The sequence below is a fragment of the Amblyraja radiata genome, chromosome 17 (assembly GCF_010909765.2).
Source record: "Amblyraja radiata isolate CabotCenter1 chromosome 17, sAmbRad1.1.pri, whole genome shotgun sequence".
In the NCBI taxonomy this organism is placed as follows: Eukaryota; Metazoa; Chordata; class Chondrichthyes; order Rajiformes; family Rajidae; genus Amblyraja; species Amblyraja radiata.
In genome coordinates, this window is record NC_045972.1 from 28,388,073 (window position 1) to 28,663,050 (window position 274,978).

The 274,978-nt window shown below is 45.7% G+C and overlaps 4 protein-coding genes and 2 long non-coding RNA genes across 16 annotated transcripts; 4 read left to right on the forward strand and 2 right to left on the reverse strand.

Annotated features, from left to right (window-relative positions):
• Window positions 1-55,666: 55,666 nt before the first annotated feature.
• Window positions 55,667-169,785, forward strand: zc3h18 (zinc finger CCCH-type containing 18). 7 transcript variants are annotated; one of them, XM_033035930.1, is made up of 20 exons: window positions 55,667-55,779; window positions 66,406-67,126; window positions 75,543-75,627; window positions 77,535-77,683; window positions 79,844-79,858; window positions 83,533-83,625; window positions 84,110-84,261; window positions 87,209-87,241; window positions 94,386-94,497; window positions 97,497-97,771; window positions 131,454-131,642; window positions 132,794-132,931; window positions 145,855-145,989; window positions 151,001-151,150; window positions 153,147-153,290; window positions 154,095-154,261; window positions 158,534-158,706; window positions 159,256-159,352; window positions 161,583-161,688; window positions 168,730-169,785. In XM_033035930.1, the coding sequence occupies exons 2-20, from the start codon at window positions 66,422-66,424 to the stop codon at window positions 168,950-168,952; spliced, it is 3,141 nt and encodes a 1,046-aa protein (XP_032891821.1). In that variant the 5' UTR covers window positions 55,667-55,779; window positions 66,406-66,421; the 3' UTR covers window positions 168,953-169,785. The 7 variants fall into 7 exon arrangements, with proteins under 7 accessions (XP_032891821.1, XP_032891820.1, XP_032891822.1 ...); XM_033035929.1 differs by lacking the exon at window positions 55,667-55,779 and adding an exon at window positions 55,902-56,033; XM_033035931.1 differs by lacking the exon at window positions 55,667-55,779 and adding an exon at window positions 55,902-56,033 and having other exon boundaries at window positions 153,150-153,290.
• Window positions 159,133-173,838, reverse strand: LOC116982634. The gene is made up of 3 exons (XR_004414508.1): window positions 173,731-173,838; window positions 162,881-162,884; window positions 159,133-159,145 (listed from the first exon to the last, which is right to left on the reverse strand). It is a non-coding gene; the product is annotated as an uncharacterized LOC116982634 (long non-coding RNA).
• A 10,712-nt stretch (window positions 173,839-184,550) lies between these two features.
• On the forward strand, window positions 184,551-187,534 carry LOC116982635 (interleukin-17C-like). Its single transcript, XM_033035936.1, has 3 exons — window positions 184,551-184,690; window positions 185,867-186,156; window positions 186,696-187,534. The coding sequence occupies exons 1-3, from the start codon at window positions 184,670-184,672 to the stop codon at window positions 186,937-186,939; spliced, it is 555 nt and encodes a 184-aa protein (XP_032891827.1). The 5' UTR covers window positions 184,551-184,669; the 3' UTR covers window positions 186,940-187,534.
• A 10,685-nt stretch (window positions 187,535-198,219) lies between these two features.
• Window positions 198,220-233,822, forward strand: ccdc102a (coiled-coil domain containing 102A). 3 transcript variants are annotated; one of them, XM_033035939.1, is made up of 10 exons: window positions 198,222-198,430; window positions 202,660-203,308; window positions 207,714-207,931; window positions 217,268-217,376; window positions 221,236-221,352; window positions 224,039-224,248; window positions 227,547-227,717; window positions 228,232-228,335; window positions 232,954-233,089; window positions 233,594-233,822. In XM_033035939.1, exons 2-9 carry the CDS (start codon window positions 202,724-202,726, stop codon window positions 233,072-233,074), a joined length of 1,635 nt encoding a protein of 544 aa, XP_032891830.1. In that variant the 5' UTR covers window positions 198,222-198,430; window positions 202,660-202,723; the 3' UTR covers window positions 233,075-233,089; window positions 233,594-233,822. The 3 variants fall into 3 exon arrangements, with proteins under 3 accessions (XP_032891831.1, XP_032891830.1, XP_032891829.1); XM_033035938.1 differs by lacking the exon at window positions 233,594-233,822 and having other exon boundaries at window positions 232,954-233,344; XM_033035940.1 differs by lacking the exons at window positions 224,039-224,248; window positions 233,594-233,822 and having other exon boundaries at window positions 198,220-198,430; window positions 232,954-233,344.
• On the reverse strand, window positions 230,431-248,005 carry LOC116982638. Its single transcript, XR_004414509.1, has 3 exons — window positions 247,991-248,005; window positions 237,406-237,411; window positions 230,431-230,765 (listed from the first exon to the last, which is right to left on the reverse strand). It is a non-coding gene; the product is annotated as an uncharacterized LOC116982638 (long non-coding RNA).
• dok4 (docking protein 4) lies at window positions 242,936-271,505 on the forward strand. Of its 3 annotated transcripts, none has more exons than XM_033035941.1 (9): window positions 242,936-243,577; window positions 252,020-252,217; window positions 253,227-253,334; window positions 257,388-257,502; window positions 258,789-258,908; window positions 261,079-261,268; window positions 261,890-262,052; window positions 265,041-265,164; window positions 270,305-271,505. In XM_033035941.1, the coding sequence occupies exons 2-9, from the start codon at window positions 252,152-252,154 to the stop codon at window positions 270,406-270,408; spliced, it is 990 nt and encodes a 329-aa protein (XP_032891832.1). In that variant the 5' UTR covers window positions 242,936-243,577; window positions 252,020-252,151; the 3' UTR covers window positions 270,409-271,505. The 3 variants fall into 3 exon arrangements, with proteins under 3 accessions (XP_032891832.1, XP_032891833.1, XP_032891834.1); XM_033035942.1 differs by having other exon boundaries at window positions 243,195-243,577; window positions 270,308-271,505; XM_033035943.1 differs by having other exon boundaries at window positions 243,198-243,577; window positions 261,914-262,052.
• Window positions 271,506-274,978: the final 3,473 nt, after the last annotated feature.

Genomic DNA, 274,978 nt, shown 5'->3' on the forward strand with positions numbered 1-274,978 from the left:
CCATTAGAATTCGTGTCCAATATATTTATCAAAACAAACAAGATGATGGTCATCGCATCATCATAGATCTGACAAGATAGATACCTTTGTTACTGCTTAACAATTAATTCCCTAAGGTTACTTCAAGGGCCAGCACCGATTTAAAAGATGCTTACCATTCAGTGCCTATACGAGGTGGCCACAGATGTTACTCAAAATTTAAATGGATGGGACAACTCTGACAGTATAAAGTACTGCCAAATGGATTATCATCAGCCCAGGCTGTTCACAAAAAAATTTGAAACCAGCCCAAGCGTTTCTACGGAAACGTATACACATGGTCATGGCATATTTAGATGACATACTCATTATGGGCAAAACTTTGGAATTGGCCAAACAAACTGTAACAGCCACACAAAAGTTATTTGGAAAACTGGGATTCATTTTTCATCTAGTTAAATCTAAATTAACGTCTTCCACTACTATGGCCTACCTGGGGTTTCACCATTGACTCAGTTCACATGTCGGTGACTCTGCCTAAGAGAAAGGCTAGAGATTTAATAGAGGCTTGCAATAACCTCACTGACATCAGCAAACCATCCATCAGATTGGTAGCTAAAGTAATTGGCATAATGATGGCTGCCTTTCCAGCCACACAATTTGGAAGCACTCTAAACTATGCAGGTCACTTTGACAGATCTGTGAAACTACCAATCAAGCTAAAATGGAACTAAAATGGTGGATAGACAACATCTGGCCTTGTTCCTATCCAAGCATTGTCAGTAACCTTTCCATGGTACTACAAACTGATGCCAGTGCACTTGGGTGCGGACCCACCAATACCATACCACCGTGGTAGCATACATTAACCACAGGGTGGAAACAAATCGACATCATGTGACAATCTGGCTATACAAATCGGCAATGGTGTATCCAGAGAGATATTTGGATATCAGCCACTTACCTACCAGGAAGACTAAATTCAGTGGCAAACACCAGGTCACGCAAATTTAATGAAAAACACCAAATGGATGTTGAATAAAATAGTATTTGCTGATATCACAGCAAAACATGGAACACCAGATATCGATTTATTCGCATCCAGACTTAACCACCAGTTATCAAGTTATTTTACGCATTCCCGCCTTTTCCTGCCTCATCAGTCGGGCATTAAGGAAATACAACAAGACTCTGCATCTGGTATTGATAGTACCCGATTGGCCTACACAACCATGGTTCCCAGTGGTATCAAACATGGAATCAGAGACATGAACATCCAATCTGTTCTGGAATATCTGGCAGGCCTCCACTATGATGAGGGGCTCAGTTATAGTGCCATCAACTGCGCCAGAAGTGCCCTATCGACTTACCTATGGCAGGGGACAGACCATTACACTGTTGGGATTCACCCACTGGTACAAAACCTATGAGGGGAACCAGATACTCCCTAATATGGGATGTGAGAATAATCCTGAAGATGCTCAGGAATTGGTCTCCAGCAACAGTTCTGTCCCTACACAGACTGACATTAAACAGTCATGCTAATGGTATTGGTCAGGGCACAGAGGATACAGTCACTGCAAAAACTAGACTGGACAACATGACTTCCTCAACAGAAAATATTAAGTTTCATATTTATAATAATAATAATAATAATAATAATAATATATCTTTTATTGTCATTGCACGTCAGTGCAACGAGATTTAGTGTGCAGCTCCACTGATGTCCAAGAAAGGTAAATAAATACAATACATAAATAAACAAGCTGAATTGATTGACGTGACCATCTGAGGGAGACTGTCCAAAGGGGGTGGGTGGGGGGGCACTCATTAGGGCCGGTTCAGAGCCGCTATAGCTCTTGGGATGAAACTGTTCCTGAGTCTGGAGGTTCGGGCGTAGAAGGCCTTGTAACGTCTGCCGGAGGGAAGTAGTTGAAACAGACCGTGGCAGGGGTGTGATGAGTCCTTATGGATGCTGAGGGCCTTCCTGAGGCACCGCGTATGGTAGATGCCCTCCAAGGCTGGTAGCTCTGTCCCGATGATTCTCTGCGCTCTGTTGACGACGCGCTGAAGAGCTCTCCTCTCCGCCTCCGTGCAGCTGAGATACCACACAGAGATGCCATACGTTAGTATGCTCTCTGTGGTGCAGCGGTAGAACGTTGTCAGCAGCTGTTGGGGCAGACCAGTCTTTTTTAATGTCCTCAGGAAGAACAGTCGTTGCTGTGCCTTCTTGACCAGCGCGGCGGTGTTTGTGGACCATGTGAGGTCTTCTGAAATGTGAGTGCCCAGAAACTTAAAGCTGGACACTCTCTCCACACTTTCCCCATAAATGGAGATTGGGTCGTATTCTCCAGAATGGGACCTCCTGAATAGTAAGCAGAACAGAAAAGGGATCAGGGTTGAGAGGGAAAGATAGATCAACCAAGATTGAATGGCGGAGTAGACTTGATGGGATAAATGGCCTAATTCTGCTCCTGTAACTTATGAACTGTTCACGTTTCTGAACCTCATTTAGTTGCCTGCACTACTGCTCTGAAAATACAATATCCAGCCTATATCCCCACAATATGCAGAATTTAAATGTAAAGTCATTCCATAAATCTGATATAAATATCTAGTACCAGTTGTTCGGCACGGACTTGTAGGGCCGAGATGGCCTGTTTCCGTGCTGTAATTGTTATATGGTTATATGGTTACCAATGCCTCTACCTTCTCAGAAGTTTGAGGAGCTTCACACATCACCAAATACTCTAACGAACATCGACTAGTGTACAGTAGAGAGCATACTGACCGGTTGCATCACAGCCTGGTTCAGAATGTTAAGTTCAAGGATGTTTCAAAAGCCACGGAAAGTGAAGAATACTGCCGTTGTATTGTACTGACCTTACCTCCATCGAACAGATCTACAGGAAGTGCTGCCTCATAAAGTTAGCTAATATCATCAAAGACCCGCAAACTCTGGCCACACTCTCATCTCACTACTGCCATCAGGAAGAAGGTACAAGAGCCTGAGATCCCTGACCTCCAGGTTCAAGAACAGCTTCTTCCTGGCTACTGTCAGGTTCTTGAATCGCGATGTATAACAATAATCACAACCCTACCTCAATCCTACTAAACATTGTGGATGTTACGCTACTATGGTCGCTCTATGTACTTTGGCTTTTGCAGTGTCATGGCCTAGTTTACTTGGAATAAGTGATATTGTGTATTTATTTCCGTTGTGTCTCATGAGCCCGTAAAGCTGCAGCAAGGAAGAATTTCATTGTTCCTGTTCATATCCGGTGCGTATGACAAATATATGATTAATTACAAGCTTGATTTATTTATACAAGTATGTTGTATAAATCAAAAAAACTGTAGATACTGGAAATCTTAAACAATTAAAATAGAAAATGCTGGAAACACACAGCAGGTCGGCCAACATTTGTGTGGGGGGTTAATGTATCAGGTTGGTGGTGCTTTGTCACCTGACCTGTGGAGAGTTTCAAGTATTTTAATTGCCTTGACTAGTCTATATGTTGCACCAAACCCACAACAGATGACTCTACACTCTCTGAAGTTGTTCTGCCTCCGTGTTCATGGGGCAATTCAGGATGGGTTGTGATGCCCTGTTGAATGATGCTCACAGTCCTGGAAGGACAAGGTATGTACAAGTGAAAGTGAGTGGGTCCCTGCTAGTGTGGCCACTGTATGTGTCAGCCTCTTCAGCGGGGCTCCTCTTCTTCATGTGCAATAATCTTTTGAAGATCGAGAGCTGGAAGAGCTCGAGAGCTGGGTTAACTGGAAGTAATAAAAGGCCAGAACAAATCAGGGCCGGCAACAGATTACCAAGGAAGGGTGGAGGCCATAATGGCCCGTTGTTGGCTGGGGAGGAATGATGACAAAGGGATACAAGTATGCGAACAGTGGAACTAGTAGCATGCTTAGGGTGGGGGGTTACTTGAAATTAGGTAAATCAACATTCATACTGCTAGGTTGTAAGCTGCCCAAGCAAAATATGAGGTGCCATTCTTCCAATTTGCGTGTGGTCTCCTCTGACAGTGAAGGAGGCCCTGGGGAGAAAGGTCAGTATGGGAATGGGAAGGGGAATTAAAATGTTTGGCAACCGGGAGATCATTTTTGATACTAATGCATTTTGATACTGCTTTATGGTGCATTAGATTTGTAGAAATAGAACAGGTATATAAATCATAAGGGGCTTATTTAAAGTGAAAACTTCTTTTTCCCAGGAAAGGGGAATGAAGAACGAGAGAGCATAGGTTTGTGAGAGGGGGAAGATTCAATAGGAACTTGAGGGCAACGTTTTCACATAGTGGGTGGTGGGTACGAACGAGCTGCCAGGTGAAGTGGTAACAACAGGTACAATTACAGCATTTCAAGGACATTTGGGCAGGTAGATGGTTAGGAAAGGGATATGGTCCAAACACATCCAGGTAGGTCCAGTGTATTGTAGCCTGTATGACTATGATTCGATTTAAAAGATATGTGGACAGGTACATGGATAGGAAAAGTTTAGGGGTGTGTGCTAGTTGCAGGCCAGCGGTACTAGCTTAGTAAAGCAACTTGGTTGGCATGGACAAGTTAGGGCGAAGGGCCTGTTTCCATCCTGTATGAATCTATGACTATGACTCTCAGGGTTACAGAGTTCGAACTGCGATCACATTCTCCTGCTCTGATGTTATTCGTGGTTGCACTGCTGATCAAATGTCACCCCCCCACCAACTTGCTGTCCCTCTGGCAGCTCAGACACTGAAATCTGTGGGGAGTACCGAATGAGGTTTCTAACACAAGATCTTCCTGCCATGAATTACATTTATCTACTCTGTTGCTAAGCTCAGTGATGGGCAGCCTCGAGTCACCAGGGTATTTACCACTCGACGCAATGCTGTTTAATGAGAGAGTAATTTCATTTCCTCAAACCTTGGGGATTGGTTTAGATTAGTGAGACATCAGGATGCTTTCTCAGAAACCCTGACAATTACTACTCTGCCCCAGTCCAATGTTTACACGCCCCGGGAACTGAATGTGCTGCCCAACCCAAACTATTCCAATTTCTTCCCATGGTGTCCTAATATAAAACAATAAAATCTATTCTAAATTCCATTGATTATTTTTAAATGGGTAATGGTGTCATTAGTTTTCTCCTACTAGCTCCCCAGATCAGAGTACAAAACCAATTTTTTTACTCTGGCTAAGTTTATCCAATTGAACAAAACCTTTGCCAAGTTGTACAAAACGTTGGTGAGACTGCTGCTGGAGTATCTGTGTATTGTTCTGGCCTCCCTGCAAAGAGCTGGAAAGAGTGCAGTGAAAACTGACCAGGATGTTGTCAGGACTCGCGTTTCTGAGCTACAGGGAGAGGTTGGGCAGACTAGGACTTTATTCCTTGGCGTGCAGGAGGCTGAGGGATGATCTTATAGAGGTGTATAAAATCACGAAGGGAATAGGGGGTAAATGCACAGTCTTTTTTTCCCCAGCAAATGAAAAACTACCGAGCATAGGTTTAAGGTAAGAAGGGGGAAGATTTAACCTGAGGGGCAGCGTTTTCATGCAGAAGGTGGTGGGTATATGGAATGAGCTGATGGATGAAGTGGTAGAGGCAGATGCAATGACAACTCTGAAAAACATTTGGACAGGTACACAGATAGGAAACATTTAAGGTGTTCCACTAAGATGCAGAACAGAACGTCGCAGTAGATCCTTCTTCCCTATGGCTATCAGCTTCACCATGGATTGTCACCTTGTCGTGGTGGAGAAGCCTGTGTGGCCCTGAGAGTGATGCCATCTGGAGCTATGCTCCTGGTTGGGCCACCCATGGCGGTAAGGTCGAGGGGGAGGACTCTGACAAAGAGCAATCCAACCAAGACCTCAACAGTGGGAGAGGCAGAGGATGATGGCTGACCTTAGTGGAGCATCACAACGGCTGGGAAGGTGGATGAAAGTTGTAGCAGAAAAGGGTCTCCGGTCGTCATGGACTCCGCGCCACTGGATCCTGACCCAGATCTGTCAAGGACCGTGTGGTGGCTGTCTGTGCACCAGTCTCCCCACGTTAAACAAAGTCACGCACTGGCGTCCTCCAACCCTGGGGACACCCATGGTCAGCCATGGCCGAGGGGCCCTAAGAATGACTATCAATGTACAACTCCTCCCCCTTCTGTCATGGTGTAGACTGAGTCTGACTCCCCCCCCCCCCCCCCCCCCAATCTTTGCACATCCCCAATCCTTTCCACTCGTTACTTTAATTTCACATTTCATGTATTTTGTATTTTTCTGATCAATTTCCCTGCTGAGATAAATAAAGTTCTTTCGTATCGTGTCGTATATGGACCAAAAGCATGCAAATGGAACTAGCGTAGATGGGGCATGCATGAATTGGGCTAAATTGCCTGTTTCCATGTTGTATGATTCCACTTCATCCCAGCCGCTGAAGGTCTGAGTGTGAGGTTGATTGTGCAGGAGAGGGAATTGTACGAGGAAGAAGAGTGAGGGATGCTGGAAGAAGAGTGTACAAGCGAGGAGAGAGGGAGGAGTGAGAGAAAGTGTGTGTGAGAGGCAAGTGCGGGGGTTGGGGGGGTTGATGTAGAGGAGGGCAGGGGAGTGAGAGGGAGCGAGGGGGAGCTAACCCTATGAATGAGCCAGATGGCCTCGAGCCAAATCAGGTCAGCAAAATATTTGTGTTGGCTGGGGCAGTGACGAACCTGCGGCAAGTGTGGGAGCAAACTGCCAGAGGGGCGACAGGCGACATGCTGAGACAAGCTGGCCCGTTCGGAGGTGTGCCTGATGTCACGACGCCACACAGCGCCAGCCCCCTGACAATGGACCTTAGTCCTTGGTTCTTCAGTCTGACTACAGCTCCATTGATGGGCTACAAGCGCACACACACACACACACACACACACACACACACACACACACACACACACACACACACACACACACACACACACACACACACACACAGTCATAATTATGACTTTGAAATACATTTGGACAGATATGTGGATAGGAAAGGTTTAGAGGGCTATGGGCTATTCTCCCAACATTCTCATCAAATCTCCTGGTTCAGATTAATCTCGGGTGTTGCAGGTCTGTGGCAGAGATTCTCCGAGCTGCTTCACTATGCCAACATTGTGTCCCCCTCTTCCTCTCAAACAACTGAGCACAGACATTGGATGATATTTTACAGCTGTGCAGACATTGGTGATGCTGCATTTGGTGTATTCTGTTCACTTTTGGTCACCCTGCCAGAGGATAGACCCATTAAGTTGGAAAGAGTGCAGAAAATCTTGGGCGGGGGGCTCCAGGAGATCAAACCCTCCTGTGCCTCCTGGGGCTATTCCTAGGGTTAGAGGACGGCAATAGGAGGCTGAGAGGGAAGATCTGGACTACACTCCGTTCCCACCCCCACAAACAGGAGGAAATGAAGATGGTCACACACCCCGTGACTGTGGCCTGAGTCGGCAGGAGCGCAGACCATTGAAGGACAGTGAGCGCACCAGAAGAGCGAAGTGAAACTGCAGATTGTAAGCGTTAGAGGAAGTTGGAACGAGGCCAAGGAATAAACTGCTCCCAAAATCAGCCGTTCCGAGCAAGGAGAGGTCTGCTGCTCTTGCGAGATTGATGGAGATGCAAGAGACTGCAGATGCTGGAATCTTGAGCAAAAGACAAAGTGCTGGAGGAACTCATTGGGTCAAAGGCAGCATCAGTGGAGGGAATGGACATGTTTTCTTCAGACTGAGTTCCTCCAGCACTTTATGTTTTGCAAAATTGATGCTGGTCTGAGATTAGCTGTGGGATCCTAACCAGGAGGTGAAAGCAGTGAGGCTTGCCAGCAAACCTCAGAACCAGCCCAGGGGCCAGGCAGCGTTACAGGTGGCGACGCTCTACTCCCCGCATGGTTTGACAGGGTCTGCACCCTCTCTAGATCCCCACGGTGTTCACTGCATATTCTGTCTCCCACTAACCCTCCTACCTCTGCCACTACTCTCTGCGTCCATTGTTTCCGGCAGTTAGTATTATTTTTCCAAGACGTAATTAGAAATTTTTACAATCAGTTTCAAGGCAACAGATATGTGGATAGAACGGTTTTAAATGGATACTAGACCAAGTGCAGACCCGTTGGGTCTGTTTCCCCAACGGCGTTTGCGGGGGTGGGTGGGGGGGGTGAGAAGAGGGGTGGGAGGGGAGAGGAGGAGGAGGAAACGGGATAGATTTGGGAGGGAAGGAGAGCGGGGGTAGGGGGTGAGAGATGGGGAGAGAGATGTGGGGAGGGGGGATGGGAAGATGGGAGGAGGGAGGGAGGGGGAGAGGGGTGGGGGAGAGAGGGGAAAGAGTGGGGAGGGAGAGTGGAGGGGAAGGGGGAGAGAAGTGGAAGAGTGGGGAGGGAGGTGGAGAGGGGTAGGGGGAGTGGGAAGAGGGATAGGGGGAAGAGGGTGGGGGGGGAGAGGGAAGGGGGTGGGGTAGAGAGGGAAGGGGGGTGGGGGAGAGAGGGATGGGAGAGGGAGAGGGGGAGGAGAGAAGGGGGAGAGAAGTGGTAGAGTGGGGAGGGAGGGAGGGGTAGCGGGAGTGGTGGAAGAGAGACGGGGGAGTGGTGGAAGAGGGACAGAGGGGTAGGGGAAGGGGTGGGGGTGAGAGGGGAAGGGAGGGAAAGCGAGAGGGGTGGTGGAGGGAGAGGGGTGGGGTAAGGGGATAGAAGTGGAAGAGTGGGGAGGGAGGGGTAGGGGAGTGGTGAAAGAGGGACAGAGGGGTAGGGGGAAGGGGGTGGTGGTAGAGAGGGAAGGGGGTGGGGGAGAGAGGGATGGTTGGGAGAGGGGTGAGGAGAGGGAAACATAAAAGCATAGAAATTAAGTGCAGGAGTAGGCCATTCGGCCCTTCGAGCCTGCACCGCCATTCAATATGATCATGGCTGATCATCCAACTCAGTATCCTGTACCTGCCTTCTCTCCATAACCCCAGATCCCTTTAGCCACAAGGGCCAGATCGAACTCCCTCTTAAATATAGCCAATGAACTGGCCTCAACTACCTTCTGTGCCAGTGAATTCCAGAGATTCACCACTCTCTGCGTGAAAAATGTTTTCCTCATCTCGGTCCTAAAAGATTTACCCCTTATCCTTAAACTGTGACCCCTTGTTCTGGACTTCCCCAACATCTGGAAGAATCTTCCTGCATCTAGCCTGTCCAACCCCTTAAGAATTTTGTAAGTCTATAAGATACCCCCTCAATCTTCTAAAATCTAGCGAGTACAAGCTGAGTCTATCCAGTCTTTATTCATATGAAAGTCCTGACATCCCAGGAATCAGTCTGGTGAGCCTTCTCTGTACTCCCACTATGGCAAGAATGTCTTTGAGCATTGGGCATTGTGACATCACACGATGGAACGTTCACCAGGGGCTGGGGCTGCTTCTATGGGTGAGAAGCCAGTATTTTTTGAAATATTGGGGGGGGGGGGGGGGGGGGGGGGGGTGGGTGCTGCGGCATCACACTCACATTAACCACCCCCCAAACACACAGGTGGGGGGAGGGGGGGTGAGAAGAGGTGAAGGAGGGGAGAGGAGGAGGAGGAAACGGGACAGATTTGGGAGAGAAAGGAGAGCGGGGTAGGGGGTGAGAGAGGGGGATGGGGAGAGAGATGTGGGGGAGGGGGGGATGGGGAGGGAGGGGAGGGGGGAGGGGAGGGGTGGGGGGAGAGAGGGGAAAGAGTGGGGAAGGGGGGAGAGAAGTGGAAGAGTGGGGAGGGAGGAGGAGAGGGGTAGGGTCTGTGTGAAAAATGTTTTTCTCATCTCGGTCCTAAAAGATTTACCCCTTATCCTTAAACTCTGACCCCTTGTTCTGGACTTCCCCAACATCTGGAACAATCTTCCTGCATCTAGCCTGTCCAACCCCTTAAGAATTTTGTAAGTTTCTATAAGATACCCCCTCAATCTACTAAAATCTAGCGAGTACAAGCCGAGTCTATCCAGTCTTTCCTCATATGAAAGTCCTGACATCCCAGAATCAGTCTGGTGAACTGTCTCTGTACTCCCTCTATGGCAACAATGTCTTTGAGCATTGGGCATTGTGACATCACACAATGGAACGTTCAATGGGTGACTTCAATCTACATATAGATTGGGTGAATCAAATTGGCAAGGGTGCTGAGGAAGAGGATTTCTTGGAATGTATGCGGGATAGTTTTCTAAACCAACATGTAGAGGAACCAACGAGAGAGCAGGCTATTCTAGACTGGGTATTGAGTAATGAGGAAGGGTTAATTAGCAGTCTTGTTGTGCGTGGCCCCATGGGCAAGAGTGACCATAATCTGGTTGAGTTCTTCATTAGGATGGAGAGTGACATCGTTAATTCAGAAACAAGGGTCCTGAACTTAAAGAAAGGTAACTTTGAGGGTATGAGACGTGAATTGGCCAAGATAGACTGGCGATTGATTCTTAATGGGTTGACGGTGGATATGCAATGGAAGGCATTTAAAGACTGCATGGATGAACTACAACAATTGTTCATCCCAGTTTGGCAAAAAAATAAATCAGGGAAGGTAGTGCATCCGTGGATAACAAGGGAAATCAGGGATAGTATCAAAGCAAAAGATGAAGCGTACAAATTAGCCAGAAAAAGCAGCCTACCAGAGGACTGGGAGAAATTCAGAGACCAGCAGAGGAGGACAAAGGGCTTAATTAGGAAAGGGAAAATAGATTATGAAAGAAAACTGGCAGGGAACATAAAAACTGACTGCAAAAGCTTTTATAGATATGTGAAGAGAAAAAGATTAGTTAAAACAAATGTAGGTCCCTTGCAGTCAGAAACGGGTGAATTGATCATGGGGAACAAGGACATGGCTGACCAATTGAATAAGTACTTTGGTTCTGTCTTTACTAAGGAAGACATAAATAATCTGCCGGAAATAGCAGGGGACCAGGGGTCAAATGAAATGGAGGAACTGAGTGAAATCCAGGTTAGCCGGGAAGTGGTGTTAGGTAAATTTAATGGATTAAAGGCCGATAAATCCCCAGGGCCAGATAGGCTGCATCCTAGAGTACTTAAGGAAGTAGCCCCAGAAATAGTGAATGCATTAGTGATAATTTTTCACAACTCTTTAGATTCTGGAGTAGTTCCTGAGGATTGGAGGGTAGCTAATGTAACACCACTTTTTAAAAAGGGAGGGAGAGAGAAAACGGGGAATTACAGACCAGTTAGTCTAACGTCGGTAGTGGGGAAGCTGCTAGAATCAGTTATTAAAGATGGGATAGCAGCACATTTGGAAAGTGGTGAAATCATTGGACAAAGTCAGCATGGATTTATGAAGGGTAAATCATGTCTGACGAATCTTATAGAATTTTTCGAGGATGTAACTAGTAGAGTGGATAAGGGAGTGAATGTGTTATACCTGGACTTTCAGAAGGCTTTCGACAAGGTCCCACATAAGAGATTAGTATACAAACTTAAAGCATACGGTATTGGAGGTTCAGTATTGATGTGGATAGAGAACTGGCTGGCAGACAGGAAGCAAAGAGTAGGAGTAAACGGGTCCTTTTCACAATGGCAGGCAGTGACTAGTGGGGTACCACAAGGCTCAGTTCTGGGACCCCAGCTATTTATGATATATATTAATGATTTGGACGAGGGAATTGAATGCAACATCTCCAAGTTTGCGGATGACACAAATCTGGGGGGCAGTGTTAGCTGTGAGGAGGATGCTAGGAGGCTGCAAGGTGACTTGGATAGGCTGGGTGAGTGGGCAAATGCATGGCAGATGCAGTAAAATGTGGATAAATGTGAGGTTATCCACTTTGGTGGCAAAAACAGGAAAGTAGATTATTATCTGAATGGTGGCCGATTAGGAAAGGGGGAGATGCAACGAGACCTGGGTGTCATGGTACACCAGTCATTAAAAGTAGGCATGCAGGTGCAGCAGGCAGTGAAGAAGGCGAATGGTATGTTAGCATTCATAGCAAAAGGATTTGAGTATAGGAGCAGGGAGGTTCTACTGCAGTTGTACAGGGTCTTGGTGAGACCACACCTGGAGTATTGCGTACAGTTTTGGTCTCCTAATCTGAGGAAATACATTCTTGCCATAGAGGGAGTACAGAGAAGGTTCACCAGACTGATTCCTGGGATGTCAGGACTTTCATATGAAGAAAGACTGGATAGACTCGGTTTGTACTCGCTAGAATTTAGAAGATTGAGGGGGGATCTTATAGAAACTTACAAAATTCTTAAGGGGTTGGACAGGCTAGATGCAGGAAGATTGTTCCCGATGTTGGGGAAGTCCAGAACAAGGGGTCACAGTTTAAGGATAAAGGGGAAATCTTTTAGACCCGAGATGAGGAAAACATTTTTTCACACAGAGAGTGATGAATCTGTGGATTCTATCCCGCAGAAGGTAGTTGAGGCCAGTTCATTGGCTATATTTAAGAGGGAGTTAGATGTGGCCCTTGTGGCTAAAGTGATCAGGGGGTATGGAGAGAAGGCAGGTACAGGATACTGAGTTGGATGATCAGCCATGATCATATTGAATGGCGGTGCAGGCTCGAAGGGCCGAATAGCCTACTCCTGCACCTATTTTCTATGTTTCTATGTTTCTATGTTCACCATGGGCTGGGGCTCCTGCAAAGGCATATGTAAATGAATCCATTCCGATTAGACATCTGTGAGCATCGGGCATTGTGACATCACACGTTGGAACGTTCACCAGGGGCTGGGGCTGGTGCTGCTTCTATGGGTGAGAAGCCAGTTTATTTTTGAAATTTTGGGGGGGGGGGGGGGAAGGATTTGATTAAAAACGTGTACTTAAACATGACGAAATGTAATGAGGAGCGGATACTTAGAAAGAAAAGTGAAATCTCTACCGAAATGGAAAAGATGTCGGCGATTCTGCGTCTGGTTTCGGAGTGGCAGTGAATCAAAGGAAGAAATGCAGCCGGCAGCCGTACATGTAAATGGATCCATTCCGATTGGACATCTGCGAGCATTGGGCATTGTGATTGGACATCTGCGAGCATTGGGCATTGTGACATCACACGATGGAAACGAATCAAAAGGAAGAAAGGCAGCCGGACGGACGGCAGGCGACAGGCACACAGTTTTATATATTAGATAGATAGATAGATGGGACAAATCTACTCAAATGGGACCAGCCCTGGCATGGACAAGCTTGGCCGAAGGGCCTGTTTCTTTGCTGTACACCTCTAACCTTTATAACAGACTCCGAGCTTTGCTGTGGGTATTCGGTGTGTGTCGTGGTGGAGATCACTGCAACAGTTCAGTAAATATCAAGAGAGGGTCGCAAACACATTGAAGGTGACAGGGGTGAATGACACATTCAGCTCTTTCAGCTATAGCTGCAACATGCTGTGATTTTCCACTTGTCCCTTGACGAGCAAACTCAGTCCCACACACACTGGCCCTCTTTGTGGACAAGTCCCACACACACACACTGACCCTCACTGGGGTACGGGTCCCACACACACAATGACCCTCACTGGGATACGGGTCCCACACACACACTGACCTTCATTGGGATACGGGTCCCACACACGCACTGGCCCTCACTGGGGGATGGTCCCACATATACTGATAATGTTTGGGTCATGCAAGCTGCCAGCATTATTTCCTTCCTTTGAGGGAAATCTGTGGGTTTAAAATAGGAGATGTACTGGTCACATGGCCGCAGTCTGTGGCTGTCTGAACTCTGGAGGAGCCTGTTTCTGAAGAATGGGAAAATAATGAGAGATTTAAATGAACAAAGGTGCTTTATTAAACAGAATCATAGCCTGCAGCAAGTGGCATCCGCTCCGGTCTACTATAAGAGCTGATGTTGTTCACATGAACAATTCATGATACAATAGTAAAGCCACAAGTTATTCCTACAATGGCAGCAAATGTTTGGATGTCTGAAGAAGGGTCCCGACCCGAAACATCACATGCATGTTCTCTAGAGATGCTGCCTGACCCATTGAGTTATTCCAGCGCTTTGTATTCTTTTGTGTAAACCAGCATCTACAGTTCCTTGTTTCCACCTAATGTTTGCGAAGGTTTGCCTGCTCCTGGAGAATAGACAAACTCTGGTCTGACCAGCGGTGAATGTGCTGAGTCTGTAGGAGTGTAACAGCCCCTGTGGGTAACAGATAACGGCATCTCCTGGAAATATTAGAGCAACAAACACAGTGCTAGAGGAGACACAAGGAACTGCAGGCACTGGAATCTTGCGATGAACACAAAATGCAGGCACAGGAACTCAGGGTTGGAGGGAAATGGACAGACGATGTTTCGGATTGTTATCCTTCTTCAGACCTGAAAAGTTCCCTGTCTATTCCCCCCACGGATGCTGCCTGACCCAACTTGTCTATTCCCCCCACAGATGTTGCCTGACCCAACCTGTCTATTCCCCCCACAGATGCTGCCCGACCCAACCTGTCTATTTCCCCCCACAGATGCTGCCTGACCCAACTGAGTTACTGAAGCACTTTGGTATTGATCAAGATTCCAGCATCCGCAGTCTCTTGAATCTCTACATTGGAAAAAATGTTGCACCTCTATATGTTACAAAGAACAGCAACCTTTGTGTATATTTTATGAGGAAAAATAGCCCCTGCCTATGTTGTATAAAATTGGCATTAGAAAATAACAGCTCCTGCATTTATTATAGAAAGCAGATACTGCCTATGAGTAGGCAAAGAATGCAGATGCTGGTTAATACATAAAGGACAAAGTGCTGGAGTAACTCAGCAGGTAAGGCAGCATCTCTTGGGAACATGGATGAGTGACGTGGGTCAGGTCGAGACTCTTCTTAAGACTGATACAATACTGCACAGCCTATACCCCATGTATATGGTGGGGGTATGGCAGCCTCTATAGATATTTAAAAGAATTACACTTCCTGTGTGTACACAAAAATGCTGGAGAAACTCAGCGGGTGCAGCAGCATCTATGGAGCGAAGGAAATAGGCAACGTTTTGGGCCGAAACCCTTCTTCATTCTTAAACACTTCCTGTGTGTATGAGATAATAACAGATCCTATCTGTTTTACGGAGCACTTACCCCCTGTGAATATTATGAACATTACCCCTCCCTATCTTATGACTGCTATACATATTACAGAGAATAGCAGCTCGTGTATATATTGTGCACATTGCACATAGTTGGTTAGTTTATTAATTGTCGTGTGTACAGATACTTGTTCTACCTGCTATCCAGTCTAGTCATATTATACGTGAGAATAATAGATCCTCTTCTGGAACAACACACAGACAGTCGCCACATTCCAACGCCACCTTGCAACTTCCAAGTCTCCGAAAAGTCTGATCTTGGCCCAAGATAATCTACAATCTGTTATTTTATCATTTTCAGGTCTAGCAGCACTGGACTGATGAAGTAAGGGCCGGCCTGGCCTAGTGCGATGCCACAGGCTCATTCCACCGCCGCTCCGCAGTCTGTGCTCGTCTGCTCGCTCACTTGGCTGCTGTAGGGACTCCCATGGTCGCCTCCGCCAACACCGTAACCACCGCTAACACAGCCTCCAGCAGCAGTGTAGAATAGACAATAGACAATAGACAATAGGTGCAGGAGTAGGCCATTCGCCCCTTCGAGCCAGCACCGCCATTCAATGTGATCATGGCTGATCATCCCCAATCAGTACCCCGTTCCTGCCTTTTCCCCATATCCCCTGACCCCGCTATCTTTAAGAGCCCTATCCAGCTCTGTGGGAGAATAGCAGTCCCCATGTACATCATGAAGAATAACAAGCCCAATACTAAAAACCAATACCCCTACAGAATAGCAGACCCTGTACCTGTTGGGCAGATTAGCAATCTCTATGTTTATCGAATAGAACAGCAGCCTCTGTGTATATACTGTGTGTATATTAGATAACAGCTTCTGCATGTATGATGATACCAGCGTTTGTGTACAGTAGAGAATGATAGTCTGTGTGCATTATGGGTTTAAAACAGGAGGGAAAAGATTTATTAGGAACTTGAGGGGCAACTTTTTCACAACGAGGGTGGTGGGTTTATGGCCAGAGGAAGTACTGAGGCAGGGAAGATAACAACATTTAAAGGACATTTGGATAGGTACATAAATAGCAAAGGTTTAGAGGAATATGAGACAAATGTGGGCGAACTCGACTAGCTTAGATGGAGAATATTGGTCAGGCTGGGTGAGTTGGCTGAAGGCCCTGACCATGTGCTTTTTTTACTCCTATAGCCGGTGTATGTATTAGATACTTTGTGTGTTCATTGTGTGGAGAATGGTGGCCCCGTGTCTGGAGAGAGAGCTGTTGTGTATAATGCCGCATACTAACCCCTGTGTATAACATAGAGAACAATAACCTCTGTAATGTTATGAAGAATAATACCTGCTTCTGTGGGAGAACAGCACCTCCTTTGCTTCTTGAGAGACAACCTGTGCCTATGTTAATTTTGGAGAGCTGGAGTCCCTATAACAGAGAAAACCAGCTGCTGTCTATATGATGTGGGATTACAGTTGCAGTATACGTGAGCGAGGATTGCCGTTCCTGTATATGTCATGAAAAATAGCAGCTTGTGTATAATATCGAAAATAGCAATCCCTGTGGAGAACGGTAGGTTGCTTGAAAACTACAGATTGTTTGTATATTATAGAATTTAGCAGCCCTGTTTATAGTTAGGAGAAATACAATCCCTTTGCACTTTACAGAGATATACAGCCCCATGATGTACATGGGGACATGGAGCTCCAGTGTATATTATGGAAAGTGCCCCTGCGTACATTAGAGAACACAATGACTTTGCCTGCTTGGAAGAATAGCAGTTCCTGTGTATAATGTGGAGAGTAGATACATAGCTACATAGACGATAGGTGCAGGAGTAGGCCATTCGGCCCTTCGAGCCAGCACCGCCATTCAATGTGATCATGGCTGATCGTCCACAATCAGTACCCCATTCCTGCCTTCTCCCCATATCCCTTGATTCCGCTAGACCTAAGAGCTCTATCTAACTCTGTTTTGAATGCATCCAGTGAATCGGCTTCCACTGCCTTCTGAAGCAGAGAATTCCACAAATTCACAACTCTCTGTGTGAAAAGGATTTTCCTCATCTCAGTTCTAAATGGCCTACCCCTTATTCTTAAACTGCGGCCCCTGGTTCTGGACTCCCCCAATATCGGGAACATGTTTCCTGCATCTAGCGTGTCCAATCCTTTAATAATTGTATATGTTTCTATAAGATACCCTCTCATCCTTCTAAATTCAAGTGAATACAAGTCCAGTCGCTCCACTCTTTCATCATATGACAGTCCCGCCATCTCGGGAATTAACCTCATGAACCTACGCTTTACTCCCTCAATAGCAAGAATGTCCTTCCTCAAATTAGGAGACCAAAACTGCACACAATACTCCAGGTTGTGGTGTCACCGGGGCCCTGTACAACTGTAGAAGGACCTCTTTGCTCTTGCATATTGTACAGATTATCAGGGTTTGTGGATGCTGTGGAGAACAGCAGTCCTTGTGTATAATGCGGAGAACAACAGCCTGTGCATGCAAAAGCAAATAGGATCCTCTGTGTCCACTTGAGAAAAGCAGCCCCTCTGGTAGAATACTGATCCTCCTGTGCGTACAATGCAGAGTAACAACACCTGTGTATAACACAGAGCAGCAACTGCCGTGTATATTGCAGATATAGCTAAATGTGTGGATACCACAGACAATAGCACCCTGTGCTTATATTATGGAGAATAGCCAGCTCTGTGTATATTAATTTTGATGAAGATTACAGAGAATAACAGCTTCCATTGCATATCAGAAATAGACTGTGTACATTATCAGCAACAGTAGTCCATGGATATGAAATAAGAGCAGCCCTGCGTTATTATCGAGAATAGCAGATCCTTGGTTTTTTATTGCCCTGGGTAACTTATAGACAAATTGCAGATTCTATGTATATTACAGAACATAGCAGCCCCCGATTATATTATCTAATGGCATCTCCTGTGTATGTTGTGGAGATTAGCAGCTTCTGTGCATATTACGATGAACAACAGCCTTATGTACCTTAAAGAATAGCAACCACCGCGTATGTTATAGAAAAATTAACTGCTGTATATATATGAGAAAAGAAGTACTTGCATATAGTGGTACCACACAGGAACAGGCCCTTTGGCCCACCACGTCCATGCCAACAATCAAGTACCTGTCGACCCAAATCCCATTTCCACCGCCTTCTCTGCCCCAAGTGCTCGTCTGGAAACATTTTAAATGTTATGAGAGTCTCTGCCTCCACCACCTCCACAGCAGTGTTCCAGATTATAACCATCCCCTGACTGAAAATACAATTCCTCAAATCCTCTTTAACCCTACCCTAAAACATATGCCCTCTGGTTTTAGGGATCTGCATTACAAGGAAACGTTGTCACTATCCATCCTAATATCTATTATGGGGAATAACTTCCACTGTTTCTGTTATGTAATGTAACAGACCCATTAGGTCTCATGGAGAATCATGCACGTTTATTATAGAGGGCTGTTTCAGAGGTCAGTTAAGTAGTCGTAGAGTCACAAAGTGCTGGAGGAACTCAGCGGCTCAGGGTGCGCTGGTGGAAGGAAATAGACAGACAGTGTTTCAGCTCCTGACCCGCTGAGTTCCACCAACACTTTGGTTTCTGCTCAAGATTCCAGCATCTGCAGTATTTTGTGTCTCAATGGAAACAGACCTTCGGCCCAACTGGCCAATATGCCTTTCTGCGCTAATGTCATTTGCCTTGCTCAAAGGTCTTTTATTGTCACATGTACCGATTAAGGTAGAGTGATATGCTAATTACTATACCGCCATATGAAAACAAGAAGCAACAAGGCACACAAATACATCAAAGTTAACATAAGCAACCCCCACAGTGGATTCCCTACATTCCTAACTGTGATAGAAGGCAAAAAAGTCCAATCTTCTTCCTCTTTATTCTCCCAGAGTCGGGGCAATCGAACCATCCGTCGAGGCGATCAAAGCTCCCACGTATGGCCGATTGAAACTCCCGCGTCAAAACTTCCGCGACTTGGAGTTCCCGATGTCGGTCTCTGACCAGAGACCGTGGGCTCCGTGATGTTACAGTCCGCAAGCACCCATGGTTGGAGCTCCGAGGTCGACCCTGGCAAAGGGATTGCGAGCTCCACGATGTTAAACATCCCGTAGGCACTCAAAAGTCGGTCTCCAGCAAAGGCCTCCAACTCCTCGATGTTAGGCCGCAGTGCGGACGGAGATACAATACGGAAAAAAAATCGCATCTCCATTGAGGTAAGTGATTAGAAAACGTTTCCCCCAACGACCACCCCCACCTACCACATAAAATAAGCTGAAGAACACGAAAAACATACATTTAACACATACTATTTAAACACAAAGAAGGAAAGGACAGACAGACTGCTGGCGAGGCAGCCATTGCTGGCACCACCTGGTTTATATAATCATATAATTTATACAATTATTTATACAATTATTTGCCCCATACTCCTCTAAATCTCTCCTATCCAAGGTCTTTTCCAAATGTGCCTTGAATGTTGTTCCTGTATTTACCTCTGCTACTTCCTCTGACTATCAATTTCATCCCGATGGGGTAAGGACAGGTTGCATTCACAGGGACTTCTGTGAACCACGAGTTTTGCCGCCAAAAACATCAAAAAGAGCTGGAAATGTTCAGCAGGTCATGCATGAGAGGTGGAGTTTGCAGGTTAAAGACCTTATTTTGATTGACACATGCAGAATCGAAAGAGGCCCTTCAGCCCACTAAGTCCACGCCGACCATCCATCATCTGTTTCCACTAGTTCTATGCTATCCCACTGTCTCAAACACTCCCCACACGCTCCTACAGTATCCAATTAACCTACAAATCTATTGAGAGGGATGGGTTTGGCAGTATCCTGTCATCTTTATTAGGGCTAGTCTTTTAATTCCAGATTTAATTCTGGTGGGATTTGCATTCACATCTGGAACAATGGACGAGGCCATTGGATTCTAATCCAGTAGCATAACCACTAAACTAATATACCCTTGTGCCCAACACACTAAATGCCTATAACCACTTAATTGATGGTTAATTCCTACATTTTCCCAACTCCCAGCTGCACAGTGTGGTGCTCCCCCAGTCCTTCCCACAGTGCAGCACTCCCTCAGTACCATTCCTCCCACAGTGCAGCGATCCCTCAGTGCTGCCCCTCCAACAATGCAACACTCCCCCTGTACTGTCTCACTTACAGAGCGGCACAACACACTACTTCTCCCACAGTGCGGCACTCCCTCGGTACAGTCCCTCCCATAGTGCGGCACATCCACAGTGGCACCCTTCACACAGTGCGGCACTCCCTCAAGTTCAAGTGAGTTTATTGTCATGTGTCCCTGATAGGACAATGAAATTCTTGCTTTGCTTCAGCACACAGAACATAATAGGCATTTACTACAAAACGGATCAATGTGTCCATATACCGTAATATAAATATATACACACATGAATAAATAAAATGATGAAGTGCAAATAACAGATAATTGGTTATTAATAATCAGAGTTTTGTCCGAGCCAGGTTTAATAGCCTGATGGCTGTGGGGAAGTAGCTATTCCTGAACCTGGTTGTTGCAGTCTTCAGGCTCCTGTACCTCCTACCTGAAGGTAGCAGGGAGTTGAGTGTGTTGCCAGGATGGTGTGGGTCTTTGATGATACTGCCAGCCTTTTTGAGGCAGCGACTGTGATAAATCCCCTCGATGGAAGGAAGGTCAGAGCCGATGATGGACTGGGCAGTGTTTACTACTTTTTGTACTCAGTGCTACTTCTCCCACAGTGCAGCACTCCCTTAGTACTGCCCTCCCACACTGCGCTGCTCCCATGGAACTGCACTGAAATTTAGTCTGGATTCGGATGTGAAGTAAGACCCACTGAGCTGTAACTGATATCCACACACAAGACAAGACATCAGAACAGTGTCTGTGTGTGGGCAACACTGATCATTCCACAAGGTCTGATCATTGCTCTGAGCTCAGCCTGTTGCATAACTCGATGTAACCTTGTCTTCCCCGAGAAGTGTGCGTGCATTTGGATGTGCACAATAAAGCCGCAGAAAAGACAAAGTCAGCTCACAGTTCCTTGGGCACAGGAAGCAGATTCTCGAGATGGAGAGATACACACAACACATTTCCTCTTTTTATCAAATCACCTTCTGCAGTGACCTGGCATGAGTGAAATTCCGTTGTCGTTTTACATAAGAGTCCACAGCCATGTTATTGTTGTCAAATTCATGGTCGAAACCACAGATCAGCGACTTGTCAGAAAGATGACCTCAAGATTATCACCAAACACTTTGCGTCTCCTGTCAGGGAGATAGCAGCTGACAGGGGAAGATAGCAGTGGGAAATCAGAGCAGAGGATTGGCTGGTGGCTCCCACTCTCCCCCCCAGTCTCAGGCCTTGAAACGACTGACTGACCGGCGGAGACATTAACTGGGCTTTTACAAGGACAGACTGAGCCCAAGCACAAGGCAGTGTGAGCCTGGGATCACATCCCTTCAACTCACACACTATCCCGACTGGAAATACATCTCCACTCCATCATCGTCAGGGCCTCCCCATCATCACTGACGAACAAGCACTTTCTCCACATAAACACATGGTCATGGAAGCAGTTCACCAACTCTTAAAATGAGATATTATTAACAATGACAGCAAAGTTATTGTATTAAAATAATTAATATTGGTCAAAACATATCTGTTAAATTCCTGTGGATTAGCTCATCAAAGACAAAGGCTGATTGTTGCTTCAGACTTCTGCAATTGAGGGTGGCGCGGTGGCACAGCACTTGAGTTGCTGCCTTACATTGCCAGAGATCGGGGTTCGCTCCTGACTACAGATGCTGTCTGTATGGAGTTTGTACGTTCTCCCCGTGACCGCATGGGGTTTTCCCCGGGTGCTCCGGTTTCCTCCCACACTCCAAAGACGTACAAGTTAGTAGATTAATCGGCTTTGGTAAATATTGTAAATTGTTCCTAGTATGTAGAATAGGACAAGTGTACAGATTGGTGCAGACTCATTGGGCCGAAGGGTCTGTGTCCGTGTTGTATCTCTAAACTAAACTAAAGTTGACAAGTCTTAGCACAGTGCTCAACAGCCAAGTCCTTCTTTTCTGGCCACCATCTTCTCCACTTGCATGGATCTGTGCAGATGCCACAACTCTCAAAGATCCTGTCATCATCCAGGATAGAGCAGCCCACTTCACGACACAAAGTGCTGGAGTAACTCAGCGGGTCAGGCAGCATCTCTGGAGAACATGGATAGATGACATTTCAGGTTGGGACTGGACTCTGAAGAATGTTCCTGACCTGAAACTTCACCCAGCTATGTTCTGCAGAGATGCTGCCTGACCTGCTGAGTTAGTCTAGCACTTTGTGTTCTTTTATGTAAACCAGCATCTGCAGTTCCTTGCTTCTTTGGCCCACTTTCTTGTTCCCCACCCACCACCCCAGCCTCCACACCGCTGTTGTGTGCACCGTGTACAAAATGCATGCAGTTACAGTACATGTGCAGGCTATTCCGATAGCAAATCCCAAACCCACCACCTCCACCAACAAGAAGGACAAGGGTAGCCAGTAGATGGGAGCACCACCACCTGCAGCAGGTACCCTCTGCAAGTCACACAACATCCTGATTAAGAGATATATCGCAGTTCCTTCATTGTCACTGGGTCTAAATCCGGTAACTCCCTCGCCAGCAGCACCATGCGAGCACCTTCACCTCAAAGACCTACACCACCCTGGCCATGTCTCATTTTGTTGCTGCCATCGGGAAGAAGGTACAGGAGTCTGAAAACCATGACTTCCAAGTTTAAGGTTAGCTTCATCCCAGCAACCAAAAGCAATTAAAATCATCTATTGACTTTGTTTAATTTTCACTACAGACTTTGATTTTGCACTATTCTGATTACCTACTATTATTATTAATTTCTTACTATATATTTATCTGCATGTAACTACATTCATGAGGCTGTTGAGCCACAGCATTTAAGAAATTAATTGTTCCGGGACCAATACAATGATACAAAGGGTAGAGTACTGGCCGGGAGCCTGGGGGCCACGAGACACTGAGCCCTTGAGTGTGGGATCTTCAACTCCAGGCCCAGGGGTATGTGATTGGTGTAAGAGCTCCTGCCTTTGGTGCTCAACTCAGTGACCCTCCGAGAGCTGGTGCAGTAAGATGTGATATATTAAAACGTTGACGGTGATTACTCAATTGAGTTTAGACACAAGTCTGAAACCGCAGCGCGGTTTGTGATCCGGGGAAGGGGCCAGGCCTGCATGGCATTAATAGTAACAGCCTTGGAGGCGATGGTGCAAGTTCCTGTTCAATACAGCCTGTAATCCTTGTCCTGCAACAAGCTACCAATTTTGCCCACTCTCGAATTGAACACATCCTAAGACCATAAGATTTTTGGAGCTGGAGGTAGCCATCTGAGCCTCAAATTGCTCCACCATTCATCGAGGTCACGACCGATCTTTAACTCACAGCTCCTTTCCAACAAACCGCCACGTCCCTTCACTCCCTTAATAACCAGAAGTCAGACGATCTCCGCTTGACCTCTGAACCCAATGATGGTCTCCACGACACATCGGGGTGGGGAATTACAAAGATCCACAAAGGGAATTCCTTCTCATCTGGTCCCTAACCATAAGAAACCTGCCCTACATCCACTTGAACACTACCAAATCCTATGATTGTTTTAATGAGAGGTACAGAAGCCTCAAGTCCCACATCACCAGGTTCAGGAACAGCTACTTTCCTCCGACCATCAGGTTCTTGAACTGACATATACAACTCTAATCCTACCTCGACAGCAGAGGCCAGTGAGGGTGCAAAGTGCCAGGGTGGGGAGGGCTCGCACACTAAAGGTGGGGCTACGTCTGCCTGGATATAATCACAATGTTTAAAAGGCATTTGAACAGTTGAATGGATAATTTGAGGGATATAGGCCATATGCAATAGCCCAGAATGCCCACCTGGTCAGTTTGGTCTCCTGACACTCAGGCAGAGTATCCTTGCTCCACAGGTGGCTGCAGAGAGAACGGATGCAGCACGATGACTTGGTGAGGCACGGTCCCTCACCCAGGGCTGACGGCCGTTCCGGGTGCGGGGTAGAGGGAAGTGGCCCCACAGCTTCTTCCCACGCTGCTCAAGCCCCCCTGCACCCAGGCTCTGAAGCTGACTTAACGGTTGATGGAAGGACAGAAGGAGCTGGACTTTAGTTAAGTGTGTGTTTTGGTTGCTCAGAGTGGAGGGAGATTTCTTTTATCTGGGATTCGGCATCTCTCTGCCCACAGGAAGGGGATGGGTGCAGAGCCTGGAGCTCGCGGCCCAGAGCTGCCGCAGGCCGGGCTAAAATTATATCTGTGGTGCACTATCTGTACCTGCATGCAGGGAAGATGTGAGATAAGGAGCCCACGAGCCTGTCAGCTCTGAGTCTGTAATATCCGTTTAACAGACAGAGCATCTGGCATCGCCTCAGGAGGGGTGGTGCAAGGCAGTGTTTCTGGTCTGATGTGATCCGACAGAGCTGGGGGGGGGGGGGGGGGGGGGACAGACTGGCCTAACACCAGCACGGAATCCAGTGCAAAAGGCCTCAGGAGCAGAAGAAATGGACAGTTGTCCTCAGGAAGCCATGTACGTGCTCGTTGTTTGTTGATATGGAGGAGATGATCAAGAGTTAAGACTATTTAAGTGCCATATGCACTGGGACCAGAACATGCAATTTGAAAAGAGATTCACAGGAATGTTGCCTGAACTGGAGGGCTTGAGTTATAAGGTGAGATTAGACAACTGGGGCTGTTTTCCCTGGAATGAAGGAAGCTGAGGGGTGACCTTATAGAGGTATATAAAATCATGAAATCTGTAGATAGTGTAGGTAGTCACAGGGTAGGGAAGTCTAAAACTGGAGCGCACATGTTTAAAGTGAGTGGAGAAAAGATTAAAGGGGATCTGAGGGGGAACATTTTTCACACAGAGGATGGTGGATATGTGAAACAACTGCTAGAGGAGGTAGTTGAGGCAGATAGAAGAACAATATTTAAAAGATATTTGGACGGTGACATAGATGGGAATGGTTTGGAGGGATATGGGCCAAATACAGATAAATGGTATAAGCTTAGATAGGCATCTTGCTCAGCATAGATGATTTCGGGCCAAAAGGCCTTGTTTCTGTGCTGTGCGACTCTATGAGTAAGTAAGTAAGTAAGTAAGTAGGTAAGTAAGTTTATTCGCCAAGTATTCACATACAAAGAATTTGCCTTGGTGCTCCGCCCACAGGTAACAACATGACATACAGTGAGAGTTATGATTGACTTCGAAAACACTAAACATTAATAATAATAAAATTAATGATAAAACACCATTGATTAAGCATGTGAACCAACAAAATACCAGATCAAAGGGAGGCTACAGATTTTTGGCTGTTGAGTAGAGCAACTACTCGTGGATAAAAACTGTTTTTATGTCTGGCTGTGGCAGCTTTGACAGTCCTGAGTCCCCTTCCAGAGGGAAGTGATTCAAAGAGTTTGTGGCCAGGGTGAGGGGTCAGAGATGATCTTGCCCGCTCGCTTCCTGGCCCTTGCAGTGTACAGTTCATCAATGGAGGGAAGGTTGCAGCCAATAACCTTCTCTGCTGATCGGACGATTCGCTGCAGCCTCCAGGTGTCGTGCTTGGTGGCTGAGCCAAACCAGACCATGATGGAGAAGGTGAGAACAGACTCTACGATGGCCGTGTAGAATTCGACCATCATTGCCTGTGGCAGATTGTGCTTCCTCAGCTGCCGCAGGAAGTACATCCTCTGTTGTGCCTTTTTGACTGTGGAATCGATGGTAGCCCCCACTTAAGGTCCTTGGAGATGATGGTTCCCAGGAACTTAAAAGACTCCACAGATGTGACTGTGGTGTTGTTGATGGTGAGTGGGGTGAGTGGAGGGAGAGCTCTCCTAAAGTCTACAATCAATTCCACTGTCTTAAGAGCATTGAGCTCCAGGTTGTTGCGATGGCAGCAGGACACCAGCTGTGACACTTCCTGTCTGTAGGCAGATTCCTCTCCATCCTGGATCAGTCCAATCAGGGTTGTGTCGTCTGCAAACTTGAGAAGCTTGACAGAGGAGTCTGTGGAGGTGCAGTCATTGGTGTAGAGAGAGTAGAGGAGAGGAAAGAGTACGCAGCCTTGCGGTGCTGCTATGCTGAGCGCAGTAGCTCTGGCACAATGCTGTTGAATGCAGAGCTAAAATCAACAACCAGGATCCTCGCATAGGTCCCCTGGCGGTCTAGATGTTGTTGGATGAAGTGCAGGTTCAGGTTGACTGCATCATCCACTGATCTATTGGCCCGATATGCAACTGCATAGGATCCAGCAGGGGGATCGAATAAACAGTAACTGTGACTGTAATGCTGCACGATCGTCTCTGGGGAGGCAGCCCAGCAAACCAGTTCATTCAGGAGAAATTAGGGATGGGCAATCACTGGTCTTGCCAACAATATCCAGGCCATCAATTCATAAAAATAGTGACTGGGAAAACGTCAGTCCTCTGTCAGAGGAAGAAAATCCAGAAACCACAGGTACTGGAAATCTGAAATATAAACAGAAAATGGTGGAAACACTCAACAGATCAGGCAGTGCACAACTGATGCAGGTATCCATGTAGCTCTTTCTCCAGATGCTCTGTTGATGGCCTGTTGAGTGTTTCCAGCATTTCATTTGGGAGGGGACAAACCCAGTAAGATGACAGAATTGGGATCTTCATTCCATTGTCAGAAACATCAAGGTTGGAGAGAAATGGATTCATCCCACCCAACCCTCCCCCACTACACCTGCCATCCCTGCACCTTGAAGAAACTAAAGCGCAAACTGGTTGTTTTTTTTTTTAATTTTCTATCACGCTGCGAATATTAAGTTACAGTCCATAACCATTACTTTGTGGATTCAGGAGGAAGTAACCAGTAAAGATTGCAACAGAGATACAGGGTCAACAGTGCAGATCCAAGTCAAAATTCTTCTGAAGGGAATTGTTTATCCCTTTTACACAATTTCTCTGAGGTTTCCTGTGCATTCAAGTATTAGACCGAGCTCTCCAAGACTAGCTTTCAGACTAACATTGGAAAGCAGTGAGTAGGGAGCATTCTAACCCGTGCTCTAACCTTGTGCCTGACCTGTACCCTGGAGTGTGAGATTGGACAGTGTTAGAAACATAGAACATAGGTGCAGGAGTAGGCCATTCGGCCCTTCGAGCCTGCACCGCCATTCAATATGATCATGGCTGATCATCCAACTCAGTATCCTGTACCTGCCTTCCCTCCATACCCCCTGATCTCTTTAGTCACAAGGGCCACATCTAACTCCCTCTTAAATATAGCCAATGAACTGGCTTCAACTACCTTCTGTGGCAGAGAATTCCAGAGATTCACCACTCTCTGTGTGAAAAATGTTTTTCTCATCTCGGTCCTAAAAGATTTCCCCCTTATCCTTAAACTGTGACCCCTTGTTCTGGACTTCCCCAACATCGGGAACAATCTTCCTGCATCTAGCCTGTCCAACCCCGTAAGAATTTTGTAAGTTTTTATAATATCCCCCCTCAATCTTCTAAATTCTAGCGAGTACAAGCCGAGTCTATCCAGTCTTTCTTCACATGAAAGTCCTGACATCCCAGGAATCAGTCTGGTGAACCTTCTCTGTACTCCCTCTATGGCAAGAATGTCTTTCCTCAGATTAGGAGACCAAAACTGTACGCAATACTCCAGGTGTGGTCTCACCAAGACCCTGTACAACTGCAGTAGAACCTCCCTGCTCCTATACTCAAATCCTTTTGCTATGATTGAGGGAGCTTCACTCTTTTTATTTCCTTACAAGGACTTTATTCACTAATTGGAATTTACTGTGTACCCGAGCCCTGGCGGTGACCAGTGTTCACGGAACGCCTCCAGAGCACCCGTGGACACCGCCCGTTCCCTCTCCAGGGACACGCGAGCACGGACATAGGCCCGGAAGAGGGGCAGGCAGTTCCGTGACCTTTCGAAGTGAGGCAGAGGGCTAGGCTCCACTCCCCTGAAGATTGCTAGTAACAAAAACCTAGTAGTAGCTAGCCTAAACATTAATGGCAGTATGGGGGATCTTCTTTGATTTCACCAACTATCAGTCTTTAGAGAGGGGAAATACGCATACTGTTGCCAAAGATGAACCCACCTGGCTCCTGGAGTGGAAAGAGGAGGGTCTACATGAGCCATCTCAACACAAATTCGAGTGGGGTGGCCCTCCTGTTGGCCCCCGACTTTCCAGCCAGAGATCCTGATGGTGCAGGAAATCGTGCCAGGCCATTTGCTCTATCTGGCCGTGTGCCTGGATTAACGTGTTAACGTGTACGCCCCCAGGACGGGTGTGATGCAGGCTTGCCTATTTCAGGAGGTGACTGCTTTGCTGAGCACTAATGATTGCGAGTGAGTCTTCATTGAGGGGATTTCAATTGTACCCTTGAGGTGAGAGATCGCTCCATAACACAACGTGCCCCAGCAGCAGCGAAGTGAGAGTTGATTGATTCTTTTGATTTGGTTGACGCGTGATGGAATCTCCACCCTGATTACAACACCTTCTCGTGGAGGTCTGAGGATGGTGGATCCTGTATCGACCACATGTATATCTCCAGAGCTTATGTCTCTTGTGTCTCGCAGGCCTCTATGCGGCCGGTTCTATGCTCGGACCACAGCCTGGTGTGAGTGGACTTTATCCCAGCACACACACACGGGCAGGGTCCAAGTACTGGCACTTTAATAACCGGCTGCTGGAGGATCGCCGATTCCAGGATTCATTCAGACAGTTTTGGGTGAAGTGGAGAGAGAGGCCGAGGGGCTTCTCTTCTCTGAGGCAGTGGAGGGATGTGGGAAAGGCTTACATCCGTCTCTTTTGTCAGGAGTATACGAGGGGGTCGACCAGGAGGCGGGACGCTGAGGTCGAACGACTCGAGAGAGAGAGAGAGTTACTCGATGTGGACTCTCACTTGGGACGGATCGGTGAGGACCCCTGTGAGTGGAGAGATTATCAGGAGAGGAAGGAAGCTCTGTGGGAACTGCAGCTTGAGCGGTCCCGAGGTGCTTACGTGAGGTCGCAAGATATTGCACGATCTGGACCGCGCTTCACCTTTCTGTTTCTCTCTGGAGAAAGGGTGGGAGCCCGCAAGCAGCTTGTCGAGCTGCTCGTAGGTTATGGCTCCTCTGTCACAGATCCAGAGAAGATTAGTGTTTTAGGTCGGTCCTTTTACGGGACTCTGTTCTCTGCAGATGTTTTCAGCGAGGACGCTCAGTGCGCCCTGTGGGGGGGTCTACCAACTGTAGACAAAGAGGTGTTTGAACTCCTTGATGACCCCTTATCATTGGAGTAGTTGACTGGTGCCCAGCACCAGCTCAGGAGGGGTATCTCCCCAGGGCTGGATGGCTTGACTGTAGAGTTTGTTAGAGCCTTCTGGGATGTCCTAGGGGGAGATTACACAAAGGTCCTGGGTGAGAGCCTGGCAAATGGGGAAATACCCCTCTCGTGGCACAGGGCTGTCGTTGTCCTGCTGCCAAAGAAGGGAGATCTCCGTCTGTTGAAGAACTGGCAGCCCCGGGTGGGCCAACAGAGTTTCTCTGGGCTGCTGCGTTGGGATTTCTAGCAGAAGCCCGGCCATTGGGAAAATCCCAAAGAAAGTGTCCAATCTCCTTGCACGCATGACACTGTGCATGACCACAACTCCAAAACACGCGATTGGGGATTCCATCGTGCTCAACGTAGAAGCTCCCCTCCGCGCCCGACCCCATTCCCACATTAACAAATATCCGTCTTTTAAAGCTCAGGATCCCATTAAAGCGCAGGTCGCGCCAGGGCTGTAAAAGCCTAGTCAGCCTTGACCGCACCTCCCCGAGCTTTGCCACGTGTGGAAGAAGGAGTGCATCCCGGATGAAAGTGGGAACGCAGCGCATGAGAACCAGTCTCACCAGTACCCGGTTTGGACTTTGATCCCATGTGTGATCCCCATCAGGTCAACGCAAGACTCCTCCTCGAGTGACCCCGAAGCCGCTGCCGAAGCCACAGCTGCGTAGCTCCGAGCCCGAGTGGCCGCCATCCTGAGAGGGGTAAGAACCAGAAACAGATACAACAGCACTCAGCTTAAAAACAGTCTCAGTCAGTCTAAAATAGCAGCAGAAGCAGCTCTCCAGCCCAAGCAAGGAAAACAACCACACTTATCTTCTCTGCCATGAGCAGCTTTGGGAGGCTTTTCCCAGGTCTTCCGAGCCTCCAGAATCTGCCGGATTCTTAGTGTACCTGCCTTTGTTTATACCCAGGCGACCTGGACTGGGCAAAATGGTATGTGAGCAGGTTTTCGATTGGCAACCGCCAGCCACTGCTGCTCCCACGGCACTCCAGAAAACTATTGAATTCCTCACTAAATGGAGAAATCCTTTAAAAAGAAAAGTCCCCGCAGTCCGACGTTATGTCAAACTTCGAAGTCTCATTGCTTCTGTCCCTCTTCCTTCGACGAAAACCTTTTAAAAGTTACTTTGAAACCTCACAGCCGTCGGAGCAGTGCCACTCTGCATCCAACCTTGAGAGTGTGTCTGATCCTGGGATTGTGGGATAGGACAGTGTAGAGGGAGCTTCACTCTGGGTCTAGCCAGTGCCTTTGGAATGTGCAATGGAACACTGGGGAGGGCTAATGCATGAATGCATGAACGTGTTGATCAGCATTGATCATGGATGGAAAATTAGCCCAGCATTGCCTGCTCTGGTGGAAGCAGGTGACCCACTTATGGCCCTGGATCATAGCCCTGGCCAGACGCTGACACAGAGGTAAGGCTGGTGCAAAGTTTGCAAGGTTGTTGACTGAGTGGCAGGCACAGTCATGAATGGGAAACAAACAACTTTCCTTCCTGGAGCGGCCTGAGCCTCTCCTGTCAGGGAGCTAATCGGCTCAATTGTCCGAGCATGAAATGAGCAAATATTTGGCACCCTTTTCATCTCTTCTGTATTGGTTCAGTCAAATAAAATGGCAATGATTAACCAGCAGAGTTTATCAGTCCGTCTCCTGAGTTGGGTGACTGCGTGGCGAGAGGGGGATTGTTAATCCGTATCAGAGTGGCGTGCGGGGGGGAGGGTCCTGCCGAAATCATTTGGGAGGATTAAACACGAGAGCCGTGTGAGAGGATGTTCAGGATTCGAGAGCCTGAGCTAAAGGGAGAGGTTGGGCAAGCTTGGACCTCATTCCTTGGGATGCAGGAGGCTGAGAGGTGTATAAAATCATGACTGAATAGATAGGGTGAACGCACAGCGTCTTTTACACAGAGGAGGGGAATCAAGAAGCAGAAGATATAGGTTTAAGGTGAAAGGGGAAAGATTTAATAGGAAATTTATGGGCAACTTTGACACACAGCAGATGATGGGTATATGGAATGGGTTGCTAAAGGAGGCAGGCACTACAATAATACTTAAACTATATTTTCACAGGTACATGGATAGTTACAGTTTGCAGGAATATGGGCCAAACACGGGCAAATGGAATTAGCTTAGATGGGGCATCTTGGTCGGCATGGACGAGTTGGGCCGTAGGGTCTGTTTCCGTGCTGTATGACTAACAATACCAAGCAGCAGAGCAGAGCGGCTGTGGGCTGTGAGGGCGATCCTGTTCCTATCCTTAATGAACAAACACTGCTGTGGCAAAAGTTAAATAAAGTCTGAAATAGAAAAAAAACAATGATGGAAATACTCAGCAGGCCAGACAGCGTGCATGGAGAGAGAGAGAGAGAGAGGTACAGTCAACATTTAAGGTCAAGAACCTTTCGTTGGAATTCTTCAGACCTTTCATCAACCTATCTGGCCCTGGCTGGAACTCCCCAGGAGGAGGGAAGAGAGGGGGGGGGGGGGGGATAAAGAAGAATGGTGATCGGGATGAATGTACAGTGGAGAGGAAAGGGGCAGTTGACTGGGGCAGCGGGAGAAAGGTTTGTGAGTGTGGGCCCCCCACTCCCACACCTCCGGAGTGGGAGTGGGGTGCCATGGCTGGAGATGTTGGGGAGCAGGGATCGCAGAGGTTGGGGGGTGGGGGAGGGGATCGAAAGGGAGACAGAGCAGGACTAGGAAGGGATTTGAAAAGGGGCAAGAAAGTTATCATTGGAGGGTGTGGGTGAGCATATAGGAGGCAGCAGCCCCAACTCACTGGGTGGGGCAGCACTGGCCACACAGGCTTCCTTCCCCAACAACATCTGTTGTAACAGGCCCCGTGGACCTGCCAGTAAACGGCACAGTGAGTCACTTGGTCACAAACAATTGCTTTTGGAATCCTTCGGTTCACCCGAGCTGAGCCAGCCTGTTGAAAATGAGGAAAGGAAAGTGGCTGAGTGCCGACATTTGAGGCGACTCCTGAAGCTGCAGTGGGCAACACCGGCCCCAGAGGCAGACAGCACATGCATGTCCTCACCCTCACCTCCGGATACTCGAACACTCGCCGGCAACATCATAGAGCAGCACCTCTCCTGTCACCACTGCATCAGTTTCAGACAGTGCAGAGGAGTTTCACCAGGATGTTGGCTGTGATGAGGAAAGGCTGCCATGTTCCACTCGAACAGAGGAGGCTGCAGGGGGAGCTGATAAAGTTGTACAAAATGTCGAGGGGATAGATAGCAAGGAGCTTTCCCAATGGCAGGGGTCTCTAAGACCAAAGGACGTTATTTGAAGAAACAAAGAACTGCAGATGCTGGTTTACATAGAAGAACACAAAGTGCTGGAGTAACTCAGCGAGTCAAGAAACGTCAGAGAATAAGAGTCTCATCCTGAAACGTCACCTATCCATGTTGTCCAGAAATGCTGCTTGACCCACTGAGTTACTCCAGCACTTTGTGTCCTTTTGGTCATTATTTGAAGGTGAGGAGTAAGAGCTTCAGGGGAAACTGAGGAAGTTTTTCTTTCATGCAGAGGGTGCTTGGAATCTGTGATACACTACCTGAGATGGCCATTAGACAATAGACAATAGACAATAGGTGCAGGAGTAGGCCATTTGGCCCTTTGAGCCAGCACCGCCATTCAATGTGATCATGGCTGATCATCCCCAATCAGTACCCCATTCCTGCCTTCTCCCCATATCCCCTATTTTTAAGAGCTCTATCTAGCTCTCTCTTGAAAGTATCCAGAGAACCTGCCTCCACCGCCCTCTGAGGCAGAGAATTCCACAGGCTCACCACTCTCTGTGAGAAAACGTGATTCCTCGTCTCCGTTCTAAATGGCTTACTCCTTATTCTTAAACTGTGGCCCCTGGTTCTCGACTCGCCCAACATCAGGAACATGTTTCCTGCCTCTAGCGTGTCCAAGCCCTTAACAATCTTATATGTTCCAATGAGATACCCTCTCATCCTTCTAAACTCCAGAGTGTACAAGCCCAGCTGCTCCATTCTCTCAGTATATGACAGTCCCGCCATCCCGGGAATTAACCTTGTAAACCTACGCTGCACTCCCTCAATAGCAATAGAATGTCCTTCCTCAAATTAGGGGACCAAAACTGCACACAATACTCCAGGTCTCACTAGGGCTCTGTACAACTGCAGAAGGACCTCTTTGCTCCTGTATTCGATTCCTCTTGTTATAAAGGCCAACATGCCATTCGCTTTCTTCACTGCCTGCTGTACCTGCATGCTTACTTTCATAGACTGATGTACAAGGACCCCCAGATTCTGTTGTACTTCCCCTTTTCCCATGGAATGACACGGCACAGAAACAGGCCACAGTGACCAGTGGTCACGATATGTACCAACCCATCCCCCAGCATCTGGCCTTCAGCCTTCAATGGCAGTGACCTTTGTCTACCTGTGACTCAATGCTCGACTGGACACTTGTTAAACACTGTCAGTAACTCCACTCTCTCCAGCAGTGTACTCCAGGTGCTCACATCCTCCAGGTGGGAAAGGTCCCCCTCAGATCCCCACACAATCTCATTCCTCTGACCTAACTCAATGTCCTTGTCCTCTTGCTTTATCAAGCTGTGATGAGGGAAATGCTTCCTGCAGTCTACCCAATTGACATCCTTCCTCATTATTACATACTGCAAACTGCCTCAGGGAAAACAAAGGTCATCTCTCCAATCACTCCTCAAAACTGAAACACTCCACCCCAGGCAACATCTTAGTGAATCTCCTCTGCACCATCTCCAAACACTATCACTTCTTCCTGTGGTGTGGTGACCAGAATTGCATAAAGACAGTTGGGGTGAAGCATCACCTCTCTGCTCTTGTCACTGTATCTGTATGTAACAATAATACCAATGCCCTGACTACGTGCCAGCTTCCGATATGCCTCTGAACCACTTTACTTACACTGCCACCTTCGAGGGACTTTGCTGTTGTAAACCAAGTCCCCTGTTCCTCAATACTCCCTGAGACGCTACCCCATTCAGGGTGTATGTCCTAACCTCATTACTTCTCCCAAAATGCTTCACCTCATCTTTAACAAGATTAAACTCCACCTACAAACCTTTGTAAAGTTACAACATGACTTCCTGATGCACTCCATGCTGTTACCCTGATCCATGCACTGACTTTTTGTGAAGTGCACACAGCTTACGTTGTGCAGACAGTTTTTCTCTCCATCTAATTCCCCTTGCTCTCCCTTTCTTTCTCCCCTTCATCTCCCATATTTTATCTATCTCTCTCTTCTCTGCCTCTCAATCTCCCCTCTCCATCTCCCTCCCCCCTCCCCCTTTCTCTCTCTCCTCTCTCTCTCTGTGACCCCCTCTCGCTCTCTCTCCCTCTCCTTTCTCTCTCCCTCCCTCTCTTTTCCCTCGCTCCTCTTCCCCTCTCCCTCCTCTCTATCTCTCACCCCCCCCCACCCCCCCTATCTCCATTGCCCCTCAGTCAGAGGACACAATGTGCTTCCTCGATGAGGAAACATGTGAGTTACTGGAACACCCCAGTGACATCAGTCGGCAGACCACAAGTTCCAGTGTCCAGGCAGAACAGGTTGTTCTAATGAAGTAATGCAGGGTACGCCAGCCATCCTGTCACACTGCCCACAGTGACGGGACGCTTTCCTCACTGGGTCAGGGATGTTGGAGCTGGGCTGGGAACAACTGTCAGATCTGGGGGCGACTTGTTCAGTGATTGCAGCACAGCTCCCTCCTGAGGCCACGGAGCAGGCAGACACACAGCGGCTGTGCGGATGGATGGAGGGTGGAGATTGATGGGCGAGACCCCTGCCCTGGCCCTCCCCCACAGTACCAGTGACACGCTGTGGCCCACAATTTCCGTGCCGAACATGATGCCATTATCACATAATCCACATCCTTCCATTCCCTGCACATCCACATGCCTATCCAAAAGCCTTTTAAATGCCACTATCGTTTATCTGCCTCCACCGCCACCCTTGGCAGCACGTTCCAAAACTCACCACCGTCTGTTTAAAACAACTTGTCCCACACAACTACTTTAAACATTGCTCCTCTCACAAAGTCTGAGACCAGAGAGTGGCTATGCAGAAGCAGTAATGTGGTCTTCCACAGCTTAACATCAAGTGACACCACAGCAACCTCATGTGGAGATGTGACACTTCACAGAGTAGGTGCATGCAGTTGTTGACCAGCTGTTGACCTCTCCAGGCATGGCTCACAGGGCTTCAACATGAATGACACAGGCCTGATGTAAAACAACGGCCCACAGCCATGTCTTCCAGGACTTACATCCAGTGAGGCACATTGATCTCTTCTCCTCATGACTTCTGATGCCTTAGAAAAGGCCTGTGTTCCACGACAGTAACTGCTGAGCTGTGATGGATTTGCAAAGCAGATCACTGTTTGCTTGAGTGTTTCCTTTTGAGCAAAGAGCAGTCCCATCGACCCCATTACCCCTCCTGCACCCTGGGTCTCGTGGTCGTCAACTCCCCATTGCTCCATCTGCCATTAATCTGCACACTAGGAGCAATTTAGAGGTCAATTAACCCACCAACCTGCACGCCTTTGAGATGTGGGAGGGAACAGGAGCATCCGGAGGAAATCCATGTGGTCACAGGGAGAATGTGCAAACTCCACACAGACAGCAGCCACGATCAGGATCGAACCTGGGTCACTGGCATTGTGAGGCAATGGCACTACTTGCTGCGCCACCATTCTACCCAAATTAGATAATAAATTGAGCGTGGACTGTGGGTTTTTATCCATCTTTGTGCTTCAAATTAAGTTTAATTACTTTAATATTCATGCTTTAGGGGGGGTTTATCTACATTTTAATTTAGCCATCTGATTAGTCATATGCAAACCAAACATTATTTGTATGGTGAGTTCTCAAGCAGATGACGACTGAACATGTCAACATTGGAGACTAAGTGACTGTAGATGTTGGAATCTGGAGGAACTCAATAGATCAGGCAGCAACTGTGTATGTTTCTGGATGCGACCCTGCATCAGGAATGTACATATCAACTTACTGAACAAGAAAGAGTTCTCATTTGTCAGGAACGTGCAAAACCTTTTTTTTTATAATATCTCGCCATTTCTATTCACTGGCTATGTCTAAGATGAAAGAAGACTAAGAAATTCAGCATGCCCGTACTGACTCTTACCAACTTTTACAGATCCATAGTAGAAAACATCCTATTGGATTGCATCACAGCTTGGTTTGGGAATAGTTCTGCCCAAGATTGCAAGAAATTGCTGGGAGTTGTAGATGTAGCCCATTCCATCACACAGGCCAGACGTCCCACCATTGACTCCATCTACACTGCTTGCTGCCCCAGGAAAGCACTCAACATAATCTGGGGGATTCAACATTTAGTAATGGACAAGCAAAGAGCAAAGGACACAAGGGAGTGTGGTGGATAAGGCATTAGCGCAGTGGTTAGAAAGGATCTTGGCTCTGCAAATTATGGCATGGAATTAGAATCATCTTGGGAGCAGCAGTGTCAGGGAACATTGTTGGGAGCTCTTCACTACCCTTTGATTAGTAGCAGCAATTAGAGCAGGTGAGGAAAGTAGAGGTGTGCATAACTGGGGTAATACAATGATAGCAGGGGGTTTCAATCTACACAGACTGGAGAAATGTAACTAGCATCAGCTGGACTCCTGGAGAAGATACGAGATGGAGGTCCAGATCAGAATGGAGAGGAACTAAGCAGGGGAAAGGCTGTTCCAAATTGAGCATTTGGGCAGCTTGCGTTGGTGAATAAACTTAAGAATAAACACAAAATGTTGGAGTAACTCAGCGGAACAGGCAGCATCTCTGGAGAGAAGGAATGGATGAAGTATCGGGTCGAGACCATTCTTCAGACTGAGGGGAGAGGGAGACCGAGATATGGAAGGGTAAGGTGTGAAAACAAGAGATCAAAGGGAACGATGATCAAGGAAAATGTAGAATGGATCATTTTTAACTGAGGAGAAACGAGGTGTACAATCAGAAACATTTAATCAGGAGGATAGTGAAACTAGTCGGAGAACAGATGGATGGAGAGAGAGGGAAAGCAATGGTTGCTTGAAGTTAGAGAAGTCAATATTCATATCACTGGGTTGTAATCTGCCCAAGCGAAATATGAGGTGCTGTTCCTCCAATTTGTGTTGGGCTGCACTCTGACAGTGGAGGAGGTTCAGAACCGAAAGGTCAGTATGGGTATGGGAGGGATAGTTAAAGTGTTTAGCAGCCGGGAGAACACGTAGGCTTAGGTGGACTGAGTGGAGGTGTTCAGTGAAACGATCGTCAACCCTGCGCTTGGTCTCGCCGATATATAAGATGAATAAATTGGTCGTAAAGGGGCCTCCTTTATGATAAAATCTTATGGAGATTCTGGAATTTTGAGTAAAACACAAAGTGCTGGAGGAACTCAAATGGTCAGGCATTGGCTGTGGAGGGAATGGACAGGCGACGTTTCTGTCCAAGACCCTTGAATCTTATGTAAAGTTTCATAATTCATTCTGAGCAAAAAGGACAAACCTGAGAGGCAGGTTGTTGGGCAGGTTGTTGGGGAGAGTTGGGACACTACATTACAAGGCCTGACATTGGATGAGCGATGACCGGCATTTCAAGAAATCATCAGTGATTTGCAAAAATAATTAATTCCTTTAAAAACACAGCGGAAATGTCACCCAAGCATGAATTGCAGGAGAAATGATAGTATTAAATCTAAGGAAAAGACGTGTACAATTCTAGATAAAATAGTTCTCTGAGGACAGAGAAAATTGTAGAATTCAACGAGCAATAATATAGAATAAGTAATATAGCAGACACAGTGGGTCTGTAAACATGCAGAGACAAATTGAGGGGAACCTTGGTTACGGAGACAGGAGGATTAAGGAAATGGCGGCTGACGCTTGCAGAAGAAGACACGCAAATCTGCCGGAAATAATGGGGCGTCAGGGGTCCAGTACAAATGAGGAAGTCAAATAAAGTAGTGCAGGCACAAGAGACTTCAGATTGTGGAATCTGTAGCAAAACGAGAGCTGCTGGAAGAACTTGGCGGGTCAGGCAGTGTCTGTGAGAGAATGGGCAGATAGCATCTAAAGCTGGCAAGAGTGCAGAGAAGATTTATGAGAATGCTGCCAGGACTCGAGAGCTTGAGTTATAGGAAGACGTTGGGCAGTCTAGGACTTAATTCCTTGGGGCGCAGGAGGCTGAGGGATGATGTTATAGAGATGTGTAAAATCATGAGGGGAATAGATGGGGTGAATGCATCTTTTTTCCCAGGGAAGGGGAATCAAGAACCATAGGTAAAGGTGAGAGGAGAAAGATTTAATAGAAACCTGAGGGGCAACCTTTTCACATGGAGGGTGGTTGGTATAAGGAATGAGCTGCTAGAGGAGGTAAAGTAGTTGAGGCAGGCACGATAACAGCATATAACAGACATTTAGACAGGTACAAGGATAGGAACGATTAAAAGGGATACATATGAAACGTGGATAAGATACACAAAGGGCTGAATAGGGATAGTCAGCATGGTTTTTTACGTGGAAGACCATGTCTGATTGATTTTTTTGAAGATGTAACTAGAAGGGTTGATGAGGGGAGAGATGTACCAGCAAGGCATTTGGTAAGGATCCACAAGGTAGTCTACTCTGGAAGGTTAGATCGCATGGGATTCAGGGAGTGCTACCAACTGGATAGAAAATTGGCTTCATGGAAGGAATGATAACGGCTGCTTTGCCAACAGTCTGTCGGCCCCTTCCTTCTTTTGTTGCATGTTTGTATGTATTAAATATATGTTTTTAGTGTTCTTTGGCTTGTTTTATGTGGGGAGTTGGGGGAAACTTTTTCTAATCTCTTACCTCGACAGAGATGCGATATTGTTCCGTATCGTATCTCCGTCCACACTGCGGCCTAACGTCGAGGAGTTGGCGGCCTTTGCTGGAGACCAACGAAAGCTCCACCACGGAGCCTGCGGACTTAACCACGGTGTACGCGATGCCTGTCGGGATCGGCTTTGGAGCTCCACTGCGGGAGCTGCGGACTTTAACATAGCGGAGCTCGCGGTCTCTGGTCAGAGACCGACCGGGAACTCAAAGCCGCAGGAGCTTCGACTGCCCCTGGACGGGAGCGTCGATCGCTGCGAAGCGGGGGCTTCGACCGTCGGCTGCAGGTGCTTCGATCACCCCGACTGAGGATGGTTCGACTGCCCCGACCGCGGGAGAAAAAGAGGAAGAAGATTGGACTTTATTGCCTTCCATCACAGTGAGGAATGTGGAAAATCCACTGTTATTTATGTTAACCTTTATGTAGTGTATCTTGTTACTTTTTTTTAGTATGGCTGTATGGTAATTCGAATTTCACTGTACCTTAATTGGTACATGTGACAATAAACTGACCTTGAAACCTTGAAGCAGAAAGTGATGGTGGAAGGTACACAAAAATGCTGGAGAAACTCAGCGGGTGCAGCGAAGGAAATATGGAGCGAAGGAAATAGGCAACGTTTCGGGCCAAAACCCTGGTGGAAGGTTGTTTTTTGGACTGTGACCAGAGGTGTGCCTCAAAGATCTGTGCCTGTTAATAGGAACCTGAGGAGCAACTTTTTTTACACAGAGAGGGGTGGGTAAATGGAATGAGCTTCCAGAGGAGGTATTTGAGGCAGGTACTATAACTACATTTAAAAGACAATTGGACAGGTACAAGGATAGGAAAGGTTTAAGGGGATAAGGGACAAACGTGGACAAATGGGACTCGCTCAGATGAAGCATTTGGTTGGCATGGGAGTTGGGCTGAAGGACATGTTACTGTGTTATTTGACTATGCTTCTGTTTATAATGCACCCTCACTGTAAAAGGTTTTTGTAGCACATCAAATATCAGCACAATTATCTGCTGACACAATGCCAAGATCTCAGCTTTAAAAGCCATGGGGTAGACTACCAATCAGCAGACATTCTGGTACAATGGGAACGGCCCACGCACCAGCTCCGGGGGAATTGGTGTTGATGGATTCATCATCCCCGGCGTCACTCCCAGCCCCAGGACATGCAACGTTTCAGAGCTGGTGGTTGGACCTACAAGGGTAGAATCTCAGAAAGAGGTTTGGTAAAACTCAGTGTTCTCAAATTCTTGTGTTTGCAGATTGTGCTGTCAACACCTGCTCACCACGGCCTTGGGCACCGACCTCACCCTGCACGTCAGACATGGGACTTAAGCCAGCTCTGCATGACCTGCAGAGTCTTATCGTGATCCCTAACCTGCAGAGGCACAGAGGGAGAATAAACATCCCCAACCCAAGGCCTGATCTCAGGATCTCAGGGCCTGGCCTCAGGATCGCAAGGCATGATCTCAGTATATCAGGGTGTATGTGGCGTTCAAGAGCCTGATGGTTGATCTGATGAAACTGTTCCTGAACATGGGGGTCATGGTTTTCAGACACCTCTACCTTTGTCCCAATGCAGGACAAGATCATGACCAGGGTGGTATGAGTCTTTGATGATATCTGTTAAGTTCATAAAGCAGAATTTATTGATGGCGGTAGGTCACTGCCCATGATGGATCTCAAACCTAAAACTCAGGACCTGGTTACTGGGATCAAGGACTGAAACTGAATTAAGCAGTGGATAGGAAACTAGAGGATCACCCCATTTCAAGCTCTGGCTGTTAGAGTCATAGAGTGATATAATGTGGAAGTAGGCCCTTCGGCCCAACTTGCCCAAACATGTTCCAGCTACACTAGTCCCACCTGCCTGTGCTTGGTCCATATCCCTCCAAACCTGTCCTATCCATGCACCTGTCTAGAACATAGAAAATAAATACAGGAGTAGGCCATTCGGCCCTTCAAGCCATTCGGCCCTTCATGATCAATATGATCATGGCTGATCATCCAAAATCAGTACCCTGTTCGGCTTTCTTTTGAAAACTGTTTCTTAAATGGGATAGTCCCAACCTCAAATACCTCCTCTGGCAGCTTGTTCCATACACCCACCACCCTTTATGTGAAAACGTAACCCCTCGGATTCCTATTAAATCTTTTCCCCTTCACCTTGAACCTATGTCCTCTGGTCCTTGATTCCCCAACTCTGGTCAAGAGACTCTGTGCATCTACCTGATCTATTCCTCTCATGATTTTGTACTCCTCTGTAAGATCATCCCTAATTTACCTGCGCTCTAAGGAATAGAGACTCAGCCTACTCAACCTCTCCCTTCTAGCTCACACCCTCTAGTCCTAGCAACATCCTCGTAAATCTTTTCTGAATCCTTTCAAGCTTGACAATATCTTTCCTATAAGATGGTGCCCAGAACTGAACACAATATTCTAAATGCGGTTTCACCAATGTCTTATACAAGTGCAACATGACCTCCCAACTTCTATACTCAATACTCTGACTGATGAGGCCAACGTGCCAAAAGCCTTTTTGACCTCCTTATCTACCTGCGACTCGACCTTTGAGGAACCATGCACCTGAACTCCTAGATCCCTCTGCACTACAACATTCCCCAGAGGCTGTGTAGGTCCTGCCTTGTTAGACGTCCCAAAACGCAACACCTCTCTTTATTAAATTCCATCAACCATTCCTCAGCCCAGCTGGCCAATCGATCCAGATCCTGCTGCAATCTTTCACAACCACAGCAAAACTTCGGAGAGGTTGGTGAATCTTTGGAATTGTACAACAGAGGGACGCGGCAGCCTCTGCATGAGAGGTTAGGCCCAGGGAGAGTGTGGGATCGGCAATGGCGGGAAAGGAGGCAGTGGGAGAGATGGGAGGGAGAATGTGGGATCGGTTGAGGAGAGATTGTTGGCAGGGGGGTGTAGCCAGGGTGAGAGAAGAGAGGGAGAGTGTGGCATCGGTGGGGAGTGCAGAGAGCTGGGATCGTACTGAGCAGGAATTTGGGGAAGTGGTGCCATCTCATGGTACTCACAAGAAGGGCAGGAGAGATAAGTCTAGTCACCACAGGCACAGCAGTTAATCGAAGAGTCAAGTGCTTAATTGTCATATGCACCAGAAGCGGAACAATTAAATTCTTAATTGCAGCAGTTGAACAGACCCGTTGACATAATAACAGCGAAAAATATATAATATTCAAAAGTATTCAATATATTAATAGCTGTAATATGAGTTATCCATTATAGTGCAAAACCGAAATCCATGGTGCAATAGAGACACAATCAATAGTAGTTCAAAGTTGCTGAAGCTAGTGTTGTGCAGTGTTCAAGAGCCTGATGGTTGCTGGGAAGAAACTGTTCTTGACCTGAAAAGACTCCTGTACCTTTTTTGTGATTTGGTTCACCACAGTGGTGCCATCTGCAAACTTGTAGACGGAGTTAGAGCCAAATTTGGCCACACAGTTGTGAGTGCATAGGGAGTATAGTAAGGGACTGAGGGTTCGCATCCTTGCGGGGCACTGGTGTTGAAAGTTATTGTGGAGGTGTTGTCACCTATTCTCACTGATTGAGGTCTGTGGGTCAGAAAGTCGAGGATCTAGTGGTAGAGGGGGGAGCTGATTCCTAGGTCCAGGAGTTTCGAGATGAGCTTGGATGGGATTGTGGTGTTGAACACATAGCTATAGTCAATAAATAGGAATCGAATGTAGGAGTCCTTGTTGTCTAGAGTTCCATAGATGAGTTTAGGACAAGGGAGATAGCATCTGCTGTAGACCTGATGTGGCTGTAGGCAAGCTGCAGTGGATCAAAGCTGTAGAGAGGCTGGAGTTAATGTGCACCATCACCAGTCCCTCAAACCAGTTCATGATAGTGTATATCAAAGCCATGGGGCTTGCTACAGCAGGGGTGGGAGAGCCTTCAGCCAGCAATGATGGAGTTAATGTGAAGCCATCAGATTCCAGCCGGCTGTTTACCTCCTGTGTGTCCTTGTTTGTTCAGCAGCTGCCAGGAGCCTTGCTACGTGACAGCGACTAGCCTCACCTGGAGCTCAGACCTAGTGGAAAGTTACATCTTCCTGGCCAGGGCCTGGATGTGATCTGTGGCCAGACCGACAGCCCCGAGCAACCTCCCCGCCCAGACAACAGCAAGCGGCTCACAGTCGCAGAACACACACTGCTTTAAAGCCCAGGGAAATAAGCAGCAAATGCCTTTCCTTACTTCCTGCCCTTCACTTCAATAATCAAGGAGCTTAAACAAGTATGACCGATATTTGGGTCTCAAACGCTGGAACTTCTTACTCTGCGACACACGGCCTGTGGTGGATCAGATAGCCGCCCGGACCCTTTGCAGGGACACCGGTGCAAGGGATGGATGATAAACACCAGCCCTGCCGGTCACGCCACTTCCAGGCAGTGGAGAGGGCTGTGAAGATGCAGGGTCCACCATCCCAAGATGGGGACGGGGCACAGTGGGTAGATGGCCAGACTGGGCTTACAACCCAAATATATGAACACTGAATTCTCCAATTTTAAGAGACACCCCCTGCCTACCTCTAAATCCTCTGCCACCAAGCTATCCCAGTGTGTATCCACTACTCCCACAGTCACACAGTGTGGAAAGGAACTGCAGATGCTGGTTTATACTGGAGTAACTCAGCGGGTCAGGCAGCATCTTTAGAGAAAAAGGATGGCTGACATTTTGGGTCATCAATATCCCAGTCACACTGTTCCTTGCCCGTCTGTATGCTTATCTTCCATCCCTGAGTCGCATATTTCCTGCTTATCCCCCTCTTCCACCTCCCCCTTATCCCGTTACGAGTTTACAATTCACTTCTCTTGTTCCCTCCTAATCTGACATCCTTTGTCTTCTTTTCACCTTTAACCTTTTCGCTTACTCCAATCAGGTGCCAATCACCCTCCTCACCTATATCCAGGCTTTATCCCATCCCCTCTTTTCCAGTTTTCTCTTCCCTATTCCATAAGTCTGAAGAAGGGTCCCAACCCGCAACATCGTCCATTCCCTCCACAGATGCTGCCTGACCCGCTGAGATCCTCCAGCACTTTGTGTTTTGTTCAGGATTCAGGTATCCGCAGTTCCTTGTGTCTAAAATACAATGGGAAGAGAAACTGTCACCGTCTCAGATTGGAGACCCTTTGTCAGACTGGGAAGGAGACAAAAAAGCTTGTAAGCTGCAGGGAGGGTGGGGGAGAGGGTGTCTCTGATGGAGTAAAACTGAGGTCACCATGTTGATAAGCCATGGCTGCAAGGTTATCTGGTCAGTGAGTGAATGGTAGCAGTTAGAGAATGAGAGCACAGACAAAAGGATATGGGAGTTACAAAATGCAGTGCCGGAAGGCTTTTGACAAGGTCATGCATAGTAGGCTGGTCCAGAAGGCTAAAGCACAAGGAATACAAGGCACGTCGGTAAACTGGCTGGTTTATAGGAGCAGGGCTGCCAACATTGGGTGAGAGTTGGAAGTGAGAAACTGCAAGAGACCAAGCTCGAGGGAGCATAGCGACCGAGGGGGGGTGGAAGGTATGTGGGAGGGGGGTGTCCCCCCTCCCATTGGTATGGAGCTTTTGCATTTTTCAGCTTGAAATTGAGCAATCTGGTGCATACTGTAGCGAGTCTATTAACTTACACTTGAATGCAATATTTATGCTTTAAATTAGATTAGTTATGAATAAGGTTAGGCTAAATTACATTCCTAATTACATTCCACAGTAGAACCAGGCTCTGATCAACAAGTGCAGCTCATGAATAATCTTAGTATATTCGTGTATGGAAATTAGATTTTTTTTAGATTATATGAGATTGGGGACATTTCTATTCAACCTGTCAAAGGAATTTGGGGTGGGGGGGGGGGGTTTAGAAATAGTCAGTGAGGTAAACAAACATAATAGTTGAGTGGCAAATGACAATAGTGCTACCTTCCCAATATTTAACTGAAGGAAATAATGGTTTATCGGGGCTGTATGTTGTGTCAGACAGCCTGACACCTTGCATGTCATTTTAATATTACACTTATCCCATCCCCCTGGATATTCCGGATTAATAAATTCAGGTTTTGTTAACTAATTACAAATTAGGCTAATTACAAATCAATAACATTAGCTAACTCTGAAACACAAAGCGCTGAGCATTGGGATCCATACAACACGGCAACTGGCCTCTGTTCCCCGCTCACATCTGGCCGTGCTCTCTGTCTGAACCAGGGACCACAGTTCTCTATCATCAAATGACCGCCCCCAAGTGCCCAAAATAATCCTGCTAGAAATATCTAGACAAAATAATATAATATGCCAACAGTAACTAGCCTAAGCATAAATAATAATAATAATAATGGATGGGATTTATATAGCGCCTTTCTAATACTCAAGGCGCTTTACATCGCATTATTCATTCACTCCTCAGTCACACTCGGTGGTGGTAAGCTACTTCTGTAGCCACAGCTGCCCTGGGGCAGACTGACGGAAGCGTGGCTGCCAATCTGCGCCTACGGCCCCTCCGACCACCACCAATCACTCACACACAGGCAAAGGTGGGTGAAGTGCCTTGCCCAAGGACACAATAACAGTATGCACTCCAAGCGGGATTCGAACTGGCTACCTTCCGGTCGCCAGCCGAACACTTAGCCCATTGTGCCATCTGTCGTCCCATAAATGGCTCCTAGTGTTGGTAGATGGGAAATTGGATGGATCTGCGGTCAAGGATAAACGGAGGACTGTAAGGCCTTCCTGGTGGGGGATGGAGGTGTAGAGTGACTGAACGTCCATAGTAAAGATGAGGGAGTGAGGGCTCGGAAAGCGAAGTCATTAAAGAGCAAAGGGCATGTGAGGTATCTTGGACATATATCGGGAGAGATTGGACAAGGGGGGGGGATAGGATGGAGTAGTGGTATATGGAAATCATTTCCGTGGGACAGGAGCAGTCAGAAACAATGGGTCAGCCAGGGCAGTTGTGTTTGTGGATTTTGGGAAGAATGTAAAAACGGGGTTGGGAAATAATAAGGTTGGAGGCTGTGGAAGGCAGACATCCAGAAGTGATGAAATCAGTAATGGTGTTTGAGATTAAGGCTCATATGAGGAACCATGGTCCAAGGATTAGCGGGAGAAGGTGTTTGAGTTGTCGCCTGTCCTCAGCCCGATAGAGGTCAGCACGCCAGACTACCACGGCACCTCCCTTGTCGGCGGGTTTGATGTCAGGGTTGCTGCAGAGTGAGTGGAGAGCTGTACGTTCAGAGGGGGTGAGGTTGGAGTAGGTAAGGGAATTGGAAAAGATGAGACGGTTGATGCCACGCCGGAAGTTAGGAATAAAGAGGTAGAAGGCCATTCTGGGGAGTCCAAGAGGAGGGGGACTGGTGGAGACGGGAGGAGGGTCATCACTGGGTGGTGAGGACTCCTTCCCATGGAAAATGGCACGGAGGCAGAGGCGACGGAAGAAAATCTCTACATCGTGGCGGACCCGGAACTCATTTTGCTGGGGACGGAGGGGAACAAAGGTGAGGTCTCTGTTGAGGACAGACCTTTTCCGTATCAGAAAGGGGGTCAGAGGGGATGGTGAAGACCCGACAAGGGTGGGGATTGTGGGTGGGCAGGCTGTATGGGCCCAGAGACCAAGCCAGACTGCAGTACTGGTGTCAGCCACATGGCGGCCATGCGACTGTTGAGCTTCAGGGAGGAGGAGGCTGCACCTCGCAGTCCTGGAGATACCATAAACAATGGTATACTCACGCTCTCTGTCTTTCAGCTGCAGAATCTGAGAGCTTCATTCAGATAAAGCTGAAAGCTGGAGAGTGGTGGGTAATACAAAGATACCATCTCGAGATGCGTCCAATCCTGCAGCAAGGGAATGGGCTCTTCAGATCACCCTGTGTGTGCCAGCCAAGGCATACCTGTCTGTACTAATTCCAGCACTTGGCTTGTAGTTTTCTATATCTTGACGTTTCAAGTCCACATATGAATGTTGTTAAATGTTGTAAGAGTCTCTGCCTCTACCACCCCCTCAGCCAGTAAAGTTCCACATTCCAACCACCCTGGGTGAAACATTCTTCCTCAAAACTCCGTAATTCTCCTACCCCAACTTTAACGTGGAACAGTAAGCACAGGAACAGCCCTTCAGCCCACAATGTCTGTGCCGAACACTTATGCCAAATTAAACTAATCTCCTCTGTCTGCACGTGATCCATGTTTCAATTCTCTGCATAGCCAAGTGACTATCTAAAAGCCTCTTAAACACCACTATCGTATCCACCACCACCACCACCACCACCACTCTGGCAGCGTGTTCCATCACCCACAACTCTCTGTCTAAAAAAACTTGCGCCACAAATCTCCTTTAAAGTTTCCCCCACTGACCTTAAACCTATGCCCTTTATATTTGATATTTCCAAAAGGTTCTGGCTGTCCACTCTATCTATGACTCTCAAAATGTTATATTCTTCTATCAGGTCTCCCCTCAGTCTATGATGATCCAGCACCTCCTTGTAGCTTATTCCCTCCAATCCAGGCAGCATTCTGGTAAACCTCTTCTGCACCCCTATCCCAAAGCCTCCACATCCTACCTATAATGGGGTGATCAGAACCGAAACATAACTTCCTGACTCTTATACTCAGTGCCCCGGCAGATGAGCACAAGCCCACCATATATCCTCTTTACCACTCTATCCATTGCATTACCACTTTCATGGTCTTCAGCCCAGGATATTTGTTAAGAAATATATATGAACTGATTCTCCCATCAGGCACTCTAGTGAAACACGAGAAGCCTTTTTATTGCATGAAATTAAGCTCTTGAATGGCAGTGACATTTTATCATTTAATTTTTAAACATGGACATTTTTCAAAAACAATATAGTGTCACATTCCCATGTTTGCTGAATTAGAGAAAATGCAAAGACATCATCTGATCAGGTGATTATGAAGATATTAAACTCAGGATTGGAGGCACATGAGACTGCAGAAGCTGGAATGTTGAGCAAAAAATATAACAAAGTGCTTGAGGACCTCAGTGGAGGGAAATGTACAGACGATGTTTGAGGTTGGATCCTTCCTCAGTCTCTGGTTTGGAAGTAAGGAGGTGCCACCTTCAGATGAGCTCAAACCTAGGCTCTGTCTGGGCTGCAGATGAGTGTAAAGGATAATATTAATCTGGATTGTGAAATAAAGTACTGCTAGAGTGAGAGACATTCTACTCAAACAGACTGCAGCATTCCCTAAATTACAACAGAGACTGCCATTCAAAATTGCATTTGCTGCAAAGCACCTTGGAAGTAGAGGCATTGATGAGCTTTCTTCATGATTGCAACAATGTGCTGGGCCTAGATCTTCAGAGATTTGCATGCCCAGGAACTTTACACTGTTGACTCTCTCCACTGCCATCCCTTCAATTAAGACAGCTTCATGGATCTCCAACTTTCTACTCCTGAAGTCAACAATAGCGTCCTTATTTTTTACAAAATTAAGTTTATTCAGCTATGACAATAAGTATTTACAAAAGTGTTTGCACATCAAACAAAACACTCTTCACCAAAACATCAAACTGCCAAATATTCATAACAACTAAATATTATAATCCTGATCCTGATATTATAATCCTGATTCAGGACTGTTGATTCCCCACAGCGCCCAGCGGACCAGGAACATGCCCCTGGTGCCAGTGGACACATGTGTTCTCTTTCAAGGGACACTGATGTAACCCTGGAAAAGGGGCAGACAATCAGCTTGATTAACAATCAGCTCCTTGGTCTTGCTAACGTTGGAGAGCAAGATTATTCTTCTGGCATCACTCAATGCAGATATTCAATTTCCCTCTTGTACTCATTGGAGAAAAGGATGGTCAGTGCCTGGAACGTGCTGCCAAGGGTGGTGGTGGAGGCAGATATGATTATGGTGTTTACGAGGCTCTAAGGTGGAGATGGAGAAATTGAAACGTAGAAAAACAGATGCAGGAGTAGGCTATCCGGCCCTTCGAGCCAGCCCATCCGGCCCATATCGATTCAATATGATCATGGCTGATCATCTAATATCAGTTTCCCCTTTCTGCTTTTCCCCCATATCCCTAGATTCCTTTAACCCGAAGAGCTAAATCTAACTCTTGAAAAAATCCGGTGAATTGGCCTCCACTGCCTTCTGTGGCAGAGAATTCCGCAGATTCACAACTCTCTGGGTGAAAAAGTTTTTCCTCATCTCAGTCCTAAATGGCCGTTATTCTTAAACTGTGACCCCTGGTTCTGGACTCCCCCAACATAGGGAACATTTTGCCTGCATTTAGCCTGACCAATCCTTTAAGAATTTTATATGTTTCTATAAGAAACCCTCTCATCCTTCTAAATTCCAGTAAATACAAGCGCAGTCGACTAATTCTTTCATCTTATATCAGTCCCGCCATCCCAGAAATTAACTTGGTGAACCTACGCTGCACTCCCTCAATAGTAATAATATCCTTCCTCAAATTAGGAGACCAAAATTACACACAATACTCCAGGTGTGGTCTCACCAGGCCCCTGTACATCTGCAGGAAGACCACCTTGCTCCTAAACTCAAATTCTCTTGCAATGAATGCCAACATGCCATTAGCTTTCTTCACTGCCTGCTGTACCTGCATGCTTACTTTCAGTGACTGATGTACAAGCACACCCAGGTGTCGGTGCAACTCCCCTTTTCCTAATCTGACAACATTCAGATAATAATCTGCCTTCCTGTTCTTACCATCAAAGTGGTTAACCTCACATTTATCCACATTATACTGCATCTACCATGCATCCCACTCACCCAAGTCACCCTGCAACCTCATAGCATCCTCCTTGCAGCACACACTGCCACCCAGCTTTGTGTAATTCGCAAACTTGGAGATGTTACATTTAATTCCCTCATCTAAATCGTTAATATATATTGTAAATAACTGGGGTCCCACTACCGAGCCTTGCGGCACCCCACTAGTCACTGCCTGCCATTCTGAAAAGGACCCTACTCTTTGCTTCCTATCTGCTGACCAGTTCTCTACCCATGTCAATACCCTACTTCCAATACCATGTGCTCTAATTTTGCACACTAATCTCTTGTGTGGTACCTTGTCAAAGGCTTTTTGAAAGTCCAGATATACCACATCCACCGGCTCTCTCTTATCCATTCTACTTGTTACACCCTCAAAAAAATCCAGAAGATTAGTCAAGCATGATTTCCCCTTCATATATCCATGCTGACTTTGACCGATCCTGACATTGCTTTCCAAATGCGCTGCTGTAAACATCTTTAATAATCGACTCAAGCATCTTCCTCACTACCAATTGAACTACTTTGGTTCTGTCTTCAATAAGGAAGACTTAATGAATCTGCCGGAAATAGCAGGGGACCGGGGGTCAAATGAGATGGAGGAACTGAGTGAAATCCAGGTTAGCTGGGAAGTGGTGTTAGGTAAATTGAATGGATTAAAGGCCGGTAAATCCCCTGGGCCAGATAAGCTGCATCCCAGAGTACTTAAGGAAGTAGCCCCAGAAATAGTGGATGCATTAGTGACAATTTTTCAAAACTCTTTAGATTCTGGAGTAGTGGAGGGTAGCTAATGTAACCCCACTTTTTAAAAAGGGAGGGAGAGAGAAAATGGGGAATCACAGACCAGTTAGTCTAATATCGGTAGTGGGGAAACTGCTAGAGTCAGTTATTAAAGATGGGATAGCAGCACATTTGGAAAGTGGTGAAATCATTGGACAAAGTCAGCATGGATTTATGAAAGGTAAATCATGTCTGACGAATCTTATAGAATTTTTCGAGGATGTAACTAGTAGAGTGGATAAGGGAGAACCAGTGGATATGTTATATCTGGACTTTCAGAAGGCTTTCGACAAAGTCCCACATAAGAGATTAGTATACAAACGTAAAGCACACGGTATTGGGGGTTCAGTATTGATGTGGATAGAGAACTGGCTGGCAGACAGGAAGCAAAGAGTAGGAGTTAACAGGTCCTTTTCAGAATGGCAGGCAGTGACCAGTGGGGTACCGCAAGGCTCAGTGCTGGGACCCCAGCTATTTACAATATATATTAATGATTTGGATGAGGGAATTGAATGCAACATCTCCAAGTTTGCGGATGACACAAAGCTGGGGGGCAGTGTTAGCTGTGAGGAGGATGCTAGGAGGCTGCAAGATGACTTGGATAGGCTGGGTGAGCGGGCAAATGCATGGCAGATGCAGTATAATGTGGATAAATGTGAGGTTATCCACTTTGGTGGCAAGAACAGGAAAGTAGACTATGGCGAATGTCCAGTCCCTGGAAAACAAGCTGGATGACCTCAGGGCGAGGGTCAGATTCCAGCAGGACATAAGGGACTGCAACATCCTCTGCCTGACTGAAACATGGCTGACCTCGCTGATTCCGGATCAGGTAATCTGCCCAACCGAGTCCTTCACTGTCCACCATGCTGACAGAACAGAAGCATCTGGGAAATCCAAGGGTGGAGGAGTCTGCTTCATGACCAATAACAACTGGTGCAACCCTGGAAATATCAAGATGCTTTCCCGTTCCTGCTCGCCGGACCTGGAGCACCTGTCGGTCTCATGCCGCCCATTCTACCTTCCCCGGGAGTTCGGCTCAGTGATCGTCACAGCCGTCTACATTCCACCGCAGGCGGACACCGACATGGCACTATCGGCCCTACACGATGTGCTATGTCGACATCAAAACAAGTACCCGGATGCGGCTATGGTGGTGGCTGGAGATTTTAATAAATCAAATCTCAAGAAGGTCATGCCTAACTTCTACCAACACATCACGTGTGCCACCAGGGGGGAGAGAACTTTGGACCACTGCTACACACCGTTCAGGAAAGGCTACAAGGCCGTTTCACTCCCTCCCCTAGGAAAATCTGACCACGCTGCCATTTTCCTGTTGCCGGAGTATAAACAGAGGATAGTTCGGGAAGCGGTAGAGACGAGGGACGTAAAGCGGTGGTCCGACCAGTCAGAGGCCATGCTGCAAGATGCACTGAGTGATGTCGACTGGAATATGTTCGAAGCAAGTTCCAGTGACGTCAGTGAGTTCGCGGAAGCAGTCACGGACTTCATCGCAACAGTAACCGGCAACATCGTCCCCACGGTAAGGGTAAGCACCTTTCCGAACCAAAAACCCTGGGGAGACAGGTCTGTTCGTGTGGCCTTGAATGCTCGCACCGCTGCCTACAACTCGGGCCTGGCATCAGGAAACATGGACGTCTACAAGGCAGAGTCCTACCGACTGCGAAGGGCGGTGAAGGACGCAAAGAGGAGGTACAGAGACAAGATGGAGTTACAGATGGAGCAGCAGGACACCAGAAGCCTGTGGCAGGGGCTACGGATTGTAACCAACTACCGGAGCACCCCTCCCTCATCCGCAAGTGCCGGCACCTCCCGAGCTGATGACCTGAACTCCTTTTACGCTCGTTTCGAGAGGGGCAACACCACCCCAGGTCTGCCGACTACCGACAACACCGCCAGCGGGCTGGCTACCGAAGCTGATGGGAGGAATGTGCACACATTCTCGCTGTCCGAGCACGACGTGAGAGCTCTGACACGGGTGAACACGATAAAAGCTGCATGCCCCAATGGCATCTCGGGGCGAGTACTCAAGTCCTGTGCTACGCAGCTAGCTCCAGTGCTCACTACATTATTCAACCTCTCCCTGGACAAGTCCGTGGTCCCTGCCTGCTTCAAAAAATCCATCATTGTACTGGTACCAAAAAATGCCTCCCCAGCCTGTCTGAATGACTACCGTCCGGTGGCCCTTACCTCGGTAGTCATGAAATGCTTTGAGAGACTGGTGAAGAAACACATCTGCGCCTTCCTCCCTCGGAACATGGACCCGTTGCAGTTCGCATACCGTCCGAACAGATCCACGGACGATGCGGTCACCCAGGTCTTGCACACCGCTCTCTCCCATCTGGACAGCCAGAAGGGGGGCTACGTGAGGATGCTGTTCATAGACTACAGTTCAGCCTTCAACACGATAGTCCCCACTAGACTGGCCGGGAAGCTAATGGAATTGGGGCTCAACACCTCCCTGTGTGCCTGGGTCCTGGACTTTCTCACCGCCAGGCCCCAGGTAGTCAAGATGGGAGGGAATACATCGAAGTCCCTCACCCTGAGCACAGGATCGCCTCAGGGTTGCGTCCTCAGCCCCTATATTGTACTCCCTGTACACACGACTGTGTGGCTAGGTTCAGCTCCAACTCAATAATTAAGTTTGCTGATGACACTGTGGTGGTGGGCCTGATCTCAGACAACGACGAGAAGGCCTACCGGGAGGAGGTGGCTGATCTAGCACTCTGGTGCCAGGATAACAGCCTCCTCTTGAACATCAAAAAAACGAAGGAGCTGATCATGGACTTTAGGAGGGCACATCATCCGAGGACGTGCACCCCATTGAGGATAAATGGGGATCCTGTGGATAGGGTGAACTGTTTTAAATATCTGGGAGTCCACATCTCCGAGGATATGACATGGGCATCACACGCCTCAGCACTCGTGAGTAAGGCAAGGCAGCGCCTTTACCACCTCAGGCAATTGAGGAAATTCAGAGTATCTCCGAGGATCCTCCAGTGCTTCTACGCAGCGGCGGTGGAAAGCATCTTGTCCGGGAATATTACCATCTGGTTTGGGAATTGCTCTGCCAAGGACAAGAAGGCTCTGCAGAGAGTAGTGCGGTCGGCCTAACGCACTATGGGAACTTCACTTGCCCCCCTGCAGGAACTATACATCAGGAGGTGCAACTCCAGAGCCAACAATATCATGAGAGACCCCTTCCACCTCTGCAACGGACTGTTCCAGCTGCTACTGTCAGGCAAACGCCTCCGTTGCCATGCGGTGAGAACGGAGAGGTTGAGAAGGAGTTTCTTCCCAGAGGCCATTCGGTCTGTAAACGCCTATCTCACCAGGGACTAACTCTACTGAACGTTTTTCCTTCCATTATTTATTATGTAAAAGAATATGTGTGTTTATGATTGTGTTTATAGTTTGTTTGGTTGTTTGTCTTTTTGCACAAAAGTCCGCGAGCATTGCCACTTTCATTTCACTGCACATCTCGTATGTGTATGTGACAAATAAACTTGACTTGACTTGACTTGACTTGACTTACCTGAATGGTGGCCGATTAGGAAAAGGGGAGATACAACGAGACCTGGGTGTCATGGTACACCAGTCATTGAAAGTAGGCATACAGGTGCAGCAGGCAGTGAAGAAAGCAAATGGTATGTTAGCATTCATAGCAAAAGGATTTGAGTATAGGAGCAGGGAGGTTCTACTGCAGTTGTACAGGGTCTTGGTGAGACCACACCTGGAGTATTGCGTACAGTTTTGGTCTCCTAATCTGAGGAAGAACATTCTTGCCATAGAGGGAGTACAGAGAAGGTTCACCAGACTGATTCCTGGGATGTCAGGACTTTCATATGAAGAAAGACTGGATAGACTTGGCTTGTACTCGCTAGAATTTAGAAGATTGAGGGGGGATCTTATAGAAACTTACAAAATTCTTAAGGGGTTGGACAGGCTAGATACAGGAAGATTGTTCCAGATGTTGGGGAAGTCCAGAACAAGGGGTCACAGTTTAGGGATAAAGGGGAAATCTTTTAGGACTGAGATGAGAAAAACATTTTTTACACAGAGTGGTGTATCTCTGGAATTCTCTGTCACAGAAGGTAGTTGAGGCCAGTTCATTTGCTATATTTAAGAGGGAGTTAGATGTGGCCCTTGTGGCTAAAGGGATCAGGGGGTATGGAGAGAAAGCGGGTACAGGATACTGAGTTGGATGATCAGCCATTATCATATCGGTACAGGTTCGAAGGGCCGAATGGCCTACTCCTGCACCTATTTTTTATGTTTCTACTGACGTAAGGCAAACTGGTCTATAATTCCCCGTTTTATCTCTCCCTCCTTTCTTAAAAAGTGGAGTTACATTAGCTTATGTGAAAGAAGGAGGAATTGAAGGCCATGAAGGACAGGCACAGCAATTGAATTGAGGCCATTATCGATGAGTCGTGATCACATCCGTCCGCGAGGCAGGCCTATGGGCCGATTGGTCTACTCCTTGTCGATCTGAAACAGGGGTCTATGTCCTTTCCCTACACAGACGCTCCTGAACTGTTGAGTTATTCCAGCACCTTGTTTGTAGCTCCTGTGTCTCCGCATTCCCGCTCCTGTCCAACGCTGCTCCGCCCCGCACATCTCCCATTGACAGTACATCCACCATCAGGCCCAAAGATCTTAGAGCAGATCCTGCTCCAAGATCTTTGATCAGGCGCGTCGGCGCTGTTAAGTCACACTTCAAATATGACAGCCCGCCGGCGCCCTCCCCTCCCCTCCAGGCCGGCGCGCTCCAGTCCCGCAACTCGTTGGTCAGATGACCTCCAAGTGTCCAATGGGATGGGATCAATGGCGGCCGGCTAGTTGTGGGGCCCACAGAGTTCCTGGCGCGGTTCGCTGAAGCTTTCCCGAGGGTGGTGGGGCCGTGCTAAGGCCGGGAGTGCGGCCCGGGCAGCGAGCGGTGAGTTTCGTTGGGCGGGCGGCGGCGGCGGCGGCGGCGGCCCGGGGACCGGGGGTGAGCGTGGCCGCACGGTTACTGAGGGGAGGGGGCGGGGTCCCAGATCAGCTGACTGTCAGCGGCCAATGAGCGGCGGGTAATGGCGGCGCTGCCCGGCTCGCGCTCGCTCGCTGCTGCCTCGGGCCCGGCCTCGCGCTGCTCGCCGTTACCCTGGTTACTCGGCCCGGCCCGCCGTTCGCCCGCCCGCCTGCCCACAGGTGAGTCAGCCGCGCCCGGGACTGGCGGAGGCCGGCAGGCAGGTCGGGAGTGGGGGCAGTCGGCGGACCACCATCGCCTTTACTGCCCCCTCCCTCTCCTCTCCCGCTTCAAAATCACAGGCCTGAGGCCCGGGCCTAATATTGGCGCCCCAGACCCTCCGGCTCGCTGCACCGGGGTCGGGGAGTAGGGAGAGCCGGGTCTCGGCTGGAGTTGCAGAGAGCGCCCACGCTCGGTTGGGTTTCTTGTACTCAGATCTGTGATTGAGCGCGGGCCCGCACACACTGATCGGCCGACTGAACCTGGCACTGCCGATCTTCTGCTCCCAGTGCCCGGGGGTCGTAGGAGGCCAGGCCATTCAACCCTGGGCTGGTGCTGATGAATCCGTGGGGTGTTGGTTGAAGTAGGAATATAAATCCTAACGTAGCTCAGGGACCTCTCCATCCTGAGCCTAATTGGTCTGTCTCCTGTACAAACAGATCTGATGATCGTGCAGTGAATTCAAACTTTGCAAGGTGTGAGATTCGCCACCCATGCGACAAATCTCCCACCCCAGGGTTGCAATCAGCCTGAGCGCGGCCTGCCCATTCAAGCAAGGTTAAAGTGTTGTGAAATGCGAAGAGCAAAACATAAAATGCTGGATGAACTCGACAGGATGCTGCCTAATCTGCTGAGTTCCTCCAGCATCTACAGATGCTGCCTGACTTGTTGAGCTGCTTTGTTTTCCTCAAGATCTCGGCTTTTGCAGTTTCATGTGTCTCAATTGAAATAGACAGCATATCTGGAGAAAAAGAATAAAACCCTTCAGAAGGGTCTTGACCTAAAACGTCACCTACTCCTTTTCTCCCGAGATGCTGTCTGACCCGCTGAGTTCCTCCAGCTTTTTGTGCCTATCTTTGGTTTAAACCAGCATCTGCAGCTCCTTTCTAGACCCTATCTGTAGAAAGGAGCTGCAGATGCTGGTTTAAACTTGAAGATAGGCACAAAAAGCTGGAGTAACTCAGCGGGTCAGACAGCTTCTCGTGAGAAAAGGAGTAGGTGACGTTTTGGGTCGAGACCCTTCTTCTGTCTGAAGGGTCTTATTCTTTTTCTCCAGAGATGCTGTCTGATCTGCTGCGATACTCCAGCTTTTATGTTTATCATCTGTCATAGATCTTATTTCATTTGGGAGGGTAAGGGTGGTGTTAGGAAAATCTTTGTAGAAAAATGAACGTATAGTTTGCTACTGGCCATTCTGAAGTTGAATGCTTTGTAGCAAATTTATACATTTTACATACATTAATTATTGAATTGTGACTGGTGCTTGTGAGTACAAGGCAAGTGTTTTGTTCAGGATATTGTTGTAAATCTGGCTGTAACTCAAGAATTATACAGCACAGAAACAGACCTTGGAGTCAACTTGACCACTTCAGCCAAGATGTCTACAGTACCTAGTCCCATTTGGCTGTGTTTGGCCCATATTCCTCTAAATCTTTACAGTCCATATACCTGTATTTTAAACTTTGTCATTGCACCCACTTCTAAAGCATCCTCTAGCAGCTCATTCCGTATACCTACCACCCTCGGTGTTGAAAAAGTTGCCCCTCGGGTTTCCTTTTAAATCTTTTCCTCATCCTTAAATCTGTGTGAAAAAGCTACTTCAGCTTCATCATGTGCCTTCCAGTTTTACACTTTCCTACTCATGGAAGAAGACTGCATTCATCCTTTCTATTCCCCTTACGATTTTGTGAACTTCTATAAGGTCCCCACTCAGTCTCCTATGCTCCAGAGAAAAATGCCTATCCAATCTTTCATAACAAGGCCGCTAGTTCCATTAACATCCATGCAAAACATTTCTGCAACCTTTCTAGCTTGATGTGCAGCCAGAACTGCACAATACTTCAAATATAATTGTAACATGGCATCCATAACTCTTGTACTTAATGCCTTGCCTATGAAAGCAAGCATGCCATATGCCTTTGCTGCACTGTTTACATGTGTCACAATTTTAGGGGAATTATGTACCTGCATCTCTATTCTACAACACTCTCATACTCCTACCATATACTGTGTAAATCCTGCTCTGTTTTAATTTTCCTAAATGCAAGATCTTGCATTTCTCCAAGTTAACTCAAATTTCACTGTACCTTAATTGGTACAAGCGACAATTAAATTGAATCTTGATTCGCGAAATCTTAAATTCCATCTTCCATTCCTTGGCCTGCATTCTTAGTTCCTCTAGGTCCTGCTATAATCGCATAACCTTCTTTACTGTGCCACCTATTTTGGTGTCATTCACAAACTTATTAACCATGCCACCCACATTTTCATTCAAATTGTTCAATCTGAATAGTAATTCAACTCCATCCTCTGACTCCCTTCAGACTAATTTTGGATTCATTTGTCTAGCTCACACTGGATCTAACTTTCTGGACTAGCTTAACGTGTGGGACTGATAATGGTCTTCCTGGAATCTATGGAGACAATGTCAAACAATTATTGGACTATTTTGCATATATCAAAATGTTTTGCTTTTTTGAGCTTTTCATTTTAGCCAGTGAAAAACTAACGGGGGAGGGAAGGGGATCAAATTAGCAATATTTGAATAAAACATGGAGGACTTATTGTAATGGTCTTCACCCCAAATCTCGTTAATTTAGGCACATCAGAGCATCTTCAGATTCTGCAAATGAATGATCGTGTCTCTTGTCATGTAGTTGGTTAGGTTTGTCTCTGGCATGCTTAGTAATAGTGACCATACTGAAGACATCAAGTATTTTGGATTGCTTTACTTAGTGAATAACTGAAATATTTGTTGGACTACTTTATATATTCCTATGTTGATTTGTGTCGATAATCAGTTTTTTTGCCGTGTTAATGAAGACATCTATTTTTTTTTAATACTAGTTATGCTCACTGGTATCTCACTAGATGAGTGGTTTTTAGTTTGCTGAGTACGTAAATGTGTTTCTTGGTGCAATATTGCATTGTAAAATCAGCACTGTCGTGGATTCCATTTCCAGTCTGCACAGATGTACTGATCACATTCATGAGAGGACTGTGGGATTGTAGTTAGTACTCTAAAGCATGTGGGAAACAACCACCGTTTCTAATTTCTATGTTTCTATGTACCCGCATCTTGTAACTGTCCACTGACTCCTGTTTGTATGTAAGGAAGGAGAGAATGTGAATGTAACATAATGTACCCACATAGCCTGTCAGTGATTACTGTCATGAATGGGTTTGAAAATAAGCTGTTGATCAGGATATCTGATGGTGATTTGGAACTCTTAAGAATGTTGGAACTCGACCGTTCAAAGGACATCTCCGAAGAATCCATGTAGAACACCTATCAATTCTGAAGCAGGGTCCCAACCCAAAATGTCACCAGTCCATTCACTCCAGAAATGCTGTCTGACCCACTGAATTACTCCAGCATTTGGTGTTCCTTGTGTGTCCACAATCCTTACGCAAGTAGGTGACAAAGTAATTCAGCCACCATGGTGAAGATCTTAAAATGTGTACTGACAAACGTTCGGTTGAAAATCAGCAGTGGCCTCTCCATTTGTCTTGAGTTGTACGCTCTGATCACATACTTGGCCCATGACTTATTCTGTTCCATGTTTGCTTACAGCTTCTTAAAATTGCCTTTGCTTTCCTCTCCCCGCTGCCCAATCTCTACTTTTGTTTAAGATGCTTGATTGTTTTAAGTTATTTTTTGGGGGATATGGGCATTGATAACAAGGCCAATGTTTATTGTCTGTCCCATCTTGTCTCTGAGGTAGTGTTGCTGAGCCTCTGCCCTAAACTGCTGCAGTCCTTTTGGTGAAGGTATGCCCGCAATGCTGCTTGGGAAGGGAGCTCCAGGATTTGCACTTGCACTGAAGGAGGAATGGCAATACATTGTGAAGTCTGTACGGTGTGAGACTTGGAGGGAAACCTGCAAGTGATGGTCTCACAAGAGGATGCAGATGCTTCAGTCCAGAGCAACAAACAAATCTTCATTCTCAATCCTGATGTAGCGTCTGCACCCGAAACAAATAAATTACCCACTACTCTTCCCTACATATGCTGATCAACCTGCTGTTCCTTCAGCAGATTGCTTGTTGCCTGCAGGTTCCCCTATGCCTGCAGTCCTTTGTCCTCTTTAATGGCCAGTGCCATAGGTTTGGGAGATGTTGTTGAAATAGCCTGGGCAAATAATAACAGTTCCTTTTGTGACTAATGCCAGCTGCCCTGGCAATGGATGGAAGAGAATGGAATGACAATCAACTGATCTGCTTTGCTGCAGATGATGCTGACTGTTGTTCAAGCTGGCCTCATTCAGGTATTCCTTTACATTCCTGCTTTCCCTTTTCGAGGATGCAAAAGCTGTGTAGTGTCACAAGGTAAGATACCTACTGATGAATGCCCCAGTCCCTGATCTCCTCTTGCAGCTTGTCTGCTATCCTAAACCAACCAACCTTCCTTCCACCTCTGGTCACAGAGGCTTCAGAGTGGACCATCTGAATTTAAACCACAGTCACAGAGTGAGGCCCAACGCAAATGGGGGGAACAGCACTTCATATTTTGCTTGGGCAGCTTGCTATCCAGCAGTATGAATATTGACCTCTAACTTCAAGTAAACCCTTTCACCCTCTCTCCATCCCTCTCCCGCCCTAGTTCTCCGACAAGTTTGACTGTCTTGATTAAATTTTATGTTGTATGCCTCATCGTCACCTTCCCCTAGCTAACAATGATCTATTGTACATTTTCTTTGATATTTGTCTATTTGATCTCTCGTTTTCACACCTTACCCCTCCATATATCTCGTTTCCTTCTCTCCTGACTCTCAGTCTGAAGAAGGGTCTCGACCCGAAACGTCACCCATTCCTTCTATCCAGAGATGCTGCCTGTCCCGCTGTTTTGTGTCTATCTTCATTATTTTCCCATGTTGCTCTCCCCACTCCTCGAAGTTGTAATCCATCCCGTCTTAGAGGATCAAGCAGGCGGCTCACCGCCACCAGTTAGGAATTGGCCATAAATGGACCCCCACCTCCAAAAACTCTTAATATAAATTAAAAATCTCTCCCACAGATCAAATCCTGTAGCTCATTAAATATTACCTATTACAAGAATGCCGATTGATGGGCCAGATTGTTGATGAATGATTTTTCAGAGAGAAATACAGATCAATGTGCAGCGTGGCACTAGACCCTGGCTAGCCAACTCAGTTCCATCCGGACCAGATCTCATGCACCTGGTTCAGTTCAGCTATCAAATAAAAAATAAATGCCAGAGCTTGGATTGGATAAATGCATACAGACAGAACACTCTGGTATGATATGGCTGAGCACCCGCAAACAGCGTGCAGGTAGCACATGAAGTGGTTCTTGTTCTGCTGTGTGTAGCCTCAATTCAGAATCTGGCTGCTCGGCTCCATTCCTTTTGTGCCAGGTTTGGGTCGGGTGTCAAACTTATTGCAAGTCCTCTGGCTTGGATTGATAGATGTGCCTAGGTCAGTATTTGCCAAACCAGATTTACTTGATATAGAGTATTGCAGCATGATTATGGAGTCTATACCTTTATACGTGTGTACGGGTGATAAGATTATTTTCATTTAAGTATGATGTGGCATAGTCAAACTTTCAAAACTAAAAAAATTACAATAAGTAATTGATCTATGCAGACCTTAAGAACATAGGGAAAAAAGGAGCAGAAGTAGGCCACTTGGCCCTTCACAATTGCCTCCTTATTGGTAATCTTGGCTGATCTGTCACAGGGCTCATCTCAATTTACACCCTATGGGCTTAAATTCCTAATCTTTCGAAAAATATATCTCTAAATGCCCCCAATGATCTAGTATCTACAACTCTGATGTGGGGTATTCCAGAGATTCACTGCTCTGTGCAAGTAATTCCCATGAAACTCATTTTAGTTTGCCCTTAGTGTAAACATTCTACATCTACTCTGTCCCCATATGTATGTTTCGATAAGCTCATTTCTCGTATTTCTGAACTCGAGAATCAATCAAATTTTGTGAGCTGCCAACCATCTCCTCCAGGTATTAGCCTGGTGCATCACGTTTGGACTACTTCCAATGCCAATTTATCCTTCACAAATAAGGGGACTTCACAGTATTCCAGGTGTCGCCTCGTCAGTACTGTATACGAATGGAACAGTACCTATCCTATTTATAAACCCCAAACCATTTGCAATAAAGGTGAAATGCAATTTGCCCTTTCAACTACTTGCTGCATACGGGTGCTAACGTTTTATGATTTATGTGCAAGAATATTTAGATATGCATTGAAGGAGGATGGGTAATGGTTCTGTGAGAATCGGTGCTGGAATAACTAATGGTCACAATTACATTAAAGCCAGTTTGGATAGAGAATGGTCAGTTTGGAGAAGGACAGTAACAAATTACAGGAGAACTTTATAAACTTGCAGAATAAGCAAAGAATTGGCAAATGAAATTCAACACGTAAATAGGAGATGTTACATTTTGATAGGAAGAGCAGGGAGATCGTTTATTGAGAGATGAAAATCTAGGATGGCGTAGAGGAATGTGGAGATCTTGGAATCAAATACACCAATCACTAAAATATGTGCCACAGGTTTGCAAGCCTAAGGAAAAAGCAAAACAAGATCTAGAGTTTATTTCTATCGTCATAAAATGGAAAAGTATGGAATTTGTGCCAAATTGAGACATGAGACTGCAGATGCTCGAATCTGGAATAATTGTGCTAAACCTGTATTCCTTGGTTGGACTGCAAATGCTTTAAACAATTATGATATAAAGGTGCCAGAGAGGGTGCAGACATTTACAGGATGATATCAGAATTGTGAAGACATACATATCAGGAAAGGCTGAGGTGTGATTCAGTACAGGTTTATCAGAGGTGAAGGTTTTGAATACAATTTTTATTTGTAAGTTAAAGCATAACAGAAGTCCATCAACACAAGATGCCCATGACAAAATTCAATGTAATTTTCTCCCAGAAGAAATGAGCGATGCAAATAGTGCAGATGAGTTTAAGGGAAGATTACACAAGCATACGAGGGAAAAGGAAATTGAGAGTTCTGCTGACAGATTCAGATGAGGAAGAATGGGAGAAGGGTCAAGTGGAGATTAAAATTGGCATTGATAGGATTAATATTTGGTTTGTTTCTGTGCCATAATGTAATCTTATTCATTATCGTAGAACTGCTACCTCACTGGAGGAGGCCATAATTCTCATTGAGTCAATGCTGACTTCATGACGACCAATCTTACCTGTCCCATTCTAGTACTCTCTTTCTGCAGCTCTAAATTATTCCTGAGTGCCTCACCAGTTTCCTTTTACAGCACTAATTCATCCTGTTTCTACCATCCTGACAAACAGTGAATTCCAGATTCTATCTCTTAACGTTTTAGTTTTATCTCTCATGTCATTTGTCCAGAATAGTAAGCGTGTGACTGGTCCTTGTACTGCCTCTCTCTGTTTATCAACTCTCTCAATCTCTTTGACTTTCAAGAAGAATAGCAGCATTTCTATTCTAACCCAATAACTGAAATCCTTCGAATTTAGAAACTGTTCTGGTAAATCTTTGGAGATGTGGAGCATCTCAAGGGATGTTGCCTGACCCGCTGACTTCCTCCTGCACTTTGTGTCTTTTTGGTAAAATTTAAAAAATCAAACAGAATTGGATGCAATACTCCACCTGTGACCTCAACAATGTTTTCTGCAGGTTCAACTGGTTTCCCTGATTTAATGCTTCCAATTCCGATTTAAAGGATCCCATTTGACATTTATTGGTCTAGCAAACTATGAGTAGGAAAGAACTGCAGATGCTGGTTTATATCAAAGGTAGACACAAAATGCTGGGAGTGACTCAGCGGGACAGGCAGCATCTCTGGAGAGAAGGAATGTTTCTACCAACCCGAAACGTCACCCATTCCTGCTCTCCAGAGATGCTGCCCGTCCCGCTGAGTTACTCCAGCATTTTGTGTCTACCTAACAATCTATGACCAAGTTCGTCCTCGAGATGTAGTTTTAACTACTTTTGCCATACTGAGTGCCTTTAAGCCTGGAAATCAAGGCAGGGATTGCTAGATATATTTAGCTTCTCAAGCAGCACCTCAGAGGGAAAAATAGAGTTAATGTTTTTATGGGTCAGTGGCTTCAAGTTAATGTTGCCATCCTGAATGCTGCTTCTCTGCTTTGAGTTGTCATGAGCCAGATGTTCCCATGAGTGCTGTAATTCCGATCAGTTGCCAGTTTGCAATTCATTTTTTTTGTTCTTTGTGCTGCTTCAAACTTTCTCCATCTTTTAGTTTTAAAGATACAGTGTGGAAACAGCCCCTTCAGCCCACCGTCCAACCTTACTGAACGTTATTAAAATCCAAATGTTTAATATCTAGTTTACCTTTTTAGTCAGTTAAAATAATTCAATAAGATTTAGTTGAAGAAATCTGTTGACAAACATTAATATTTTTGTAATTTTTTCCCCATGGCGTAAATCAATGAATCAAGTGCCAGTGTAAGAACAGCAACAGAGGGATTGGCAAGCTTAAGGAAAATAATGTGTGGGCAATGAAGTCTGTCGTTGCTAACAATACCCACAGCCCAAGTGATTTTTAAATGATCCAATTTGGATTTCAATGCAGACTTCATTGCCCACACATTATTTTCCTTAAGGTTGGTCAAAAAGTATGTTTGAGCTTTTATGTTGCAGACGGTAAAGATGTTCCTATGATAGAGAGCTGCAAGAACTTTTGATACATTATATCTGATATATTTAAAATATTACATCTTGCTCTTTGGATCCTAAAACTTTCCCGCAGGGTTTCTACAGGTATTGTAGACTGATCAATTGAGATAAATAGCTGTTGTTTATTCAAAGGTAGACACAAAATGCTGGAATAACTCAGCGGGACATTCCTTCACCCATCTCTTCTCTCCAGTGATGCTGCCTGCATTTTGTGTCTACCTTTGATTCCAGCATTTTGTGTCTACCTTTGATTTAAACCAGCATCTGCAGTTCTTTCCTACCTGTTATTTATTCAAATCCACCATTTATGCAGAACTTCCATCCTTACCAGTGAGAGACTTGAGATTTGTAATGCCCCTCCCATTCCGAATCCGACCTTTCTGTCCTGGGCCTCCTCATGGCCAGAGTGAGTCCCACCGCAAATTGGAGGAGCAACACCTCATATTTCGCTTGGGTAGTTTACACCCCAGCGGTATGAGCATTGACTTCTCCAATTTCAGGTAGTCCTTGCTTTCTCCCTCCTTCCCCTCCCCTTCCCAGCTCTCCCACAACCTACTGTCTCCGCCTCTTACTTTCTACTTCCTGCCCCAACCCCACATCAGTCTCAAGAAGGGTCTCGACCCGAAACGTCACCTATTCCTTTGCTCCATAGATGCTGTCTCACCCGCTGAGTTTCTCCAGCATTTTTGCCTTCGATTTTTCCAGCATCTGCAGTTCTTTCTTAAACATATTCCTTTTGAGATCATTCCTAGTGTTTAGAGACTCGCCCGTTGTGCTGACTGAGGCCTGTTAAATTGATGCAGAGTGGTGGCGCTCTCAGTGCTTGTGTTGCAACCAAGCCTTCTAGCAACAATATAGTCATAGAATTGTACAGCATGGAAACGGGTCCTTCAGCCCAACTCATCCATGGTGACTAATGTGCCTTCCAGAGCTAGACTAACTTTCCTGCATTTGGCCCATAACCCTCTAAATCTTTCCTATCCATGCCTAGGTAGTCTGTTTTCAGCAGGATAGATACACTCCTAGTTAATATTTAAGCTTGTTCCCTAGGGAGAATCTATTGCAAACATACTGTGTCCGTGCTCCTGTCCCCTCGTTGTAGTTATTCATGGAATGCGAGCCTTGCTAATTATTGAAGGTAGCGACCGTTTCTATTTTGAAGGTTCTAGTTTGGTGCTGTTGGGAAGGGAGATTGGGATTTGCACCCAGCGATTAAGAAGTCATGATTGTGTTTAACGTGGGATCATCACCACGTACAGCTACCCATGTACCTGCCACCTGCTTTCATGGTGGTAAAGGTCGTGGGTTTGAGAGGTGCTATTGACGATGTCTCTTGATTTGCCAACAATTTAAGTCAAGATTTTGTTATTCCATTAATCCTTGTTCTTTAATTCAGCACTTGGGACTCCCTCCAGTCTGGTGGCTGCTGAGGCTTAGGTTACTGCTGCTGCTCTTTCCAGTTGCTTGTTCATCCTGCTGGCCGATTCTATGTTGAAATGTCTCAACTTTTTAATTTTGTACCATGGAAAATGCACAATCTTATGGCTCAAATTTAGATGTATCGAATATCGCCACAGACTCAGGTGGCATTTTGTTTGTTGAAACTGGTAATGTGCTGTATAAGGGAAAACATACTCACAAACTATTTTCTTACAACAGAATAACATTATTCTCCATGGATGTCCCTGATAGTCCTGATTGCGACCCCCATTCCCCAGAGGACCAGCTTTCTGATGATGATGACTTGTTGCTTGAGGGAGGGCATGAAAACGATGAAGAGGAGGATATAGACAAACACTCGGACAATGAGGGAGAAGGCTTGGATTCTGAGGACAATGACCGCTGCAGTGATGCAGGGATTCACAGTACAGGGGAGCCTGACCATGATGTGGAAATACACGAATCAGAGGTGGAAGAGGATGAGGAAAAGCTGAGAGAGGAAGGTGATTACAGTGAGGAAAGTGGAAATGATGGTGATAATGAGGAGCGGCCAAACACAGAATCTGACCGTGACAATGTCGCAAGCCCAAAAAGAACTTGTGGTGCTGAGCGAACTGAAAAAAGCACTTCTGAGAAACAGGATTTACGAGCTGATGAGGAAACTGTGAATGATTCTAAGGATGAAGCATCTTCTGTCATCAGGGACCTAGATGAGCATGAGCTGGACTATGATGAAGAGGTTCCTGAAGAGCAGCCAGGGGCTGTAATAGAAGACAGCGAGAAACAAAGCACGGAGGAGAAAAGCAGCGACTCGCCAAAGGAGGGGGAAATTGATAAAAGTCAACTCGAGGAGCGGAACTCTGAAAGAGACAGAAAAGATGCATTTTGTGAGAGGAAAAAGGATGAAGATGATGGGGAGCTTGATGAAGGAGAAGTTGAGGTATGAACTTCAAATTGCTCTCTGATGTAGTGTGCTTTGTAATGATTTAAGCCTTGCTCTAACTGCATTATTCCATTTCTCTCCTTTTTGAGCTTGCAGGGAATTAGCACAGCCCAATTTGTGTATGATACCGCAAAGGTAGTGGGAACTCTACTCTGCATTTAACCCACGTTATAAAGAAAATTGGAACAAGACAAAATGTTTGCTTCTCCCACATGATTGCAATTGAATATGGTTTGATTTGGCAGCATATTCACCAAAGATGTCATGCATATCTCTTCACCAATACTTTTGCCATTGGGTTATCTACAATATTACAAGTGTATTGTTCATTAGTGTGTTTAGATTTACCCTTTTGCCATTTTTAATCATCTTACTTTGTTTTTGTACTGTGAACATATTGCCCATTGCCCTGATTTCCCTGTTCACACGCTCCTGTTCTTATTTCAGTCCTCTCTTCCCTCTCCCTCTGCACCCTGTGTTGGTTCCTCGCCCCTGTCATTAAAATGTAAACTCTCTCTAACATCACTTGTAAACCTCTGCGAGGACAACAGTTGCTGTAAGCCATCATATGTGCAAGCCACGGCTTCACCAACCTGCACCAGTGTCACAGGAATCGAAATCCTTCCTTTTTGCACCATCTCTTCAGCCACACGTTCATCTGGTCAATTCTTCTGTTCCTATAGTCACTAGCACATGACACTGCAAGTGATCCTGGAATTGGTATCTTTAAGGATTTGATGTTTACCCTCCACCGATACCATTAAGAACAACAAGCATTGAAGCTTCCTATCAGATGTACCTACATACAAAGCAGTTCAAGGTCGTATTAGAAAGCTAGAATGGAGAAATCTAAGAGAAAAATAGAATTTCCAAAATCAAGAACCATTGATGCTACAGCATGTCTATGTCTGTCATCTGTGTGCAAGGAACTGGGAAGCCCAGATTGGTCTAACCCACCATGGCACTATAAACTAGATGTCATGGTCCTACTAGACAATTAGTGAAGAACATCACCATAATCCTTGATTCATGTCTGCGACTGCAGAATATCTGTTTTCTCCCTATATCTACAGCTCGCACACTTTCTTTCCCCCCCACCCCCACCTCCTGTGCACCAGAGATGTTTATGGTGCCACCAACCAAGCTCTTACTGCATTACCCTGAAGCCATCATCCCCAATAGCACCTAAAACAGAGATATATCTGCACTGACTGAAGGGTTCCAACCTGAAACGTCACTTGTCCATTCCCTCCAGAGGCTGTCTGACCCGCTGAGTTCTTCCAGCACTGTCTTTTGCTCTACACTACCTGCCTTCCATCATTCTGTCAGGCGGCCAGGTATTCCCTTCCTGTGTGTGCGCATTCTTTTACTGCACTGTGACCACCTCACTAAATGTGTTATTCAGGTACATCTCTACATCGTGGATTGTCCACACTGAATACATTTACAGCACTAGCTCCATAATGTGCTTAACCAGTAGCTGCAGGTAGATGCTCTGCCTGCCTTTGTGGTTGCTGTGGACCATGGCGGTGTCCCTGCTCTCCTGCATGGCACAAGGTGAGCACTTCAAGGGTCGGAGCTCTCCTTCCATCAATTACCCTTAAATTAAGCTTCATAATTAAAGAAAGATAGTTACATTAGAAACTTTCTTTCATTCCATGCACTACTTATTGTAATGAAAAGTCTTTGCATAAAGCTAACGAACCATAGAACTTGTAGGACATGCCTAATGTGTAAGAAAGAACTGCAGATGCTGGTTTAAATTGAAGGTAGACACAAAATGCTGGAATAACTCAGCAGGTGAGGCAGCATCTCTGGAGGAAAGGAATGGTCTGAAGAAGGGTCTCGACGTGAAATGTCACCCATTCCTTCTCTCCAGAGATGCTGCCTGACCCGCTGAGTTACTCCAGCATTTTGTGTCTACCTTGTAGGAAATACCTGCCTGATTTTCATTCCCATTCCTATCTTTCCTGAGCCCAGGTACGTACTCGGGGATATTTAGTGACCAATTCTTTTTTTTGGATTTTGGATTGCAATATTTTCTACAACGAGCAGATGATCGATTGTGTTGGAAAGAACTGCAGATGCTGCTTTAAATAGAAGGTAGACACAAAATGCTGGAGTAACTCAGCGGGTCAGGCAGCATCTCTGGAGGCAGTGGGGTGTCAAATGGGATAGTCGAGGACGGAGTTAAAGGGAAAGAGAGTAAAGGGATGGTTAATGACCCCAGAATTAATGGAAAAGGAAGCTCACAAAGGGATAGGAGCGTATGGCCAAGTGTAATAAGGATCGATGTGAAAGGTGAGATGCGTAAGGAATTAAAAGTATTGTATATGAATGCGCGAAGTATAAGAAGTAAAGTAGATGAGCTTGAGGCTCAGTTAGAGGTTGGTAGATATGACATTGTTGGGATTACTGAGAGGTGGCTGCAGGAGGATCGGGCCTGGGAACTTAATATTCAGGGTTATACATCCTATAGAAAGGACAGGCAGGTGGGCAGAGGAGGGGGGATAGCTCTGCTGGTGTGGGATGGAATTCAGTCCCTTGCGAGGGACTGGCGAGGTAGAGTCACTGTGGATTGAGTTGAGGAATTGTAAAGGCAAGAAGACACTAATTGGTATTATCTACAGACCCCCAAATAGTAGCCCAGATGTAGGGTGTAAGTTGCAGCAGGAGTTAAAACTGGCATGTAACAAAGGTAATGCCACTGTGGTGATGGGGGATTTCAATATGCAGGTAGACTGGGAAAATCAGGCTGGTTCAGGACCCAAGAAAGAGAGTTTGTAGAATGCCTCCGAGATGGATTCTTAGAGCAGCTTGTAATGGAGCCGACGAGAGAAAATGCAATACTGGATTTAGTGTTGTCCAATGAACCAGATATGATAATCGAACTCGAGGTAAAGGAACCGCTTGGACAGAGCTCGAAATTAGCGGTTGACCGGGTGCCAATGGCAACTTACAGTCCCGCCGGGCAACCTAAAAGTCATGCGATTTTGCCCGGCTTGGCAAGCAACCGGGACACCCGCCCGCCATCCGTGTCTGGGTCTCGGCTTTCCGCTTGACGCTAGCTCTCGGGTCTCCGCTCGGCACGGCCGGCCGCCGAGCACATCATCGGCCGTGGTTGTGCGCATGTGCGGCCCTGCACATGAGCACTGCCACGGCAACTGGTCGGCGTCGGCCACTTTCTCCCTCCCTTTGCATTGTGGGAGTTCTGGCCGCCATTGCTGTCCGGTCGCTGCCTCACCGCGACCACTGAAAACAACACAGAATCACTCCCTGGAGCTGCAGTAACTGCAGTTACTCCCTGGAGTAACTCTTGCTTCTTGGTTTCCTGGTCCTCCAAAAATATTCGAAATGGAATTTAAACTGGTGGACCCACCACCACCAAACTACAAACTCTGAAAAATAACAGTCTATTGCATTTTATCTGTTTATTTATTGTGTATATATATGGTCTATAGTATATAGACACACTGAACTTTTATCTCCTGTTCTGTATTATGTTTACATATTCTGTTGTGCTGCAGCAAGCAAAAATTCCATTGCCGTATCTGGGACACATGACAATAAAACTCTCTTGACTCTTGACTTGGACTTATGCAAAAAAGGGTTCTTCGGGGGGAAAAAAAGCTGCCTTAAATTTAGTTGCGTCTGGTTGGTGAAGACTATTCCATGCTTTAATTGTGCGGGGGAACTCCATGGAGCAGCCAGCATCTCTGGATAGAAAAAAATATGTGACGTTTCGGGTAGAAACCCTTCTTTATATTTCCTCTTGTTTTAGTGTTTTTAGTTTAATTTAAAGATACAGCGTGGAAACAGGCCCTTCGGCCCACCGATCACCTGTACTCTAGTTCTATCCCACATATTGGCGACATAAGTCGAGAGCGTTTAATTCTCTCACGTCCCAGTTAGAACAATGAAATCCTTACTTGCAGCAGCACAACAGAATATGTAAACATAATACTCTGTAAACAATGTTATAAACGAGAAAACAAAACTCCATGCAGACAGCACCCATAATAAGGATCAATTCCGGGTCTCTGGCAATTTTAGGCAGCAAATTTATGGCCAGTGTACTGCCCCAATAGCCTTGAACTGAATTAAAACATACAGTAGCTGTAAAGGAGGACATAGTGTCACATAGAGATTTAAGACTGAAAATGGATAGTTTCTTTTGTTTTAGCAACCAAAGTTATCAACGTATAATTTTTTGTGTGTTGGAAAATAAAATATAGTGGCATAGCTGGTGGACTTGCTGCCTCACACGCCAGAGATCTGTGTTTGATCCTGTTCTCGGGCACTGTCTGTGTTGAATTTGCACATTCTCCCTGCAAGCATGTGGGTTTCCTCCCACATCCCAAAGACGCATTGGCTTTGTAGGTTAACTTGTCTCTGTAAAATTGCCCCTAATGTGCAGGGAGTAGGTGAGGAAAGTGGGATAACAGAACATGTGTGAATGGGTAGACAAAAATGCTGGAGAAATTCAGTAGGTGAGGCAGCATCTATGGAGTGAAGGAAATAGGCGACGTTTTGGGTCGAGATGCTTCTTCAGACTGATGTCGGGAGGGGTGGGGGGCGGGAAAAATAAAGGAAGCGGCAGAGACAGTAGGCTGTGGGAGAGCTGGGAATGGGAGGGGAAGGATGGAGAAAGCAAGGGCTATCTGAAATTGGAGAAGCCAATGTTCATACCGCTGGGTGTAAACTACCCAAACAAAATATGAGGTGCTGTTCCTCCAGTTTGCGGTGGGCCATGGAGGAGGCCCAGGACAGAAAGGTCGGATTCGGAATGGGAGGGGGAGTTGAAGTGCTGAGCCACTGGGAGATCAGGTTGGTTATTGCGAACTGAGTGGAGGTGTTGCGCGAAGCGATCGCCAAGCCTGCACTTGGTCTCACCGTGGTTGATCATACGCTGAATACCCATATTTTTGTTTGGAAGTGGAGATAATAGATAAGAGATAATAGAAATTGCATTCATTGCAACGTGTAAAAAGAGATGAGATACAGTATTGTAATTTTGCTGCATGTCATTGTGGTATATATCATGTCTTGATTGGTGAATATGTTTAGTTTGTGACTTTATTTGAAGCAGAAATAATATGTGAATGCTTCATTGACCATAATTCCGACTGGTAACTATGCACTTCGTCCGAGCACATTATTGCACGCGTCATGCAAGCCGTCTTAAATGACCACCTAAACTGTCATTTGGCAGCCTAAAAAGTTGCCGAGGTTGCCGGCTGGCAACAGAGAAAAAAAGTTAAGCGAGAGCCCTGCTTGGAGGTAGTGATGATAATATGATTAGTTTTAATCTGCAATTTGAGAAGGAAAACGTTAAATCGGAAGTGTAAGTGATGCAGTTGAACAAAGGGGACTATGAAGGCATGAGAGGGGAGCTGGCCAAGGTAGACTGGAAAGGGATCCTAGCAGGAATAACGGTGGAACAGCAATGGCAGGAATTTCTGGGCATAATCCGGAAGACGCAGGATCATTTCATTCCAAAAAGGAAGAAAGATTCTAAGGGGAGTAGGAGGCAACCGTGGCTGACAAGAGAAGTTGGGGATAGAATAAAACTAAAAGAAAAGATGTATAACACAGCAAAGAGTAGCCGGAAGCCAGAGGATTGGGAAACTTTCATAGGACAACATAAGGAAACAATACGGGCTGAAAAGATGAAGTACGAAGGGAAGCTGGCCAGGAATATAAAGAAGGACAGTAAAAGCTTCTTTAGATATGTTACGGGAAAAAGAGTAGCAAAGTCAAATGTGGGTCCCTTGAAGGCAGACACGGGTGAAATTATTATGGGCAACAAGGAAATGGCAGAAGAGTTGAATAGGTACTTCGGATCTGTCTTCACTAAGGAAGACACAAACAATCTCCCAGATGTACTGGAGGGCAGAGGATCTAAGGGGGTAGAGGAACTGAAATAAATTTTCATTAGGCGAGAAATAGTATTGGGTAGGCTAATGGATGATAAAAGGATGATAAATCCCCTGGACCTGATGGTCTGCATCCCAGGGTCCTCAGGGAGGTGGCTCTAGAAATAGTGGACGCATTGGTGATCATTTTCCAATGTTCAATAGATTCAGGATCAATTTCTGTGGATTGGAGGATAGCTAATGTTATCCCACTTTTCAAGAAAGGAGCGAGAGAGAAAATGGGGAATTTCAGACCAGTTAGCCTGACTTTGGTGGTGGGAAAGATGCTGGAGTCAATTATTAGAGAGGTAATAATGGGGCATTTGGATAGCAGTAAAAGGATTAGTCCAAGTCAACATGGATTTATGAAAGGGAAATCATGCTTGACTAATCTTCTGGAATTTTTTGAGGATGTGACAAGTAAAATGGATGAAGGGGTGCTGGTGGATGTAGTGTATCTAGACTTTCAGAAAACCTTTGATAAGGACCTGCATGGGAGACTGGTGACTAAAATTAGAGCACATGGTATTGGGGGTTGGGTGTTGACAAGGATAGAAAATTGGTTGGCAGACCGGAAGCAAAGAGTAGGAGTGTACGGGTTCTTTTCAGAATGGCAGGCAGTGGCGAGTGGAGTGCCGCAAGGCTCGGTGTTGGGGCCGCAACTGTTTACCATATATATTAATGATTTGGAAGAGGGAATTAGGAGCAACACTAGCAAATTTGCAGATGACACAAAGCTGGGTGGCAGTGTGAACTGTGAAGAGGATGTTAGGAGGTTGCAGGGTGACCTGGACAGGTTGAATGAGTGGGCAGATGCGTGGCAGATGCAGTATGATATAGATAATTGTGAGGTTATCCGCTTTGGCGGCAAAAACAAGGGGGCAGATTATTATCTCAATGGGGTTAGGTTAGGTAAGGGGGAGGTGCAGCAAGACCTGGGCGTCCTTGTACACCGGTCACTGAAAGTTGGCTTACAGGTACAGCAGGCAGTGAAGAAAGCTAATGGAATGTTGGCCTTCATAACAAGAGGATTTCCGTATAGGAGTAAAGAGGTTCTTCTGCAGTTGTCTCGGGCTCTGGTGAGACCACATCTGGAGTATTGTGTACAGTTTTGGTCTCCTAATTTGAGGAAGGACATCCTTGTGATTGAAGCAGTGCAGCGTAGGTTCACGAGATTGATCCCTAGAATGGCTGGACTGTCATATGAGGAAAGATTGAAAAGACTAGGCTTTTATTCACTGGAGTTTAGAAGGATGAGGGGGATATTATAGAAACATATAAAATTATAAAAGGACTGGTCAAGCTAGATACAGGAAAAATGCTCCCAATGTTGGGCGAGTCCAGAACCAGGGGGCACAGTCTTAGAATAAAGGGGAGGTCATTTAAGACTGAGGTGACCCACTTTCCTATCCCTCTCCCTCCCTACCTCCTCCTCTTCCTCAATCCTCCCCACTCTCCCCGGGATCTCGATGTAAACCACCGCTGGCCCCGTTTTCTCCACCACGTTGTCGATGAAGTTGTACTTGACGCGGGGGCTGACCGAGTGGCCTGGAGCTAGGGGAGGGAGAGGCCTGGGTTGTGGCCTAGTCCCCTTGCCCTGGGTCCTGTTCCTCCCTCCCCGCATGCCCAGAGCAGCAGCGCCCCAGGCCCCGGCACGGCCTCTCCTTGTCCCCTTACCCTGCACTGGCTCCAACACCAGCCCAGGGCCCAGGGGGCAGAAAGGACCCATGGAGGCATTTGTAAAATAGAAGGAAACTTAACGCGTTGAGTCCCCGTTGTGAGGCCAGGCAAGTGGACGGGAAGAAAAAAGATGGCGATCTGAAAATGTGGAAAGGCCCCAACTGCGCAGGCGCGGCTAAGGATCCGTTGGGTGCCCTGTGTGACGCCAGTCAAGTAAAGATGGCAAGTGGGGGGCGCTGTTTAAAATTTTGTTTAAAGTTTTAAACGTCAATAACTTGTAAAATATAACATCAATCTGGACAAAAATTGCCACTGCACATCCCAGGACAATGGTGAGTTTGGTGGGCCTAAAACTGTTGCGCTATCGTGTACCATGTTTGTGCAAATTAAGGTACAAATTTAGATACAAACAAGATATAGATTTAGATATAGATGGAAAAGGCATTAGGGTCTGATGTACTTAAAGGATTTGGACAAAAAAATGGGTTGGTAAGTTTGCACATGGCACAAAAAATGATGGAGTCATGGGCAGTGCAGAGGCTGTCAAAGGATACAACAGGATATTGATCCTTTACAGAAATGGGCAGAGGGGTTTATGCCTGGTTCTATTTGAAAAGGTGGATTGGAGTGATATGGACCATATGCAGGTAGATGGGATTAGTTAGGATTGGCATTATGGTTGGCACAAACATGTTGGGCCAAAGAGTCTTCCTGTGCTGTACTGCTCTATGTTCTATTTGTTATTTTCTTAGGGTAGCTAATTGCTGTTTTTACATACATTTTGTAAGATCCTATGATGACTTTTGTTCTGTTGCTAGGATGATGACCTTGAGGAAGGTGAAGTGAAAGATCCCAATGAGAGGAAAGTCCGACCAAAGCCTATCTGCAGATTCTACATTAAAGGTAATCACTGACCGAAAATATTCAGAGCGCTGAGATACATACCACAATAATCACTGTGAATTATCAGAAGCTATCTCTGTCCATGCTTTCTGATAGCCCTTTTAAGGGATACATTATAGCAGTTTAGACATCATATTTGGCCCAACTTGCCAATATGTCCCATCTACATTAGCCACACTAGCCTGCATTTGGCCCATATCCTTCTAAATTTGTCCTATCCATGTACCTGTCTAAATGTTTCATAAACGTTGCAATAGTACCTGCCTCAAGTACCTCCTCCAGCAGCTCGTTCCATACACCTACCACTCCCTCATCTTAAATTGAATTGATTTGAATACTTTATTGTCACATGTGACAAGTCACAATGAAATTCTTTGCTTGCATACCCAAGGTATGTAAGATCGGGCGTTTACAATATTACAAATTCCCCACCTCATGCCACTTCCCCCTTTGTTCTTCCCCCCTCCCTCATGGTGGTCCCCCCCAGGCCAGGGTCCCCCATTGTCCCCCATTGTCCCCCCCCCCCCCCCCTCACAGCTGTCCCCATATGCCGGGTCCCCATTGCTCTTCCACCTTCGTCCGCGTGTCCGTCCTCGTCCGTTGGTCAGCACAATCATCGACCGCCACACCAACCTCTCCACTAATGCTGCCAGGTCCTCTTCGTGGCGCCAACCCAGGCTCCAGCCGTGAGTTCCGTCGACCCAGGTCAACGATGGCCATAGGCTTCGTCAACCCGCGAGGCTCCATCTCTGACCCGCGAGGCACCGGCCTCGGCTTCTCAACGGGTTGATGCTGGTTCATAATTTGTATCGGTGATTAGGATGAGAGGGCCAAGTGTAATATACTTTTATTTGCTGATGATTAGCCTAGCTTTAGGCAACACTGTGCCCCAATTGTACAACTGCTGAACGCAGCTCCAGTGAATGAAGGATAGACACAAAAAGCTGGAGTAACTCAGCAGGACAGGCAACATCTCTGGAGAGAAGGAATGGGTAACGTTTTGGGTCGAGACCCTTCTTCAGACCAGTGAATCAAGTTCAGTCCTGACATTCTGTGCTGTCTCTGGAGTTTGCATGTTCTTGCTGTGACTAAATTATTCCAGGTGATTCCGTTTTCGCTGGGTTTGCAAACACATGCAGATTGGTAGATTAATCTCTGGGAACAAAGTTGGGTGATATTGCGGGTTGAAATAAGCAGTGTACGGTTATGCAACTGACGCAGGAAACAGTTGAGGGAAGATCACCAGAGGAAATGAGGGCAGCGGCTGTCTGGGAGACAGTGACTTGATACTCAACGTGCGGTCGTGGTCCAGGAGAAAGTACTTCACCAAACCATTACTGTCAGCAACCATCTTGTCAGCAAATGTGATGGTAAGATTGGGATTCTTTCTTCGCAAAAGAAAGCATCAAAATGAGCTGAAGTTCAAGTGGGGTAGAACAATTGAGATGGTCAATGTGACGCCATTCGTGAATGTCGATGGAATAGATCCAGGGGAAAGGCCTGGGGGAGTGGCCCAAGTGAATTGGGAATCCTGAAAATAGAGGAAAGGATTCATAGACCTGAAGGATTCATAGATGAAGACCTGTGGCTAAAAATCAGGGAGGTGAAGGTGGTGGATGAAGTCTGAAGAAGATTCCGAGTTGAAACATCTCTTATCCATGAGTTGCTGCCTGGCCCACTAAGCTACCCCAGCACTACTGGGTGAAGAGCTGAGTATGTCAGCACCCAGAATTCATTGAGATTAGGGTGGGGTAAATCGGAAGGGATTGTGAAAACATACAAATAATATTTTGAATATTTTGCCTTTATTTTTATTTGAATTTCCTTCTGTTTCTCCTTGTAATTTTCAATTGAAATATGCCTTATATTTAGATTATTCCATCTTTCTGGTTAAAATTGTTTTGTAGGTAACTGCACTTGGGGAAATAATTGTCGATTTATCCATCCGGGAATTAATGACAAAGGAAACTACTCATTGATAGCCAAACCAGATCCTTTCTCACCAAATGGCGGACATCATCTAGGACCTCACCCATTGATGCAGGCTAATCCTTGGGTAAGTCGAGAGTCCAACACAAACTGTCCATTCCTCTGCCACATCTCTTGTCTCCATGAGACCTGTTGATTAGAAACATAGAAAATAGGTGCAGGAGTAGGCCATTCGGCCCTTCGAGCCAGCACCGCCATTCAATATGATCATGGCTGATCATCCAGAATCAGTACCCTGTTCCTGCTTTCTCCCCATATCCCTTGATTCCATTTGCCCTAAGAGCTTTATCTAACTCTCTCTTGAATACATCCAGTGAATTGGCCTCCATTGCCTTCTGTGGCAGAGAATTCCACAGATTCACAACTCTCTGGCTGAAAAAGTTTTTTCTCATCTCAGTCTTAAATGGCCTATCCCTTATTCTTAAAATGTAAAATTATTGGTGCCTTCTAATACATCCATTTCTCAAACTAAAACCAGTGGTCATTTTTTCTGGAAGAAAGGTTTGTCATTAAAAAACCCCATCTTGCATATAGTCAAAGAATTTTCCCAACATTTTAAAATAATTTTTGTATAAACTTACACCAATTCAACACAGATTTATAGAAATAATGACTGGTGGCTTCATGTTGTCATTCATTGAATTCCTTACCTTTTATCCTCCCTCTATTTGCGAATAGATTTTAATTCCATCCAGTGAAACAATTTGTAATAAATTTTGGCTGCACCAAATTGTCATGGTCAAGTGAGCTTTATCGACTAACCTGCTTCACTCCCATCTTATCTCTTTCATCTGCACTCATCTTAAGTTTATTGCAGCAATATGCTTCCACTAAGCCACTGAGTTTTTGTCACTGGGGATGTTATTGTACATCTTGGTTGCCCTTGGACCTTCTCTAAATTTTGGCCATGCCGTACATCTTCAATAAACCTCACCCTCCAGAAAATGTATCTCAAATTCAGAATCTAGAATTTCTGTGATGGCTTCCGTACCTCTCACCATTGGTATTATTCCCTGCATCCTAGCTCTATTCAATCTATATTCTTAAACCCTACCAGCTGATGAAATCTTTCCCTGTCACATCATACAATCAATCCTTGATTCCCTATCAATGTGCATAGCACATGTGCTGTAATGGAGTTAAGCTTACTGGCAAGCATGATCCATCCTTATATTGTACTTACCCCCTCACCACTGTGCAGCACTGTAGAAGAGCATCACTGCTCTGATGGAAAAAGTTTTCATTGTACATCACCCCACAGCCTTGAAGATGGTTTGTCTTCATCTCGGCTCTGAGTACAGAGGTGATTGAGGCGGTGCTCAATGTGGTGAGTGGATAGCTTGATGCTGTGTGCTACCTCACTATGTGCGCATGACCTCCACCTGTTCTCATCAGTGAGACTCGGGTGCTTGGTGCCTTCCCAGGTGCTGCTGCTCTTTTTTTAAGTGGCTTTTGTAAGTCAGGTATTCCCATGTGTCAGTGAGAATATCACATTTTCGTGTGGACTTTGGGATCATTAAATTATTTTGAGCTAAATTCTAATTTGGGCATTTAGTCATGATCCCATGGTGGGTAGATGTGCACCATTAGCTTATTAGTGCATACACCTGTTGTCTAAACCTGGAAATTGCTTGCTGCTAGAATACAACTCTAGACATTACTGGAGTTACGTAAGTCAACAAATGAGGATCTGGTTTAGCAATCCTGCCAGTGCATTTGGAGGCTGTTCTGCAGACAGTTAATCGTACCTCTCTGGTATATTGAGTTGGTGACTGTAATTTAAGATGAGTGGCAAGGTGGGCAAATTGTACAACCCCTGAGCTTTATTGCACACATCTGAGCACCCTGAAGAGGGAAGCTTAGCACCAGACCTCTAGATTCCAGATGTCGATGCATCCAAATGAATTAAGCAGAATATTGCAGTAAAAAAAGTTATTAGAGAATAGATGTCAGACATGGAACAATTACAGTGGCTATTACTAATCCAGAAGTTTCTCCAACTCAGAAGTGAAGCAGGTACAATTACAATGTTTTAAAGACATTTGGACAGCTACATGAATAGGACAGGTCGAGAGGTCGAAAGGCCAAATGCAGAGAATGGGGACTGGCTCAGGAAGACACCTGGACGAGTTGGGCCGAAGGTCCTATATACATGTGTGTACATATAACTCTAAAAATTAAATTGCTTGCTTGTTCTGTTTATTAGTTTTTTTTCTTGTCTTTCCAGGAAACCCATGCCTTGGTGAGTACAACTTTTAATTATATTTGTGAAATCTTGAGATCCCAGTGTTTAGTCATTTGTTTTATAAAAAAATTGAGCTCCACCATAAGAACATTAAACCCAAATAAAGTTACAGTGAAAGGAGAAATTGTCCTTGAGGTGGTCCACTACTTACACAGGTCCTCTGATACACGGACTCCAGGTTCTTAATACCCATCTAAATGCTGCTGCTCCTCTCTAAATGGCCATTAGCCAGAGATTACTTGGGATCATTGTGAATAATTTCCATTGTATGAATGATAGCCTGTCTATGTGAGAGAGCATGGACTAGAGTATCAGAAACTGTGGATGGAAGTTGATAGATTAACTGTGAGGTGCTGTCTGATCAAAGATTATTTTGACATCTTTGAGAGCTTTGATAATGATTATATCTTGAAACTATGTTTCTGGTGATGCTGGTGTCTTGGATCAGCCTGAGGATGAGAGTGGATGAGAAGAGGTTAGTCCAACTATCATGATGTAAGTCATGTGGACAACTTTACGGTGCTTTGCTTGGACGATGATATCCAGCAGATACTGTTGCTTGGAGCAGGGCTGTTGCCATGCGGTCCTGTGCTCGTCTCTCTGATGGAATAGGGTGTAAATAAAACCGTATTGTATTGTTTGGGATGAGGTCGTACAGTGGAAATCTGCACCCAGTGTGTTGGTTTTATTGAGTGCCAGTAGGGGGAGCAATGGCCTCATTCTTGATCCTGAAGCTCACTCTGAAGGTGTTCTACTTTTTTGAATGGGTTGTGTCCTGCATAGTGCAGACATGTCTGAGTTCCGAAGCTCTGTTAGCAGAAGCTCTTGACTCTCCAGACCCTGTGCATCGTACTAAGGGAGGGATGTTTTCTCAGTGTGGTTTCTTTAATGTGGTGTAACCATTGGATACAACGCACAAGCTTCACAGATCCAGTGGTAAGGGGTCCCAAGGCGAGAGAGCACATAGGTACCTGCTTACTCCTGAGTATAAGAGTTTAAGAAGGAAGTGCAGATGCTGGAAAATCGAAGGTTTTATTGAGTGAGCTGGAGAAACTCAGCATGTGCAGCAGCATCTATGGAGCGAAGGAAATAGGCAACGTTTCGGTACACAAAAATGCTGGAGAAACAAGTGTATTTGGGCTGTATATCAAATTCCATGGCCCTGGCTCCAGCCATACTCTTAACCACTGCCAGGTTCTGGCTGCACGTCAGACTGTGTTCCTTGCCACCAATCCAGCATGCCATGTCCCCGGGAATTAAATGATCGCAAGAAAACAGTCTACAAACATTATAATTTATGTATTTAACCACTGCAGAGTTAGGGGTAACTACACTAGGTTGTTTATGAGTATAATACCTTTTGATTCTTGGGAATTCGCAACAATTACATTACATTCACGTTAAACTTGAAATGGCAGAATTCTCAGAAAGCTTTATATCCCAATTTAATCCTGAGATTACCATATGTGAAGCTTCACAAGCAGAGCTTCTCAGCTGCCACCTCGCAGTGCACTGCAGTTGGTTGTAGCTACCAGCAGGTTATACTGTTGTCAGGAGTTGCAGTGTCCAACCTTGAATGCTGTGCTAATTGCATCGTGTCTGCATCGTACTTTGTCCCTTTCCTAATGTATGATGGCGTATGTATTGCAGCCCGTGATGTGATTTATGAGTGGCCACAGATATTAATTGCATCAGCAGTGGCTTTGATACACTTATTCAAAGATGGTGATCAAAACAGTGCCTATATTAGAAATCTAAAATACAAACAGGAAACTCGGGAAACAGTTAATGTTAAATCTGGGAAAGAAAAAAAACAATTTGTTTTTAGAGGGTGAGGAATCTCTGGAGTTCTCTACTCTAGATGGTTGTGGAGTTCAAAATATATTCAAGAAACTAATTCTTGGGATGAGATGGTTGTCATGTGACAAGTGGCCAAATAGTTTCATTTTCATCTTTTCTGCTTCAATTTTCATCTTCATCTTTTTCATCTACATTTCATCATTTTCATCTTCAATTACTTCTGTTTTCCAGGTCCCCACTACCTCATCTTTACTATTGATGTCCAGTCACTCTACACCTCCATCCCCCACCAGGAAGGTCTCAAAGCCCTCCGTTTCTTCCTCGACTGCAGAACCAGCCAATTTCCGTCTACTAACACTCTTCTCTGCCTAGCATTAACAACTTCTCCTTCGACTACTCCCACTTCCTCCAAATCCAAGGCATAGCTATGGGAACTTGCATGGGCCCCAGCTATGCCTGCCTCTTTGTAGGGTACGTCAAACAATCACTGTTTCAGGCGCAAACTGGCCCTATCCCCGAACTCTACCTCCGCTATACTGATGACTACATCGTGCTACCTCCTGCACCCATGCAGAGCTCACTGGCTTCATCAAATTCACGACTAATTTCCATCCTGCACTCAAATTCACTTGGACCATCTCCGACATCTCCCAACCACCGTCTCACCGTCTCCATCACAGGAGGCAGACTATCGACTGACATCTATTACAAACCCTCTGATACCCATAGCTATCTAAACTACATTTCTTCCCACGCTGCTTCCTGTAAAGACTTTATCCCCTACTCCCCTTTCTTCCGTCTAGGCCGCATCTGCGCCCAGGATGAGGTTTTGCATACCAGATCGTCGGAGATGTCCTCATTTTTTAGGGAACGGGGGTTCCCCTCGTCCATTATAGATGAGGCTCTCACTAGGGTCTCCTCAATATCCCGCAGCTCCTCTCTTGCTCCCCCTCCCCCCATTCGTAACAAGGACAGAGTTCCCCTTGTTCTCACCTTCCACCCCATCAGTCACATACTGCACATAATCCTCTGACATTGTCGCCACCTCCAACGGGATCCCACTACTGGCCACACCTTCCCATCTCCACCCCTTTCTGCTTTCCGCAAAGACTGTTCCCTCCGCAACTCCCTGGTCAACTCGACCCTTCCACCCCCTCCCCAGGTACTTTTCCCAGCACCCGCAGGAGATGCAACACCTGTCCCTTTACCTCCCCCCTTGACTCCGTGCAAGGACCCTGAGGTTCACTTGCACCTCCTCCAACCTCATCTACTGTATCTGCTGTTCAAGGTGTCAACTCCTGTATATCGGTGAGACCAAACGCAGGCTCGGCAATCGTTTCGCTGAACACCTCCGCTCAGTCCGCCTAAACCTACCTGCTCTCCCGGTTGCTCAGCACTTTACCTCCCTCTCCCATTTCCAATCTGACCTTTCTGTCCTGGGCCTCCTCCACTGTCAGAGTGAGGCCCAGCGCAAATTGTTTCGCTTGGGTAGTTTATACCCCAGCGGCATGAACATTGTCTTCTCTAACTTCAAGTAGCCCCTGCTTTCCCTCTCTCTCCATCCACTCCCCCTTCCCAGTTCTCCCACCAGTCTTACTGTCTCCGACTACATTTTATCTCTGTACCGCCCACTCCCCTGACATCAGTCTGAAGAAGGGTCTCGACCCAAAACGTCACCCATTCCTTCCCTTCAGAGATACTGCCTGTCCTGCTGAGTTACTCCAGCATTTTGTGTCTTTGAGTGTAAGAATCTCAAACTAGGGGACATAGTTAAAAGATATGGGGACGGACATTCAAAATTTAAGTTTTATGAATTTCTTCTTGTAGACGATGGTGTTTGGTTTTTCAAAGGATTTTCTCTCCTGATCTAGGGAGCTCCGGTCATTGAAGAATTGATGCCCCCTATTCCTTTGGAGCCTCCTGCAGAGAGTGCATGGGAGAGAGGACTGCGGCATGCAAAAGAGGTAAATAATGATGTGCCCTAGATAATTCAAAGTAATTCATTATTCTCATCTCTCATGGCAGAGCACTCCCTTGGTACTGTCCTTCTGACAGTGTAGCACTCCTTCAGTACTGCTGTGAAGGGCTGCCCTTGATTTTGGGTTCTAGTCTCTGGCTTGACTTTTGAAGCCAAGGGAGAGTCTCGGGCAAGTGTGCATTAAATTGAACCACGCTGTTGTACATAGGGAAGTTGGTGTATGATAGCCTTATTACAAAAATAAGCCATTCTTTGTGGCAAATGCCTGCCATTGGCCTCGGCAATTGAAACTAATGTTTAAAATGTTGCGATCAAGGTAATGAACAAAGCATATGAAGTTGTTCGTCACATGTGCGGTGTCTCAAACCTCTGGATCAGGATGAAGAACAGTAGGAAAAGAGGGAAAACTAAAAAAAACACAAAGGACTGAGAACTTTGCTGAGCTTAGTTTCTAAACTATTTATTTTCAGATGTTGAAGAAAGCTACCATCAGAAAGGAACAGGAACCAGACTTTGAGGAGAAGCGATTCAACGTCACCATTGGAGATGATGATTTTGACAAAGAAAATGATTTTTATCGAGACTGGAATTATCGTGTTGCAAGAGACATCAGAGAGCCAGGGTGAGTATGAGTTGTCTCAATGGTCAGGAGAACACACTGCCACTTGCTAGTTTTAAATGTACCGACAAAAGGAGCTAGATTAACCTTCCACAGATGTTGGCTTGAATTGTTCCCTCTAGATCTTGATCTTTCACTTTTTTAACTGCATTATTTCATTGAAGGTCCTCTTGTATGTTAATGTATTTTGTGGCAGGATCAAGGTGTTATGCCATTCTTTATCAACTGTTCTGATACTTGCCAGGGAATTGAGGCCAAAGCAGGAATAAAATGATTGGCTGGAATTGACGTAGACAGTTGAAAGAAAATGTGTCTAATTAATTTCTCAAGTTTTTTGTGGTTGTAACTCGCAGAATAGGGTGACCCAGTTGACGTGTATTAAGACTTTTATAAGGTCATCAATAACGTACCCCGCAGATTATCCAACTGAATTGGAGTGCATGGTATTGGGGGAGATGTACTGATATGAAGACACTAGGCAGTGCAGATGTTGGTTTAGAAATAACATTGGCATTGCTGGAGTAATTCAGTGGCAGGTAGCATCTTTGAAGGACGTGGACAGATAATGTTTGGGGTCGGGATCCTTCACACTGATGGATGAGGGGGGAAGAAAGCTGGGAAAGAGGTGGGGTGGTACAAAGCCTGGTAAGTGATAGCTGGATAAAGTGAGGAGGGGGGCAGGGAGTTTATTGGCAGATGGATGGACAAAAGCGGGAGATGAAAAAGATGTGCTAATGTGAATTGTGGATTGGGTAATGGTCAAAACAGTGGGAATAAATGGGTCATTAGCAAAATGGAACCGCATGACCAGTGGAGTTCAGCAGCAATTACGCTTGGTTAATTACAATTAAGCTGCTCACAATCTATATCTGTTTGCCATAGTTGTGAAAGGTTCAGAGACAAGTTCAATGAATGAGGAAAGAAATGGCAAGTGGAACTTAATGTGGGAAAAGTGTGATGTCATCCAGAATGCTTGACATGATGTTTGACCATTTATTTAACAGTGAGAGATCGAAACATGTTGATGTTCAGTGAGACTTGTGAGCCCTTGTACTTAAAGTCAACGTGCTGGTGATGCAAGCAGTAACAAAGCTGAACAAAGGCTACCTTCAAGAGGATTGGAGCACAAGACTGAAGATGCTTTGCTTCAATCATATTGAGCCCTGTTGAGACTGCATTTGGAGTATTGTGTACGGTCTCATTATCTAAGGCAGGTTATCGTTAGGATTATTGATTTCTTAAACAGCAGATTTGTCATACGAGTTCAGAAGAATAAAATGTGATCTTGTTGAAATCGACACGATTCTTAATGGGGCTTAACAGGGTGAATGCCAAGTGAAAAACAAAGTGCTGGAGGAACTCAGTGGGTCAGGCAGCATTTGGGACGGGAATATTTCGGGTCAGGGCCATTCAGACAGAGTTGGGTTTTATTGGCAAGACCCAGACCCAATTGAAGACATGATTACATACCTTAAAAACAGTAGGATAACTAGGGAGAGGGTAAAGCACTCAAAGACAAAGGATGGAATTTATGCCTGAGGAAGTGGGTGAGGTACTAAACCAGCACTTTGCAGAAGTGTTCACCAAAGAGAAGGACGTGGAGAACAGTGAGATCGGGGAAGGGGGGGGATGATACCGATATTTTAATTCATGTTGATGTCAAGAAGGATGTAATATTAAATTTCTTGATATGAAGTGATAAGTCCTCCTCCACCTGATGCACTCACTCCAGTTCAATCACACTCTCCTACTATTTCTTGCATCCTTTAAATCAAGGTGGGATTTGGGTCTCCTTTGACTTTTAGTTTTATGACAACATTGTTGCAAGCAATTCTTAGTTATCTCGTGCTGCTGACAGCATCAGATGTTGCTGTTGGGATTTTGGATTTACTACTGTAAAGGCAATAACATTTTATCGACATTTCACTGCCTGAAATTCAAACGGGACCGATCAGAGAATAAGAGTCCAAAGCCCAAGTAAATTAGTTCCTCGTGGTTTGGATACAGCAGGGCTGGTGGATTGGTCAAAGTGGAACATCAATTATTGAAGAACAATAAAATTGTTCATCCTAAAGCTTTCTGGCAAGTGTAAGGCAGCTGCGTGGTAGAATATTATTTTGCCTGGATGAGAGCAACTGCAAAAATGGTCAAGGAGGTCAGTTCCATCCAGTGCAAGGTAGCTCGTGATTGGTAACCTGTTCTATGCTGGACATGAGAAGTAGTGAAACTGGGCTCTTTCCTTTTTGCAAGTCCACTGATTTTACCCTGCTGCAAATGTAAGTGAGTGAAGGTTTGAGAACAGGATTGCATTTGACATTTGCCAACTTGCTCACATATGGTGAACTGATTATCTGGCTAACTGCTTGTCCATGTACACGTGTATGATTTTGACTCGGAGAACTGGCAGTAAACAATCCCCTGGTACATCCTATCCTGATGGCAGCATGCAATGATTCTATCTGCCCACCAAGATCCCTTTATATTCAGGTGTGTGTGGTACAGATCTCGCAAATAAATAAATGTTTCAGGATGAGTTTTTCTGGTGAGCATGCACTAAATAAATTTAAATAAAACTTGTCACGCGTTTGGTTTTGGGCTGACCTCTGTTTCTCCTGGAACTAATTGTGTTGGGAATAATTTGGCACAAATAGTAAAGCTGCCTCTGGCTTAGTGTGCTTCCCAAGGGAGCGCTCATGGAAGCAGCTGTGCTTTATTGGGGGATTGCTGCACTGTCTCCTTAGCATGGTTAGTTGTTGCTTCCATTTCTTTATCACAGACATAAGGTCTTCATGTAGAGAAATTAGACTTTGGCATTTGGTTGGAATTATTAAGGATTACATTTTAAGAGCCAGCAAGGAAGTGACATTTGCTTCAACTCTACTGAACATTTCAAGTTTTTCCAAAAGCAAGCCAAATAAATCTTTCTTGCATTTTCCTCCAAATGCAACAGTGACTTGGAGTACAGAGAAGCAATCAACTATGGGTAAGGACAATGTTCTGAATCATTCTTATGCGTTTATTCAAGTGCTGATCAGATGTTATACTTCCTGACCTGGATATGTGCATGCCTGTGCCTGATTGCATTCCAGTTCTTGCTTCTGTGAAATAAAAGGAAAACAGACTAGAAAAAATGAATCCTTGTGAGTCATTGTCTTTGAAGCAAAATTAAAAATGCTTCCAAGTCTACTGTTTGTTGCTGAATCATCATGGTTACTGAGAAAATCTTCAGATTAAGATTCAAGATTCAAGAGAGTTTATTGTCACGTGTCCCAGATATGACAATGAAATTCTTGCTTTGCTTTCAGCACAACAGAATATTGCAGGCATAAATAATACAGAACAGATCAATGTGTCCATATATACACACACATAAATAAACATATAAAGTGCAGTAGGCTAATTAAGTTCAGATTTTGTTTTAGTTGAGTTTAATAGTCTGATGGCTGTGGGGAGGTTGCTATTCCTGAACCTGGTTGTTGCAGATTTCAGGCTCCTGTACCTTCTACCTGAAGGCAGTGGAGAGATGAGTGTGTGGCCAGGATGGTGTGGGTCCTTGATGATGCTGCCAGCCTTTTTGAGGCAGCGACTGTGGTAGATCCCTTCGATGGTAGGGAGGTAGGAGCCGATGATGGACTGGGCAGTGTTTACAACTTTTTGCAGTCTTTTCCGCTCCTGGGCGCACAAGTTGCCGAACCAAGCCACGATGCAACCGGTCAGCATGTTCTCTACTGTGCACCTGTAGAAGTTCGAGAGAGTCCTCCTCGACATACCGACTCTCCGTAATCTTCTCAGGAAGTTGAGGCGCTGATGTGCTTTCATTATTGCATCAGTGTTCTGGGGCCAGGAGAGATCTTCGGAAATATGCACGCCCAGGAATTTGAAGCTCTTGACCCTTTCCACCATCGACCCGTTGGTATAAACGGGACAGGGTTCCCATCCTACCCCTTCCAAAGTCCCCAATCAGTTCCTTGGTTTTGCTGGTGTTGAGAGCCAGGTTATTGTGCTGGCACCATTTGGTCAGTCGGTCGATCTCACTCCTATACACTGACTCGTCTCCATCAGTGATAAGTCCCACAACAATGGTGTCGTCGGCGAACTTGATGATGGAGTTTCCCCTATGACCGGCTACGCAGTCATGAGTATAGAGTGAGTACAGCAGGTGGCTGAGCACACAGCCTTGAGGTGCTCCCGTGCTGATTGTTATCGAGGCTGACACATTTCCACCAATGCGAACAGACTGTGGTCTGTGAATGAGGAAGTTGAGGATCCAATTACAGAGGGATGCGCAGAGACCCAGTTCTGCGAGCTTGGTAACCAGCTTGGAAGAGATGATTGTATTAAATGCCGAGCTGTAGTCAATGAATAACAGCCTGACATATGAGTTTTTGTTGTCCAAGTGGTCCATAGCGGAGTGGAGAGCCAGCGAGATCGCATCCACCGTTGATCTGTTGTGGCGGTAAGGGAACTGCAGTGAGTCCAGGTTTTTGTCGAGGTATGAGTTGATTTGCACCATGATTAGCCTCTCAAAGCACTTCATCACCACAGACGTTAGTGCCACTGGTCGATAGTCATTGAGGCACGTCACCTTGCTCTTCTTGGGCACCGGTATTATTGATGCCCTTTTAAAGTAGGTGGGAACCTCAGACCTCAGAAGTGAGAGGTTGAAAATGTCCGTAAAAACTCCAGCCAGTTGGTCCGCACAGATTTTTAGAACACGACCGGGTATACCATCAGATCCAGGTTAAGTTGCACAAAATGTTCAGGTGGTGGGCAAAGCTGTTGACCAGCATGAGTTGGAGAACTTGTGGTTGTCTTTCTGGAGTTATTGTTTAAAAGTGGAGGTTTAATTATTCTGTTCAAATTGAGAAAAGAGAGATAGATTTTTTTGCTATCAGTTTCATTGTGAAGGAAACAAGTTTAAATATACAAGTTCCACATGTTGCTGTAATTCCAGTAGATAGCATCCCTAATTTTTGATCTTTTCGCCACAGTGCCTCAGTGTAACTTTGAGTTAATGCTACATTTCTGAGCTGTGCATTCAAAACTAGTTATTTTGAATTTTGCTCAGATCCATGGATATTGCTTGGTTTGATGAGCAGCATTTGTGCCCCAGGTGCCAGATATTAACAAGATAGTGTCTGACTACATTCAGTTTAGTTTTGTTTATTATTGTCACATGTACCAAAGTACATGTGAAAAGCTTTTTTATTACGTGCTCTCCAGTCAGTGAAAAGACTATATCCCCACCCAAGTCGCAACGGCTTCACATTCTCACCTATCAAATGGCTAACAATTTCCTTCATTGTTGTTACTTTTTTGCACATCTTTCATTCATTTGTTTTATATCTCTCTGCATCACAGTCTATATCTTTTGTTTCCCTTTCCCCTGACTAGTCTGAAGAAGGGCCTCGGCCCAAAACGTCACCCATTCCTTCTCTCCAGAGATGCTGCCAGTCCCGCTGAGCTACTCCAGCATTTTGTATCTATCTTGATTCCAATCAAGCTGTACGCAGTATACAGATACAGGATAAAGGGAATCTATTGAAATAAAGATTTAAAAGTGTGGAGCGATTGTAATGAATGACGGCAGATCCACTTCTGGGACGAGCACGCAAAGAGTCGTCTGGCTTTGGCGCCACCTTCAAATTCACTTCAACTATTGAATACAAACAACATGCCTTCTGCTAGTGCTCACACTGATTCCTGAAAACCTGTCCATTATGTATGAGACATGTTAAAATTGTGAAGGAACTTGCATAGATAGATGCAGTCTTCGTCATTGAAGACAAAGCAACCCATTTGATTGACCTTTCCTCCATGGACTTGCTTGTACACCAATGGCCATTGCTCCACTGGCAATCAGCCACAAAAAGCATTGCATAACATGCTAAAGCTTCAAGGTAGCAGGCATATGGCAACAAAAACAGAAAATACTGGAAAATCTCAGCAGGTCAGGGAAACCCGTTCCGATGAAGGGTTGTAATCCTGAAACTTTGACTCTTTCTCTTTCCACTGTCTGACCTGACTTTTTCACCATTTTTGTTTTATTTCAGATTTCCAGCATCTGCAGTTGTTTAAAAAAAAACAATTCAGGCATATGGCAAGAAAGCCAATTGGGTCACATTCATGTTAGTTAAAAATAAGAGCTCACAATATTAACCCACATTCCTCAACTCGGTCAGTGGCTAGGTAGGTCTAGCTCTTAGAATTTGCATTCAATCATTGTCCAAAAGTGTTGAGGGTTTCTACCAAAATCAACCTTTCAGGTCGTATGGTTCAGAACCCAACTACCCTCTGAGACACCTTCCTTACTGAACTGTGCTGCTTTGTATGATTGTTGACAGACCTCTTGAACATATCTCATCAATTTCTTGGACTTCTACTTTCACTTCTCTTGGTTAGAGTGTTCCTTGTCCTTTCCATGCCTCATTCTTTGTGATTTCTGCCAGCTTTAATGCAATTCCACCACCGGGATACTCACGCCCCTTCCCATTTTGCCATTTCAAAAATACTTTGTTTCGTGACTTCCTGGTTCTATCCTTTATCCTTAATCATTCCTCTTTACCGCAACAAGTAATTGGATCGGGGATACATCCTCAGCTTATGTAAGGTGTGTTCAAGAATCTAATAACAGTAGAGAAAAAACTCTTCCTGAATCTGGTGGTACATGTTTTCAAGCTTTTATATCTTCTGTCCGATGGAAGAGGGAGAAGAGAGAATGACCAGGGTGTGAGTGGCTCTTATGTTGGCTGCTTACCCAAGGCAGCATGTAATGTAGTTGTTTGATTGGGGTGGAGTGAGGCTGGTTTGTGTGATGTACTGAACTGTGTCCACAACTCTGCAATTTCTTGCGGTCTTGAGCAGAGTAATTGCCAAACCGAACAGTGATGCATCACAGTAGCATGTTTTCGGTGGTGCATTTGTAGAAATTGGTAATAGTTAATTGAAATGGTGAATTTCCTTAGTTAACCTTTTTCCTAATTTCGCTTGATTTCATTCATACACTTTTTATACCATTTTTTTTTTTGCCGTATTAAGTTCTGCATTTTACGCATCTTTTCCCTTTTTGCCTATCTCGCCCTCCATCATGTCATCTGGGATGTTCTGAACATCATTTAAAATATACCTGGACAGGTACACGGTTAGGAAAGGTTTAGAGGGATATTAGCTAAATACAGGCAAATGGGACTATCTTAGATGGGTATCTTGGCAAGGATGAGTTGGGCCGAACGGCTTGTTTCCTTGCCATTTGAGTTATTCTAGAGTTGGAAACCTTTTAATCCAAAATTCTTGAATGCCCCCCTATTGCTCTGAGATGGGCTTACCATCAAGTAATTGTTTTCAGTCCATTTTGCTCAATCACTTAATCTAATAAAAAAAGGCAGGGCATCAATTTAGAACATAACGTTTCAACATTGTTACTGGCCAAAATTCTGCAACTGTAACCCAAAACCCATGGACATGCCTTCTTTGCCCCTGGCCCAGTTAAAGAAGATACTACACTAATAACTTAAATTGGTTAGAAATGGACACTTAGTACGGACCTTGGCGCTCATCTCACCATGTCATGAATGAATTTTTAAAAATGCCAGAAGCTTGATGCTCGAAGCAAATCTAATCCACTGACCAACCAGTAAGCAATTATCTCCTTCAGGTAGCGTGTTGATAAATAAATGGGCCAGCATTACTCAATCTGTCCGCTGTCCTCATACTCAAGAGTTCCGATGGAGTTACTTTTTTACAAGAGCTAACACGAGCATTGGTTGGACAGATCTACCAGATTCTTCCAACTCTTCTGCCCTGTTACTTTCCTCACAAATGCTGTATGCTTTTGCCATCACTCCTCGCCACTTCAACCGAAACTACACATGCCTTGCACAGGCATGCTGCTGATATCACTGGTGGAGAATGTGTTGCGACAGGGGCCCTGGCAAGGCTGCTTTATTTTGTGTTGAATGCTTTAGTAAAGAAATGTATCTTTATCGCATTGCCATGTGATAAAGACTTTTGTGAACTATTGCCTTGGATTCCCACATGGGAAAAGCTACCAAATTCCTCTGTGCTCACTCCAGCAGCACTGAAATCTCAGCCTCAGGTTCCACATTAAGGGTAGTAGCGGCCGCTGGAACATTTTGTGGCTGGGATTTATCTCGTATCTCATTATCTCTTAGACAGAAAGATATAAATCATATGTGTGGTGGTTGATTGTACTGAGCAGATGAGATACTTGGAGTGTTTCCAGTGGTACAATATTTTCCTTGAAAGTGACGTCACTGGTAGATAGCGTGGTCAAGCAGGCTTTCAGCACATTGGCCACCTTCAGTCAAAATATTGAGTATGGAAGTTGGGAGGACATGTTGCAGTTATACAAGATGTTGATGAGGCCACATTTAGAGTATTGTGTTATGTTCTTATTGGAAAGATGTTGTCAAACTCAGGGCCGGCCTTAAGCCGATTGGACCGATTGCTCCCAATTGGGCCCCGTGCCTAAGGGGGGCCCACGTGCCAGAGTAATCTACTCTCGGCTCAGGTATATCTACCCCGGGTGGAGGGGGGAGAGAGGGGTGGAGGGGAAAGAAAGGGATAGACAGGGAGGGGGTGGGCGGGGGAATGGAGAAGGGGGAGGTGGCAGTGCTCCCGCCATTCCAGTCGCCATGCTTCACGCACACAGCCCCGGCTCCACCCCTATCTCTCCCCGGGAAGACGCGGTGAACAATACAGGGAGGGCCGGGCCGGGGGTTGGAGCAACTCTTACAAACCTTGGCCTCACTCACGCTCGTCCGCCCGGACCCCGGCATCCACTCCTGCCACCGGCCCTCTCCCTCCCTTCTCTCCTCCCCTTCTATCCCGCCCTTTCCCTCCCTTCTTCTCTCCCTCCCTTCTCTCCTTCCCTCCCTGCCTTCTTTCTTTCCTTCCTCTCTCTCTTTTCCCTTCTCTCCTTTCCTCCTTCCCTTCTTTCTCCTTCCCTCCCTCCCTTCTTTCTCTACTTCCCTCACTCTTTTCTCTCCTTACTCCCTTCTCTCCTTCCCTCCCACACACACATAATGCACAGACAACTAACACACACACATCACACACAGACAACTAACACACACGCACACACACACCACAGACACACACCACAGACACACACCACAGACACACACCACAGACACACACCACAGACACACACCACAGACACACACCACAGACACACACCACAGACACACACCACAGACACACACACACACACACACACACACACACACACACACACACACACACACACACACACACACACACACACACACACACACACACACACACACACACACACACACACACACCTTACCTATCTACCTACCCCCCCCCCCCCCTTACCAGCACCTCCTAAATCTGGCCCTGGTCAAACTGCAACGGGTGCAGAGAAGATTTACAAGGATGTTGCCATACTTAAGGCCCTGAGCTCTGGGGAGAGGTTGAGCAGGCTGAGACTTTATTCCTTGGAGTGTAGGAGGACGAGGGGTGGTCTTATCGCGTATATCTTGAGAGGAATAGATAAGGTCAATGCACTGGGTAATTTTACCCAGAGTAGGGGAATCAAGAACCAGAGGACACGGGTTTAAAATAAGGGGAGAAAGATTTAATAGGAATCTGAGGGGCAACTGTGGAATGTGCTGCCGGCAGAGGTAGTTTTGAGGTAGGTACAATGGCAACATTTAAAAAACATTTGGACAGGTACATGGTTAGGATAACTTTAGAGGGACATGGGCCTAACGCAGGCAGGTGGGACTAGTACAGATGGGGCATGTTGGTCGACGTGGGCAAATTGGGCCAGTGGGTCTTTTTCCGTGCTGCATGATTCTAAGATAACCAGCTTGGATTCCCATTCTTGATCATCATTTGATGTGAAAATGTTTGTGAGCCGGTATTGAGGGAGGGTCTAAATGATGCCCAGCATGTGCTGGTATTGTTAATCTAATCGTGCACAGGTGAATGGTGGAAGACTGACATAATCACAGAGCAACCGAAGTTGCCATTGAGGGAAATACTTTAATGTATTCCAGCATACTGTAAGATCTCCTTTGTTGTGCATTGTAGAATGGAAGCTGCAGCTTGATAATTTTTTTTCCTGTCTTGGCCCTTAGACCTGATCCTTATATAACTCCCTACTACGAGCATGAAGCTGAGCGATACTGGCGTGGTGGACAGTATGAGAACTTCCGGGTGCAATGGACTGAGGCAGACTTTCACTATAGGGTAAGCAATTTGAGAAACTACATCATTGAATGTATTACAGCTTGAGCTATTTCCTGCTCTTATGTTCACAATCGCAACCAAAATTTCAAAATAACTGACAGTGAAATCTTGCTGAAGTGAACAGATGAGATGAGGTCAGAACAACGTGTTGGAGTTAGTGGGGAAACCTACGAAGTGATAGGTGGCTGCAGGTGAGGGGGGCGGGGTTTGTTTGACAGATGGGTGTTCAAAAGCTAGAGATGAAAAGGAGACAAAAGGATGCCAGCTTTTTAAACTTATCCATTAATGTAAGTTACGTGAGTAACACAGCAAAAAGATAGCTTTACACTTCTGAATGAGATTATGTGAATTAACGCTTGTAATGTAGATTGCAAGTCAAGTCAAGTCAAGTTTATTCGTCACATACACATACGAGATGTGCAGTGAAATGAAAAGTGGCAATGCTCGCGGACTTTGTGCAAAAAGACAAACAAACAACCAAACAAACTATAAACACAATCATAAACACACACATATTCTTTTACATATTAAATATTGGAAGGAAAAACGGAGAAGAGGGCCACAAGAGGGCTTATGGAGAATAGGGCCACAAGACTTTATCTCACTCTAACCACCCTAGAGGTGCGATGCACAGCACTTGAGAAAACTTTCTCATAACTGCAACTGTAAACAGATAATTACTCTTCAGAGTGGAAGTGAAATGCATGCCCTTCTTTCCTTGCCTTAACTAAACTTGGACTCAATAATGAGGCTGGGGCTGTTTATGACAAGTGTAAACATTCTCTCCATCACAACATGGAATTCATGGGTGCTCCAGTTAACTCCAACAGCCTAAAGATCCATTGACGGGTTAATTAAGTTCGCTCAAGGTATAGGTTAATGATATAATCATAGGGGAGTAAATGAGCATGGATGGATTCTCCTGTTATTATGCCATGGAGACATACAGCACGAAACCGGGCCATTCGGCCCAACTTGCCCATGACAACCAAGTTGCCCCATCTACACTGGTCCCACCTGCCTGCGTTTGGCCTACTATGTTGTTATAGTACATGCCTTAACTAACTCCTCTTGTTCCATATACCCATCATCCTCTGTGTGATTAAAGCTACCCTTCAGGTTCCTATTAAATCTCTTCATAAACCTATATCTTCTGGTTCTTGACTGAGTAAAAGATTGCATTCACCATATCTATTTCCCTTCAAGATATACACTATTAGATCAACCTTCAGCCTCCTACGCTCCAAGGAATAGTCCTAACCTGCCCAGCCTTCCCTACAGCTCAGACCCTCAAGTTTAGTTTAGTTTAGCTAAAGCTTTGCCTTCATCAACCTTTTTGGTTACTTCATCAAAAAACTCAAATCAGATTCATAAGCACAATCTCCCATGTACAAAACCACGCTGACTATCTCTAATCAGCCCCTACCTACTAGGCTCATTGATCTATAATTTCTAGGCTTTTCCTTACAGCCCTTCCTAAACAGAGGCACAACATGAGCCACCCTCCAGTCTTCCGGAACGTCACCCAGGTCCAATAATGAGTGATGTCTTTGGGAAAAGCAAATGAGAAGTATTAAGACCTCGCCTACATTCTCTGACTTCTCGCACAGATTGTCATTCACTCTTTCAATGGTCACTTTAAATGTTTTGGGTTTTCCCTTAATTTTCAGTGAATTTGGTATTTTCTCAGGAGTGGACGACTCACCTGCCCCTCCCATTGTGCAACATTAATGGCACTCTCGTGCTCCAGTGTCGCATATCACCTAGAAATGGAAAATATGACAATTTTTGACAAATCAGTCATCCGTGCATGACTGATCTGAAATGAAACAATCTACCATTTCATCAGCTTTTTCTACCCCACCCTCTCAGAAGGCTGTCTCTTTTCTTAGAGTTCCAGTTCAAGTTCACATTTATTGCCACATGCACCAATTAAGGTACAGTGGAATTTGATTTACCATGCAGCCACACAATCAAAACGAACACAATACTCAATAAAGTACAACATGAACATCCACCACAGTGGAATCAACATTCTTCCCTGTGGTGGAAGGCAATAACTTTCAGTCAGTCAGTCCTCCTCCTTTGTTCATCCATGGTCGGGGCCATGAACCCTCCACAGTCTCCGCTACGGACAGCCCGATGTACCGGCCCTCTCATCGGAATGCTCGAAGCTCCGAAGTCGGGACGGACGGACACTCCGCGCCTTGGAGGTCCCGAATCGGCTGCTTCCTACCGGAGGCCGCGGCTTCATGGTTATAGACTGCAGGCCGGCGGTCGGAGCTCTTCTCCGGTGATCCCCGGCAAGGGATCCCAGTCTCCGCGTTGGAAAGTCCATGCCATGCCCACGGCTAGAAACTCCGCAGACCGCGGCTTCAGGATGTTATAATCCGCGGGCCAGCGGTCAGAGCTCTTCTTCTGGCGATCCCCGGCTAGGGATCACCCAGCTCCGCGATGGAAAGTCCGCGCTGAGCCCGCTGCTGAAGCTCTAGGCCAAACTCCGGGAGAGGCCACACCAATCCAAGCTGTTGGTTCGCGAGGGAGGGCGAAAATGCGACTAGGACAAAAGTCGCATTCCACCGAGGTAAGTGACTAAAAAACAGATTCCCCCTTCCCCGCTCCATTCCCCGCTCCATTCCCCACACTAAAACACACTTTTAGATATAATAAAAACAAAAATCGAAAGGGCGAACAGCTGCTGGCAAAGCTGCAGGCTTGTGGCACCACCCGTCATAGAGGCATGTTCTTTAACTCTTTCCAAATCATTAAGTTCAATTGTGGCCCTGTTGATGAGTACCTACATTGTACATCATTAGTTGGGCCCAACAAAAATAATCTGGCTTGCAACAGAGATTAACATTTAACATTGAATTTGTAGCTGCCTCTCCACCTTCACTGGGTCACTTGCTTTGCCAGTTACTGGCCCAGTTGGAGTATAAGAGTTTTAATGCTGCTTTGAAGGTTGACAGTGAAAAGTTTCTTTTCCTTTTTTGTGCTAGGAAAGAGAGAGGGAACGGGAGAGAGAAAGGGAACGAGAAAGAGAGCGAGACAGACATCGAGAGCAGCGCGAGAGGGAAAGAGAAAGAGAAAGAGAACGCGGAAACAGGATACGAGAGCGAGAGAGGGACAGAGAGCGTGAACGTGACAAAGAACGGCAACGAAGAAAAGAGGAATGGGAACGAGAACGAGCCAAGCGCGAAGAGAAAGAGAAAGTACAGAAAGACCGAGAACGAGAGAAAGAGAAACCAAAGCAGAGATCCCCACCTCCTGTAAGGTAAGCACCTTCCTTGTGAAGTTTCTCAACTGACTCCAAGTAGCCTTCTTTTGTCAATTTGTTTACACACGTGTTCATCGGTAATACCAGTGGTGCACATGTATTCCCCTTCATCCAGCAACATTTCTATTTCATGGTTTACGTATTCATGATGGTGTTTGCCCTATTTATGCAGTGCCTGCAAAACCTATATACTAGTTCAGAGGGAATGCTGTCATTATCAACAGCTGCACCTCAGAGATATTTACTATTTAAATCTAAGATACACGAGTAACAACTATATACAATAGTTCTACTGTTTTACCATAAATACAGGTCTTACTTGGCCTTCTTGAAAGCTCATTGTACAAATAAGTATGATACAGTACGTTGTATCAAACTGTGTGGACTGGAACAGTGTAACTGTCTAGTTGGACCACTGCAGTGGGCTTTAGAGCCTATACTCATTCCCCACATGCACATCCACATTCCCCTTGCAGACAATTGGACTGTGGTTCCAGCTTCAGCGGCCATCCATTGAAATGGGCTTGGGCTAATTTGCCATTGCACTGACCTGCTGAAAAAGCCAAGTTTGAATAGCTGTGTAAGCCCGTGACTGAGATGTGTCACTTTAGCATCAGAGCGAGTGAGTGCTTTCCCAGCCCACTAGCACACTAGCACACCACGTGCACATGTTCTCATAGGCACAATGGTTCAAGTATGCAGTTTATCTTGCTTGCATTAACTGAGCAGTTAAGCCCAAATCTCTGGTTTGACTGCTGTGGACAATTATTTTCAACTGTTTTATATATTTTGCATTCAAAGGGTCACATCTTGTACATTGATTACACAATAGTAATTCCTGAGTTACGATACTGTATAATTTTAGTGAAATAAAATTACGGTATGCAATGAATTGACAACGAGGATTGTGTGCAGGCAGATAAGAGTTGGTCTGGGCCCATTTTGGTTGGGCCATGGTTGGTCCTATTTTGTAACTTTGAAGTAACCAGACTACTGTGTAGATCCATTATTTGTTAGTCATTGTCTTCCCATTGTGACATGCTTGTATTATGTAGGCAAGCCACTGTCAATTGATTATAGAATACTTGAAAACTACCATTCACACCGCATCCTGCTTGTTTCATCTCAGTGGTCTCTGGTTTTGTGCCATACTGTGTCAAAGCCTCAATACCTTAGAGATGTTGTTCCATTCTCCATCCATCCCACTCTGATAATGTACCCACAGAGAATAAATTCTTGCAATAAAAGAGAAGATCAAGGGGAGGATCCATCATTCATGAATGACTATAAAAGCTCAAAACATATAATGACACAGTTGGCAGATGAGAAGGTGGGATAATTATATTTTAAAAAAACCGAAAAGAATAAATTAGGAAAAATAAGAATGAAATCCACAAACGGGATGGGAGTAAGCAGGCAAGGGTACAGAAAACATTAACAAGGATGTTGCCAGGACTGATGAGTTTGAGTTATAAAGAGAGACTGGATAGGGTGGGACTTTTTTCTTGAGTGAAGGAGGCTGAGGAATGACCTTAGGGAGCTGTATAAAAGTAATGAGGTGCATCGATAAGGTAGTGGGGCACGTTCTTTCTTCCCAGGGTAGGGGAGTTTAAAACTAGAGATCATAGATTTAAGGTGATGGGAAAGATTTAAAGGGGCCAACTTTTTCAAACAGGAGGGTGGTGGGTATAAAGATTGAGCTGTCATAAGAAGTGGAAGAGGTGGGTAAAATTACAGCATTTTCTAAAAACACGTGGACAGGTACATGAGTTTCGAGAGAGAGATTTTAGAGACATACCACATGGAAACGGGCCCTTCGGCTTACCACGACCAAATCCATACACTAGTTCTGCATTATCCCACTTTTACATCCTGTACACTAGAGACAATTTTACAGAAGCCAATTAATCTACAAACCTACATGTCTTTGGATGTGGGAGGACCGGAGAAATCCACACGGTCACAGCGAGAACATACAAACTCCACATAAATATCATCCAAGGTCAGGATTGAATCCAGGTCTGGCGCTGTGAGGTAGCAGCTGTACCACTGTGCCACCTTTCAACATGGATAGGATATGGCCCAAGCACAAGTGGGACTAGTGCAGTTAGGCGCCTTGGTCGGTGTGGACGACTTGGGCCAACGGGTCTGTTTTCATGCTGTATGATTCTGAGATAAACTTGGCTAGAAATATACAAGGACACATTCCCTTGATGTTTGAACTATTCATGTCATGTGTACTGAGATACTGAGCAAAGCTTTATCTGTGTGCTATCCAGTCAAATCATACTGCACCTGAGTGCAATCAAGCCACTCACAACTATAATGGGTAGTGCAAACAGAAACATACTAAAATGCAGAATATAATACAGTGCAGAATATAGTCATGTAGAAGTGAATCTTGAGAATTAATTCAACTACCATTGTCTTGTTTTCCATAAGGTAATTTGCTTCTTTCTTCACTATAGAGGATATAAGAAATAGATTGAAATCTGTGGTGTAGATGTCATAACTGCCACTTCATATCACCACTGACCCCTGTTCAATCCCAACTTCCAACGTGGAGTTTACACATTCTCCCTGTGACCATAGAAGTTCTGATTTCTTACTTCACAAAAACATATGGGTTAATAGGTTACTTGGCCACTGTACATTGTCTCGAGTATGTCAATATGTGGTAGAATCTGGGGGGAGTGGAAGAGAATGTGAGGAATATAAAAACAGGAATTAATACAGGATTTGTGTAAATGGGTGGTTAATGTGGACTTGATGGGCCAAAGGGAATGATTCTCTCTAACTCTGTCTATTAGGAAGAGACAGACAAACCTGGAAAATGTCACACTGTGATATTGAGCAAATAGTTGGATCTGCCCACTAACAAGTCCAGCGACCTCAAGGGCTGAACTCCTCAAAGTAGCAGCCACCTGCTTTAATATTCCAAAATTTCCTAGATTCAGGGAAAGCTCTATTACATTGGAAAAGAGCAATAGAAATATGTTTGTTCAAGAAGGGGAATGTAAATGGGAAAGTACAGGCCAGTTAGCTTTCTTTACCCCAGAGAAAAGTTAGAAGTTAATCTTAGAGATATTACACCAAAACACTTCAAACAATTAGAGGAAAAGGAAATTGTTTGACTAATTTATGGCCATTTATGAAAACATGCAACAGATGGTTTGTCACTTTTCACCATGATAGTCAAGGCTGCATCCACTCCCATATTTCTTTGTCCTGTCTTATCCATCCCTCCCCCACCCTCTGCAGTTTATTTTCTATTTTCCAGTTCTGACAAAGGTCTTTGACCAGGTCCTTGACCTGAAACATGAGCTTTTGATAGCACCACCTTTAACATGGCATTCAGATTGCATCGGTGGAGTAACACAAGAGGTACAGTATAAGGAAGAACTGCAGATGCTGGTTTAAATCGAAGGTAGACACAAAATGCTGGAATAACTCAGCCAGACAGGCAGCATCTCTGGAGAGAAGGAATGGGTGACGTTTCGGATCCTTCTTCAAACATCTGAAGAAGGGTCTCGACCCGAAACGTCACCCATTCCTTCTCTCCAGAGATGCTGCCTGTCCCGTCTATCTTTGTACACAAGAGGTAAACGTACTTGATCTCATCCTCACAGTCTGCTTGTGGCAAATACATTATGACCCTGATAACATTAGTAGATGTGAACTCAACACCGTCCTTGGAAAGCAAAGTCCCAGGCTCTATTGTTTAGTTTGGCATACTCAAATCATGATAATGAGAATATAAACGGCAGATTGAAACAGTACATTCTTGAGGCATTCTGTTGCAGCAGCAATGATCACGATCACCACCACAATTTCAAACCCCATTGCTCAGCATATCCCACACTCTTCCATTGCCAGGTGTCAACGTTTGCCCAATGATGAGTGCAGAATGGCAGCCCGAGAACAACACTAAACATACCTAAATACTATGCAGTGCCAGCTGTTGAAGCTGCAGCTTGGGCCAAGCTGCATATTGCACAGCAGCAAACAATATCCAATAGACACGGCTTAAGCATTCGCACAATCTAAGTATTAGATCAAAGTTTCCTCCCAACATTCCTGCAACCAATTTGATTCACTCCACTTCATGTAAAGAATGACTGAGAGCACTGGATACAGTAAACTCAAAGGACCCATCAGCAATTGCTGCAGTACTGAAGGCCTGGGCCCTGGAACGTGATCTGCCTCAAGCCAAGCAGTGCAGTTTCCGTGCAGTTGTAACAGACCATCTGACCATTAGTGTGGAAATTGCCAAATATCCTTTGCAACAGGCATGGGAAATTCAATCTGACTGAGTACTTACCAGTCACTACACTTAGTCATGTGTGGTAGCTTAAGATGGCTTTTGTCGGGGCACCAAGTATAGACTTGATCCAAATATGGAGGTGTGTCAGGCATTGACATCAAGTGAGATATCAAAGAGTCCCAGTAAAACTAAAGTCAGCAAGCATCGTTCCAGAGGTTTGAGTCAAGGCAGTGATGTCGTATGGAGCACAGTGAGCTTCGTGAAACACAAATGGGTGTCATTGAACAGGATGTGGATAATTATTGAGGCTGTCATCAACTCCTAATGCAGCTATAATTATCACCAATGATTTGTCCTGGTCCAACCACCATAACACTAGAGCCAAGAAAGCGCACCAAAGCCTCTACTTTCCTGAGAAGGCTAATGAAGTTTGGCATGTCTCCAGTGCCTCTTGCCAATTTCTACAGATGCATTGTACAAAGCGTCCAATGGGGGTGCTTCACAGCTTGCACAGCATGCTGGTAATGAGCAAAAGGATATAAAAGCTTGAAAACGTATATCAACAGATTCAAGAACAGCTTCTCAGCTGTTAAACAAAGTGTACAATATCTATATTACTAAAACGTCTGATCTTGACCACTTCCTGTTCTGTATATTGATTTTAGAAAAACTCTGCCACTTACGGCTGTGATTTTTGGCCATCTTACTCAGTCCCCCTCCGCTGCGCAGGACAAGAGGATTTTTCCCATCGATGAAAAATAAGAGTTCGTGTTTAAAAAAGGTTGAGATTCTCTCTCCTGAAGGCCACGCCCCTTCCGGAGGGACTATAAAATCCGGAGGTGTTGAGTGCCTCAGTCAGTCTGATGGCGGAGCAAGAGGGTCACGTCTCTCAGTCTGAGCTGTGAATAACACTGAACACATGTCTACTAAACTGTGAGTGGTTTTACTGACCTGTCAGTGCCCTTAATGTGGTTTGAAAATATAGTTTGGAAATGCTAAAGCTGCCTTGGTTTGGAAATGCTAAAGCTGTGTTGCCTTTGGTTTGGAAATGCTAAAGCAGTGTTGCCTTTGGTTTGGAAATGCTAAAGCAGTGTTGCCTTTGGTTTGGAAATGCTAAAGCTGTGTTGCCTTTGGTTTGAAAATGCTAAAGCTATGTTGCCTAATTAAAATTGCCGTGCCTAATAAAAGTTGCCTTGCCTAATTAAAGTTGCCTTGCCAAATTGAAAAGTTGGTTTGAGAATGCCTTGCCTAATTGAAAGGTTGGTTTGAGAATGCCTTGCCTAATTGAAAGGTTGGTTTGAGAATGCCTTGCCTAATTGAAAAGTTGGTTTGAGATGCTAAAGTTGCCTTGCTTATTTGAAAAGTTGGGTTGAGTCCCGCTGTGTCTATCTTTGATGTAAACCAGCATCTACTGTTCCTCCCTGCACAATAGTGTTACAGCCACAGAGAAAGTGCAGATTAAAAAATGAAAGAGCTGCAACAAAATAGATGGGAAGAAAGGAAATTCATATGTACTCAACTTTAGCAAGGTTTTTGTCAATGTCCCATATGGTTAGCTAGTCTGGAAGGTTAGAGTGCATGGAATTCAATGCAACCTTGCAAATTGGTTTCAAACTTGGCTTGTGGGGGGGTTGAGAATGGGAGAAGGGAGGGAGAGGGGGAGAAGGGGATGTGAGGGGAGGGGGTAGTGGATAAGGGGAAGAAGAGTGGAGCGGGGAGAAGGGAGGAAGAGGAGGGAAGGGAAGAATTGGGGGGAGGGGAGAAGGCTAGGGGGGAGTGGAGAAGGAGGGATGGAGTGGGAGGGGGGAAGAGGGGAGTTCAGTCTACGCTCACTGACTCCATCCCTGTGAAAAGTTATAGAGATGGTGATCGGATCTGGAAGCGGACCAATACATCTATAAATAAAACTGAACGACTCGGACATCTTTTCATTTGCACAATTGATTTTATTGTATTAATTTTAATATATTAATGTTTAAAATCCATGCATTGAAGGAAGAATATTTTACAGCCTCAACCCTACACGGGCGTCACCTGCATGACAGCATACGTCAGCGTGTATGTCGTGCAACTTGACGGTTTTATGGGCGTTTCACTGACGCTCCGCAGTCACCCAAATGTCGCCCAAGTGGGACAGGCCCTTAAGATCGTGAGACTAGTCAGGGTAAATGCACCAGAGTAGGGTAATCAAGAGCCAGCTGCAATTGCTTTAAAGTGGGGGGCGGGGGGGGGGGGAGTTTTAATGGGAACCTGAGGGGCAATGTTATCACACTGAGGGCGGTTGGTATATGGAATATGCCAGAGGGAGTAGTTGAGGCAAGTACTTTCACAATGTTTAAAACACATTTGGACAGGTACATTGATAAGATAGATTTAGAAGGATATGGGCCAAATGTAGGCAGGTAGGGCTGGTGTAGATGGGGCATGTTGGTCGGCATGGACAGATTGGCTTGTTTTTACGCTGTATGGCTAGAAAAGCGGCTGTACTAGACTTTGTATTGGAACAGGACCTGGCTAGCTGGTTGAAGTGGATGGACTATTTTGGTAACAATAATCATAATTCCCAGTTTTAAGATGGTTTTAAATAAGAATAAAATGGGTCATTAGGTGAAAGAGCTAAATTAATGGGAAGGCTAAATACAACAATATTAGGCTGGAAATGAAGGTAGGTTGGGAGTGGCCATTTTAAAGGTAAACCACATCTGACGTGGGAGCCTTCTAAACGCCAGTTGTTTAGATTTCAGGAATAGCATATTCCTGTGAGGAAGAAAGATAATGATGGCAAGGTTTTGGAATGGCTGACGATATATTATATGTTTAGTCTATGAGAGAGAAGATGGCATATATAAGGTTTATGTAGCTGAAATAGAGACAAGGCCCCTGAGGCATTTAAAGGAACCAGGGACGAATTATGGGCTAAAGGCTCTGTTCCTGTGCTCTATTGAAATAACTTTAAGGAATTAGGAGGGTTAAAAGGGGTCATGATATGTCCTTGGCAAATGGAGTTAAAGAAAATTTCTGGGCATTTTATGCACATTTGGAACAAGAGGGTGGTTGGAGAAAGGGGAGAGATGAAGGAACTGCACCAGGTCATAGGTGAGTACTTGGCACCAGTATCCACCAGGGAGAAGGATAGGGATGATGATGAGATCGGTAACGGATGTGTTGATATTCTAGGGCTTCTTGATATTTAGGATAAGCTGTGGGGTATCTTGACAAACATTAAGGTAGCAATGTTACAAAATTTTGAGATTTTAAAAATCAAGTCTTTAATTTATCCCATCAGATAAAGCATAAAAAGAAGTTTAATTTGACACCTAATTCACTTTCATATCTTCAGTATTAAAAAAGTTATGGCCATTTTCATACTCGGAAATTGGCATCTTGTTCCCTAGTGCTTTTTCATTGACTTAACACAAAAGCTGTGATCGAGAACATTTAAAAGCCGGTAACTTTCTTAAAATTTAAGAGAACTGAAAGAAATTTTCAGTTATTATAGATTGAAGCATTCTGAAACAAATATGAAACAATCTTACTTAGATGACTTGAAATTAAAGCATATAATTAGTTAGTTACCTAATTGTAGCTAATTACAAAATTCAATTACTAGATCTAAACATCTATCCATTTCTTAAGAATAGATTAACATTTTTAAATAGCCTAAGTGTCCAAATAACATTCACACAATAATTCAGAATATAACATAATTTTTAAATCTCATTGTCATGGGTTTATAGGCCAAATGGAAGGAATTTAATGTTTAATACCTGTAAATTAATGGCCATTTAAATCAGCTTGCGAGTTGGATTTTCTGGAACGGGACCATTTGGAACGTTGAGGTTGCGGTGTTTTTAGTCCCCCATATCTGCAACAAATACACTGCCGGTTCGTTCGGGGACTAAATCACTGTTTCGCAACTTAAAATGTGAATTAAATACATCTTAAGAAACACTTTTATACATAAAAATAAACTACTTTCTTTTACCTGGTCCTCCATAAAATCCGTCCCCGTTGTCGGCATTGACGGCTTCAGAAGCTGATTTTAAAATCATTCCAGCGATTAACTTGTCGGGTGATTTTTTTTAAAAAAACACACAGAACGGCCATAGGAACGATTCTTTAGCAACATCTTGCACTCCAACAAATATAATTCAGGACCAGGTCGGGGAAAAAACCCCGTTTTAACTCCGCCCCCCCCCTCAAACGCGCCAAAATCGCGCACACGGCCAGTGGCAGAATTGCAGAGCCGCTGAAGGTAAGTTTTGTAACATACCTAATTAAGGTGGATAAATCCCAGGGTCCGATGGAATCTAGCCCGGGCAAAACATCTTTGTATCCTCTTTAACTACAGGCAAAATTCCAGAAAACCAGAGAATAGCTCATACTATTCATTTGTATAAAATAGCCCAGAAGATTAACTCATATGGGGTCAATAATGGGGAGTTTAATTTAGCCAAGTGTGAGATGTTACATTTTGAGAGGTCAAATGCAAGCAAACAGTATATAGTAAAAGGCAAGACCCTTGGAGGCATGGATGTATAGAGGGATCGGGAGTGCACATCCATAGCTCCTTGAAAGTGCAAATACAAGTGGATAAGGTGGTAAAGGGTGTCCATGCAGCAGAGCTAGAAAGTATCTACCACCAGATAATAATTTCTTCTTCGTTGTTAGACTTTTGAATGAACCTCCTGTAGGCGAGCAATGATTTCCTGATCGACCAATCTACCTTGTTATGACCTTTAAACTTCTTTTATCTGCACTTTCTCTGTGGCTGGAACACTATATTCTGCACTCTGCTTTTCTCTTTTGCACTATCTGATGTATTTGTGTGGTATGATTTGCCTGGAGAGCATGCAAAACTTTCTTGATACACTTGTCAAGAATAGCAAAGCAGACAGCATGCTTGCCGTCATCGGTCATGACATTTATTATAAAAGGCGGATTGCAGCTGTATAAAACTTTGGTTAGACCCCATTTACAGTATTGTGTTCTGGTTGTCACACTACTCGAAGACTGGAGAGAGTGCAGAAGAGGTTTAATGGGTGTCGTCTGGTATTAGAAATAAGGAGAGGTTGGACAAATGTGGATTGTTTCCTGAAGGAAGTATATAAAATAATACCTATCGATAGTCTTTGAATGGTGGAATTGTCAAATACCAGGGTGTAAGTATAAGGGAAGAGGAAAGATTAAAACCAATGTTTTTAATAGAATGGTTTTTAATGGTTTTCAAATGCCTGGGCGTGCTGCCAGAATGCTCAGCAGAAGCAGATACAATAGTAAACTTTAAAAACGGTTAAGCAGACACATGAACAAGCAGTGGATGGAGGGACGGAGACCCTGTTGAGGCAGATGTGATTAGTTTGGGGATGACATTGTGGTTGGCAGACATGAGAGGCTGAAAATAGACACCAAAATGTTGGAGTAACCCAGCGGGTCAGGCAGCATCTCTGAAGAATCTTTGGTCACTGGGGGCGCTGCGAGACGCTTGCCCTGCCAGCAGCGTGTTAGTCATTTCTACTTTTTTTGTTTTTTTAGTATGTCCAAATGTTTGTTTTAATGTCTCTCGGTGTGTCTTGTGTGGGAGGTGTGGGGGAGGGGGGGGGGGGGGGGGGGGTAAGGGGGGAACCACTTTCGGTCGCCTCCTCAAACTTTTTCCATGTCACCTCCCTCATGGCCTAACACCAAGGATTGGTGCGCCTTTCCCAGAGTCGGGCCCGGAGCGTCAGCAGCGGGCGCAGCATGAACTTTTAATCGCGGAGCGTGCAAGCCCTCGCCGGGGGTTGCCAGAAGGGAGTGCTCCGATCGCTGGCCCGCCGACTGTTGCATCCTGAAGATGTGGTCTGCGGAGCCTGGGATCCTTCGTTGGGGAACCAGGAGGAGAAGAACACTCACCGTCGGCCCGCGGCCTACAACATCTTGAAGCCGCAGTCTCCGGTAGAGAAGCACCGATTCGGGACTTACCTTGCCTGTACATCTGGCCGCTGCAGCGGCGACTGCGGAGGTTTGTGGTCCCGACCACGGGGAAAAATGGAGGAGGACTGACTGAACTTTGTGCCTTCCACCACAGTGATGAATGCTGTGGTGGATGTTTTGTGTTAAATGTTTTATTGTGTATTGTGTGTTTTTTTATTGTACCGCTGCTGGCAAGTTCATTTCACTGCACTTCATTGTGTATGTGACGAATAAATCTGACTATTGACAATTGAGAAAAGGAATAGGCGATGTTTTGTTGCCATTGAGCCCGAAAGAGTGCAGAGAAGACATACGAGGATGTTGTCAAGGCTCGAGGGCCTGAGCTACAGTGCCCTCCATTATGTTTGGGACAAAGACCCATCATTTATTTAATTGCTTCTGTACTCCACAATTTGGGATTTGTACTAGAAAAAATCACGTGTGGTTAAAGGGGCCGACACAAAACGTCACGTTCCTTTTCTCCAGAGGTGCTGCCGGACCCGCGGAGTTACTCCAGTTTTTTGTGTCTATCTTCGGTATAAACCAGCATCTGCGTGCCAAGCTGGGCAAAATGACTCACGGTTTAGGTTGCCCGGCGGCACTTTGGGTGGTCAGTGGCACCCGGGCAACTGGTAATTTCGAGCCCTGTATATGCAACTGGCTGCCAGGGGAAGTAGTTGAGGCAGGTGCAATAATATAATGAATAATCATTTGAACAGGTACATGGATATGAAAGGTTCGAGGATAAGGGCTAAACACGGGCAAAGATAACTTACAAATTTTGCATATTACCCAATGTTTTGCTGATGTCAGTTCTAATTTTAGATTCTGTTACGGTGTATAACTTTTTAAAGGAACAGTAGTGATTGGCTTTTGTTTGGAGCTGATAATGTTTCCAACATTAAATACATGTAAATTACACCATAGATCTAAAAATAGTAAGGCTATTTTAAGGACATCGCTGAGATTAAAAATTAACTACCTTTGGGAGATCATTTGCCCAGCGGATGCCAGCAATTTGATGAGGGCATTGGAGCATTTACAGAAATTCCCCTGTGAAAACTGATTACTAGATGTAAGGTAATTTGAAACTGAATTCATGTAGAGACAATAGACCTTATTCTAATAGAATATAGCTGTGTCCATAGAACATAAAAACAGTACAGCATAGGAATAGGCCCTTCAACTCACAATGTCTGTGCCAAGCCTGATGCCAAGACTAACTCTTATCTGCTTGCACATAATCCATGTTTTTCCATTCCCTTTATATCCACATGCCTATCCAAAAGTGTTTTAAATGCCACCATCATATCTACCTCCCCCACCGCTCCCAGCAGAGCATTCCAGACACTCACTACCTCTGTGCAAAAAAAAAAACATACCCTGTTCACCTTAAACCTATGCCCTCTAGTACTTGATTTTTCCACCCAGGGAAAAAGATTCCAATTGTCTACCCTATCTATGCAGCGCATAATTTTATATATCTCTATCAGGTCTCCTCTCAACTTACAGCGTTACAGAGAAAACGAACCCATTCTGTCCAGCCTTGTAGCTAATACCCTCTCATCCAGGCATAATTCTAATAAACTTCTGCATTCTTTCCAAAACTTCCACAATTTTCCATTGTTGGGGCGACCAGAATTGCATGCAGTACTCCAAATGCGGCCTAACCAAAGTCCTTTAAAGCTGCAGCATGACTTTTAGACTCTTATACTCAACGCCCTGACCAATGAAGGTAAGCATACCATATGCCTTCTTTACCCCTTAATCTACTTGTGTTACCACTTTCAGGGAGTTATGGACTTGGATCCCAAGATCCCATCAATGCTGTTAAGGGTTTTGTCATGAATTGTATATGTTCCCCTCATCCGCTCAAAGCACAACACCTCATTAACCTGTTCACTGCCATGTTTTTTTTTTCCCACTGTTGACCATAACCTGAGATTACTCGGGGATGGCACAAGTTAAAGTCCATTTGACATTTTTCCTCCCATTTCTGAAGTGAGCTCTATCGCGCTGTCTTCTTCGCAGTCCACAACCCCCAGCAATCTTCTTCTCTACAAACTTACTAACCAACCCATTTACGTTTACATCCAAGCCATTTTATGTATATAAACAACAGAGGTTCCCATTATAGATCCCTGCGGAGCTCCACTGGTCACAGACCTCCAGCCTGAATATTGTCCTTCACCATATCCCTGTCTTCTATCAGTAAGATAGATATGAATCCATAAACCAATTCACTATTAAGACCATGCATTTTAATCTTCCAGATCAGCCTACTGTGGGGAACTTTACCAAATCTATATTACTAAAACTAAGATCTTGACCACTTTCTGACTTTCTTTTTCGTGATTTCTGAAAGAACGCCGCCACTTACGGCCGACATTTTGGCCACCTCGCTCAGAGTCCCCCTCCGCTGAGCTGGACCAGAGGATTTTTCCCATCGATAAAACATAAAAGAGTTATTAATGTTTTAAAAATGTTGACATTCTCTCTGCTGCCCCTGCTGGTGGGAGGAGGGAGGGACTATAAAACCCAGAAGTGTTGTGCCTCAGTCAGTCTCTGCAAGATGGGGGGAAGTGAGAGGGTCACGTCTCTCAGTCTGAGCTGTGAATGACACTGAACACATGTCTACTAAACTGTGAGTGTGGTTTTACTGACCTTGAGTGCCCTTAATGTGGTTTAAATATCAAAATATGGTTGGTTTGAAGTAAAAGCACTGCAAATGGTTGTATGGGGGTTTGGGTTGGAGTTAAAATGACTGCAAATGGTTGTTTTGGGTTGAAGTAAAAAGCACTGCAAATGGTTGTTTGGAGGTTTTGGGTTGAAGTAAAAAGCACTGCAAATGGTTGGGGGTTTTGGGTTGAAGTAAAAAGCACTGCAAATGGTTGGGGGTTTCGGGTTGAAGTAAAAAGCACTGCTAATGGTTGTTCGGGGGTTTTGGGTTGAAGTAAAAAGCACTGCAAATGGTTGTTTGTCTAAACTTGACAACTTCCTGTTTGCACTGTATATTGATTTTAGATAAAAACGCTACCACTTACGGCTGTGATTTTTGGCCATCTTACTCAGTTCCCCTCCGCTCATCAGGTGCAGAGGATTCTTCCCATCAATGAAAAATAAAAGTGTTATTAGTGTTTAAATAATGTTGAGAATCTCACTCCTGTCAATCACGCCATGAAGGCCACACCTTTTCCGGTGGGAGGGGGGGGGGATTATAAAACCCGGAAGTGTGGGTGTGGCTCAGTCTCTGCATGATAGGGGAGGGAGAGGTCACGACTCTGTCTGAGCTGTGTATCAACAGAACACACTGAATGTCTACTGAACTGTGAGTGTGGTGTTTGTGTGGCTTTATGGTGGTTTTATGGTGATTTCACCCTGCATGAAATGGTATGAAACTGCATTTGAATGTGGTGGCGTGCACCCTGCATGAAATGGTATGAAACTGCATTTGAATTTGGTGGCCTTGCACCCTGCTTGAAATGGTATGAAACTGCACTTGAATTTGGTGGCCTTGCACCCTGCTTGAAGTGGTTGGAAACTGCACTTGAATTCGGTGGCCTTGCACACTGTTTGAAGTGGTAGGAAACTGCACTTGAATTTGGTGGCCTTGCACCCTGCTTGAAGTAGTAGGAAACTGAACCTGAATTTGGTAGCATTGCACCCTGCTAGAAGTGGTATGAAACTGCACTTGAATTTGGTGGCCTTGCACCCTGCTTGAGGTGGTAAGAAACTGCACTTGAATTTGGTGGCCTTGCACCCTGCTTGAAATGGAATTTCAAGGAATAGCCGTGAGTCAACTGCCAGCCTACCAGCCGTGAGTGAGCTGCCAGCACATCAGGCTTGAGCGACCGAGCTGCCACCCCAAGAATCCATTTGGCCCACAATGTCCATACTAGCCCTCTGGAGACCAGTCCCTTCAGCCCACAACACCCATACCAGCGCTCCAGAAAGCCCCTCCCCCCACCCCACTGGCCACCAGTATTGGAATTGGTGGAGAGGTGGAATATTGTGTCAGGGTACCAGCCCTCCCCTGTGAGCATGGGACCCAACGGGTCCCACCTAGTCTAGTATCTTACTAAAATTCATGTAAACATCAGCCACTACCCTACTCTCAACAATCACCTTAGTTGCCTCAAAAACCTCTATCATTAGTTAGGCACAACCTATTGCATATATAGCCAAGATAGACACAAAGTGCTGAAGTAACTCAGCGGGTCAGGCAGCGTCTCTGGAGAAAATGGATGGGTGATGTTTCAGGTCGGGACCCTTCATCAGACTGAAAGTATAGGGGAGGGAACTGGAGGTAAGAAAAAGCCAGAACAAAGCAGGACTGACAACAGACACTAAGGAAGGGTGGAGCCCATAATGGCTTATTGTTGGCTGGGAAAGAGTTGACAATGAAGGGATACAAGAATGCGAACAGTGGAACTAGTAGGACAACAAAGGCGGGGGAGGGAGGAAAGTGGGAATGCAAGGGTTACTTGAAATTAGAAAAATCAACATTCATGGTTGTACGCTGCTCAAGCGAAATATGAGGTATTATTCCTCAAATTTGCAAATGGTCTCACTCTGACAGTGGAGGCCCAGGACAGAAAAGTTAGTATGGGAATGAGAAGGGGAGTTAATGTTTGGCAACCGGGAGATCATGTAGACCATGACGGACTGAGCATAAGTGTTCAGCTAAACGATCGCCTTGGTCTCTATCTAGGAGCCCACACTGAGAACAACGGATACAGTAGATGAGGTTCCCACACCGAGAACAACAGAGACAGTAAATATAGCCATGCTGTATAGTATATAGCCATGATGACTGTCCCTAATAAGCCTATTCTCTTCCAATTCGGAGTAAATCCTATACTAACGAATCTTCTCCAAACTATCCGATGTCATTCTCCGTGAACCCATTGTCTTTGTGAAACTATTTTTCATTGTTAAACTTAGTGAACTCTCACCAGTGAATCAGCTGCAAAGTCTTCTCTTCACATTTCTATCAAAGATCCTATAGCAAACAAGATAGTCCACTCAACGAAAAAGACGTTGTACGGTCGTGGGCAGATTCATGGATAATCTTCGGCCCCATTTCCGTAACCGGCTTCCGTCTCCACCATCTTTGTCCGTATAGCTGAGCAAAGATACTAGTACGGAGATGGAAGCCGGTTACTGAAACACCCTCGTAAAAATCAAAGATCTTTGGTAAAAAAAATTCTCTCTGCCCCATTAAAGAGACTCACTGACGGGGGTAAAGAGGGCGGGCATGAGATCCGAAGCTGAGAGCAGATGGCCCCCATCACGCTCGCTGCCCGGCTCCTAAACTCCGGATCGGTCTGTTCTTCACTACTCCTTTGCGTCGCTGACTGTCGGACATTTATTCCTCTTTCTGCCAAAATGGCTGAGTGCTGGACAGAAAGAGGGAAGCGTGGATTGGAAAGGTCTCCCCTTATACACTGCCTTTTGGGCACAGCCACTTTGCCCTCAGTGCCCCCTCCACCCTTGCACAGTCCGATCCCAATCCCGGGGCTTTGAATCCAAAACATTAAAAAAGAAAATTAACAGAAATATAATTCATTAACATATTAATCATTAACAAAAAAGAACGGAATTATGAATAATAGGTCTAACACTATATCACACACACAAACTGTTCCCCCGCAACGCTGATTGCACTGCGAGAGGGATATATAAAGTTGGGTCGGGTTGAGTTTACTGAAATGGCCGACGAAAAGGCTGACGTTCCGCTCCATTGCGTACTACACGTCAGCCCATTGGTGTTAGCAGGAGTGCATCATCTTGCTTGCTATAGGATCTTTGATTTCTATTGCCTCAGGTGCCATGCCACCCCTGAGCTGACCCTGGATGGCAAACAGAAATATCAGGATCTCAAGTGCATGCAAATGGCACAGTTGAGTTCCCCTGCCTTGCCTCCTCCTACACCACCACCACTTCCCTTGCCAATCTGGATGTATTCCATCAGGACCTGGTAACACCCATAAACTCTGAAGAAGGGTCTCGACCCGAAACATCACCCATTCCTTCTCTCCAGAGATGCTGCCTTTCTCACTGAGTTACTTCAGCTTTTTGTGTCGATCTACCCTTAAGCATTGCCTGCTTTTCTTCTCTCTTCACTGACTTTTATCTCGTACATTATCTCTCCTCCCCTTTGCTGGAATTTTAGAAAGCATTAAAGGGAAATTTAAAAATCTTAATATTCTAGGCATAATCTCTATCTCAGTACGTATCACGTTATTGTTCTCTAATTGGCCCTGCTCCTTCTATCTTCATTCCCTTATTTTTAACGAATATTTATGTGGCTGCAGAAGTACAGTCCTCCCATGGCATTTCAACTGCTCAGGTTCTGACTTGGCTTGCTGCTTCTCTGTGAGCTATTTCCCTAATGAATCATTGGGAATTCCAGTGTAAATAATAATGTAACTGTGCAAGGTCCATTAAATGCTAAGAAAGTGACCTTTTCATTGGTAGAATATTTATTCAGTAATTTTGAATAATTCTTTACCCGTGTTGTGGAACTAGTTGGGTTCTTTTTCAGCCCCAGCTTTCATGAAAGGAGTGAATGGACGACCTCTGTGGGGCTCCCTTCATTGTTCTGTTCCAGAGAATTTATCAGTTGGATTCGTAAATGTTCATGCAGTTATTGGTAGCTAAGAGTGGGCACAGCAAGATAAGACAAGAAGAGGAACAGAGGGGCTATTTGTCCCTTGATGTGATCCTGGCTGATCTGACATTCCCCATTTTGCTGCACTTTGCCCTTGATCTCTTTACTGATTAGAAATTAATTAATCACATAATATAACTGGCTGACAATATTAATGAAAATCAAAGCATTTTACAAGTATATTAAGGGCAAGAAAATGATCGGTGAAAGAGGAGGACCCATTAGAGACCAAGCAGGCAATCTGTGTGCAGAGCCAGAACGCTTGAGTAAAATCTTAATACTTATTGCCTGTATTCACAAGGACATTCGCAAGATAAGGACATTGTAGTTGAAGAGTTCAGGAAGGGATGTGGTGAGATTCAAATTTTCCATGGCATCTGTGCAAGTGCAGTTCTGCTACTCTGATTCACAAGGGCTGTGTCATTCTTTACAGAGAATTTCACACAGTGAATAATAATGTGTATTGTAAAGGGCCCAGGAGATTCAAGTTCAAAAATATTGTTAGGGACTGATATTAGATAATTTTGACTATCCCTTGTCACTCCCTGTCTATCCAAATGCATATATTTCTTATCCGTCATATCACTCTCCTTTTACTCACCTACTACAGACGATAGGCTCACTGGCCTGTAATTCCCAGGCTTTTCCGTAAATCCCATCTTAAATAGAGGCTCAACATTAGCCACCCTCCAGTCTTCTGGCATCTCACCAGTATCTAATGACGATTCGTATTTCTCAGCCTCCAATTTTGCTAGCTTCCCACGGTGTTCTCAGATATATGTGATCAGGTCAAGGAGATTTATCTACCTTTGTATGCCTTAGGACGTTCAGCATCTCCTTGACTAATGCTGACTGTCCTCAAGTTAACTGTCCCAAGTTCCCCAGTCTTCATGTCTTTCTCATCACGAGCTGTTCACCATTGTTCTCATCAATCCTTCTGCCCCTTCTCCCTACACAGCCAGGCACACCCTATAGTAGATGACCATTGTAGTTGACATGGACGAGCTGGACCGAAGAGCCTGTTTCTGTGTTGTATGACTATTTCAATTGGAGCCGTTTCTGGAGCATCGAAAGGTTCTCATAATGTCAAATATGCCTACTTTTCTTTGCAACAGATTTAGTAATACTGGAACAATATAGGCTGTGGGCCGAGCATCAAAAATGTGTCTAGAAACCAGTTTTTGTGACCCAAGTCACCGAACTACATGAACATTTCCACAGATTTAGATGAAATATAATTGAGAAGGATGTCATAACTCGTCATTGCCAAACGTTGCACATTAATTAATTAAACTAATTAGAAAATGAGATCAGGAAAGTAAGCGCCATCTAGTGGCCAATGCCCATATTACGCCATGAGATGATCTGCGGCTCCGCGTTCGCAAATCGGCCGCTTCTTAATTGAGACCGCGGCTTCACTATGTTAAGTACATAGGCCCCGTGATCGGAGCACTTTTTCCCGGTAAGTTATCGCAGGCAGCTCCGAGATTAGATGTTAAAGACTTATTAGACTACAACAAGCTGGCATTAGTGAAAATGTTTAATTTACCTTGTGTTATGGATACACACAGTTTAGGCCCTCAACTTCATGAATGAATGAGTGAGTGAATGAAGGAATGAGTGAGTGAGTGAATGAATGAGTGAATGAATGAATGAGTGAGTGAGTGAGTGAGTGAGTGAATGAATGAGTGAGCAAATGAGTGAGCAAATGAGTGAGCGAATGAGAGCGAATGAATGAGCGAATGAATGAAGGAATGAATGAGCGAATGAATGAGTGAGCGAGTGAATGAATGAATGAGTGAATGTACAGCCTCCAAATCTCATTTTTTCACATTATAAAAGGGTGCAATTAAATTAATTAAAGTCCATACAGATTAATTTTCATAAATTCAGACTTTAGATCTTACCTTTCAGTTTGAGTTGATTCACAAAGTTTCACTGGTTTCACAACTTTGTGTTGCAGCATCTCAGCAGGGACTTTGCTTTCAAGACTTTCTTCCACTTCTATCCACTTAGCTGCACATTTTTCAGACTTCTTAATGCTTTTCTCACTAAATTGAATTGCCCTGCTGCAAGTTTCCACGACATGTATTCCACAGAACTAGAAAGAACCTTCATCGGAATCTCCAGTAAAACAGGCATCAGTGATGTCCTCTCAGCCATGTTGAGTGCTAGCCTGAAACAAAGCGCGTGATTGGTCAACTGGCATACAACTCAATGTTAAACGTGCTTTGATTGGACGAAAAATACCCGAAAATTTTCTGGTTTTTCTCTAATTTAATAAAAAATGTGCAAGTCTTGTTCATGACGAGTTTCAGGGGTGATTTATATAATATTTTTACGCAATATGTGAAAATTTCATGTAGTTCTGTGACTTAGGTCACGAAACACTGGAATAAAGCTCCTCGGTCACAGCCTTATATCCATGTGCAAGTTTAAACCTGAAGTATATTTGATTAGGCCACAACACAACATGCTCTGTCTGACCACAGGTTTTTCCAATGCTGAAAGGAAGTCTGCTTCCTGGTGACTTCTGATGCACTTTGAAAACAGTTGTGTTGTAAGTCGGTGAGAAGTAGCTGTCTTTCTATTACTCTGACAATAGAGAGAGAATACTTTTGAAGCACCAGTTATTCTTGCATTAGCTGGGCACCATTGCCTGTAAGGAGACTTCATCCTCCCCAAGCATGTATTTAAGCTTGCATGCTTCTCATCCTTGAGCTGACCAGAATGATTTCATCATATTCTGTATTTTGGTATTTTTCCCTTTTCGCGACCTGTTGCACATATGTATAACTTGGTTGTACTCGTGTATAGTATGATTTGACTCAATCATAAGCGAACAAAGCTTTTCACTGTATATTGTTATATATATGACAAAAATAAATTAAATACCTAAACCTATATAACTGTCTTCCACAAAGATGGTGAAAGCTGAGGCATGATATTTTTAAACAGGACTAGATTCTTAATGGGCGAGACAGTGAAAGGTCACGACAGGTAGATAGGAATATGAAGTCACAATCAGATCATGCATGATTTTATTGAATGATGGAGAGATTCAGAGAAGTGCAGAGATTCACTCAAATATTGCCTGGGTTGTAGCACTTTTCTATGGGGAGAGATTGGATAAGGTGAACTTGTTTTCCTGGGGAGGAAGGAGGCTGAGGGGTGACCTGACTGAAGATCATGCGAGACTTGGATACAGTAGTCAAAATCATTTCCCATAATAGGTATCAAAAACAAGAGAGGATAGTCTTAAGGTGAGAGGTATTTTGCATCAGTTAATTTTGCATTCAGTAAAGTATTATTTTTTATTGAGTTACAATCTAATTGTGGCAGGATTAAAGTCTAATAATTATTTCCTTCTATCATTCAAAAACAAATTGCATCACTCTAAGCTATCTAAGTACATGGAATGTTTCCGGTGCAGATTAAGGAATGTGTTTTACGTCATGAATGGAATTTTGATGATTGGCTCAGTCACATGTTAGGTGTTTCCTTCATTCAGTCACAAATTCTTCTCATCTTAAAACTTTGGAATTACCCTTGACTGCTTATCTTTTTTTTTGCAAACATGCTCAGAATCAAGTTGATGATTTGATTATATGTTTGTTGTTCAGGGAAAGTATGAAATCCACACCTCTCCTCACCTCAATGATTAAAAACAGTCAGCATTAAAAACACTCCATGAATACTACATGATCATCAGAGCATTTCCAGTGTTAACAATTTTGTTTGTGATTTTCATAATTTGCACTGTTTTCCTTTTGACTTTGCCTTTTTTATATCCCAAAAATTAGTGATGAATGCGAGTGAGTGTGCCATCTACCCAATGTATGAGATTCCTAAGGATATACTTTATTTTTGTTATAAAAAATGGATAAGATTTCTGAAACATTCATTGTTTTAAAAAAAATGGGTTTAAGAAATCTGTGGTTTTCTTTTGTGAAGAAGCATTGTTCTAGAATCTTTCCACTTTCACTACAGCGAGAGACTGAGTCAGTTGACCATTTTCATTTACGCAGTTGTTTTAGGAATACTAACCTTTTATTTCTCCAAACATTTTGGTTTTTAAGATAACATTATTCAATAGTTTATGTATGACTGTCCATTTCCAGGGTCTTTTATCCATGAATTGCCCTATATAACTCCACAAAGCTTTGTAATTTGTGTTTTTGTATAGGATGTATGAGCAACTTCCTCTCAAGCTCCCAGTAGCAAGTGTATGAGGAACTTCCTCTCAAGCTCCCAGTAATGCGTCTGTCTGCCCAGAAGCAGCAGAAGCATTTTAAAATAATCCCCCCCCCCCCCCTCTCACTTTCTTCCTATTTCATGAAAATGACTTCCTGTTGAAGTATGAGATGTTTGTCACCTATCCTCCTCAAATTCCTTGCACATTAAGCTGTTTTGTGCATATTCTAAATGCATTACACAGAATGCACAATCCAAGGATGTCTTCTGTGGAGAGCTGAAATTTGGTAAACACTTAATAAAATGTGGCATTATATGCAGGAGAGTATGATACTTTTGGTAAAAAGGGTGAGGCACTACAATGCTTGGCGTAAATCTTCCTAATGAGCAAAGAAAGAAGATCTTGAAAGCAATTGGGGAAAGATTAGTACTTGAGATAATTTGACACCAGTGTGATTGGAAGTTTATACTAGAGTCAAATGGGAACCCACAATATTTCTTAATGCGGTATTATGGGGTTTCTTCAGCAGCAGAAGATGAACCGTTATTATTTTAGCCAACAGAAGGTACTAGAAATGCTCATGTCATACATCTGGGAGAGAAACAATTAGTGTTTTGAGTTAATAGTGAATCAGGTCATTGTCTTCACATGTTAACTTTTCCCCAGTTGCTGGCTAACTTGACTATTTCTAATATTCAGCTTATTTTTCATTTCCAGCATCTGTGGAATCTTGTTCTTGTGTCATTACATCTTGTTATTTTCATAAATTATTTTGTTTTCATATATTCTTGCATACTTTTCAAAACCAAATGTGTAATTGTAGTGTGACTAGTTTGGTTTCTATTGCAAAGACAGACTGGTTTGGTTTCTATTGCAAAGGCAGGATATGTGGCCAGATGTTCCGAAGTGCAGGCACAAGTGTTTGCCACTCTATTAGCAGTAGCGTAATTGCTTTTAATTGGTGAATTAGGTCATGTTCGAGGATTCATCAGTGGAGCTGAATGCATGTGCCAAAGATCACTGACTTTATAAAGAAATGCGTGGATCAGTGTACCTACAAACAGTGTACCTCCCTCATTTCCCATTGGATCAAACTTCAGAAAGCATAGGCCCACTCTGCCTGCTCTCGCCTCAAAGAACGGGTTCACTGTTGGTAAGACATTGAACACTCCCTTTATTGCAAGCATATCTTTTCTTGGGTATTAAGGGCTTATTTCATTTGTGATCTTGCCAGGTCACTAATTGCAGTAAGAGATCTTTTGTACTCATCTCTTGCTATGAAAGCCAACATACTGTTTGTTTTTGTAATTGCTTATTGTATTGCGTATTAGTGATTTGGACACACTGGTTCCTCTGAACACTAGCTTTTAATCTCTCACATTTAAAAGACACTTTCAGAATTGGGAGACTTCTGGCTTTTTTCTTGAACAGAGATCCAACCATCTAAACACATTTTTTATTCACTTTATTTTAGATGTGACAACGCAGAATAATAAACTTTCAGTGAACTTTAGGGGGAGCCTGGAGTATTGAAAATATAGCCATATATATTTAAAGGAAACTGGGCTGCTGATGAGTGAAGGGTATGTGGAGACCAGATTGCTGGTGAGTGGGAAGGGAGAGTAGGAGAATGCTAAACCTTTGGGATTTCAAAATAGTCCAAGAGCATGTTACTGGAGCATTATTATTTATTGTATTCCCCACAGGGACGTCAATGTTTGAAGGTTTACAACCTCTTTTTAAAGACTAATAAATGCTGGCTGTAAATGAATATATTGTGAACATAAATATCATTCCCATTGGACTTAGAACTTCGCTCTGTTGTTTGCATAACAGGCTTATTGGTGCAAGGATAGCATTCTGTACCTTAATTTATCTAATGCAACCAATTAAGATGAGAACAACAATACTAGATTTCTCTTTGGAGTTTTCTCTTTTTTCTAAGGTGGTGACTACACATTAAATTGGGCAGTCCCTTGTGAGTGGCCCAAAGATAGATGTTAATATTTGGCTGTGTCAAGATTGTTTTATTGTTATATTTACTGAAAGTACGGTGAAATTCTTAAATGCAGCAGCATAACAGGCGACATTTTAGGTCGAGGTCGCCTTTAGATTGATCAAGTCATTTATTTTTCAATTTGAAGAAGGTTCCTGACCCAAAAAGTTACTGTCCATTCCCTCCACCAATGCTGCCTGACCCATTGAGTTCCTCCAACACTTACTGTACTTTCCTACAATCCTCAGGTTCCTGAACTGACCTGTACAGCTCTAATCCTACCTCAGCAATGGAACATTGTGGACCAACTCGTGCACTACATTGATTTATTTTCTGATAGTGAATTTTTGCACTCATGTTTATTTGCAGTCTTTTTCTTTTCGCTATCTTGTAGAATTTAGATATAATTTTATAAAGTATTAGACTAAGTGGGACATGTTGGGTCCCAGCTTCACACGGGAGGGCTGGTCCCCCAACGCAATATTCCACCCCTCCACCAATTCCAATATTGCTGGCCAGTTAAGGGGGGGGGGGGCTTTGTGGAGCGCTAGCATGGTGTTGTGGGCCGAAGGGCCGGTTTCCAGAGGGCTAGTATGGACATTGTGGGCCGAATGGATTCTTGGGCTGGCAGCTCAGTCACTGAGACCACTCGCACACTCACACGCACACTCTCACAAACACACTCTCACAAACACACTCTCACAAACACACACACACACACACACACACACACACACACACACACACACACACACACACACACACACTCTCACACTGACTCACACACCATATATATGGCAGTAAACTTTCTTGAATGCTCATACGGCTGAGCGCGGTCTCTCCACTTTGGGGCTTCTGCAGTCAGCAGTACTTCCGCAATTAGCGTGACCTCTGCATTTACCGGAAATTACGGAATCTGCGCGACTTCTGCACCCACCTTCATCGTGGTAATTGACAGGCGAGAGTATCTCAAGGTTTTTTAAACACTCATAACTTTTTTTATTTTTCGTCAATGGAAAATATCCTCGGGGCCTGCTCAGCGGAGGAGGACTTGTGAGTAAGATATATGGTGGCGTTTTTTTCTAAAATCAACAAACAGCACAGACAGGAAGTGGTCAAGATGACACTTTTAATTATATAGATGTTGTGTGTTAGTCAAGCCTGTGATGCTGCCATAAGCAATACTTTCATTGTACATGCATCTCACCATATTTATGCATATGATAATAAACAACTTGACTTGAAAGGATTTACTTGTGCAGTGAAAATTAATTGGAGTGGTTTGAGGTTTGGTGAGTTTTCTGTAGAGGAACGATGGACTACTCCTCTGTTCTCTGGAGATTAGAAGAGCACAGCATTCTGAAAGGGTTAACTAGCTAATACAGGGAATCTATTATAGATTATGGATGTCCAGTCACTCTACATCACCATCCCCCACCACAAGGGTCTTAAAGCCCTCCATTTTTTCCTTGATCGCAGAACCAGTCAATTTCAGTCTACCAATACTCTCCTCTGCCTAGCAGAGCTGTTCCTTACCCTCAACAACTTCTCCTTCGACTCCTCCCACTTCCTCCAAATCCAAGGTATAACTATGGGCACTCACATGGCGCCAAGCTATGCCTGGCTCTTTGTAGGGTACGTAGAACAATCCCTGTTCCAGGCGTATACTGGCCCTATCCCCGAACTCTACCTCCTGCACCCATGCAGAACTCACTGACTTCATCAACCTCACCACTAATTTCCATCCTGCGCTCAAATTCACTTGGACCATCTCCGACATCTCACTACCGTTTCAAGTTCACACCGTCTCCATCACAGGAAATAGACTATTGACCGACATCTACTACAAACCTACTGACTCCCATAGCTATCTAGACTGCACTTCTTCCCACAATGCTTCCTGTAAAGAATATCCCCTACTCCCAATTCCAACGTGTACGCCGCATCTGCGCCCAGGATGAGGTGTTCCATACCAGGGCATCGAAGATGTCCTCATTCTTTAGGAAATGGGGGTTCCCCTCTTCCTTTATTGATGAGGCTCGCACTAGAGTCTCCTCGATATTCCGCAGCTCTGCTCTTGCTCCTCCTCCCCCCCCCCATTCGTAACAAGGACAGAGTCACCATTGTCCTCGCCTTCCACCCCATCAGCCCTCGCATGCAGCATATTTTCCTCCAACATTTTCGCCACCTCCAACAGGATCCCACTACAGGCCACATCTTCCCATCTCCTCCCCTTTCTGCTTTCCGCAGAGACCGTTTCCTCCCTGGTCAACTCGTCCCCTCTCACCCAAATCACCCCCTCCCTAGGTACTTTCGCCTGCAACCGCAGGAGATGCAACACCTGTCCCTTTACCTCCCCCCTCAGATCCATCCAAGGACCCAAACAGTCTTTCCAGGTGAGGCAGAGGTTCACTTGCACCTCATCTACTGTATCCGCTGTTCCAGGTGTCAACTTCTCAACATCGGCGAGACGAAGCACAGGCTCGGCAATCGTTTCACTGAACACCTCCGGTCAATCCGTCTTAAGCGATCTGATCTCCCCGGTGAGCACTTCAACTCCCCCTCCCATTTCCCAATCTGACCTTTCTGTCCTGGGCCTCCTCCATTGTCAGAGTGAGGCCCAGCGCAAATTGGAAGAACTGCCTCATATTTCGCTTGGGTAGTTTACACCCCAGCAGTATGAATATTGACTTCTCTAAATTCAAGTAGCCCTTGCTTTCTCTCTCCATCCCCTTCCCCCTTACCAGTTCTCCCAATAGTCTTACTGTCTCCGACTACACTATCTTTGTCCCGCCCCCTCCCCTGACATCAGTCTGAAGAAGGGTCTCGACCCGAAATGTCACACATTCCTTCTCTCCAGAGATACTGCCTGACCCGCTGAGTTACTCCAGCATTTTGTGTCCACCTTCGATTTAAACCAGCATCTGCAGTTCCTTTCTACACAAAGATCCAGGGAAGGTGTTTCCTTTGGGCTGGAGGCCAGTTTTTGAATTACGTAGCATTTTGAGCCTGAGGTGTGAAGCAATTTCTTAAGTTGGGGCTGAACCTTTGGCATTTCCATTTTGTTGAGCTCTGGAGGTTTAGTGTTCACTCAGTGTTCACTCAGATCAATGATTTCTGGGTATTAGTGAATTGGGGATATGAGGACAGAGCTGTAAACTGACACTGGTAGAAGATCAGCAGTGATTTGATGAGTGGCCTTCTGTGTAACGCAGATGTAAAATGATACATTTTAGCAGGAAGAATCAAGAACTAACTTCAATGTGTCATAAATGGGACTGGAGAAAATTGCAGCTTCATTACAGCATTCCTTGTGAATGTAAAAACAATTTCCATACATCTTCAGTTCTGTGCAGGCCCACGGTAAAAATGCAGAGGAGACTTAATGGAATGGTACCAGTGATGAGACTTAAGAACTTAAATTCCTGGCTGAAGGATCAAAAGAAAATGGGGAATTCTAGACAATTGGAAATACAAAAAGTGTGTCACAGTTGCTATGATCTAATGTTGGAAGCAAATCCAATAGTTACATGGAATTGTATAAATACTGCTGAAAATTTGCAGATTCATTGTAAAACTTTACCAGATGTTTGGTGCCAGGCCTCAAATACGTCATCTGATGACTGAAGGAGAAATTTTTCACTCGGAGGTGAATGACGTCTCTTGCATCAATCTGTGATTCCATGCTGTGAAATAGATTAGTGCGTCCTGATGCATGTAATCCATGTACATCTGCACATAGCCTTGATGTTCCGGCAAAATATGTCAGACGGTGATTTATTGCTTTAAAACTTGACTAAAGCTATTTAATTATTCATTGTGCTCCTCGAGGAAAAAGGGTTAAATACTCCAGTTAACACCACGCCTCAAGTGGGTCCCCAGCAGCTCCTTGCATTCTCTGGTTCTGATTCATATGTACCAGTTCTTATTTAATAGTTATCTTTTTTTCTTATGGTTTGCATAATATCCCCCTCCTCAATCATTGAGGTGGTGCATAACTGCATCACAGAATCAAGATATTTAAAAAAAATCTAAGTGTGGTTTAATTAATGCCTTCAGGCTTTTCAGGTAAATGTGCATCAGTGTGACGCAGCAAGCAGCAGCGGCTTTGACAGATTACTTAAATGTGTTTGAGGGTGCTGTCTCACCAGTCTTAAACGGTATTAGCCCAGTTAATTTGCCACCACCCTACACTTTGAATGAAATGCATTATGTCATTTACATCCCCAGAAGAAAATAACTATTTCAATTGATGTTGAAAAATGTGATGCATGCATACTTTTTATCGCTAGACAGAATTGAACATCTTTTGACAACCTACGCTGACAATGTTAGAGCATTATGCGTACATTGGATTGCCAGAAACCAGAGATCATTCAGATGGAATTTCAGATTTCCTGTTTGGACCTACCTGAATTGCTTTTCAGAATCCTAAATTTAAACTATTAACAAACTTTGCAAGATAAAGTCATAGAGTTGTGCAGCACAGAAACAGGTCTATTGGTCCACCGCTTCTGCTGACCATCATGCATCTCTGTACTAATCCACTTGTCTGCACTTAATCCCTTTATGCCCCGCTTTTAAATGTTGTTGCTGTTCCTGCCTCCACCTCCTCTGGCAGCTCATTCCAGATATCAACTACTGTGTGCAAAATATTTACCACCTCGGATCACCTCCTACTTTCAAATTCAGATTATTATCATAAGTACATTTGGTACAGGTACAATGAAAGAATTTGTAGCAGTATCACATGTAAAATTGACTTGGATAAGTCCACAAAAAATGAATATTTATAAATTACTAGACCAAGTGCAGACCCGTTGGGTCTGTTCCCCCAACGTGCGGTTGAGGGGGGAGGGGGGGGCATGCGGCGTCACACACATTAACCACCCCCACACACACACTAATTAACCCCCTGCACACACGCTAACTACCCCCCTTGTTAATATATTAATATTATTAATTTGCTCCTTTTACCCCATAAGAGAGGGGGGAGGGGAGGGGGGGGCAGGGAGGGGGAGGGAGAGGTGAGGGAGAGAGAGATGTGGGGGAGATCAGAGAGAGAGAGCGGTGGGGGGAGAGGGAGAGAGGAGGGGGAGAGGGAGAAAGAGAGAGGAGGGGAGAGAGAGAGAGGGGGGTCGCAAGGTTTTTATCAAAGGACGTGCGAGAGGCGCGACTGGCAGCACGTTGGGTTTGCAGCGGGAGGGAGGGGGGAGAGAGAGGGAGAGGGCGGACCTGAACTCGGTGAGCGGGCGGCTCTGACGGGGCCGACCTCGGGCGGGCTGGAGAGCCTCGGCAGCTCTCGCGTGACGATTCCCCGTGTTCCTGCGATCAACGGAGGAATTTCAGGTTTCCCAGAGGGAGTAATGCCCCGTGTTTCTCTGTACCCAATAGTTTCTCTGTACAGCATAATTTCTCAGCACACCACCATTATTGCATATGTCTGACATGTATTTAACATTCCAAAATGTAGTACCTAACACTGGACAGATATATGGATAGTAATGGTCAATGGACTCTTTCCTGGGGGATATCCTGAGCTGCGCCACTGCGTTCAATAGCTCTGACATGTTGGGATTAAATTCCATCAGCCAATTCTGTGACCACCTTTCCATCTGATCTATGTTTTGCTGTATCCTTGGGCAACCTTCTCAGCTATGCGAAATACCACCAGCTTTGCGGCGTCCACAAATTTCCATCCATGTTGTTAATGTATATCTCGGACAATTTATATCCCAACAACAATCCCTGCAGTACACGACTAGTCATTGAAGTTTAATCAGAAAAACATCTTTCCATTGCTGTACCTACCTACTATCACCAAACCAATATTGGATCCAATTAGCTAGCCTACCTTGAGTCCAATGTGCACCAACCTTCTGGACTAGGCTACCGTGCAGTCACTTCTTAACCCCTTCTCCTCTTTGTACTGACTATCTTCCTTTTACACTCTCAATCCTGATACATCCTCAATCTGAAACGTTAATCATCTAGGCCTCCACAGTTGCTGCTTGACCCACTGAGTTCCACCAGCAGTTTTTCTTGCAATATCTGCAATTTCCTCTGTCTCCCATAATGAAGTATTGGTGGGCATGTGATCAAGTTGTTGCTGTATTTGAACTTTAACCTATGATAGTGAATCTTGCTTCACAGGCTGCTGATTAGGAGCTCCTGAAAAATCATTTATAATTTGTGAATGTGACTTGAATTTGTAGCCTGTTATAGTTGAGTGTGAAGAAAGAATCAGTAATGGCATAGTTGCGTACTCTGGGTATAGCAATGGTTATTGTGGTAAAATGTGAAATTGGCCTTGTTAATTTCATAATTATACCGAATAAAGTTACAGGCCCAAAAACACTAATTGATTCTATAACATCCTCAGGGCAAGGTTCTGTTGCCAATTCTGATTCCAGTTTGTGTTATGTAATTCATTCTACATGCATACTGAATACCCAACAAATTTTCCATATGTGCGCATAATCATAGTCGTACAATTGTACATTTGACCCAATCTGTTTACGCCGACCAAGGGGCATCCTTACGTATTCATCCCATTCCCCAGCATTTGGTCCATAGCTCTCTACTTTGAGGCAATTTACCAGCTCATCTAAAGACTTCATAAATGCTGCCAGTGACCCAGTTTAAATCACACTCTTTGGCAGTGTATTCAAGGTACTGAGCACTGGGTGAAGAAGTTCCTCCTCCTATCATTGTCTGCAATGGCTGCCTTGAGTTGCAAGCCTTTTCAACTCCCAGCACTGATCCATACAAGACACCACTAGTTATGAGCATCCAATTGCAAAAACAACCTTCTATCATTACCTTCTGTCTCCTATTGCTAATCCAATTTTGTATCCAGTATACCAATTTGCCCTGGGCATGGAGCAGTGTGTCAATGTTGGTCACCCTGCTTAGAGTAAAGATGCTGTCATGCTGGAAAAAGTGCACAAACTCAAGGGCCTGAGCAATGGGGAGACGTTGAGCAGGCTAGGACTTTATTTCTTGGAGTGCAGGAAGCTGAGGGGTGATCTTATAGAGGCGTACAAAATCATGAGGGGAGCATCTGGGTGAATGCGTTCTATTTATTTTTCCAATGTAGGGGAATCAAGAACTATATGGCATAGGTTTGTGAGAGGGGAAAGATTTAATAAGAACCTAAGGGGTAACATTTATACACAGAGGTGGTGGGTATATGGAACAAGCTGCCAGAGGAAGTAGTTGAGGTAGGTACAGTTACATTTAATAGTCATTTGGACAAGTGCATGGATAACAAATATAGGCTAAATGCGGGTAAATGGGGCTGGGTTAGACGAGCATCTGGTTGGCATGGACAAAGGGCATTTTTCTGTTTTGTATGACTGACTCTAACTGTAGCTCGTATACTGCTCATGTATTTCCATGCACACATTTTTTAAGTAATATAACTGGTCTTGCTTTCATAGCAATAATTTATCCTCTGTATCTTTCAATCTTTTACTTAATCATACTCCTTTCTCTCGGGATGGATAATAAGATTCTCTTATCTCTCATACAAGGGGCCGTAGCTTTGCCATGGCTACCTAAATTATCCTAACTTCCCTAAGTCAATATTTTAGTCTAACCTTTTACACTTTGTTTCCTTATGGTTTTTTGCTCTTTTTTAGTGCTGTGAATCTGTTTTGTCCTCACGAGTTCAGGTTGATTTGAAGAATAATGAATGTTTTGCTCTTTGGATTTTTTTCCTATCTAAATTTAACTGCATTCTATTGGGTTGCATTACAGCTATATCTGAAATTTTGCATTTGTAAGATCATGCATAGAATTTGCCATATAACATCAGCCAGATCATGGCTGCACTCCATTCAATGTATTTAGGTCATAGACATTTAAGGGAATCTCTTTTTCTACTCCCAAGTAACTTGACGCACTTTGGCCAAGAGTAGGCATGCACTTATTGACATTTCTATTGTGCTGCACAAACACTGGCATTTCCCAAATATTTAACTGTGGATTATACTACATAGACCTTTCATTGAAACCAAATGAACTAGGATTTTTTAAATCTTCCATGTGGGCTCTTGCCCAACATATCAAATCTTCCAGTCTGTAAAATTATATTTATTTTTAAAATTGGCACAGCCAGTAGACTCTTCTTTCATTTCAGAAACATCATTCCAAGTGGAATTTCCAGAAGTAAATATACTTGTTTGTTGCTCCGTCACCACAGTGTAAATTTGATCCCCAACTTGGGCAAGTTTCCAATGTTTCTAACAAATTAAAGAGCAAAGCCACTGTTATGCCCAAGTTATGTCTTCCTCCCTTTCATCAGCATCAAGTCAAAGATCAGCTCTCATGTAAACATGTATGCTAGGACTTTATCAAAAAATTAGCTGTCACTTTTGTGGAATTCCTAAACTGAACTATATGTGTGATTAAAAACAGAAACAATACAATAACCAACAGATCTTAAATTCTACAACCCATCTGTTTATTTATATCATATCATATATCTATTAAAACTTTGTGTGTGTGTGTGTGTGTGTGTGTGTGTGTGTGTGTGTGTGTGTGTGTGTACGTGTGTGTGTTATTTTGCATGTGAAACGTATCTCCTCCAAAACCAGATGCAAAAACGCGGAGATTTTTACAATTTCGGTTGGGATTTAACTTATTAGTTCAGAAATCCACTCCTTGGTCAATTATTTCCCCAGATTTTGAATAAAATTGATCACAAAACTCAATTTTAAAAATATAAACGGCGCTCACCAGCTGCTGACGTCACAATGCCCACATGCCGACCAAACCAGGCCCACCTACGTCCAGGCCCCGCCCTCCACCGCTGTTGATTAAAGGCGCAGAGAGATCGAGAAAGTTCTGCAGAACAAAGATTCTACAGCTGCGTTCTGCTATAGCTTCTTTGTTCTACAGATCTCGGTGCAGCGACGACTCACGTGCTGTACTCTCCTCATACATTCTGCAGCTCCGTTCCGCTACCGCTGAACTTTCTCCTCACAGCCGGCGCCGCTCGCGAAACCCTGCGCGCCCCTCCCATCCCCTGCGCGCTCATTCCAGCTGTGGGTTTCCAGAGAGTCCGAAGCCGGTGCTTCTTTGCTGTGAACGCTTGCTCCTGGGCGAACGCGTCTTGCCTTAGCGGCTTTAAAGGTCTGTTGTCAGCTGGCAGTTATCAACGGCTGCGGGCATCGCGAGGCCGAGTTACGTCAACACCCCACCCTTTCCCCCCCCCCCAAACGCATTTGGCTCTCTGACTCCTTCTCCCTCCGTCTGCCATCTGTGTTGCTGTTCTGTGTTCCTCTCTGTGCAAGTTCTGCAGATCCGGAGGACAGGTGAGATCCTGGGGAGGTGAAGAGGGGGAGTGGGGTGATTGAGGGAGTAGGGAGGGAGAGATGGGAATGGGGGAGGTGAGGAGGGAGAGTGTGGGAATAGAGGGAGGGAAGTGGGGGTGATAGGGAGTGGGGAATAGATGGACTGCCCCTCCCCCTCTCCCCCTCCCTTCCCCCCCACCTCTCCCTCTCCCTCCCCCCCCCCCACCTCTCCCCCTCCCTCCCCCCTTCCCTTTCCCCCCCTCTCAGCCCCCTCACGCCCTCTCTCTCTCCTCCCCCCTCTCTCCTCCTCTCTCTCTCTCCTCCCATCTCTCTCACCCCTCCTCCCCCACCCACCCTCCCTCTCCTCCTCCCCCCCCCCCCCTCCCGCTGTCTCTTGCCCTTCTGTCTCTGCCCCTTTCGCTCTGCCTCTCCCCATTCTCTCTCTGCTCTCACTCTCTACCCCCCCCCCCCCCCCCACCCTCTTTAGACGCGCCTGTGATTTGGGGGCTATGCGTCAGTGGATAGGGCGGTTTTGGGGTAAAAGGAGCAAATTAATAATATTAATATTATATCAAGGGGGGTAGTTCACATGTGTGCGGGGGGGTAGTTAGTGCGTGTGACGCCGCATGCCGTCCCCCAGCCCCACGTTGGAACTGACCCAACGGATCTGCACTTGGTCTAGTATACATTATTTTGTAATGGGTGAAATCAGGACAAATTTATTGCTGCTGCTGCTGCTTCTTATACTAATTGAAAACGGCAGGTATCTCAGAGCCCCGCACAACAAATAGTGTATGGTGGTCCATGAGGAGGGCAAAGGAGAGTGCAGAAAGGCAGCAAATCAGAAGGCATAACTCTGATTTACATGGGTAAATTATGAGCTATGTGTTCAACTGAGCCTCGTGGTCCAGTGAAATTCAGTCTTATTCCCGGGTCATGCTGAATTAGCTTATTTAAGGAGAATCGATACGATATGATGGCACCTTATTGTGAGACCGAGGTCTGAAAGTGTATGCCCGTTGCTATGTAACACTCTCAGAAGTGGTAAATTCCATATTTGGGGAAATATGATATTGCAATATTAATTAATTTAATAAAATTACAGATGATGGAAATTTGTAATAAAAACAGTATTGCAAAATCTCAGCAGGCCAAGCAGGATCTAGAGAAAGAGGAAAAAGTAAACATTTCAATTTTGGCACTTCCTCAGAACTTTAAAGTGTCCAATATCTGAAACGTCCTTTAAGTGTCCATAAATAGTAAAGCATTAAAACCATGATCTGGCTATTGTGCTTTCTAGCCGACAAGTAGAAGCACCCAAGAAAGAAGCTGTTGCGACGACTGCAGTGAAGCGGGCGGATGAATGGAAAGACCCCTGGCGCCGATCCAAGTCACCCAAAAAAAGGCCAGTTTCAACAGCATCACCAGGGCGTGGGCGTAAGCGACGGAGAACATCTGGCTCATCTGTTTCAGTGTCTGGCTCGTCGAGGTACACTGCACCTAGGAATCAACTACACAACAAACTACTAAAGCCCCTGTCCCACTTAGGAAACCTGAACGGAAACCTCTGGAGACTTTGCGCCCCACCCGATGTTTCCGTGCGGTTCCTGGAGGTTTTTGTCAGTCTCCCTACCTGCTTCCACTACCTACAACCTCCGGCAACCACCTGCAACCTCCGGGAACCGCACGGAAACCTTGGGTAGGGCGCAAAGTCTCCAGAGGTTTCCGTCCAGGTTTCTTAAGTGGGACAGGGGCATTAGTGTTCATTGTGCTTTACCATTCTAAGCCAAGGCCTCATCAATGGCCCTATAATGGGAATGTCCACAATTCATTGCTCATTCCCCAGGAAATGCTCAGTGTTTTAGTTGCTGTGGACTTGAGAAAATGCTGGCCTCATTCCCTTTTGGTTATAGAGATAAGTCAAGTGCTCAGTTTCTAATGAAACTGTAATTTCCCCCTTCCTGCACAGCCAGTCATGTACACCCACCTACATCTAAATTTTAAAGTCAGTCTAAGGTTAGCATCTTGCTTTCCCTGGAGCCAGAATCCTTTCTCCTTTATGGGCTGAGAGGAGACCTGATAGAAGTTTATTAAATTATGAAAGGCACAGATAGATAGTCAGAATTGATTTCCTAGAATGGAAATGTCAAAGACTGGATGGAGGGCATAGTTTTAAGATCTGAGTGGCAAGTTTAAAGGAGATGTTGGGGGGCAAGTTTTTACACAGAGTGGTGAGTATCTAGAATGCGCTACCTGGGGTGGCAGATACAACGGAGGCATTTAAGAGGCTTTTAGTTAAGCACATGGATATGGAGCTATATGTGCAGGCAGCAGGTATTACTTGAACTTAACATCATGTTCAGCACAGATATTTTGGGCCAGAGGAGAGCCTGTAATATTCTGTGTCCTAGAACAGCTAGAATAAATTCTATGACTGAATTATTTGATGCATTTGCATTTTATGAAGCTGACTTCACCTTTTACTCTGAAATCATTGGATGTGCGTCATGTTTATTACCTTAAAGATGTTTTCATATTAGGTATGCGAGGTTTTGAGACATGTTGCCATCTGCAATTTATTATTTTTTACTGAGTTATGACATCTTGCATTCAACATTGTTTTTAAATTTTTTTTTTTAGGTCTTCATCTCGTTCTTCTTCCTATTCTGGATCTGGGTCTTCCAGGTCACGGTCAAGATCACATTCAAGATCATCCTCTTACAGCTCGTATTCCAGCCATTCCTCCAGGCACAGCTCGTATTCTGGCAGCAGATCAAGGTGGGAATAAGTTAAAATCTTGAGCAGTATTTTCTGGTATCCTTCGATTGGTCCAGTTCAATGGATTCAAAAGATTCTCTTTTCATCCTCTTCGAAGCAACAGGAAGGCAAAAAAGGGGCATTCGATAACTCTAACAGATAGGTTTAGGAGAATTCAAAAAGATTTTATAGCTATATATGGATAGGAAAGGAGATACAGGTCAAACACAGGCAAATGGTACCAAATTAGATGGGGCATCTTGGTAGATGTGGATAAATTGAGCCAAAGGGCCTATTTCCATGATGTATGACTATATGCCTATAATATAAATTTATATTCCTATAAAGGGAAAAAGGGCAACTATAGAGAGAAAATATAATCCCTCTGAAATCAAAAGTGACTATCTATGAGGAGCCTCAAGATGAATGAAGTCCTCAATGAATATTATTTTTTACCACGGAGAAAAACGTGAAGACCAAGGAATATAGGAAAGTTAATAGCGATGTAACAAGGATACTTCGCATTACATGTGCCAGATGTCCAAATACCTATGAAGGCAAATAAACCTTTGGGGCCTGATCAAGTCGCTGAACCTGAGCAAGGGGCAGCACAGTGGTGCAGAGGTAGAGTTGCAGTCTTGCTGGGCTAGAGACCCAGGTTCGATCCTATCTATGGGTGCTGTCTGTACAGAGTTTGTACGTTCTCCCTGTTACCGCATGGGTTTTCTCCAGGTGCTCCAGTTTTTCCCACATTCCAAAGATGTCCAGGCTTTTCGTTAATTGACTTCTGTTAATTATAAATTGTTCCCTAGTGTGTAGGATAGTGCTAATGTACAGAATTATTGCTGGCCGGCACAGACTCAGTGGGCCGAAGGGCCTGTTTCCACACTGTATCTCTAAACTCTAATGTTTAACATATATTCAAGGGCACTGAGAAGCTAGAGAAGAAATTGAGGGAACTCAGGCTGAGATATATAAATCATCGTTAAACACAGTTGAGGTGTCAGAAGGTTGGAGGGTGGCTAATGTTGAGCCTCTATTTAAGAAGAGCTGCAAAGTAAAACCTGGGAACTAAAATAGTGAGCATAACATCTATGGTGGAAAGGTTGATGGATAAGATACAAGATGTACATGTATTTGTAAAGATTGGTTGATAAGGATAGTCAACATGGTTTTATGCATGAGGGATTGTGATCTTTGATAAGGTTCTGCAAGGAAGGCTGCTCTGGAAGATCCTGCATGGAATCCAGGGAGAGCTAGCTATCTGAATTCAGAATTGCCTTAATGCTGAAACACAGGGTGGTGGTGCATTATACTTTCAACTGGAGCCCCGTGACTAGTGGTGTGCCATGGGAGTTAGTGGTGGGCTCATTGCTGTTTGTCATCTATATCAATAATTTGGAGCAGCTTTTGTCTTGGGTGCTATGAGAGGTGTGTAAATTCCAGCATCTCAGCTAATTCTGCACATTCCACACTTGAAGTATTGTGTTCAGTTTTGGTCACCCTTCTATAGGAAAGGTCGCCTTAAGCTGGAAAGAGTGCAGAGAAGGTAGACACAAAATGCTGGGGTAACACAGCGGAACAGGCAGCATCTCTGGAGAGAAGGAATGGGTGACGTTTCGGGTTGAGACCCTTGGTTAATCCAGCATTTTGTGTCTACTTTCAATTTAAACCTGCATCTGCAGTTCTTTCCTACACAAGAGTGCAGAGAAGATTTACAAGGATGTTTCCAGGACTCGATTATCTGAGCTACATGGAGAGGTTTGATAGGCTAGGTTTTTATTCCTTGGAGCACATGAAACTGAAGGATGATCTTATAGAGGTGTATAAAATCAAGAAGGCCATGCTCCAAAGTTAGCGAATCAAGAAATGTACAATGGTTTAAACTGAGCAGCAGCCTTTCCATGCAGAGGATGCTGGGTATATGGAATGTGCAGCCAGAGGATATAGTTGAGACAGGTGCAGTAACAACATTTAAAAAAACATTTGGACAGGATATGAAAGATTTAGAGGGATGTGGGCCAACAAGGGGAAATGGGACTAGCGTAGATTAAACATCTTTGTCAGTATGGGTGAGTTGGGCCTGTTTCCATGCTGTATGAGTCTATGGCTCTCATCACCCCTCATCCCCAAATTTATTTTAATGTACTGTGTTTATTTTAGGGGGGAATTATGAAAAGAAATTAGACATAATGCAAGTATCCTGTCTTCAGGGAACTCTTGCAAACGACATTGAGGCCAGTAGTCACTTCAATGATACCTATATTGCAGGTTCCTCTCCCAGTATCAGGCTGATATATTTTTATGTGTAGGAAGGAACTGTGGATGCTGGTTTAAATCGAAGAAAGACAATCTTTTTATATTTTTATGTTGACCAAGAATTTCATTGTAGATAAATGGGAGTATTTTTTTTCCCCCATTTGGAAGCCAATTTTAATGCTGGGTTCGAGTGTAACAATTAAGTTATTTCCCAAGCGGTGAAACCTATTCAAATCACACTAGGGGTGGAAGAGAGGTTCCATCATAACTTCCTCATCCGCTCGCATACAAAAGGGATGTATGCCGTTATTTTGAAATTTTACGTATCTTTTGTTCAGAAAATAATAGGTAGAAGGAAGTATCCAGTTACACCGTTATCCCTAAATAGAATTTGAACAATAATCAGAATTAGGCCATGGGCTCACATAACCGAGAAAATACTTTCCACGGATACAAACCGCTAAACCGTAATAATAAGGGAGTTTAATTACCAAATAGACTAGCTTTTGACCCAGGGTAGAGTGAAGTCATGCAGTTGGGATGGTCAGACAAGGCAAGGGAATCCGAATAATGTAGAAAAGCAAAGAGGTCTTGGAATAAATTTCATGCATCCCTGAAGATGGATAATTGCTTGCCTGAGGAATAGAGTATAAGGACAGGGAGATCATAATAATAATAATAATGGATGGGATTTATATAGCGCCTTTCTAATACTCAAGGCACTTTACATTGCATTATTCATTCACTCCTCAGTCACACTCGGTGGTGGTAAGCTACTTCTGTAGCCACAGCTGCCCTGGGGCAGACTAACGGAAGCGTGGCTGCCAATCTGCGCCTACGGCCCCTCCGACCACCACCAATCGCTCACACACATTCACACACAGGCAAAGGTGGGTGAAGTGTCTTACCCAAGGACACAACGACAGTATGCACTCCAAGCGGGATTCGAACCGGCTACCTTCCGGTTGCCAGCCGAACACTTAGCCCATTGTGCCATCTGTCGTCATGATCATTAGATCACACTCAAGTACTGAATCCAATTCTGATCGCCACTCTAATGATAGGGTTTGATAACTTTCGAAAGGGTACAGAGATGTACGAGAATGTAAAGAGTTGAGGCAACATTGATTTTCTGAAGAACAAACAAAATTGAAGGGGGAATTAATTTGGGCATATAAATTCTGTGATCCCTGAGTCGAGGTGAACAAGAAAGACTAATTTCCCTGGGGAAATTGGTGAAAGGCTCAGAAAGAGGAGGGTTTGTTTGTTCAAAGTGTATTGTAAGGTCTGGAGCTCATTGCCTGAAGATCTTCTGCTTTTTTCATCCTTCACATTTAAAAACTGGTGGAAGACTATTTGAAGTAAAGCAACCTGTATTGAAAGGTGAGATTAAGAACTGCCTGATTCACTCCTTTGGTGACGAGAAACAGCAGATGCTGGAATCTTGAGATAGAAAAATCAAATGCTAAAGAATGCCAGTAATGTCAGGCAGCATCTGTAGAGAGAAATGCATAGACAACGTTCTGGGTCGGGACCCTTCTTCAGTGACTCTTAAAGAAGTGCTCCAAGTGTGGTGTCACCAATGACTTCTGCAGCTGCACTGTAATGTCTCTTTATGTGATAAATTTCAAAAACACTCCATGAAAATAAATTAAAACCAAAACCAAGTCTTTTACAAACCAAATTGAGAAAATTATGGAGCCAAAGTGAGACCTAGAAGAAGTTCATCTTGTGGAAAGAGTGAATGGCAGAACCTGAAAAAGTCAAAGTATGACTAGACAGGAATATGTAACGGGTTACAGTTAAATCAGGCTTGATCTTGTTGAATGGTGGAGCAGGCTTGAGGGTCTATGGGGCTCTGCTCAATTTCAAGTCTCTCCACATCCAGTAGATCATGGCCCCTCCACGTCTTAATGATTCTGTCAGGTACCCGTTCATAAAACATCGTACAGCACAAGAACAAGCCCGATGGCACACAATGTCTGTGCTGAACATGATGCCAAGAACATCATTTATCTACCTGTACATAAACCCATACACCTCCATTTCCTGCATATCCTTATGTCTATCCAAAAGTCATTAAATGCCACTAATGTAACTGCTTCAACCACCATCCCGGCAGTGCGTTCTAGGCACTCACCACCCTCTGTTGTAAAAATAGAACTGTGCATCTCCTTTAATCTTTGCCCCTCTCACCTTAAAGCTGTGTCTTGTACTATTTAATTTTTATGTCCTGGGGACAAGATTCTGACTGTCTACCCTATCCATGCCACTCTAATTTTTTATATACTCCTATCAGCAACCGCATCACACTTGTTTGAATTAAACTTCATCTGCCGTTTCTCTGCCCATTTCTGTAGCTGATCTGTATCCCGCTGTATACTTTGACAGCCTTCCTCACAGTCCTTCCACCACAGCAATCTTGATGTCAACTGCAAACTTAATAACCAACCTGTCCACACTTACAGTGCCCTCAATAATGTTTGGGACAAACACCCATCATATATTTATTTGCATCTGTACTCCACAATTTGAGATTTGTAGAATGTGAGAATAGAAAAAATCACACGTGGGTAAAGTGGCCATTGTCAGATTTTAATAAAGGCCATTTTTATACATTTTGGTTTCACCATGTAGAAATTACAGTAGTGTTTATAGTACTCCCCCATTTCAGGGCACCATAATGTTTGGGACATAGCAATGTAAATGAAAGTGGTCTTCTTTTGTATTTTGTTGCATATCCTTTGCATGCATTGATTGCTTAAAGTCTGCGATTCATGGACATCACTGGTGATGCTCTGCCAGGCCTGTATTGCAGCCTTTAGCTTATGCTTGTTTTGGGGGCTAGTCCCCTTCAATTTTCTCCAGCATATAAAAGGCATGCTCAATTGGGTTCAGATCGGGTGATTGACTTGGCCACAAGAATTGTCTATTTGTTAGCTTTGAAAAACTCCGTTGTTGCTTTGGCAGTATGTTTGGGATCATTGTCTTGCTGCAGAATGAACTGCTGGCCAATGGGTTTTGAGGCATTTGTTTCAACTTGAGCAGATAGGATGTGTCTATACACTTCAGAATTCATTATGCTACTACTATCAGCAGTTGTATCATCAATGAAAATAAGTGAGCCAGTACCTTCAGCAGCCATACATGCCAGGCTATAACACCCCCACCTCCGTATTTCACAGATGAGGTGGCAGGCTTTGGATCTTGGGCAATGCCTTCTCTCGTCCATACTTTACTCTTGCCATCACTCTGATATAAGTTAATCTTCATCTCATCTGTCCACAAGACCTGTTTCCAGAACTATGGTTGCACTTTTATGTACTTCATGGCAAACTGTAACCCGGCCATCCTATTTTTGCGGCTAACCAGTCGTTTGCATCTTGCAGTGTAGCCTCTGCATTTCTATTCATGAATCCCTCTGTGGACAGTGGTCATTGACAAATCCACACATGACTCCTGAAGAGTGTTTCTGATCTGTCGGACAGGTGTTTGAGGATTTTTCTTTATTATAGAGAGAATTCTTCTGTCATCAGCTGTGTAGGTCTTCCTTGGCCTGCCAGTCCCTTTGCGATTAGTAAGCTCACCAGTGCTCTTAATGATGTTTCAAACAGTTGATTTTGGTAAGCCTAATGTTTGGCTGATGTCTCCAACAGTTTTATTCTTGTATCTCAGTCTCATAATGGCTTTTTTGACTTTCATTGGTACAACTTTGGGCCTCATGTTGATAAACAGCAATAATAGTTTCCAAAGGTGATGACTAGGTGCTGGGAGCTCTCTTATACCTGCACCTGAGCAGTTACAAACGCCTGTGAAGCCATGTGCAGAGCTGCCTAGTAGTACGGATTTTCCGTATTTTGTACGGAAATGCGATTAGAATATGGATGTACGGTTTTGTGCTGTTAAATACGGATTTTAAATACGGAGTTCAGTTCAGTCTGAAGAAGGGTCTCGACCAGAAAAATCACCCATTCCTTCTCTCCAGGCTGCCTGTCCTGCTCCAGGTTTAAACAGAGTGCTGTCAGTTTAACACGTGGGAATTTAAATGAAGAGCTGTCGGCTACAGCGCTATGGGTTCGAAAAATAGCGCTACCAGCTGAGTGCTATGGGCTTTAAACATTGTGCTATGGCCACAGCACTATGGGTCACAGACTGTTCAGGAAAATTCTCGTATAACAATGAGTCTTTGGAATTCTCTTTCTCAGTGGTAGTGAGCCTTTGATTATTTTTCAGGCAGTGGTAGAATTCTGGATAAGCCTAGTGGTGAACGGATACCAGTGGGATTGTAGTTACATTGGGATTGGGCTTGATTTTACAGAACGGTGGGTGGACTCAAGGGGAACAGAGGGAGGGGTGGAGAGGATGGAGAGGAGAGGGAGAGAGGGAGGAAGGGAATATGAGAGGAGGGAGGGAGAAAAAAGGAAGGAGGAGAGAGGGTGGGTGGGTGGGAAGGGAGGGAGGGAGAGATAGATAGAGGGAGGGGGATAGAGGGAGGGTGGGCGAGAGGGAGGGAGAGAGAAAGGAGGGTGAGAGGGAGGGAGAGGGAGGCTTCCAAAATGGCTTCTACATCATCATCTGGTGCTAAAAGCAGGAAGCAGCTGTTCAAACAGCAGCATACAAAGAGATGGCAATGAATGCACTGTCAAGTAAGGTGCGTAGAAGACATGTCAATTGGTAGCAAAGTTATGCATTCTTGTGCTCTTACATGGGTATGACTGCACATAAAAAAAAAATTTAAATCTCCAAAATGGTACTGCGTAAAAATGCTGATTTCCTCTGCAAAATACTGATTTTCAGTTAGTAGAATACTGAAATGCTCTGACAAAACTTGGCAGCTCTGCATGTGTCCAAACATTATGGTGCCCTGAAATGGGAGGACTGTGTATAAACACAGCTGTAATTTTTACATGGTGAAACCAAAATGTATAAAAACGGCCTTTAATAAAATCTGACAACGTTCACTTTAACCACATGTAATTTTTGTCTATTACAAATCTCAAATTGTGAAAAACAGAGGCAAATAAATAAATGGTGGGTCTTTGTTCCAAACATTATGGAGGGCACTGTACGTCCAAGTCATTTATATTCATCACAAGCAGCAATGGTCCCAGCATAAATCCCTGTGAAACTCCACTGATCACAAACTTCCAGCCTGAATATTACAAATCTGAGCTGAATACAAAGCCTGAATATTATCCTTCTATCACAACCCTCTCTTCTATCAGTAAGCCAGTTCCAATTCCATACGACCAAGTCACTATAATCCCATGCATCTTGATCTTCTGGATCATCCTACCTTGAGGGACTTTATCAAATGCCTTACTAAGCTCCATGTAGACAGCATCCACCTCCCTGCCCTCATCTATCATCTTTGTCACCTACTCTAAAATCTCAATCAAGTTATGAAGACGCAATATGCCATGTACAAAGCCATTCTGATTGTCCCAAATTAACCCATTCCCTTTGAAATGGGAATAAATCCTATCTTGAAGAATCGCCTCCAATAGTTTCCTTATAACTTACATCAGGCTCACCAGCCAATAATTCTCTGAATTCTCTCTACTTCCCTTCTTAAATTAGCCACTCTCCAATCCTCCGGGGCCTCACCTGTGGCCTGAGAAGATGTACAGAACTTCTTCAAGACTCTCAATCTCATCTCTTGTCTCAATAACCTGGATAAAGCCCATTACGTCCTGGCAATTACCTACCGTATCCTCTTCAAGAGCCCCAACACCACCTTCTCCTTAATCTCAAACTGCCCTTGCATGTTAGTATTCTCCACACCAATCTCACTGTCCTCCATGTCCTTATCCTTGCCTGACTCCAAGCACAAATCTCCCTCCTCCCCCCATTATCCTTGAGCTGTCTTACTTTCTCCCTGGTTGTCCTTTTGCCTTTAATATAGCTACAGTATAAAAAGCTTTTGGATTTTCTTTAATCCAACTTTAGCCCTTCTAATCGCCCACTTGAGTTTTTTTTCCTCCTTTCATTATATTCCTGTCTTATTCCAACCTCTCTTAAACCTCACATGCGTCTTATTTTTATTTTTATTTTTGACAAAATTGACCACCTCTTTAGTCATCCAAGGTTCCCTTACTTTGCCATTGTTATCTCTCCTCCTTCTGGGAACATGCTGGTTTTGAACATCGATCAACTGACCTTTAAACAACTCCCACATGTCAGTAGTGAACTTGCCCAATAACTATTACTGCCAGTGTTCCCTCCTGCCTAATAACATTGTTCAAGTTCAAGTGAGTTTATTGTCATGTGTTCCTGTATAGGACAATGAAATTCTTGCTTTGCTTAAGCACACAGAAAATAGTAGGCATTTACAACAAAACAGATAAATGTGTCCATATACCATGATATAAGTTTGCTTTACTCCAATTTAGCACCTTCCAGCAAGGTCCGGCCTTCTCCCTATTCATAAACAATCCGAAAACTTAGAGTTGTGATCTCTATCCCCAACATGCTCTTCCACTGAAATACCTGGCCAGACTTATTTCCCAAAGCAAGGTCAACTTCTCTGGTTGCACTATCCAAGATTCAAGAGAGTTTATTGTCATGTGTCCCAGATAGGACAATGAAATTCTTGCTTTGCTTCAGCACAACAGAATACAGTAGGCATGAATACAGAACAGATCAGTGTGTCCATATACCATTATATAAATATATACACACATGAATAAATAGATAAAGTGCAAATAAACAGATGATGATCTGTTAATGTTCAGAGTTTTGGCGATAATGGTCTGTTAATGTTCAGAGAATGGGGGCTCGAGAAAGCACATCAGTGTTCTCCCTATCAAAGCGTGTGTAAAACGCATTGAGCTCGTCAGGGAGTGATGTTTCGCCGACATTCGAGCTACCTCCTGATCTTGCCTTGAAGGAGGTGATTGCATTCATGCCCCGCCACAGCTGCCGAACATCTGTCTCATCCTCAAGCTTGGAGCAGAAGTCCCTTTTGTCCCTTTTGACCAAGGTCGTATATGGACTTCTTGTAGACCACTGTATCCACGGTTAGTGCGGATCTCAAAGTTCATCCAAGGCTTCTGATTGTGAAACACTCGGAAGGTTTTTGTAGGGGTGCAGTCCTCCACACATTTCTTTATGAAGTCTGTAACGACTGGCGTATTCGTTCAGGTCCATTGCCGAGTCCTTGAACATTGCCCAGTCTACAGACTCCAAACAGTCCTGGAGTTGTTCCTCTGCCCCACCCCCCTGACCAGCTCGGTACAGTCCTCACCTCTGGGGGTGAACGCTTCAATTGCTGCCTGTATGGTCGGATTTACCAAAGTGAGGGCGAGGGATAGAGTGATAGGCATTCTTGATGGTGGTGTAGCAGTGGTCAAGGGTGTTTGGTACTCTGGTGCAGCAGGAGACATGTTAGTGGAAGTTAGGGAGCGATTTCTTGAGGTTTGCTTTGTTGAAGTCCCCAGCTCTGGTGGTAAACACCTTGGGGTAAGACGTCAGATGTTTGTTGACCACAGCGTGCAGTTCCTCCAGTGTCAGATGGACGTCTGCTTGGGGTGGGACGTAGACCGTGGTCAGAATGATGGAGGTGAATTCACTCGGAGGGTAGAAGGGGCGGCACTTCACGGCCAGATGTTCGAGGTGTGGAGAGCAGGAGTTGAACAGGACTGCCATGTCTGAGCACCACGCTGTTTCATAAAACCCTCTTGGATACACCTCTCAAATTCTGCCTCATCTAAGCCTTTGGAACTGTGCAAGTCCTAGTCAATATTCGAAAAGCTTTGGCATCTTCGGTAATCCGTCTACAAATCTGTTCCTCTATCTCCTGCTTACTTTCCTTCCATGTTTTTGTGTCATCAGCAAACGAACCGTTGGTGCCTTTATCCACATGATTTTATTAATTGTAACATCCTAAGACCCCAGCATCAATCCCTCAGGCAGACTACTTGTACCACTTTGCCAGACATTTATGTCGACTCCCTGTTTTCCTGTTACCCAACTTATCTTCTGCCTAATGTGTAGTAATGTGTAACTTCCTACTCCATGAGCTTTCATTTACCATAATAACCTTTGTGGCACCTTATTAAGTGTCTTCTGAAAACCTTATTACAGCCTGTCCGTTCTTCTTGAAAATATAGACGATGGATAACATAGTGAACAAAGCATTTGTTAGCTTGCATTCAACACCTTTGCAATTAAAGACCAGCACACCACTTGCCCTCCTTGCCTAACTGCACCTGTCTACTGTTTTGTGTGATTCATGCAGAGGCACTGGGATATCTCTCAACTGTCAATCCTTTCCTGCTTTTTCCATTTAGAAAATCTTGTATTTGGTTCCTCTTACACAAGTGCATGACATCATACTTTCCCCCGCTAAACTCCAATTGTGCAACGTCGCCCACTCACTATAAATGCAGAATCAGAATGTCCTCATCACAACATGCCTTTTAAAAAAATAAAATAATAAAAAAAACTATTTTGGTATCATCTGCAAACTTGGGAATCATAGAGCATTGGAACAAGCTCTTTGGCCTAACTTTTCATGCCAACCAAGATGCTCATTTAGTCCCATTTTCCTGCACTTGGCCAATATCCCTCTAAACCTTTCCTTTCCATGTACCTATCCAAATGGCTTTTAAATATTGTAATTGTGCACATCTCATGTGCCTTATCTAAGGTCTCATTGAACTAAATCTTTACAGCACCATCTAAAGCCTTCATACAATTCCCAAATACAAACATGATGCCTTACACCCAAAGCATTGATGTATAGAGGTTCAATGTAATTTGCTTGCTTAGGTTCTCAATGTCTCCATTTGTAAAGTCCAGGCTCCGACATATGGCACCACAGGTAGACAAGGTGGTGAAGAAGGCATATGGCACACTTGCCTATGCCATGCTTTTGGAAAGATCAGATTATTTTCAATGGATCTGAGGAGTCGGAAGGATGACAGAGGTTTATTAAATATACATGAGGTAGATGGTCACTACATTTCCTAGAATAGGGGAATCTAAAACTCGAGAACAGACTTTGAATGTGAGGGAGGTAAAAGATTTAAGGAGATCTGAGAGGTGAGTCTTTCACACAGAGGATGATGGGTATGTGGAACGACATGCCAGAGGAAGTGGTTGAAGCAGCTACATTAACAACATTTTAAAATAACTTGGATAGGTGCATGGATAGGAAAGGTTTCAAGGAATATGGACTAGACGCAGGTAACTAGAACCAGCTGCGATAGACATAGAAACATAGAAAATAGGTGCAGGAGTAGGCCAATTGTCCCGTCGAGCCATTCAATGTGATCATGGCTGATCATCCAAAATCAGTGCTCCATTCCTGCTTTCTCCGCATATCCCTTGATTCCCTAGTAATTCCGTTGGTCAGCATAGATGAGTTGGGCCAAAGAGCCTGTGTCCATGCTGTATCCATGCAAGGACTATCTTAACATAATTTTATTATAATGAAATATTTGTGTATAAATATGCCTAAGTCTGTGACTGCATCCTTTTTATAATTAGACTTATTACAAAACTGTGCTAATTCTTGCTTCAAAAAGTACCACTTTTTAATGTAAGATAATCACATAAAACTTGCATCAAATAATGTTTTGCCAAAGACAATGTTCCTGCATGTTTTTTGCCTATCGTGCGCACAGGCTGCAAGTTTTTGCCAGTACTGGGACTATTGCACGCACATCTGCATGAATTTAAAACAGTTCAGTACATGAACTTGTTTTGGGAGGCAGTTTTGAACATTGGATTTGATGTCACAAAGGACCTCTGGGCATAGTTGTAAATGCACACCACCTTAATTTAGACATTCTTTGAGTGAAAACAAAATCAGGAGCTCAATGCCTGAAAAACCCCACAAAAAGCTGGCAAGTCTCTGAAAGCCAGGCTTTGTTAAGAATGAATCTTAACATTTCAGATCCATGTCAAGCTGGGAAGGAAAGCTATGGAGCTGAAGCATGGACTCTCGGCGAAACCTGGCCTGCTAAGCATTCCTGGCATTGTTCTAGTTTTTCTGCAACATCCTGTGGATCCATTTCCTTTGACAATTCTGTCAGTGAAGCAAGAAAGCCTTGAGCTTTGTGCCTTATTTTGGGTGGAGCTGGTCATCAGTGACGTTTGCAATGATTGAAACTGGGAAAACGAGTGGGCAGCTTGAGTGTCAGCCAGTCATTGCTCAATGGATGGAGGGGAAAAAACGACTATTCAACAGGTATTTAGAAGGATGATCTTTTTCCTGGGCAGAAACACAATGAATCAGGCTGTTATGTTGCAGTTGAGCTTGCTGTAGTTTTTCTCAGCACGCTTAAGATCAATTTCATTTTGAAATGATGCTTGATTTTATAAATAGTTTATAATTATTAAAGAAGGTCCTGGTAAAGTTATTTGCAATACTGGGCAACCAGTAGCCATGAATGACTGAAAGCATATTTACGGTTTCTTGCCGTAAATAGCTCAAATAGCAAATAGCCTTGGCAGGTCAGACAGCACCTGTGGAGAGGGAAATGGAATTAGAGTTTTGGGTTACTGACCTTCCATCAGGTCATTGTTACCTCCGGTTTTCTCTTCACAAATGTTGCTTGATCCATTGTGCATTATTTTCAGATTTCTGATCTTTTAAAAAAAAATTATTGAGCTGAGGAGGGATTATGATTGGATCAACAACACGGTGCAACTCTCACCATTTGCCCTGGTTTTCTCAGGTCTCGATCATTCTCATCTTCACCTTCCCCAACTCCCTCTCCATCACGAGCAAAAGATGCTGCAGGAGCAAAGACCAAAGGCGGAACAGTTGTCGGTGGTGGAACGGGCGATGCCCCAACTCCCACTGGCAAAAGGTAACGTTGCTGATGACCATCTATTAAACATTGTCTGTATCAACAGTTCAAAACTGCAGAATATTCCATTCATAATATGTCTACATTAATTACTAATTTGGGGTAGCATAGGTGCAGCCCAAGCTTTGAAGATCCTCTAATTCTAATTGTGCCAGTTTTAACTATACATTTCTCTGATGAGCTATCCCCTTTTCCATCCTGTGACCACTAAACAAAGTGCAGTAATAACTTTCACATTATAATGCAACAGATTTGTTTTAAAGTGTAAAGCTGAACTGGTAGGTTATGGGGCGATCTCTGACTGCAAAAGCACCTTTGCACTCGAGAGTAATCACAACATAACAATGGTAATTGTTGATTATGCACTAGTGGCAGTTATACCTTTTGGGAATTTCATGCACTCTCCTTTTCTCTTGACCCCATCTAATTTCTCACCGGACGGCACGGTTGCTGCCTTGCAGCGCTTGCAGCGCCGGAGACCCGGGTTCAATCCCGATTATGGGTGCTGTCTGCACGGAGTTTTATGTTCTCCCCGTGACTACGTGAGTTTTCTCTGAAATCTTCAGTTTCCTCCCACACTCCAAAGATGTACAGGTTTGTTTGTTAATTGGCTTGGTATAAAGGTAAATTGTCCCTAGTGTGTAGGATAGTGTTAGTGTGTGGGGATTGCTGGTCGGTGCGGATTCGGTGAACTGAAGGGCCTGTTTCCGCGCTGTATCTCTAAAACTCCAACCCTCTTCTCCTGTCCTGATTCCATTCACCAACTTATGTAAACACTCAGCTCATCAGGCAGCATCTGTCAAAAGAGCGGCAACTGACATTTCAGGTTGAAAACTCTTCCTTAGATCTGGATAAGAGAGAAAACATTATGGGCCTGTCGCACTTAGGCGACTGCTGGAGACAATGTAGTCGCCACATGTTCGCGGGTGGTTGCCGGGGAGTCGCCTTCATGCTCGTGAGGAGCTCCCACATTCTGGGAACTAGTCGTGGCCTCATTATGGTTGCCGCGAATTTTTCAACATGTTGAAAAATTAGCGCCGACCAGAATGAAGCTGCCATGGAGAGTAGCGAGAATTCTCGAGCCGTAGGAGGTCCTAATGGGTTGCCAGGAGGTTGAAGATTCTCTGGTGCTGACCGGTGAATTTCATTGACTCATTGGGGAAAAAAAGTTAAGTAGTAATTTTCAGAATCAAGGATACCCGACCGGTAATGTTAAATGTCCGCCGAGCTTCACAGCCATGTATCCCTGGCTTCTTAAAAGTTGTCTCCACTCCTTCTCCCCCGCCTTTTAAAGGACTTACCATACACTGTGGTTTAGCCGTCTTTTTACAGCGCCAACCTTCCTGTACATCGCAATGTGTGTCTGTTTCACCTTGGCTTGCACCGTATGAATTTTTTAGACAGCGCTCCACCCCCGCTTGCCCTGTCCTCCGCCTGTATAATTTGGCGTGGCCTGATACATGCCGCGTTCGGCCAGTTTTAGAGGGTGTGCTACGCTTTCAGAAAACCATGTACACATCAGTTTAGACACAAAAAGCTGGAGTAACAGCACAGTGGGAAAGGGCAGCATCTCCGGAGAGAAGGAATGGGTGACGTTTCGGGTCGAGACCCTTCTGCAGTCTCGACCCGAAAGGTCACCCATTTCATCTCTCCAGAGATGCTGCCTATCTCGCTGAGTTACTCCAGCTTTTTGTGTCGAACTTCAGTTTAAACCTTTAAATTTTTCTCAAAGTGGGATTTTGTAAAGTTAAAAATGTGAATCTTGTAAAATATTACATCAATCTGAACGAAACTTGATACAACACGCACAGAGGCAATGGTAAGTAAGGTAGGCCAATAATTGTAGCGCTATCATGTACCTTTTTGGTGTAATTGAAGGCATGATTATGCTCACACGCCCCGTCCCCCAACGCAATAATTCACCCACTCACTCGTTCCCCCAACTTAACCCATTTCCACCACTCACCCGTTGCACCAACATAACCCGTTTCCCCCAACACAATATTGCACCACTCACCCATAGCTCCGAATTGCACAGGGGCTCCTCATTTCGCCATATTCACACGCACATTTGCACCTGCTAGAGCTAGTGTAACAAGTGTTGTTGTTGCAGTGTAACAAATGTTGTTGCAATATTGTTGCTATCCAAGTACACTTTGATAGCATTGTTGTTATCAAAGTGTACTTGGATAGCAACAATGTTGCTATTGTGACATAATTGGCAGCATATGTAAATGAGATCCCATTGTGGTTGGAGGACTGTGAGATGCCATTGTGACGTCTTCACTACAAGTTGCCAGAAAACTCAGTTATTCTTCTCAAAGTGTGCTTTTTTAAAAGTTTAAATATCAATAACTTATGAAATATAACATCAAATCTGAAGGAAAATTGACAAGATCGACGACAGGATAAAGCTCGATATGGTTCTGCAAACAATTTAGCGCTACCGTGTACCATTTTGGCGTAGATACAACCTCAAATCACACACACACACACACACACACACACACACACACACACACACAAACACACACACACACACACACAAACACCGCGCACACGCACACCAACAATGCACGCACACACACACTTCGAGCCAGCACCGCCATTCATTGTGATCATGGCTGATCGTCCCCTATCAAAAACCCGTGCCTGCCTTCTCCCCATATCCCTCGACTCCACTAGCCCCTAGAGCTCTATTTAACTCTCTCTTAAATCCATTCAGTGACTTCCAATCCAATCCAATCCAATCCAACTTTATTTGTTAAGCACTTTAAGACAACCAATGTTGACCAAAGTGCTGTACAGAAGAACAAACAAGACATCATAAACAGACAACATAACAGAACATAACATAACAGCTCACATAAGGCGCATAAATCACATATGAAGTACAACAATAAATCAAAAGACATAAAACATGAGCAAAAAACAATAACCACGCAACAAAGCAATCAAAATAAGAAACCAAACCAAGCAAATAAAGTCGACATCTTACTGGGTATCAAAGGCCACGGAGAAGAGATGGGTCTTAAGAAGAGATTTAAAAACAGACAAAGAAGAGGCCTGTTTAATGTGGAGAGGCAGATCGTTCCATAATTTGGGTGCCGACACAGCAAAGGCACGGTCCCCTCTGAGCTTCCGCTTAGTTTTTGGCCCACTCAGGAGCAGCTGATTATCTGACCTGAGAGAGCGGGCAGGTGTATAAGGGTGTAGAAGCTCAGATAGGTAGGGCGGAGCAAGACCATTTAGGGATTTAAAAGCAAATAAAAGAACTTTAAAATGGATCCTAAACTGAATAGGCAACCAGTGGAGTGAGGCTAAAATGTGCGAAATGTGCTCATGTTTACGTGTGCCAGTTAAAAGACGTACAGCTGCATTCTGTACCATCTGGAGACGGGCGATGGAGGACCCACTAACCCCCACATACAGTGCATTGCAGTAATCCAGCCGAGTGGTAACAAAGGCGTGGATTACCGTCTCAAAGTGCTGCCTTGACAGAATTGGCTTTATTTTGGCCAGCTGCCTCAAATGGAAAAAGCTTGATTTAACAACAGCCTTAATCTGACTGTCAAATTTAAGCTCAGGGTCCAATTTAACCCCTAGGTTTGTGATGCTTGGTTTGTTATACTGGGCCAGGGAGCCCAGATCTACAGGGGGGGCCCCAGTGGTGCCACCAAAAACCATTGGCCTCCACTGCCCTCTGTGGCAGGGAATTCCATAAATTCACAACTCTCTGGGTGAAAAAGTATTTTCCCACCTCAGTCCCAAATGACTTCCCCTTTATTCCAAGACTGGCCCCTGGTTCTGGACTCGCCCAACATTGGGAACATGGTGTTGATGGACTTTATCGGGGGGTCTTAAAGAGATAGCTAGTGCAGCAGTTGATGTGTTAGCTTTAATTTTGAGATTCTTATCTTTCATCTGAACATTTTGCATTTTTCCAGTCTCAATGCTGAATTCACCTTTTTCACTTGTTTTTCTTTTTACATTAGAGAAATTGGACAGTTCTGCTTTGAGACTATCCGAACAATTCCACCTGAGTGTTTCCCTCTTCACAGATATTGCCCAATCTTTCAGAATTCTTCTTTGGTTTCGGGTTTCAGCAGGGCTTTGACCTACATTTCAGCTGTAACGTCTGTTTGGATTGGCTTCTCAGACTTCCTCTTTAAGCAATTAATATGATTATTCTGTAAACAGCATGATCACTATGACAACCCTGACCTCAGCCTATCAGAGAGGTTCTCTGTATTCTTCCCACCATCCTAAACCTTCTCTTCAACCAACAATTTAACTATTTCTTTTCCACAGATACTGCCTGGCTCAGTAAGTGTTCCTGGTTGGTTTTATTTTGAATTTACATCAGCAATTTGGTTTGTTTTTCAATAAATTCACAGGGTCAGGGTAAAAGAAGTGGTTGGGTGGGATTTCAAGCTGTTCCACAGAGATATCTGCTGTTCAGAGGCCTCTGTGCTCAATGCCTGGAGTAAAAGTAATACTTCAACCTGGAATGTCTTCATTGCTACAGCACAAAATAATATGATGCAATTCTGTCAGACTTTTATATTTCACAATCTGAAACTATGAAGTCATTAAATATTTCTTCATTCTGCCTCATCTCGTTAAAAGTGAAATGACATTTGATTCCATTTCTAAAAAATAGTAAACAGAATTCATGTGAGAAAATAATTTCTAAATATGCATTTCAAACTTGCCTAACCTTTTTTTGACACCTGTAAAGTGAACGAACTGACCTGCTGACAATAGAGCAGCAAGGTTTGCAGTAAACGGCATAATTCCTGCCTGGAAAATACTGTTTATTGCAATGTATGTGTGCTAGAAAATTGTAGTGAGCTGATGTGTGTGGCTGCTGAATTTCTCATCATAACGTCACAGCTCAGTGTATTCAGATCATTCCTGTTACAGCACAACACAAGCCAAGAGCTTCCTTTAGCTGCTCGCCTATAATATTAAGATGTTCTAAATATTTAATGTTCTGTTTTTCAAACAGTGAAAAAGCTGTGAAGAAACTGCCATCGCCACAGCCTGTAGGGCAGACAGCAGGAGCAAAGGTTGCAAAGGCCAATGCAGAGAGTGCAAAACCTGCCGAGAACAGAGAGGGAAGGAAGAAGGAACGCCCGCCCCGCACACCACCCAGGAGGTCAGACAGAGACTTCCATCAGCAATCATTCCTGGACAAGCTATCTTGTTTAGATTAAAGCTGTCTTTTCTCACATCACACAGTGCAACACCAACAGGAAATGCATGAGAGGAGAGAAAAATTGTTAATCTATCGGCAGTCCAGCAGATCAATTTTCCCCATGGCCACAGTGAGATTCTGAATCATTTTAATACTAAGACCTTGGGATACCTTTTCAGTAACTTTACCATTATGCTTCTGTACTGGGTAAAGTTCTTTCACAGAGGGCACGGGTTTACAGTGAGAGCGGAAATATTTAAGAGAGATCTGAGGGGCAGGTCTTTCACACACACGGTGATGGGTATATGGAGCAAGATCCCAGAGGAGGTGACATACGGAACCATTTGCAGGCACAAATACAACATTTACAACATAGAACTATACAACACAAGAACTGGCACTTCTGCTCACAGTGTCTGTGCTGAACATGATGTCAAGACCAACTCTTATCTGCCTACACAATATCCATATCCATTCCCTGCATATTATGTGCCTAACCAAAAGTTTCTTAAATGCCACTACCCTCGACAACAGATTCCAGGTACTTATCACCCACTGTGTAAAATAAAAAAAAGACATCTACATATCTCCATTAAACTTTGCTCCTTTCCCCTTAAGGCTATGCCCTCTGGTTTTTGATGGGTTTTATCCGGGGCAAAAGGTTCTGACTGTCTATTCTACCTACGCCTCTCATAATTTTGTATCCTTAGATCAGGTCTCCTCGTAGCCTCCCGCATCCAAGAGAAAACAAACATTTAAAAGACATTTGCAGTGTTGCACATATAGTAACGGTTTAGAGGGATAGGGGGGCAAACGTAAACAAATGGGGTTAGTGTAGATACAGAGGCATCTTGACTGACCTAGATATTGGGCAGAAGAGCTCTTTTCCATCTGTATAGCTATATAAATCTGAGGCAAAATGCACTTTCTGCAGCTACCCTCTTCTATGGGTAGCCTCCACGAAAGTTATACACTATTTCAAAGGAATGCAACAGTAAGGATGCTGCAGTAACAGAGTGCAGAAGAGATTCAGGCTGCCTCTTCCGTGCCTCCCCTTTGAATTTCAATGCCATGAGATACCTCCTTATGTCGTTGGCAGCCCATCATCATGTTTATAAATTGTGCCGGGCTTTTTTAAATCTACATTAAGACATTGTTTAAGTACTGCTTATTAGAATTTGTTTCTGCCTTGCTTTCCCACTGCATTGACTATGCTTGGACAGGAAAATATGGTGATATGAGGATGACCTTTTGTAATTTTGGCTTTACTTTTATTAAAGTAGGAAGCGACTGACGTCAACATAGAATCAGAACCGTATAGCACAGAAACTAGCTTACAAGAAAAACAGTGCTAGAATAACCTAGCAGGTCAGGCAGCATCTCAGGAGGCCTCTTGGATCAACCTCATCCATGCCAACTGTGATGCCAGTGTATACTTATTCCATTTACCTACATTTGCCAGTATCTCCAGCGTTCCTATCTAAGTACCTGTGCCTTTTAAATGTTGTAACTGTATCTGCATCTAACATCACACCGCCCTCTGAAAAACTTAATCTGCAGATTCCCGTTAAATTTTTCTCCCCTCAGCTTAAATCTGTGCCCTCTAGTTTAAGACTCCCCTGCTCTTGGGGGAAAAAAGGACTCTCACCATCCACCCGCTATATGACTCTCATCATTTTATAAACCTCAAAGGTCCCTCCTCAGCCTCCTACGGTTCAGTGAAACTAATCCCAGCCTGTCCATTCTCCACTAATATCTGTTGCCCTCCCTTCCAGGTAACATTCTGGTGAATATCTTCTGCACTCTCATTATTACTGCAGCTTCCTTCCTATTGAATTCCTTTGAAATATTGTAAAACTGCTAATTGACAGGTTTTAAATAAATCCATTGCAATAAACATGATCAGTACTTTAATTCTTTATCTGCTCAATTAAACACAAATTATATTTGTTGTTAGCAGGAAGACCGCAAGTGCTAGCGGGAGTGATAGTGGCAGCAGCTACAGTGGGTCAAGTTCACATTCACGGTCGCATTCTCGTTCAGTATCTCGGTCAACATCAGCATCTGGCTCACGGTCTGCATCGGGTTCCCATCGATCCAGGTAAAGTAAACATACTCCTATCCATAATAATCATTCAAGTAATCAGTCCTTGTAAGGAGTGGGGTGACCCTGAATGATTTGGTCTGTGGAAATTTAGGCCACTTCAGGATCTTAAAATTAGAGGCAAGAATAGCATTAACCTCTGGTTCAGGACCACCATCCATTGAAGCCTGTTTGGACATCCATGGTGGGTTTTGTGCAAATTTAAGTTGGTTATAGTGTCCCCTTTGGGAATAGCCCGGCAGCACATGACAAATGTTCAGACAAACTTAGTCAGGGCAGTCGCTATTGTCACAGGCTGTCCTCTGACAACAAAGAGTAGACTAAAACTGAATCCTGAAATAAAAACTAACATTCGACAAGTCTGACATTGTGCAGAAAGAGAGAGTTAACATCTTGGGTTCAATATCCTTTGTCCATTATGAACATTACTAATGACCTTTTTGTAAAAAAACATCCAACGTTTTTAACGCTGCCATGGTGGGATGTGACCTCAGTCTCTGGATTATTGGTTCATGCATGTGAATTATCAGTTGACTCAACTGCTGTGCCTCTTAACACATAACCCTGCAGCATTAATAACAACACAAGGCATATAATTTGCCTCTGGCAGACCAGCTTAGTGTATGACTGCTTGGGTGTCAATTCAGTTGCGTGTAAGAACAAAATAAAACTTGTATTCTCTTCCCTCTTGTTTAAAAAACGTTTCATGCTTGATGATATGAATGAGATCAGGTGCTTGATTCACCATGGAACTGAATTGGTACCTCCGTGAAATGTTGTAAAGAATCTGATTTGTTCCAGGTCCCTCAGCGTGAGCAGTGTGTCATCCGTGTCAAGTGCATCGTCAAGCAGCAGCTCTGTCAGAAGTGCAGACTCTGAGAACATGTATGCAGATTTAGCCAGTCCCGTGTCCTCTGCAAGCTCCCAATCGCAAGTCCCTGCTCAGCAGCAGAAGCAGAAGGAAAAAGGTGCGTACTACCTCTTGGAGTGCAGGAACTCAGGCCAGTCAGAAGACATTGTTGTGTCTCCGGCCTGAGTTTGAGTTTAGTTTATTGTCATGTACCCAGGTACAGTGAAAAGCTTTTGTTGCGTGCTATCCAGTCAAAAGCTTTTCCCTGTACCTTGGTACAAGTGACAATAAACTAAACTCAGACTCAAACCCAGTGATGTGAGGGACTGTGACCTGGGACTATTTCTTGAGGTTAAGGAGACCTGTCACCGGGCATTTGCACAGCTCTTTGTTGCCACTTTTGGAGAACTGTTTCTATCTCTGATACAATGGCATGACATGACTACTCAAATTCCATGTGAATGGCCTTTCTGAACTGAGGCAGTGGTGTTTGGCATGCGTTATACTTTAGGTGATTATGTGGTAATTAAATTAAAATATACACTTAGGATCGTGCTCAAATTTTGGCAACAGTCAGAATTTCCAAATGTGATATGTACTAAAGTAACATGAATTGGTTGGAACAATAATTCTACCAACCCACCGCGGAGAGGACAATCCCTCGGATCCTCAGTTCCAATTGGCCTTGTAGCCTAGATTTATTAACTGCATTCGTTGGTCTGCTGTGGTGATTCTTTAAAGTGTTATTTTGGTTACCGTGCCAATGCCCTGGGCAGTAAATCAATGTGCTGTGATAACAGAACTGTTTCAATGTCTAAATATGGGGGAGGCAATATGGTCGTTAAATCACAGGTTTAGACCCAGATCCAGAGGCAGGGGCTCGAATCCCTCGGCACGGCTTCATGGCCGTGGGACATTACAGCGCCCGCCGGGGGCTCCAACTTTGTGACATTTGGACCGGGAGCGGGGCCGTAAATCGCCCGGCACGGCCTAAAATGGCCGTGGGACTTATCATCGCCCGCCTGGGGCTTGGACATCGGGAGAGACATGGAGAACAGGGGAGAGAAAAGACTTTGCCTTCCATCACAGTAGTTTCACTGTGATGGATGTTTGTGTGAACTAAATTGTGTGTATGTCTAGGAATTGTCTTTGTTTGTATGGCTGTGGAAACAGAATTTCGTTTGAGCCTCACTGAGGCTCAAATGACAATAAATTGTATTGTATTGTATTGAATCGCACCATGTTAGGGAGACATTTAAATTCAATGTTAATCTCATCAACCATGACGTTACCAGTGAGAATTAATCTGATGCTCTCCTGAAGGGCGTGAGAAAATCAGCCGACCTAACCCGCAAGTATCTACCACAGCCCTGAGCCAGGCCTTTCAGCCTACCAGGTCCATACTGACCAAATATCTTCCTACACCAAATTCCCATTTTTTCCCCACTCATACAGTGGCCTCCATACTGTTTGGGACAAAGACCCATCATTTATTTATTTGCCTCTGTTCTCCACAATTTGAGATTTTGTAATAGAAAAAAATCACATGTGGTTAAAGTGCACATTGTCAGATTTTAATAATGGCCATTTTTACACATTTTGGTTTCACTATGTAGAAATTACAGCAGTGTTTATACATAGCTCCCCATTTTAGGGCACCATAATATTTGGGACACAGCAATGCCATGTAAATGAAAGTAATCATGTTTAGTATTTTGTTACATATCCTTTGTGTGCAATGTGTGCTTGATGTCTGCGATTCATGGACATCACCAGTTGCTGGGTGTCTTCTCTGGTGATGCTCTGCCAGGCCTGTATTATGCTTTTTTTTGGAGGTTAGTTCCCTGCAGTTTTCTCTTCAGCATATAAAAGGCATGCTCAATTGGGTTCAGATCGAGTGATTGAGTTGGCCAGAATTGACCATTTTGTTAGTTTTGAAAAACTCCTTTGTTGCTTTAGCAGTATGTTTGGGATCATTGTCTTGCTGTAGAATGAACCGCCGCCCAATGTTTTGAGGCATTTGTTTGAACTTGAGCAGATAGAATGTGTCTATACATTTCAGAATTCATTATGCTACTACCATCAGCAGTTGTATCATCAATGAAGATAAGTGAGCCAGTACCTTCAGCAGCCATACATGCCCAGGCCATAACACCCCCACCACTGTGTTTCACAGATGAGGTGGTATGCTTTGGATCTTGGGCAGTTCCTTCTCGCCTCGATACTTTGCTCTTGCCATCACTCTGATATGTTAATCTTCATCACATCTGTCCAGAGGACCTTTTTCCAGAACTGTGGTTGCTCTTTTAAGTACTTCTTGGTAAACTGTTACCTGGCCATCCTATTTTTGCCTACCAGTGGTTTGCATCTTGCAGTGTAGCCTCTGTATTTCTGTTCATGACGTCTTCTGCGGACAGTGGTCATTGACATATCCACACCTTGTTCCTGAAGAGTGTTTCTGATCTGTCGGACAGGTGTATGGTTTTTTTTCTGTATTATAGAGAGAATTCTTCTGTCATCAACTGTGGAGGTCTTCCTTGGCCTGCCAGTCCCTTTGCGATTAGTACTCTCACCAATGCTCTCTTTCTTCTTAATGATGTTCCAAACAGTTGATTTTGGTAAGCTTCATAATGGCTTCTTTGACTTTCACTGGTCCTCATGTTGATAAACAGCAATAAAAGTTTCCAAAGGTGATGGAAAGACCAGGTGCTGAGAGCTCTCTTATACCTGCATTAAGGAGGCAATTAAACACACCAGAGCAATTACAAACGCCTGTGAAGCCGTGTGTCCCAAATATTATGGTGCCATGAAATGGGGCGGACTATGTATAAACACTGCTGTAATTTCTACATGGTGAAACCAAGATGTTTAAAAATGGCCTTTATTAAAATCTGACTGTACACTTTAACCACATGTGATTTTTTCCAATTACAAATCTCAAATTTTGGGGTACAGAGGCAAATTGATAAATGATGGGTCTTTGTCCCAAACATTATGGAGGGCACTGCACATTGTTTAGCCAAGTGGTACGGTTCGGTTGGGGGTTTTTTGTTCCCCATCTTCACCTGTTTTGAAACAAAAAAAAAATAATTGGACTAGCTTAGAGGGGCTTGTTGGTCAGTATGGATGAGTTGCACATGTTGGTGGGTCTGGAGTAACATGTAGATCAGACTGGGCTAGGGTCTTCCAGGTGATTGTGCTGTGTAACTCTGACTCTATTAATGTGTAAGAAGGAACTGCAGATGCTGATTTAAACCGAAGATAGACACAAAAAGCTGGAGTAACTCAGCGGGACAGGCAGCATCTCTGGAGAGAAGGAATGGGTGACGTTTTGGGTCGAGACCCTTCTTCATTCCTTCTCTCCAGAGATGCTGCCTGTTCTGCTGAGTTACTGCAGCTTTTTGTGTCTATCTTCTGATTCTATTAACCTTGATGTCCAAAAATCTTCAGGATACTATTATCGGAATGTTAATTTATGCAGAAAATATAAACCTTAAATCTAAAACTAAGGTGTTACTGTCAAAAAATAAGTGGTTCCCATATAAGACGAGACAATACTTTTTCGCTGAGAGTGATGTGTCTGTAAGACTATTCCTAAAGTGAAAACAGAGTCTCTGAATATTTTTAAAACAAGGGAGTGTAATGTTCAGGTTACAATTGCATCAGTCCTGAAAGTAAATGGTCGTGCAGATTTGATGGGTTGAGAGATCTCCTACTGTTTCTCATCTGTCTGCTCTCAGCTCTGTCTGGTTTAGTTTAGTTTAGAGGTACATTGTGGAAACGGGCCCTTCGGCCCACTAAGTCTGTTCCAACCAGCAATCCCCATACACTACTTCTAGTCTAGAGACAATTTACAGAAGCCACAAACCCGCACATCTTTGGAATGTGGGAGGAAACAGAACCCGGCTAAAACCCACGTGGTCACAGGGAGAATGAACAAACTCCACCCGTGTACTGACAGCACCCGTAGTCAGAATCGAACCATAATGCCACTATGCCGCAAGATCTGTCGACTCAGATTATAATACATCAAGTGCTCAACCAGTTACTTGTTAATGTAAGAAGGTTACCACTCCCACCAGTCACTCAGACTGAGAGCTGCAGATTCCCACTGCACACTGCATGAAAACCTTTATCACCTAAAAGGTATGTTGTTTCAACATTCTTCATATCCTTATTTACTGATGTTTAAATGACAACTTGTCAGATGATTTACACACAGAAAGGTTCCTCAGCAATTTAGTGCGCGTCATTTCCAGTGAAGATATCATTCACCAGTTGTGTTTCCTCAATGTTAATAACATCTGAGATTTGTCGTTAGTTTGACATTTTCAACCCTCTCTAATGAATCTCTGAGGGAACAATACTTAAATATTTCCATCACCTTCAGTAAAACCCAAGAAAGAGGAGACGCCGAGGGAGAAGGAGCGTGAAGAGAGGCGAAAACGTGAGATTCCACCACAGCCGCAGAAGACCTCTGCACCAAAACCTGCCCAGATCAGCAAACCCCCACAGCTTGTCTACAGTGCACACAAGGATATCAAACTGACCCTGCTAAACAAGGTAACATGTCTGCACACAACACACTAAACTGGGTTTTCTATTTTACTTTTATTTATCTGTAGAAACGGTGGAGCTGGGAAGTTGCTTAAGTCTGCTCGGCAATTGTTCCTAATGCTGGACACAGGTCAGTGGGGGTGGAGGGGGGGGGGGGTGGGAGATTGCAACCTTCACATGGTCTGCCCTGTTTCGACAAATGCAATCAACCTGGTGTGCACAATCAAATAAGATCGAATAGAACAAGTTGTCCTACAACTTTAGGCTGTGCACGCTAAGAAGACGAAGAAGAAGGGTGAAGGGTAGAGCGAGTCCAGAACCAGGGTGCATCGTCTCAGAAAATGCACGCTTTGAAATACTCCAACTCTATTTTCTTGTGGATGCTTTAATCCAGCTTTGGGTCTTGCAGGTATCCTGAGTTTAATTCACTGTTGAACCTCTGCCTCTCCATTCACTTGTCACATTGCATCAGGAAGATTAGGTGTGAGTGTAATGTGCCTCTGTGCTATGAGAGTGTGCTGGGTCTGTGCTTGAATTTGATCCTTTCTGTTTCAGCCTGCTGACAAGGGCACACGGAAACGGTACGAGCCTTCTGATAAAGAGCGGCCATCCTCTCCACCTTCCAAACGGGTCGCCCTGTCTCCTGAAAGAGGTTTGTCATTTCATATTAATAGATCACAGGATAAACTGTGTGGTTTCCTACAACTGAATGTGTACAACTTGTGGGGAGTACAGGGCAGGTGACTAATGTTGGAACAGAAGTATTGATAGAGCATAAAACAGTACAGCACAGGAATAGGCCTTTCGGCCCACAATGTCTGTGTTGTGCCATACCAAGTTAAACTAGTCTCCTCTGCCTAAATGTGCTCCATATCCCTCCGTTCCATGCATATCCATGTGCCTATGTGAAAGCCTCTTAAAACACCCTTGGCAGTGTGCTTCTGGCCCCCACCACTCTGTGTGTAATAAATAAATCTTGCCCCGCATATTTCCATTAAACCTTTCCCCCCTCTTGCGCCCAGTATTCTTTGATATTTCCACCCTGGGAAGAAGCTTCTGTGTCTCTTATCTATGCCTCTCATTATTTTATTTACTTCTATCTGGTCTCCTGAAAAAAAAATCCCAAGTTTGCCCTACCTCTCCGTATAGCTAATGCCCTCTATAACGGACAGCACCCTGGTGAACCTCTTCAGCATCCTTTTCAAAGCTTCCACTTCCTTCCTGTAATGGGGAGACCAGACTGCACACAGTAGGATCTGCACAGTAGGACTTTTTTCAATATATTCTATGTTGTAGCAGGACGACAGCACAGCTTGTCTCCGCTCTCCCCAAGAGGTATCAGTGTGTACAGCACTGACCTCAGGGTAGGGTTTTGCCTGTCCCTCCCCCAGTCCCAACTCTCCAAAGACTAGAATTCATTCACTTAAGCTCAGACAAACTACTTGGAGCGAGTAGCTGTGAAGAGGTTTTAAATTTACAATGTAGGAAGGAACTGCAGATGCTGGTTTACACCAACGATGGACACAAAATGCCTCCCCTCTTCGTAACAAGGACAGAGTCCCGCTTGTCCTCACCTTCCACCCCATCAGCCGTTGCATACAACATATAATCCTCCGACATTTTTGGCACCTCCAATGGGATCCCACTACTGGCCACATCTTCCCATCTCCTCCCCATTCTGCTTCCCGCAGAAATCGTTCCCTCTCTAACTCCCCAGTCAATTTGTCCCTTCCCACCCAAACCACCCCCTCCCCGGGTACTTTCCCCTGCAAACGCAGGAAATGCAAGACTTGTCCCTTTACCTCCCCCCTCGACTCTATCCAAGGACCCAATCAGTCTTTCCAGGTGCGGCAGAGGTTCACCTGCACCTCCTCCAACCTCATCTACTGCATTAGCTTTTCCAGGTGTCAACTTTTCTACATCGGCGAGCCCAAGCGCAGGCTCGGCAATCACTTTGCTGAACACCTCCACTCAGTCCGTCTTAACCAACCTGATTGCCCGGTTGCTCAGCACTTCAACTCCCCCTCCCATTCCCAATGTGACCTTTCTGTCCCGGGCCTCCTCCATTGCCAGAGTGAGGCACAGCACAAATTGGAGGCGCAAACAGCACCTCATATTTCGCTTGGGTAGTTTACACCCCAACAGTATGAACATTGACTTCTCTAATTTTAGATAGCCCTTGCTTTCTCCCCATTCCCCTCCCCAGTTCTCCCATGTCCTACTGTCTCCGCCTACTTTCTATCTTTTTTCCGCCCCCCCCCCCCCCCGACATGCCTGAAGCAAGGTTTCGACCAGAAAGGGCGCCAATTCCTTCTCTCCATAGATGCTGCCCCACTCGCTGAGTTTCTCCAGCATTTTTTGTCTACCTTCGATTTTTCTAGCATCTGCCGTTCTTTCTTAAACATACAATCAGTAATAATCAGAAGGACATTAGAACTAGTCGGAGAACTAAAATGGGGGAGGGATGGAGAACGAGGGAAAGCAAGAGTTACTTGGTTAGAGAAATCAATATTCCAGCGGTTTGAATTTTGATTTCTCTTAACTTCAAGTAACCCTTGCTTTCCCTCTCTCTCCGTCCCTCCCCCCCCCCCCCCCCCCCCCCCCCCATCGCAGTTCTGTGACTAGTTCTACTCTCCTCCTGATTAAATATTACTGATTGTATGCCTCGATGTTACCTTCCCCTCAGCGAACAATGAACCATTCTGTCATTTTCACACCTTACCCTTCCATATCTCTAGACTTCCTCTTCCCTGACTCTCAGTCTGAAGAAGGGTCTCGACCCAAAACGTCACCCGTTTAAATTTATATTGCAGGCACAGCTATGGTTCCTACTGCTAGTCTTCGATCAGATTTTTTTCCTAACTCCTGCCTCTCTGATTCAGGACATCGGGAGCGAAAGCCATTTGGGAGGCCACCATCGCCAAAGGGTGATCGCCAGAGTACCCGGGTGCCACCGATGATGCGGTCTTCTCCTGCCCAGGCAGACAGGTACGTGCACATGCTGTGGAACACATCACTCAGGAGTAACATGGCTGAATTATCACTGAAAACCTTTGGCCTGCACAGGTTCGGAGGGTGAAAGTATGCGAGAATGCTGAGTGGGGACAAGGTCTCATCACACGATTGATCCATACCCTCTTACCACCCATCATGCCGGTGGTTCCAAAATACTGCACATTGTGTTGTTGTACAGTGCACTATGGTGATGGTTGCTGCTTTGGAAAATACAAGGAATGCAAGAGCATTGCATTACATCCGAGCTAGTGTTACACCAAACTTACTGTGACTTTAAATACATCTGAATATTAAAGCAAAGTATGTTATGGAGGAAACTAGAACAAGAGCCCATCTTACTCGGTGTGGGTGAAGTACCTGTCCTTTACTTCCCAGTATTTGTCACCACTAGCAACAAACTAGTTGTTTCACAACAAGCTAATTCCGTTCCTGGTCCATTTCACTCTCAATCGCTGAGCCGGTGTCAGATGTACCCTCCAGCAATGCTGCCTAGCTATGAGTATTTGATGTGCGTTACCTTGGTTGTCATTTGATGTCCATCTGCTGGACCCAGCACCGACTAAAGCAGGTCAAGATCAGTTAGTGAACATCCAGCGCCCCTCACAACCAGCCTCTCTACATCCACATCAGTGACAGTCAGAAGGAACGGAAGTAGGAGCAGGCCATTCAGCCCTTCGTGCATGATCCATGTTCAATCACCGACCTCTGCGTCACTTTCCTGCACTGATGCCAGATCCCTCGATATCCCTCAATGGAACTTTGCCAATATTACCCCGCTATACAAGAAGGGAGCAAAGCAGAATAGTGGGGACTATAGACCGGTTAGTCTGACTTTAGTGGTTGGTCAGAATTTAGAGTCCATTATAAAGGATGAGGTTAGGGAGTACTTAGTTCATGATAAAATAGGCCGAAGTCAGCATGGTTTTGTGAAGGGGAGATCTTGCCTGATGAATCTGCTGGAATTCTTTAGTCATACAGTGTTACAGTGTGGAAGCAGGCCCTTTGGCTCAACTTGTCCACACCAGCTATACTAGTCCCACCTGCCCGAGGTTGGTCCATATCCCTCCAAACCTGTCCTATCCATGTACCTGCCTAACTGTTTCTTAAATGTTGGGATAGTCCCTGCCTCAACTACCTCCTCTGGCAGCTTGTTCCATACACCCACCACCCTTTGTGTGAAAAAGTTACCCCTCAGATTCTGATTAAATCCTTTCCCCTGCACCTTAAACCTATGTCCTCTGGCCTTCGATTCACTTACTCTGGGCAAGAGACTCTGTACATCTACCCGATCTATTCCTCTCATGATTTTATACAACTCAATAAGATAATAATAATAATAATAATGGATGGGATTTATATAGCGCCTTTCTAATACTCAAGGCGCTTTACATCGCATTATTCATTCACTCCTCAGTCACACTCGGTGGTGGTAAGCTACTTCTGTAGCCACAGCTGCCCTGGGGCAGACTGACGGAAGCGTGGCTGCCATTCTGCGCTACGGCCCCTCCGACCACCACCAATTACTCACACACATTCACACACAGGCAAAGGTGGGTGAAGTGTCTTGCCCAAGGACACAACGACAGTATGCACTCCAAGCGGGATTCGAACCGGCCACCTTCCGATCGCCAGCCGAACACTTAGCCCATTGTGCCATCTGTCGCCATCACCCCTTATCCTCCTGTGCTCCAACGAATAGAGTCCCAGCCTACTCAGCCCCTCCCTATAGCTCAGGTCCTCTATCTCTGATACCATCCTTGTAAATATTCTCTGTACCCTTTCCAGCTTGACATCTTTCCTCTAACATGGTGCCCAGATTGAAGAAGAAAATAGTAGGATAGATAAAGGAGAGTCAGTGGACATTGTTTACCTAGATGCTCAGAAAGCCTCTGTTAAGGTGCCACAGGTAAGAATGTGAAGGAAGATGAGAGCCCATGGTATCAAATGGTGGATGGTAGAAGGCAAAAAGTGGCAATAAAGGGGGCTTTTTCTGTTTGGCTGAAAGTGACTAGCGGAGTTCCACAGGAGTCGATGCTGCAGCCGCTACTCTTCACATTGTATATTAATGATTTGGATGAGGTGATTGAAGGCTTTGTGGCCAAGTTTGCGGATGATACGAAAATAGATGGAAGGGCGGGTAGTGCAGAAGGACGAATAGGTTTGGAAAGTGGGCAGAGAAGTGGTAGATGGAATATAGTGTAGCAAAGTGTGGAGTCATGCATTTTGGTAATAGGAATAAAGGCGTAGACTATTTTCTAAATGGGGAATGAATCTGGGTGGGCAGCACAACAAGCGTCGCAGCAGCCTCTGCAGTCCGTCTGTCTTTTTTTATTTTTTGTCTCGTTTGAGTGTAGTTATAGTGGGTTTTTTTTAACTGGGTATGTGTGTGGGAGGGCGGGGGGTGGGGAAACTTTTAATCTTTTCCCTGTACGGAGGACCCGACCTTTTCTCTGTCGGGTCTCCGTTGTCGTTGGGGCCTAGCACCATGGAGCGGCCTCTAACCGGAGCGACCTGGGGCTCCAGTCGCGGAGTCTGTGGACTACTTACCACCGCGGAGCTGGCCGAGTTCGGAGCGGGAGGAACTGGTGGCGCGCTGCTGCGGCCCGACCCCGGAGATTCGGAGGCTCCAGCCGCAGGTCTGGTGGACAATAACACCGGGAGCCCGAGGGTCCCTGGTGGGAGACCGCTTTTCGGGGCTTCCGCAACGGCGACTTCTCACGCCTGAGTTGTGGGGTTGAGGATGACCTGGAGCGGGGGCCTTACATCGCCCCGCGCGGCTTTAAATGGCCGCGGGACTTGCTAGCGCCCACCGGGAGGCTCCAACATCAAGACCCGGAGCGTGGCCTTGCATCGCCCGGCGCGGCTTTAATGGCCGCGGGACTTATTTACCATCGCCCGCCGGGGGCTTTGACTCTGACATCGGGAGGAGAATGGGGAGTGCAGGGGAGAGATAAGACTTTGCCTTCCATCACAGTGAGGAGGAGATTCGCTGTGATGGATGTTTGTGTAATTTGTGTTGTGTCTTGGTTCTTCTACTTGTTTGTATGACTGCAGAAACCAAATTTTGGTTGAACCTCAATGAGGTTCAAATGACAACAAATAAATGGTATCATTGTATTGTAACAATCTAGAAATCAGGGGTGCAAAGGGACTTGGGAGTACTGGTGCAGGATTCCCAAAAATGTAACCTGCAAGTCGAATCGGTAGTAAAGAAGGCAAACACAATGCCAGCATGCATCTCAAGAGATCTAGAATACAAAAACAGGGATGTAATGCTGAGGCTCTATAAGGCACTGGTAAGACTGCATTTCGAGCATTGTGACCAATTTTGGGCACAATATCTGAGGAAGGATGTGCTTGCCCTGGAGAGGATCCAGAGGAGGTTTACAAGAATGATCCCAGGAATGAGTGGGTTAACTTATGAGTGTTTAACGGCACTGGGCCTGTACTCGCTGGAGTACAGAAGAAGAAAGGGGGACCTTGTTGAAATGTACAGATCACATAGGATAAACTGTGGTTTCCTACAACTGATGTGTACAACTTGTTAGGAGTGCAGGGCAGGTGATCAATGTTGGAACAGAAGTATTGATAGAGCATAAAACAGTATAGCATAGGAATAGGCCTTTCGGTCCACAATGTCTGTGTTGTGCGATACCAAGTTAAACTAGTCTCCTCTGCCTAAATGTGCTCCATATGCCTCCATTCCATGCATATCCATGTGCCTATGTGAAAGCCTCTTAAAACACCCTTGGCAGTGCATTTCAAGCCCCCACCACTCTGTGTAATAAAAAAATCTTGCCCCGCATATTTCCATTAAACTATTCCCCCTCTTGCACCTAGTAGTCTTTGATATTTCCATCCTGGGAAGAAGGTTCTGTGTCTCTTATCTATGCCTCTCATTATTTTATTTACTTCTATCTGGTCTCCAGAAAAAAACAATCCCAAGTTATGAGTGTTTAACAGCATGTAGATTAGAAGAGTTTAGAAGAACAAAGGGGAACCTCATTGAAACATACCGAACAGTGAAAGGCTTGGATAGAGTGGATGTGAAGAGGATGTTTCCACTAGTGAGAGAATCTAGGGCTAGAGGTCATAGCCTCAGAATTAAAGGACGTTCCTTAAGGAAGGAGATGGGAAGGGATTTCTTTAGTCAGTGGGTGGTGAATCTGTGGAATTCTTTGCCACAGAAGGATGTGGAGGCCAAATCAATGGATATTTTTAAAGCAAAGATAGATAGATTCTTGATTAGTACAGGTGTCGGTGGTTATGGGGAGAGGGCAGGAGAATGGGGTTAGGAGGGAAAGATAGATCAGCCATGATTGAATGGGGGAGTAGACTTGATGGGCCGAATTACTTAATTCTGCTCCTATTAATCATGACTTTATGATATCCAGAAGTCTAACCTCTTCATCATTTATAAAACACTCCCATTTTCTATCTTTTCTACCAAATTGATAACCTCTGGATTTTCTACATTTAAGTTCCCTCTGCCATGCCTTTGCCCATTTCTGTAACTGTAAAATATTGCCCGCCTCATCTATTTCCCCTGAAACCCCTCTGCATCTTCCTGACACTGCCAGCTGGCCTGCCTTGTGTCATCTGAAAACGTGGATCCATTGCACCTTATCCCATTTTCCAAATGATTGAACAGCTGGGTCCCAGGCCCTCTGATACCCATCAGTCACTACCACACTACATTTCCTCTGTCAGCAAACACTCAATAATCATCAGTATATGACAATCATATGGTGCATCAGAGCTGCCAAGTATTTTGTACAGAAATGCGATAAGAAAACTGATGTACGATTTTGTGTTGTTAAATACGGATTTTAAATATGGAGTTCAGTTCAGTCTGAAGAAGGGTCTCAACCAGAAATGTCACCCACTCCTTCTCTCCAGAGTCACTGCCTGTCGCTCTCCAGGTTTAAACAGAGCGCTGTCAGTTTAACAAGTGGGAATTTCAACGACTATAGTGCTGTGGGTTCTAAATATAGCGCTACCGGATGGAGCGCTATGGGCTTTACACATAGCGCTATGGCCACAGCGCTATGGGTCACAGACTGTTCGGGAAAATTCTCGTATCTCAATGAGTCTTTGGAATTCTCCTTGAGCCTTTGATTATTTTTCAGGCAGTGGTCGAATTCTGGATAAGCCTCGTGGTGAAAGGTTACAAGTGGGCTTGCAGTTACATTGGGATTGGCCTTGATTTCACAGAATAGTGGGTGGGCTCAAGGGGGAGAGAGGCAGGGGTGGCGAGAAGGGGAGGGAGAATGAGGGAGGGAGAAGGAGAGGGAGAGAGAAAATAAGAGAGAGGGAGGGTGGTAGGGAAAGGGGGAGGGAGGGAGAGACAGGGAGGCTTCCCAAATGGCTTCTACATCATCATGTGGTGCTAAAAGCAGGAAGCAGCCGTTCAAATAGCAGTATACAAACAGATAATAATAATAATAATAATAATACATTTTATTTATGGGCGCCTTTCAAGAGTCTCAAGGACACCTGATGGCAATGAATGCACTGTCAAGTAAGGTGCGTAGAAGACATGTCAATGAGTAGCAAAGTTATGCATTACATGCGTATGACCGCACATAATAAATAACATTTGTTTCAGAAAAATGGCACCGCGTAAAAATACTGATTTCTTCAGCAAAATACTGATTTTCAGGCACTAGAATACTGAAATGCTCTGGCAAAACTTGGCAGCTCTGGTGCATGCTAATTTTGTTTAATAACCTGTTGCATGCCACCAGATTGAAGTAAACTTTCAAAATCCAAATACTGTACATCACCCTTCCCCAACTATTCTCAGGCACATATCGAATAGAAACAGACCATTTGATAACTTCAAAGATTTCCAATGGTTTGTCAAAGATCTATAGCTACGTTGAGTCTGCCCAAACCTTTTATGTTATAAGTACCCTGTTACCATTTAAATAATGGATTTGGTACCCTCCATGATGTTTCTCTGTGGCACCAAGAAGAAAGTATATGCATTCCTTCAAAGGTGGACAGATATGGACATTACCATTGGATGTTGAAGAGGAAGTCATTACACCCAGTGTAAGCTCTGAGACCAGTTGGTATTTATCAAAACACAGAGTGCAGGAGGAACTCAGTGGGTTAGCCATTGCCTGTGGAGGGAAAGGCAGCAGACATTTCAGTCTGAAGTAGGGTCCCATTCCAATACGTCATCTGTCCATTCCCTTGCACAGATGTTGCCCTACCCGCTAAGATCCTCCAGCACTTTGTGTTTTGCTCAAGGCTCCAACATTTGCAGTTTCTTTTGTCTCCTGGCATTGGTTTATTTTTGTTACGTGTATCAAGATACAGTGGAAAAACATTGTAGTTGGGGTGGCACAGTGGTGCAGTGGTAGAGTTTCTGCCGTGTGGCGCCAAAGATCTAGGTTTGACCCTGACTATGGGTGTTGTCTGTACGGAGTTTGTATGTTACTCCTGTGACCCCGTGGGTTTCCTCCCACATTCCAAAGATTTGTAAGTTAATTGTCTTCTGTAAATTGTTCCGAGTGTGTAGGATTATGTTAGTGTATGGGGTGATCGCTGGTCGGCACGGACTCGAAGGGCCTGTTTTCGCACTGTATCTACATTCAAAACTAAGTAGCTACGAGTGTTAAAGTGTTGATGTAATGGACAAGGAACATAAAAGCAAGGTTCTGTAACAGCAAAGTCAATAAATCTGGGCATTTGTGGACATGCACCAGATATTAACTTAAAAAAAATTGCTACAAAACCCCAACTGGTTAAATAATGTCCTTCATTTTAAAGACTTGGCTTTGCCCTTGTTTCCTGCATGTGATCCCATTCCCATGTTTTCTGCACGTGACACCAGTCCCGTGTTTTCTGCATGTGACGCTGATGCAGTTGATTTTTCATGTCCTCAGACAACTTGGAATGGGCAAGAAATTTTGGATTCCAAGCATCATCCACCTGAGAACACATCTGAATGAAGTTTCTTCACCTGATTGAATGTATTTTAACCTTATTTCCTCTCCTTTTCAGAAAACGGGCTCCGTCACCCCAGTCAAAGGTCTCGAGTAAAGTGACCAGCGTGTCTTCGAGCTCCAAGTCTCACGATGTGGCAGCCTCTGCCACGGCTGCATCCTCTGCAAAGTCAAGTAAATCCAACACGTTATCCCGCAGGGAGGAACTGCTGAAGCAGCTAAAGGCAGTCGAGGATGCCATTGCCCGAAAGCGCGCAAAGATCCCTGGCAAGGTCCAGTAGGCGTGCCCAACTGACTGGGACTGTGGTCGTTTGGTTAGAGACAGCTGTCAGTATTTTCAGTGATTAAATCCGTGATTTATTTCAGGAAGCAGCCATGTTGGCGGGGGGGTGGGAGGGGGGGGGGCTCTTTGAGTACCTCACTGCCATCCTCCCAACCTTCTGATGTCCCAGTGGGAGTGATGGTTGCAGAGTTACTGCAGACGTACCACCGTTCTGTTTTTTCTCAAATTGGAAGATGCTACAGACTGTGAGCTCGATCACGCATTTAACACAGGCTGACGTTGCAGTGGCATTCTATTCGGCTGAAGCAGACAGCGACAGGAATTGGACAGGTGGAACTGACCCTGGAGATGGCACACCTTTTACACTGCTTTAGAAGATCTTAGTGTGTGTGTGTGTGTGTGTGTGCGTGTTGTCTGAAGGAATTCCTCACGTTTACATTGTGTTACCAGAGAGCGGGTGAATGTGCTGTCAAACACGGCTCACTTTCTTCTCCCACACCACCGCCCATCATAACCATTTTTTGGTAAAATTGTTCTTCTGCTTTCCCAAATAAATACTCATTCTTTTATTTTACGCTTTTTCCAGGTTTTTTTTTTTAAATGTCACACACGGACCTTATGGTTATGTTGAATGCGTAGGTTGAAGTTTTGGACCTCTTCAAAAGATCATTTGGTTAATGCACACAGCTGAGGAATTGTGGTAAAGCAGGTTTTTTCATGCTTACAACATCTGCTGAAGTGAGGACAGAGTGTTTCAATTGAACGGGGAAATAAATGTTCAGGATTGACTTTTTTTTACATGACTTTAATAAAGGATTTACTAGTTGTAAAGAATCGGAACAGTTTTGATTTGCAAATCAGCCTTAAAATAATGGAATTGAGTCTCTGTCAAAGCTCACACTGTGACATCGGCTGTGGGGTCTGTGAAGTCGCTCACTGTGACATTGGCTGCTGGGGCTTTGTCACTCACACTGAGGCACTGGCTGTGTGTTGACACTCACTGAGGCACTGGCTGCTGGGGTCTATCACTCACTGTGACTGGCTGCTGGGGTCTGTCGATGCTCTCACTGACACTGGCTGCTGGGGTCTCACTCACACTGACACTGGCTGCTGGGATCTGTGACAACACTCACACTGTGACACTGGCTGCTGGGATCTCTGTCAAAACTAGCACTGTGACACTGGCTGCTGGGGTCTCACACACTGACACTGGCTGCTGGGATCTGTGTCAACACTAGCACTGTGACACTGGCTGCTGGGGTCTCACTCACACTGACACTGGCTGCTGGGATCTGTGTCAACACTAGCACTGTGACACTGGCTGCTGGGATCTGTGTCAACACTAGCACTGTGACACTGGCTGCTGGGGTCTCTCTCACACTGACACTGGCTGCTGGGATCTGTGTCAACACTAGCACTGTGACACTGGCTGCTGGGATCTGTGTCAACACTAGCACTGTGACACTGGCTGCTGGGATCTGTGTCAACACTAGCACTGTGACACTGGCTGCTGGGGTCTGTATCTCTCACTGTAACTGGCTGCTGGGAGATGCCAGATTTCACTTGTTGCCGACGAGAAATATGGGGCTGCGACAGGCTCCAGAATGTGCAGCTTCTCTTCCTCAGCCTTCAGCTGGAGGAGTTCTCACACATGCCCTTGCCGCCACTTGTTCTGACATATGGAATGATCCACATGCTGCCCTGGCCTTGCCCTCACCCTCTCCTGAAGCCTCTGACTCACAGCCTCCACACCACATGCAATGGGACCTGTTGCCCAGCTGACATCAAAAGCCCAAACCTTCCACCTCCTGATCCCAGGAACAGGTTTGTGGATGCACATCCTTTCTTAGCGTAAACCATATAGGCTGGAACGCTGTTCTTGGGTCACCAGAGGACTCCAGAATGTATAGATTGAAGTCAAGTTATAGGAACTTTGCAATGTGATAGATAACCTTTGTCAATTGTGCCTTTGATTATGGAGTGACCTCAGTTTGCAACATCCGAGGCAAAGGTCGGGTCCAAAACCATCCTCGATTATTATTGTTAGCACTAACATCTGTCATTATTATCAGGCATCATTGTTACACACCCAGCGGTTGGGGGCATGCACTACTAATTTGAGTTACTTTCACTATCAGTAAGGCTAGACCATCTCAACAGTGGCAGAGCAAGGTATCTGTAAATTCACTGTACCAACTGCAAGGTAATGGGGGAAAATTTCCCTTGATCGTGTGCTATTGGCCAAATAAAACAGTTTTGTTTTGCATGTTCAGTGACAGGTCAAACAGTGGATCCCGACCAATTCCAAAAGACGTGGTGTACGTGTTTGGAACTATTACAAGCATGAGGTGCAATAGTAATTTTAAAAATAAATAAATAAATAAATGGTGCCAGGATCTGGCAACAAAAACAACAACAAAAACAGACTTGGTTGGTAGTTCCCTTTCTGCGGAGTTTAATGTTATAATAGAGCGATTGTCTCCTTTATTTTTCCTTCTTTTCTAGGGTCTACTTTCTTTCTTTCTTTACTTCCTTCTCTAACTTCTTTTCTAAGGGGCTTTTTTTTCTCAACACTCTTGCACCTTCATGACTTGCGCACTATCCTTACCTTCTTTACTTCTATCTTTTTCTTAAAGCTTAAAAAATGAAGCGGTACAACAACAAAAAAATGTATCAAGACATATGTGTTGTGTATCATTGTAACTTACCGTACTTCTAATAAAGAAAAAAAGAAAAACAGTGGATCCCAGGCTCAGAGACACATGGACTTCAGGTGTTTCCCATTACTTAGATAGACACAAAATGCTAGAGTAACTCAGTGGGTCAGGCAGCATCTCTAGAGAAAAGGAATAGGCAACGTTTCGTGTCAAGACCCTTCTTTCAGACTCGACCTGAAACACCACCTATTCCTTTTCTCCAGAGATACTGCCTGATCTGCTGAGTTACTCCAGCATTTTGTCTATCCTCAGTGTAAACCAGCATCTGCAGTTCCTTACAACTCATCTCCCATTCCTTGTTGGGTTACCTTTGTGACTGCCGTGCAGTCTCTCTGCCAAGCTCTGAGGGATGGTATTCCAGCACCAAGTGTCAGCGTTGCAATGAAAAATGTGTCAACCCTGCTACAGTAGTTGATGTTACATTGGGGCCTTTCCGTGCCTTTGTGCTTGTGACTGGGGGGTCATTATGTGGCCAGTCAGACCAGCCTTGGAGAACCGTGGTTCTTTGTAGTCCTGTCTGTCCTGTGATTGGACCAGCAGCGCTCCTTGTATCTAACCTGCAACCAACCACACTGGCTGGGTACACAAAATTGCTGGAGAAACTCAGCGGGTGCAGCAGCATCTATGGAGCGAAGGAAATAGGCGACGTTTCGGGCCGAAACCCTTCTGAAGACTGGGTTCTTCAGTCTGAAGAAGGGTTTCGGCCCGAAACGTCGCCTATTTCCTTCGCTCCATAGATGCTGCTGCACCCGCTGAGTTTCTCCAGCAATTTTGTGTACCTTCGATATTCCAGCATCTGCAGTTCCTTTTTGAACACACTGGCTGGGTAATTGAGTTGAGAGCTGCCCACCCTCCCCCACGCCCGCGGCCCCACACTACCTCAGTGTCTACATAACAATTCCTCATACTCCAATTCCCAACCTCAGTGTGTCTGAGTTACAATTGCCTCTTAGTCACCAGCACCCTATCAGGTGCCTGTTTACTGCCTCCTAATGTTTTGGGTAACAACATAACACTTGTTGTTTGGTGTTTATAAAATATATCACCAGCGCTTGTGGAGTCCCAGGCAACAGACTGGTTTATATTAACATCTGTAGGAAGTGAGGACCTCTCTTGGCACATGAGAAATGAAACCTATTTCCTGAGGGTGAGACTCCCACACCTTGCATTCCCCTCCTCACCTGCAATACGGCGATTTGATCAGAAAGTGTCACATTACAGGAATGTTGCAATCCCGGTCGCTAGGTTGACATTGCTGACTTCATATCAACTGCTGAAGGAGATGAGAGAAAGGAAATGAAATAGAATTTGCCATTGGATGTCTGGTATTTCTTGCCTCATCTGTTTTCTGGCTGTGTGATTGTTGTGCTGGTTATAGACTGGACTTGCTTTTGCTAACGGTTTGGCCAACACTGAGCTCCAGGTGATCCGTAGCCCAGTAACATTATGAGCATCTGGAAGCACATCAACCAGTCAAAACCAAGGGCACAGCCAATGTGTTTGAACTCTTGGTGGAGAGTACCATGCCCCTCCTTACCCGCACGACGATTTTCAGCAGGGATAGTGGATGATTAAAAGAGGGAGGTGTTTTCCCTCTCACATGTCATGGGTCTGTTTTCCCAGGGAAGCTCTCCTCTGTTCAAGTTCAAGTTCAAGTGAGTTTATTGTCATGTGTCCCTGTATAGGACAATGAAATTCTTGCTTAGCTGTTGCTGAGGAAGGCACTTAAATTAAATGAAGCATTGATTATAACTCTTCAAATAATGCTTGGAAATTCAGGCTAACTCTCACTGGCATTAGAACTAATTTACTCGAGTAATTTAATGTTTCCATATAAAAAGCTTTGATCATTTTTCAAAACTAGTTGATATATGTAATTGGGCACCGATCCAACTCAATTGGTTGTATCGTATAGATACAAGGAACTGCAGATGCTCATTTACCAAAAGACACAAAGTGCTGGGGTACCTCAGTGGTTTCGGCAGTATCTCGAGAACATGGATAGGTGACATTTTGGGTCGAGACAATAAATCTGAAGAAGTCCTGATCCTAAACAGACTGAGACTGTCAGGGTCCTCAGAGAGAGTCGAGGGGGAAAGTATAAGGACAGGTGTTGCATCTCCTGCTGCTGCAGGGGAAAGTACCTGGGATGGGGTGGTTTGGGTGGGAAGGGACGAGTTGATCAGCAAGTTGCGGAGGGAATGGTTTCTGTAGAAAGGGGTGGAGATGGGAATATGTGGCTCATGGTGGGGTCCGGTTGGAGGTGGCGAAAATATAGTAGGATTATATGCTGTATGTGACAGCTGATGGGGTGGAAGGTGAGGAGTAGTGGGACTCTCCCTGTTACAACTGGGGAGAGGGGGAGCAAGAGCGGTGCTGTGGGATATCCAGGAGACCCAAGTGAGGACCTCGTTTATGATGGAAGAGGGGAATCCCCGTTCCCTAAATAATGAGGCTATCTCCGATATCCTGGTATGGAACACCTCATCTTGGGCACAGATGCAGTGTAGACTGAGGAATTGGGAGTTGGGGATAGAATCTTAACGAACAGGGTGGGATCTTAATATACCGTTGTTTAGTCTAGATAGCTGTGGGGGTTAGTGGGTTGAAAATAGATATCAGTCGATAGTCTGTCTCCTGTGATGGAGACGGTGAGATCAAGAAACGGTAGGGAGATATCGGAGATATCACGTAAATATATTTATTTATTGCTCATATTCTATGTCGCTCTTCTAGGGAGATGCTAACTCCATTTCGTTTGTCTCTGTACTGTACACTGCACAATGACAATAAAGTTTGAATCTGAATCGGAGATGGTCCAAATTAATTTGAGTGCAGGATGGAGATTAGTAAAGTTCATGCAGTCGGTGATTTCTGCATGGGTGCAGGAGTTGGCACGATGCAGTCATCAATGTGCCACAGCGGAGCACAGTGCAATTCTGGTCGCCACACTGGATGTTGAGCTAGAAAGGGTGCAGAGGAGATTCACCAGGATATTGCTGGATTGAAGCATTATGGTTTTAACCAGAGATTTGTTAAGGCTTTTTCCCTGGAGTAAAGACGTGACATGATAGGTATTTAAAATATAATAGTCAAAATCTTGTTTCCCCTAGTTGGGATTTCGAAATCAGGGGCACAGGGGAGAGAGAGGAGGTGTAGCAGTGATCTGAAAGGGGAATATTCTCACACAGTGCTGGGGGCAGGTGCTCTGCGCAACATTTAAAAGGAATCTAAAAGCATTGGAATTGCCAACGCAATGCAGGTTCTGAGCAAATGTGGGTAAATGGGACAAGTATTGACAGTGCGATGGTCAGCATGGACATGGTATGCCAAAGGGCATGTTGCAGTGCTGCACAACTCTATCACACTCTAAGCCAGATGTGGCAGAAGTCTCAGACCAGGTCTGCACATCCTCACCTTGAACTGCTCTTGTTCACCAGTTTTAAAGGATGTTGCTGGGTTAGGTGCAAAAAACACAATGCTGGAAAACAGAGCAATTAGTCTTGGTAGATTTGAAGTGTCCACAAACAGCTGGAACAGTTAGTTGTGTAACTATGTCCCTCCGAACAGCCAGGTGAGCCCGTTGGGTGTTTTGAAGTTACTGTTTTAATTCTTGTAACTCAGGAGTGTTTTTCAAAGTGTGTGTTGAGGGAAATTCACCAATTGATGGAAGTAACGTGGACCAGGGGCCGTGCAGCTGAGCTGCATTCTCAGGGAATCTACCTGCATTTGCCTCCAGGTAAGCAGAAGGGTGCATATGCTGCTCGTGGAGAACCATGTTCCTGCACTTGCATCAAGCCATGGTTGTTACATCCCTTCTCCAATATTTTTAAGTTTATTGTTCATGCCCTCTCTCTTCAGAGCTGCCAAAATCACCAGTCATCTTTCTAATGGCACTCAGAGCTCCCGTGGATTTTGAAGTAACAGCAACAAAGAGAAGCAGGAGAAAGCACTTTGGCTCTAGCCCGAATGGGAGGAGAGTTAGAAGTGAGTCAGGGTGGGGGGAAAACAGTTTAAAACTGAGGAATTTGGTTTGCAAATTGGTAAATTAGGCAATTTATCATTCAATATAAGCAGGACGGCTCTTGGGGAGCGGCCTCGTGAGGGAAGTGCCCTGTGAGAAAAGTGCGAGTCTTTGGCTCGAGAGTCTTGTGAGAAAAGTGCGAGTCTTTAGCTCGAGAGTCTTCGACGAGGAGGCTGAGGAGCGGAGGCTACGCAAAACGCTGGAGAGGGAGAGACAAAAGAAGGAGATGTCAAGCAAGCTGATTCAGTGTGATAGTGTGATGCTTGCAGTATGTAGGAGGAAAAAGGACACTGCTGGTGCCTCGGGCTGCTACAAATGTGAGAAGTGCATCCAGGTACAGCTCCTGAAGGACCGTGTTGGGGAACTGGAGAAGCGAGTGGATTACCTCAGGTTCGTCCGAGAAACTGAGTCGGTCCTCGACAAGTCCTACAGTAAGATTGTTACACCTAAGGTACTGGAAGAGAGAAGGTGGGTGACGGTGAGAAAGGGAGGGAAACATGGAATGCAAAGGTCCCCGGGTGTTGTACCTCTTGTGAACAGGTTCACCCACTTAGAAGCTGTTGGGACAGAAGATGTTATCACACTGAGTGGCGGACTGGCTTGCGAAAAGGGCTGTTGAAGCAAAATCAAAGAGGCCAATGTCAGGCAACGCCATTGTAGTTGGAGACTCCATTGTGAGAGGTACGGACAGGGGTTTCTGCAGGAACAGACGGGATTCGAGGATGGTGTGCTGCCTTCCTGGTGCCAGGATCCAGGATGTCACAGACAGAGTACAGAAAATCCTCAAGGGCGAAGGTGAACAGCCGGAAATGGTAGTGCATGTCGGCACAAACGATGTCGGAAAGAAGGGGATGAATATTCTGCAGCGTGGCTTTAGAGAGCTCGGAAAAATGCTGAAAAGCAGGACCTCCAGGGTTGTTATCTCCGCTTTGCTTCCAGTTCCTCGTGCTGGCGAGAGCAGGAACAGGGAGATACGGGACCTGAATGTGTGGCTGAAGAACTGGTGCAGGGGGCAGGGATTTAGATTCTTAGATCGCTGGGATCTGTTTTGGAATAAGGGGGAACTGTACAAAAGGGACGAATTGCATCTTAACAGGTGGGGGACCAGCATTCTGGCAGGCAGGTTTGCCACTGCTACACGGGTGGTTTTAAACTGAATAAGGGGGGTGGGGTGTCAAATGGGATAGTCGAGGATGGAAATAAAGGGTAAAGGGATGGTTAATGACCCCAGAATTAACGGGAAAGGAAGCTCACAAAGGGATAGGAGCGTATGGCCAAGTGTAATAGGGATCAATGTGAAAGGTGAGATGTGTGAAGGAGTTAAAATTATTCTATATGAATGGGCGAAGTATAAGAAGTAAAGTAGATGAGCTTGAGGCTCAGTTAGAGGTTGGTAGATATGACATTGTGGGGATTACCGAGACGTGGCTGCAGGAGGATCGGGCCTGGGAACTTAATATTCAGGGTTGTACATCCAAAAGAAAGGGTAGGCAGGTGGGCAGAGGAGGGAGGGTAGCTCTGCTGGTGAGGGGTGGAATTCAGTCCCTTGCGAGGGAAGACATAGGGACTGACGAGGTAGAGCCACTGTGGATTGAGTTGAGGAATTGTAAAGGCAAGAAGACACTAATTGGTGTTATCTACAGACCCCCAAATACTAGCCCCGGTGTAAGGTGCAGCAGGAGTTAAAACTGGCATGTAACAAAGGTAATGCCACTGTGGTGATGGGGGATTTCAATATGCAGGTGGACTGGGAAAATCAGGTTGGTTCAGGACCCCAAGAAAGAGAATTTGTAGAATGCCTCTGAGATGGATTCTTAGAGCAGCTTGTAATGGAGCCGACCAGAGAAAAGGCAATTCTGGATTTTGTGTTGTCCAATGAACCAGATATGATAAGAGAACTCGAGGTAAAGGAACCATTTGGAGGTAGTGATCATAATATGATTAGTTTTTATCTGCTATTTGAGAAGGAGAACGTTACATCGGAAGTGTCAAGTCAAGTCACATTTATTTATATAGGACATTTAAAAAACAACTCTCGTTGGCCAAAGTGCTTTACATTTGTTATAAGAATAGTATAAACAAACAAACTACATATATAAATATACATATAGCCTTCGCTCAGTGGACGTCAGGAAAGGCTTGGGAGTATAGATACGTTTTTAGTCTTGACTTAAAGGAGTCGATGGAGGGAGCAGTTCTGATGGGAAGGGGGATGCTGTTCCACAGTCTAGGAGCTGCAACCGCAAAGGCGCGGTCGCCCCTAAGCTTATGCCTAGACCGCGGGATATTCAGCAGCCCCAAGTCGGCCGATCTGAGGGACCTGGAGGTGGAGTGGTGGGTGAGAAGACTTTTAATGTAGGAGGGGGCAAGCCCATTGAGGGCTTTGTAGACATAAAGGAGGATCTTGAAATGTATACGGAACCGCACAGGGAGCCAGTGTAGAGAGGCCAGGATCGGGGTGATGTGGTCCCTTTTTCGGGTGCCCGTTAGGAGTCTCGCTGCAGCGTTTTGGACCAGTTGCAGGCGGGACAGGGAAGATTGGCTGATGCCAGTGTAAAGAGAGTTGCAGTAATCTAGGCGGGAGGAGATAAATGTGTGGATGATCTTTTCGAGGTCATCAAAGTGGAGGGAGGTGTCAGTGATGCAGTTGAACAAAGGGGATGATGAAGGCATGAGAGGGGAGCTGGCCAAGGTAGACTGGGAAGGGATCCTAGCAGGAATGACGGTGGAACAGCAATGGCAGGAATTTATCGGCATAATCCGGAAGACGCAGGTTCATTTCATTCCAAAAAGGAAGAAAGATTCTAAGGGGAGTAGGAGGCAACCGTGGCTGACAAGAGAAGTTAGGGATAGAATAAAACTAAAAGAAAAGCTGTATAACACAGCAAAGAGTAGCCAGAAGGCAGAGGATTGGGAAACTTTCATAGGACAACAGAACAAAACAAAACGGGCAATACGGGCTGAAAAGATGACGTACGAAGGGAAGCTGGCCAGGAATATAAAGAAGGACAGTAAAAGCTTCTTTAGACATGTTAAGGGAAAAAGAGTAGCAAAGTCAAATGTGGGTCCCTTGAAGGCAGACACGGGTGAAATTATTATGGGCAACAAGGAAATTGCAGAAGAGTTGAATAGGTACTTCGGATCTGTCTTCACTAAGGAAGACACAAACAATCTCCCAGATGTACTGGAGGACAGAGGATCTAAGGGGGTAGAGGAACTGAAATAAATTTTCATTAGGCGAGAAATAGTATTGGGTAGGCTAATGGATGATAAAAGGATGATAAATCCCCTGGACCTGATGGTCTGCATCCCAGGGTCCTTAGGGAGGTCGCTCTGGAAATAGTGGGTGCATTGGTGATCATTTTCCAATGTTCAATAGATTCAGGATCAGTTCCTGTGGATGGGAGGATAGCTAATGTTATCCCACTTTTCAAGAAAGGAGCCAGAGAGAAAACGGGGAATTACAGGCCAGTTAGCCTGACTTCGCTGGTGGGAAAGATGCTGGAGTCAATTATTAAAGAGGTAATAATGGGGCATTTGGATAGCAGTAAAAGGATTAGTCCAAGTCAACATGGATTTATGAAAGGGAAATCATGCTTGACTAATCTTCTGGAATCTTCTGGGTGTCCTTGTACATCGGTCACTGAAAGTTGGCTTACAGGTACAGCAGGCAGTGAAGAAAGTTAATGGAATGTTGGCCTTCATAACAAGAGGATTTCAGTATAGGAGTAAAGAGGTTCTTCTGCAGTTGTACAGGGCCCTGGTGAGACCACATCTGGAGTATTGTGTACAGTTTTGGTCTCCTAATTTGAGGAAGGACATCCTTGTGATTGAGGCAGTGCAGCGTAGGTTCACGAGATTGATCCCTGGGATGGCGGGACTGTCATGTGAGGAAAGATTGAAAAGACTAGGCTTGTATTCACTGGAGTTTAGAATGATGGTGGGGGGTTCTTATAGAAACATATAAAATTATAAAAGGACTGGACAAGATAGATGCTGAAAAAATGTTCCCAATGTTGGGCGAGTCCAGAACCAGGGGCCACAGTCTTAGAATAAAGGGAAGGTCATTTAAGACTGAGGTGAGAACAAACTTTTTCACCCAGAGAGTTGTGAATTTATGGAATTCCCTGCCACAGAGGGCAGTGAAGGCCAAGTCACTGGATGGATTTAAGAGAAAGTTAGATAGAGTTCTAGGGGCTAGTGGAGTCAGGGGATATGGGGAGAAGGCAGGCACGTGTTATTGATAGGGGACGATCAGCCATGATCACAATGAATGGCGGTGATGGCTCGAAGGGCCGAATGTCCTCCTCCTGCACCTATTTTCTATGTTTCTATGTTGGCACCAAGAGGGAGGAGTACAGACCTGGGAAGGACGCTGGCCAGATTCACAAAGATGATCAAGAGGTCAGTCAGCGGTGGATAGTGTGGAGTGGGGAGCAATGATGGCATACAACACCTGATGTGATGAGGAGGCAACAGAACAGGTTTCCCAATTATCTGTGCTGTAGTTTCCACAGTCACTGCCCATGTTCAGACCTAAACTTTGGTGAGGTCTGAAGAGTAAATGGTATGCTTGGGTTGGTGACATCCTGCCCCATTCAACACGGTTACTGAATCTGCAAATGTCAGGTTGTTTGTGTGGAATGGAGGAATCTGCAGCTTCTGGCCATTCAACAGATTTGCAGAGCCATACGTAATGTCATGATTAATGACGTTTCACTGTGTAATTATTTATTTTAAGTTGTGTACTAATTGTAGTGATAGTGTAAAATTTCCTAACCCTTTTATATTACCCCTCCCTGTGTTTGGATGTTGTTCAAATATCAAGACCAAAATGAATCAAAACAAACTCTTGTACAGTTTAACCCATGTAGATTTTCATTCCAACAATTGAGCTTTCTGTTTATTCTCTGAGTTGGGAACTCCCAGGCAGTGATGTAACTTGCAATGCTACAGTTTACATCTGCCTGTATACCTACAGTGCTTCAATCAGGAAGAAATCACATGACTAACCTGCAAAAGCAGCTGTTGGAGCGTGAAGTGTATACCAGCAGCAATAGCTGAGCGTTAGACCTTGTGTGCAGGGGGTGAATGTGCCTCAACGTGGACAGAATGGTGGGCTGCAGGTTTCTGCAGCTAACCTGGGGTGAGCAGCATAATTGGAAAATGGAAACACAATGCTGGAAATCGGAAACAAAATCTGGAATGCTTAGTAGATCAGGTAGCTCTGTAGTGAAAGAGAGAGAGTTTATGCTTCATGGTATCTGGATTAGGAATAATTGATGGCAAGACTAGCTTTCAATAGCAGGGAGAGTGGGATGTGGTGTTTACAGAGCAAAGACAGGGAGCTCCATGGTTCAAGTTAGAGCTTCCCAAGTTAGAGTCACACAGCATGGAATTTGACCCATCTGTCCAACTCGTCGACCAAGATGCCCCAGTTACACTAGTCCCATTTGTCCACATTTGGCCCACATCCCTCTAAACCTATCCTATCCCTGCACCTGTTGAAATGTATTTGAAATTTTGTTGTTGACCCTGCCTCAACCACTTCCTGATCTGTATGTGCCACCAAGTTGTCGGTGTGGGAGAGGGAAATATGCAGATGTTATCCAAGTGAAATGGAAGTGGTGGGGCCACTGACTGGCGAACAACAGTCACCACAGATTCACCACCCAATGACAAAATAAATTCCTCCTGAGCTGCATTCCTTTTATTCTGAAGCTGTGCCCTCTGGTCCTACACTTTCCCACTAATGAAAAGAATCATCTCCACATCCACTCTATCCAGTCCTTGCACTATTCGGTAAGTTTCAATGAGGTGTCCCTTCATCCTTCTAAACACCAGCGAGTGCAGGCCCAGTGCCATTAAATGTTCATCAGGCTTAACCCAACCAGTGCCGGATTTAGATGAAGAGAGGCCCTAAGCTGTTCCACATGATGCCCCCAACGACCGGACAGCCATGGCGGCCAAATCTCCCATAATTCAAAGCGAGGGAGAAAGTGCCCAGCGCCGACCAGTTGCCGTTGCAGTGCACATGCGCAGGGCGACCGATGATGTGCTGTCCGTGGTTGTGCGCATGTGCAAGGCGGCCTGCCGTGCCGGCGGATGAGGAGCGAGCGGAGCCCGGCGGCCCGGACACGGATAGCGGGGGGAGATGGAGAGAGAGAGAGAGATAGAGAGGGGGGCCGCCCAGAGTTGAACGGTAGGTGTTTTGCCTTGGCCGGAGGCCCCCCTAGACCTCGAGACCCATCAATTTTTTCGGGGGGGCCCCTAGAAAGCGGGGGCCCTAAGCTATAACTATATTTTGCCCTAAACTATAGCTTGTTTAGCTTATACGTAAATCCGGCACTGAACCCAACCATCACCGGGATCATTCTCGTAAACCTCTACTGGACCCTCTCCAACACCTTCCTCAGATATGGGACCCAAAAATACTCACCCAGGCATCTCCAGCTGTTGGGGGGCTTTGCCCAGCTGTAGAGGGGGTCTTCCCGCTGTGAAAGATGAAGAAAGCACAGGAGCCCTTCAGAATCAGGCAGTTCCCTCGGGCCCCGCTCCTCCCCTGACTGACCCTAGTCCAAGCACAGTCTTCAGTGCTCCCACCCAAAGATCTTATAGCAGAGCCTCACAAACCAATCAGAGCCTCGATTGGGACAATGACACGGGGTCTGCTGGCCCTGCTGGAGCGTTTGAAGTTGTAATCTGATTCTTACTCTGAAACATCTCACTGTGACAGGGGCGGCACAGCAGCACAGGTGGCAGAGCTGCTGCCTCTCGGCGCCAGAGACTCAAGTTCGATCCTGACCTCGGGTGTGTCTGCGCGCAGCTTACAACCTCGTGGGTTTCCTCCGGGTGCTCTGGTTTCCTGCACATCCCGAAGACGTGCGGGTTTGTAGGTTGATTGGCCCTCTGAAAAACGCCTCCCTCGTGTTGGAGTAGACGAGGAAGTGGCAGCACACATCGAACTAGAGTTCGGCGTGGACTCTGTGTGCTGAAGGATCTGTTTTCATGCTGTATCTCGAAACTAACCTTTTCTTCTTCTTCTTGCGTATCTCGTGCACAGCCTAAAGTTGTAGGACAACTTGTCTATTTGATCTTGTTTGATTGTGCACGCCAGGTTGATTGCATTCCTTGAATGAGGGCGGACCACGTGAAGATTGCAATCACCCACCCCGAAACTAACCTCTAAAATTGACAAATAGTGCATTGTGACAATTATTTTTGTAACTTAAAACTTGTTCAAAACTGATCATAGCTGTACAGATTTTTTTTAGTCTTGAGGAGGGAGTGATTTATGAGGGACCTCAGGGGCAGCTTTATCCACTGGGAAGATAGTGCATATCAGTAAAGAGCTGCAGAGGCTATAGAAATGGACTAACCCAGTATGCCAACTTAATCAGCGTGGACAAGGTGGACAGAAGCGCCTGTTTCCTTGCCGTTCAGCTTTAAGACGAGGTGCCGTAGATTGGAGAAAGAAGTGTGAATGAGTGTACACCGAGTGGTTTAGAAATTGACGTTTTTTTATGACCTTCTGGAGAGTCATCTAGATTTGACAATGATTGCGATGTAATTTATAACTGGACATTTGCCCGCTGCATATGTGGTCTTTCCGACTCGGAAAAGGGGAGATGCAGCGAGACCTGGGTGTCATGGTACACCAGTCATTGAAAGTGGGCATGCAGGTGCAGCAGGCAGTGAAGAAAGCGAATGGTATGTTAGCTTTCATAGCAAAAGGATTTGAGTATAGGAGCAGGGAGGTTCTACTGCAGTTGTACAGGGTCTTGGTGAGACCACACTTGGAGTATTGCGTACAGTTTTGGTCTCCAAATCTGAGGAAGGACATTATTGCCATAGAGGGAGTGCAGAGAAGGTTCACCAGACTGATTCCTGGGATGTCAGGACTGTCTTATGAATAAAGACTGGATAGACTTGGTTTATACTCTCTAGAATTTAGGAGATTGAGAGGGGATCTTATAGAAACTTACAAAATTCTTAAGGGGTTGGACAGGCTAGATGCAGGAAGATTGCTCCCGATGTTGGGGAAGTCCAGGACAAGGGGTCACAGCTTAAGGATAAGGGGGAAATCCTTTAAAACCGAGATGAGAAGAACTTTTTTCACACAGAGAGTGGTGAATCTCTGGAACTCCCTGCCACAGAGGGTAGCCGAGGCCAGTTCATTGGCTATATTTAAGAGGGAGTTAGATGTGGCCCTTGTGGCTAAGGGGATCAGAGGGTATGAAGAGAAGGCAGGTACGGGATACTGAGTTGGATGATCAGCCATGATCATATTGAATGGCGGTGCAGGCTCGAAGGGCCGAATGGCCTACTCCTGCACCTAATTTCTATGTTTCTATGTTTCCACCCCTTCCACATTCCCCCACCCTCTCTAGACAGCACGGTAGTTAGTGAGTCACAGCTCCAAAGATTTGACTAGACCGTGACTCCTCGATGCACCACGTTCTCCGTGGGCCTGGCAGATAGTCCCTGGGACCTCCAGAATGGCCAAGTGCATAGGGTCCTGGAGAGACAGCAACTGTGATGTCAGCTTGGTACAGCAAAAGGAAAAATTTACTTGCTGAGCATCACCCAGGGTTTACATTCCTACCAAAATAAACGCAGAGAGGTGATTCCATCGTCGGAGGTACCTGTAAGCCCCCGACTCTGCATCTCAACACGAGGTCAATGAGTACAGGGGAGTGAAGCAATGTCTCCCCAGAGGCAGTATAACTATGGCCACTGTCCTCAGGGTGGGGCCGGACGCAGCCCTTCTCTGCCTCCGGGGAGCGGGATGTGACGAGCCCGGAATCCCTCGCACTCTCCACTCAGCTCTGGGTTGTTTTTTTCGCTGCTCAACAACGCGGAAACAATGAGGAATTTTCTCACCGGGATTTCCAGCCAATCCAGTCTATAAAAAGAGTGGCTGTTTAACTGGAGAGGCAGAACCAAGGAGGGAGAGAACGGAGCGCAGACAACGATGGCCATGTGGAGAGTTCAGGTGAGGAACTGTCCGGGGCTACCGGGCGGGGGGAAGGGAGTGTCGGAGAGGGGGATGGGTGGAGTGGGGGAGGGAGATGTGGGGAAGAGTGAAGGGAGGCATGGGGCAGATGGGGAGTAATGGGAGAAGGGATGAATGAAGGAGAGAGGGGTGAGGGAGGGGGGGGGGGGGGTTGTGAGAATGGAGGGGGAGGGGGGAGTGGCGGATAGAGAGGTGTGGGTAGGTGGGTTGAGGGAGAGGGAATGGATGGAGGAGAGGGAGGGAAAAGAGAGGTTAAAGTGGTATAGAAGTGGGGGAATAGAAAGGTGAATTGAATGGGGATGAAGGAGAGAGACATTCGGGGAAGAGGCCGTGGAGAGCGAATATAGAGGCGTATAAAATCTGTGTGAGGCACTTCAAGACAAGCCAAGTTGTTGCATGTCCTGGTGAGCTGCAGGTGTAATGCAAACCGTGCTTGAATAAGCATCCCCGGCAAGGAGACTCAGAGCTCGTGTACACACGTAAATGACACGCCAATCCTGCACGACATGTAAAGAAAAAGCGTCATAGAGCCTGAAACAGGCCCAACTTGCCCACACCGGTCATATCCCACCTGCCTACATTTGGCCCACATCCCTCTAAACCTGTCCTATCCTTGTACCATGTAATGTTTCTTAAAAGAACACGATATTAGAGCAAACACAATTACAAACAAGCGAATGTCAGTGCAGGAGGTTGTTCCCAGCGTTCTGTTGCAGTGGTTCTATTTGGGATATGGGGGTCGGTCCCATCAGGTGATGGTTGCAGGAAAGTAGAAACAAGGAACTGCAGAGCTGGTTTATAGCAAAGATAAACACAAAGTTCTGGAGTAACTCAGTGGCTCGGGCAGCATTTTTGTAGAAAAGGGATGGGTGAAGTTTCGGTTCTGAAGCCTTGTTCAGACTCGAAGGGTCTTAGGTCCCAACCCGAAACATCGCCTATCCACGTTCTCCACAGAAGCCGCCTGACTCGTTGAGTTACTCCAGTACTTCGCGTCTAGCTAACGAACTGCAGATGGTTGTTTATTTAAAAAAAAGACTCCAAGTGCTGGAGTAACTCAGTGATTCAGGCAGCATCTGTGGAGAACACGGGTAAGTGACGTTTCGGGTCGGGACACTTTCAGACTGATTGTAACCGCTGAACCGTCTCCCCCCGCAGCTTGTGTTCGTGCTCTTGTGTCTGCGCGGCGGGGCGGCGCGCCGGCGGAGGCGGGCGGTCACCGAGCTGTGCTTCGACCCGGAGGAGCTGCAGGATCCGTGCGAAGGGATGCGGAAGATCCTGGGCAGGGCCAGCACGGGTCGCTTCCCCGCCTTCGACCTCGTCAAACAGCTGGAGCTGCGGCAGAAGGAGCAGCGGCAGAAGGAGCCGGAACCCTGCCCCAAGCTCGGTTTCCGGCCCCCGGGCAACGCCGACCTCGGGCACCGCTCCATCTCACCCTGGGAGTACTGGTAGGTCCGACCGGGCCGGGCGCAGCGACCGGGCGGGGAGAGGCGCGGTGGTGGTGGTTGGGGAAGGGGGGGGGGGGGGGAGAGGGAGAGCAGCGATCTTGGGTCAGTCAGCGTGTGGGAGGGAGCTGTGTCGATGATGGAGACGGGCGAGGAGACGCGATTTTGGATGATTCAGTCATGATCACATTGAATGGCTCGAAGGGCCGAGTGGCCTACTCGACTATAGAGACAGGCAGTGGATAGGACAGCTCGATGAACTGTTGTCACTTCGTCGTGCCTGAAACGTGGCGACTCTTGTGCACTGCCTCGGTGAAGTCTGTTGTCCGATATTACCGCGTTGTATGCAAAACAAAGTATTTCACGGTACATGTGACGAAGTATCATTGAATCATGGGTGGGAGTGGTGTGGGCGGGGATAGGTCGACAGGAGGTGATTGGGTCAGCGAGAGGGAGGATTGGGACAGCAGAGCGGGAGGGGATGGGTCGGCGGGACTCGGTCGGTCCCTCACTCACTCACTCCGCCCATTTGCCACTTCCAGGATCCAATACGACGCGGACCGCTACCCCACGAAGCTGGCCTTCGCTCGCTGCTTGTGCCAAGGCTGTATCGACGTGGAGACGGGCGAGGAGACGCGGGCGCTGAACTCGATGCTCCTGGAGCAGAGCCAGCTGGTGCTGCGGCGGCAACCTTGCCCGGGACAGGAGGGATTCTACAGCTTCAAGCTGGAGTACATCATGGTGCCGGTGGGCTGCACATGTGTATTGCCCCGGGGTAACTCATAGTCCCGGGCGGAGCGAGACCTTCTTCTCCCCCCCCCATCCCCTCTCCCGCCACTTCCAGGACCTTCCGCCTGGAGTTTACAGCGTCGCGGGTCCGGACATACAGAAACGTCCTGGCCAACCCGTCGCTCGGCCCGCCGTCGGCGCTGCTGCCCCGGACCTTCCGGGGACATGGCCGGTGGGGCGAGTGCCTCCTGGTGGGGACCACATGGACAGTGGCCGCTCTGTGTGAAGGGACCGACTCATGGATGAATTGAATACCTGTGTATTTGCATCAGTTGTCATCGTGTGACAGCGCTCTTCGCTCTATTTAATGTATTTATTACAGACCCGCGCTCCCCTTATCTCCACCGTCACTGAGCAAGGAGATTGTATCGGAGATCTGATCTGTGAAAGAATAAGTTGTATTTATAATAATAATAATTTAAAGACAGCAAAGGGGCGCTTCGGCCCATCGAGTCTGTGCAGGTACTCATTGACTCTAATCTCACGTTATTTATGCCGTATTTACACAAGATGTGGTCACGGCCCGATTTTACTGTAATAATCTGTGATTTTATTCTGGATGTGTACTTTATATTAAAGTGTTGAGCTGTGATTGGTCTGACGTTTCAATTGTGAAATAAGGGAATATTGATTTAAGAATCCGTGTTGAAATGGGGACGGCCGGTGCCTCCTAGTTCCCGGGAGTAAATGTCACCAACAATTTGTCCTGGACCAACCACATTGAAGCTACGCCCAACACCCCCACATCTTCAGCATGTCTCCAGAGAGTGTTAATAATAATAATAATAATAATAATAATAATAATATCTTTTATTGTCATTGCACATAAGCGCAACGAGATTTGGTACCGATGTCCACTCGTTTATGTAGAAAGCACTTTATCGGGATTCCTCACGGTTTGGTTTGGCCAGGGCTCTCTCCAAGACTGCAAGCGACCAGAGAATTGTGGGCACAAATTCAGCCTCCGCACCCCCTACATCAACGCTTCACGCTGCTTCGGAGAGCAGCCGACATAATAAAAGACCACTCACACCCCGGTCATCAGGTCTTCTCCCTCTCCCTCTCCCATTGGCCTTGAAAGCACGCACCACACAATTCATCTACCGCTTCTTCCCCACTGTCATATAATATCACTCATATATAAATCCCGCGTGATATGTATATGTATAATATATGCATAATATATATTAGTGATATATATGCATGATTTTTATGTGTGACTAGAGCAAGTGCAGACCCGCTGGGTCTGTTCCCCCAACGCGCGTTTGCCGGAGGGGGGGGAGGTGGTGGGTGCTGCGGCTTCACACGCACACTAACCACACCCACTCTACACACACACGGGGGGAGTGGAGGAGAGGGAGAGAGAGGAGGGGATGAGAGAGGAAGGGGAGAGAGAGAGAGAGGGAAGGGGAGAGGTAGAGGGGGGAGGTGGAGAGAGAGAGAATGGAGGGAGAGAGAGAGAGGAGGGTTGGAGGAGGGTAAAGGGGGGTTGGAGGAGGGGTGAGGGGACATTCATTGGTACATATTGAAGGCTTTTCTGGTGGGAGGGATTATAAAACCCGGAAGGTTGTGGCTCAGTCTCTGCATGATGGGGGAGGGTGAGATCACGACTCTGTCTGAGCTGTGAATCAACTGAACACACTGAATGTCTACTGAGCTGTGAGTGTGGTGTTTTGTGTGGTTTTATGGTGGTTTCACCCTGCTTGAAATGGTATGAAACTGAATTTGAATGTTGTGGCCTTGCACCCTGCATGAAACGGTATGAAACTGCACCTGAATTTGGTGGCCTTGCACCCTGCTTGAAATGGTATGAAACTGCACTTGAATTTGGTGGCCTTACGCCCTGCTTGAAGTGGTAAGAAATTGCACTTGAATTTGGTGGCCTTCCTGCTTGAAATGGTAGGGAAATTGATTTGAATTTGGTGGCCTTGCACCCTGCTTGCAATGGAATTTCAAGGAATAGCTGTGTCAACTTCCAGCCCACCAGCCGTGAGTGAGCTGCCAGCACATCAGGCTTGAGGGACTGAGCCGCCACCCCAAGAATCCATTTGGCCCACAATGTCCATACTAGCCCTCTGGAGACCAGTCCCTTCAGCCCACAACACCCAAACCAGCGCTCCCGAAAGCCCCCCCCCCCCCCCCCCCCCAATGGCTATCAATATTGGAATTGGTGGAGAGGTGGAATATTGCATCGGGGGACCAGCCCTCCCGTGTGATCATGTGACCCAACGGGTCTCACCTAGTCTAGAATATCTATATATGCGTAGCGTGTGTGTGTGATATATATATTTGTGCATGGTATATATGTCACGCATCGGCCTCAGAGCAGAAGCGTCCACGTCGCATGGAAACTGAAAGTATCCCGAGCTAATTCTGTTACCATCTATTGCAACAAGTGATTGTCGCCCGAAAACTTGCGTCCTTTTGAGGACGGATGATGACAGCGATGTCAACATTTGAAACAATGAAGATGGGCACGAAAGAAGATGTCACGCATATATATAAATACACATCACGCGTATGCACATCAAGCATATATATTTATCACATACATATATCTACACATGAACATATATATCACGTATATATATATATGCGTTATATAAATATATCACGCACCCATATATATATATTGCAAACTAACTTTTCTGATGGATTTCATGATTTCAATTGCAGTCATTTGTTTGATTGTAGTATTTGCCCCAAATATTTGTTAGGTATATGGAATTGAAGGAGGACCCGACATGGGGGAAGAACAATGAACAATGAAGGACCTGGCCGGGTGGGGGGTGGGGGGGGGGGGGGGGGGGGGTGGGGTGGCGCCTGGAGGAGGGCAGGGGGTAAAGATGGGGAAAACAAAGGGGGACCTGGCGCAGTTTCTGTGTATGTTTTGTAACTTTGTCAGCACCCTTATCTGGCGACTATTTGCATCCCTTAGGTACGCAAGTAAAGAATATCACTGACCTGTCAATAAAGCATTTGTTCATGAATGTTGTTTACTGCAAATGGCCCAGTTCAGTATTTCCAAAGTGGTAGACATATTTCATACAATGGCAATTAACTAAATAATAGATGTTAATAATGTGGTGTAAACTAACTTTTCTGATGTATTTCATGAAGCTGCAGTGATTGGAGTAATTTATTTGATTGTCACACCTTGCCCGTGTGGGTGCAGGAGATAGCACCAATGCAATCGTCGATGTAGCGGAGGTAGAGGTCGGGGATGGGGCCCTGGTACGTCTCGAACAAGGATTGTTTGACATACCCTACAAAGAGGCAGGCATAGCTGGGGTCCATGCACGTGCTCATAGCTACGCCTTGTATTTTGTGGAAATGGGAGGAGTCAAATGAAAAGTTATTAAGGGTAAGGACCAGCTCTGCTAGGCGGAGGAGAGTATCTGTAGATGGGGATTGGTTGGTTCACCGGTCGAGGAAGAACCAGAGGGATTTGAGACCCTCCTGGTGGGGGATGGAGGTGTAGAGTGACTGGACGTCCATGGTGAAGATGAGGGGATGGGGGCCTAGAGAACGGAATGCCCAGAGATGTTTGCATTGGTGCTACCTACTGCACCCAGACACAGCTGACTGACTTCATCCACTTCACCACTAACTTCCATTTGGCACTCAAATACACCTGGACCATTTCCGACACTTCCCTACCATTTCATGACCTCACTATCTCCATTGTAGGATTGTTAGGATTGGTAGTCACTGCTCTGCTGACCTGGAATACCTGATGTTAAAGTGCAGGCCCTTCTATTTGCCCAGAGAATTCACATCGACTGTTATCACTGCAGTCTATGTACCCCCGGACGCTAATGCCAGGCTAGCAATGGAAGAGCTGCAAGCTGCTATCAGCAAACATCTATCTGCTCACCCAGAGGGGGCATTTATTGTTGCGGGTGATTTCAACCACTCCGACCTTAAAACTGTACTCCCCAGGTTCCATCAGCATGTTTCCTGCCCAACCAGAGGAAACAATATTCTGGACTTAGTTTATACTAATATTACTGAAGCCTACAAAGCCCTCCCCCTCCCCCACCTTGGTCAGTCTGACCACCTCTCTCTGTTCCTGCTCCCCAAATACACACCTCTGATCAGACGTGTGAAGCCTACCATGAGGACAGTGAAGGTTTGGCCTGAGGGGGCTGTCTCTGTTTTACAGCAGCAGTTTCAGCAGACAGACTGGAGACTGTTTGCTACTCAGTCCACCTTCAATTCACAAGTGGACATCAACTCATACACCTCAACAGTTATGGACTATATAAAATTCTGCACCGATAATGTCACTACCCACAAAGAGATAAAGACCTTCCCTAACCAGAAGCCGTGGTTGAGCAGGGAGGTCAGACTCCTACTGAAGGCTCGCGATGCCGCTTTCAGATCTGGCAACGCTGAGGGATACAGCTCATCCAGGGCCAATCTGATAATGGGAATTAGGAATGCCAAACTCAATCACAAACGGCGTATTGAGGAGCACTTCCAAAACAACTCTGACCCCAGGCGCATGTGGCAAGGAATCAGACCCCTTGCCGATTACCATAAAGTTAACACCCCTCCCCCAGACAACGCCACCCATCCTGACGAGCTAAACCATTTCTATGCTCGCTTTGACCGGGACAACAAAACCCCAGCCATCAAAGTTGCTCCACCCCCGAATGACCAACCCCTCAGTCTCTCCACCTCTGCTGTACAAGATGCACTGAGCAAGGTGAATGAGCGCAAAGCTGCCGGCCCCGATGGCATCCCAGGGCGGGTGCTCAGGGCATGTGCTGGACAACTATCCCCAGTCTTCACCGACATTTTCAATCTCTCACTGGCCCAGGGTGTTGTCCCCACTTGCCTCAAGACATCAACCATCGTACCAGTGCCCAAACAGTCAGCCACAGGGAGTCTCAACGATTTCCGCCCAGTGGCACTCACCCCTGTCATTGCTAAGTGCTTTGAGCGGCTGATCTTGACTCACCTCAAAGCCAGCCTCCCCCCCACACTGGACCCCCATCAGTTTGCCTACCGGGCCAACAGGTCTACAGAGGACGCCATATCGGTGGCCCTACACTCTGCCCTGACCCACCTGGACAACAACAACTCCTACATCAGGTTGCTGTTCATTGATTTCAGCTCTGCCTTTAACACTGTCATCCCCGCCAGCTTGATCACCAAACTCAGCGGACTTGGCATCTCCACCTCCCTCTGCAACTGGACACTGGATTTCCTCACCAACAGACCACAGTCTGTCAGGGTCAACAACCTCACCTTCTCCACTATAACACTGAACACCGGCGTGCCACAGGGCTGTGTGCTCAGCCCTCTCCTCTACTCCCTCTTCACCCACGACTGCATCCCTAAGTACGGATCCAACGCCATCATTAAGTTTGCTGACGACACCACGGTGGTAGGACTGATCAGTGACAACGATGAGTCAGCCTACAGAGAGGAGGTCCAGCACCTGACAACCTGGTGTGCCAACAATAACCTCGTCCTCAACTCCAAGAAGACGAAGGAAATTATTGTCGACTTCAGGAAGGTCAGAGGAGGCAGACATACCCCCATCCATATAAACGGGACTGAGGTGGAGCGCGTCTCCAGCTCCAAATTCCTCGGGGTACATATCTCGGAGGATTTGTCCTGGTCCCTCAACACCTCCAAGCTGATCAAAAAGGCACAGCAGCGCCTTTACTTCCTGAGGAGGCTCAAGAAAGCCCACCTGTTCCCCCAGATCCTGACCAACTTCTACCGCTGTACCATCGAGAGCATCCTGACCACCTGCTTCACGGTATGGTACAGCAGCTGCACTGTTGCGGACAGGAAGGCACTACAACGGGTGGTGAAAACCGCGCAGCACATCATCGATGCCCCGCTCCCTGCCATGGATGCCCTCCACCGAAAACGGTGTCTGAGACGGGCTGGGAAGACCATTAAAGAACCCTCCCACCCCAACCATGGACTGTTTGCCCTCCTCCCATCAGGGAGGCGGTACAGGAGCCTCAGGTCTCGTACCAGTAGGATGAGGAACAGCTTCTACAATTATACCATCACATTGCTGAACTCGGAGTCCCGCCGATAGATTTCTCCGGTCCCTCCGTCCCCATTGTTTAATTATTCTGTATTTTTGATTATTCTGTATCTTCTTTTTTTTTTAAATTTCTATATGCACTACTACTACGGACTGACGCAAAACTGCATTTCGTTGTACCCATACTTAGTATTTGTGCAATGACATTAAAGTTGAATTGAATTGAATTGCAGGTGATAGACTTCTGACCGACATCCACTATAAACCCACTAACTCCCATGGCTAACTAGACTACACTACTTCCCACCCCGCTTCCTGCAAGGACTCCATCCCCTACTCCCAATTCCTCCGTCTACGCCGCATCTGCTCCCAGGATGAGGTGTTCCACGCCAGGGCATCGGAAATGTCCTCCTTCTTCAGGGAATGGGAGTTCCCCTCCCCTACTATAGAAGAGGCTCTCACCAGGGTCTCTTCAATACCCCGTAACACTGCTCTCTCTCCCCATCCCCTCACTCACAACAAGAGCAGTCTTCCTAGTCCTCACCTTTTACCCCACTAGCTGTCACATACAACAAATAGTCCTCTCTCATTTTCGCCACCTCCAACGTGACCCCACCACTCGCCACATCTTCCCATCTCCCCCCCTATCTGCTTTCCACAAAGACCGCTCCCTCCCTGGTCAATTCTTCCCTTTCCTCCTGCACCACCTCATCCCCGGGCACTTTCCCTTGCAACCGCAAGAGATGCTACACCTGTCACTTTACCTCCCCCCTCGACTCCATTCAAGGGCCCAAGCAGTCGTTCCAGGTGCGACAGAGATTCACCTGCATCTCCTCCAACCTCATCTATTGCATCCGCTGCTCTAGATGTCAGCTGATCTACATCAGCGAGACCAAGCGTAGGCTTGACGATCGTTTCAGCAAACACCTCCGCTCGGTCCGCGTTAACCAACCTGATCTCCCTGTGGCTCAGCACTTCAACTCCCCCTCCCATTCCGAATCTGACCTTTCTGTCCTGGGCCTCCTCCATGGCCAGAGTGAGCACCACCGGAAATTGGAGGAGCAGCACCTCATATTCCGCTTGGGCAGTTTGCACCCTAGCGGCATTAACATTGATTTCTCCAATTTCCGGCAGCCCTTGATGTCTCCTCCTCTTCCTTTCTCCTTTCTTCTCCCCACCCTACATCAAAGATCCTATAGCGGAGCAAGATAGACCACTCGACGAAAAAGATGTAGTACGGTCATGGGCAGATTCATGGGTAATTTTAGACCCCATTTCCGTAACCGGCTTCCGCCTCCACACCAAAGATCCCATAGGATACTAGTGCGGAGACGGAAGCCGGTTACGGAAATATCCTCATAAAAATAAATGTTATTTGGTAAAAATCTTCTCCTCATTTTCAGAATTTAAATTTATTAACACAAACTGTTCCCCCGCAATGTTGATTACACTGCGAGTCGGGTCGGGTTACTAAAATGGACGAAAAAAATGCCCACGTTCCGCTCCGTTGCGTCCTACACGTCAGCCCATTGCGTTTAGCAGGAGTGGTCTATCTTGCTGCGCTATAGGGTGATTTCACGAAAGGTCACTGGATCACAGATCCTCACCCACGTGACCGCAAAATCCAACTGGGGTACAAGCGTCACTTCCGGTACATGTTATTGATGCTGAAAACGCGCACTTTCAAACCCGTTAAAAACCGCGAAAACGGCCCGTTTTTGAGCTGTAAATAACTGTGCCAGTCGGAGTGACGGTGAGGCACAATTGTCTTACTTTACAGTCCAGAAGATAAAGAAAAACGAAGGTAAATACAAGAGGGAGCTGAAGGGGCAACAACAGCGGAAGTGTTTAGCAAACATTGGCCGTGGAGATATAAAGATAGAAAATATCGGGAATTATCGCGTTTGCTCACTGCATTTCATCAAAAGTAAGGCATTATGTTTTATCTTTATTCGTTTGTTATATTAAAAGTTTTAAAAGTGAAAAATCCATCATTAAAATTGCAAAATCGTCCATGGTTCTCAGGTGGGTTTTAACATGCTAAAAGAAAACGCTTCTGAAGCTACATTTACCATTTAAATAATCGTAAACCATAAATGCGTTTTGAAATGACAAAATCAGGACATTTTATTATTATTATCCAATTAACAGCTGACAATTATCCGATTCCTTAGCTTGCATCTGAGTAAAATTCATTTCAAAACGCATTTATGGTTTACGATTATTTAAATGGTAAATGTAGCTTCAGAAGCATTTTCTTTATGCATGTTAAAACCCACCTGAGAACCATGGAAGATTTTGCAATTTTAATGATGGATTTTTCACTTTTAAAACTTTTAATATAACAAATGAATAAAGATAAAACACAATGCCTTACTTTTGATGAAATGCAGTGAGCAAACGCGATAATTCCCGATATTTTCTATCTTTATATCTCCACGGCCAATGTTTGCTAAACACTTCCGCTGTTGTTGCCCCTTCAGCTCCCTCTTGTATTTATCTTCGTTTTTCTTTATCTTCTGGACTGTAAAGTAAGATAATTGTGCCTCACGGTCACCCCGACTGGCACGGTTATTTACAGCTCAAAAACGGGCCGTTTTCGCGGTTTTGAACGGGTTTGAAAGTGCGCGTTTTCAGCATCAATAACATGTACCGGAAGTGACGCTTGTACCCCAGTTGGATTTTGCGGTCACGTGGGTGAGGATCTATGATCCAGTGACCTTTCGTGAAATCACCCTATAGGATCTTTGCCCTACATCAGTCTGAAGAAGAGTTTTGGCCCGAAACGTTGCCTAATTCCTTCGCTCCATAAATGCTGCTGCACTCGCTGAGTTTCTCCAGCACTTTTGTCTAACAGATGGATAAGACTGTTCAGTACATTAGTAACTTTGGTGCCAACCAAAGATCCTAGAGGAGCCAACGCTGTGGCGGCATTTGCGTACTGCACAGGTTGTATGCAAAACAAAGCATTACACCGAAGATCACAGCAATATGATCTTTGCATTACATTGTGTGCCGGTACCCCAGGTACAAGTGACAATAAAGGTCTCGAGCCGAAATGTCACCTATTTCCTTCGCTCCATAGATGCTGCCTCACCCACTAAGTTTCTCCAGCATTTTTGTCTACCTTCGATTTTTCCAGCATTTGCAGTTCTTTCCTAAATATAAAGATTCATTCATTCATTCATTCATTGATACGTGCCGCCGCCAGCTGCGCGCGCTGCTCCTGGGCGGGAACGAAAACGCGCCAGCGGCCGACCCAACCAAAGATCTTAGAGCAGAGGGTAAAAGAAATGATTTTAAAAACATTAAAAAAGACAATTACCAGAGTCAAATTTTATTCTTGCCAAGAAGTATGAACTGACAGACTTATGAATCTAACACTATATCACACACACAAACTGTTGCCCCGCAACATTGATACACTGCGAGTCGGGTCCGGTCAGGTAGCCTCCGGTTACTAAAATGGGCGGTGAAAAATGCCCAGGATCCCCTCCGCAGCATGCTGCACGTCAGCCCATTGTATTTCACAGGAGTGGCCTATCTTCTTCATGCTTCTTCTTCTTGTAGGATTCCGGCAGTGTAGACGCTGCTAAGCGTATTACTGCCCTCCACAGGTCAAAGTTTGAACTAAATCCTTACATACAGTCCTGTAACTTGCAGGAATTGAAGAACAGCCCTGGATATCAGTTGATGTTTCTCACTGTGTCCAAACAAAGATGAAACAGAAAAAGCCTCAACTCCAAGTCCTGTCAGTCTAACAAACAATACTTCTCTTGCTACCCTGTACTTTTTACATTCTAGGAAAACATGCTTAACTGTCTCATTACTCCCACATTCACACAAGCCAGAAACATGTTTCCCTACAATGCAAAAATAGTAATTTAACCCACAGTGTCCCAACCTCAATCTACACAGTTTAACTGAGTCCCTACGGGACAAAGATGTACAGAAACATATTTTCCTAACTTCAGATTGTATAGAAAAGTAGTGTCTACCCCTGACTTCCATTTCCCATCCTCTCTGCCATTCTTTTGTTAAGCCCTCTTTAATTATTTCTCTCAGTTCCACTCTCCCCAATAATACATGGATATCTGTTTCTCTTCTTAAACTCTCCTTTGCTATGAGGTCCACCTGCTCATTCCCCCTCACCCCAGCATGCCCGGGAACCCAGCAAAAAGTGATGTTACACGCAAACCCAATTCTAGAAAACACACTCATGATTTCATTTAGAATGTCAGGATGAGCTTTAGATTTCCCTACTCTTAAAGTTTCAAGAGCAGCTGCAGAATCAGAACAGATAATGACTTCACTAAAACTGGCTTCCTCAATCCACCATAGAGCCCATTGAATTGCCATTAATTCAGTCGTGAGAACAGAGCTTCCATCAGAAATGCGCCGGCCAATCTTCAACCCAAGCTGCTCTACATACACTCCAAACCCAGCTCTCCCACTAACTGGATCTTTAGATCCATCTGTAAAAACAATCAAAGTGCTCTCACTGATTGAATTAAGATATTCCACTATTCTTGGAGTCACCTCGCGCTTATCTTTTTCCTGAAGAAAAGCAAGCTCAATAAACAGTTCAGGAAGAACCCAATAGGGCACAGGTAGCCATATTGTATGCTCTATAATACCCCCTTGTTCCAAACCCAGCTTCTTAGCCCACTGATTTATAATGACAAAAAATGTGTTATATTTGTTACCATCATCAACCTCTTGCAACAAACACCTTGCTGGGAAGGTATCATTACACCCACAAAGTTTAGCCCAGTAATGTAACCCTAGCTTAATGCGCCTTAACCATAAGGGCATTTCTCCCATTTCAACAATCAGGGCAGGGACTGGGGAAGTCCTGAAGGCTCCACAGCAAAGCCTCAAAGCCTTTGCCTGCAACACATCTAGCCTAGCCAGAACAGTTTTAGACGCAGACCCATACACAAAACACCCATAGTCAAGAGAAGATCTGATCATGGCCTGATAAATTAGCAGCATTGTCTCCCTGTTGGCCCCCCCCCACTCACACCCAACCAGACTTCTCATAACATTCAGAACTTTTCCACACTTCAGTGGCCTATCTTGCTCTGCTCCAAGATCTTTGGACCCAACGTGCCCCGCGGTCCTTCAGCTGATTGGCGATCTCTCTCTGACGTACCCCACGCTCCTCGATCTCATTGGTCGACAGGCTCAGCCGGGTCCCGCATTTGATTGGCGGTTCCACGGCCTTTGGAGCGGATTGGTGGGTCAGCCCGGCTCGCCATTGGCGGCTCGGGCCGGTAAATTGATTGGCCGCCCGCCGGCTCCGTTGGGCCCTCGAGCCCATGGATCTGGTGGCCAAAGATCCCATAGCAAGCCCTATACTGTAGGATCATTGCTGGTGGCCTCGGCCGGGGGAAGCTGATCGGTGCCTCGCAACTGGTGGAGCTCGGCAGCGGAGGACATGAGTGGACATTGGGGGGGAAGCGCATGCAGGTAAACACTGGGACAGGCGCTTCCAGAGAGTGCAGGCTTGGAAGTCGGAGTCAGTCAGACCGCCGATGCCGCACGAAAGCGATTCACTCAATCGCAGAGTAGGGTAGAAAGGAGCAAAGGTCTTGGAGCAGGGCTCGCTAGATCTTTGGAAAGGAGGCAGTGTGGTGACATGCCGCAGTTGGGGGGAGTCTTCAAGAAAGATTTCAATGGGACCTGAGCCATTTGTTATTTCAAACGCGGAGGGGTGGTTGGTATTTGCAACGAACTGCCAGAAAAAGCGATAGAGAGGGTGCAATGTAAACACGGTTGGTACATGGATAGGAAAGGGTTTGAAGCTATACGGGCCAAACATAGGCAATGGTAACTCAAATTTCAGTGTACATTCAATGGTACATGTGATAATAAACTAACTTTGAAATGGGATTAGCTTAGTTAGGCAACTTGGTTGGCTGACAAAAGTTGGGTTAAAGTGCTTGTTCTGTACTGTCCTACTCTTAACAATGAAGAATGGCTTCCAATTGATTGTGGCAAATAGTTAATATGTGCAAGATGTAGTATAAAGTGGAGAAATGTAATGTTACCAACTTTCATAAGGTGGGCACCAAAGCAAAAGACACAACAGATTGGGAAATATTAATTTGCAAAGGATTCTGTGTGCCCATGTACTCCAGTCACTGAAATCAAACAAACGGGGACAACATGTGGTGAATATGACGAAATGACAATGGTGCTCATTGAATCATAACATTGTTACTTTAGTGGTAACTGTACCTTCAAGAACTGAATACCAGGTGATGTGATTTTAGTCATGTGATATATTCATAAACTTATCAGTCTTGTGAATATGTGTGTAAGTATGCTCAGTGCAGTTTTGTAAAATAAAGAAGACTTACACTGACAACTGCTTGACTGAAACCTGTGTTTGTTTCTGTCTACATGCCACTACCATAATATCTCACAAATGGCGAAGAGGATCAGATCGAGTTTGTGAACTTAACCTTTAAATTCAGTGCAGGACTATTTTGCAATATGCAGTATTGTTTCACATTTAAACAGCAAATACGGAGTTATGTCGCAGGTTTTTTGTGTGATCTGAACATGATAGATTCCAGATCCTTCTATACAGGGGACTGTAGTGTAAAACAGCAGCTGTACGAATCGACTAGAGATTGTCAGGCTAACTTTGTGTTGGGGCAAGATGGTGTCCATGGGATACATCGGCCGTCTAGAGGCTTTTGTCAAGAACCGTGAAACCTTTTCCTCATACTGTGAGCGAATGGAAATGTTTTTTAGTGCTAATAACATTATTGAAGCTGAAGAAACAGAGGATAGTGAGCAAGTGCAGTATAGAACACAAAACAGGCCATAAGAGAATGCAAAAAGGCTATTCTATTAACTGAAATTGTCCTGAAGTTTATGCAACTCTCACCAGCATGCTAGCTCCAGAGCATGCAAAGAATGTTTCATTTGAGAAAAGTTGTTTCAAAATGTGATGCTCACGTCAACCCTAAGCCTATATGGATTACAGAAAGTTACAAATTTCACACTAGAAGTCTGGTGAGGCTGTGGGTGAGTACATTATTACATTGAAGAAGTTGTCGCTACACTACAATTTTGGGACATTTCTAGATCGAGCTTTGCGTGATAGTGGATTGTGGAGTGGTGGATGAGTGAATCCATTCAAAATTACTGACCACACCAGCCTTTACCTTTTATTTGGCATGCAAAACTGCCTTGGCCATGGAGATGGCATCTCAAAGATCGCCTAACACATACTGGCACACACGACAGTCAAATGGAAGTTCAAAAATACATGCATGACAAGACAGGGAAAAGGCTGTTCTGGAAAAAACACAGATACCTGCTATTGATTTTAGAAACATAGAAAATAGGTGCAGGAGGAGGCCATTCGGCACTTCAAGCCAGCACCGCAATTCATTGTGATCATGGCTGATCGTCCCCTATCAATAACCCGTGCCTGCCTTCTCCCCATATACCCTGGACTCCACTAGCCCCTAGAGCTCTATCTAACTCTTAAATCCATCCAGTGATTTGGCCTCCACTGCCCTCTGTGGCAGGGAATTCCATAAATTCACAACTCTCACAACTAACATAAATTTACCTACTTGTCTGCCTGATGAAGGCAGCTAATATAATAAAATACTTTTACTACAGATTCTTCTCGTTGGTACCATCGGGACCAAGGTACAAGAACCTGAGAACAGTCTCATTAAGCATCAGACTTTGAACCACCCTGCACAACACTAGCCACAACTCTACCTTAGCATTGAATCACAACAGACTGTGCACTATTAAGGTTACTCTGAATAGTTTGGTTTTGCACAATCATGGTATAGTTTACTTAGAGTAACCAAATTGTTTTTGTAGTGTTTAATGTGCCTATAAAGCTGCAAGCAATAAGATTTTATTGTTCCAGTTCTTATTTGGAGCATATGACAAATAAATACACTTGATGACTTTGCTGCCACCTTCAGGGATCCTTGGATTTTGGACGTCCTCCCAAGTTCATCACCTTGAATTTATCAGGACTAAATTCCATCTACATTGTTCTTCCCTTCTCATCAACTGATCAACTAGGCTATTACATTCTGTAGCCTATCACTATCAACAACACCGTTAATTCTGGCCAAATTGGAGATGCCAGGACACTAAAATTGAGTAAAGGCTTCTGGACTGCTAGGCCATTTGGTCAATTTAAATGTGCCTTCTGCAGAAATGGGACATGCTGCAGAATGGTGCCAGCTTGTCTCGAGCCAGATAAGAGTAAATATTGTTGCAAAGCTTTACTTTGCTAGATGTGGATTGGGTTAAGTTTTGAGCCTTGTCTGGGTTTCTTGAACATCTAGGCACATGTTGCATAATTCATCTCTGTTAACTTGCATCTAGAAACTTTGTCAGTATAAATTGTTTGGTCACTGTATTATTGGGTTAGGGAAATGTCTATCATGTACCGTGTTAATCGATATCTGTTATTGGACTGCATAGAGATCACCCCCATGTGGTTCGGCCCCTCAACGTTTGGGGACCTATAAAAGGCCAATCCCGCGAGGTCCTGTGTCGATCTTCTGGGAGAAGACATAGGACTGCGTGACCTTCTGGAGTGTCTCTGCTTGCACAAGGCTAGGTGGGCTTGGCCAGGCAGATACAAGGATCGAACCCGCGGTGGTTAGGTATAGCAATGGGGAACTGTTATTGTGTTTTTCCAAAATAAAGTTTAGATGCGCAAGTGCTTGACTCAGTATGTTATTGACTGAAACTAGACTGCGGGGAAGCTTAGAACGAACTATTTATAACACCATCGCTTTTTGGTTCATCTGCTCGCTTACTTAATCATACTTCTGATGCTCGTATGCAGATTGTTAATGTATACGGTGAAACGTTAGGGTCCCTGCACTGATCACTATGGTGTAGCACTGGCCACAGATATCCAATCACAAAAAGAACCTTCCACCATCAACCCCTGTCTCATATTACACAAGAATATGTTGGGCTGACAATCTTTTTTGCATGGATAGACACAAAAAGCTGGAGTAACTCAGGCACCATCTCTGGAGAGAAGGAAATTGGTGATGAAACGTCACCCACTCCCCCTCGCAGGAGATGCTGCCTGCCCCGCTGAGTTACTACAGCTTTTTGTGTTTATCTTCGGTTTAAACCAGCGTCTGCAGTTCCTTCCTACACTAAACCATTTTTGCATGTTTTGTCTTTGTGCTTTGATGCAAATGAGTGGTTTGATTGACCTTTCATTGCTCCGTAAAAATATCTATCTGATGACACGTCAGCTGGACTGGGTAAAGGCATCCGTTTGGACATGTTTCTTGAACTCTCATGTGATATGGGTGTTTGTTGTGATGACAACATTTAACACCGATTCTCTGCACTGTGGTGAACCATTTGAGATTTGAACCCCGACAGCCCTTGTGCTGTTTTGAGTCTGTCATGGTGACAGTGAAGAAATGCCAGTGTTGGTGGTAGTATTCATCTCACACCTTCTCTCCCTCTATTTAGACTGTATGGCCATTTAAATAAACAATATTCTTGCAGTTAGTCCACTATATACATGTCAATCTTTTTGACTGAATGCACAAATTCCATTTGCCTGCGTCAGGTCCAGTTATTGGAAAAAGAGCTTGAAGTGGACATCCGGTAGTTGTTTATTTTTCTGTTGTCGCTTTATTAAGTATGTGCATGTTATTCTCTCTCTCTAGGTTAGAGTTTGGAAGTTAGCAGGTTGCGATACCTGGTTAACAACTGCAGCTGTTTCCTGTGAAGATGAATCAGAGCAGTGAGTCCTCTGTGGGTGAAGCCAGGGAGCTGAGCAAGTCACCACTACTCAGCATCCACAGCCAGTCAAACTTCAGCCTGCAGCCTGAAAGGATGTGGTCTCCAGAGATCCCTGTGATCAGGAGGCAGACTCCCAGTCCACAGCTACCACTCTGCTTAGACAGCGACTGGGAGAGTCGGGAGGAACTGCGACTGCGTGAACTGGAAGAGGCTCGAGCCCGTGCAGCCCAAATGGAGAAGACAATGCGCTGGTGGTCAGACTGCACGGCCAACTGGCGTGAGAAGTGGAGCAAGGTGCGGGCAGAGAGAAACAAGTGCCGGGAAGAGGTGAGACTGCTAAGACAGAAGCTGGAGGCACTCAGCAAAGAGCTGACCGCAGTAAAACGTGAAAAGCAGGAACTTTTCAATGAGAATGAGCAGTTGAGGTTGGAAGCTGCATGGATAAAGAACGGTCAGGACGGTGAGCACACAGTGGACAATAAATTGGTGTCTGAGAAGGAGAGTGTGATCTTAAACATTCCAGAACAGGAACCAGTGCGAGATGTTGGAAGAGAGAAAACTTCTAAAAGCAAGGTAAGCTTCTTGGAACATGGTGCAGTCCTTGCAACTGTAACTGGTATCACTTAAGTGTTTCAAGGATGGTAAGTAGCTTTCATCCCAGCCACCACTTTTATTTTATATCTATTGGTCTGAGTAACCTGAGACTTCTTTATCGGGAGTGACCATAAGCTTGTGCAATTCAACTAATTTCCAATTGTCTGTCTGTTACCAGAATGTATTGTCAAGTGTCATAAACATGCACCAGAAACTCACCACAGAAAGTGATCATCAGCAGGCCTTATATAGGATAAACACAATGGCAAATAACCCACCCAGGTTTCCTTTTGGGAAAGACACCCAAGATATTCCATCTGTTGACTCGCTGAGCCGAGCAATAAGATGTGCTTTGCTTATATGTCCATATTGAAGCTATGGATAAGAAAGCACATCAACGCCTTTACTTCCTCAGAAGAGGAATGACGTTTGGCATGTCTCCAGCTTGTGTCACTAGATTCAGAAACGGCTTCTTCCACGTGTTATTAAACAACTGAACTGTCCTCCCAAAGGATAAGTGTGTACTATTTTCCCAACCTATCTCATTGAGGCCCTTGTACTTCTACGTGTACTTTCTTTGTAACTATATTGCTATAACATTGGTATTTTTCACTTTGCACTACCGGTTGTATTTGTGTAATTGCTTAATTATGTACCCTTGAATAGTATGATATGACTGGATAGTATGTAGACTTTTTTCTTTCACTGTATCTTGATACACATAACAATACGAAACCAATACCCATTCAACTGTGAACCTGGATTGTATTCTTCCAGCATTTTAGATTCTTAGGACATTCTTATTTTTGAAAGAATGATGTTAGCAACCATTTACTGCCAAACGGTTATCTATCCTTGTTATTAAACAGAACGTAGAACAGACCAAGACAGCACAGGAACAGACTCTTCAACCCATCATATCTGTGCCAACCATGACGTTGATTTCAATTGATTCCATCTGTTTGCATGTGGTGAATATAACAGCATTCCCAACCTTTTTAAATGCGTCTTAAATGTTGCCTTTGTAACTGCTTCCATCACCTTCTCTGGTAGATTTTACCATTCTCTTACTTTTAAAAAGAAAACGCCTTCCTCAAAAATGACTTTTAAATTTATCCTCGCCCCCCACCCCTTTAAAGCTTTGCCCTCTTGGATTTAACATTTCCAACCTGGCTAAAAGACTGACTGTTTACGCTATCTATAATAATTTTCTATACTTCTGTCAAGTCGTCTCTCGGCCTTCAATGCTCCAGAGAAAAAATATCCAAGTTGATCCAATCTCTCCTTATAGCTAATGTACACATCCGGGCAGCATCCTGGTGAACCTATCCTATACATCCGCCTGTAATGAGGTGACAATAAGAATGCTGGCTTTGAGTGTTTTATGACATGACTTTACCACCAGTGGTGAGTTTCTGGTGCATACTTTGGATACTTTTTGGTAAAAGACTTGCAATCAGAAGTAATTTGAACCACACAAGTTTTTTTGACATCCAATACAGGAATTTCAGGATACCCAGAGAGACAAATACAAAATAAGTGATGGCTGGATATGGACAGTTTACAATCCTTCAGATACAAGTGATACAGTTACTTTTGCAGCCAGCTAATGCTAAATGATCTGTGGGCGGTATGGTGGCACATCAGTAGAGTTGCTTACTGCCTTACAGCGCCAGAGACTCTGGTTCGATCCTGACTACAGGTGGTGTCTGTACGGAGTTTGTACATTCTCCCTATGACCCGCGTGAGTTTTCTCTGGGAAGCTCCGGTTTCCTCCTGTTATCCAAAGACGTACAGGTTTGTAGGTTAATTGGTTTGGTATAAATGTAAATTGTCTTGAGTGTGCAGGATAGTGTTTGTGTGCGAGGATCACTGGTTGGCGCGGACTAGGTGGGCCAAAGGGTTTCTTTATGCGCTATATCTCTAAACTAATCTGCTTCAGTGAGGACTTTTCAGAAAGCCTGTATGAAGAAAGTCCCGACTGAAACTTAATCTGTCCATTTCCCTCCAGAGATACTGCTTGACCCGCTGAGTTTCTCAAGCGCTTTGGTCAGAAGGTTCCTCAAAATATGTTGACTTCAAGAGCTGCCACCATTTCTACGATTGGTCCTGTGATGTCATAGGCCCTGTACTAAACTGGTCTCATACTCTCCATTCTTGAGTGAGTCGTCATCAACATTAAAAACTCTGAGCACACAGCGCTCTTGTTACAAGAATGAAAGATCATCTTTTTGAAAGGGACAACATTTTTACAGGACCGGGTACAACTAGAAATGTGGAAATAGAAAAATTCTAAATATAAGTTAAACTCCTTGGATCTTATGTGTCTACTCATTCTCCTAATAAGGGAACAGCCATTTAGAGGTGAGATGAGAAGAAACGTCTTCAACGGGAGGGAAGGGAATCAAATCGATGGGTGGAGTGGTGATGAAGGAAAAGATTTGCTTGATTGTGTTTAATGGGCCATCTTTCACATTACTCCAACTTCCAAAGTGGTGCCACAGCCGTACCCACCACACCCTCCCATGTTCACTTCTCTATCTTTGCCACCACCTGCTGCTTCACCATGCACATTTAGTACAATATGTGACAACAACACTGATTTAGTACAATATGTTGGTTACTTGTGATGTAATATCCTTTATAGAAGCAAATGCAAATGCAAATGGGATGACTATTATCCTAAGCACCTTTGTTCAGTCACTAAATTTGATCTTGAGTTTCTTGTGCAGTGTCATTTTAATCTCTGTCCAAATCCCACTCTGACCTTTTCATCTGTTGCCTCTTATGGTTTCCAAAAAAAAGTGATGTAAACTTGAGGAATATCACCTCCTGTGACTGCACACCTTCCGGAGTTCTGGGCGCAGTGAGTGTTCAATACTTGTGTTTGATCAGCAATTCATGCACTTCTTTTTTCTGCATCCATAATATCTTTGTATGGCAATATAAAATCATGATATTCTTCCCCCAATTTGGTATTCTAAAAGTCTCTTCAAATGAGGTAGAGTTTAGGAACACAAAGGAGGCAACTGCTTTGCTGGGGGTACGATACAGATCGCTAAACAGGCAGCAGGAGCCAAGTGAGCAGTAGCCAAATCATCGAGAAATGTAAGGTGGCATGGAGGCGCAACCCTAGAGTTGTTGCCTTACAGTGCCAGAGACCTGGGTTCGATCCTGATAGATGCAGTCTATATGGAGTTGTACTTTCTCCTTTGACCATGTGGGTTTTCTCCGGGTGCTCCGGTTTCCTCCCACACTCCAAAAATGTACAGGTTTGTAGGTTAATTGGCCGTAATAAAATTGTCCCGAGTGTATATGATAGTGTTAGTGTACGGGGTGATCGCTGGTTGCCATGGAATCAGTGGGTCGAAGGGCCTGTTTCTGTGCTTTATCTCCAAAGTAATGTCTAAAGTAAGAATGCTGAGGTTATTGTGATTGGGATTACAATTTCCCCAATGTTAGTTGGGATAATTTTAGTGTAATGGTAGTAGGAGGAGTTGAATTTTTAGTGTGCTAAAAAGATCTTATTGAAATAATATAAAGGTGGTCGAACAAGAATAGGACACGACTGGATCTTATCTTGGGGAAATCTTACTGAGCAGGTGGTTAGATTGTCAGTGGGAGGGTATTGGAGATGGTGATCACAGCTCTAAGTTTCAGTGTAGTTAGAGGCTGGACTGTGGTGTTTGCAGCTGAGTCAATTGTCCCACAAGTGGGACATGCACAATTTTGACATTCTGAAACAAGTGACCTTCCATATACCCAGAACCCTCTGGAAAAAGTTGCCACGGGTTCCTATTCAATCTTTCCCCTCTTGCCTTAAACCTATGCCCCTGGTTCTGGATATTCCTACTCTGGGTAAAAGGCTCTGTGCATCTACCCTATCTATTCCCCTCATGATCTTATACACCTCTATAAGAACACCCTCATCCTTCTGCTCTCCAAGGAATAAAGTCCAACACTACCCAACTTCTCCCTATAGCTCAGGCTGGCAACATGCTGGTAAATCTCTGCACTCTTTCCAGCTTAACCATATCCTTCCTATAGCAGTGTGACCAAAGCTGAACACAATACTCCAAATTACAACCTCACCAACGTCTTGTACAACGATAACATAATATCCCAACTTCTGTAAGCAAATACCTGACTAAAGGCTAATGTACTTTTGAAGACTGAAAGCCTTGACCACCCAGTGACTCTACTTTTTTACATCGCATGATAACAAATTAAAACATTTCAGACATTTTTCAAAAGTTCAGAATTGCTGGGCCAATTCTTTTTAACTTTGGGTGGACTGAGTTTTTGCAAACTGCAGTTTTAGTACAGAAATTTGTTATGTGAGGTTCTATTCTATCATGGGGAATTTGTGTTTCTTATTCTGCAGGACCTGGACTTTATGGAAGTGATTCTGAAAAATGAGCAGGAAAGCTCAGAGCCATGGGACAAGCACACTGCTCAGAGCATGCGCACTACGTTCAGCCGCCAAGAGAGGAACCGCATCCTGTGGGAAGAAGTGTCTATACTGGAAGAGGATACAACTAAAGTCACTGCATTACAGTTGCGTCTGGATGAATCCCACAAAACTCTGCAGAAAGAGAGAGAGTAGGTGCTGATGTCTAAACTTGCCAGTTCATTGTTTCCTTTGAAATCTCAGGCATCAGACAGGAATAAGGAAGTCCAACTCTCAGAACTGAACTATAAGCTCCAAATGCACAAATACTGCACTCTTAATGATGCCATCTTGTGGGTGAGATGTCGTAGTGAGGTCCAGTCTTGTCTTTAATATTGATGTCACTGATCTCATTAACTATCTTGAGCAGAAGCATGGCGCAGAACAAATTTATTCCCAAAGTACATATCATTAAAATAGATTATATGGGTATTATCGTTGTTAATAGTAGGGGGTACTGTGCATGATTAGACAGCATAATCCATACACTCATACCTGGGTTCGATTCTGACCTTGAGTGCTGTCTGTGTGGAGTTTGCACGTTCTTCCCGTGACTGTGTGCTTCCTCTGGGTGCTCCGGTTTTTACCCACATCCCAAAAACGTGCAGGTTTGTAGGTTAATTGGCCTCTTTAAATTGCTCCCAGTGTGTAAGGAGTGAATGAGTTATTTGTGGGATAATGTAGACTAGTGTGAACAGGTGATCATAGAAACATAGAAAATAGGTGCAGGAGGAGGCCATTCGGCCCTTCGAGCCAGCACCGCCATTCATTGTGATCATGGCTGATCGTCCCCTATCAATAACCCGTGCCTGCCTTCTCCCCATATCCCTTGACTCTACTAGCCCCTAGAGCTCTATCTAACTCGCTCTTAAATCCATCCAGTGACTTGGCCTCCACGGCCCTCTGTGGCAGGGAATTCCATAAATTCACAAAATTAGAGCATATGGTATTGGGGGTAGGGTGTTAACAACGATAATACCCATATAATCTATAGGGTGTTGACATGGATAGAAAATTGGTTGGCAGACCGGAAGCAAAGAGTAGGAGTGAACGGGTCCTTTTCAGAATGGCAGGCAGTGGCGAGTGGAGCAAGGCTCGGTGTTGGGGCCGCAACTGTTTACCATATATATTAATGATTTGGAAAAGGGAATTAGGAGCAACACTAGCAAATTTGCGGTGACACAAAACTGGGTGGCAGTGTGAACTGTGAAGAGGATGTTAGGAAGTTGCAGGGTGACCTGGACAGGTTGAGTGAGTGGGCAGATGCGTGGCAGATGCAGTATAATATAGATTCACTGTATAGATTGTGTTCACTGCAGTTTAGAAGGATGAGGGGGGATCTTATAGAAACATATAAAATTTTAAAAGGACTGGACAAGCTAGATGCAGGAAAAATGTTCCCAATGTTGGTCGAGTCCAGAACTAGGGGCCACAGTCTTATACAATACAATACAATACAATACATTTATTTGTCATTTGGACCCCGTTGAGGTCCAAACGAAATGCCGTTTCTGCAGCCATACATACAAAACAAAAAAGACCCAAGACCCAACACAATTTACACAAACATCCTTCACAGCGCATCTTCTCCTCGCTGTGAAGGAAGGCAAAAAAAACATATCTCTCCCCTGCACTCCCCTCTCCCCCCCATGTCAGAGTCAAAGACAGAGTCAAAGCCCCCGGCGGGCGATGTTAAATGTCCCGCAGCCATTAAGGCCACGCCGGGTGATGCAAGGCCACGCACCGGGTCTTGGTGTTGGAGCCCCTGCGGGCTCTTGGTGTTGGAGCCCCGGCGGCGCTCACAAAGTCCCGCGGCCATTCCAAGCCGCGCGGGGCGGTGATGTAGGCCCCGCTCCAGGTAATCTTCAAATACCGCAACTCGGGCGGGAGAAGTCGCCGTTGCGGAAGCCCCGAAAAGCGGTCTCCCACCAGGGACCCGCGGGCTCCCGGTATTACTGTCCACAGACCTGCGGTAGGAGCTTAGAATAAAGGGGAGGTCATTTAAGACTGAGGTGAGAATGGTCGGCATAGACCCGGTGGGCCGAAGGAGTCGTTTCAATGTTGTATCTCTAAACTAAAGTAAAAATACCATAGCAGTATTTTTCTGAGGTCAGAGAGGGGGAGAATGCATAATGGGTCAATGTGTGATATTGAAAAGCAGAGAAGAGGTCAAAGGGAAGTAATGGGAAAGAACATACTTCAAGGGTGTTTGCATCGAAGAATTGTTGAAACTTGGTTACATTGTATTCTGTAAAAGTTTGTTGTAGCTTTGGGTGAGACAAGATTTGAAATTACTGCAACAGGACAGTTTTGAGAAGGAGTCAGATGGTGCTTAAAGGGAAAGCTTAAGAGCATAAGTTGAGCTGAGGCAGGACCTTCACGGTGAATGGCAGGGCCCTGGGGAGTATTGCAGAGCAGAGGGATTTTGGAGTACAGGTACATAGTTCTTTGAAAGTGGTGTCACAGGTAGATAGGGTAATCAAGGCTCTAAATAGGTTGGCCTGCATCGATCAGGGTATTGTGTATAGAAGTTGTATAACAGGTGTTGTATAAAAACAAGTGGGGAATAGCTGGGGTAAATGTAGTCTTTTGCACATTCTTCCTGTGACTGCAGATTTCTGCCAGATACGCTGGTTTCATCCCACATACCAAAGACGTATTGAAGTAGGTTAATTGGCCACTGTAACTTACCTGGTGAGTGGTAAAATCTGACAGCCTCACCCTATCCAGTCTCATGTAGCCCAAGCCATCCAGTCCTGACAACATTCTTGTGATTTTCTTTCTGCACCTTCTCTAGCTTAATCACATCTTTCCTGTGGTATGGTGACTAGAAACGCATGCAATATTTTAGTTTAGTTACAGCATGGAAACAGGGTCTTCGGCCTGCTGATCCCACGCCGACCATTGATCATCCGTACACTAGTTCTATGTCTTTCCAGTCTCATATCCTCTACAGTGGGGGTAATTGACAGAAGCCAATTAATCTACAAACAGGCACATCTTTGGAATAAACTGGAATACTCGGTGCAAACTCACTTGGCACTGGAAGAATGTGCAAACTCCGCACAAACAGGACCCATAGTCGAGATCAAACCCGAGTCTCTGGCGCTGTGAGGCACCAGCTCTGCCCCTGTGCTGCCCAGTGTGGTGTCACCAATGTCTTGTGACATGACTTCACAACTGCACTCAATGCCCTGACTTATGACTTCTTCCCAACTTGGTAAAGTGGTAAAGAAGGCATATGGTATGCTTGCTTTCATAGGTCGGGCCATTGAGTGTCAGAATCAGGCCGTAATAATGCAGCTGTATAGGACTGTGGTTAGGCCCAATTTGGAGTATTGCTTGCAATTCATGTCGCCCATTGTAGGATTGCATTTATCTTCCTTACTACTGATTCTTGCAAATTAACTTTTTGGGAAACCTGCACCAGCACTCCCAAGTCCCTTAGCACTGCTGATTTCTGAATTATCTCCCCATTTAGAAAATAGTCTCTACCATTATTCCTACTGCCATGTTTCCACACTTTGCTATGCTGTATTCCATCTGCCACTTCTTTGCCCACTCTCCCAATCTGTCCAAGTCCTTTTGCAGTTCCTGCTTTCTATACACTACCTGCACCTCCACCTATCTTTGTATCATCTGCAAACTTGACCACAAAGCCTTCAATTCCCTCATTCATATAATTGATATACATTGTGAAGAAAAGCAGGCCCAACACGGACCCCTGCGGAACACCTGGCAGCCAACCAGTAAAGGTCCCCTTTATTGCCACTCTTTGCTTTCTGCCATCCAGCCAACCTGCTAGTGCCGTCCCTCTGATACTATGGCCTCTCATCTTCTTTAGCAGCCTCATGTGCGGAATCTTATCAAACGCCTTCTGAAAATCCAGGTAAATCATATCCGTTGACGCTCCTTTGTTTATCCAGCTGTTTACTTCCTCAAAAATTTCCAACAGGTTCGTCACAAAGGATCTCTCTTTCACAAAACCATGCTGACCTGCCTATTTTATCGTGTGCTTCTAGGTGCTCAGAAACCTCATCATTTTTAGTGGATTCTAAAATCTTACCAACTACTGGCTAACCGGCCTATAATTTTCACTCTTCTGCTTCACTCCCTCCTTGAATAGCGGAGTAATATTTGCAATTTTCCAATTGTCTGGAACCACCCCTGATTCTAGTGATTCTTGAAAGATCACAGCTAATGTCTCCACAGTCTCTAAACCCATCGTTTTCAGAACCCTGGGTTGCAGACCACCAAGTCCAGGTGCTTCTCCACCTTCAGACCTTTCACCTTCCCAAGCACCAATTTCTTAGTAAAAGCCACTCCAATAACTTCTACCACTTGACTCTCTTAAAATTCAAGAATGCTGCTGGTGTCTTCCACTGTGAATACTAATGGAAAAAAATTATTGAAACACCTGCTATTTCATTATTCCCCAGTATCAGTTCTCCAGCATATTTTCCAGCAGTCTAACGTCCACTCTTGCCTCTTCCTTACTATTTATATATTTTATATTATTGGCTAGCTTACTTTCATATTAAATCTTTTCTCCCCATATTGCCTTTTTAGTTACCTTCTGTTGTTTTTGAAAAGCTTCCCACTAATCTTTACATTGTATTACGCCTTCTCTTTTAGTTTTATGCTGTCTTTGATTTCCCTTGTTAGCCACAGTAATTTCATTCGCCCATTAGAATAATTCTTCCTCTTAGGAATGCAAAGATACTGTGTCATCCGAATTATTTCCAGAAATTCCTGCCATTGTTGTTCCACCGTCATTCCTGCTAGAGTCCCTTTCCAATCGACTTTAGCCAGCTTCTCCCTCATGCCTCTGTGGCACCTTTGCTCAAAAGAAATACTGACAGACCCAATTTCATCTTCTTCCTCTCAAATTGCAGTTCCTCCTAGTGAGTGGTTACTTTACCTTAAACTCCCTAATCAAATCCGGTTCATTACACAATATCAAATCCAGAATTGCCTTTTACCTGGTTGGCTCAACCACAAGTTACTCTAAGAAACCATTTCATAGGCACTCTACTAATTCAATTCAAAGCACTTTATTCGTCCCCGAGGGGCAATTTAAAAAGGCGCATTACAGTAGCTTTTAAAAAAAGAGGGACACAATCAACAAACATAAGCAGCACGCATACTGCACAATCACACAACACACGCATTTCACAGACACACTGCACAATCACACAACACACACCGCACATCAACATTCAACACATAGTAATAGTTTTAAAGTGCTTCCTTAGTGCTTCAATTAAAAAGTGCATATAAAAGGTTATTTCATTCCATATGTTCATGAGTCAGTGATCAGCATTAAGAAGCTGGACAGCCCTGGGGATGAAGGTTGCCTTCCTCCTCTGTGTCCGGCAACCCGGACAGCGGAGTCTGCGTCCTGAGGGGAGCCACTCAAACTCAGGAAACAGGATGTGAGAGGGGTCCTGAAGAATCCTGCGTGTTAACTTTACAGACTGTTGGTCGCATAGGGCAGTGAGAGTTCGGACGGGCTGCTCAATGATTTTTGAGCAGACCTTGACCACATTCAACAGGCGGTTTCTGTTTTGCAGGGTGATGGAGTGGAACCAGCTAGTGAAAGAGAAGGTTATTACATTTTCAATGAATGCGTAGTAGAAGGTGGTGAGAATGTCTTTGTTAATCCCAAATGACTTCAGCTTCCTGAGTAGGTACTGTCTCTGATGGCACTTTTTAAGGATTTCCTCTGTGTTAGAGGAAAACCTTAGCAGGTTGTCGAAGGCTGTTCCCAGGTATTTGTATACCTCCACTGGCTCCTGCTGGATGATAGTGGTGGCTGCCTCAGCCATCTGTCTCTGTTGGGGGGAAAAGGTCACAATCATGTCCTTGGTTTTGCTTATATTTAGCTCAAGACAAGACTTTTCACACTATACTATAAAGTCCTGCAGGGCTGAGCTGTGATGTTGTGTATGGCTGGGAAGCAGAGACAGGAGGACTGTGTCATCAGCAAATTTTACAAAGTGGCAGTTTGGCTGAGTGGATCTGCAGTCATCAGTGTAGAGAATGAAGAGAAGTGGGGAGAGGACACAGCCTTGTGGAGAGCCAGTGAAGGTGAAGAGGGTGTCGGACAAGGTGTGGTTCACCAACACCCTCTGATCTGTTGGTGAGGAAGTCTATAATCCACAGAGTGGCTGCATGGTGTTGAATGCTGATGAGAAGTCTGCAAACAAAAGTCTGGCTATGGTCTTGGGGATTTCCAGATGCTTATGGATGGTGTTTAAGATGAATATTTTTGCGTCATCGACACCCCTACCAGTCTGGTAAGCAAACTGCAATGGATCCATCATCGAGCCAGTTGCCTTGGTGATGTGCTCCTTGATGATCCTCTCCATGGCCTTCATGACCAGGGAGGTGAGAGCCACCGGTCTAAGGTCATTCAGGACCTTGGTGGTGCCCTTCTTTGGGATGGGAATCACTGTTGAGTTTTTCCACATCGCGGGGACTGTGCTGCTGGTCAAAGAGCCCTGGAACAGATGCTGGAACACACCTCCCAGCTGCTCAGCACAGTACCATAGGGTCCGCCCACAGATGTTGTCTGGCCCTGGAGCTGTGTTCTTTTTAGTCCTTTTGAGGGCTCTCACCACCTCTGATGTGTTGATGTTGAGGCCGGAGTCATCAGGTCTGAGTGTGGAGACGATTGATTCTAGCTCGGTGCTGTTGTCCTTTTCAAATCTGGTGTAGAAGGAGTTGAGATCATTCGGGAGTGAAGTGAAGCTGCTTCCTGCTACCTGAATGGGCTTACGGCTGGTAGAGACAGAGTTCACTGCTGCCATGTTCTTGAGGCCATGCCAAGCTGCACGGAGGTTCCCTTTTCCAAAGGTCTGCTCCACATTGTTCTTGTATTTCAGCTTGGCAATTTTTATGGCCCGCTTGACCTCTCTGTTTACCTCCTTCTTCTCAGCTTCAGAACCGGTAAAAAATGTTCTCTTTTTCTTATTCAATATGTTTTTTAGATCTTTAGTCACCCATGGTTTATTGTTAGGGAAGATTGTGACCTTCTTGGAGGGGATAATATTGTCTACACAGAAAGTAATGTATGCTGAGACTGTATCCGCTTGCTCACTGATGTTGGTGGAGGAGGATGTGAGGGTATTCCAGTCTGTGGTTTCAAAACACCCTTGAAGCCTGTCAATACTGTCCGGTGTCCACTGTTTGATGTCCTTGATGACTTTCTCTGTTCTCTTTACCACAGGTGTGTAGGCAGGAGCGAGCAGTATGCTGCTGTGGTCAGCAGAGTCTAGGGGAGGGAGGGAGACGGCTCTGTAGGCGTCTGGGACTGACCCATAGCATTTGTCCAGTGTTTTCCCTAGACGGGTGGTGCAGTTGACATACTGTTAGAATCCTTTAAGTGACTTGTCAATTGAACAGTGATTGAAGTCATCCATGATGAATTTGGGGGCGTCCGGAGATATCAGTTCGAGTTTGTCGAGCATATTTCTTATATGTTCCGTAGCAGTGGATGCATTTGCTCTGGGGTGGATATAAACCAGAATGAAAATCAGTTGTGGGAATTCCCTGGGAAGGTAGAAGGGACGCAGGGAGACAGCCAAGAGTTCAATGTCAGGGTTGCACAGTTCTTCTCTGACAACAACTGTTTTGCACCAGCGTGGGTTGATGTAGAGGCAGACACCACCGCCATGATGCTTGCCAGTCAGTTCAGTATCGCGGTCTAACCTTACAGGAGACCCGAAGCCATCTATGTGCATGCTGTCACTGTTGTCACTCCCAGTCAGCCATGTTTCAGTGAAAGCAAGAATGGAAGCAGTCCGGTATTCATACATGTGAAAAACGTTAGCCTGCAGTTCATCAGTCTTGTTACGCAATGAGCGCACATTAGCAAGGATCACTGAGGGAAGTGCACGGTGCTTACTTTCTCCTCGCCTAAGTCTTGCTTTAATTCCACCCTTCTTCTTCCTCCCCCGTCTCGTTACCTTCTTTCTATTGTTGTGCAGGGTGCCTGTCCGGTCGGTTGGGAGTTTACATTGTAGCTCCTCCGGCAACTTGTCTATGGCAGGGGCTTGGTGAGAGTGAAAATGCAGCTGAAGTAAAAAGTCCCTGCAGTAAGTAATCCGTTGGTTGTCCGGAAGAGTATATCCATATGATGCAGTGGGCAAATAATCCAAGACGAACAGTAGAAGCATAAGAGTCCATAGTGTCCATGTGAAGTCCATACTTTGGAGCAGTGAACGCAAAAAGCTAGCTGGCTAATTAACGTTAGCTCGTTGGTCCGGTGTGTGTGTGAGGTAGTGGCAGCGCCAGCACAACACACAACACAACACACCACGAAAGTACGGAACTATACGGCAGCAGTTGACCGTCAATCGATACCCGATGTACTTAAAACGAAACAAAACACTCTCACAAACTCACGTAACGTAACGAAGAGACAAACATTCAAAGCTACTCTCTGCACCGACAAGTCGACTGCACGAGCAGTGACCCGGAAGTCCAGCAGTGACCCACTCTTGGGGTCCAGTGCAAATCTGATTTTCCCAGACCACCTGCATATTGAAATCCCCATGACCACCTTAAGATTGCCCTTCTTACATGCCAATTTCATCTCCTGACTTCCTGGCAACTGTTAGGAAGCCTGTAAATAACTCCCATCGGGGTCTTTTTACCCTTGCAGTTTTTCAGCACCATCAATAAGGATTCTACATCATCTGATTCCATTTCACCCCTTGCTAAGGACTGAATTTCATTCCTTACCAGAAGAGCTTATTCCCCCCCCCCCCCCCCCCCCCCCCGTCTTTTCGATAGGACGTGTAACCTTGGATTCAGCTCCCAGCTGAGATCCCCTATCAGCCATGTCTCCGTGATGCCCACACCATTGTACCTAGATCTCCCATTCACTAGCCCATGCTAAAGTTGGCCCATTTTTATCATGTACTTGGAAACCTTATCCTTAATAATGGGCTCTAAAATATTACCAACGACTGAAGTCAGGCTAACCAGCCTATAGTTTCCTTCCTTTTTGCTTCACTCCCTCTTGAACAATTGCAATTTTCCAATCCTCCGGGACCACTCGTGACTCTAGTGATTCTTGAAAGATCACCACTAATGCCTCCATAATCTCCGAAGCTACCTGTGTCAGAACCCTGGGGTGTGGTCCATCTGGTCCAGGTGATTTATCAGTAAGTGATAAGGAAGAGAGAAATATCTGCAAAAGGATGTGCCTAAAGTGAGTGGGCAAAAATATGGCAATTGGTGTACAATGTGGGGAAATATGCGATGCTACGTGTCAGTATAAAGGACAGCAATATAGAATATTCCTAAAATGGTGTGATGGATGCATCTGTCCATGTACATTGTATTAATGACAAACAAAATTAGATCCTTGAAAATGTTTTGCATAATTTTCTAAATTTAAATGTAAATGATCAACAATTATGAGGCAAAGGTAAGATGGGTTTAATGTAATTTCATATAGTTGTGCTGTTTTTTCTCAGAGACAAGAATGCACTCGGTAAGAACATTGAGAATTTGGAGGCAGATATCTCGCAATGGAAAATCAAGTATGAAGAGCTCAGCAAATCTAAGAAAGAGGTGCTTAAACAGGTGAGGTATTAATTACGAGAGCTGGTAATCCTGGAAGATAATTTTTTAAATGAAGTAACATTAAGAAATTGCAGAAGAGAAAAAATTTACCAAACTTAAACGTTCAAATTTCCATAAGTGTATTGGTTTTGCTGTTTGTTACTCTTGTTCATATACACTACAGTTTTGTTTAGTTCCATGTACAATGCAGTAACCCTGGTTTCAGTAGTTCTAGGAAAAGAATGCTTATCTACACTAATCCCAGTTGACTGCATTAGGCCCTAACCCTCAACATCATTCCACCATCATGTACCCCAATGCTTTTTAAAAGTTGAAATTGTATCTGCCTCCACAACCTCATCTGCGTGGCTGGGTGGAAGGTCTGGAGAACCAGAGAGGAGGATGGAGGAAGCTTGCGGTAGCGGATGCGGAAGCAAAGGCCAGTAAGAGAGTCAACTGGGGACTTGCCTTCCGCGCCATCAAGGTCGGCACGAGGCCCCCACAGGGCACAAAGGCTGACGGTGGGCGGACAAGGAGTGGGACAACGGATCACTGGACGACCCAAAGGGTGGAGGCCCTGCAGCAGCCTGGGGCTCGCTTGGATCGGGCGCCACACCAGAAGACTAGATGCGTGGCGGGGCAGGAATTTGTAAATGGCAAACCTGGTGACCTCTGCATGTGGTCTCAGTGTACTATTCCAATCACTTTATACTAATTGTGCTTAAGTATGGCAGCAAAACAAGATGCAAGATAACAGGATGCAAAACAAGAATTTCACTGTACATGTGATAATAAAGAACTATTGACCATCAGCTGCAGAGAGTAGTTGGTACGACCTGGATTGTAGTCTATGGAAATTCCGGAGGTTGTCGGGAGACCTAATAGTCATATATAAAATTAAAATTAAAAGATAGAATTTTTTTCCCAGGATGCAAAAATATCAAATACTAGAGTGCATAGTTTTAAGTGCAAAGCTTAAAAATGATATGTGGGACAATTTTTTTTACAGAGGTTGGTGAGTGCTTGGAACACCCTGCCAGGGATGGTGGTTGAGGCAGATACGATAGTGGAATTGAAGAGACTTTTGGCTAGGTATTGGATATGCAGGGAAGGGAGGGATGAATGGATTATGTGCAAGCAGTTTGAAGTTGGTCTTGGCATCATGTTCTGCACTGAGATTATGGACCAAAGGGCCTGTTCCTGTGCCCTACTGTTCTCTAGAATGCAGAGACGAAGACTTGCAAATGCTGGTTTATACCAAAGATAGACACACAGTCCTGGAGTAACTCAGTGGGCAGGCTGCATCTCTGGAGAAAAAGGATGGGCGACTTTTAGGGTCAGGACCCTTCATCTGACTGAAAGTAGTGGGTGGTGGGGGGGGCGGGTTGTTGAAGAGATGGAAGAGAGAAAAGGCCAGGACTAATCAGGGCCATTCATAAGTGGCCTCAGGCAGGGCGGTGCCATTTTCGCTAGGGAAAGTGGATCTCAAGGTGATTTCCTTTTTTGCCTTATCATTTGTCACAGTGGCAATATTGCCTCCAAACGAATCCTGCAATCGCGAAGGTACACAAAAAAGCTGGAGAAACTCAGCGGGTGCAGCAACATCTATGGAGCGAAGGAAAAAGGCAACGTTTCGGGCCGAAACCATTCTCCTGCAATCGCGAATCCTTTTTTGCCCCTTATACAGTGCCCTCCATAATGTTTCGGACAAAGTCTAATAATTTATTTATTTGCCTCTGCTCAACAATTTGAGATTTGTAATAGAAAAAAATCACATGTGGTTAAAGTGCAAATTGTCAGATTTTATTAAAGGCCATTTTTATACATTTTGGATAATGTAGAAATTATAGCTGTGTTTATACATCGTCCCCCTCATTTCCAGGCACCATAATGTTCGGGACACATAGCGTCACAGGCGTTTGTAATTGCTCAGTTGTGTTTAATTGCCTCCTTAACGCAGGTATTAGAGGGCTCTCAGCACAGTCTTTACTCCAGTCTTTCCATCGGGTCTTTGGAAACTTTTATTGCTGTTTATCACCATGAGGTCCAAAGTTGCGCCAATGAAAGTCAAAGAAGCTATTATGAGACTGAGAAACAAGAATAAAACTGTTGGAGACATCAGCCAAACCTTAGGCTTACTAAAATCAGCTGCTAAGAACATCATTAAGAAGAAAGAGAGCACTGGTTAACTTACAATCTCGAAGGGACTGGCAGGCCAAGGAAGACCTTCACAGCTGATGACAGAAGATTTATCTCTATAATAAAGAAAAATCCCCAAACACCTGTCCGACGGATCAGAAACATTTTTCAGGAGTCAGGTGTGGATTTGTTAAAGACCACTGTCTGCAGAAGACTTAATGAACAGAAATACAGAGGCGACACTGCAAGATGCAAACCACTGGTTAGCTGCAATAATAGGATGGCTAGGTTACAGTTTGCCAAGAAGTACTATAAAGAGCAACCACATTTCTGGAAAAAGGTCTTGTGGACAGTTGAGACAAAGATTAACTTGTATCAGAGTGATGGCAAGAGCAAAGTCTGGTAGGAGAGAAGGAACTGCCCAAGATCCAAAGCATACCATCTCATCTGTGAAACACGGTGGTGGGGGTGTTATGGCCTGGGCATGTATGGCTGCTGAAGGTACTGGCTCACTTATCGTCATTGATGATACAACTGCTGATGGTGGTAGCATAATGAATTGTGTATAGACACATCATATCTACTCAAGTTTAAACAAATGCCTCAAAACCCATTGGCCGGTGGTTCATTCCACAGCAAGACAATGTTCCCAAACATACTGCTAAAGCAACAAAGGTGTTTTTCAAAACTGGTCAGTTCTTGAGTGATCTGAACCCAATTGAGCATGCCTTTTATATGCTGAAGAGAAAACTGAAGGGGACTAGCCCCCAAAACAAGCATAAGCTAAAGATGGTTGTAATACAGGCCTGGCAGAGCATCACCAGAGAAGACACCCCGCAACTGGTGATATCCATGAATCGCAGATTTCAAGTAGTCATTGCATGCAAAGGATATGCAACGAAATACTAAACATGACTACTTTCATTTACATTACATTGCTGTGTCCAAAACATTATCGTGCCCTGAAATGGGGGAACTATGAATAAACACTGTGTAATTTCTATATGGTGAAACCAAAATGTATAAAAATGGCCTTTATTAAAATCTGACAATGTGCACTTTAATCACGTGCGATTTTTTTTGGGATTTTTTTTAATTTTAATTTTTTTATTTTCTTTTTTTTCTTTCTTTTTCCCCCCCCTTTTTTTTCCTATTACAAATCTCAAATTGTGGAGTACAGAGGCAAATAAATAAATGATGGGTCTTTGTCCCAAACATTATGGATGGTACTGTATGTGCCTTGGTGCTCATTCTTTGAGCGATAAATGTGGTATGGTCTTTTCTAAATTATTTGATTAATGCCAAGGATCGTTCCTCAGTTTTTTCTGAATTTCTTAAAATACCTGTGAGTGATAAAGATCCCTATTCTGGCTTTGTGCTTTTCATCTGTTCAGGATGGAGGACTGTGGACAGGTCTCTAGCCCTTGTTCAGCTGTCATCTTGCAAATAAATTCTGGTCATATCTACTTAGGATTTCTTTCCTTTAGTATTGTTTTAGACTAACTTCAGGTTTATTCATGATTAATTGTATCATTACTAATATTTATCATTATAATGTATACTGCTTATTTTGTGAGCTCCATGAATTTCATTGTACCGTAATGTAATGACAATAACCTAATCTGAATTTGAAGAGCTCCCTGAACTTGAGGAGTGGAAGTTGCAATTAGATTGCTAAATTCACTGTGGTCATTGTGGATCCAGTGTCCAAACAAGCTAAGAAGTGGTTTCTGATTTTTAGCTGAACATGTTAAAGGACTTGCACCAGGATGAATTGGGTCGGATATCGGAAGACCTGGAAGATGAGCAGGGAGCTCGGACAACCATGGACAAAAAACTTGCAGAACTGCGGGCTGAGGTATGAAGTAACCCCCCCCTGTCAACACAGTTGTTGTCTGCATACTGTTGTTTGTAGAAATACAGAGGTAGATTGGAAGAAGTACAAAGACACAATTAGATCAGATTGGGCCTCAAGCCATTTCCACCAATCAATCAGATAACATCTCGTACCTTGGGTTTCCAATGTCATCCTTCAACAAAAAAAGAGTGAGTTGTGTTATGGCGCACCCAGTATTCCTGTTCTGTTTTTTTCACACTGAGTGGTGGGGGCCTGGAACGCATTACTAGGGGTGGTAGTGGAGGCAAATATAACCTGCACACTTATCTCCAATCGCCAATTGCCTCCTCTCTTTCCTGTCCAAACATCTCCTGAATAAATCACACCACTTACCTTAGTACGTGATAGTATCTTCAGGAAGGGGTTGTGAAAGAATTGTTTGGTCCACGAGGCTGACGGCAGTGAGGAAGAAGCTGTTCTTAAAGTCTGGAGGTTCAGATACAGATTCTCTATCCTCTTGACGATAGAATAAAGAAAGGGAATGCTGGGGGTAGATGGCATCCTGGACAATGCTTTTAGCCTTTTTAATGCAATGCACTGTGAAGATGCACTAGATAGAAGAAAGTGACGAGCCTGTGATGGACTGGTCCATGTTCACTGCTCTCTGCATGTTCAGGTGGTTAAGAGCAGAGCAGTTAACATACCACGCTAGGATGAATCCTGACGGAATACTTCCTTTAAAAGTTCAAGAGAATCCTTGTAGATATGCTGAATCTTCTCAGATGGCCAAGAAAGTAAATAGACTGATGTGGTTTCTCAATCAATGTATCAGTATGAAGGACTGTGGTTAGATTGGTTAACCTGTCGAGATGTGGATTCCTCAGAATTTGAAGCTGTTGATCATCTCCCCAGTCGCTCTTTTGATGAGGACAGGGTTGATTTAATGAATGATGATGAACAGGGCGTCAAGCTTTGCAGTCTCAAGAGAGTTGACAACAGAGTATAATTCATTTAGTGCCACCTTGGTGTTGGCTTGGGATGATATGTAAACTATCAGCAAGATTGTAGAGGCAGATAAAAGGGACTGCGTTTGATGATTTGGTATTCTTGCTCGGGAAAGCGGAATTGAGCAATTACATCACAAATTTGATCATGAAGCAAATGCCATCACCTTTTCTCCTTTCCTGATTGGTCTGTGTACCCCATACAATAAATGGAGAAACACTCAGATGAAGTAGCAGGTTCATGTGAGTGAAGGGTGAGCCATGTTTCCGTGGAATAAAAAATATTGCAGCTACTGATCGTTCTTTGAAACAGCAGCTTTGCTCTGAGGTCTTGTTTGTTCTCAAGTGATTGAAAGTTTAGTTTAGTTTAGAGATACTGTGCGGAAAACAGGTCCTTCGGCTCACCAGGTCCATGCCGACCAGCGATCCCCGCACATTAACACTATCCTGCACCCACTAGGGACAATTTTTACATTTCCAAAGCAAATTAACCTACAAACCTATACGTCTTTGGAGTGTGGGAGGAAACCGAAGATCTCGGAGAATACCCATGCAGATCACGGGGAGAACGTACAAACTCCGTGCTGACAGCACCCTTGGTCAGGATCGAACCCGGGTCTCCGGTGCTGCATTCGATGTAATTGCGTCACTGTGACCGTTGTATGTTGAGAATTCAATATTCAATTTCCGGGTATATTGAGGATGGGGGTGGTGGGGTGCTGCTATTTCGATAATTTCAGATGCTGGAAATCTGAAATAAAACAGAAAATGTTGTAATCTCCAATCGGGTCAATCAGCATTTGTGGAGAAAGTAATAATGTTAAATGTTTTGGGTCTGAGAGCTTTGTCATATAGAGGACCTAAAACATTAACTTCCCTTTCACCAGATGCTGTGGTTGCTGAATATCTGCAGTATTTTCCATTTTTATTTAAGCCTGATATTGTCATTGGTACCTCCTGAAACCCATTGGTAAAGAAGCAGTCATGTGATTTAAAATTTGTCGTACAACCAAGCAAACTCATTGTACTGTTCAAAAGGGAACTGCAGATGCTGGAATATCGGAGGTACACAAAATTGCTGGGGAAACTCAGCGGGTGCAGCAGCATCTATGGAGCGAAGGAAATAGGCGACGTTTCGGGCCGAAACCCTTCTTCAGCATTACTGTCCTGTTTTCATCTCTCTGGGAATTTAAGGATTGGTGTAGATAAAGGGAAATCTGATTTAAAAAAAAAAAAATTTGTCCCAACCAACAGACAATTTTGAAAACCTTAATTATGAACATAGGATTTTAATAGAGGTCACCAGTGGTCTTTCCGGTTAAGGCAGAGGTTCATACACACCTCCTTTAACTTAATCTACAGTATTCGGCACTCTTAATGTGGCCTCTGGGAGGAGACCAAACTGTAGACTAGGTGGACATTTTCCTGATCAGTTGCGCTTGGTCTGCCATGACCTGTGGATCTCCCAGCTGCTAACCATTTTAACTATCCCTCTCATTCCTACACTGACCTTTCTGTATCAGGCCTCCTCCATTGCTGGAGTGGGGTCATACGCAGAACATTACCTCGTATTCTGCTTGGGTGGTTTACAACCAAACAGTATGAATATTGAATTCTCCAATTTCAGGTAACTAAACCCGACCCCCCCACTCCCACCTTTTCATCATGGGCCTGTTAAATGAGCCTTTGGTCCTTGTCAACAGATGGAGAGACTCCAGGCAGAGAACACCTCTGAGTGGGGTAAGAGGGAACGGTTGGAGACAGAGAAGCTGAACCTTGAAAGAGAGAACAAAAAGCAGCGGGCACAGATTGAGGATTTGGTGGAAGTATTGGCCAAAAAAAGGAAACAGGTTGCAAGTGCCCTGGACATGGACTTGAAGACCATTCAGAACGAGCTTTTCGAAAAGAATAAGGTAAAAGACTGGTGTTTAAGACTGGATTTTCTTTACAGATGGACTCAAAATGCTGGAGTAACTCAGCAAGTCAGACAGCATCTCTGGAGAAAATGAATAGGTCATGTTTTGGGTCAGGATCCTTCTTCAGACTTTAAAATATATATAATTTTACTATTGCCATGGCTTTCACATGGGGTATCTTGTACTAAGTTTAGGACTGAGATGAGGAAAAACTTTTTCACCCAGAAAGTTGTGAATCTGTTGAATTCTCTGCCATAGAAGGCAGTGGAAGCCAATTTACTGGATATGTTCAAGAGAGGTTAGATTTAGCTCTTAGGGCTAAAGGTATCGAGGGATATGGGGAAAAAGTCGGAAAGGGGTACTGATTTTGGATGATCAGCCATGATCATATTGAATGGCGGTGCTGGCTCGAAGGGCCGAATGGCCTACTCCTGCACCTATTTTCTACGTTTCTAAGTTCTTGTTAGCAGCTTGTAATAATATTTATATTTCCAACCATGAAATGTTTGATAGCCTCACAGACTTGACACTAGCTTGAGAGCATTTACTAGCATTGAGAGTCATAGTCACACTGTTTTTAAACTGTCGGCTCAAACCATAGTGTTGGTCATATCCCTACAGTTAATCGTGATTAAGTTTACAACTTCCTTGGTCATCCATGGTTCCATTACCCTACCATCCCTATCCCCTCTTCTCCCCTCTCCTTCTGGACAAAATCACTTGAAAGCACTTACCATCAGAATTTAAGAACAGCCGTTATTATGAACAGTACTCCCATTATAGAATACATAACGGTACTGCACAAGAACAGGCCTTTTGGTCCACAATGTCTCTTTTTAACATGATGGCATGACCATAGCTTATCTATCTGCACATAACCCATGTACCTATCTGAAACTTTTATATGCCACTAACATGCTGCTTCAACTGGGATTTTCTTTAATCTGATTTGCCAAAGCCATTTCTGGACCCCTTTTGGCCCTTCTATTTACCTGTTTCAGTTCCTTTCACCTTTCAAAGCCCCTGTCTGATTCTAACCTCTTAAACCATACATGCGCTTACTTTTTCATTTTGACCAAATTTACAACCTTATATTTTGCCATCCTTTGCTCCTCCTTATTAGAACATGCCAATTGTGAACATCGATCAACTAGCCTTTAAACAACTGCCGCATGTCAGATGTGGACTTACCCAAAACAATTGTTCCCAGTTTACCCCCCTAAGCACCTGTCCAATAACATTGTAATAAAAAAGAACTGCAGATGCTGGTTTATACCAAAGATGGACACAAAATGCTGGAGTAACTCAGTAACAAGCAGCATCTGTGGAGAAAATGGAAAGGTTTCATGTCGGGACCTTCAGACTAATAAGATTGTAGTTTGGCTTACTCCAATTTGGCACCTTCCCACAAGGTCCAGCCTTCTCCTTATTCAAAAAAATCTGAAAACCTATGAAGTTGTGATCACTGTTCCTAAAATGCTCTTCCACTGAAACACTGGTCATCTAGCCAGTCTCATATCCCAATACAAGGTCCAGTATGTTCCCTTCTCGGGTTCGACTATTCATACTGTTTCAAGAAACTCTCTTGGATACATCTCTCAAATTCTGCCCCGTTCAAGCCTTTGGCACTGAGCAAATTCCAGTCAACATTGGCGAACATAGAACAGTACAGTATAGGAACAGGCCCCTCACCCCACAATGTTTGTGCCGAACAGGATGACAAGTTAAACTGATCTTATTAGCCTGTACATGATGCATATCCCTCTATTCCCTGCAATTTCATGTGCCTATCTAAAAGCTTCTTAATCATCACTATCGTAACTGCCTTCACCACCAATGCGTTCCAGTCTCTGTATTTAAATTTTTTTTTTAAATGCCACGCCAATCTCGATTAAACTTTTCCCCCTCTCTCCTTGGAGCTATGTCTTCTAGTGTTGGGCATTTCTACTGGGATCCCTTCAATGGCGAGGTCAGTACCTGTGATGGACTGGGCAGTATCCACCAGTTTTTAGAATATCCGTTGTTCCAGGGCATTTAAGATGCCAAACCATGCAACCAATCAATATGCTTTCTACTATGCACCTGTTGAAGTTCAAGAGTCTATTTGTCGACACACCGAATCTCCACAATCTTTTAAGTAGATGAGTTGATGGGCTTATTTTAGGAATACATAAATGTGCTGTGTCCAGGATAGATCTTCAGAGATATATGCGCGCAGGAACTTGATGTTGTTGACTCTCCCCACCACTGAGCCATTAATGAAGATTGGTTTGTGGATCCTCGCCCTACCTCTTCTAAAGTCAACAATCAGCTACTTGGCTTTACTGACATTGAGAACAAAGTTGTTCTGGCACCATTCAATCAGACAATCGATCTCCCTCCTATACTCTGACTTGTCAATATCTGCAATTCGTCCAACATGGTGGTGTCGTCGATGAATTGTCATGATGCCAAGACCTTATCAGCTTATCAGCCTGCACATAATCCCTATCCCTCCATTTCCAAACACCTCCACATCTTTCCTATAATACGGCGACCAGAAATGCACGCTGTACTTCAAATGCAGCCTAGCCAAAGTTCAATAAAGCTGCATCATGACTTTCTAGATCTCTTGCACTCAATGCCCTGACCTACAGTATGAGAGCAAATATACCATGTGCTTTCTTTACCATTCTACCTGTGTTGGCACTTTCAGGGAGTAATGGGCTCGGAACCCATGATCCCTCTGTAGATCCATGTTGTTAAGGGTCAGACTTTCCACTTGCATTTGAGCTCCCCAAGTGCAGCACCTACCTATTCGGATTAAACTCCATCTCCCATTTTCTCTGCACATTTCGGTAGCTGATCTATATCCCGCTGTATACTTTAACAGCCTCCATCAAAGCCTGTTGCAGTCTTTGTTATATAGACTCTGGCAGTGCTGTTTTAGTACATGATTACTTGGGAGGGAAATAAATTGCAGAGATTGTTTTTGCTCTTGGAGCAGTCTGGAAATGGACGAGATGTTTCCTCCGGCAGAAGCAAAACAATTATGCTATGTTTCCCAGAATGTTTAGATTTTCAAGAAAAACTGGTTTCATATTCATTGCCTTTACTGAGCACAGCTTCTAATTTTCAGGATTTTTATGGCAGTTTCAAATTCCGATATGGGCAAAGTAGAACATGAACAGACATATTCTGTGGTATTAAATTGTTGAATGACTCGTTGAATAGCATCCAATAAATTTGAGATCAGTATGGCAATTAAAATGGCTTGGATTTGGTTACTCACCATGCAATGTTGCTTTGATCACAGGAGTTGTCGGATCTCAGGCACGTTCATGCCAAGCTAAAGAAACAGTATCAAGAAAAAATGGCTGAGTTGGCACATGCAAACAGAAGAGTGGAGCAGCATGAAACAGAAGTGAAGAAACTGCGGCTACGAGTGGAAGAGTTAAAGAAGGAGCTGGCAGTGGCTGAGGATGAGGTATGATATGCTTCACAAGGAGGATTTAGGGGGTTCATACTGTCTCTACAGCCAAACAAAGGCGGAAAGTCTCAAGTAATTTTTTTTAAATGGTGCTGGAAATCTGAAAGAAAAACGAAATAAATGCCATCTGCAGAAAGCGAAACAGTCAATCAGCATATGTACTTTCTTGTTTCAACAAAGTCAATGTTGCTGGTGTTCTGATGAGACGACAGCTCTGTCTTTCTCTCACTACTTTCACTTATCAATAGCCAATCCAAAAACTAACTCAACAGTGTTTTATGTTAAAACCCAAAGTGCTAGAATAACTCGGCGGTCAGGCAGCATCTTTGGAAGAAATAGAAAGATGACGTTTCAGGTCGGAACCAGTCTTCTAAGTCTGAAGAAGGGTTCCGGCCCTAAATGTCGCCAAAGAGCCAGCATGACTACAGAGGGACAGTCCAGAATATCCTGTGCTGTGGAGCTTATTGGTTGGGAAAGGCCAGCTAAATATTTGCCTCTTTCCACATTCCAGGTGGATGAAGCTCATAACCAGGCCAGGAGGTTGCAGCGGTCCTTGGATGAACAGACAGAAGAGTCTGAGAACCTTCAGGTACAACTAGAGCACCTGCAAACAAGGTAAGCAGCACATAGCAACTCTTCCTCGTATTCTTTTATTCTGAAATCACTTGGGACTTGTTTTTGTTCCAGTTTTGTGGGGTCAGCAGTGACTGATAAAGGGTCTGTAGACTTTGCTACAGATGGGGCAGGATGTGCCTGACAAAATGGGTGGGAGGTTTATGTTCTGGTGCTCTGCTTCCACTATGTATACTGGACTTTTGTGTGTGCTTCCAGCACAGAGACGTGAAGCTCTTGGTACAATCCTCTCTGCTATTTCACCACTGTGAGTAATCATGGGACAGAAACCCCCCCGAGTCAATGGGATGTTGCATTTCTCCAAGGACCTTTAAGAAGATTCTTGAATTGTTTTGTCTGTCCATCTGGTAACATCTTCCATCATCAGTTTCTGAAATGGTGCTTTTCTGGTCTTGAGCATGTAAATACAATGGCCAGTCCAACAGACAATATGACCTCAGACTTGACCCTTGGTTTACTGGGCAGCAGTGATCCCTGTCCTTGTATTATTTTGTCACCTGGACTAACTGAAGTGGGCATCTCCAGGTTCTGAAATACCAGAAAAGTTGTTAGGGTAAGTAAATCAACATCAGGATCATCCCGCAGGACTAAAGACTCAGCATTGAAGCTACACCAAATCAAATAGTAACAGTGGTGCCATACTGTGTGGAGCCTCGAGCTTTAGCCAGAATAAAATAAACAAAGTGCTAGAGTAACGCTTCAGGTCGGGACTCTTCTTCACACTGATTCATGTTTAGGGGAGAAACCTGTCTAACTGTTTCTTAAATGTTGCAATAGTCCCTTACTCATTTACCTCGTCTGGCAGCTCATTCCATACACCCACCACCCTTTGTGTGGAAAAAGGTTACCCCTCAGATTGCTATTAAATCTTTTCCCTTCATCTTAAACCAATTTCCTCTACTCGGGGCAAGAGACTCTGTGCATCTGTGCAAGATTTTTAACATCACCCTGTCACAAGCTATCATACCACCCTGCTTAAAGTCAGCCACAATCATTCCTATTCCAAAAAAGTCAGTCCCTGAGGACTTGAATGACTATAGATCGATTGCACTTACACCAGTGATTATGAAGTGTTTCGAGAAACTAGTCCTGCATCACATGAGAACCAGCCTACCTCCCTCCTTCGACCCACATCAGTTTGCCTACAGAGATAACAGATCCACTGAGGACGCCATCGCCATAGCAACTCACACCGCACTGAGCCATTTGGAACATCGGGAAAGCTACGTGAGGATGTTATTCATTGATTATCGCTCAGCATTCAATACAATCATTCCGGACATTTTAATCAGCAAACTGCTTGACCTAGGCCTCTCGTCCCCATCTGCACATGGATCAAAGACTTTCTCACAAACCGCCCACAGAGAGTTAAAACCGGCCCCCACATCTCCTCCTCCATCACACTAAGCACTGGTGCACCTCAAGGCTGTGTGCTGAGTCCACTCCTTTACTCCCTATACACCTATGACTGCACACCCGCCCACCTGTCTAACACCATTATTAAATTTGCCAACGACACAACTGTCGTCGGGCTCATCTCAGGGGGGGGAGGGGACAAGTCAGCATACAGGGACGAGATACAGCAACAAGATGAACAAGTGGTGTTCAGTAAATAACCTGACACTGAACACAACCAAGACAAAGGAGCTAATACTGGACTTCAGGAGGAAACGGGACGCAGACCCAGCCCCGCTCTGCATAAATGGGGCATGTGTGGAAAGGATGCAGACTTTCAAATTCCTAGGAGCCCTCATATCCGAGGACCTCTCCTGGTCGGCCAACACCACTGCAACCGTCAAGAGAGCACAACAGAAACTCCACTTCCTGAGAGTGCTCAGGAGGCACAACACCAAGAAGAAGCCTTCTACTGGGCGACCATCGAGAGTCTACTGACATATTGCAGGTCAGTGTGGTATGCAGGCTGCTCTGCTGCAGACAAGAAAGGGCTCCAGAGAGTGGTAAAAACAGCAGAGAGAATCACTGGCTGCCCACTGCCCTCTCTGGAGGATATTGCCACCTCGCGCTACCTCAGCAGAGCCACTAAAATCGTCAAAGACTCCACACACCCCGGTCACCACCTTTTTGAACTGTTGCCCTCTGGCAGGCGTTACAGGTCAGCCAAAACACGCACCTCCAGACTTGGAGACAGTTTCTTCCCCAAAGCAATCTTCACACTTAACATGAAAAAACACTGAGTATTATTCATGCTGCACTCTTCCATGCTGCTACTCACCTTGAACTTTTACTATCACCATGTACAGTACTGATTACTTACTTATTTTAATACCTAGTTTTTAACATTGTTTTTAAATTGTGTCCTGTGTTTTTATGTTTGTATATTATGCACCAAAGGAGTGGCAACAACAATTTTGTTGTATGCAGTGCTTACAACGACAAATAAAGGCATTTCATCTACCCAATCTATTCATCTCATGATTTAATACAACTGTATAAGATCACCCCTCATTCTCCTACACTTCAAGGAATAGAGACCCAGCCTACTCAACCTCTTCATATAGCTCAGACACTTGAGTCCTGGCAACATCTTCGTAAATTTTCTCTGTACCTTTCCAGCTTGACAACAACTTTCCTACAACATGGTGCCCAGAACTGAACACAATACCCAAAATACAGTCTCACCAACATCTTAAGATAACCAACGTGACCTCCCAACTTTTATACTCAATGCCCTGATGAAGACCAATGAGCCAAAAGCCTTTCAGACCACCCTATCCACCTGTAACTCCATCTTCAAGGAACTATGTACCTGCTCTCCGAGATCCCTCTGCTCTACATCACTCCCCAGAGCCCTACCATACACTGTCCTAAAATGCAACACATTTCTCTGTATTAAATTCCATCAACCATTCCTCAGCCTACCTGGCCAAACGATCAAGATCCTGCTGCAATTTTTCACAACCATCTTCACTATCTGAAAAACCACCCACTTTTATATCATCTGCAAACTTGCTAATCTTGCCATGTAAGTTCTCATCCAAATCATTGATATAGATGACAAACAGTAACGGCCCAGCACCGAACCATGAGGCACACCACTAGTCATAGGCCCCAGTCTGAGAAGCAACCTTCCGCCATCACCCTCTGCTTCCTTCCATGGTCAATTTTCTATCCATTCAGCTATCTCTGCTTGTGATCTAACCCTCTCGAGCAGCCTACCATGTGGAATCTTGATGAATGCTTTGCTGAAGTCCATTTATGCAAAATTTACAGCTCTGCCCTCATCAACCTTTTCGGTCACATCTTGAAAATGTCCAATCAGATTCGTGAGACACGGCCTCCCACGTACAAAACCGTGCTGACTATTGTCTTGTGATGCTATATGGGTGGAACTAAGAAATAAAAAGAGGATGACTATCATACAGGAAAGAGATGGAATGTTATGCTGCATGCTTCATGTAGGACATGTGTTTTCCTGGGTGACTATCCGACAAAGTTACATAAAGTAATCCCTTCTTCACAACCCCCCCCCCCCCCCCCCCCCCCAATCCAGATCCTTTATTCATTGGCAGCCCCCTGTGCCAGGTCCCCCTTTCAGATTCAGATTGAACTTTCATTGTCATTGTCAGTGTACAGTACAGAGACAACGAAATGCAGTTAGCATCTCCCTGGAAGAGCGACAAAGAATATGATTTCAATAAATAAATAAATCTACTTACATGCATACAGTCATAGTGTTTTTCCTGTGGGAGGAGTGTCGGGGGGGGGGGGGGAGGGGAGGGTGATTGGCAATCACCGAGGTACATTGTTGAGTAGTGTGACAGCCGCAGGGAAGAAGCTGTTCCTGGACCTGCTGGTCCGGCAACGGAGAGACCTGTAGCGCCTCCCGGATGGTAGGAAGGTAAACAGTCCATGGTTGGGTGAGAGCAGTCCTTGGCGATGCTGAGCGCCCTTCGCAGACAATGCTTGCTTTGGACAGACTCAATGGAGGGGAGCGAGGAACCGGTGATGCGTTGGGCAATTTTCACCACCCTCTGCAGTGCTTTCCCGTCGGAGACAGAGCAGTTGCCATACCATACTGTGATACAGTTGGTAAGGATGCTCTCGATGGTGCAGCGGTAGAAGTTCACCAGAATCTGAGGAGACAGATGGACCTTCTTCAGTCTCCTCAGGAAGAAGAAGCGCTGGTGAGCCTTCTTGACCAGAGTTGAGGTATTGCGGGTCCAAGAGAGGTCATCGGAGATGTTGACCCCCAGGAACCTGAAGCTGGAAACACGTTCCACCTCCGTCCCGTTGATGTGGATGGGGGTGTGCGTGCCGCCCCTAGACTTCCTGAAGTCTACAATGAGCTTCTTGGAGTTAAGGGCCAGGTTATTGTCAGCCTTTTTTCTTGGCGACGCGGCCCGTCCACCTCGGCCTATCCACCTCGACTCAACTTCGAGATCCCAACCGCAACCCGACCCCACCCTATGTTCAACCTCGTCCTCATAGCGATGACCCGACACTGTCCTCGACCCAATCTCGATAGACTCTGACCCCGAGGACTTCCACCTTGCACTGCGGTGGCTTTTCCATAGGACGCGGTGCTCTGTAGGAGACTTCTGTACGGTTCAGCCTTCACCATGTTTTCTCTGTCACACAGGTTGAGGAGGCAACAGACAGTCTTTGGGAAAAGAAGCTCTTGTTTTGAACCAGATGATCCCAATGAGACTGGCAGCGACTTTGATGATGACCCCGAGTTGTTGCAGCTGCAGATCCCTTGAGCAAGCAATTGGAAGGTTGGTGGACCAGAGGGAGGAAATCTCTCCAGAATGTCAGCTACTACATTGCCAGCAGCAGGCCAAGAGGTGGTTTGGGGCTTTATGAAACAGGAGTTTCCGAAACTATTCCTATAACATAATTCTCTAAAAATAACTCTCACCGCCTTCATTAATGGACTTTGTATCCTTTCAAAATATATTTATGCATATAACTGATCGCTGTACACTATATTTACATGAATTTTCTATTATAAACCCGAGTACTTAGAGTTTGGGGTGGAGTATTTGTTGTTTTTTCTATGCTTCATCTATATGATGAGACTGCAAATGTGTCACCAGCTTCTGATTTTGGGAGATCATCAGGGGGTAAGCAGAGTGCCCATCTCCTCGACTATCTCCTCAATTCTTGCCTTTCTTGTCTGTAAGCAGGACTAGTCGGCATCTCAAGAAATGGTGGATTTAAGCGGTGATCAAAATTATCGATGGTTTTCATAACATAAGTAAGAAATGTTGATTTCACAGGAAGGAGGATTGGCAAACGGAGGAAACAAATATCTGCTCATTGGCAAGAGAGCCCATACTGAGATGAAGAGAATTCAGCAATTCTGTGCCTTGAAGGGAAGTGGATGCAGTTTCAATAGAAGTTTTCACCAAAAAATTGGATAAACGTTTGATGCGAAAATAATTGCAGGATGAATTACCAGACCTGGATGACATATCTCATATTTTTAAAGAAAGCATCATCAATGGAGTTCCTTAGTGCAGTGTACTTGGATCCTTGGCCCAAACATCTTCAACTGCTTGTACACACAAAATTCTGGAGTAACTCAGCAGGACAGCCAGCATCTCTGGAGAGAAGAAATGGGTGACGGTTCGGGTTGAGACCCTTCTACAGACTTGACCCAAAACGTCACCCATTTCTTCTCTCCAGAGATGCTGCCTGTCCCACTGAGTTACTCCAGCATCTTGTGTCTACCTTCGATTTAAACCAGCATCTGCAGTTCTTTCCTACACATCTTCAACTGCTTCATCCTTTCTATCATAAGACCAGAAGTGGGAAAGTTTATCGGTGCTGGCACATTGTCCAGTTCTATTCACTGCCACAAAGGAACCAATGTGTCTGGGTGCAGCAAGTCTGAGACGACTTGAATCTGATCTGATAGAAGTATATAAAATGATGAGAGGTGGAGATAGTCAGAATCTTTTTCTCAGGGTGGAAATGCCCAACACCACAATTATAAGATGAGAGGAGGAAAGTGTAATGGAGATGTGCGGTGCAAATTGTTTAACACAGAGCGTGGTGGGGGCCTGGAATGCATTGCCGAGGTGGTGGTGGAGGCAGATATGATAATGGCATTTAAGAGGCTTTTAGATAGGCACACGGAAGTGAGATCTGGTTTGCCACAAGCATTGTGGGCTGAAGAGCCCCCTTCCTGTGCTGTGCTCTATGTTCTAACGTGTATTAGTGGCAAATACATCTGCATCCCTAAGGTTCCAAACATGAGTTTCTTCAGTAAGAGATTTCAATCACAACCTTGACTTTCAGTGACTTTATCGCCGCCTGGTTCCCTCATCAACATTCACGGGGTCAAATTAACCAGACATTCTTGGGGTCCAAGTCTATAGCTCCTTGAAAGTGGCAACACAAGTAGGTAGATTGGTAAAGAAGGTTTATGGTATGCTTGCCTTTGTCATTTAGGGCATTGAGTATAAAGGCCAGGAAGTCATAGAAGCTTTATAGAAACATAGCAAATAGGTGCAGGAGTAGGCCATTCGGCCCTTCGAGCATGCACCGCCATTCAATATGATCATGGCTGATCATCCAACTCAGTATCCTGTACCTGCCTTCTCTCCATACCCCCTGATCCCTTTAGCCACAAGGGCCACATCTAACGCCTATAAAACATTGCTTAGGCTGCATTTGCATATTGTGTGCAGGTGTGGTCGGCATGTTACCAAAGGATGCAAACGAGATTTGTCAGAATGCTGCCTGACCCGCTGAGTTACTCCTGCATTTTGTCTCTATCTTCACTTGCTCCTACTGCTGTGAGGCCGTAACATCTTCAGGTAATGACCAGTAGAGCTTTCACATTTGGGCAGTAGGGCATGGTCACTTTGGTGGCATCATTGGGTAATGACTGGGAGAGTGCTACATTTTAGTGGACATGGGGAAGGTTGTATCTTGATTGTAGTGTGTTTACTATCTGCTGTCTGAGTGACTGACGTCAACTCATGGTTTCTGATCTGTGCTTGATTTACTGCATCTAATTTAGTTGAGATTGTAAACATCTAAGCTCAGGAGTACAACACATCAGTTATTTTCGTATTACTCAACACACTACCTTAATAGCCCTGGTGAGGTTTATTACTGACAAGACAAAATCTGTAAACAAAAATAATTGAATTACAATTTCACAGGTGAATAAATGAAATGGAAGATACAGTATGTTCATGGTTTAATGCATAATCTAATACCTGCACTTACTCAGTCCTGTCCAAGCAGGCTGGTACTGTTAGAAATCCTCCTCTTTCCCTGATAGACTGTTTCCTTTTATTTCGCATCAGGAGACATGAGAAGGACACCCACAGACAGAGTGTGTGTATTGGCCAAGAACCTGCAGGGAAGCAATTCCGATGCCCTCAGGGACACTTTTTTTAGACTTTAATGGTACAACGCGGAAACAGGCCCTTCGGCCCACTGTGTCCACGCCATCAACGATCACCCTGTACACTAACACTATCCTACGCACTAGGGTGAATTTTACTGACACCAATTAACATACAAAACCTTTAAATCTTTGGAGTGTGGGAGGAATCTCATGTGGTGACAGGGAGAACATACAAACTACCTACAGACAGCACCCATAGTCAGGATCATACTCTGGTCTCTAGCACCGTAACGTAGTAACTTCACCGCTGCATCACTGTGACTGCCCTGTCAAGCTCTCCGGTGCCAACAGCACAGGCGGCACCGTGGCACAGCGGTATATTCGCTGCCTTACAGGACCAGAGACCAGAGTTCGATTCCGATTACGAGTGCTGCCTATATGAAGTTTGTATGTTCTCCCTGTTCCCGCATGTGTTTCCTCCAGGCGTCCTGGTTTCCTCCCACACTCCAAGACATGTAGGTTTGTAGGTTAATTGACCTGTAAATTATCCCAGTGTGCAGTGGGATAAATAGCGTGAACGGTTGGTGCAGTCTCAATAGACAATAGGAGCAGGAGTAGGCCATTTGGCCCTTCGAGCCAGCACCGCCATTCAATGTGATCATGGCTGATCATCCCCAATCAGTACCCCCGTTCCTGCCTTCCCCCCATATCCCCTGACTCTGCTATTTTTAAGAACCCTATCCAGCTCTCTGGAAAGCATCCAGAGAACCTGCCTCCACCACCATCTGAGGCAGAGAATTCCACAGGCACACCACTCTCTGTGAGAAAATGTGTTTCCTCGTCTCTGTTCTAAATGGCTTACTCCTTATTCTTAAACTGTGGCCCCTGGTTCTGGACTCCCCCAACATCGGGAACATGTTTCCTGCCTCTAGCGTGTCCAAACCCGTAACAATCTTATATGTTTCAATGAAATATCCTCTCTTCCTTCTAAACTCCAGAGTGTACAAGCCCAGCTGCGTCATTCTCTCAGCGTATGACAGTCCCGCCATCCCGGGAATTAACCTTGTAAACCTACGCTGCACTCCCTCAATAGCAAGAATGTCCTTTCTCAAATTAGGGGACCAAAACTGCACGCAATACTCCAGGTGTGGTCTCACTAGGGCTCTGTACAACTGCAGAAGGACCACTTTGCTACTATATTCGATTCCTCTTGTTATAAAGGCCAACATGCCATTCGCTTTCTTCACTGCCTGCTGTACCTGCATGCTTACTTTCATAGACTGCTGTACAAGGACCACCAGATCCCGTTGTACTTCCCCTTTTCCCAACTTGACGCTATTTAGATAGTAATCTGCCTTCCTGTTTGTGCTACCAAAGTGGATAACCTCACATTTATCCGCATTAAACTTCATCTGCCATGCATCTGCCCACTCCCCCAATCTCAGTTGGTCAAATGGGCCTATTTCCACGCTGTATCTCCAAACTAAAAAAAACTAAACTAAGCTTCGCTGGATTGGGTTGAGAAAGTGCTGAGGGCCTGCTGTATTTCAGATCGCATCCATCACCATGACAGTCAAACCCACATCAGAACACCGTCGAAAGCATTTTATCAGGGTGCATCACAGCATAGTTTGGGAACAGCTCCAGCCAAGACTGCTAGAAATTGCAGAGTGCAGCCCAGTCCATCACGCAAACCAACCTCCCTTCCATTGACCCCATCAACACTTCACGCTGCCTCTTCAAGGTCACCAGCATTATCAAGGTCCAATCTTACCCCAGTCACTCAGGCTCAGTTTCTTCTGTTGTGAGGCAACAGAACTGTCCTCTCACCAACTAGAGAGTGGTCCTGACCTCTATACCTTATTTGAGACCTTTGAATTATCTTTACTGAACTTTATCTTGCACAAAACGTGATACCCTTTATCCTGTACACTGGACGGCTTGATTGTGATCATGTATGGTCTTTCCGCTGGCTGGGATAGCACAGTAAAAAACCTTTAATCGTACCTCGGTACAAGTAACAATAATAAACTAAACTAGATCAGATGAATACACCTCTCATCTACCTGACTCTTGAGTGTTCCTGGGTAGTATGACAAAACAGAAACCATCTTCCAGTGGAGAGCAGTCTGTCTATTGGCAGAGTCATGGTTCACAGATGGCATTTATCTGCTCTAGTAACAGCTCTCAATAATTAGCTTCCAGGTAATAGTGCAACACTTGTGGTTGGCCTTAGTTTTCACAGAAGCACCAAGATCTTGCATGACTGGGCTTCTGACTGAGTTGCAACGAGATCCATCAGCCAGTGTAAAACAATGCTTGCCGGACTTTACCGCAGGACGTACACACCATCCAGAGTGGGTGATGAACGGATGGCATGAACTGTGGAAGAACGGAACTGGACGTATCACCGCTTCTGCTCACCCTTTGCGTTCAGTCAGGAAGACTGGGCAACACTGTCCATCTATCCATCTCCATGTGTGCATCCCCACGGACAATCTCTGATTGCACAATTATAACAACACAATCTACCTCCAAGTGTGCAATCCCACTGACAACATACCATCCATCTCCGAGTGCCACAACCTCTCCATGCTGGCTGGCTTACTGACAACACTCTCCATCTCTGAGTATACACCAACCAACAACACACTGTCCTCTGAGATTTTATGATGATGTTGCCATTACTTGAGGGCCAAAGTTAAAGGGAAATGTTTGGCTGCAGGAGGTTATAAATTATAGAGTTGTATAAATTCATGAGCGGGATAGGGTGAATGCAGTCTTTTTCCCAGGGTCAGGGAATCAAGAACCAGAGAGCGGGTTTTGAGAGGGGAAAGATTTATTGGGATATAGTGAGTGGCAACTTTTTCCACACACAGGGTGATGGGCAAATGGAACAAACTGCCAGACGCAAGTACAACAACAACAACATTCAGCAGACATTTGGACAAGTACATGGAATGGAATGGTTTAGAGGGATATGGGCCAAGCGTGGATTAATGGGACTAACTTCAATGGAACATCTTGGTCAGCATGGGTGAGATGGGCAGAAGAACCTTTCTTTGTACTGTATATCTGAGTGCAGACTTACTGACAATACACTCCATCGCTGTGCATCCACCATGACAACGCACTATCAACAATACAGCCAAGAAAGCACACCAATGTCTCTACTTCCTCAGAAGACTAAGAACATTTGGTATGTCACCAATGACACTAGCAATTTATATTGATGCACCATGGGGATGCATTGCAGTTTGATATGGCAACAGCTCTACCCTAGGCTGCAAGGCCTGTGTCCACCACACAAAGCAGCCTCCTTTCCCCCTCCCCAGCATTGACTCCATCGACTTGAGGTAGCATGGTGCAGTACATACCCCAAACAGCATCAATCATGCTAAAGTAGATATACCCTGTAGTTGGGAGCTTCAAGTTCCTTGGCATTAATTGGACATATTCCTTCCACCTCAGAGCTTGGGTCTGATCCCATCACTTACCCCTGTTGGGTTTTCATTACCTTTCCCCCCCATCGCTTCTCCCTTTCTGATACAGAACGGTCAGTCCTCAGCAGGGACCTTACCTTTGCACCCCTATACCCATACCCCATCAAGTTCCAAGCCTATCACGATATTGAGCCCTTCTTCCGTCGCCTTCACCACTGGGTCTCTTTCTCTGGTGAGCAGTCCTTGTCCCCCGGTGACGTTCCCTTCTCCTGTCTCTAACATTCTTCCCCCTCACGGATCCCCCCCACCCTCCCTGGACCTTTTTATTTCCAACTGCTGGTGCGACATCAACCATTTTGACTTCTCCACTTCTCTTACCTACTCCAATCTCACCTGCTCTGACGGCTCAGTCCTCTGGTCAATCATCAATAATCGCAACATTATTATCAAACCCGCTGACAAAGGAGGTGGCATTGTGGTCTGACAAGCTGACCTCTACCATGCTGAGGCCAGGCACCAGCTCTCGGACGCCTCATACCTACCCCTCAACTATGACCTCGCAGATGAACATCAGGCCAGCAATCCCAGACTGTTACCGATTGCATCATGTCTGGCGATCTCCCCTCCACAGCCTCCAACCTTATAGTCCCTGAGCTCTGCACTGTCTGCAAAATCCACAAACAGGCCAACCATGGTAGACACATTTTTCTGTGTGCTCCGGCCCCACAGAGCTCATCTCCAAATACCTTAATCCCCCCGTATTCAGTCCACTCTGACCGACATCTAAGGCACCTCGCGCGCCCTTCAACTCTTCAATAACTTTCAATTTCTTTACCATGGACGTTCATTCCCTTCACATCTCTACATGGGCAATGCCAAGCATAGACTCAGCGACCATTTTGTCAAATGCGCACGCAGTCCACCAAGGCCTGCTGCATCTCTCGGTTGCTAACTATTTTATCTCCCCTTCCCATTCGCATACTGATCTTTCTGACATGGATCTCCTCCATTACCAGAGTGAGGCCACACACAAAATGGAGGAATAGCATCTAATATTCCGCTAATATTCCGTTTACAACCTGACGGTATGAACATTGAATTCTCCTATTTGAAGTACCAACCTACTAACAAACCCCCATTTTCTTCCGCCCTCTCTTCCCTGTACCCCACCTGGATTTGCACCCCCTTCCCCATCCACCTATATTACTCCTCTGGCCTTACAATTTGAACCTCTTCTATCCGTAATTCACACCTATTGACTTCTTCTGTGGCCTTTGCCAAACCAGCTGCCTTTCAAAGAAACTCCCTCATCCGTATTCATCTGACACATTGTTTTTCCCGGGGTTTGTCCTGTCCATCCTATCTTCCAGCTTTCTTCACCCTCCCAATCTATTTGAAGAAATGTCCTGACACGAAACATAACCTATTCAAGTTTTCCAGAGAGGCTGCTGGACCAGCTCGGTTATTCCAGAACATTGTGTCTTTTATTATAAACCAACATCTGCAGGTTCTTTGTTGTCTACAAAGATACAACGATTTATGTCAAGGCTGCTGTAAGCTCTCTTGCCTGTCTCAATTACTATGGATTGTTTTCAGCAGGCTCTGAGGATTTACTACCTTAATGCATTTCAACAGCAACAACACCACTTCCTTCTTAATCTCAAACTGCCTGAGCATATTAGTATTTCCCGCACACTGTCCTCCATGTCCTCCTCCTTGGTGATATGGATGCAAACTATATGTTTAGTACCTTGCCGACAACCTTTGGCTCCAAGCATAAATTCCCTCCATAGAACATACATACAGCACAGGAACAGGCCCTTTGGCCCGCCATGTCTGTGTCGAAGGTAGACAAAAATGCTGGAGAAACTCAGTGGGTAAGGCAGCATCTATGGAGCGAAGGAACAGGCGATGTTTCGGGTTGAGACGTCGACCATGCTGAGTTTCTCCAGCATTTTTGTCTACCTTTCGATTTTTCCAGCATCTGCAGTTCTTTCTTAAACAAATGCCTGTGCCGAACATCATGTCAGGATAAAGTGATCTCACCTGCCTGCACAAGAACAATTTCCCTCCATTCCCATTCATGTGCCTCTCAAACACCATGAGACTCTAAATTCATCTGATTTACTTGATTCAGGATAGGATTTACTCCCATTAGGAAGATATTTGGCTAATTAGGGAACAGTCAGCATAGCTTTGTGCATGGCAGGTCATGTTTTACTAATTTAATTGAGTTTATTGAGGAGGTAACCTGGGTGATTGATGAGGGTGGGGTGGTGGATGTTGCCTACATGGATTTTAGTGAGGCATCCGATAAAGTCCCCCATGGTGAAATGATCCAGAAGATTAAGATGCAAGGGATTCACAGTGATTGGTTGTATGGATTCAGAACTGGCTTACTGATAGCTAATGTTATCCCACTTTTTAAGAAAGGCATTAGAGAGAGAATTATAGACCAGTTAGCCTGACATTGGTGGTGGAGAAGATGCTGGAGTCAATTATAAAATATGAAATTGCGGCACATTTGGATAGCAGTAACAGGATCGGTGCAAGTCATGGATTTACGAAGGGGAAATCATACTTGACTAATCTTCTGGAATTTTTTGAGGATGTAACTAGGAAAATGGACAAGGGAGAACCAGTGGATGTAGTGTACTTGGACTTTCATAAAGCATTTGATAAGGTCGCACATAGGAGATTAGTGGGCAGAATGAGAGCACATGGTATTGGGGGTAGGGTACTGACATGGATAAAAAATTAGTTGGCAGACAGGAAACAAAGAGTAGGGCATAACGGGTTCTTTTCAGAAATGGCAGGCAGTGACTAGTGGGGTACCGCAAGGCTCGGTGCTGGGACCGAAGCTATTTACAATATACATTAACGATTTAGATGAAGGGATTAAAAGTAACATTAGCAAATTTGCAGATGACACAAAGCTGGGTGACAGTGTGAACTGTGAGTTGGATGCTATGAGCAAGCAGGGTGACTTGGACAGGTTGGGTGAGCGGGCAGACGCATGGCAGATGCAGTTTAATGTGGTTACATGTGAGGTTATCCACTTTGGTGGCAAAAACAGGAAGGCACATTCTCTGAATGGTGTCAAGTTGGGAAAAAGGGAAGTACAACGAGATCTGGGGGTCCTTGTGCATCAGTCACTGAAAGTAAGCATGCAGGTACAGCAGGCAGTAAAGAAAGTGAATGGCATGTTGGCCTTCATAACAAGAGGCGTTGAATAGAAGAGCAAAGAGGTCCTTCTGCAGTTGTACAAGGCCGTAATGAGACCACACCTGGAGTATTGTGCGCAGTTTTGGACTCCAAATTTGAGGAAGGACATTCTTGCTATTGAGGGAGTGCAGCGTAGGTTCAGGAGATTAATTCCCGGGATGACGGGACTTTCATATGTTTATAGAATGGAGCGGCTGGGCTTGTATACTCTGGAGTTTAGAAGGATGATTATTGAAACATATAGGATTATTAAGGGTTTGGACACGCTAGAGGCAGGAAACATGTTCCAGATGTTGGGGAGTCCAGAACCAGGGGCCACAGTTTAAGAATGAGGGGTAAGCCATTTAGAACGGAGATGAGGAAACACTTTTTCACGCAGAGGGTTGTGAATCTGTGGCATTCTCTGCCTCGGAAGGCAGTGGAGGCCAATTCTCTGGATGCTTTCAAGAGAGTTAGATAGAGCTCTTACAGATAGCGGAGTCAGGGGATAGAGTGAGAAGGCAGGAACGTGGTACTGATCACATTGAATGGCGGTGCTGGCTCGAAGGGCCGAATGGCCTACTCCTGCTCCTATTGTCTATTGTGAGGAAGGCCCCGGTGACGACGAGTGTCATTGTGAACAAGTCTGGGCCCCCGATGATCTGTGCTTCTCAGACACTGTCTGGCTTCACCCTTAGTTGCGCCGTCTGCTCCTGGGGGTGCGTGACAGCAACAGCACCGATTGCTGTCAGTGCTGCAGCCAGTTGCTCAGCTATGTTGGTTTTCCTTGCAGTGCTGAGAGCGAGGGCCCTGGGGAGTGCTATGTGTGCTGAGCCTGCTCACTGGTTGAGCAAGGAGCCTGCGGTCACTCGCTGCTCCTCCCAGTCTCTCGCTGCTCCTGATCAGGTGACTGCTGATTGCAGGGGGGGGGGGCTCTCCGGTCACCACGACTGTCCACAAACACGGAGGCACCGGCGTTCCCAGGGATTATGTTAATGAGCTGCATTCTCATGTCAGCCTGAGGTACTTGTGCGGGGAGACGACGAGGAGGAGGAGGAGGACTTGCTGTCAGGATCTGAGTGCGTGCCTGCCCGCCCGCAGAGTGTAAATATAGATCCGTGCGCGGAGGGAGGCGCTGGCTGCTATCAGCTCACCGGCAGTGGTTGACCCTGGGAGCGGCTCATCTGACAAGCCTGACCTGTGCACCGGGAACAAGGAAGGAAGGGGGAGGAGGTGCTGCTACCGGTGAGGTAAGTGCTGCGGGACTTGCAAGCGGGTTTTAATCTGTCAGCGAGGGAGTAAGCACAGGCTGCAAATGTTTCCGATTCTGAGCTCGGCATTTCATAGCCTGTCACAGGTTCTACCTCCAGCACAAATACCAGACTGATGATGAACACCATGTGGGCAGAGACCCTGTCACACCCTGTGCCAGGCTCACAGCTGGAACCCTACCCGAGAGAGCCACCACCATGCCGAGAACCATCTCCACCAAATGTAATCCTGCCAGGACCCACATTCCCCAACTGAAGACCCACCCAGTGCCCAGAACCACATACTTTACATAAATTACCAGCCAGTGCCCAGAGCCACACCTTCTGAGTAACCCTGACCAGACCCATATCCTCCACCTACATAACCATGCCGTGTCCAGACCCATATTTTCTGCTTGTAACCCCGCCCTTTGCCCAGAACCACATCCTCAGGCTGTAACTGTGCCTGAAATCAATTCCTAGCCCTATGACCCCACCCAGTGTCCAGAACCACTTCCCCCTTCTATAACCCAGACTGATGCCCAAACACACACCCTTTCATCTGTAACTACATCTAGTGCCCTCAAACAGTCCTCCACCTTTAATCCTGCCTGGAGCCACATTTTCTGTCAGTAACCCCCATGAATATATACAAATATCACTGTACCTTAATTGGTACACGTGACAATAAAAGACATTTGAAACCTTTGGTGCCCGGAACCAAATAGAATATACAACAGTACACATAAAACAAAGAGCTGGGGGAATTCAGTGGGCCAGGTAGCATCTGTGGAGGGGATAGGCAAATGTATTTCAGGTCAGGACCCTTGTTCAGACACTGGAGTAGGGGAGAGAAAGCTGGAAAAGAGAGGTAGGTATGGGACAAAAGCTGGCAAGTGATAGTTGACTACAGACGAGAGAGATGTAGTTGGCAGGTGGATTGAGTAAGTGACGAAGGGGAGAGGTGAAAAGGACACAACCCGGTATTACGCGAAGGGCCGAATGGCCTACTCCTGCACCTATTTTCTATGAAAGAGGAGTGAAATGTAAAGCCAGAGGGAGATATTGGTGGATGAGGCCAGTGGGGAGGAGAAAGTGTGGGAGATGAACAGGAATTGTGGAAAGGTGGAATGGGAAAGGAGCCTGTGGAGGAAGAGAAAGGAACAGGGTAATTGGGCCGGTGGGAGACAGTGGATGAAATGCATGTGCACCAGCAAGGGGGGGGGGGGGGGGGGGGGGGGGGGGGGGGGGGGGGGGGGGGGGGGGGTGGGGGGGGGGGGGGGTGGGGGGGGGCGGAGGTGGGGAGAAGGAATATTGCTTGAGTTTGGAGAAAGTTTAATGTTCATACCATTGGGTTAGAAGCTTCCCAAGTCAAATATGAGATGTTTTTCTTTCAGTCTGTATGTGACCGCACTCTGGCAATGGAGGAGGCTAAGTACAGGAAGGTCGGTAAGGGAATGGGTTGGGGAGTTAAAATGCATAGCAACCATTGGATGCACCAGCAGGCCTGGACGGACAGAGCGCAAGTGTTCGGTGAAACGGTTGCCTAGTCTACGCTTCATCATGACAGTGTGAAGGAGGCCACTTCAGGAATACCTAATCCAGTAGATGAGATTGAAAGTCGTGCACGTGAACCTCTGTCTCATCTGGAAAGGCTGCTGGGGTACCTGGAGAGAGGAGGGGCAGGGACAAGTATTACCTCTCCTGTGGCTGCAAAGATAAATGGTTGGGGATGGGGTGGGTTGGGTGGGAATTGATGAGTGAACCAAGGAGTTAAAATCCTACAGTGCTGAAATAGGACCTTCGATCCAACTTGCCCATGCCCATCAATATGCCCTATTTAAACTAGTCCCATTTACCAGCCATTGGCCCATAACCCTCTAAATCTTTTCTGTCAATGTACCTATCCAAAAGTACTTTACATGGTGTTATTATACCTGCCTCAATTTCCTCCACTGGCAGTTTGTTCCACACACCCACAGTGTGAAAAAGTTATAGCTTGGGTTCCTATTCAATCTTTCTACTCTTACTTAAACCTGTGCCTTTTAGTTCTTAACTGTCCTACCCTGGGGAAAAGACTGTGCATTTACCCTTCTATTCCCATCTCTAAGATTGCCCTCAGCTGGAGATCCAAAAACTAAAGTCCCTGCCTGTCTAAGATCTCCCGGTACTTCAGGCCCTCGTGTTGTGATGCAACCATGTAAATCTTCTCTGCACCCTCTCTAGCTTATGGCATTGTTGCTCTGGCAGGGTGCCCAAAACTCAACACAATACTCCAAGTGTAACCACACCAATGTCTTGTACAACTGTAACATAACACCTAACTTCTATGCTCAATTCCTGGACTGATGAAGCCAATGTGTCAAAAGCCTCCTTCACAGCCCTATTTACCTGTGACACCACGTTTTAGTGAACTATATACATAGAACATGTACATACTTGTACTCCTGGATCCATCTGCTCTACACTACTACCCAGGGCCCTAACGTTCACCGTGAAGCAAGAATTTAATTGTCCTACACAGGGACACATGACAATAAACTAACTTGAACTTGAACTTGAAGGTGCTGCCTTCGTTTGACTTTCCAAAATACAACGTCACACTTGCCTGATTTGAGCACTTTTGCCATTCTTCCCGCTCATCAAAATTGTAATTCTTCATAACCATCTTCACTATTTACAACACCAATATTTTAGTGTCATCTGCACACTTAGTAATCATGTCTTGTAATCCTCATCCTAATCATAGATATAGAAATGGGCTGAGCACCACCAGCCACAGGCCTCCAGTCCAAATAACCTTTCACCACCACCCTCTGCTTTGTACCCATGAAGCCAATTCTGTGTGCAATTAGCTAGCTCTCCTGGTATCCCATGTAATTTAACTTTTCAGAGAAGCTGACCATGCAGAACCTTATTGAAGGCCTACAAAATTGCTGGAGGAACTCAGCGGGTGCAGCAGCATCTATGGAGCGAAGGAAATAGGCGACGTTTCGGGCCGAAACCCTTAATTATTATTGAAGGCCTTGTTGAATTCCATATAGACCACATCTATGGAACTTGCCCTCATCAACCTTCTTGGTTACTTCTTCAAAAAAACTCAAATTCGTGAGGCATGATGTCTCACACACAAATCCATGCCAACTATCCCTAATCAACCCGTCTTTCCAAATGCATATATATCTTATTCCCCAGAATCATCTCCAGTAACCTGCATACCACAGATGTTAGGCTCACTGATCTGAAGTTCCCAAGTTTTTCTTTGTACCCCCTCTAAAATAGACGCAATGAAACTCACCAGGACACCAGTGAAACTAGTACAACGACTAGGGTGGGAGAGGAACGGAGAGAGAGGGAATGCAAGGGTTACTTGAACTTGGAGAAATCAATATTCGTACCGCTGGGGTGTAAGCTGCCCAAGTGAAATATGAGGTGCTGTTCTTCCAAATTTGCGTTTGGCCTCACTCTGACAATGGAGGAGGCCTAGGGCAGAAATGTCAGTGTGGGGATGGGAAAGGTAGTTTGCCCTCTCCCTTGTCTGCTACTCTGCATATTGACTGAGGAGAGCTCTTGGCACTATAACGTATCCCGTTTATTTTGGGAAATCTGAAATATCCTGGCATATTTGTTCCTCCAATTCTCTAAAGCTGAAGCCATGTTCTCTCTTAGCCAAGTTTATTTAATGGCTATAACGACCCAGTCGCTGTACTATTCATCCGACTTACCTGTCAGGCCTCGGGTATTGAAATAAATGCAACTTAATCAAACTGTCTTTCATCGCTCCCTGCTGTGCTCCTGCCTATACTGCCCACTGAAGTTTCGACCTATATGTTGCCTATATGTTCTCCAGGGATGCTGCCTGACTTGCTGAGTTACTCGAGCATTTTGTGTCTATCCCAAGTTATACACCCATTCCGTCTCTCCAGGGATGCTGCCTGTCCCCCGCTGAGTTACTCCAACATTCTGTGTCTGTGTTCGATTTAAACCAGCATCTGCAGTTCTTTCCTACACATTCTCAACCCAATACCCTGACTGTTGAAGTCTCCTTGACCACTCTATCTACCTGTAATGCCATTTTGAATGAGCTGTATACCTGCACGCTTACATCCCTCTGCTCAACGACACTCCCCAAGGCCTGGCCATTCACCATGAATGTCCTGTCCTGGTTAGGCTTCCCAAAATGCAACACCTCAGGGCGGCACGGTGCCTTATAGTGCCAGAGACCCCTGTTCGATCCTGACCACAGGTGCTGTTTGTACGGAGTTTGTACGTTCTCCCCGTGACCTGCATGGGTTTTCGCCGGGTGCTCTGGTTTCTTCCTACACTCCAAAGACATACATTAGGTTAATTGACTTTGGTAAAATTGTAAATTGTCCCGAGTATGTAGGATAGTGTTGGTCATAGAGTGAATACAGTGTGGAAACAGGCCTTCCGACCCAACTCGCCCACACCGCCCAACAATATCCCAGCTACATTAGTAGGATAGTAATAGTGTATGGGACTCACTGGTGGGCGCGGACTCAGTGGGCCGAAGGGCTCTATGTCTAAACTAAACTAATAAATCTCTCACTTATCTGCATTAAACTCCATTAACCATTTTTCAGCCATTTGACCAAATGATCAAGATTCTGCTATAATTTTTGATAGCCATTTTCACGATCTTTGCTATCACCCACGTTAGTGTCATCTGCACAATTATTAATCATGCCTTCTACAATCTCATCCAAATCTATATTACTAAAAGTGTTCTTGACCGGTTTTGGCTTTCTGTGCTGCGATTTCCGAGAGTACATCGCCACCTACGGCCGTCATTTTTGGCCACCTCGCTCAGGGCCCCCCTCCGCCGCATGTGTGCCGAGGATTTTTCCCGTCGATGAAAATTGACAGAGATATTAATGTTTTTACAAAATTCCCCATTCTCTCTGCTGCCCCTGCTGGAGGGAGGGGGAGGGACAATAAAACCAGGAAGTGGTGTGCCTCAATCAGTCTCTGCAAGTGGTGTGCCTCAATCAGTCTCTGCAAGTGGTGTGCCTCAATCAGTCTCTGCAAGTGGTGTGCCTCAATCAGAGCTCTGAATGACACTGACAAATGTCTACAGCACTGTGAGTACCCTTAATTTGGTTTGAAAATGAAAATATGGTTAGAGGTAAAAAAGCACTGCCTGCAAATGGTTATTTGGGTTTGGGTTGAAGTAAAAAGGCACTCTCTCTTCCCCCCCCCCCCCCCCTCTCCTCTCCCTCCTCTCCCCCCTCCCCCTCTCCCCCCCCCCCCCCCCTCCCCTCCCCCTTCCCCCTCCCTCTCCCCTCCCCCTCTCCCCTCCCCCCCCTCCCTCCCTCTCCTCTCCCCCCTCCCTTCCTCTCCCCCTCCCTCTCCCCCCTCCCTCTCCTCTCCCCCCTCCCTCTCCTCTCCCCCCTCCCTCTCCTCTCCCCCCTCCCTCTCCTCTCCCCCCCCTCCCTCTCCTCTCCCCCCCTCCCTCTCCCCTCCCCCCCTCTCCCCCTCCCTCTCCTCTCCCTCGCCCTCCTCCTCTCCCCCTCCCTCTCCTCTCCCCTCTCCCTCTCCTCTCTCCCTCCCTCTCCTCTCCCCCCCCTCCCTCTCCTCTCCCCCCCTCCCTCTCCTCTCCCCCCCCTCCCTCTCCTCTCCCCCCCCTCCATTTCCTCTCCCCCCCTCCCTTTCCTCTCCCCCCCCTCCCTCTCCTCTCCCCCCCTCCCTCTCCTCTCCCTCTCCCCCCCTCCCTCTCCTCTCCCCCCCTCCCTCTCCTCTCCCCCCTCCCTCTCCTCTCCCCCCCTCCCTCTCCTCTCCCCCCTCCCTCTCCTCTCCCCCCCCTCCCTCTCTCTCCCCCCCTCCCTCTCCTCTCCCCCCCTCCCTCTCCTCTCCTCCCCCCCTGCCCTCTCCTCTAACCCCCCTCCCTCTCCTCTCCCCCCCCTCCCTCTCCCCCCCTCCCTCTCCTCCCTCTCCTCTCCCCTCCCCCCTCTCCCCTCCCTCTCCTCTCCCCCCCTCCCCTCTCCCCCCTCCCTCTCCTCTCCCCTCCCTCTCTTTCTCCCCCTCCCTCTCCTCTCCCCTCCCTCTCCTCTCCCCTCCCTCTCCTCTCCCCTCCCTCTCCTCTCCCCCCCTCCCCCCCCTCCCCCCCCTCCCCTCTCCCTCTCCCCTCCCTCTCCTCTCCCCTCCCTCTCCTCTCCCCCCCCCTCTCCTCTCCCCCCTCTCCTCTCCCCCCCTCTCCCCCCCCTCTCCTCTCCCCCCCTCTCCTCTCCCCCCCTCTCCTCTCCCCCCCTCTCCTCTCCCCCCCTTCCCTCTCCTCCCCCTCCCTCTCCTCTTTCCCTCTCTCCCTCTCCTCTGCCCTCTCCTCTTATCCTCTCCTCCGTCCCTCTCTCTCTCCTTCTCCTCTCTTCCTTTCGGTCCTTCTCCCTCTCCCCCCTCCCCTCTCTCTCCCCCCCTCTCCTCCTCTCCCCCCTCTTCCTCTCGCCCCACCTCTCCTCTCCCCCACCTCGTCCTCTCCCCCCCTCGCCTCCTCCCCCCTCCCTCTCCTCTCCTAGGACTCTCCTCGTCGCCCCCTCCCTCGTCCTCATCCCCCCCTCCCTCTGCTCGTCCCGATCGCCCACCCTCCCTCTCCCTCTCCCCCCGCTCCCTCTCTCTCTCCCCCCCCTCCCCTCTCCTCTCCTCTCCCCCCCTCCCTCCAAGTCTCCTCTCGCACCCCTCATCCATCGTCATCGCCTCCCTCTCCTCTCTCCCCCCTCTCCTCCTCGCCCCCTCTCCCTCTCCCCCTCTCCTCTCCAGCGACCCCGCCCTCTCCTCTCTCTCCCCCCTCCCTCCTCTCCTCGTCCCGCCCCCCCCTCTCTCCCCCCCCCTCCCCTCTCCCCCTCCCCCGCCCCTCCCCTCTCCTCCTCCCCCCCTCCCCTCTCCCCCCCCCCCTCTCCTCTCCCCCCCCTCCCTCCTCCCCCCCCCCCTCCATCTCCTCTCCCCCCCCCTCCCCTCTCCTCCCTCCCCTCCCCTCCCCCCCCTCTCTCTCTCCCCTCTTTTTTCTCCCCCTCCTCCCCCCCCACCATCCCTTCCCTTTAAACCCCCTCCCCTCCACACACCCCTACCCCTTCCCTCCACCTCTCCTCTCCCCTCTCACACCCTCTCTCTACCTCCCCCCCTCCCCCTCTCTCTCTCCCACCCTCTCTCGCTCTCTCTCTCTCTCCCCCCTCTTCCCCTCCATTAGCATGAGTGTGGGGGAGGGGTAGTTAGTGTGTGACGCTGCATGCCACCTCCCCCCCCCCCCCTCCCCCCACAACCGCACGTTGGGGGAACAGACCCAACGGGTCTGCACTTGGTCTAGTAATTAATATAAACCATATAAGCAATAGACCCTGAGGAACACCACTAGTCACAGTCTGAAAAACAACCTTCCACCATTTCCCTCTGATTCCTTCCAATCCGCTAGCTCTCCTGGATCCCATGCGATCCAACCTTGTAGAGCAGCCTACAATGCGAACATCAAAATCATTTCAAATGGCTTGCCGAAGTCCATATAGACAATGTCTACGGTTTTGCCCTCATCAACCTTTTTGGTTATTTCTTCAAAAAACCCAATCAGATTCATGATCTTCCATGTACAATACCATGCTGACTATCCCTAATCTGCTCTTGTTTATCCAAATGCATATATATCTTATCCTCAGAATCTTTTCCATTAACTTGCCCACCACAGATGTTAGGCCTACTGGTTTATAGTTCAAAGAGAGATTACTTGCATAGAACAGTACAACACAGGAATAGGCTCTTCAGCCTACAATGTCTGTGCCGAATGAGATCTCCTTTGCCTGCAAGTGATCTTTCTCCACCCATCCCTACATCTCCACGGTGGAGGCACATGCAGTTACGTTATGCAAATGGGATTTGTAATGGCGCAGGGGAATATGTCTAATGTGAGTAAATGGGATGAGCATAGTTGGCAGGAATGTAATGTACTGCTGATGGGCTCATTTCAGTGCAGTACATTTGTGTGATTAAATCATTTGTTCTCTGTTTCCCTGTGATTTGCTGAGCAGCTATTGTTCAGTCCCAGTAATGTGATTGCCCCTCTTTTGTTCCATTGTTCAACCCTTAAAACCTCATTTGATGAGTCTTCAAGCATATCATCTCTTCTCTATTCACTAAAGATAAGGGGAAGGCCAGTTCAGTGAGATTAACATAAATTTTGCCAACCTATGAATTCTTCACCACAGAAATCTTAGTCGGCATGGACGTTGGGGCGAAGGACCTGTTTCCCAGCTGTATGACTCTATGAATCTCTAAGACTATTGTTGATAGGGTGAATTTCATGCTGGAGCTTCAAAATCCCTCCAGCTTCTGGGAGGGTGGGAATTGGTTGGAGTTGTAAGGCACACTTGGAGAACTCTGCAGTCGGTCAGTGTGAAGAATTCTAGTCCTTTGTCTGTTAACCTACTTTGCTTTGTTGAATAGCTGGCTGCTGGGCAACGATGGAGGTTGTGTGGAGATGGTAGCACACACACTGAGCACGTGGCGAAGAGACCAACAAGCGGAGACTAAGCAGAAAAATCGCAGAGCCAATGTGTTGCAAGACTCGCCCTCAGAATGGCTTCCAATTTCAATGACATTGTGAAACAGGGGTATGTGAGGATGAGGAGCAGAAAGCTGGGGGTAAGTGTGACATCGTTGGGCATTATTGTCCCATTGAAACCCACAGTGCCAAGCACAACAACCTCAGAGTAGACGGGTTACAGTGGGAGTGAGAGGGAAGATGGAGCCGAGGGATGGGAATGGTGGCTGAGGGCAAGCGTGGGATCAGCTGCTCTCTCTTTCTCTCCCTCTCCAAAAATATGCCCATCGATCTCTTCCTCACACGCAACCTGCTGTCTTCTCCCTGTTGCCCGTGGCACAAGCATACAAGCCCAATGCTATGCCAGTCTTTGCCAACGCCCTCAGCGGTTCCCTTCTGTCTGAAGCTTTGCAACATTCAGCCTCCAGGGAGAGAGGTCCACAGGCATCACAGTTAGAGGTTGCTCCATGCTGAATTAGATCTCAAGATCAGCGCTGAGAATACATTATCCATTCTTCTGCCCGAACTCCACGCTTCCTGAGCGCTCAACGCCCAGAGGCCTGTTGGTCTTCAGTAATATTCTCGGTGTCTAAAAATCCACAGCATGGTTATTGTCATCATAGAATCACTCGGGACCAGGCAACAGCATACCTTGGCCCTCCTCGTCCCGGCACAGGCAGCACTCTTTCTTCAGGTACAAACTTCGCTCCACCCTCCAGATGCAGAAAATGCTGCTTATTCAGATAGAAGCAGTGCCGCTCACTTGTGTACAGGCGCATTGCTCGACTGAGTACAGGTAGTGTATCTCCCTTGGATACAGGTGGTGCATATCCCTGGGATGCCAGCAGTACTTCTCCCTCGGGTAGAGGTGACCCATATGACTCTGGATACAGGCCACATGTCTGCCAGAATACAGACGACACACTTCACTCTGGGTACAAGCAATGCATATAGAGGGTGTGATAGCAGGGTGAACTAGCTGGAAATGCTTGGCAAGGTGCATGTTGTTCTTGTCTTTGGGTGGGACTTCAGAGAGAGTGGTGCTAGGGCTCCTCAAACATATTCCATTCAGAACTGCAGCAAAATCTCAATGTTTTGCCCACGTTTCAGATCTACCGAAGATGCTGGCTCGTCTTCAAGAAATCTTCCAGCAAAGGACCCCGGAGATTGGAGAAGTATTCAGATGAGAAATCAGCCAACCTCAAAGGGACTCCCAAGGTAAATTGTTGAGCCCAGTGTTAGTTGTGGATGGGATCCTGTGACGACCTGCCCTTCCCCTCCATCACTCACACCCGCTGCCACCATCATCTGCCATTCACACCTTCGGTCACTCTCCCCTTCAGAGGTGAACAACTCACTCCCTCTGTTGCACACTCTCTTTGTCGTTCACTCCCGTGGTCACTCTCGCCCTCAGTCATCTACTCTCTTTATCACTCCAACCATTTGTCACCTACTCCCTCTGTCAGACACCACCTCTAACACTCGCATTAATTCACTCACTTGCTTGGTCACTCACAGCCTGTCATGCAATCTGTCTGTCTGTCATTCGTTCCTTCGACAATTCACAATCTCTGTTAGTCTCTTGCTTGGATATTCACACCCTACGCCACCGCACTCTCTGCCAATCACTCCTTCTGTCACGCTGCTCATTCATCACTCACTTGCTCCATCACTCCCACTCTCACACACCTCCAATGCTCCTTACACCCATTACCACTCACTCCCTTTGTCAGTTTCTCCCTCCATCACTCACACCCTATGCCACACACCCCCTCCATCACTCATTGAGTCATACAGTGTGGAAACAGACCCTTTGGCCCAACGTGCCCAGACCAGCAGACATGTGCCAGCTACACTAGTCCAATCTGCCTGCATTTGTCCCATATCCCTCTAAATGTGTCCAATCCATGTACCTTTCTAAATGTTTCTTATACGTTACGATAGTACCTGTGTCAACTACCCCCTCGGGCAACTCTTTCCATACACCTACCACCCTTTACATGAAAAAGTTACCCCTCGGGTTCCTATTAAATCTTTCCCCCCTCACTTTAAACCTATGTCCCCTGGTCCTCGATTCCCCTACTATGAGCAAAAATCTCTGTGCATCTACCCGATCTATTCCTCTCGTGAATTTGTAAACCTCTATAAGATCACCCCTCATCCTCCTGCGCTCCAGGGAATAGAGTCCTAGCCTGCTCAATGTGTTCCTGTAGCTCTGCAACCTTTCCAGCTTGACAATACCTTTCCTATAACATGGTGCCCCAAACTGAACACCATACTCTAAATGCACCCTCACCAACGTCTTATACAATTGCAACATGAACTCCCAACCTATTCCCAATGCTCTGGCTGATGAAGGCCAGACCAGCCTATTTACCTGTGATGTCGCTGTCAACGAACTATGTACGTTACTCCCAGATCCCTCTGCTCTCCAACACTCCTCAGAGCTCCACCGTTCACTGAGTAGGTCCTCCACTGACTCGTACTGTCACTCATTCCTTCTGTCACTCGCTCCCTCTTTCAACAACTCCCTTTTTCACTCACATCCTCTGTCTGAGTGAACAGACAGAGGTCTGTGACTCTCACCCTCTTTCATTTACTTCTTCAGTCACTCACTCCTCTGGTCACTCACTGTCACGCAGTTCCTCTGTCACACCCCCTGTCACTCACCATTTGTCATTAAACCCTCTGCCACTTACTCCCTCTCTCACTAGTTTCCGCTATCACTTTTTCACCATCACTCACACATTTTGTTACACACTCTGCCTATCACACTCCATCAGTTATTCACTCCCTCTTTCACTTACTACCTTTAGGTTTAGGTTTATTGTTGTCACATGTACTGAGGCACAAAATAAAACTTTGTTTTGTATGTTATCCAAACAGATCAGATATACCATATAGAATTACAATCAAATCAAACTCGAGTACATTAAATAGAACAAAGGGGAAGGTGCAGAGTGCAGAATATTGTTCTTAGTATTGTAGTGCATCATTTCCATATACAAAGTCAAGTGTCCACAATGTGGAAGAGGTGAATCGGACAGTACCCTAGCTTAAGGAAGGGCCATTCAGAAGCCTGGTAATAGACGGGAAGAATTTGGTAGGGCATGCTTTCACGCGTCTGTATTAGGACAAGTCTTTGATTATGCTGGCAGCTTTCCGAAGCAGCATGAGGTTTAGATGGAGGCAATGGTGGGAGTCTGGTCTGTGTTATGGACTGAACTACATCTACAACACTCTGCAGTTTCTTGCGGCCTTGGACAGAACTGTTTCCAAACCAAGCAGTGATGTAACCGACAGTATGCTTTCTATGGTGCCTCTGTATAAGTATGTAAGAGTCATTGGAGACAAATCTGAATCAGAATAGTACTTCATTCACCAAGTATGTTTTGCAACATACGAGGAATTTAATTTGCCAAGTCAGTCATACAATTAAAAGCAACAGATCACCCAAAACACATTTAAACATGAACATCCACCATAGTAACTCCTACACATTCCTCACTGTGACTGAAGGCGAAATAAAGTTCAAGTCTCTTCCCTTTGTTCTTCCGCGGTCGGGGGCCTCGAGCCCTCCGTTGACGGGACGATCTTGACTCCCGTAGCCGGCGGCGTTTGGGCCCTCTGCGTCGAGGTGATCAGCTCCTGCATCGGGGGGATGTCAGCTCCCCCGCGCTGGTCAATCGAACCTCGTGTCGGGGCTGGTCAAACCTTCTGCGACGTTGGAGCTCTTGACGTGGCCTCTCCCGAGAATGCGAGCCCTTGATGGTAAAGTCCGCAGGCCGCGGTTGGAGCGATCCCAGGCAAGGGATCAGCTCCGATGTTAAGTCCGCGCTCCTTGGTGAGGCTCACGACAGTGCGAGGAGGCCTCCAGCTCCATCGATGGAAGGCCGCAGAGCGCGCCGGAGAATGCGATGCGAAATCAATCGCATCTCTGGCAAGGTGAGAACCTGAAAAAAAGTTTCACCCGATCCCCTCCCCCCACATAAGACAAACCGAAGAACATTAAAATAAACTTTTAACAAACACTAAAAATTAATAAAAGATGAAAAAACGAACTGATTGCCGGCGGAGCTGCCATTCTATACCGCCCCTGGTGGTCGAATTTCCTTACTCTCCTGAGGAAGTAGATGCATGGTGTGCCTTCTTGGCTGTTGCTTCAATGTGTTTGGCCCATGACAGTTGTTGGTAATATTAATGCCAAGGAACTTAACTTGAAACCATTTTCACTTCAGCACCATTGATGCTGATTGGGGGGGGGGGGTACAGTGTGGAAACAGGCCATTGGGCCCACTGAGCCAATACACTAGTTCTATGTTATCCCAGTTACGCATCTGACACGCTAGGGGCAATTTACAGAAGCTAATTATCCCACAAACCTGTACGTCTTTGGCATGTGGGAAGAACATGTGGGAAGTCACAGGGGGAACTTACAAACTCTGTACTGACAGCACCCGTAGTCAGGATCCCCCCGGGACTCTGATGCAGTAAGGCATCAACTCTACCACTGCACCGCTGTGCTGTCCTGGTGCCACTGTGCTGCCCTGGTGTAGTGGCATCATCTGCAAACTCTTAGATGGAGATGGAGACAAATTTGACTATAAAATTCTGCGTATCACTCAAGCACTAACTCCATCCATCACTCAGCTCTCTGTCATTTATTCTCTCCTGGCATCACTCTCTCTGTCATTGCATCCCTCTGTCATTCACTTATCTCATCACTCACTTCCTCTGTCAGCCACTTCATCTTCCACTCGCTCTGTCACTCAGTCCCTCTGTAAATTACTCCCACTGTCAATCACTCCCCCATCACACACTCCCTCCGTCATGCAATCCCACTGTCTTATCTTCACTGTGTCACTCACACCCTATCTCACTTATGCCCACTATCACTCATTTTCGTGTTACTCATTCACTCCATCAATGAATTCCACTATCACTCACACCCTCCGTCACTAATGCCCTCCGGTGCTACTTCTGTTGCTAGCTCCCTCTGTCAATTACTCCTACTCTCACTGACGCATTCTGTAGCTCGCACTGTTACTGCCATTCATCACCTCCCCAGCTGCCCGTCCTCTTTGTGTTAACATCTCTTCTCAATTACTTGCTCTCTTGCTGCAGTGATAGCTCTCTCTCCTGTTTGCCTTATCCACACACTGTCTCACTCTGTCTCGCTCACTCACTTTTCTCTTCTGCACAACTGTCGTACGCACACACTCAATAGAGAATTCCAACCTCTCCTGTCTGCCTGTTTTGGTCTCTGCTCAGGTGACGGAGATGAGCAGTGTGAAGACGGTTGTCCGTTTACCGAAGGACACCAAGCGCCAGGCGGTCGCTCTCACCTTCAACGACAACAGCTCCCGCACCTTCACTTGTGACTCAGGTAGGCCCTCCAGATGTACATCCCGTCAGGGGGTTGGAGGGGGAAGGGGGACATTCTGTCATCGCTGAGGGGCAGTATTTGTCAATTATATCAGTTGGGAAATATTACCAGAGATTGTTGCTGTCACTGGATCCCAGTAAATCCCAGAGGAACTGGGTCCCAGTGAAGGCTGATGCCCGTGGAACTGATGAGAGGATAGAAGAAAACAACAAGAATCTGTAACATGGAAGTGTATTCCAGTGAATGTTAACCCATGTGGTCTTCACAGCTATCATCGTGACAGCTTTGTAGTCCAATAGCCCAGTGAGTATGTCCCTGGCAGTGAATGACACTAGCAGTGAGTGCCTCTGGCATTGAGTGTTTAGTTTAGAGATAGAGATACAGTGCAGAAACAGGCCCTTCAGCCCACCGAGTCCATGCCAACCAGCGATCCCGGCACATTAGCACTATCCTACACTCTAGGGACAATTTACAATTTTGCCAAGCCAATTAACCTACAAACCCGTATGTCTGGAGTGTGGGAGGAAACTCACGCAGGGTAATGGGAGAACGTACAAACTCCGTACACAGAGGACCCATAGTCAGGATCAAACCCGGGTCTCTGGCGTTGTACGTCAGCAACTCTACCGCTGCGCCACCGTGCTCCCTGTGTCCCCGGCAGTGAGTGTCCCCAGGTAGTAATTCCCTCTGACAAAGAGTATCTCTGGCAGTAAATGCTCTGTGCTGCAAGAATACATGTAAGTGAGTATCTATGGCATTGAGTGGCTCAGCCAGTTGGTGTTTCTGGCAGTGAGTGACTCGGGCAGTGAGTATCCCTGGAAGCGAGTGGCGAACCTTGGAGTGATTCCCTGGCAACTTGTGTCTCTGCCGTGAGTGTCCCTGACATTGGATGTCCCAGGCAGTGCAGCCTTTGCATTGACTAGCCTTGGTGGTAAGCCACCCTGGCACTGAGCATCACTGATAGTGAGCAACATTGGCATTGAGTGATCCTCAGTATGAGTGACCATGGCACAGAGCTTCCTGGCAGTGAGTGAAACCTGCAGTGAGTGTTCCTGGCACTCTGATGGCAGTGAAGGTCCATGGTAGTGCCTTCCCTGGCAGCGAGTTACTTTGGCAGTGCGTGACGTTGACAGAGGGTGTCCCTGGCAGTGTGTTCCTGGTGGTGAATGTCCCTGGACCGTGTCCCTGGCAGTGATTGATGTTGGCAATATGTCGCTGGCACTGAATATCCGTACATTGGTTTGGCCGAGTTTGACTATATCTCACAGACTGTGTGTCATTTTTAGAGCTCGATGCTGAGGAGTGGTACAAAATCCTTTCTATTGAATGCCTGGGGGCCCGACTAAATAACATCAGCCTCGGAGAACCAGATCTGCTGGCTGCCGGCGTTGTATGTGAACAGAAGGGTGAGACATCTGTGTTCATATGTGTTTGTGTAAACGTATGTGTGATGGGAGAGAGGTGGGTAGGGCAGAGTAGCAGTGGCAGGGGGAAGGAGAGAGGTTAGTGGAAAGGAACAATTAGAGAGGAGGAGAGGGGAGTGCAGTGGCAGACGGATGATGGCTAAGTGGTAATTTGGGGGGGGGGGGTAAGGAGAAGGGAGGTGGAGACGGTTGGGATATAGAGGAGGGGATAGAGGCGAATAAAAGAGGAAAGGGGAGTGCAAGAAGGAAGGAGGGGACAGAGAGGAAAGTAGAGGTGCAGTGGGAAAGGAGTGGTAAATGGTGTAGGGTGTGGGGGTGGAGGAGACGAAGAGGGAGGGAAGTGGAAGGGATAGATTCAAGAGGGGAGGGGAAAAGTGAGAGGGGAAAGTAAGGAGATGGGTGGTTAGTAGGGGAGGGGCGAGTGAAGACAATGGGAGGGGGATGAGGGGAGGAGAATTGGAGAGAGTGGAACGGTGGCTTAGGAAGGGGATGAGGCAAAGTGGGAGGGAGGGAAAAGGGGGGATGGGACTGAGAAGGATGGGGGGAGCGGAAATAGAGATGAAAGGGAAGGATTGATTGTGGAACAGAGGGGAAGGGGAGGGGAGGAAGTGTGGGGGTCCGAAGGGGGCAGGGAGGGCAGTGATCAACAGAGAAGATAGATGAGAATGAGAGGGAGGAAATGAAGGATAGGCAAAGGATGGGGCAGAGTGAAGAGTGACATTAGTGAAGATGAGAAGCCACTGAAGGGAGCGAGGGGAGGGGAGTGGAGCCTGGGGTGACATGAGTGAGTAGGGTAGGGTAGGGGGAAGGGTTGAGGCTGAGGACAGGTGAGACTGTAGTCTGGTTCTGGTGGTGTCACGGAACTGGACTGGGACCAGCTCTCAACTGTGCCCAAGGGCCCCAACATTGTGTGGAGAGGGAGCACCCTGCCCCATGATAGGGCAAGAGAGGAATGGTGACCATTACTCTTTTCACACTTTGAAGGTGCACCTATCTTCCACTGTCTGATCCAGAATCGGTGTTTCATAGTCATTGAGGAACAGAGGTATACAGTACATACATATGCTCGACCATGCCGACCAATTGAAAAACCAAGCCAGATCAACTCACTTGCGCCTAGCCCAAGTCACTACAAACCTGATGCTGCTGCACCAGCTGAGTTTCTCCAGCATTTTTGTGTTCCTTCATTACAAACCTGTCCTATCTCCACCTCACACAATGTAGATTCGGCCCCCACAGTCCAACTCCCTGGTTTTGCTTTTTCTTTGGTCATCTTCATCCGCCGCCCTGCTCTTCGCTCCTGTCCAAGAATTTGCCTTCTTCCTCCTGTTACCTCCTCCAGCAATGTCTTCGTCCCCACCAGCTTCTAATTTAATTTTGCTCAGAGATACAGCGTGGAAACAGGCCCTTCGGCTCACCGAGTCCACGCCGACCAACAATCACCCGTACAGTGGTTCTTTCCTGCACACTAAGGACAATGTACAGAGGGAAATAACCTACAAACCTGCATGTCTTTGGAATGTGGGAGGAAACCGGAGCACGCTGAGGAAACCCACGCAGTCACAAGGAGAATGTACAAACACCGTACAGACAGCACCCATAGTCAGGATTGAACCTGGGTCTCCGGTGCTGTAAGGCAGTGATGCCCCTGTCCCACTTAGGAAACCTGAACGGAAACCTCTGGAGACTTTGCGCCCCACCCAAGGTTTCCGTGCGGTTCCTGGAGGTTGCAGGTGGTTGCCGGAGGTTGCAGGTAGTGGAAGCAGGTAGGAAGACTGACAAAAAACCTCCGGGAACCGCACTGAAACCTTGGGTGGGGCGCAAAGTCTCCAGAAGTTTCCGTTCAGGTTTCCTAAGTGGGACAGGGGCATAACTCTACTGCTGCTGTCGCCCAAAACTTTAAAATCCTTCGTTCACCCCTTCCCTGCATCTTGTCTCTGTCCTGTTCTAGTTAGTTAGAGCTAGGGCAGGGCTTCTCACTCACCAACATTCTCTGTGGCTTTCAGCACCCGCTTGTCCCGGTGTGTCTGGGCTGCTCTGCAGCTCTGCACAACCTGACAGGACAATCCAGTGCCTAGGACTTGCCAGGGCTCGTCCTCGCCGTGCGCATCGGTTCCTGCTGTCCTAAGTGCTTCCCTCTTGATCCCTGCAGAGCGTTTTAATGTCTACCTCATCCCGTGCCCGACACTGGACATTTATGGCGAGTGTATGATGCAGATCACCACTGACAATATCTATCTCTGGGACATCCATAACACCCGCACCAGGCTGCTCACCTGGCCTCTCAGCTCCCTACGGAGGTACGGACGGGACACCACTCGCTTCACCTTTGAGACTGGACGGTGAGTTCCTCTGGTGGTCGAAGGCCGGGGGCGGGGGGAGGGGGGAGCAGAGTGAAGCGAGATGGCATGAAGGGGGTGTGGGGAGAGAAACAGATCAGAGTGGACCGTTGGGAGAAGGAGAGGGTAGATGTGGAGACAATAAAGACAGTTGAAGGACAGGTGCACGTGGGAGGGGAGGGAGGATAGACTGCTCCAGGGCGGGGATGTGGCAGGGAGCATGTGAGAGGGTAGAATGTAGGATATGGGAGGGAGAGACGTGGATGGGTTGATATTGGGAAGAGGATGCGAGGGTGGGATGTTTTAGGGAGTGATGTGGGAGTGGAAATGGGAAAGCAGTATGTTTGGAAATTGTTCTTGAGTTTCATTGCCACGATGAAAGGGCACCCCCCTCTCGCGTCGGCACCCCTTAATTCCTCCTCCCCTACTTTCCCCTCTCTATCCTACCCTACCATCCCCCTCCCTCTCCCCCTTCCACTCTCTCAACCTCCCCTCACCCACCTCTAAGTATCACTTTCTCCCTCTCCTTCTCCCAACCCTCACTCATCCGGCTTCCCTTCTCCATCCTACACCCCGTTGTCCCTCTCTCTCTCTCTCCTCCCTCCTGATTCCTCAATGTCACAGGCTAACGCCTGGCACTGTCTGCAGGTTGTGTGACACAGGCGAGGGGGTCTTCACCTTTCAGACTCGCGAGGGGGAGGAGATTTACCAGCGAGTTCACACAGCAACCCTGTCGATAGCTGAGAGACACAAGCACGCGCTAAGGGAGGTGGAGAACAACGTGCGGGTAAATACTGGAGCTCGGGGGCACGGCGTGGGCGGGTTCCTGAGGGTGACACCGCTGGCGTTCCGCGTCCTTGCAATAATAGGACAGGTGAGGCAGGGCCATCCCACGCCTCCTGTCTGCACCACCCGATAGGTCTTCGCCGCAATCCCATCCTCCAGCACAGTCACCGTTCGCTGCACACTCTAGAGACCATTTAAATGTGACCACTTAAATCCAGGGGAAAGTACATCACCTCAGAACCTGCTGAACCTTCTGCCCTATACTTTCATGTCAAGTCGAGTTTGTTATAAAATGTACAAGTATAGTGGAATTCCCCAGATACCGCCCCACCTACTGGGGAACTTGGGACAGTCAATGGAGATGTCTTGAGGACATTCTGTATTACAGTCGAGAGATGCTGGATGTCCTCACACATATGGAGGTAGATAAATCTCCCGGGCCTGATCGGATATATCCGAGGACATCATAGGAAATTACAGCAGCCCTGGATGAAATATATGAATCAGCATTAGACATGGGTGAGGAACGGGAAGACTGGAGAGTGGCTAATGTTGTACCTCTATTTAAGAAGGGCTGCAATAAAAAACCTGGGAACTATAGACCAGCGAGTCATCTGTGCTAGGCAATATGTATGGTAGGCAAGTTACTGAAGAGGATTCTGAAGGATTATATATATATATAATGCATTTGGATAGGCAGGTGTAGATCAGGGTTAGTCCGCATGGTTTTGTGCAGGGAGATCGTGTCTTACGACTATGATTGAGTTTTTTGACGAAGCAACTAAAAAGGTTGGTGAGGGGAAAGTCATAGACATTGTCCATATGGACCAGCAAGGCATTGGTCAGCTGCTCTGGAAGGTTAGATTGCATGGGATCCAGGGAGGGCTAGCCGACTGGATAATTAGCTTAATGGAAGGAAGCAAAAGTGATAGTGGAAGGTTGTTATTCAGAATGAATGCCGTTAACTGGAGTGGATCCTCGGGGATTGTTGCTGGGACCATTACAGTTTGTGGTTCATAGCAACGATTTGGATGAGAATGTACAAGGCATCACTAAGCTTGCAGATGACAATAAAGTGGGTGGCGTCTTAGATAGCAAAGATGCATTATCAAGACTTACACAGGATTGTGGGCAAGCACACTAAAGAATGGTTAATGGAGTTTAATGCAGATGAGTGAAGTTTTGCATTTTGGGAAGACAAACTAGGGCAGGACCATCCCAGGTAATGTCAGAGCTCTGGGGAGTGTTATGGAGCAGAGGAATCTAGGATTGCATGTATATTTTTCCTTGAAAGTGTTGTCACAGATAGACAGGGTGGTCAAGAAAGCTTTTGGTTCATTGGCCTTCATCAACAGGGTATCGTGTACAGAAATGGGATGTTTTAAAAACATAGAACCATACAGCATAGTTTGTGCCGAACATATGGCAGGTTTAACTGATCTTGCCTGCCTGTAATGCTCCTTATACCTCTATTCCCTGTACTTCTATGTGCCTGTCCAAAAGCCTCTTAAACACCACTATCCTATCTGCCTCCTCCACCACCACCAGCCCTGGCTGTGTGTTCCAGGCCCCCACCACTCTATGTATAAAAAGCTTTCCCTGAGCATCTCCGTTAAACCTTCCCCCTCTCATCTTATTACTGTGCCCTCTCGTGTTGGATGTTTCCGCCCTGCCACTGAATCGGTTCTAAATCTAGTCTCTCTCATTTGGATTAAATTGGCTTCTACTAATTTGACCAATTAGGATCTACAATGACTCCCTAGAGTCGTAGACCACAGAAATAGGCGCTTGGGCCCACCATGCCCATGTTGACCTTTCAGTCATTCTATACTAAAATCAGTGGATGGAACAGTACAGCACAAGACCAGGGCCTCCTGCCCACAATGCCTGTGCCGAACATGATGCTCAGACTATCTTTCATCTACCCGTACATCATCCATATCCCTCCATTCTCTGCATATCCATATGTCTATCCAAAAGTCTCTCCAACGCCACTAACATATCTGCCTCAACAACCGTCCCCGGCAGTGCCTTCAGACACTCACTCTGTGTAAAAAGGTTCTGACTGTCTTAATCAGGACCTTGATCAACTGGCCAATGGGCTAAGGAATGGCAGATAGAGAGTCATAGAGTCATACAGTATGGGAGCAGGCCCTTTGCCCCAACTTGCCCATGCGGACCAAGGTACCAGTGGGGAAGAGGGATGGAATAATGGGAGGCTTCCCACTATTATATTGTCACACCCAGATTATTCTTGCACCCCCATCACCTTCCACCCTTTTCCATGTCCAACTTCAGTGTTGCTGTAAGTCCACATACAACACGGAAACAGGTTGGCCAAGATGTCCCAACTAAGCTAGTCCCATTTGCTCACATTTGGCTTGTATCCCTCTAAATCTTTTCTTTCCATACACACATGGGAAAAAAAGCCTCATCGAGATGGTGCCTATTGCTGTTACTCTCTCTGCCCTTTCGCTAGGCCAACTTGTTCTATTTGATCTTATTTGATTGTGCACGCCAGGTTGATTGCATTCGTCGAAACAGGGCGGACCACGTGAAGGTTGCAATCTCCCCCCCCCCCCCCCCCCATCTCTTGTGCTAACTTCTCACGTCAAACCTGCTTCTCACCTGCCCGGATCCCCACTCAGTCTAGCACCCCTCATTCATACCACTCAGTACCCCCACAATTGCACCTTCTACCAGTTACCGTTATTGGTGTATTGTCCCACACAGTCTAATCCCACTCTGCCCACAGCCAGGTGGGAGAGGGGCCGTGCACTGTTTGGGACAGGGGGTGGTGTGACTTATCACAGGCCCTGAAGCTGCTGATGAAGTGGTTCAGGCCGGGATCGAACAGGAAGGTGAGATCCAGTCTGTCCAAACTCGGCGATTCGTGAAATGGGACACGGATGCTGGTACTGGAGGAATAAGGTTGCCCTGTGAACGAGGGAAGGATCAGGGTCAGCCATCTGTGTGTTGTGTTTTGCAGCTGTTAAACAGATCGGCGGAACCGGAGCACTTTTCCTGCCCCCCGAGCACAATTCTCCCTCGAAGCGCCTTCTGGCATCACATCGCAAGCTCCCAGCTTGCTGCGGAGGTGGAGCACAGCAACCGTAAGGAGGGAGGGGGAGGGCGAAGTGTGGAGGAGGGACGGGGAGTAGGGAGAGAGGAGAGGAGTGCGAGGGGGGGAGAGGAGGAGCCGAGAAGATGGATGACGAAGGGCAAGGGAGCAGAGAGAAGATGGCGGGAGGGGAAGAGAGGTGAAAGGGTAGAGAAGAAAAGAGGAGGGTGGAGTGAACTGGAGCAGTGGAAGGGGAGAGGGGAATGGGAGGAAGTTGGGGAGATAAAGGTGCAAGGGCAGGGAGGGAGAGAGATGGAAAGATGAGACTTCCCTCCAGCTCCTTATACTGTTGGAAACAACTGGAGGCTGTAGAGAGGGGGACACTCTGTCTCTGATTTGTCTGTGATCCTGGGACTAATTGATAGGTCTGTTTGAGAAAGCTTCATTTTGGAGCTAATCCAATCAGTCCCTGCTGGGGTGTTTAATGTCACCCTCCGTACCCACCAGAACTGCCTCACTCACCTGAGTGTTTTGCCAATGGTTCGGCTTCATGTCGACCGCAGAGTGTGGCTGCATCTTGGTGTGGTGGTTGTAGAGAGGACGATTCTTTGGCTGTGATGGGGCAGAACTCCTGTGGAGCAGGTGAGGCCATTGTGGGAGCTACATGCTTGGGTAAGGCCAAGAGTGGAGGTGGGAGAGTTGGGACCCTACAATGCTCATGGGAATGGGGACTCGGGATGATTCCGGAGAGTCCTTCTGCTGCAATTAAGCTTTTGTAGCAATGTTGTTATGGTAAGGACAAAGCTGAAAGGTGCCCGCCAGTAAGCCAAATATTTGTCGTGAACAAACACTGGAGTTCATTGTTTGGGAAGCGGTGAAAGTGAAAGTAGTAATCATGGTTTACTGGCTGAACAATTATCTTCATCAGATTTATTAGAATTTTCAATATGTAAACAACAGAGAAAATTGAGATGGACACAAAATGCTGGAGTAACTTTGAGTTTTTGCAATTCCTTATCCCACAAAGGTGTGGAGATAGAATGCTTTACAAATCAAACTGAGGTGGGTGGCTTTAATCAACAAGGGAATCAGAGGTAAAGGGGTTTGAGGACGATTAGATCAGCCATGAGGTTGAATGTCCAAGCAAGCAGGAGGCATCTCCTCCCATCCTCATCTCTAACAATCAAAGATTTGTACAAATCAAAGTTAATGGAAGTATATAAATTGCTGGTGTATAAAAAAAAGACACCAACTGCTGGAATAATTCAGCAGATCAAGCACCATCTCTGGAGAATATGGATAGGTGACGTTTTGGGTTGGGATCTTTCCTCAGACTGACTGTGGGGGGGGGCGGGGGAGGGGGAGGGGGAGGGGGTGGGGGGGAGGGGTGGGGTGGGGAGGAGAAAGTTGGAAGAGAGGAGAGGCAGGACAATGCTTGATATGCAATAGATGGATACAGGTGAGGGAGAATTTGATAGGCACATGGTTGGTCAAAGGCAAGAGATGAAAAGGTAGAAGGTGCAAGACAAAAGAATTGGAGAGATATGAATTGTGAAGCTAGAAGAAGGAATGAAGGTGGAAGAGGAGGAGAGGAGAGAAAAAGGTGCGAGATAGGCACAACCCATTGGTATGAACATTGAATTCTCCAATTTTAGGTAGCTAGCTGCCTGCTTCTTTCCCCCACTCCCTTCCCTTCTTCCCCAACCCCCTTTTCTTTTACCCCCACTCCTGTCCACTGCACCCCACCTGAGCTTGCACCTATTTCTCCCCTCCCCTTTGAGTAATATAAAGCAAGCAGAGCAGATTTCAAGCAGGTAATTATAAGAGCCAAAATGAGCTGTGAAATGTCAAACCAGATTAAAGAAAAGCTTAAAATCAAGTTAATTAGGGAGAAGGTAAAACTGCTGAAGGGTAATTGAGGAATTTTATGCTTGGAGTCAGAGGATGGAGATTAGATACTAAATAAGTACTTTATATGTGTATTCAGCAAGGTCGGAGAAAAGTGAGATCAGTGGGGGAAAAACCTAATATGCGAGGACAGTTTGAGATCAAGAAAGAGGTGGTGTTGGGGCTCCTGAAGCGCATTAGTTTAGTTTAGAAATACAGCACGGAAACAGGCCCTTCAGCCCACCGTATCCACACCAACCAGTGATCCCCGCACACTAACACTATCCTACACACACTAGGGACAATTTTACACATATGTCAAGCCAATGAACCTACATACCTGTACATCGTTGGAGTGTGTGAGGAAACCGAAGATCTCAGTGAAAACACACCCAGGTCACGGGGAGAATGTACAAACTTCGTACAGACAAGCACCTGTGGTCGGGATCGAACCCAGGTCTCGGGCGCTGTAAGGCAGCAACTCCACCACTGCGCCACTGTGCTGTGCCGCATTAAGGTGGATAAATCCCCAGGGTCTGATGGGATTCATCCCAGTTTATTAAGAGAGGAAATGGAGGAGATTGTAGAACCCTCAGCGAAGATCTTTGCATCCTCTCTAGCCACAGATGATGTCCCAGAGGGCTGGAGAGTAGCCAATGTTGTTCCATTTAAAGAAAAAGGAAGTGTGGAAGCTATTGGAGAGGATTCTTCGAGATATGAGCTGCTCACATTTAAAACAGTATGGGCTAATTAAGAACAGCCAGAATGGCTATGCCATAGGAGACCATGTCTTATGAACCAGGTTGAGATTTTTGAGTTGAGTAAAGGTGCTCGATGAGGGAAGGGAAGTGGATGTTGTCTACTTTGACTACAGTAAGTCATTTAGAACATAGAACAGTACAGCAGAGGAGCAGACCCTTCGGCCCACAATGTTTGTGCTGAACATGATGCCAAGTTAAACTGATCCTATCTGCCTGTACATCATCAATATACCTCCAATCCCTGCATTCCATGCACCTATCTAAAAGCCTCTTAAACACCATTATCGTATCTACCTCCACCACCCCTGGCAGTGTGTTCCACGCCCCCACCACTCTCTGTGTAAAAAAAAAAAAAACCTCCCCTGCACATCTCCATTAAACTTTCCCCCACTCACTTAATAGCTATGCCCTCTAGTGTTGGACATCTCTATCCTGGGGAAAAAGGTTGTGACTGTATCCTATTTATGCATCTCATAATTCTATATGCTACTATCAACCTCTTGACTTCCCAGTGAAAACAATCCAAGTCTCCCCAACCTCTCCCTGTAGCTGAAACTATAATCCAGGCAACATTCTGGTAAACCTACTCTGCACCTTCTCCAAAGCCTCCACATTTTTCCTGTAATGGAATGACCAGAACTGCATGCAATACACCAACTGCAGACTTGCCAAAGTCTCATAAAGTTTCATTATGACTTCCTCACTCTTATATGCAATGCCCCTAACAATGAAGGCAAGCCTTCTTAACCATCACTTAAACCATACGCCATTCTTAATCACCCCATCTACTGGTGCTGGCACCTTCACTGAGCTATGAATTTGGAATCCACTATCTCTCTGCACATCCTATTAAGGATCTTGCCATTAACTGTATACGCTCTCCTTATATTCAACCTCTCGAATGTAAGGGGAAAGTATACAGTTAATGGCAAGAAACATTGATGTACAGAAGGATTTTGGGGTCTAAATCCAAAGAGATGAAATGGCAACATGTGACGCCAGAGGAAGAAATATAGATGGAATGGGATGACTGGGGCAGCGGGAGGGGAAAGGAAAAGTGGGTGTGCATCCAGGCGGGTCACAGAGAGAAAGTCCAGAAAAAGTGAGTTGGTGGGTGGGGGGGCATGGAGGGTTTGGAGAAGGTGCAGAAGACGTTTACCAGAATGCTGCCAATACAATGAGGTTGGACAAAGTTGGATTTATTTCTTTAGAACTTGGGTGGTTGCAGGGAGATCATGTAGGAGTATTTAATATTATGAGAAGCATAGATAGGTCAGAATCTTTTTCACAGGATGGAAATGTCAAGCATAGATTTAAGGTACAACAGGCAAATTCTAAAGGATATGTACGGGGCAGGTTTTTTTTTATACGGAGAGTGGTAGTGCCTGGGACGGGCTTCCAGGGGTATTGGTGGAATTGTATGATGGTAGCATTTAGGAGGTTTTTAACTGGACACATATATGTGCATGGAATTTGGGGAGATGGATCAGGTGCAAGCAGAGATTAATTTAACTTGCCATCTTGTTCAGCTGCAGCACATGTTCCTCTGCTGTACTGTTCTATGACGGGAGCAAAGATATGGCCCTCTGCAAATGTGATGAAGAGCTTGAGTGAAATTGTGTTTCTGCTGAGACTGGAGGTTTTACTCTGCATCTCCCTGCATCACATCTCCATGCTGACCTGGAACAGTTCAACAACTATTTGATTATGTTCAAGGCTGCGACTTCAATGGCTCCTCTTCAGAGCAGTGCTTATGGAAGGAGTTGTTGTGAGAGATGGAGGGGAATGAAAGGTCTGGGGAGAGAAGCAACAGAAAAATAGGTGCAGGAGTAGGCCATTTGGCCATTCGAGCCAGCACCGCCATCCAATATGATCACAGCTGATCATCTAAAATCAGTACCCCATTCCTGCCTTTTCCTCATATCCCTTGATTCCTTTAGCCCTAAGAGCTAAATCTAACTTTCTCGTGAAAACATCCAGTGAATTGGCCTCCACTGCCTTCTGTTAATTAGAGACAGTCAGCATAGCTTTGTGCATGGCAGGTCATGTTTTACTATTTTTATTGAGGAGGTAACCTGGGTTATTGATGAGGGTGGGGTGGTGGATGTTGCCTACAAGATTTTAGTGAGGCATCGATAAAGTCCCCCATGGTGAAATGATCCAGAAGATTAGATGCATGGGATTCATAGTGATTGGTTGTATGGATTCAGAACTGGCTTACTGATAGAAGAGAGAGGATTAGAATCATAGAAAAATGGGTGCAGGAGTAGGCCATTTGGACATTCGAGCCAGCACCGCCATTCAATATGATTCCACGCTGACAGTCACCGTTCCAGTTGCTGTTTTTTCAGGCGACTGCCGGTAACTTGACAGTCGGCGGGAGTCAGCTGAAAAATCGCCTAAGTGGGACAAGCCCATAAGGCGTGAGGGAAGATGGGGAGCTTCGCCCACAGGATGGAGGGAGTTCTGTAGATTAGGCTGCGGGATTGCTGCTCTCTCTGTAAGAGGTGGAATGGGCATTGACTGTTTCTTTCCGTGTCCCAGCAGCGCTGTACTGTTCAGACCCGGCGGGAGGCGAGGCAGACTCCGTGCAAGCGAGTTCTCTGAAGCGAGACTGCCGGTCTTCTGCGCACTTTTCTGCTCAATGATAGCGGCGGAGCCGGCGAGGGGCGATAGACGCAGCTCTCGGGAGACTGGGTTAAAGCACCTTCAGACCAGAGACGGCAAACGAATAGCGGGAGCCGGCCCCTACCAAAGGGAAGGCGGGGACAGAAGCATGACACCCGAGCAAGGGCTGCAGCGGTAATGTCTCCACATGGGCTGACGGGGGCGCCGTGGGACAGCATTGCTGTAAACAGACTGCTACGACCTGGGTACAACAGAGCAAAAAACAGTGCTGGAGGAACTCAGCGGGTAAGACAACACTGTGGAGGGAATGGACAGTCGATGTTTCGGGTCCGAACGCTTCATTAATCCGGGTCACCGTCAACTATGTTCTTCGTGCACCGATTTGTTTGGTGTGAGACTGAAACTTTTTCTTGGACAGATATTGGAATCACAAGTTGCCGTCTGTCTTGTTGAGTTCCTCCAGCTTTCTATCTACTGCAGATGCTGGAGTAAGATTTGCCCGTTGACTGGTATCGGACGGCACCCACAGACTGGCTGCGTGCGCTCTCTTCTGTACCCCGTGTTGAATGTGAAGGGTCCAAACAAACACTGCCTTAACTCCACGTTCATTGCAGTCCGCTGCCTCGGTTCCACTCTCCAGGCCGGCGGGACCCGCGCATCTCCCCGCCAGGGCCGGAACAGGACCGAGTGCCCGGCACCGACGCCTTGGTCCGGGCCGACACCAACAAGTTAGTGCGGGCCCAGTTGTAGAGGGACCAGGAAGCACATTGACAATTTCGGAACAGAGGGAATTCTCATCCCTGTGCCCATCCCATGCTTTCCGCGGCTTCCTCCAACCAGGGGCTCCAGAGAAGGAAACAGACTGACAGCAAGCACACTCAAGACCGATACTCCAGGCAGGGTTTGGTGGGTGGTAGGGGAGAGGTTCAGCTGGCGCAAATTTGTTTAAGTGTGGTTGAAGCGTGTCCCCATGCATCCGATCCCGGCCGCCTTGCATCTTATCCACTATTCATTAGACGCATGAACACGCTCCACGTCGATGCGCTGCCTCTTGCATGTATCCCCAAAGAACAGCTTCCCAATAGAGTGCAAAAATAAATCAGTGTTCTCACCAAAATTATCGACGCTTTTGTTAAACTGCACGCGTTAACCATACAGCCACACAGCACGGAAACAACTCATCCATGCCGCCGGCCACGGAAACAGCCCCTGCGGTCCAACTTACCCATGCCGACCAAGATTCTGCGTCTAAACAAGTCCCATCTGCCCGCATTTGGCTCCTATCCCTCTAAACCCCATCCATGTACCTGTTTAAATGTAATTTAAATATTGTTATGGTACCTGTCTCAACTACCTACATTGACAGCTCGCTCCATATACCCACCACTCTATGTTCGAATAAGTTACCCCTCAGGCTCCTATTTAATCTTTTCCTCCTCACCTCATGTCCTCTCGGTGATGATTCCACTACTGCGGGCAAAATAATATGTGCATCTACTTTATTTATTCCTCTCATGATCGTATATCCTCTATAAAAACAAGAAGACAGACCGGCCACGATTGAATGACAGGCTAGACTCGATGGGCTGAATGGCCTAATTGTGGTACCATGACTATCACTTCTCATCCTCCTGCGTTCCAAGGACGATGAGAAGTGCCTGCTCAACAGGCATGAATGAATGGAAGAAACACACGTTATTATCACATGTGACCTGTCAGTGAGATTCTTTGTTTTACAGACACAAGTTTGCAATGAGCCGCCATATATGGGGTGCCAACAAAGTATTCCATTTAGTCCCCAATGGTCCCTCTGTGTTGTCGGCAGCCTTCCCACGCTGGGTCCCCCCTTTGTCTCACGGCCCTTCCACGCCGGGTCCCCATTCTCTCACCGCCCCCCCACCCCTGCCGGGTCCCTCTTTGTCTCGGCGGCACGTCTGGCACCCATGAGGTCCCGTCCGACCTATGGCACTCACGTGGGCCCGTCCTCGTCCGATCATCAGCACCTGACCTCGACTGCCGGCCCCTCCCTATACCTCAGACTTCAAGTGTTCAAAAGGGAACTGCAGATGCTGGAATATCGAAGGTACACAAAATTGCTGGAGGAACTCAGCGGGTGCAGCAGCATCTATGGAGCGAAGGAAATAGGCGACGTTTCGGGCCGAAACCCTTCTTCAGACTGATAGGGGGTGGGGAAAGAAAGAAGGACAAAGGGAGGAGGAGGAGGAGCCCGAGGGCGGGCGGATGGGAGGAGACAGCTAGAGGGTGAAGGAAGGGGAGGGGGGGAGGGGAAAGCACGGGCTAGCCAAATTGGGAGAATTCAATGTTGATGCCAAGGGGACGCAAGGACCCCAGACGGAATATGAGGTGCTGTTCCTCCAATTTCCGCTGTTGCTCACTCTGGCAATGGAGGAGACCCAGGACAGAGAGGTCGGATTGGGAATGGGAGGGGGAGTTGAAGTGCTGAGCCACCGGGAGGTCAGGTAGGTTATTGCGGACTGAGCGGAGGTAAAGTCCTGACAATACCTTTGTAAATCTTCTCTTCACTCCTTCCATCTTTCCTACGGCAGGGTGACCAAAACTGAACACAATACTCCAAACGTGGCCTCACCAATGTCTTGCACAACTGTAACATAATGTCCTAACTTCTAAATACCCTGACTGATGAAGGCTAATATGCTGAGAACCTTCTTTACCACCCTATCTACCTGTGACACCACTTTTCTGATGTGGAGGCTTTAGAAAAATTGCAAAGGTTTACCAGAATGATGCCTGGAATGGTATTGGCTACTTGGATTATTTTTTCTGGAATGCCAATGGTCGCAGGAAGACCTGATAAGAGTTTTATAAAATCATAAAGTTTCCCAAACCTTATACACTTCCCTTCTCTTTCTGACTAAATTTATATAATCTCTAATTTTCCATGAACACCAAACTCTGACATCCTGTCTTTCTTCACGCAGGTATATGTTAGTCCTGAATTCTGACCAGCCAGTCTTTAAACAATTCCCATATATCAGATACCCAACATACAGACTTCATTACCAATTTCCAACCTGTATTCAAATTCACTTGGACCACCTCCGACATCTCCCTTCTGTTTCTTGATCTCACCATCTCTGTCACAGGAGATAGATTACCGTCCAACATCTATTACAAACCTACTGATTACAAATCCCGCAGCTATCTAGACTACACTTATAACCATATAACAATTACAGCACGGAAACAGGCCATCTCGGCCCTACAAGTCCGTGCCGAACAACTTTTTCCCTTAGTCCCACCTGCCTGCACTCATACCATAATCCTCCATTCCCTTCTCATCCATATGCCTATCCAATTTATTTTTAAATTATACCAACGAACCTGCCGCCACCACTTCCATTGGAAGCTCATTCCACACCGCTACCACTCTCTGAGTAAAGAAGTTCCCCCTCATGTTACCCCTAAACTTCTGTCCCTTAATTCTGAAGTCATGTCCTCTTGTTTGAATCTTCCCTATTCTCAAAGGGAAAAGCTTGATCACATCAACTCTGTCTATCCCTCTCATCATTTTAAAGACCTCTATCAAGTCCTCCCTTAACCTTCTGTGCTCCAGAGAATAAAGACCTAACTTATTCAACCTATCTCTGTAACTTAGTTGTTGAATCCCAGGCAACATTCTAGTAAATCTCCTCTGTACTCTCTCTATTTTGTTGACATCCTTCCTATAATTGGGCGACCAAAATTGTACACCATACTCCAGATTTGGTCTCATCAATGCCTTGTACAATTTTAACATTACATCCCAGCTTCTATACACTTCTTCCCACCCTGCCTCCTGCAGACTCTATCCCCTACATCTAATTCCTCCATCTACGCAGCATCTGCGCCCAAGATGAGATGTTCCATACCAGGACATCCAAGATGTTCTCATACTTTTGGGAATGGGGTTTTCCCATCTCCATCATAGATGAGGCCTTCACCCACAGCTCCGCTCTTGCTCCCCCTTCCCCCAGTCGCAACAGGGACAGAATCCCCCGTCCTTACCTTTCACCCCATCAGATGTTGCTCGCAGCATAGTCCTCCAACATTTTTGTCACCTCCAACAGTATCGCACTACTAGGAACATCTTCCTATCTCCACCCCTTTACGCAGAGACAACTCCCTCCGCTACTCCCTGGTTAACTCATCCCTTCCCTCCCCAGGTACTTTCCCTTGCAACTGCAGGAGATGCAACACCTGTCCTTATACCTCCTTCGACTCTGTCCAAGGACCCCGACAGACTTTTCAGGTGAGGCAGGGGTTCACTTGCACCTCCTCCAATCTCATCAACTGTATCCGCTGTTCCAGGTGTGGACCCCTATATATCGGCGAGACCAAGCACAGGCTCGGCGATCGTTCAGTGATCGCTGAGTACCTCTGTTCAGTCCGCCTAGGCCTACACATCTTCCAGTTGCTAAACACTTTAATTCCCCCTCCCATACTGACCTTTCTGTCCTGGGCCTCCACTGCCAGAGTGAGGGCCAACGCAAATTGGAGGAACAGCACCTCACATTTTGCTTGCAACCCAGTGGTATGAATATTGCTTTCTCTAACTTCAAGTAGCCCTGC

Excerpts from the sequence above, each read along its gene's own strand:
- zc3h18 (XM_033035930.1), top strand. The coding sequence starts at position 66,422 with ATGGATGTCCCTGATAGTCCTGATTGCGACCCCCATTCCCCAGAGGAC. Across the intron at positions 97,772-131,453 it reads AGATCCCCACCTCCTGTAAG|CCGACAAGTAGAAGCACCCA; the intron begins GTAAGCACCTTC and ends TGTGCTTTCTAG. Across the intron at positions 132,932-145,854 it reads TATTCTGGCAGCAGATCAAG|GTCTCGATCATTCTCATCTT; the intron begins GTGGGAATAAGT and ends TGGTTTTCTCAG.
- ccdc102a (XM_033035939.1), top strand. The coding sequence starts at position 202,724 with ATGAATCAGAGCAGTGAGTCCTCTGTGGGTGAAGCCAGGGAGCTGAGC. Across the intron at positions 203,309-207,713 it reads AGAAAACTTCTAAAAGCAAG|GACCTGGACTTTATGGAAGT; the intron begins GTAAGCTTCTTG and ends CTTATTCTGCAG. Across the intron at positions 224,249-227,546 it reads AGCTTTTCGAAAAGAATAAG|GAGTTGTCGGATCTCAGGCA; the intron begins GTAAAAGACTGG and ends CTTTGATCACAG.
- LOC116982635 (XM_033035936.1), top strand. The coding sequence starts at position 184,670 with ATGGCCATGTGGAGAGTTCAG. Across the intron at positions 184,691-185,866 it reads TGGCCATGTGGAGAGTTCAG|CTTGTGTTCGTGCTCTTGTG; the intron begins GTGAGGAACTGT and ends CTCCCCCCGCAG. Across the intron at positions 186,157-186,695 it reads ATCTCACCCTGGGAGTACTG|GATCCAATACGACGCGGACC; the intron begins GTAGGTCCGACC and ends TGCCACTTCCAG.
- dok4 (XM_033035941.1), top strand. The coding sequence starts at position 252,152 with ATGGCTTCCAATTTCAATGACATTGTGAAACAGGGGTATGTGAGGATG. Across the intron at positions 253,335-257,387 it reads ACCTCAAAGGGACTCCCAAG|GTGACGGAGATGAGCAGTGT; the intron begins GTAAATTGTTGA and ends GTCTCTGCTCAG. Across the intron at positions 265,165-270,304 it reads GGAGGTGGAGCACAGCAACC|CAGCGCTGTACTGTTCAGAC; the intron begins GTAAGGAGGGAG and ends TCCGTGTCCCAG.